We start from the raw sequence: 288,358 nt of genomic DNA, 5'->3' as shown, positions 1-288,358 counted from the left end.
GACTGTCAATGCCCATGTCGAGAGGAGAAGCAATTACAGAACCCAGACCTTCCACCTTCTGCACCCCATAATGGATCCTGGGTCCATGTTCCCAGAGGGATAAAGAATAGGAAAACTTTCCTAGAAGAGAAGGGTATGGGAGATGGAGCTCTGGTGGTGAGAACTGTGTGGAATTGACCCTTCTTATCCTATGGTATTGTCAATATTTCCATTTTACAAATAAAAATTTTAGAAAAAGAAAAAGAAAAAAAGTAATTTCATTACACATGAGAGCTTATATAAGGAAATCATTAATAAAATCTGCAGGGTGGGGAAGAAACAAAACTTGTCTCAAAAATAATCTTTTGGGGGTCTGGTGGTAGCACAGTGGGTTAAGTGCACATGGAACAAAGCACAAGGATCTGTGTAAGAATCCAGGTTTGAGGCCCCAGCTCCCCATCTGCAGGGGTGGGTCGTTTCACAAGTGGTGAAGCAGGTCTGCAGGTGTCTATCTTTCTCTCCCCTTTCTGTCTTCCCCTCCTCTCTCAATTTCTCTCTGTCCTATTGAATAACAACAACATCAATAAACAACAAGGGCAACAAAAGGAAAAAATGACCTCCAGGAACAGTGGATTCATAGTGCAGGCACCGACCCCAGAGATAACCCCGAAAAAAAATAAGAATAATATTCTTTTGATAATCGTGGTATTTCTGAAATTTCTGACAGTTTAACAGTGTTAGCAAGAATAAATGATTAAATTGTGAAGTCAGCTGGGGGGTGTTATTGGTTGTTATGGGTTTGTAAATATGTATGTGAGCTTCTAACATGACTCAATCTCTAGATCTTGAGAAAAGCTGTTCTCGTAAATGAGTGGTCATTATCAGTCTCTAGAAACACTTCAGAGAGTTGCAAGGAAATATCTCAGTGGGTAGTGAACACACCTTACCATGAAAGAGGCCTTTTGTGGAAGTCTCAGAGTTGCAGCACTGTGGACAACACCAAAGAAACTCAGTGGGTGGTGGGCCATTACTGTGACATCCCACAATTCTCTGTCTCTCTCTCTCTCTGTAACTTCCCACTAAACGATAAGAAAGTTGGCAACTTCCATCCAGTATCCACATATTTTTAAATTTCTAGTATTTATGACTGTTATACCCTCATAGCAAGCAAGTTTACCAACTGCCATTCCATGCTAATATATACTTTCATTTGCTTTTAGTCTTATAGATACCATGTGGGCATAAAGAAAGGAATTTTCCTTTAAATTAATCTTGTATTCTGGACCTTACTATAATCATTTATTAGTTCAAGAATTTTTTAGTTGTTCTTTAAGATTTTCTACGTAACCGACAAGTTACTTGCTGAATGGTTTTCCCCTATTCTTTTCCCCACTGTCCTTGTTGAGGAGGAAGATTTTCAATTGTCTTATGATAATGTTTTTAGCATAAAATAGACCAGGGATAGAAGAGTGCACATCTTGCTTTGTTTCTGATTTACAGGGAAATCATTTAGTTTCACACATTAAAGTTTAGTTTTAACTGTAGGTATTTAAAAATTAATCTTTATGAAGTTTAGGAAGTTCCCCTTTGTTGCTAGCTCATTGAGTATTGTCAGAAGCTTTTTCCATGTAAGTTGATATAATTATGTAAGTTTTATTCTTAAGTCTACTGATATGGCTGTTTAGATTATTTCTTGAAATGTAGGGCCACTGCTGTACATCCAATTCATCTGATTTAAGTCTATTATAAAATAGCAATTAGACATATTTGGATTTGGCTTATAGTACAGTATTGAATAATTTTACATAAAGGTTATTGAGGATTGTTGGTCTATAAACTTCTTTTGTTGTAATTTATTAATCTAATTTTAAATTTGGTTATTGTTAGCTTCATGAGTTAGGAAATGTTGCCTGTTTCTTGGAAGACATTATGGGAAATTGGTATCATTCATTCCTTAAATGTTTATGAAGTTCACCTGTGAAAGCATCCGACTTTGGTTGTTTTTTGGTTTTGTTTTTGTTTGTTTGTTTGTTTTTCTTTTTCCCCCTGGGTTATTATGGGGCTGGTTCCATCACTAGGAATCCACTGTTACCTATGGCCATCTTTTACTCTTTGTTGTTTGTTTATTTATTTGTTTCTATTTTATTTGAGGACAGAGAGAAATTGAAAAGGGAGGGGAGGTAGAGAGGAAGAGTTAGGGTACCGTAGAGGCAACCTGGCTGAGGGCAGGTTACAATGCTCAAGGACCTGGTTTTGGTCCCCCCACCCCCAACTGCAGGAGGAAAAGTTTGCAAGTGGTGAAGCAGTGTGCAGGTGACTGTCTCTCTATCACACCCCCTTCTCTCTTGATTTCTGGTTGTCTCCAATAAATGAATAAAAATGACAAAAACATTTAAGAGAGAGAGAGAGAAAGAAAGGGAGAAAGATAGACACCTGCAGCCCCACCTCACCACTTGTGAAGTGTCCCCCCTGCAGGTGGGAGCAGGGGCTCAAGCCCTGGACTTTGCACGTGGAGGTGTGTGTGCTTAACCTGGCAAGCCACAGCCAGGATCCTGCTCCATCCTTTTTTTGAAAGGTTATTAATCATTGATGCAAAATCTATAATAAATATAGACCTATTCATATCATCTACACCTCTTTCTGTGAGTTTTGGCACTTTGTATCTAAGAACTTGCTCTATTTCATGTGTCATTGAAGAAAATTACTCATAGTATTCCCTGTCATTCTTTAATACACATGAGATCAGTAACAGTGTTACTATTTCTAATCTTGGTAGTTTTGTCTTCTTTTTTTTTTCTTGTCTAATCCGGTTTGAGATTTATTGATTTTTATGTTTTCAGGTAACCAGATTTTTTATATTATTTTCTGCTTTCAATTTCATTGATTTCTGTCCTACATTTTTTTTGTACTTGAAGCTTAAATTTTTTAGACTCCAAAGGTGGAAACTTAGAGTATTGATTTTAAATTCTTCTTCATATCTAGCAAATGTATATAATGCTATGAATTTATCTCACAGGACTGCTGTCACTACATTAAATTTTTGATAAGATTTACTTTAATTTAATTCAATTCAACAAATATATTTTTTATTCCTCCTTAGGTTAAAGGAGGAGACAAAGTAAAGGCATTTGGGGTCAAGGATATAGCCTAGAAAGGAAGAAAGAGAGAACATATCATATTCATGGAATAAAGATGAAATTTTCTGATGTGAGAGTGCTGCACAATGAAAGGGAAGACTGAGGCAGGAAAGAGGGCAGACTATGAACTCTTGGCATGCTAAAGAATTCTGACTTGGGGTTGCTGAAATAGCTTGCTTGGGACTATGCTGTGTTGCCGTTTGCTCAACCCAGATTCAAGCCTGTTCCCCACTGCACTACAGCAGGTGCTGTGGTTTCTTTCACTATCTCTCTGCCTCTACCCAAAACCAAGAAATTCAAAATTTATCTGAAAAGTAATGGAGAATAATAAAATTGTACTTACTGATTTTGAAGCCAGATACGTCTTAAAATCTGTTTCATCTGTCAGAATGCTATAGTGCTATCTATAGTTTTTCTTCCCAGCATCCAATCAGTATGGATTATTGTCAATTTCACAATACCTTGATGAAGGAAAACTGCTAGTCCCTATAAGCTACAGAAGACTCAGTAAAGGAAATATTTAAGAGGAATTTATTCCTGAACTCTGACTACTATGTTGTTCAGTTGTGTACTATGAGGGCACTCCTAAAATAACATGTGGCATTATGTTAAGTAAATAAATATAATTGCAGTTTAATATATCTCTCTCTTTCTGAAGGTGTGGATGAGGGTACAGCAGACTCCCTTATCTGTTTTCCCTAGCCCTTCAATGACTAAACAAGATTTTCATTACCTAACATAAACCTTTCCAACTCAGGGGACTTAAGGGTGAGAGGTTTTCTTTTCTTGTAACATACTGTGTTCAGGAAAAGATTCAAGAAATAAGATATCTAACTTAGGTTAGCTGTGAAGGTGGTAACAACCTTGTCTGCACAGGAAAAATCAGAGGTTGGCAGTATTTGCCTAATAGTGGCCATTTGACAAGGTAATTATATAAATAAGATGCACTCACTGTATTTTTAAGTAAAAATAAAAGGAGAGTTCAGAAATGTGTTATCTTGAATGAGCAAAAACAAAAAAGAAAGAAAGAGAGAGAAATCGCTGATCCGGATATAATAAGATATAAAATAAAATTCAGAAAACCTTGTGTTAAAAATGCAAACAAATAAACCTTTCAACAAAAATCAGATTAAGAGTGTGCCCTGGGGAGTCAGCACAGTGGGTTAAGCGCATGTGGCTCAAAGCACAAGGACCTTCATAAGGATCCTGGTTCCAGCCCCTAGCTCCCCACCTGCCACCTGGGAGTTGATTCACAGGTGGTGAAGCAGATCTGAAGGTGTCTGTCTTTCTCTCCCCCTCTGTCTTCCCCTCTCTCCATTTCTCTCTGTCTTATTTAACAATGACGACATCAATAATAACAACAATAATAACTACAACAATAAAAAACAACAAGGGCAACAAAAGGGAAAATAAATAAATATAAATAAATAAAAGAATTTGTCCTTCCAGATGACCTCACCAATGTCCTGGAAACTCACCTCTCCAGAGCCTTATCCCACTAGGGAAAGATAGAAACAGACTGGGGGTATGGATCCAACTCCCAACGTTCATGTCCAGTGAGGAAGCAACTACAGAAGCCAGAATTTTATCCATATTCCCAGAGGGATAAATAATAGAGAAGTTTCCAGTGGAGGGGATGGGACATGGAACTCTGGTAGTGGAAGCTGTATGGAATTGTACCTGTTATCTTACAATCTTCTTAATCATTACTAAATAATTAATATTTTTTACAAAATTTCCCTTCTCACTGTCCCCAGTAGTGTTGTACCATAATATTGAGAAAGGTACAGATACATGCTAGGAAAGCAAAGGAATGCAAAAAAGTTAGAATACTCATCCAGTAAATAAGTTTAGGTATGACTATCAGCTAGTAGAAAAATAAAGTAAGAAGACAGAAGTCTATGAGGGGTTGAGAAGAATTATATTCCTAGGGAAATGACAATTTCAAAGTGAAGATCCATGACAATTTGAGATTTATAACAAGTCTTGGCCCTTATTATATTTTCATTTTTTTTAATTATTCCACAAGCAAGCACCAATTCCATAAACCATAAGACATCACAGGAGAACTTCCCTCAAACACTTCCTTCGGATGTGGTCATGGAGGATAATAATCAAGGAAAAGTCCTTTGGAGTAAAGTCAGAGCCCCTGAGGAAAATGTGAGGTCCCCTCTACTAGAGAAAGGAAGTTTCACAGTGTCTGCATTCCCATGGTTCCCACGGAGTCATGGATCATGAACTTTTTAAGTAGCTTTTATCTTTCCTTTATTGGATGAGAGATTTTACCATTGAATGTCTGTCTCTGTTCTTTAATTGTACACAGCAGTGAAAGAAGTTATGTGTCATCTGAGAATCTAAGTCTCCAGACTGTAAAACATAAGGCCTTCCATGTCCTTTGTCTCTGTCTCACCTGCAGGTTGGGGCTTACCATCTAGGTTGACCATTAGCCTGGATCCATGAATGACTACACAGACCAAAACCTCCTCCAGAATCAAATCATGCTGCATAGATCCTCAGAAAGAAATTTTCTCTGTTAGGATGCCAAGACAAAGGAGTTGCTTGGTATAGCGTTTAGTGTGACTGTCACAAGCCACTCAGAAACAAGCCCCAAACCCAGAACTCTTGAGTCTATTAACCTTTCTACCCTTGGAATATGTCTCATGCTACTGTCAGTTTTCCACAGACGACCTTTATTTTTTCACTAGACCAATGGCGTGGTCCTGTTGTTTTCTAGTTATCCTATCTTGTCTATGTTAGCAAGCATGACGGACACATCGTCTGCTGACCCAATTCCTCTCCCTCTCCTGTGCTCAAGGATTTTATGAAGGACTGTAACTACACAATCACCCTCCTTCTTTATGAGCTCAGACAACATTTCCCCCCTTTTATTACATTTACTGTCCTTACTTGTCAAGGCACTTTTATGACTGACAACGATTGCCTCACTCTGGAGAAACAGGAGTATCCCTCAGTGCTTCATATAACTTGTCACAATATTTTTAACAGCAATTCTTCTTGTGTTTTTCTGTGAGAGCCTCTTGCCAGCATCTCCCCTGATGATGCTGCGAGGGGCTGGAGAGCTCTGACAGCAGGAATCATCTTTCTTTTGGAGCAGCAACTATTTCCCAGGGCTGTGCCCACAGTCAGCTTCTCTGCTCTTTTAAACCCACTGCTTGTAGTTCTCTTATGAATTTAGGGACTGAGGTTAAAGTTAAAATATTTGGATCTTTCTTTGCATGGGTAGGGAAAGAAACAAACATCCTGAAATAGATTCTGTGGCTCAGACACACAAAGACATACATAGAACGTACAGGTCTGTAAAGGTTGGTAGAGACAATGATATTAACAGCAAGCATTTGTTTGCAAAACACTTTATATATTTTTTTGTTTTGTTTGTTTGTTTGTTTACTATTGTATAGAGAAGGAGAAAAATTGAGAGGGAAGGGGGCAATAGAAAAGGAGAGTGAGAGAGAGAGACCTGCAGTTTGGCTTCACCACTCATGAAGCTTTCTCCCCTTACAGGTGGTCCCCAGGGGTTTGAACCTGGGTCCTTGTTCACTGTAGTATGTGCACTTAATGAGGTGCACCACCACCTGGCTCCTTATAAAGCACCTTCATATGTAATTCATTTTCACCAGGTAAAAGCATTTGAGGGGAAGGACATCGTAATTTGATATATGTTCTTCAATATTCAATTTTTTGTTGTTTTTTCCACCCTCATCTTTACCACATTTCTATTTACATGCCACTGTCTTTCCTTTGTTCTTTCATAATCTCCTAAAATTTGTCCCCCACCTCTTAGAATATATCCATTATAAAAACATGTAAGCCACTCATCTATGAATCTCAGACACGTTAATCAGTGCCTGTCACATAGTGACCGATCAGTATTTATCTACCTACATTGGCTGAGCAACTACTTAAGGCTAACTCCTGTTCTGGTGATACAAGGATAAACAACTCATGAAAAGTTCCTGGTTTCCGAGAGATTGAGCACCCAGGAGAGATAATGAGGCAGCAAGTAAGGAGGAGACCCTATAAAGTAACAACAGTAGGGACTGCCCCACTCTCCAAAGGGAGGTTGGGTCATTCTGCTCTGCCACTCAAGGAAGGTAGATCCTGAAATGAGGGCAGTCTAGAATGTTCTCAGCTGTGACCATGGACTGTGATCTCAGACTGACAGGGACTCACTGGCAGAGTGAGTTACACTGGCTCCTGTGCTAAATATGGATATGGGCCCAAGGTCAGGTGAATGGGGGTAAACATTTAATTTTATTCACATATTTTCTTCAAGCTTGGAGCTACTCTTTGCCCCAATCCAACTTTCTAGCCCTAGTCTATAATCTGATACCATCTTCTCAGACAATATTTTTTTCCAACTTCATGTTAGTCATCAAATTCAAGCAAAAACTATGAAATTCATAGGTCCCTGGGAACATATGTAAAATAGACTTCCTCACTCTTTCCACTGTAAGATTCCTACTCTTGTCTGCTCTGTTCCTGCTTTTTGGCTCGTGTTCATTAATCATTTTGTTCTGCTTTATATTGTAACACCTTTCAGCCACCAAGTTGTAGATTTTATCATGATTCCATCCTGACTTCCCTAGGGAGAAGATCTCACCAATATATTCTGGAACCTCACCTCTCCAGAGCCCTTATCCCACTAGGGAAATATAGAAACAGGCTGGGGGGTATGGATCCACCTGCAGAGAAGCAATTAATAAATACACAACTTCTCATTTCTGTTCCCCATAAAGAATTTTAGCCCATACTCCCAGTGGGGGAGATATGATAGGGGGAAGATGTCCAGACAGTTATGACCTCCAATTCCATCAGAAACCAGAGAGAGAAGAGGGAAAAAGAAGGGAAAAAGTAGTAACAGGTGTATGTATGACTTAGAAAGAGAAGGCAAGACTATTAAATAAAAGTGGGCAAATATATACAAATATAGAAAGATAGTTATAGAAATAATACTTAACCTATATCTGCAAACAGGGAGAATGACTGTAGTTTCTAATGGAGAGAATGTGGATACAGGACTCTGGTGATGGGAACAGTGCAGAATTATACACCTCTTATCTTATAATTTTTCAAATCAATATAAAGTTACTAATAAAATTCATAAAGAAAAAAGAAAGTGAGGAGGAGAGTATCAGCATCAACTTCCTTGGAGACTCTAGGTGATTATGATTGAGAAGTGAATGAATGTCAAGTGGGAATTAAGTGGTTAAGCAGCTTCTTTGAAGAGAAACCTAAAATTAACTGAGATCTCATTGAAGAGGAAGAAGAAATCAGGAAAGGTATTAGTGAAGAAAAAGTTCAGGCAACAGGAACAGTTGAACGTCGATATGTTAGGAGAACAGTAAGGACACATCATGGTGTTGAAAACAGCCAGGGAGCAGGCCATCTTGGGGACTGGGGCTTCAGTAAAAGAGTAGTGGAAGTCTGTTGGAGAACAGTTCAAACAGGGAAGCAATAGGGGCTTGCTTCACTTTCATAGAAAGATCCTTCCAGATTTCTGCGGGGGTGGGGGGCAGATGGCAGTGTTGAAAGGCTTCAGTGACATTTGGGAAGCATTTGCTAATCCCGACAAGGACTGAGGGTTTGGTATAGTAGTAAGATTCAGCTGTGCTTTGGAGGAAGAAGCAAGAGGAACTTAATTTTCCTTCATATGGGAGACAATGCCACCCCTAAACACAGTGGGACATTGTTAGAGCACCTGCTCAAATCTGTTATTTCAAGTTTGCATTTATAAAACTTTTATAGCAGGCCAGGGGATGGATGGTGCACCTGGTTAAGAGCACACGCAGCAGTGTGCAAGGATGCAGGTTCAGGTCCTTGGTCCCCACCGGCAGGGGGAAAGCTTCAGGAATGTTGACACAGGGCTGCAAGTTTCTCTCTCTCTCTCCTCTCCCCTCCTTCTCCCTCTCCCTCCCTCTCCCCTCTCAATTTCTCTTTGTCTCTATCCAATAATAGAGAAAATTAAAACATTTATAGACCATCTATCACATCTGTCAGCCACTCAAAAGTAGAAAGTGTTATCTCCATTTTAGTACTTGGGAAGGGATATGACCAAAAGATAAAGAGATCTAACCTAGGTCTCAGAACTGGGACCAGGATACTTGTCTAACACCAATCCCCATGACTTCTCTGTTACAACAAACTGTATGGCTTCCCATGATTCTTGAGCAAGTGCGATCACCTAGGATTTTATGCCTTCATATAAACATTATAACTATTAACACCAACGTTTCCTGAACACTTCCTGTCCCCTGTGTAGTGAGCCTAGAGAATGAGAAACACTACCTTATTTAGCTCAGAGGTACACGAGGGAAGTGAGGTTCAGGAAGCATATCACAAGAACAAATGCAAAGCAATAGAGAATGCTTGTAAGGATGAGTAACTGGCAGAGCCAGATTTTTAATTTCAGCTCTATTAAACGCTTCACCAAAGTGGTTCTCTGTTTCCTACTTTATATTTTAGGGTGCCCTTTCAGAAGTCATATCAACTCTTCTTGGATTTGAACTATAGGTCAGCCCTTGCCTAAGAATCGAATGACCTGGAGACTGATGTGTTGAAGGACAGGAGGTGCCTGGAGAACACCGCCCAGAAAATGGGAGTGGTGACAGGTGTGGCTTAGACAGGTGGAGGCAGGGCTTAGGTGTTGAAAGCTAGAACTGTGGGCTTCCCTTGCTCTTTGTCCAGGTCTTCATATGAGTAAAAGCTCTTCTCTCTGTCTCTGTCTCTCTCTCTCTCTCTTTCTCTCTCTCTCCTTCTCTCTCTCCTTATCTCTTCTTCTCTCTCTCTCCTCCTCTCTCTCTCCTCCCTCTCTCTCTCTCTCTCTCTCTCATCCTAACATAAACGTTCTCAGTTTTCCCAAATTAAATTTAAAATTTCCGAAAACCATGCTCTCTCCTCAATTCTTTGTTGAGACAATGTGTGACGAACCTTTTAAATGTTAGGGAAACAAGTACCAGCCCCCCACCCTCCATAATAGATGCAGGTGAGGAAATCTTACAGGCATATCTGTTGAAACTCCCTTCTGTCCTGCCACCTTGTTTTCTGTAAGGAAAGTAGTCATACAACCCAGTGTTCACCCCCAGGATCATCTTCCAATAAGCATGTCAAAGTACCTGAAAATATATCCCAGACAGGTCTCAGACTGACATAGGAGACCTGGCCCGGAATGATATTGAAAACATCACCAACAAAAAGTGATAAAACACTTTTGCAAGTGACCCAAGAATAAAACTTTTTTTTCCTTCTTTGCTAAGAACAGCATCCCCTTCATCTGTCTTATATTATAATCAGATACAACCTTGATAGAATGAAAGCAGAGGTCACGCTGAACAAACTGGCACTTTACGTGCTTGGAAAAAGGTTCCTTTGTAACCAGGAAATTACAGCATTTCTATAGAGGGATTTTTTCTTAAAAGGACAGGCTTCTTTGTTCAAATGGTGCTGATTTCAGCGCTCTGAGGATAGCGCCTTTTCAGACTATAGACCTGCTGAAATTTGCAGGGCTTCTTTGTTTAGAGAAACCTGCATATGTGACAGGGGCCATATTAAAATAGAAATTGTAAGCTATTTCTAAGCCATGTTTGGATTGTCCAAAATCTATCAGAAAAAATGTAAAATGTTCTCCACTTTACATTTTGTTTATCCAGTGTCAGAGATTATATGAGCACTGTGTGAAATATTGCCCAACAACTCTCTGTGACCTCCTGTGCTGTAATTTCAGTTTGTAAGCAGGTTGGTTTTCTTGGATAGAGAGCTGACATTTTGAGGACTTAGTATTCTAGGTCATAGTATTAGACTTTAATATAAAAGGAAAAACAATAAAACTCTTGTTTTTATTGTTGTTGCCTGGGCAGCACCACTCTGGGCCAACTTATTTTTGTTGTTGTTGTTGTTGTTTGTTTTAGATAGATAAATGACAGCTGATAGATAGATTGATAGATGATAGATAAATAGGTAGATATATACATTGATGATTGATAGATGATAGATAAATAGGTAGATAGATACATAGATAGATACATAGATAAATGACAGACAAATAGGTAGATAGATACATTGATGATAGATACAAAGATAGGTGATAGATAGATAGATAGATAGATAGATAGATAGATAGATAGATAGACAGACAGATAGATATAGATACATGATAGAGAACAGTGGCAAAGCTTGTTGGGAAATTGTGCAGATGTGGTTGAACATTGGCAGGGCCCACAAACCATTTTGTGTACAGATATCCCCTCAGGGTATTTCTAGCTTAGTTAAAACCATTGCAACAGTTGCTAGGATGCTGGGAAGGTGGAAGCATCCTAGTGTCTACCTTCCCAGCATGCCTTTTCCTCTCCACCCCCTTTCCCCCGCCAGTCCCATCATGGCTCGCCACTTCCAGTTTTTGCCCTATAAAGCCCTCCTGCTTCCACCTCTCTCTCTCTTTGACCCTTTTCACCTCTGCGACCAGACAAAGAGAAGGGTGCTGTGCATAGCAGGAGGCGGCCATTTTGCTAGCTCCACATGGCCTGAACTGATGAGCTCTCCCCCAACTCTGAGGTGCCCACATGAATAAAGATTTGTGTTCCACTCCAATTCCTTCTCTCTATCCCCCGTGATGCAGCCCAACAAAAGCTTCCTACAATGTTGTAGGGCCTGGGATCAAACCTGGGTTGCATGCCTGTCAAAGTAAGCATATTAACCAGGTGAGCTATTCTACACAGCCCAAAACAAAACTCAAGTTCAGGTAATGTGGGGCCAGAGGGGGGAGATAGCATAAAAAAAAACCACATAAACTGGACCTGTGATATTCTGAAATCAGCTGGATTCAAGCCAAAATTTGGGAAATCGTATTGCAAAGAAAAGTGTGAAAGTCTAAAGTGTGCTTGAATTGAAAAACAAGTTTTTGTGTCAATCGAAATGCCAGGCATGTCATGTCTCAACATGCAATGTTATCAAAAATTAAGCAAAGTGTTTCATTTTCCGGGTGTCAATTTTAACACTTAACAATATTTCTGGCATTGTAATTACTGTTTTCACTCCATTAGGCCTTCTGTGAGTAGGAATGTTTTGTCTGCAATTCTAATAATCACTTATACTTTTATGAGCAGATGTATTGCTTCATTAAACCTAATTGTTTATAACTAACAATACAAGTTTTAGCAAACCTTTAGCAATCATTGTTGTCATTTTCCATGAAGCAGCTGTATTTTTGTGGAGGCTAAATGAGACTTCTAGTCTCCTCTTTAAGGTATTAAAATACAATGTGATTTTCTTTAATTTTACTAAACCTATAAACTGCTTTGTAATCTAAACCTGGGCAGAAAGGGATTACATTTCCCTTCACATGATTGCATCACTGCACTATTTCCTCAAAATAGGGTCAATGTTCTGTTAGAAGAAAAAATAGGAATGTTTGGGGCCAGGTGCTGAATGAAGCACCTGGTTGAGTGCACATGTTACCATATACAAGGACTGCGGTTCAAGCCCCAGTTCCCACCTGCAGGAGGGAAAGCTTCATGAGTACTGAAGCAGGGCTGCAGGTATCTTTCTCTCTTCCCCTCTATTTACCCCCTCCCTCTCAATTTCTGAGGGTCTCTAGCTAATAAATAAAGATAACAATAAAAATATGAATATATTATCTAAACTAGATCATAAATAAAGAGGGGAATGTTGATCATAGAAATAACAAGATGGGGGAGTCGGGCAGTAGCGCAGTAGGTTAAGCGCACGTGGTACAAAGTGCAAGGACTACGGTAAGGATCCCGTTCGAGCCCCGGCTCCCCACCTACAGGGGAGTCGCTTCACAGGTGGTGAAGGAGGTCTGCAGGTGTTCTCTTTCTCTCCCCCTCTCTGTCTTCCCCTTCTCTCTCCATTTCTCTCTGTCCTATCCATCAACAATGACAGCAATGACAACAATAATAATAAATACAATAATAAAAAACAAGGGAAAATAAATATTTTTAAAAATTAAAAAAAGAAATAACAAGATGAGTTTAATTATTTATTCCCTTTATGTTTTTATTTGACAGTAGAGAAAGAAATTAAGAGGGGACAGGAAGATAAGGAGAGAGAAACACCTGAAAACTTACTTCACTGCTTGGGAAGCAGTACCTCCACAGGTGGGCAGAGGGATCTTGAACCCAGATCCCTGTTAATGGTAATATGAACGTTTAACCAGGTGTGCCACCACCTGGCCCAACAAGTTTTTTTTTATATATATATATATATAGCAGGAAAACCCTAATTACAGCAAAGCTTTGCTTTGCATGAGCCATATAATTTTGTTATATGAAACCTAAAACATTCAGTGTTTATAGATTACCATACCAGAGTCTAGACTATTCTAACAGCTAGATACTACTCAAAAATATCATGAGGCTGGATTAAAATCCTGGCATGAGCACTTGAGTTAGTGCTACTACTAATTTGCCTGAGCAACTCTACACAACTTGCATTAAATTGGGCCCTGAACACAGATGAAGAGAGAAAGGCTCTACCAGAGCCCAAGTGGTAATGTTGTTGCCTCACCTGTCTGTATGTCCTGACAGTCTAGAAAATGTGACAGAACATCTCAGCAGGCAGATACACATGAATGTGACTACCATATTTATAGAAAGCTAATAATAGAGTCCTGTGGCTAACAAAGGCAACTCTGGAGTAAAAGGTTGGGGAGCATTTGGATGCAAATGTATAAAGAGGTGTTTTTCTCTTCCTGCCAAGTCTTCTTTGATTGAAGCAATAAACAATTAAAACACCCAGGTTATGTCCTCAGGCTTTTAATCAGACTCACATTCAATAGAGATGGGGAAGGAGGGTGGTCTTACAGACCACTGTTAAGAAATAGCTACATTGCCAGTGAAGGAGATAAATTCTACAATGGACATATTCTCACCCTAAGGGCAAGTTCCAGATTCAAATCCTATTTTAGCCTCAGACTGTTTGTATACTTCCCAAAGCTTCATTTTCTCTAGAGATTCTTCCTCCCCTAACCAGAGAAACAGAGCAGAAATCACTTCTCAAGCAAAACCTTATGCAGAAATCCAACATCATGAACGTAAATGTAGAAATGTTTAGATGGTTCATGTATGATACAGCAAATCCTAACAAAGGGATTTTCAAAGTCAATGTAATTTCCAAGTAATTTGATTATAGCAATAGATAGTTATTGCCTTCTTAAACCCTAACAAAGCAGGAACCTCCCACTTCCTCAGTTGTGGGACTAACTATATGAAAGCTTGGTTGAGCTTAGGGGAGTCTCCCATCCTTGGATGGAGATATGGAAAGACACCCCACTTGTTATCCTCTCTCCTTATAGAGATGAGCCAAGAGGAAAAGTCTCCCAGACTCAGTTTCTCCTTGTTAGTCTCTCAAGTTCACAGAATGCCTACTGCCTCTCACACTTAGTTCCCCCTTCCAGCAGGCCAAATGGCTGCCTGCTTGAGGGTTCACTCAAAGTTCACTACAGTCATTCAAAGTTCACACATTCACTATAAATTCACCTTTTGATCATATAGGAGAATACACTCTATCATACACCCCTGCCAGTATCCTGCAATGAGACCCCATATTCTATTTCCTTGTGTACTTTGATATCTGTGATTTACATCAAGTTTTGTTTTTCTTCTTCTCTACCTCACCTTACTGGTTTAACCCGTATGCCTTTCTCAAATACCTTTGGATAATTAACTTGCCTGCATCATGGAAACTAACTGTCTTGACCTTTATGTATCTCATCAATTCTTGTCATACCAACCCCCTACCATAGGGGCAAGCTGACCTTTAAGAAACCTGTAATTTCTGACATATGTGAAAAAATGTTATTTGTTTAACTCAGTATAAAATTCTGTACACATCTCCAAATAAACGGATGTTCATACCAGAATATCCCCAGATGTCTCTTTCTAATTCAGACAGTTACTAGAGCTGGTGAGGGTGGGCTGGAGGCTTACCCTCCTGGTTGGAGCCACTCCACGTGAGTGCCAGCACTCTATAAAGCCCATATTTCACCCATTCCTGGAACCTTTAGGGTGGGGCTTACTTTCCTGCATGCTTCTCTCAATTTATATCAACTGATACTGCATCTGATAATCCCAACCCTTCAGCCTCATTACTCAGGTGAGACTTTTTTTCTTTCTCATAGGACTCCTTAATTCCATTTTGGGTAGTCCACTTCCTTAAAAAAGTCCCAAAACCTAGATACAAACCAGGTCCCATGAGATAGGGCATATGTACATATGTATCTATAAAATAGGGCAAAATATATACCTGGAAGCAAAAGTGCACAAGTTTGCAGTGATTCAATAAATGAAGCAAGCAAGTAGAAAAACCTAAAAAGACACCATAAAGTACCTAATGAAATAGTTTATAATTAGACCTAGATACCCTCCTCACCTACTTCCTATTATACCTCACTGAGTCACTTCAAAGCTAAACTTATCAAAGTAAGGACTATAAAAGTTGAATAAGAGGTTCCTGGAAGATGGCAGACTGAGAAGCTGCTAATGGCTGAGCTCTGACCACATCTCCTGGAAACGGTAGGATTTTCTGCCTTTAGTAGGCCAGCCAATAAGGGGTCCTAGCAGTGACACCAAGAAGGTGACTATAACTTAATTTGGGTTAAGAATTAGATTAGAAAAAAGGGGAAAAATTTTTTTCTTCCTTTTAATTTCTAAGCATACCTCCTTCCCCGCACCCCCCCCCCATAACCAGTCCCTGGGGACCAGCTTCTAGCAGGATCTCCTGCTAGGAGCTCCTTTTCTTTACCAAATTCCTGTCCCACCAGGGAGTATCATTAATTCTAAGTCTATACCCTTCTGAAACCTCTGGCCTTTTTTCTTTCTAAGTAGCCAACCCCCCCCACCTCACCCCACATAGCTAATTAAATAATTAAAAATAAATACATAAAAAACCCTTTCCTTTCACTGCCCTTTTATGACTGTTCTTTTACTTATCTTTTTCTTTTTTCTCTCTTTCTCTCTTTCTTTATTTTTTTTTCTTTTTCTCATTATTGTCATCCTTTCTTCCTTAATCCTACAGCTTCCAAAGTCACAGCCCCCAGCCCCCACACCAACAAACAGTGTGCTTTTTTGAATTCACTGATACACATTTGGGAATTTCCTTTCACTGCTCTTTAATTACAGCACTTTTTCTTATCTTTTCCCTTTTCTCTCTCTTGCCTCTTTTTTTTTTATCTTGTCATACACTTCTTCCTTCTTCTTTGCCTTTCTGAATTTGTGAATTATTTTGGAGAAGAAATCTGACTCAGAGTGGACTCTCTATGTGTGTATCTCTGCTCTAGTTCCCTTTGCCCTCTTGTTACCCCTAGAATATACAGTGGATAGTAGATTTGCATAACTGTCTATTCTTGTTATCCTTTCTTTCTTTTCTATTTCTCCTTCACTGGGATTTGGTTACTATTTATTCACGGACTGGAGAAATTGTTTGGCTAACTGGTAACGATTAAACTGCTTCAATACTTGCTTCAGTTGCTACTGTAATTCCTGAGGTTGGTGAGTGCAATTGTCATAAAAGTATTTAGTACAGTGTTACTTGTACTCAAGACACAAAAACTGAGGAACAACAGAGCATAAAAAAAGAAACACATAAATCAAAAAAATGGGTAGATCAAAAACAAATAAAACTGCTACTCCAATTAATGAAGACAGGAGCCCAGAAGAAACTACAAATCAGCCAGAAGTAACCATAGATAATAAAAGTATGCAAGCAATATTAAACTTATTAATCACAGAAATGAAAACAACATTGGAGGAAAGGAATGGCAGTATTAGGGAAACAACAGTTGAGACCCCCAAGGAAAATACTGATTATCTTGAGGCAATTAGAGAACTGAAAGCTGAAATATCTGTAATGAAGAAAGAAGCTGAGGCAAGAGAAAGCAGACTAACAGAAGCAGAAAACAGAATTAGTCAGACAGAGAATGAGTTAGAGAAAATGAAGAAAGAGGTAAAAGAGCTTAAAAAGAGATTGAGAGACACTGAAAACAATAAGAGAGACATATGGGATGATCTCAAAAGAAGTAACATTCGTATAATTGGCCTGCCAGAGGAAGAAAGAGAGCAAGGGGAAACAAACATTCTAGAGGAAATAATAGAAGAAAACTTCCCAGATCTAAATAACAGAAAGGACATCAAGGTTCAAGAGGCCCAGAGAATTCCAAACAGAATCAGCCCAGACCTGAAGACACAAAGACACATCATAGTCACAATGAGAAGAAGTAAGTATAAAGAAAGGATCCTAAAGGCTGCAAGAGAAAACAAAAAGTCACATACAAGGGAAAACCCATAAGATTATCTGCAGACTTCTCCACTCAAACTCTAAAAGCCAGAAGAGAATGGCAATATATCTATCAATCCCTGCATGAAAAAGGGTTTCAACCAAGGATAATATATCCTGCTAGACTTTCATTCAAACTAGATGGAGGGATCAAAACCTTTTTAGATAAACAACAGTTAAAGGAGGCAACCATCACCAAGCCGGCCCTGAAAGAGGTATTAAAAGACCTCTTATAAACAAGAACATCACTATAATACTTGCAATATATCAGAGCAAACAAAAAAATTTTTTTGAACAATGGCACTACAATACATTAAATCCATAATATCAATAAACGTCAATGGCTTAAACTCACCCATCAAAAGGCACAGGGTGGGGGGATGGATCAGAAAACATAAACCAACCATATGCTGCTTGCAAGAATCCCATCTGTCACAACAAGATAAACACAGACTTAAAGTGAAAGGATGGAAAACTATCATATAGGCTTATGGACCACAAAAAAGGGCAGAAACAGCCATTCTCATCTCAGACACAATAGATTTTAAATTAAATAAATTAATAAAAGATAGGCAAGGACATTACATAATGATTAGAGGATCGATCAGCCAAGACTTAACAATTATTAACATCTATGCACGCAATGAGGGACCATCTAAATACATCAAGCACCTACTGAAAGAATTTTAAAAAATACATCAATAGTAATACAATAATAGTGGGAGACTTCAATACCCCACTCTCACACTTAGACAGATCAACAAAGCAGAGAACCAACAAAGATACAAGAGAATTGAATGAAGAGATTGACAGACTAGACCTCTTGGACATTTTCAGACTCCTTCACCCCAAAAAACTGGAATACACCTTCTTTTCAAATCCACATAACAGATACGCAAGGATAGACAACATGTTAGGCCACAAAGACAGCATCAATAAATTCAAAAGCATTGAAATCATCCCAAGTATCTTCTCAGACCACAGTGGAGTAAAACTAACATTTAACAACAAACAGAAAATTATTAAAAGTCACAGAATTTGGAAACTAAACAACATGCTCCTTAAGAACCACTGGGTCAGAGACTCACTCAAGCAGGAAATTCAAATGTTCCTGGAAACAAATGAAAATGAAGACACAACCTATCAAAATATTTGGGACACAGCTAAAGCAGTACTGAGAGGGAAACTTATAGCCATACAATCACATATTAAACACCAAGAAGAAGCTCAAATTAACGACCTTACTGCACACCTCAAGGATTTAGAGGAAGAGGAACAAACGAACCCTAAAGCAACCAGAAGGACAGAAATCACTACAGTTAAAGCAGAAATAAACAACATCGAAAATAAAAGAACCATACAAAAGATCAATGAAGCCAAATGTTGGTTCTTTGAAAGATTAAACAAAATTGACAAACCCCTAGCCAGACTCACCAAACAAAAAAGAGAGAAGACTCAAATTAATAGAATTGTAAACGATGGAGGAGATATCACAACTGACACCACAGAAATCCAGAGAATACTGTGAAACTTCTATGAAGAACTATATGCCACCAAGCTAGAGAATCTGGAAGCAATGGAACAATTCCTAGAAGCATATGCCCTTCCAAAACTGAACCAAGAAGAACTACAAAATCTAAATGCACCAATCACAGACAAAGAAATTGAAACTGTTATTAAGAATCTCCCCAACAACAAAAGTCCGGGACCAGATGGCTTCACAAACGAATTCTACAACATTCAGGAAACAGTTAGTACCCATAATTCTTAAGCTTTTCCATAAGATTGAAGAAACAGGAATACTCCCTTCCACCTTCTATGAAGCCAACATCACCCTGATACCAAAAGCTGATAGGGACAGAACAAAAAAGGAAAACTACAGACCAATATCTCTGATGAACATAGACGCAAAAATATTAAACAAGATCTTGGCCAACCAGATACAGCAACATATCAAAAAGATTGTTAATCATGACCAAGTGGGATTCATCCCAGGAATGCAAGGCTGGTTCAACATCTGTAAGTCAATCAATGTCATTCACCACATCAATAAAAGCAAAGCCAAAAACCACATGATTATCTCAATAGATGCAGAGAAAGCCTTTGACAAAATCCAACACCCATTCATGCTCAAAACTCTACAAAAAATGGGAATAGATGGGAAATTCCTCAAGATAGTGGAGTCTATATATAGCAAACCTACAGCCAACATCATACTCAGTGGACAGAAGCTGAAAGCATTCCCCCTCAGATCGGGGACTAGACAGGGCTGTCCACTGTCACCGTTCCTCTTCAACATAGTATTGGAAGTTCTTGACATAGCAATCAGGCAAGAGAAAGAAATCAAAGGGATACAGATTGGAAGGGAAGAAGTCAAGCTCTCATTATTTTCAGATGATATGATAGTATACATAGAAAGACCTAAAGAATCCAGCAGAAAATTACCGGAAGTTGTTAGGCAATATAGCAAGGTATCAGGCTAAAAAATCAATGTACAAAAATCAGTGGCATTTATTTATGCAAACACTAAATCTGAAGAAGAAGACATCCAGAAATCACTCCCATTTACTGTTTCAGCAAGATCAATCAAATACCTAGGAATAAAGTTGACCAAAGTGAAAGACTTGTATGCTGAAAACTATGAGTCACTACTCAAGGAAATAGAAACTGATACCAAGAAATGGAAAGATATCCCATGCTCATGGATTGGAAGGATAAATATCATCAAAATGAATATTCTCCCCAGAGCCATATACAAATTTAATGCAATACACATCAAAGTTCCAGCAAGCTTCTTTAAGAGAATAGAACAAACACTACAATCATTTATCTGGAACCTGATAACACCTAGAATTGCCAAAACCATCTTGAGTAAAAGAAACAGAAATGGAGGCATCACACTCCCAGACCTTAAAATATATTATAAAGCCATCATCATCAAAACAGCATGGTACTGGAGCAAAAATAGGCACACAGACCAGTGGAACAGAATTGAAAGCCCAGAAATAATTCCCCACACCTACAGATATCTAATCTTGGATAAGGGGGCCCAAAGCATTAAATGGAAGAAAGAGGCTCTCTTCAATAAATGGTGCGGGGAAAACTGGGTTGTAACATGCAGAAGAAGAATGAATTTGAGCCACTTTATCTCACCAGAAACAAATATCAACTCCAAATGGATCAAAGACCTAGATGCCAGACCAGAAACAATCAAAGACTTAGAGGAAAACATTGGTAAAACACTTTGCCAGCTATACCTCAAGGACATCTTTGATGAATCAAACCCAAGTGCAAGGAAGACTAAAGAAGAAACAAACCAATGGGACTACATCAAATTGAAAAGCTTCTGCACATCCAAAGAAACTATTAAACAAACAGAGAGACCCCTCACAGAATGGGAGAAGATCTTCACATGCCATACATCTGACAAGAAACTAATCACTAAAATATATAAAGAGCTCAGCAAACTTAGCACCAAAAAAGCAAATGATCCCATCCAAAAATGGGCAGAGGATATGAACAAAACATTCACTACAGAGGAGATCCAAAAGGGTAACAAACATATGAAAAACTGCTCTAGGTCACTGATTGTCAGAGAAATGCAAATTAAGACAACACTAAGATACCACCTCACTCCTGTATGAATGGCATACATCAATAAGGACAGCAGCAACAAATGCTGGAAAGGATGTGGGGACAGAGGAACCCTTTTGCATTGCTGGTGGGAATGTATATTGGTCCAGCCTCTGTGGAGAGCAGTCTGGAAAACTCTCACAAGGCTAGACATGGACCTTCCATATGATCCAGTAATTCCTCTTCTGGGGTTATATCCCAAGGACTCCATAACACCCAATAAAAAGAGGTGTGTACTCCTATGTTCATAGCAGCACAATTCATAATAGCTAAAACCTGGAAGCAACCCAGGTGCCCAACAACAGAGGAGTGGCTGAGAAAGCTGTAGTATATATACATAATGGAATACTATGCAGCTATTAAGAACAATGAACCCACCTTCTCTGACCCATCTTCAACAGAGCTAGAAGGAATTATGTTAAGTGAGCTAAGTCAGAAATATAAAGATGAGTATGGGATGATCCCACTCATCAACAGAAGTTGACTAAGAAGATCTGAAAGGGAAACTAAAAGCAGGACCTGACCAAATTCTAAGTAGGGCACCAAAGTAAAAGCCCTGTGGTGAGGGGTAGACATGCAGCTTCCTGGGACAGTGGTGGATGGGTGTGGGTGGGAGGGATGGGTCACAGTCTTTTGGTGGTGGGAATGGTGTTTATGTACACTCCTAGCAAAATGTAGACATATAAATCACTAGTTAATTAATATGAGAGGGGGAAAATCAATTGTATGTCTCAAAGTTTTTCAAAACACAAACTGAATCTTTTTAATATATAGGCTGTGTATCTGATATGCAGACTCTCTCAAAAGCCTAGACCAAGTAGATCAGAAACATCCAGTAGCACAGCTATATACAAGATACTGGCAAACCATAACAAAAGGACTTTTCAAAGTTAACCCAATTACCAAATAATGTGATGATAACATTAACTATCAATTGTCTTTTTGAACCCTAAGACAGCAGGAACTTCACATCTCCACTATAGAGCCCCTACTTCCTCCAGTCCTGGAACCCTTGGATAGGGCCCACTTTCCCGTATGCCTCTCCCAATCCATATTAAATAATATTGCATCCGCCGACCACAACCTAACCAACGCAACGATTGCCACCTCAACATGCTTCACTTCAGACTGTGTCCAGAGACTTCACGTGTGGAATGACAACCCTTCAGCTTCATTACTCGGGTGAGACCTTTCCTTTTATAGTACACTCTAATTTCATCTCAGGTGGTTCACTTTCTAACAAAGTCCCAAAACCTAGATATACACCAGTTTCTGTGAGAGAGAGCTTATGTTCACACGTATCCATAAACTACTGCATAATATATACCTGAAAGCAGAAGTACACTAGAGTTTGCAGTGAGTAACCCCCTAACACTTCCTCTCCACTATTCCAAGCTTTGGGTCCATGATTGCTCAACAATTTGTTTGGCTTTGTATGTTAACTCTCTTTTCAGTCACCAGGTTCCAGATGCCATCAGGATGCTAGCCAGGCTTCCCTGGATTGAAGACCCCACCAATGTGTCCTGGAGCTCAGCTTCCCCAGAGACACACCCTACTAGGGAAAGAGAGAGGCAGACCTGGAGCATGGACCAACCAGTCAACGCCCATGTTCAGCGGGGAAGCAATTACAGAAGCCAGACCTTCTACCTTCTGCAACCCTCTATGACCCTGGGTCCATGCTCCCAGAGGGAAAGAGAATGGGAAAGCTATCAGGGGAGGGGGTGGGATATGGAGATTGGGTAGTGGGAATTGTGTGGAGTTGTACCCCTCCTACCCTATGGTTTTGTTAATTAATCCTTTCTTAAATAAAAAAAATTTTTTTAAAAGCTGAATAAGGGCAAGAGACTGGCATACTTTAATGATGACTCTTTAGTCACTATCAGGACACACCATCATCTGGGGCCCTAGCCAGGGAGTCCTGGGATTCCCACACAAACATGATGGGCCTAGACCTCAAATAGATCCCTCTCTCCATTGTCACTGGTCATCTCCATCAGAATCAACACAATGGACTAATTTATGGGCTCACATAGGACCTTGCCCTCAATGTGGATAAACAATGGTAGTGAATGTTCCATCTTCTGAAGGGAAGCTGGATAACATACTCTATCTACCTCCTGAAGATGATGAGGCCTAAAATAGGTGCAACCTGGAATGTTCCTACTCATGAGCACATAATGAGAGCTCAGACCTACAGTGATGCAGAGGTTACATAGGCTCCTATGCTGAATATGAGCCCCAGATAAAATCGATGGGGTTTAGAGTCAACAATATTTATACAACCTTCCCATATTTTGGAGCTACTTTCTTCCCTGATCCAGCTTTCTAGCTCTTTTTTCCAGCCATGACATCATCTCCCCCAGACAATAATTTGGGTCCATCTGCATATCAGAGGTCAGGCTTAAGCAAAAACTAGTAAAGTCATAGGTCCTTCAGAATATGCCTAAAATAGACCTACTAGATATTTCCAAAACAGGACCCAGATATTCATCTGCAATGTGCCAACCTTTAGGTTCATGTTTAGTCAACAATTTGTTTGGCTTTATATGCTAACTCTTTTTTAGCCCCCAGATTCCACATGCTACCATAATGTCAGCCAGACTTCCCTGTGCAAACAACCCCACTAATGTGTCCTAGAGCCCCGCTTTCCCAGAGCTCTGCCCCACTAGGGAAAGATATAGACAGGCTGGGAGTATGGATCAAACTGTCAACACCCATGTTCATCAGGGAAGCAATTACAGAAGCCAAACTTTCCACCTTCAGCACCCCATAATGTCCCTTGGTCCATATTCCCAGAGGCATAAAGAATAGGAAAGCTATCAGGAAAGGGGATGGGATACTGAGTTCTGGTGGTGGGCATTATGTGGAGTTGTACCCCTCTTATCCTATAATTTTTGTCAGTGTTTTATTTTTATAAATAAAAATTAAAAAATAACAGAAGACTTAAAAAAAAGAATATGAAAGCTACTAGGGGAAGGAATTGGATACAGAGTTCTGCTGTTGGGAATTGTGTAGAATTATATGACTCTTCCCCTATGGTCCTGTCAATGTCTCCATTTTATAAATAAGTTTTAAAAAAATAGAAATGTTTAGCTTGAGTCAGAACAAGGCTGGGAGATACACTACAAAGTACCTCACCAGACAGGTCCAACTGCCTCCCTTACTCCGCAGGATTCAGTTCAAAACCTGCAGGCAAAGATCCCTTTGAGCTCTGACAGTCTTTAATGTGTGTTTCCTCTCCCAGGGGTCCCTTGGAGCTGCCTACTTCCATTTTTTCTGTTTTCCAGCAGTCTGTTTGTCACTGAATTTTGCTTGACTTAGATAGTCTTTTCTTTAAGGGACAGGAAAGAAATCCTTGAACAAATCTGAACCAATGTTTCCCTGAACAGGTCCCCACTCCCCCTCTTCTCCCATTTTGAAGAAACAAAGAAGATAATGATATGAATCAGTCATTACCCAGTTTGAAAACATGCAGAAGTTGGAGAAATAGCTCACTTGTATAGTATCATGCTATGCTATGTGTGTAACCCAGGCGTGAGCCTGACCCCACATTGAAGGAAACTTCTGTGCTGTGTGTGTTCTCTTTCATTCTTTCTCTGGCTTCTCTATCCCTATATAATAATAAGAAGGAGAAGGAGGAGAAGGAGGAGGAGGAGGAGGAGGAGGAGAAAGAAGGGGAAGGGGAAGAAGAAGGAGGAGGAGGAGCAGGAGGAGGACAAGGAGAAGAAGAAGAAGAAGAAGAAGAAGAAGAAGAAGAAGAAGAAGAAGGAGAAGGAGAAGGAGAAGGAGAAGGAGAAGGAGAAGGAGAAGGAGAAGGAGAAGGAGAAGGAGAAGAAGGAGAAGAAGGAGAAGAAGGAGAAGAAGGAGAAGAAGAAGGACAAGGAGAAGAAGGAGAAAGAGAAGGAGAAGGAGAAGAAGAAGAAGAAGAAGAAGAAGAAGAAGAAGAAGAAGAAGAAGTAGAAGAAGAAGAAGAAGAAGAAGAAGAAGAAGAAGAAGAAGAAGAAGAAGAAGAAGAAGAAGAAGAAGAAGAAGAAGAAGAAGGAGAAGAAGAAGAAGAAGAGGAAGAAGAGAGAATATGGAGAAGGATGAAATTGCCTTTCTTCACTTATAAGGTCCACAATAAGCCCTCATAGAACGGACAATGGTCCCAAAGTCTCAGAGACAAATAAGAATATTATGGGGATCTATATAAGGACCTAGGGATTCCTACTGAAGCTATGCTGGTCAGGTCATAGAGAAATGTTGCAGGAAAGAATCACTTAGACTCCTTCTGGTTTCAGGAATAAATAAGTATTTATTGAAGCAAATACAGATGTAGAAGAAAGAAGAGAGATACACGACAGAGGTGTAAGCCCTTGACAATGAGAGGCACTGAGTCTCCCAATCCTCCTAGTTTTATAGTGAGTCCAGGTTAACAAATAAATTACAGTAAAAGGATAAAGTAGGAGCCTAGGTGGTTGTGCACCCCTCTGAGTACACATATTATCGTGCAAGGACCCAGGTTTGAGCTCCCACTTCCCATCTGTAGTGGGGATGTTTGACAAGCAATGAAACAGATCTACAGGCGTGTCTGTCTTTTCTCCCCCTCTTTATCTCCCATGCCCTTCTCAATTTCTCTCTGTCTTGTCAAGTAAAAAGAAAAGAACGAAAAAGTGGGAAAAAACAGCCACTAGGAGCAGAAGATTCCTAGTGCCAGTAGCAAGCCCCAACAATAACCAGTGAGGGGGCAAAATAAAGGTTCCTGGTCAGAAACATTTTTGAGTCCTGTTAGGACTGGAGTTCAGGGCCACAGATCCCTGGACTATCCCTAACAGTATTTCTCCCTCTTTTTCAAAATTTGACATCTGATTTCTCACTCTGCCTCAATTTATTAGCCTTCTTCTCACTTGTGAGCAACTTTTCTCTGGATATTGGTTATAATTCAGCCCCATCCCCACAAAGAGAAACCAAACTCTGGTGTCCTGGTCCTCCTTAAGACATTATGTGATACTCCAAATACATTATGGGAAGCACTTCAGTTAGTTTCTAGTACCCACGAACAGCCTGTGTCTAAACTCCAGCCTCTGTCTTATTCCGAGCTCTCCCAGTCATGAGAATTCTACCCTACCTTTCCCTTCTCACAAATGTGCAATATAGTCTCTATAACTGTGACCTTCATTTCATACTTTCTCAGTCTTGTCCCTGCAATAAATCTTTGAAAGTGTTAGATAGCCTACTCCAATTTCAGCTGTGACATCTACAGGTGAAGCTCTCACCTGCCTTGCCCTGATTATACCAAGAAGAAAATATGAGAAATATGGAAGGAGATAAAATAAGAAAGTTGGTTTCAATGTCTAGTAATCTTTGAATTGTGGTCTCTCAAATGGAAATTAAAACTGTGAAGAAGTCTAGTTGTAGATAAGACTGAAATATGTGAGCTGGAGAGGTGGCTCAACGGTGGAATGCACATCTTGCATGTTTGATGTGCTGGTTCCATCTCCAGCACCATATACAAGCAAGAAAAAACAAAATCAAACAGAATTCACAAATAGTGGAGTGGCACTTGGATCTCTCTCTCTCTCTGTCTCTCTAAAAATAAGCACTTAAGTATTCAATAGTACTTATTCTATAAGGGAATTTGTGTAAAAAGAGCATGTCTTTTATTATTATTATTTTCCCTTTTGTAGCCCTTGTTGTTGTTGTTTATTGTTGTAGTTATTATTGATGTCATTGTTGTTGGATAGGACAGAGAGAAATGGAGAGAGGAGGGAAAGACAGAGGGGGAGAGAAAGACACCTGCAGACCTGCGTCACAACCTGTGAGGTGACTCCCCTGCAGATAGGCAGCCAGGGGCTCCAACCCAGATCCTTATGCCAGTCCTTGCGCTTTGCAGCACCGCCTGCCCCACAAGAGCATGCCTTTTAATACAGTTTTGCCACTGATCACAGTATTGTACCAAACTACCCACACACAGTGAAGACATCACAGAAGGAGACACAGAGATACTTCCTTCTTCCAAGAGTGCAAAAAGGAAATAAATCCCCAACTACACAGACAGTTCCTGGAAAATAAATGGCTAGCTTAGGACAACAGAAAAGAATAGGAGTAGGTCAGAGGGAGTTTGGACTTAGACTTGATGAAGTATTTTCCAGAAAGTGGGAGAGATGAATATTCCTGAAACAGGCTGTATTGGGCAGCTTCAGAAAGGAAAAAAAAAATATTTGTATCCTCTGAAGTACCCACTACCCATTATTCTCACCAACAACTGGAATAAGACACGTTCCCACCCATGATGAAGCCTGCCACAGAGAAAAAATATATAAGCTATCAGTTTGTTGTCTCTAAGTTGTAGTGTGTAAATTTTAATTCTGCTACATAAGCAAAAGCAAGAACAAGATGCTGGGAGTCAGAATAATGGGAAGGGGAAGGGGGCCCTGTGGTGGCACACTTGTACTGACACATAATATGAAGCACAAGCAATGAAGAAGCTCTGCAGGTGTCTGTCCTTTCCCTCTCTATCTTGCCCTCTCTTCTTAATTTCTCTCTGTCCTATCCTATTTAAAAAAAATGGCTGCCAGGAGCAATGGATTCCTAGTGTCGAGCCCCAGCAATAATCCTGGAGGCAAAAAATAAATAAATAAGCAAACAAATAAAAAAAATGGAAAAGGAAGGCGACATTCTGTGTCCGTGTGATCAGGGCACATCTGACCAGATGGTGACATTTAAGCCATGACTTCCAGGGTATGAAAAAGCTAAGTGGTTGGGTGGTGGTTAAGTGCATACAGTAAAAAAAAAAAAAAAAAAAAAAAAAAAAAAAAAAGCCAGACACGGGAGATCTGGGGAAAAAAAAAAAAAGCCTGCCCAGCAGAGGTAGATTCTGTGTCTTCATCCCTTCACAGTCAAGACTGTGTTGATTGATAGGGTGCAACATATGTGAATGTGATGCTCAAGGGCAGACCCAGAAGGTAGAGAACCCCGAAAGTAGCCTTCTTCAGAGCATGTGCTCCAATGATCAGGACTGCAAAGCAAGTTATGCAAAGTGTTTGTGGAGGCTGAGGACTATGCACTATGGTCATGGTTTCTAGAACTTGGAAATTCAGAGAAGACATAGGAAAGAATATTTGTACAGTTCATCTCTACTTGATCCTGCTCATGGTACAAAGGCTAGACCAATCAAAGTTTACCTTACTTACATTTTTAGTGCTGCCATAGGAAGACTCTGTCATATGCCAGTCCCCATTCAGGGCGCCATTATACCAGGGTGGCTAGCTTCGTGGGCAGGAGAGAGAGACGACCAGAGATTCATGGCTGAGCTGGGAAGCAGTATTTTTTTATTCATGTGGAACGCAGCACAATCTAAGCTATCTCTAATCACAATCCTGTCCTTATATATACTCACCAAGTAGGGTGGAAACAGGATGTGACATAGAGATGGTGGAGCGGAAAAAAAGACGGGTGGAAATCAGGGTGTACTAGGAGAGGGGGCGGAGCAAAAAGACACCATAAACCAATGGGGATTAAACCAATGCCCTGCAGGCAGGGCAGTGCTTAGTTAACAGTGGTTATGTAAATAGAACACAGTATTAAGCAGGGGGGATTAAACCAATGAAATAGAAAGGGTTTTAGAAGCATACCAACAGACATAGGAAAGAATATTTGTACTGTTCATCTCTACTTGATCCTGCTCATGGTACAAAGGCTGGGCCAATCAAAGTTCACCGTGCTTACATATTTAGTGCTGCCATAGGAAGACTCTGTCAACTGAGGACCAGGGGTGCAAGCTGGGTCCTCTGACTATCTCCAGCTTTGTGTTGCCTACACACTTTCTCTAGTAAGAGCAGTTTAGGATAACCAGACTTGAAGGCATCATTCCAGTGCTCCCAAGTGCTTTCCTGAAAGAGTGAACAAGGTGTATTCCTTCTCCTAATCTAGCCCAGGAAGTCACACAGCATCACTTCTGTTCATCAGGGGCAAGGAGTTAATCTAGCCAATAATAAAGGATCACCATCTGTAGAGACTGTGTAGGAAGTACTTAGCTACATCTTGTGAGAAGAGTGACAACCTTAAGACCACCATATTGGAGGACATTTCATTAAACATCCAAGTTAAACCTAGTCTTCCCATTTATCCTCCAGAAGCACCATTGATCAGCTAAATACCACCTAGTGGGGGAAGAAAAGAATAACCCTAATATGGGAAAGGCATATAAATATTATTGACTGTAAACATACTCTGTGCTACAACCTGAGGAAGATGGGTCCATAATAGGGCAGCCTGCAATGTTCCTACTCATGACCACAGAATGTGAGCTCAGATCTACAGGGATGCAGAGGTCACATAGGCTCCTAAACTAAATATGGGCCCCAGACCAAATCAAATCAATGGGGTTTACAGTCAACAATATTTATACCCCTTTCCTGTATTAGGGAGCTACTCTCTTCCCTGATCCAGCTTTCTGGTCCCTTTTCCAACCATGTCATCATCTCCCCAGACAATAACTTGGACCCTACCAATGTGTCCTGGAGCTCCACTTCCCCAGAGCCCCACCCTACTAGGGAAAGAGAGAGGCAGGCTGGGAGTATGGATCGACCAGTCAACGCCCATGTTCAGCAGGGAAGCAATTACAGAAGCCAGACCTTCCACCTTCTGCATCCCACAGTGACCTTGGGTCCATACTCCCAGAGGGCTAAAGAATAGGAAAGCTATCAGGGGAGGGGATGGTATATGGAGATCTGGTGGTGGGAATTGTATGGAGTTGTACCCCTCTTATCCTATGGTTTTGTTAATGTCTCCTTTTTTAAATAAATAAATAAAAGAATAACCCAATTGAGTCCTATTAAAATTTCCTAGTCACAATATTTAAGATGGAAAAGAAGATACTCTAGGGATTTAAGTTACTGGTTAGCATGTTAAGCAGTAATAGTGAATTGGAGCACAAAATGGAAGTCTATTTTAGTCTAGGGGTTCAGTTGGGAAAACAGAATGAAGAACTTACTTGTAAATCCATTCTGTTTAGAGATGATATTTAGTGGAAGTTTATTTTAGTCTAGGGGTTCAGTTGGGAAAACAGAATGAAGAACTTACTTGAAAATCCATTCTGTTTGGAGCTAATATTTTCTCTGTTTTTAGTTATTTCATAAGGACTAACAGAGTATGAAGTAACAGGGGTACAATTCCATACAGTCCCCACCACAAGAGTTCCATGTCCCATCTCCTTTACTGGAAACTTCCTTATCTTTATTCCTCTGGGAGTATGGATCAAAATTCTTTTTGGGGTGCAGAAGGTGCTAGGTCTGGCTTCTGTAACTGCTTAGGAGATGATATTTTTCAAGAAGGTTCAATCCTTTATAACACCATAAGCCCAAGCTGAGCGGTAGTCTGGGGAAAAAAATGAAATGGAGAACAGTGGGGCCGATGGATAGCTTATCCTACAAAGCACACACTGTACCACTTTAGCATGTGCACAGATCTAGCTTCAAGCCCTGGCAGTTCACAGTATAGCAACTGCACCAGAAAAATTTTCATGAATAATGGTGTCTCTCCTCCTCCTCCTCCTCCTCCTCCTCCTCCTCCTCCTCCTCCTCCTCCTCCTCCTCCTCTCTCTCTCTCTCTCTCTCTCTCTCTCTGTTTCTTAGAATTTTTTTTTCAGATAGAAACAGATACTGTTATCCATTCAGGCACAGAAAGTCCCTGTAAGAAAAGTAGAAATCAAAAATATAAGAAGAAAGTGAGAGAGAGAGAGAGAGAGAGAGAGAGAGAGTCCAGAAAATATCTTAACAGGTAGGCTATCTGCCTTGCTTTGCATGTAGTCCCAATTTAAGTTCTGGCAGCATATAAGAAGTATCAAAATCCCTGGGAGACTTTCTAGTACTGTGATTTCTTCTTCCCTCTCTCTTTGTCTCTGTTTGAACAAAAATATCAGACTGAAGCAGTAGAATCACATATGTACAAGGCCCAGGACTTTAAAAACAAATGGAGAGCTCTTATGTATGTGCAAAACAATGATGTCAAGGCAAAGGCATTCAATAATCTCTTCCCCTCTATGTTTCCTCTAAGATTATAGTATAAACAGCATAAACTGAAGCTCAAATATGAGGCTAGGATGTCCTCATATCCCAGTGTGATCTTAATGAAGTGAGGTAGAAAAGATGACTATTTACATTTCTAATGTGTGGAATAATGCCTTGAAAAATAGCAAAGTCTTAAAATAAAAAATGTAATATCTAAATAAAATTTAAAACATTAAGTCTCAGGTGACTCCCTCCCACCCTACTCCAAGGGATTATCTTATATAAACAACCAGAAAGCCCAGGCTAATTCTTTCTTAAGCATCTAGAAAGATTTTTTTTCCCCATTCTCTCTCCCAAACTATTTTCATATCTCTCTTTCCCATAGGAATTTTTTTTTCCTGTTGCATTTGACAGATCTGTAAAGCTCTTCCTTCCTACTGGAGACACTTTGCTTAGGAAGAACAGGGAATGAGGACCCTGCTGTGTCTTCCTTCTGCTTCTGCAGACAATATAGAGGAAAAGGAAGACAGTGTGACATCCAGAAGGGTTCCAAGTGCAAAACGGCCAACAGATGCACTGAAATCAAAATGAGGGACAGTCATCTTCATTCCCATTCGGGTACTTGCCACTGGTTGGAAAGCAAGTGAGATGTATTGAAATTGGCTCTGGCTTCTGGGGAAACAGTGAGTCATTATCAAAACAGCCCCTAACCCCATGCCACAGAAGAATTTCTCCCATTCAAAAAAAAGGAAGGAAGGAAGGAAGGAAGGAAGGAAGGAAGGAAGAAAGAAAGAAAGAAAGAAAGAAAGAAAGAAAGAAAGAAAGAAAGAAAGAAAGAAGAATGAGGAGCTGGGTGGTGGCACACTGGGTCAAGCACACATGGTAGGAAGTACAAGGACCGGTGTAAGAATCCAGGTTTGAGCCCCAGGCTCCCCACTTGCAGGGGGTCGCTTCATAAGTGGTAAAACAGGTCTGCAGATGTCTCTTTTCCTCTTTCTATCTCCCCCTCCCCTCTCAACTTCTCTCTATCCTATCCAATAATAATAATAACAATGAGATAATAAGGCTATGATTGTCATTTTCCATATGTAAGTTAAGTAAAAATTCTAAATGTACTTATGGTATCTGGGGAAAAAGAGAGATGTGTCCTGGGGGCCATGATAGGCAGAAGGGCATGATAATTGTGTGTTCTCTGTTGAATCATCCCTCAACACAGTTTGCTGCCTGGCAGAAAAATCACAGATATCTCAGGTAGCTTTGAGGCTTTTCCCAAAGCTTGGAGCTAAACCACTGGAGGCCAGGTATGATGATCACTAAGTTTTGTCCTTACTGGCAGTAATGAGACCACACAGGGCTTTTCTTCTAAAGAAAAAGAAAGTGATGATTGCTGACAGCAAGGGAGGGACAGTCTCTCCAGGCTGACCTGAAGCTACAGGGGCTCTGAAGAGCCCTGGGAGAACCAGATCTGAACTTCCAAGCAGGTACAACTCACAAATAAGCTCACCTCTCACGTGGTGACTTTCATCCAACAGCCACTGACAGGAACTTTTTGAAGTAGGACAAATATATCTTTAGTAGCCTGGATAGGAAATGGAAAGGTAGAAAGGTTGAGATGACAAGCCTAGAATAGAGGCAGAAAGGTACAAAGGCTGGCATGACAAAACCAAAGTCGAGAGCTGCTCCTGTGGGCTTGACAAAAGGGAGGGAAGGTGGTTCTAGGGAAAGAGACAATTGTCAGCTCTAAAGAAACCACCAGAGAGGCCATGACCTTCCAACAATCACTGATGACCAAGGCAGGGAAGCTCTGGGCTGGAGGGGAACTGAAGAGTTAGTGTAAGGCTCTTCCCATGTCATGGCATCTGCCTTGTCAACTCTACTGGAATTCCTTTACAGAAAATTACATTGTACCTGAAGTGTGTTCCCTGTATTTCCAAGACTCTAGAGAATTTATTTATTTATTTATTTATTTATTTTTGCATCCAGGGTTATCACCGGAGCTCGTTGCCTGACTATGAATACACTGCTCCTGGCAGCCATTTTTTTCCATTTTATTGGGTAAAACAGAGAGAAACTGAGAGAGGAGGGGGAGATAGAGAGGGTAAGAAAAAGAAACCTACAGACCTGCTTCTCTGCTTGTGAAGCATCCCTTCTGCAGGTCAGGAGCTGGGGGCTCGAACCTGAGTCCTCATGTGGGTCCTTGCACTTAGTACTAAATGTCCTTAACCAAGTGTACCACTGCCCAGACTCCAAGGAATTTATTCTCATTCAGCCTTTTAGACAAAGCCAGTAAGTATCTAAATTCTCTCTGTTTTCTTTCTTGGTAAGAACTTTGTTCTTCAGGACATTACTGTCCTGTTGCTCTATTATTGACTTTGCTAACATGCATGGGTGTGGGGTGTCATTTACACTGTGCTTAGGAGGAAGGAACCCTCTCTCCTAGTGTCAGTCAGGAGCTTGGCATCTGGCTTAGTTCCCCCTTTGGGTTTACAATTTAGTCAGATTTCTTTACCTTAGTCACCCATTTGTCAAAGAAGGGGGTGGATTAGGCAATCTTCATTTCCCCTTGAATCTCTCACACTGACAGATTCTCTCTAGCTTGGTACAACTAACAGAGTCTGGTTATGTGCTGGTGAGTGTAACCCATTGTGGTTTCTCTGAATCCTGCAGCATTGGTGTTGGAGGCAAATTAGAAATGATCACTCCAGAGGGGTTCAGAGTGAATAAAAGCTTATTGTAGGAGAGACAGGAAGTGATTCCACAGGAAACAAAGGCTCTGGAGGCAGCTAGGCTAATGTATATTAGCTTCCAAATGCTGGTGAAATAAATTACCACATGTACCATGCTAGAAGAAGACCACAAACCTAGTGATAAAACAATATATATATATATATATATATATATATATATATATATATATATATATATATATATACACACACATATATAAAGGAAACATTCAAAAAACCATAGGATAAAAGGAATACAACTCTACACAATTCCCACCAGATCTCCGTATCCCATCCTCTCCCCTGATAGCTTTCCTATTCTTTATCCCTCTGGGAGTATGGACCCAAGGTCATTGTGGGATGCAGAAAGTTGAACTTTCTGTGGTGTAGAAAGTCTGCAATGTGGGAGCCAGGCGGTAGCACAGCAGGTTAAGCACATGTGGCACCAAGCACAAGGACCGGTGTAAGGTTCCCGGTTTGAGCCCCTGGCTCCCCACCTGCAGGGGAGTCACTTCACAAGCAGTGAAGCAGGTCTGCAGGTGTCTATCTTTCTCTCCCCCTCTGTCTTCCCCTCCTCTCTCCATTTCTCTCTGTCCCATCCAACAAGGATGACATCAATAACAACAACAATAATAACTATAACAATAAAACAAGGGAAACAAAAGGAAATAAATAAAATAATAATTTTTTTTTTAAAAAAAGAGAGAGTTGTTCAGACAGAAAAGTAACTTACTTTATAAAAAAAAAAAAAGAAAGAAAGTCTGCAGTGTGTCTCATTGGCCTAGTCAAGGTGCTGGCAGGCCTGCATTGATGCTGGGAGCCCCAAGGTTGACCCTTCCTGTCCTTTCCAGCTTCAGAAAGCTGCCCACACTCCTTGGCTTCTGACAGCTTCCCTCACCTTCAAAACTCACAGCTTTCATGCTCCAATCTCATTCTGCCTTTGACAATAACTTTTGGGATTTCCTCTTGCACTTTAAAGGAAACTTACAATTACATTAGGTCCAATTAGGTGATTCAAGATAATTTTTTTTTTATTTTAAGGCATATTCACTTGCTATTTAAATTCTGTTTGCAGCCTTAGCACCCCCAACCTTGCTGTGCTTCATTATATAGTCTGGAGTGCTGGAAGTCAGAAATGTGTTCCACTGGGCTGAAATAATAAATACTTCCAGATCCTGGTGGTTAGAATACGGGTATCTTTGAGAGGTTACTACTTTTCCTACCATGACAGTCACTTCCACTTCGTAGGCAAGCCAAGAAACCACTCAGGCCTGTGGTCTCATCGGTGCCACTGAATCTGTAAGTGAGATAAAAGCTTCTGCTCTTAGAATGTGGAAACACACTTAACAAATGTGTCTTCAAGTGTAGCATTAAATAAAATATTGTAATTCATTGAAATGTGGGGGTGGGAGAGTGGTAAGGATTGTTTGTTAACATGACTAATGCTAATGAATACACTCTGTGTTGACCAAAGAGGACTGAAGAAGACAGATTCTGTTTCTATCCCAGCCCATCAGGAGTCTGCAGCACTTCACTGTAAGTAATTGCTCAATAGCTGCGTTCCTCTTCAGCTGGTAACTTTCACAAAATTGGAAATAATGCCTGTCTTATTCAGACCTCTGTCTCAAACACATAGTACACTAGTAATCAGTTGGCTATATTGACAAACCAACTCCCAACCTCCGTGAGTTAGGATATTTTATTTTATGCTGCACTTTAAATTCAGAGCTGTTAAATATGCTAGCATATTCAAAGGCCAGGACAATGACAAGAAGGAAAAGTCCTTTAAGGGAGCAAAAACAAACACTCCACAATAAAATATTCTACACCATTTAAATAATATCTGATTTTTTCTATTTATAAGAAGGAAACACTGCCAAAACCATAGGATAAGAGGGATACAACTCCACACAATTCTCACCACCAGAACTCCGTATCCCATCCCATCCCCTGATATTTCCTATTCTTTAGCCCTCTGGGAGTATGGACCCAAGGTCATTGTGGGATGCAGAAGGTGGAGGGGTTGGCTTCTGTAACTGCTTCCTCAATGAATATGGGCGTTGGCAGGTCGATCCATACTCCCAGCTTGCCTTTCTCTTTCCCTAGTGCGGTGGGGTTCTGGGGAACTGGAGCTCCAGGACACATTGGGTGGGGTTGTCTGTCCAGGGAAGTCTGGTTGGCGTCACGGTAGCATCTGGGACCTGGTAGCTGAAAAGAGAGTTAACATATAAAGCCAAATAAATTGTTGACTAATCATGAACCTAAAGGCTGAAATAGTGCAGAGAAGAGTGGGGGGGTGGTCTCCATTTGTAGAAAGCCCTTATTATTTACTAAAGGGTTGAACAGATGCTATTAACTTATACAAGATAGAAGAAGTAGAAATAACTGGGGAAATTTCTGCATATTACCACCGCTTTCATTCCTTAGAACAAGTTGCCAGCAAGGTCTTATACTATCTTTGTTCAGATTAAACACCCACAGAAGAGTGAGGAGAGGCTGAGCAGTGGCACTCTCAGCTCAGCACATAGAAGGGTTTGGGCTCAAGCCCCTAGGCTTCATCTTTTGGAGGGAAGCTTCACAAGCAGTGAAACAGTGCTACAGGTGTCTATCATTCTCCCTCCCTCTCTACCTTTCCTCACCCCTCAATTTCTTTCTGTCCTATCAAATAAAATAAAGGGGAAATATAGATCACTGGGAATAATGGATTCATCATGCCATCATGTAGGTACCAGTCCCCAGTGATAATGCTGGAGACCAAAAAGAAAAAAGGAATAGTATGTCTGCTTTTTTCTGGTCTTAGCATCTACTGATGTATTTGCCTTAATGAAATAACTACTTGGAAGCTAAAGCATGCTGGAATATTTTCTTACTTGGTCAACATTTATTGTATAAGCATATGATATTATTAGTAATGGAATTAACTGCTGGTGGGATCGATTATAAGTAGACACTACAAAAGCAATAAAAAAACTTGTTTACAAAAGCTCTTTTTTTTCTAGCTTGTAACAAGAGGCGGAACAGGTTTCTGACCTTTTAAGATACTTCTCCTTTATGTCTTTCCAGACCAAAGCTTCTTTTTCTGACAGCAACATGGAATAGTTGACATATAACTGGGGAAAATTGCATTTGATTTTTACCATCTACTAGAATATGAGTGTCAACGATTCAGTAACCCAATTGTCGGGTGCCAACTTCATTTGAAATAATTGCTGATAAAATCGGAAAGAAAACTTCAGCAGATCTGAAAACAGATTATGGGAGAACTCAGTGGCACAATGGGATGATATTAAATATTATTTCAGTGCTTGGGACCAGACTTCATATTGAATCTAGAGGAACGCGGGGTCAGGGGACTTGGATTAAAGCCAAGCAGAGTTAAGCCTTCCATCATTCATGGTACCTGGATTCTGATTCTGAAGCTGATTCCTGAAGCAACTTGCTTGTCTGCACCCTAAATAATAATGGTTAAGCTTTTGGATTTAATAATAACATTACTTGATATTATAATATCCCTCCTGAATATTTCATTTCACCACACCACAACTCATAAGCCTTTTATGGAAATTAATCAGTATTATTTATTTCATATAACAGATATGATTTTTATTATTTCTCAAGTGCCCAGGTAGTAAGGGACAGAGCTAGGACTCAAATTTATGTGGCTTGTCCAAGAGCCTTCATTGTACCATTGGATCACACTGTCTCTTAATCTGTTCTGAGTAGAAATGGCTATCTTATATAATTATGGATCAAATCTACTTTGGATAATCCTATTAAGCTTTTTATACTGATTAGTTTAATTATAGTATTGTGACAGTTTACTTCATATAAATGCTGAACCAAAAAACTCAATGTAATTAAGATGACAACTATTCAAACAGATGTGCATCTGTAAAGTTAAGCTCAAATTGAATTTTAAGCAACTGATCATGTTTTATATGCAAAACATCTCTATTAATTTGTTCATTTAACAAACATTTATTAGTGCCTTGATGCCAGTAGGCAGTACAATTGACCCTGGAACACAGAGACAAATGGGACCCAGCATCTGTGCTGAGAAATATAGTCCTAAAGGACCAAGATAGCCAGCCCTATGTCATGGCTCCTCCTCTGCCTCTCCCATTCTCCATACCCTAGACTGATGTTCTCAGTGGAATCCTATCCCCGAGTTCTTTTCAGTTATTCCTCATTCTCTGTCACCATATTATTAGTCTATAGTATCCTGAATGCCTGGTGTGTGCTCTTACTTGCTTTGAGGGTCTGAAATGACCCTATTTGTGGGCAATGATTTTTCTATTGGTAGAATCCAAGTGTTAGTCATAGTCTCCTGTCCTAAGAGATCTATGCACAATAACCCAATCATGTTCTGATACTTCCTTGTTCTATGGAAATACAGTATTTGCCCATGCAATGTCTGCCAGATCCAAGATGCTTCCTAGCAAGAGTTTCTTCAGGCTCTTGGTTTCTTGAAGCATATGGTTTATGTCTAACTCCATTTAGAACACAATGAGATGTTGGTCTGCTTCTAAAACCCCTTCTGTTTCATTGGTTTAATCCCCCCTGCTTAACACTGTATTCTATTTACATAAACACTCTTAACTAAGCACAGGCATGCCTGCATGGCATTGGTTTGATCCCACTTAAAGCTACGATCTATTGACATAAACCACTGTTAATTAAGCACCTCCAGGGCATTGGTGGTTCAGTGGTAGAATTCTCACCTGCTCCGCCCCCTCTCCTTGTCACACCCTGATTTTCACCAATGTTTTTTTGCTCCACCCTCTCTATGTCATATCCTGTCTACACCCTACTTGGCAAGTATATATAAGGACAGGATTGTTAGTTTTAGTTTTAGTTCAGCTTAGCTTGGCTTAGATTGTGCTGCGTTCCGCATGAATAAAGAAATACTGCATACAGCTCAACCATGAGTCCCTGGTCATCTGTCTCCTGTCAGTGATGCTCAGCCTGGCAATAAGAAAGCAAATTCATTATTTCTCTCTCTCTTTCCCATCTCTCTCTCTCTCTCTCCTCTCCACAATAATGTGTATGACTTTGCTAGAGATTACTGAAGATTAAGTCACTACTGGAATAGCTCACATCACATATTTCACAGCTTCCTGTTCTGATTTTGACCTTCTCTAAATTCTCTATCATTTATTATGCAGAAAAATTCAATTTCATCCTTTAAATATTCTTCTAACTTGTACTTTCAAATCTAAGTTTCCACAAAGCATTCTATAGCTTCCATTGTGTAGACCTTGTAATCTGTGATATAATTTTTTTTTTCTATTCACTACATGTCGTTTTTGACGGTTAGGTTGTTTTCGCCGGGCTGGCTTCACAGGCAGGTAACAGAAGACCAGGGACTCATAGTTGAGCTGTAGGCAGTATCTCTTTATTCATGCAGGACGCAGCACAATCTAAGACGAGCTAAGCTAAACTCAAGGTAAAGTACTCTAAAACTCACAATGCTGTCTTTATATATACTTGACAAGTAGGGTGGAAACAGGGTGTGACATAGAGAGGGTGGAGAGAAAAGTGACTGGTGACAATCAGAGTGTGACAAGGAGGGGGGGTGGAGGAAAAACATATCATGAAACAGTGGGGATTGAACCAATGCCCTGGAGGGAGGTGCTTGTTAACAGCGGTTATATAAATAGAATGAAGTGGTTATGTAAATAGAATAGTGTTAAGCAGGGGGGATTTAAACCAAATGAAACAGAAGGGGTCTCATGCATACCAACAACTACACACATGTTCATTCTTTTTAACAATTTCACTAACCATTTACCCTAGTTCACCACCATATAAGGCTTTTGAGATACTGTTCTAAGTAAACCACTCAATTTCTATTATCAAAGTGTCTACCATTTATCAAGTACTGTATAAACCCTGGGGGAACCAACTTGAGGAAGAGGCACTAGTTATGCCAGTACTTGTACTATTACTGCCCCATGGCCTTTCTCAACTTGACTCTCCACACAATTTCTCACATTCCCTGCCTCTTCATATTTCTGGACTAGGCAGTCCCCAGAGCATCTGTAGAAGTTCTGAAAAGGCCAATGGGAAAGCATAAAAAATGCTTATCAGAAAACACAAAGAAACAGAAGCAAACAAATTATAAGACTCAGGAGAACTATGGTGGTTATCTTTGGGAGGTGAGAGGATGGGGATACAGAACTTTGGTAGAGGGTGTGGTGTGGAGCTACAAATTGTAATCTTACAATCTTGTAACAACCTAGTAATAAAAAAAATTAAAAAAGAAAGAAGAAAAAGGAAGTGACAATTGATGCTGTAGGAACTTACCTAAAACAAAAGAGAGGGCAGTGATGGGGTATCATGTAGGAGTCAGACTTAGTCTCACTTTCATACTCTGGAAACCTCTTCCAGCGGTCAAGGAAGTGGGTTAGTAGTAAGTTACATGTCTTGCTTGTGTAATGACCTGAGTTCAATCCCTGACACTAATTCAACGGCTTAGTGTTGCACTCTGGGGTATCTTCTTCTCTTTTGAAAGAAAAAAAAAGTCTACGATGGTTAACTCTAAGCTCCGGAGAATCTGTGGGCTTCTTAGGGACATTAATGTTTTGTCTGCCCTCAGAGAACCACACAGGAAAGAAGTCCTGGGCACTATATAAGCATACAGACTAGTTGCTGCAAGGTCAAAGACTTCTGCACACCCTGAAAAATGTCTGAAGTAGGGGTAGGGGCTGGGTGGTGGTGCACCTGGTTAAGTGCATGTATTACAATGCGCAAGGACCCGGGTTCCAGCCTCTGGTCCCCACCTGCAGGGGGAAAGCTTTACAAGTGGTGAAGCAGGGATGCAGGGTCCCTCTGTCTCTCTTCCTCTCTATCACCCCCTTCCTCTTGATTTCTGGTTGCCTCTATCCAATAAATAAAGATAATTTTAAAAAATGTTTAAAAAGAAAAGAAAAATGTCTGAAGTAAATGTAAAGTGGAGTATCAAGTTGGTGTTCTGGCAAGGACATGTCTACAGGAGGAAGATCAGGGTTTTCCCAGAGGACATGGCCCCAGCTGTTCTGGTCTAAGCAAGTGGAGCTTACTATCATTACCTCTTCTGCCCTTTCCTGACCTATGGCTTTAAATAGGGGCAGAGACATATTCCACCTAGAATCTTGAATTTCTTTTCTTTAGCTTTTTTTTTTTTTTTAATCTATTTAACTGTCAATTTATTATCTTATCTATTTATCTTTTCTTCTCTTTTCTTTTGTCTATTTACTATTGGATGGAAACAGAGAAATTGAGAGGGAGAGAGACACCTGCAGCTCTACCACTTGTGAAGCTTTCCCCCTTCAGGTGGGAAACAGGGACTTGAACCCTGGCCTTTGCACCCTATAATGTGTGCAGTTTAGCAGGGGTGCCACTGCCTGACCTCCTGAGTCTTGAATTTCCAATGCTGTTCTACTTTCTGGTTTTTAAGATATTCTTGTCATTATTGCGTGATCAATAACACCTGTTCACATTGCTAAATAAATTTATGTCTAAAATCCCTTGTAGACACATCTACAAAGATGGTATCTAAGATGTCTATGCCTATTGCTAGTTACTTTATCTTCTCTCTCAGATAATAGTGTCTAACTTCCTCTGAATGTTCCAGATTCACTTCCCTTACTGTAATGGAATAAAAACAAGACTCCAGGTGACAAGTGTTTCAGGTTCTGGTGTAACTGGGGTTCAGGACCCTCTGGTCATATTTCCCTATCATTTCTCCCATATTCTTAAACCAAAATTCTTTTTAGGTGCAGAATGTAGAAGGTCTGGCTTCTATAATTTCTTCTCCACAGGACATGGGCATTGGCAGGTCAGTCCATACCCCTACCTTGTTTCTATCTTTCGCTAGTGAAGCAGAGTTCTAGGGAGGTGAGGTTCCAGCACACATTGTTGAGTTTGTCTGCCTAGAATGGTCAGGATGGAATCATAGTAGCGTTGCAGCTTGGTGGCTGAAAGACAGCAAGATATAAAGTAGGACAAAATGTTCAATAAACAGGAACTAAAAAATAGGAGTAGGACAGATAAGAACAGGGACCTTAGTGTGGAGAGCAGTGAGAAAGCCTATTTTAGGTATGTTCCTAGGGTCTCATGACTTTAATAATTTTTGCTAGTGCTTGATAGCTAATACAGTTCAAGTAGATAAATTGTCTGAGAAGATGGTGTCACAGTTGAGAATAGAACAAAAAAGCCAGATTAGGGCAGAGAATAGCTCCAAAACCTGAAAAATAAATAAATAAATAAATAGATAAATAAATAAATAAATAAATACAATTATCTATTTACCACATTGATCTGACCTGGGACCCATATATCTTCAAATTTAGCACAGGAGCCTGTATGACCTTTGAGTCCCTGTCAATCTGAGCTCACAGTTCATGGTCACAGCTGGGAACATTCTAAGTTGTACTCATCATAGAACCAGTCTTCCTGGAATGGCAGAGCAGAATGACCCAGCCTTCCTTCAGAGAGTGGGGCAGTCTTGACCAATACTCATTTATAGTGAGGATAATGTCTTGGGGTGGCCCATAGAAGGGCTTATGATGACATTCTTGTTGGAAGTGACCAGTAATGGTAGAAGGAGGGATCTGTTAGAAGTCTAGATCCATATTAATTATGGGATAAATTCAAGAAGATCCTGACCAGGACCCCAGGTCATGAGGTTGCTTGGTATTGGCCAAAACGACCATCATTAACTGAGCCGTCTCTTGCCTCTTTCTAGTTTTTGTAGTTTCTTCTTTCTCTGATGAGCTTATACAAAGGATTTTTTCTCCCAAGGACTTTTTCATCTACACAAATTGAAACTCTGTATGCACTAATACTTTTTTTAAAAAAAATATTTATTTTGGATAGAGAGAAACATGAATGGAGACAGAGAGAATGGGGGAGGAGACATGACTGAGTAAGATCATCCTCTATTCACCTGTCTTTCTGGCTTATCTTACTTAACATGAGTCAAACTCTATCCAAGATGAGGTGAAGAAGGTGACTTCATCATTCTTAATAGCTAAGTAATATTCCATTATGTATATACCACAACTTTCTCAACCATTCATCTGTGTTTGGACACCTAACCTGCTGCCAGGTTTGGGCTACGACAAGTTGTGCTATGTATACATATGTATACACAGGTCTCTTTGGACAGGTGTGTTTATTTCCTTAGGATATATTACCAGGAGAGAAATTGCCAGGTCATATGGTAGGTCCATTTCTAACCACAGCTATCCACAGGGGTTGGACCAATTTACATTTCCAGCAGCCATGCAGGAGAGTTCCTTTACCCTTGTAAGTCCTCTAACATTTGTTATTACAATCCTTTCTTAAGTATGACATTTTCATACTTATGTTTCACATGAGTGAAGTGGTATCTCACAGTTGTCTTTATTTGCATTTATTTGATACTCAGTGACTTTGAGCACTTGTTTTATATGTCAGCTGGACTTTTGAATATCCTCTTAGGTGAATAATCTGTCCTTATCTTCTTCCCACATTTGGATGGGACCATATGTTTTTTTTATTATTATTATTCTCTTTTGTTGCCCTTGGGTTTTTTGTTTGTTTTGTTTTTTATTTGTTTTTATTGTAGTTATTATTATTGTCATCGCTGTTGGACAGGACAGAGAGAAATGGAGAGAGGAGGGGAAGACAGAGAGGGGGAGAGAAAGATCAATACCTGCTGACCTGTTTCACCACTTGTGAAGCAACCCCCTGCAGGTGGGGAGCCGGGGGCTTGAAGCAGGATCCTTACGCCAGTCCTTGCGCTTTGCGCCATATGCGCTTAACACTGCGCTACCACCAGACTCCCCCATATGCTTTTTATTACTAAGTTTGGTGAGCTCTTAATATATTTTGGGTATTAGTCTATTGTCTGATATATAACATGCAAAGATCTTCTCCCATTCTGTAAGACACCTCTCTGTTTGGGAGGTAGTTCCTTTGTAGTGTAGAAGCTTTTCAATTTGATGTAGTCCCATTGGTTTATTGTTTCTGTTTTTCTTACAATTTGACTAGAGTCATTAAAGACACTTCTAAATCTTGGATCATAAAGAGTTCTGCCAATGTTCTCCTCTAAATATTTGATGGCTTCTGGTCTACCATGCAGTTCCTTGATCCATTTGTAATTTGCTTTTGTGTGTTGTGTGACGGAGTTGTCAAGTTTCACCCTTCTACTCATTTCAACTCAATTTTTCCAGCACCATTTGTTTAGAGACTCTCCTTTATGAATTTAATATTTCAGGTCTCCTTGTCAACATTTAGATTTTTATAGGAGTTAGGACTTACTTATGGGCTCTGAACTTGTTAGTGTGTCTATTTTTTGTTTCAGTACCAGACAGTTTTGATTACAGTGGCCCTGTAATACAGTCTGAGATCTGGGAGTGTGATACCTCCAGTTTTGAGGTTTTTTCCTCAAGATCTCTTTGGTTTTTTTTAAGGTATTTTTTGATTCCAGATAAACATCCATAACATTTTTTCTAACCTCTCTAAAAAAAAAAACTGGTGAGGAGTTGGTGGGGATTTCATTAAATCTATGTGTGGCTCAGGGTGGGACAGTTATTTTGACATTGTTAATTCTTCTAATCCATAAATATTGGATATCTTTCTATTTCTTATTTTTTTTCTATTTCCCTAAATAGTGACATAATTTTCTTTTACAGTAATTTCACTTCTTTTGTTAGGCTTATAACTAGATATTTGAAGGTTTTTTCTGCTGTAGTAAACAGCATCAATATCTGAATTTCTGCTTCTTCTGTTTGCAGAAAGGAATGAAACTGATTTTTGTGTTAATATATTAACTTTGGTTTTTTAAAAATTTTTTTATTATCTATATTTATTGAATAGAGATAGCCAGAAATCAAGTGGGTAGGGGAGATAGAGAGGGAAAGAGAAAGAGAGACTCCTGCAGCCCTGCTTTACCACTTGCAAAGCTTTCCCTCTGCAGGTGGGGACCAGGGGCTCTAGCCCAGGTCCTTGAGTGCTGTAACATGTGCACTCAACCAGGTGCACCACCACCCGGTCCCAATGTATTAACTTTGTCATCTGCTACTTTACCACATTACTTAATAATGTCCGGGAGTTTCCTGCTGGATTCTTAGAAATTTTCTATATATACTATAATATCATCGGAAAATAATTATTTTTACTTCTTTTCTTCTTAAATATGTATCCCTTTAATTCATTTCTCTTGTCTTATTGTTATGGCAAAAACTTCCAATACTCTATTGAAAAGTAATGGTGATAGTGAGCAGCCCTGTTTAGTACTGATCTAAAGTGAAATTTTTTTCAATTCCTCACCATTAAGTATTAGGTTTTCTGTAGATATGGGAATCTCCACTCATCTGGGAGTATGCCCGCTTTGCTATGTACATGATCCAGGCTTGAGCTTGGTGCTCACCACACTATGAGAAGCTTTGTGCTGTTGTGTTTTTCTTCTCACCCTCTGTCTCTGTCACTCTCCATTGAAAAATTCAGCCCAGGCTGCTGAAGCCCTGGTGATGAAAGAAATTGAGTAAAATGAGAAAAATTACAGAACGTGAGTTGTTTTTATACCACTTACTAAACATTGCAATTATATTGTTTTGAATTGGAATTGGGGTCTCTGTCTTCTTACTAAAGATATAAAGATTATTAAATCATTTCTCCCATCAACCTTCAGTTTCCTCATTTACTCAAAGGACATAATATCAACAGGTTTTCTGTATAAATTGGAAACTATTCAGTAACGCACTTTTCACCATGCCTCCTAGGGATCCGCAGTTAGTTTAACTGACAGAAAGTTCCACTATTGTACATGTGGATCCTGGTCTCCACCTGCAAGGGACACTTCACAAGTGGTGACAGAGTGCTGCAGGTGTCTCTCTTTCTCTCTCCTCTTCTCTGTATCCCTCCCTCTACTTCTCTCTGTCAAAAAAGAAAGAAAAGGCTTAAAAAATGACTGATAGAAGCTGTGGATTTGTCATGTAGGCATCATGCTTCAGTGATAATCTTGACCAAAAAAAATGTTCTCAGTGCCTAGGAGATGCTCAATGTTAACTAAATAACCGTTTGGATAAATGACATGCCTGTGGAGGTGGTAATTACATAGGAAGGACCAGAATTCTGTACACTGTTCACTTATCCATGTGATGTGTTTTTTAAAACATAAGGAACTTGATTTTTGAGTTTTGATTCCTAGTTTATATAATAAGTATTTCACATGAAGATGAACCACCTTCATGGCACATTTTAAATTTGACAGAAAAATGGGAAGCTACTTGGTATGTTTCCTTGTTGTAGCTGGTCTGGTAGTGTGTCATGAAGATAAGACAGTGGGTGTTCTTGTTCCTAGTGCAGTGTTTCAGATAGGGAACACAGGTTGTTGGAGCAAATTATGTTCACTCTTCTTCCCTTTGCATCCAGGGGAGTCTGCAGTTGGCTCAGTTTTTTACCAAGAAGTGGATTGGATGATCTGTTTAAGTATAATGGTAACTTCCTTGGGGGTTAGAGCCTAATCTTCACTTTTCTTTCTTATATTTTACACAACAGCCAATCTGTGCAAATAGAGAAGGTACTTGAGATAAATGTGCTGGTGGAATTTTGCTTATTCAAATAGCAGGAATGTGAGAGAACAAAGCCAAGCTTCAGAGTTATGACTCAGGACTCCACTCTCCAGATGGTGGAGGTGATAATGTGTCCTCATTGATTTTAAATGCTCATTGACCACCTATGACTTGTCAGACCCTATAAGAGGCCTGAGTATGATCTTATCTCTTATTCTCTCAGTAATCCCTTAAAGTATTGCTATTTTTTAGAGAATGTTTATTAGTGGTTTATAAGACCACATGATAGTAAGGTTATAGATACACACCATTCCCACTAGTAGAATTCTGCCCCCCCCCACAAGGATAACCGCCATAGTTTTTCCAAGGTTTTAGAGACAGATTGGTTTCTGTTTTTTCCCCCTTCAAATTCATATGTTTTAATTATCTTTATCCCACATGTGAATGAAACTGATTTTCACTTCTTTGCTTACTTCACTAAGCATAATCACCTGCAGTTCCCTCTATTTTGTTAGGGATGTAATATATTTAAAGTTGCCTAGTAGTACTCCAGTGAAAATATGTCATAACTTTTTTATCCCTTCATCTGATGATGGGCACTTAGGTTGCCTTTATGTTCTGGCTATCACAAATACTACAGTTATGAACATGGGAAATAGATGTGTCCTTTCAACTCAGTATTTTCACATCTTCTGGTGAAGTATTCTGTTTAGTTTAAGGTTGAGACTATGAGTACTAGATGATCTTCCCAAAGTCTTACCACTGCCATGATCAAAGTCAGAACTTGAACCCATGTCCATGCAACTCTTTTTTTTTTTTGTCTCCAGGGTTATCACTGCTGCTCAATTCCAGCACTACAAATCCACTGCCCCCAGCAGGCATTTCTAAGTTTTTTGTTTGTTTTGTTTCTTTCTATTTTTTCCTTAACAGGACAATCTCTCTGTCCTGTCAAGTAAAAATTGAGAAGGTTAGGGAGATAGGGAGGGAGAAAGATAGATACCTGCAGACCTACTTCACCACTTATGAAGCATCCATCCTGCCAGTAGAGAGTGGGCCTAGAACCTGGGTCCTTGGCATGACACTCTGTGTGCTTAACCAGACGCACTACCACCAGGCCCTGTCCAGCACTTTTAATCACACCATGAAAAGAAAAGGTTTCTTCTCAGTGGGATATATATTTGCTTGTCAAGAGTTTGAACACAATTCTGTAATTGTGTTCAGTAAGCAAGTCTCAATTTAATTTCATTCAATTAACTTTGTTGTTGGAGTAGTTACAGGGCATCATTGCTCATCTACACTAAGAAAGGGTAGAAGACATCACCACCACCACCACCATGATTTCCTCATTGCCTCCTTTAATGGAGACCTAGAATTAAGCCCTAGTTTAACAGAGACCTAGAACTGTCTTGAGTCAACAGGTGCTTTTCAGGCTCTCTGAGTAAGGAGCAGAAATGTTAGTGCTCTTTCAGTTACCCTACCCTCACCTGAGTCAGAAATGTGCGAGCATTTCTGACATTGGAGTGGAATGGAGTCAAGAACGGGGTTTATGACAGGGTGGAAAGAATAGAAGAAGGGAGGAAGAGAAGGAGAACAAAATGGAGGAAGACAGAGAAGTAAAGAGGAAAGAAGAGGGACCGGGCAGTGACTCACCAGGTTAATGGCACAAAGTACTATGAGCAAGGATCCAGGTTCGAGACCAGGCTCCTCACCTGCATCAGGTTCCCTTCACCAGAGGTGAAGCAGGTTTGCAGGTGTTTATTCTTCTCTTTCCCTCTCGATCCCCCCCTCCTCTCTCAATTTCTCTCTGTCGTATCCAATACAGTGGAAAATAACCTGCCCACCATCTTATTCATGGATTCACAGAGCTGGCACTGAATCCCAGTGATAACCCTGGAGGCAAAATAAATAAAAAAATAAGTAAATAAAATAAAAATCAAACAAAACAAAGAAAGAAGAAGAAAAATGTAAGCTACCTTTACCAAAACTTCTGTTGCATTGAAATTGTGTTTAGTTTACAACTTTTTCCAAGAATGAATGATACTATCATGATAAAATCTCAGAGACATTTAGTAGAAAGAGATGATGTTTAAGAACCTGAGATACATTTTGTAGATAACTCAAATTATAGGACTGCTTATTTTAGAATTTCCTTGCAAAAAGGGGTCAGAAGTACCTTAGAGAAAGAACTTTGTGTTAGAAAAAGTTACAGTGTTTATATCCTTTCAGCAGAATTATAAATACAATTTATTCTTTTGCCTAATTAATTTCAGAGTGCAGACAGTCTTTGTACTGTTGACACTATCATCTAATAAAATAGATTATTTTAGACTATTTCAGAAAATATCTATGCATATAAATTCTGCATATATAGATCTTAACACAAGCCCTGAATATTTGGTCATGTATTTCCTTCCCTCATATTTTTAGTCTGGTGGTTCTTCAATTGATTTGTGTCTACAGCTTAATGAGAAGTCCCACCTTAGGGCTGAGAGAGACAGAAAAATGGTCATGCAAAAAGGCTTTCTTACCGGAGGCACCAAAGATCCCAGGTTCAATCCCTAGAGCCACCATCAACCAGAACTCAACAGTCAGTGCTCTGCTAAAATAAATAAATAAACAAATAAATAAGAAATTTCATCTCAGAATAAATTTACTCTCTTAAGATGAAAGTAATTTTCTGACAAGAAACATTATAAAAGCGATAGGAGAAATAATATCTCCAGTGGAATGGCCATGGTTGGTTTTCATCAATGATTCATTATTTATAATGAGATTAGAAAAAAAAAAGATTTAAAGGGTGTCTGTTTGCATGGAATTAATCAAGTCAGATCATAGACTCTTAGCAATAGATTATGTCATTTATTTATTTTTAGGAACTTAATTGGCTTTATCAAATAATTCACAAAACCCAGTGCCAATGAAGCAATCAAACAAGGAAGGGTTTGCATACATGGAATCATCAAAGACAGCTTGGGTATTGCAGAGAGAAGGACTCATTTCTGCTTCATCTATGAGTCTAGTAAACTGTTGAGGCCTCCATCTCCCCATCTCTGAGCACTCAGGCAGCACATCTCCATTTTGCTTGCCATGGTCACTTTCCTTACAACCTGACTTAAAAGGGTTGCCAGCTGTCCTTCATCAAGAGTATATTTATAGTTATAATCTTGACACGTGTTGCATACTGGTCTTTTTCACACTTTTCACCAGGGGAGGAGCAAAGACTTCCCTCCAGGAGACTGAAGTCACCTCCCTCTGCCTCCCAAGTACCTAATGTCTGCTACTCAATGATTTGCTTGTTGGTTTAAGGAATAAATGAAACATGTTTTGATCATGATGGAGGGGGAAGCTACTACCTTTACTTTCCTGAATACCAGTTATAGGAAGATCAAAATTACACAGTTTTTTTGTGTCACATAGATTTCAGTTTTACTTAAATGCATGTATTTTACATAATTAGCTTTGTTGACCTGATATATAACAAATTATTAAATAATTTAGCACAATTTCTCACATGCTTAGCTAGTAAAACCCAGAGAACTGATATTTCTCTTGAAGACAGGAAGAATGTTCTGTATTTAAAGTCCTCCTCACCTCCACCCCCTTGAATTTTTTTCTAAATAACAACTATAGGCATTTTCCCGCAAAATACTGAAATTGGCTTTATTTTCTTTTCTTTTCTATTTGAACCAACCACATCGCTGAACAATTCAGTCCAGTATAAATTTGTTGGATAGGAAGTGTATGCAAACAGCTTAAAAATCATACTTTATTTATTTGCCGCCAGCGTTATCACTGGGGCTCAGTGCCTGCACTAAGAATCCACTGCTCCTGGAGGCCATTTTGTTCCCTTTTTGTTGTCCATCATTGTTGTAGTTGCTAGATAAGACAGAGAAATGAAGAGAGGGGGAAGACAGAGGGGGAGAGAAGGATAGATACCTGCAGACCAGCTTCATCGCTTGTGAGGCAACCCCCTACAGGTGGGGAGCTGGGGGCTCGAACCAGTATCCTTTCACCAGTCCTTGCACTTAAGTGTCGTGTGCTTACCCTGCTGCGCTACCGCCTGGCACCCTTTAAATAGCATATTTTAAAATGTATTCTTTGGGAGGTCAGGCGATAGTGCAGCGGGTTAAGCGCACGTGGCTCGAAGCTCAAGGACCAGGGTAAGGTTCCCTGTTCGAGCTCTCGGCTCCCCATCTGCGGGGGGGGTCGCTTCACAAGCAGTCTGCAGGTGTCTATCTTTGTCTCACTCTCTGTCTTCCCCTCTTCTTTCGATTTCTCTCTGTCCTATCCAACAACAGTAATGACAACAATAATAATGACACCAACAAGGGCAACAAAAATGGCCTACAAGAGCAGTGGATTCGTGCAGGCACGGAGCCACAGCAATAACCCTGGAAGAAAAAAAAAGTGTTCCTTTTTTTTTTTTCTTGGCAATCATGTGAAAAGGCTTGCAACAAACTCTAGTCTACCACAGTAATGAGTCATTGATGCTGCTAACATTTGTTGGGTACCTCTGGCCTCCAGGCAGTCAATCATCAGGGGAGATGCATGAGAATAGAGTAGCCCCTTGTGCTGTGAGCAAGCTTGGATCTCAGAGCTCAGTGGAGAGCAGTGCTACCAGGAAGTGATGTCCATCATGTGTGAACATGAGGATCCAGAGATGGAGGGAGGAGGACATGACGTATGTTGGAGAACAGGAAAAGGGATACATTTGAAGGTAGGACAAGGGAAAGAGAAAAAAATAAACATGATCATAGAAAGGAAAAAGAAAAAATGAAATAGACAAGGTGCTATGCAGCTCATAGTCCAAGAAAGTACGGACAAATAAGTAGACAATTTCATTGTAATAGGATGTGAGTGTTCTGACAGGGCAGGTTTAGAGCACTGGAGGGGTTCAAACATGGGATGAGAAGTCATGGTCATTTGTAGAGCAAATTTCAAATGATCCCTTATATGGACCAGAGAATGCTCAGAGGGGACTTGGAAAGTATTGTAAATAATGTCCAATTAAAATTAATTGTCAAGGCAAAAGATAAGGAGTAGAGATGAGTGGTGCTGTATCTGGTTAAGCACATATGTTACAAAGCACAAGGACCGGAGTTCAAGCCCCCAGTCCCCATCTGCAGGGAGAATGCTTTGCGAGTGGTGAAACAGTGTTGCAGGTGTCTCCCTGTCTCTATCCCTGTCTATTACCCCATTTCCTCTTGATTTCTGGCTGTTTTTACCCAATAAATAAATAAAAGATAATACATTTTTTAAAAGATAAGTTGTTGAAGCAAGGTGTTTATTCTTTTGCAAAAGGGCGTACAGCCAACAGCGGCAGTCAGACAGCAGCACACCCCCTTACTCTTCTCCCTTCTTTTATACCTGTGTCAAAACTGTCTCCTCCATCTCTGAGCTGGCTTCAGAGCTCACAATCTCCCCATTTTCTAAATAAAGAGAGAACCTGAGGGTATCTATTGGAGGATTCGCAAGCACTGCTAGCAAATGTTGTCTAACATAAAGAATACAGAACTAGTGAACACAGGTAGCTATAGATAACAATTTATATATTTTTTAAAAATGTACTAAATAATGTCCCTTTGAAGAGAAGACCTAATCATGTCTTATAGAAAGGATGCAAATGCATAAGTTACAACTCTCAGGAGAAAAAAAAATGTCTCACCATTTAGTTCAGTAACTTCAGCAGCTTAGAAGTTGAAGAACCTTTGTCCTCAATTTCTTTATCTGTGAAATAGGATTGATAATGCTCTTTGGTAGATTTTACACAGAAAACTAATTTCAACTACTCCACCATGACTCAAATTCTAACAATTCTTTTTCTTTTGGCTTCTTCACATCTCCTTAGCTTCCTTCTAAAAAAAAAAAAAAAAAAAAACTGTGTTCTAGTTCCAATTTCAGAAAATGTGGCTTCTTCAAGAAAAATATTGTTTTAATACAGAGATTATGTGTTGGGACTATGTGTAAGCTTGATAGAGCTTAGGGAGAACTACCCCCATCCTTGGATGGAGGTCTGAGAAGATACCCTCTTGTGAGTCTCTCTCAACCGAAGTGAGCAAAAGGGGAGAAACTCAGACTTGGTTCTTTCCTTCTTGACTCTCAGTCCCACAGAAACCCCAATACTTCTCCCCATTAACTGCAGGCCACATGATCGCCTACTTTAAGATTCACTTACTCAAAGTCACCTTACCTTCTGATCACAGTAGAACACACCTTATCACACACTCCATCATACACCTCAGACCGCAGACAAGAGAAATTCCAAACTATATGGCCTTTTGATATCCATCTTCTGTCCGTCTCACCCTACTGGTTTAACCCCCATGCTTCTCTCAAATACCTTTGGATAATTAAGTTGCTTGCACAATGGAGAATAACTGTCTTGTACCTCATCAATTCCTGTCATACCAGCCCCCTACCATAAGGGCAAGCTGACCTTTAAGAAACCTGTAATTTCTGACATATTTCAATAATTCCCTTTGTTTGGTTTTTCTATTTAATTCATGTCCACCTGCTAATAAACGATATCTGAGCATGCTGCAGGTCTCCCTGGTGTCTTTACTTTGTGTTGTCTCTTGAGCGAGCGAGAAAAAACCAACCGGTCCATTACCTTTCTCCTGGAGATCACCCCACCAGAGACCCCAACAATTATGTAGATATTATCTCCAGCTGTGAAAAATAGTGCAATTCACTCAAGCCAGATTCACTGCATATGTTTTCTCTCCACACTCTCGACTATCTCTCAGTATTGCCAGGACCTGACAATTTAGTAGTTCTTCATCAAAGCTACATAATACTCGAAATCAATGAAATAAAGACAAGAGAAGAAGCGGCCTGGTGGTGATATATGTGATTGAAGGCATATCACCATTTACTTGGACTCCGGTTTAAGCCCCCTCACCTCACATGCAGGGGACAAGACTTCACAGGCAGTGAATTAGGTCTGCAGGTGTCTATCTTTCTTTCCCCCTCCCCCCAATTTTCTCTAACCTATTGTAGAAGAGTAAAGAGGAAGAATTCCCTTCTGGAGTTCTACAAAGTTCAGTCAAAAGAATTTCAAGACAACACGCATAACAAATGTGTAGCTTCTAAATTTGTCCTTTACTATAGTCTGAGACGCCATCACCCATCCATCCCCTAAACAAGGACTGTGGCCTTCCTCTCAGACAATAACAGCAAAGAAATGACCAGACTTTTGTTTTTAAAGGTCAGTCCCAATGGAAATACAGATAATGAATGAGGTATTTGACAGAAGATAGAAAGAAGGCCAAAGAAAACACAGAAGAGGGAAACAGAAGTTGGGAATCTGATATCAAAAAAGTGACATGCAGAAGAATTCTAGTGCAGTCAACAGGGCGTGCTGGTGGTGAGGACAGAGGCACCTATGATTCTGGAATAATGGAAAAGCTGTTTGCTGAGATAGGAAAACACTGCAAGTAAACAGATTTGAGCCATGAAAGAAGAAAAAATAATAATAAATGCCATGAAGGACCAGGTGGTGGTGCACCTGGTTGAGTCCACATGTTACAATGCTCAACGACCAGGGTTCAAGCTCCCAGTCCCTACTGGCAGAGAGAAAGCTTTGCCAGTGGTCAAGCAGGGCTGCAGGTGTCTCTCTGTCTCTCACCCTTTCTATCACTCCCCTTCCCTCTAGATTTCTGACTGTCTCTATCCAATAAATAAAATTTTTTAAAAAAATGCTAAGGGAGTCTGGTGGTAGCGCAGAGGGTTAAGCACATGTGGCATGAAGCACAAGGACAGGCATAAAGCTGTCCCAGCTCCCCACCTGCAGCAGGGGGTCCCTTCAAAGGTGATGAAGCAGGTCTGCAGGTGTTTATCTTTCCCTCCCCCTCTCCGTCTTCCCCTCCTCTCTCCACTTCTCTCTGTCCTATCTAGCAATGACATCAATAACAACAACAATAATAACTACAACAACAATAAAAACAACAAGGGCTACCTATGAAAGGGGAAATAAATACATAAATATATTAAATGTCATGCATCAGAGAATGGATGTTATTTAGTGAAAAGCAGATGCAAACTGAGATCACAATAATTCTTTAATAAGAGAGCTACTTGTTTTAAGGACTCTTCTGTTAATTTGAGGGCCCTGTTGTAAGAACAATCTTGACATCTTGGAGAAACTATTCAGTGACTAACAACAACTGCTCCCCACACAGCTCAGCAGTTCAGCTAATTTTCACAACTTGTTAAGAAGCAGCTTCTCAGGCTTTGAGCATCTGCTTGGACTTATCTTAAGTCAATCATTCTCCTGGTGTTAAAACTGAACAACTTTTCCCTCAGAAGCAACATTAATATATGTTTTTAGGACTCTAATTTTACACTTCTAATTTTCAGGACATTTAGAAAATAAATCATTAATGAAATAAGCAGTTTTTGTGAATTTATTTTTAGATGTTCTTGGTCAGTCTGTTTGATTTGATGAAAGCCAGCATTTACATCAAGGGTGATATGAATTTAGTATAACACTTACCATCTACTGAGCCCCAGCTGTGTGCCAGACCACATGTGTAAATCTATATACTGATAGTCAATATTAATAACATTTCTGTAGGGCAAGTACTTACAGTAAAATAAACATACTTAGAAACATTCAATCAGTGGTCTTTATTTCTTAAGAATTTAAAAGAAATGTTAATGCTTGAGAAATAAAAGCTAAGTCATTTTCTATAATCTCTCATGAATTTTGCAGTTGAAAAATTCCTAAAGTCCTACCATACCTAAAGTGGACTTCCTGGCTTCTTCCCACACAAAGACTCCTAATTTCATGTACTCTATTCCTACATGTGGGTCCCGGTATATTAAACAGTGTGTCCTGCTTTCTATCTTACCACCTCTCAGTCACCAAGTTGCAGAGGCTACCATGACACCATCCTACTTCCCTAGGCAGAAGATCCCTCACCCATGTGTCCTGGAACCCCACGTCTCCAGAGCCTTGCCCTACTAGGGAAAGATAGAAACAGACTGGGGGTATAGATCCACCTGCCCTTAACCCACTATGCTACTGTTTGGCCCCTGGTCATTCCCAATTTTGACTCTCTGGTCTGACTCTATTCTTTCTTTTTAAAGGGTGTATTCTATTTATTTCATACGAAATAGTTTCCAATGAGAAAGAGAAAGCAGAACAGCACTCCAGAACTTGGGGAACCGGGGGTCTAACCAGGAGCCTGAGGTATACACATCCTTTGTGCTACCAGGTGAAGCCATTTCCCCAGCTGCTCCATCCTTTGATTAGTTCTATGCCATGGGAGAGTATTCTAGAGAGGTCCTCTGGGAGGCTTGTCAAAGCTCCGGCTTCAGTTTGGACCCAGTCAATAGGCAGCACTTTCAGAAGATAAGAGGTTGGAAGAGTGAGGCCAATGTGCTTAGTAACTTGGCATCTTACATACCACTCTACTGTTTATGGGGGGTGAGCTGTCTCTATACCCACCGCTACTGTTGCCAGCTTTGTCTTCTACCTTTTACAACTGTCACCCCATCATCAATTTGCAGTGAACCTACTAACTACAGTGATAAAGCTTTCAGCTTTCCCATTATTGTTCTCACCCCTTTACTAAGTTTTTTTTAATAATTCCTTTTGAACACACCATTTGTTTCCTGCCAAGATTCTAACCAATGTATTAAATAATAGAAAACACAAAGGAAAATACAAACCTTGACTTCAGCATATAAAATAATAATTTATTGTACTTTCTATATGTGGTGGGTTAAGCTAAGTGTTTTTCATGCATTAGTTCCCTTAATTCACTTCATTGTCACAATTTGACCTATTGAGTGGTCATATTGTCTTTCTTTCTGATGAATGGGGAGACTTGGATTTTAAGTAACTGTCCAAGAACACACAAGGTCATCATTGCCTAGGTGATTTCCTGCTTATCCCTTTTTCCCTGAGACAGAGTCAATGGAATGTGGATAGCCTGTTTTACCACCTACAGCCGAAGAAACACAAAGACAGAAAATTTCTGTTACACTAATGACAACTTGTAGCCACTAATATGGCCCTGGCTGATTCTGAACTTTGTGTTGAGAGAGACAAAACAGACAACAATAACAACAACAATAAAAAAAACCAGCTATTTTGGCTAATCACTGACTTAGTCAAAGCTAAGCTATTTTTTTTAATCTACATCTCTAATTTTGTCTTCTACTTTATTTATTTATTTATTTAAATTTATTTATAAAAAGAAAACACTGACAAACCATAGTATAAGAGGGGTACAACTCCACACAATTGCCACCACCAGAACTCTGTATCCCATCCCCTCCCCTTATAGCTTTCCTATTCTTTAACCCTCTGGGAGTATGGACCCAAGATCATTGTGGGATGCAGAAGGTGGAAGGTCTGGCTTCTGTAATTGCTTCTCTGGTGAACATGAGATCATCCCAGCCTGTCTCTCTCTTTCCCTAGTGGGGTGGGGTTCTGGGGAATCAGAGCTCCAGGACATATTGGTGGGGTTGTCTGTCCAGGGAAGTCCTGTTGGCATCAAGGTAGCATCTGGAACCTGGCGGCTGAAAGAAGAGTTAACATATAAAGCCAAACAAATTGTTGACTAATGATGAACCTAAAGGCTGGATTAGTGCAGATGAAGAGTTGGGGGGGGGGGTCTATGTTTTGTAGATAGCTTGTAGGCATATTTTAGTTATATTCCAAAGGGCCTGTGGCTATACTAGTTTTTTTTTTTTTCCTGAGTCTGAAATTTGATATGGGTGTACCCAAGTTATTTTCTGGGGAGATGATGTCATGGCTGCAATAAAGGACCAGAAAGCTGGATCAAGGAAGAGAGTAGCTCCCAAACATGGGAAAGGTGTATAAATATTGTTGAGCGTAAACCCCATTGATTTGATATGATCTGAGGCCCAAGACCATAGGATAGGGGGACAATTCCAACCACAAGAACTCTGTATCCCATGCCCTCCATTGGTAGCTTTCCTATTCTTTATCCCTCTGTGAGCATGAACCCAGGATCATTATGGGGACCAGAAGGTGGAAGGTATGGCTTCTGTGATTGTTTCTATGCTAAACATGGGTGTTGGCAGGTCAGTCCACATTCCCAGCCTGTTCTATCTTTCCCCAGTAGGGCAGGGCTCTGGGGAGGTGGGGTTCTAGGACACACTGGTGAGGTCGTCTGACTCTACTTTTTAAACTTGTCCTCTTTGTACTGCCCAATGCCACATCCACTAGCCAGCGAACATTGAGCTGGAGTGAACAGTACTAAATAACCAGGTTTAATCATAATCTTAACTAATTTAAGTTAAAATTACAAATGGAGAGAATGAATGCTAGATATTTTCCCATTAAACTTAACTTTATAGATTTGCTATCACCACATGATATTTTAACCACAGTGGTGGGTGCAACATGCCACAGCACATTTCAAAGATTATAAAAAATGTGAAAGGGTGTGGAATGAGTCATCAATAATTTGGAATTATTGATTATGTCAAAACATTGTTCTGGATATGTAGGGATAAATAAACTATCCTATTAAAATGGACTTTACCTGTGTCTTTTCACCTTATTAATATGGTTATTAGAAAATTTCAAATTCCACATGGTTAATTTTCCTTGTCTGTTGGTCCGCAGTACTTAGCTGTTCCCAGTGAGTCTCAGGCTCTGTGATAAGCACTTTATAGGCAATATTCTAGTGGAAATAGTAAAAGAACTATGGAGAGTTTGCTTTAACCAAAGCATCCATCCCAAGGCTATATTCAGGTATTCAGTTGGTGTCCTCAACCACTAACTGCTTAAGGTAACTTATTATGTATGACCTAGATTATAAATTGTGCTCAGATCATTGGTTTTGATTGTGTTTGTTTCTAATCAGCAAGAAGCTCTGCAAAGAGTAGGAGCATCACCACTTGTCATTTACATAAGGAACATCATAATAAATCCTCTTGTGGGCCTTCCCAGGACCTTGCCCTCACCATAAAGAAGAGACGGTAGGGACAGCCCCAGTCTCCGAAAGGAGAGTGAGGTATCCTGCCCTGCCACTCAAGGAAGAATGGTCCTGAAATGAGTGCAGCCTACAATGTTCACAGCTGGTCCCATGAACAGATAGCTCAGACCATTAGGGACTTAGAGGTTACACAGGATCTGGTGATAAATGTGTGTGTGTGTGTGTGTGTGTGTGTGTGTGTGTGTGTGTGTGTGTGTGTGCGCGCGCGCGTGTGTGTGTGTGTGTGTGTGTGTGTGTGTGTGTGTGTGTGCACTCTCTAGGTCAGGTGGATAGAGGTAAATCCTTAATTATATCCAAGGAATTTTTTTTCAAGAATGTGAGCTACTCCCTGCTCTAATCCAACTTTCTAACCCTTTACTCAACTCTGACACCATTTTCTCAGACAATATTTTGATCCAACTGCAAGCTAGCTAGCTATCAAGCTGAAGCAAAACTACCACAATTATGTGCCTCCAAGGACTTTCTAGCTTTCTTCTACCCTAAGATCCCTAATCTCATCTGCTCTATCCCTACTTTTTGGTTCCTGTTCATTAACCATTTTGTCTCAGTTTACGTCTTGTCACATTCCAGACGCTAAGTTGCAGCTGCTACCATGATTCCATCCTGACTTCTCTGAGCAGAGAACCTCACCAATGTGTCCTGGAACCTCCCCTCTCTAGAGCTCAGGTTCACTAGGGAAAGATAGAAGCAGGCTGGGGGTATGGATTGACTTGACAAGATCCATGTCTACTGGAGAAGCAATTACCAAAACCAGAACTCCTACCTTCTGTTCCCCAAAAACAACCTTGATCTATTCTTCCAGCAAGGGAGAAGTGACAGGAGGAAGAAGATTAGAGGGCTCTGAACTCGGGCTCCATCATCATCCAGAAAGAGAGAGAGTGAGAAAGAGAGAGAGAGAGAGAGAGAGAGAGAGGAAGGAAAGGAGAGAGACATATGAAGGTAGTAATGTTGTCATGAGTGGCTTGGAGGGGAAGAGAGGATTGGATCAGGAAGAGAAATGGGGCAACTATGTATAAATGTAGACTGACAGTTGTAGAGATAATGGTTGGCCCATGTTTTTGGGGAACTGTGGTGGCTTGCAATGGGGAGACTGAAGATCCAGAACTGTGGTGGTGATAATGGTATGGATTTATACCACTGTTAACAAGTAATTTTGTAAAGCAATATTAAAATTACTAAATAAATAAATAAAGCTGGAACTATGTTTTTTTAAAAAAAAGACCAGGAGCGACCTGATTTGTAAGATTATATTTCACAGAGGAAGCTACAACTTCCCACATATCAACTGCCATCCGAAGCTGGATCAAATCATTAAGATTTTCTAACCATGCCTAGTACACTCCACTCTGCCTCAGTAATAGCAGGTAAGGGACCTTTAGGTATTGCATAAATCTTTTTTTTTCTTTTGAACAGACAATGGGGCTAGATTTCAATAAATTATAAGAATCTAGGCTGAAAATATCATAAATAGAAAATGCATTTAAGACATGGATGTACCAAACATCATAGCCTAGTTGAGCCTACCCCACGTTAAACAAACTCAGTACCATGTAATGTGCTGAATATCTTAGTGAAGGTGACAGAACAGGTGTATGTATGCATTCTCAACATTAATATGCACAGCTATGGGGCCAGGCGGTGGCACAGCGAGTTAAGCGCACATGGCACCAAGCTCAAGGAAGTGAGGAAGGCCCCCGGTTTGAGGCCCAGGCTCCCCACCTGGAGAGGCGTTGCTTCACAGGCAGTGAAGCAGGTCTGCAGATGTCTATCTTTCTCTCTCCCTCTCTGTCTTTCCCTCCTCTCTCTCTTTCTGTCCTATCCACCACCAACAACAACAGGGGCAACAAATGGGAAAAACAACCTCTAGGAGAAGTGGATTTGTAGTGCAGGCAATAAGCCCTAGTGATAACCCTGGAGGGGAAAAAAAATAAATAAAAAGCACAGCTTTGAGCACACCAGACCTGAAGAATGTTTGAAGCATGGAATTAAAATTACTGGATGATGAAGATGCTACGGTAACAGGATCATCAATTTTGTTGCTGATGAACACAAGGAATGATTGGCAGGTAAATTGGGAATTGTGGCTCATGGCCACTGTTAGCATCATAAAGTATTGTTACCTTCTTCATGATCCCAGGTTCAAACCCCCAGTGCCACTATATGCCATCACTGAACAGTTCTTTGGTGTCTCTCTCTCTCTCCACCTCTCTCTCTCTGTCTGTCTCTCTCAGTCTCTCTCATTAAAATATTTAAGAGCATGTGGCATGAAGCACAAGAACAGGCCTGAGGATTCCAGTTCGAGCCCCTGGCTCCCCACCTACAGGAGAGTCGCTTCACAGGCAGTGAAGCAGGTCTGCAGGTGTCTATCTTTCTCCCCCTACCCGTCTTCCCCTCCTCTCTCCATTTCTCTCTGTCCTATCCAATGACGACAACAATAATAACTACAACAACAATAAAAACCAACAAGGGCAATAAAATAGAAATAAATAAATATTAAAAATAAAATTAAAAAAATATTTAGAAAAGCATAAGTGTTGTATCCCATGTCATCAGCCTTGGACAATATAAAAATTCCAATGACAGTTTCAACTAAATGAATGCTGCTTTCACCCAGGTATAAAGTCACAAGATTGAAAAGTGAACTGACAGTAAGGGACGACCTGTGTATTGTCTTGGTAGTAACACAGAGAAGTTAGTGCTGAGGGTCTGGCTATAGGAAGGTTCCTGCTGTGTTATACAGACCTCAAAGACTGTGATCCATAGAGACATTTAGGAATGGGTTACTGACAAAAACTTCACTTTTATTTGGAAAAATATTTTTCTCATGTGATTTAAACTCCATTAGTAGATAGTCAACTTCAAGTTTGTTCTTCTTCCACAGTGACCTCCATTAACATTCTCTCTTCGATTTTTTTTCAACTATAGAGAAACACAAGCACAAGTTGGCATTTTAGGAGAGACCTGGATATGTTTTCTTTTGCAGTGAACTCTAAAAATGCCATAACCCCCTTGGTTGCTATTCGGACACTAGTCAGAGTAACTTCACACTTCCAAAAATATTTTGTTTGTGATCATGTTGCCAAACTCAAGATATGTAATTTTTTATTGTGTTAAAATGTCCTGATAATGTGGCTGGAATTCTTTGGTATGTATCTTTATGTACGCTGACAAGAAAGAGTATATTTGGGGACAGGCATAGTTTTATTATTATTATTATTATTATTATGGCAGGGATGATGTCTTACATTTTGACAGTGCCTTTCAAATCATAGCATCTTAGAAAATACCAAAGGTCATGATAATGTGATTGCATTATTTTCTTTGGCAGTCCAGCATCACTTACCACCTTTTAGTCCTGCAAGCAGTGAATGCTCGGCTACTAAAGTAGAAAGGAAAACTGGAAAAAAAAAAAAAAGCATTTCTCTGCTGGTTGTACTTGACACTTTTCAGGGTTTTTGCTACACATACTTACTGTTATCATCAGATCTTAACAAAACTGGAAGAGAACTATTGTTATTAACTGCACTTTCACAAGCTCAGAAGTCGACAGAACGATTTGGTTTTTGAAATAAAATTACTGATCAAACCCAGAGAGAGAAGAGGAAAAAGGAAGGGGGCATTTGGATGTAGTAACAGCTGTAGGTGTGGCTTGGAAAGGAAGAGAAGATGGGGCATAGGGGGAAAATGGGAAAATCTATACAAATAAAGTCAGATGGCTGTAGAAATAATAGTTAACCTATATCTAGAACCTTAAGAGAATTGATGCAGCTTACAATGAAGGGACTGTGGACTCAGAACTCTGGTGGTGGGAATGGTGTGGAGTTGTACCCCTACTATCTTGTAATTTCGTAAATCAATATTAAATCACTAATAAAGATTTCCTTCTTAGTTACTGATCCAGGCATTGATGCACTTGGCTATGGAGCCACTGTCCCCTCCCATTCCTGGCTCCTTCATTCCCAACTGACTTGTGCTGCAGAGCACTGAGCTGACCCCTGATTGTGTGAATTTTGGTTACTTTCCACCACCATTTTCTTGAAGTAGTTTATCAATGAAATAGAGAGAGACGGGGCCAGGCAGTGGCGCGCCTGGTTAAGCACACACACTTCAGCGTGCAAGGACCTTGGTGGGTTCAAGTCTCTGGTTCCCACCTACGGGGCGGGAGGATGTGTTTCACAAGGTTGAAACAGGGTTGCATGTATCTCTCTTTCTCTCTCCTTCTTTATCTCCCCTTTATCTTTCAATTTCTCTCTGCCTTTATCCAATAATAAATAAATTAAAAAAAACAGATTTATCAGACATCACTCCATTAAGTTTTCCTTCTCCTACTCTCAGAAGGCTAGAGATGGACCTACCCTATGATCCTGTAATTCCTCTCCTAGGGATATATCCTAAGGAATCCAATACACCCATCCTAAAAGATCTGTGTATACATATGTTCCTGGCAGCACAATCTATAATAGCCAAAACCGGGAAGCAACCCAGGTGTCCAGCAACAGATGAGTGACTGAGCAAGTTGTGGTCTATATACACAAATATACACAATGGAATACTACTCAGCTATAAAAAATGGTGACTTCATCCTTTTCAGCCGATCTTGGATGGACCTTGAAAAATTCATGTTAAGTGAAATAAGTCAGAAACAGAAGGATGAATATGGGATGATGTCCCTCTCAGGCAGAAGTTGAAAAACAAGATCAGAAGAGAAAACACAAGTGGAACCTGAACTGAAATTAGCATATTGCACCAAAGTAAAAGACTCTGGGGTGGGTGGGGGGAGAGAATACAGGTCCAAGAAGATATGACAGAGGACCTAGTGGGGGTTTTATTGTTATATGGAAACTGAGAAATGTTGTGTATGTGCAAACTACTATATTTATTGTTGAATGTAAAGCTAATTCCACAATAAAGAAAATTTTTAAAAGTTTTCCTTCTCCTCTTCTGCTTTTAGTTATTGCTGTGTTTCTCACTCCTCCTCTTACTTATTAATTTATTTGCCACCGGAGTTACTTCTGGGGCTCAGTGCCAGCACTAAAAATCCACTGCTCCTGGTGACTATTCCATTTTACTGGTTAAGACAGAGAAACTGAGAGAGGATGGGGAAGATAGAGAGGGAGACAGAACGAGAGAATCCTGCGGACCTGCTTGCCACTTGTGGAGAGTCCCTTCTGTAGGTGGGGAGCAGGGACTCGAACCCAGATTCTTGTGCATAATATTGAGCTTATTATTATGTGCACTTAACTGGGTATACCACCATACAACCCCCTTCTTTTTCTCTTTTTTCTTCTTCCTCAATTTTTCCCTTCTTTATCCTCTGTCTTTACCACCTAAGATTATAGTTCACCTTCATCTCTCTTGTGGAAGAGTTTAAAGCTTTTGAGGTTTCTTTTTAGTGGATGTCAAATAAGTGATTGTCAAATGTTTTCAAAATTAATGGTTTAAGTCCAGGATATAGTCCACAAAGTCTGAGTACAAAACTTGCATGTGTGAGTATCCAAATCCAATCCCACTAATTGCCATATATGAGAGCTGATCATTGCTCTGGTCTTTCTCTCTTAAAGATACTGTTTTTGGTTTTTTTTTTCTTTTTCATTTTTTAAATCTTAAACAAATGCAAATTTAACTTTGGAGGCATGCACTTTCACATATGGCCACAAGGGGGTGTGTACACAGTGCCTGTGATTTTATTAGATAAATTTGGATGCCTTCTTTTTGATGAACAAGTTGGCTAGAGGGGACTGGTGATTCTGTTCATCATATAAACAGAGGAAGGAGTAGCTTGGTAGGACATACGGGTAGTGAATAGGTGTTATAGATCTCTGGATCTATAGGTGTTATAGGTCTTCAGATTTGTGATTAAACTGAAAGGATTCCGTCCAGCTATCCTGAAATGGCTAACGTGTGTGTGTGTGTGTGTGTGTGTGTGTGTGTGTGTGTGTGTGTATGTGTGTGTGTATACACACAATTCCCCTCTTTTTTTTTTTTTTTGCTTCCAGGGTTATTGTTGGGGTTGGTACTTGTACCACGAATCCACTGCTCCCAGAGGCTTTTTTTTTTTCCCTTTTGTTGCCCTTGTTGTTTAATGTTGTTGTGGTTATTATTGTTATTGTGGTTATTATTGTTATTGTTGTTGTTAATGTCATTGTTGTTGGATAGGACAGAGAGAAATGGAGAGGGGATGGGAAGACAGAGAAAGAGAGAGAAAGATAGACACCTGCAGACCTGCTTCACCGCCTGTGAAGTGACACCCCTGTGAAGCAGGTGGGGAGCTGGGGGCTCAAACAGGGATCCTTATGCCAGTCCCTGCACTTCGCACCATGTGTGCTTAACCTGTTGCGCTACCACTTGACCCCCAAATTCTCCACTTTCTATCTCTGAGTGACTCAGATGTTCCAAGGAGCAGATTCTTCAATCTTAAACTAGTGGCTTGTGACATAGCAGGTTTCCATGGATCCTTCCAACCTTAGTACTATCTGCTGAACAGGGGAGGGCATTGGAAGTTGTCTGAGAAAGTGAATGGGAACGTGTCACTCACATACCAGGTAACCTCTAGTGAAGGAGCTCTGAACTTCATGAAGGCTCCCACTTTGGAAGAGTTTTTCTGTGTCCTCCCCCACACTTCTTAAACCTTCTCAGTCAGAATCAAACCTTGAAAATGAATTTCTTACTGTAACTGTCTGGAACCGAGATCAGAATGAACATTCTTGGTGTCTTTTTCCTTGACACAGAAATGACTGATTTGGAGGTAAGCCTGTGCCATCTTTTGGTGCTTGTCTTCCATGACAAACTCATTTGTCTTAGGTAGCTGGAAAGCTGAGCTGCTAGGGAACTGCATTTCACAGGAATGGATGTGAATGAGGATCTGGTTGTTCACTGTGGACTGACCCCCAAGTCAGGCAATGGGGTAGTGAGATGAGCAGGTTCTGAGGGCAGCAGAGAAGCAGAGAGGTCCACAACTGGCTGGAGTTCAGTGAATAAGAGGACCTGGTACCTGTGGTATTGTTAGTCAAAAAGGGTTTTAAATGTCGTGACCAGTGGCTATCCTGGGGTCAGTGTTTCTGTTTAAACCATGGCATGACCTGGGAGGGAGAAACTTTCTTCTTCCAGTTCTTAGATACTCAGGGTAGCTGAGTCAAGATGACACAGCAAGTAAGCTGGAAAACTGAGATTCAAAGTGAGGTCTTTCTGGATGTCTCCAACCAAAGTCCAGTCCTATTCGGATTTTACTCATGGCAGATAGTCTCAGCATAGGGTCACCTTTCACAAACAAAATGAAAAAGAATATTGTATTATACATAGCAACTCAGTGGGGAACATGAGCTCTTTATAAATTTCTTTTTATTGTCTTTGTTTATTTGACAGAGGCAGCCAGGTTTCAAGACAGAAAGGGGAAGATAGAGAGGAAGAGAGACAAAGAGACACCTGTAGACCCACTTCACCATTCGCAAAGCTTTCCCTCTACAGGTGGGGACTGAGCTTGAGCCTGGGTCCTTGCACATTGTAACATGCGCCCTTAACCAGGTGCACCGCCACCCGGCCCCAATGTGAGCTCTGTCTAGGGGGAACATTCCATTACCTGTGTCTCTGACACACCGAGCTACTGCCGTTGTCACAAAAGAAAGTATTTGTCCAGCTCTCTCTGGTGGTTAAGTGTGGTTGAGGGACAACAAAAGGAGGCTCAGATAGTGTCACTGCCGTGGTTGACTGGAGCTGGCAGCTGAATTTGCTGTGGGGGTGGACATTTCCTGAGGCGGCTTGGTGATACTGGGAGAGGGTGGATTAGGAAACGTTCCTCTGTGTCTGTGGATGAGAGGAGAAAGGTCAGCCAGAGTTTCTTGTTGCAGCTTCAGACCTCTACTCCAGGGCAGCTGGAAACTATGCAGATGGAGTAAGGGCCCAAGTGTCCCTGGCCTGAAGTGACTTTGGAGAAGTCTGTTTTGTCTATGGCTAGTCCTTTGTTTCCCAAGAAGCCCCTGCACGTGCTATGCCCTCCTGGGTACTAATGTATGCCTGGCGAGAATTCTGGTCTGGGGGCCGGGTGGTGGTGTACTTAGTTGAGAGCGTAGGTTATAGTGCACAAGGACTCAAGGTGGAGTCCCCCCATCTCCACCTGAAGGAGGAAAGCTTTGTGAGTGGTGAAGCAGTGCTGCAAGTGTCTCTCTCTTTATCTGCCCCTCCCCTCTTTATTTCTGGCAGTCTCTTTCCAAAAAAAATTAATAAAGATCATTATTTTAAAGAATTAAATTTATAAAAGAAAAGAGAGAGATGGAGAGAGGGAGGGAGAGCGAGGGAGAGCGAGGGAGAGGGAGGCAAGAGGAGAGAGAAAGAGAGAGAGAGAAAGGGAATGAATTCTGGTCTGGGAGTTAGCAGACTTGAGTGGAATCACAACCTCTAGCTGCTGGCAGAAAAATCACAACTTTCTCCAAGACTCCTCAAAGAGGTCGGGGGTAGATGGCTGCAAGTCAGGTCTGCAGCGAGGTGTGAAGCTGCTCATTGCCAATGGCTCAGCCAGGCTGGAGGGTGGCTGCATTCTGCAGAAACATCCGTCTTCTTCTCCCTGGGGGACCCTGCATGGGCATACACAGTGCTGCTGAGCACCTGCCCTCTTGGAAGGTTCTCGGAGGAGGAGGAGCCAGAGCAGAAGATTCAGTGCCTATTTACTGTCAGCTTCTGGCTGTACCATCCTCCTCTCCAGCTGCTGGTGAGGCTCCTGTGCCAAGTGTTAGAATATGGGGAAGGATGAATCAAGTAGAAAATGTTCCAGACTGCTACCTGGGAGGGCCGAACAAGGAAGAGCAAGAGGAGGCTTTGGAGTCAGGTGGGCCTTTGATCCCTTGCTGACAGCAACCGTACTTAAGCAAGGTAGTGAACTGCTCTCATTCCTCATCTTCATTTGGAAGTAGTGATAAAATAGTATCTACTCTACAGGGTATGGAGAGAACTGAAATTAGAGAATGCAACACCCCTGGTTTCATGCCTGGCACTTCGTCAGTGCTTAATAAAAAGAGATTACTCAAGATCTGACTGTCACTGAGGCAGAAGTTCCCAATGGAAAGGGGAATCTAAGGTTAAGCAATAAGAGGAGAAGCTGAACAGCTGATCCTAATTCCCTGAACTGGATCATCTCATCCATCTGATACACTCTTTCCTTTCCTTCCTGTACAAGCAGCTGTCAGGGACGTAAGTCCTAGAATTAACTCCTGTGATGTAGGGTATAATCAGAGGTGTGTGCACCTCATCCCAATGCTGAGAGAACATTTCCCTGTGAGCCTTTCCAAGGCCCTCCAGGATGGCTGGTATATCCAGGGTTGGGGAGGCCTCTTACAAATTTATTTCCCTGAGATTGCAAAGCAAATCAGAGAGTGTTGGGATATTGTACAGATGTGGTTGAGTTAGGCAGGACCCACAGACCACCATATTTCCATGCGTGTATTATTATTTACATATCAGTCTTCTGCCTTGTTTTAAAAATGACTCCTCCGCTACCACGTTACCCCCTCAGGGTATCACCCATTCCCACGAGCTAAAAAAAACGATGGCGACCGTTGCTATGGAAGCTGTCTACCTTCCCAGAGTGCCTTGTTTTCTCCATTCCCTTTCCTAGCCAGTTCCATCCCGACTTGCCACTTCTGGAATTTTCCTATAACAGTCACTCCTGTTTCCGCTCTCTCTCTCTCTCTCTCTTTCTCTTCCCCGTTACGACCTGGAGAAGGCCTGGCGTGCATAGCGGGAGGCGGCCATTTTGCTAGCCCCAAGCAGCCTAAACCCGTTGTGTTCACACCGGACTCTGGGGTGTCTGCATCAATAAAGAGTTGTATTACCATGCTGCCATGAGTTCTTCGTCTCTCCGCACGCTAGCCTGGCAAGAGAGGACATGGGGTCCTGACCGCCTATACTACTGTTCTCCCAGCCCTGCCCTGGGCTCTGATTAAGAAACAGAGATGTGGTGGCCTGGGAGGTGGTATGGTGTTTAGAGCCCTACACTTGCACACAGGAGGTCCTGAATTCAGGTCCTGATACTGCCTATGCCAAAGTGATGCTCTGGTTCTCTCTTTCCTTATTGACAAATTCATATAAAAGAAAAGAAATAAACAAAGACATGTTGTCCCAGCTCTTTCCCTCGGTTTGTGGGGCAATCTCCTTTGTCTTGCAGCAACGGAGGGTCTCAGGGCGATGTTTGCTAAGTTAAGTATCCCAGAGAGCTACAGATGAAAGGAAGAAACAGTTTAGAATAACTGGAGAGAAGCCACACCGGAGAAAATCCCACTGAAGAACATCCCCACATTTTACTGTGCGCCAGAGATAGTTCTGGGGCACTTCCCAGCATTCTGAACTGACAGTTTGATCCTCATGCAGGTTTAACAATCGCCTCTAAGGAAACAGGGGCACAAAGAGGTGAAGTAACTTACTCAAGGCCCACAATTAGTAAATAGCAGAGCCTTGATTCCAAATTCATTCCGGTTCTCAAGGCCACACATTGACCTTCTCGCAGATCTAGAACAAAAAGAGACACAAGAAGATTCTTTTTGGATCTCTGAAATGAGACATTGCTTTGAGACCAGACCAGACCAGTCTAGGGATAGAACCAGGAACAGAGTTCTTGAAGTGAGGACATTAAGACTTAGAATAAAGTTGAGAGCTCCTTGGTTTCTACCCCCCAATCTTAACTCTGGTTGTTGGACAGACTGCCTCTCTTTGCATCAGGAGTTCAGGGAGTAACCTGGGGAGGACTGCTCCGAGATTCCATTCAGGAAACATGGGCAGAAGTGTGGTATGCAGGTAGCTTATACCTTTAAAAACACTCCAGATGTCTCTCCAGCTGCACACATGTACCAAGTGCTGGGTGCCCTCTCTTTCCCCCAACTTTAGCCCACATTGCGATCCCCCCCCCCGCATGGTTTAATAAAACAGAATCCCAGCTTTCTGTGAGGCCTGATCAATTCTGTGGCAGCAAGGGGCACAGATAAACTTCCAGTTTTGCTGTGGAAGTCCCTAAAGGCTGTCCAGGAAAGGTGACATTGAGGGGACTTGAGAGGGGGCCAGCTCTTCTTGGCTAGCTGGGGGAATCTTAACTCATGTCTTTTGGAAAGATGAAGCAGACTCCTGGGGGAGTCTCTGTTGGAGTGTGTGCGTGGTGGGAGGAGGAGCCTCTGGGGTTGGGGGGGACTTACTTCTGAGAGGGATGCAGGTTACCATCCCCCCCCCCCCCGGGGGGAGGCCAGGGCATGCTCCCTTCCCCCACCCCAGGGGCCAAGCTGGGACAGGGTTCACTCCTCCAGGTCCGGAACAGCAGGGTTTTGTGGTCAGAGAGAGTGACAACTGGCAGCAAGGACAGATGACAAAGAAGCCCACAAGGACATGGGCTTTTACATAACCGACCTCTGCAGGTAGCCTGTGGAGGCTGGCGCGCCTAGCCAGGGGCTCTGGGCAGCACTGCAAGGCCTCCCTACTTCCAGGTCAACACGGGGGGTGGTGGAGGACCAGGAAGCGACCTAAGTTGCTCAAGTCCTAGGGAGATTGAAAAGGACAGGCGGCAGCTTTTCCCCAGAGCCTGGAGACCCGTCTTTCCCCGAGGGGCGAACACACAGTCCACCCAGAGGGAACACCTGCCGGGTGACCTTGGGCTAGCCGCCGCACGTCTCTGGGGGTCCAGTCTGGGTCTGGGGACGCGGCAGTGGCAGCCGGGGGTCCGTCCCATGCACCCCCGAGGGGGGAGGCTGCAGGTTGCAGGTTGCAGGCGGGAGGCGGGAGGCGGGAGAGGCCGAGACCCAGCGGCCCAACGCGCGTCCCGGGCCCCGCGGCTCTGCAACCTGGAGCAGCCCGGGGCCCGCGAGGGGGCGCGCGGCGGCAGCAGGGGCAGGGGCGCAGGGAGGGGGAGGCCGGGAGGGGGCGCAGCGCGCAGGCGCAGGGAGGAGCGGGGCGGAGCTGGGCGGGCCTGGGCGGGCCGGGGCGGGGCGGGGGCCGGGGCTCTTCGCCGGCGGCGGCGGCAGCGGCGGCTCAGAGCGTGCGGGGCGGCGCGGGGCGTGCAGGTGGCGGCAGAGCTCGGGCGGCTCCGGGACTGGCGGGGCCGCTCGCTTCTCCCCCGCACCCCAGGTTCGCTGAGCGCGCCTCCGGCCCGCCGGACCGTGCCAGCCCGCGCCCTGCTCCCCGCCAGCCCAGCTGCGGGAACGCGGGGAAGGCGGTGCGGGAACCGCGTCCCGGAGGGAGCGGCCGCGGCGCGGGACACTCGGCGGACACCCGGGAGCCTTGCCGCGCGATCGCTTCCCGCCTCTGCGCCGCCGCTGCCGCCGGGCCGACCTGCGGGCTTGGCCCCGCCGCGCCCGGTCCCGGGTCCGCGCCTGTCGGGGTGCGGGGGGAGGGATCGGGGGCTGCGGGGCGGCTGCTGCCCGCCCGCCTCGAGTCCCCGTCCCGGGCCCGGGCGGCGGGGCGAGCATGGAGGAGAAGTACCTGCCGGAGCTGATGGCGGAGAAGGACTCGCTGGACCCCTCCTTCACGCACGCCCTGCGGCTGGTGAACCAAGGTGAGGGCGCCCGCCCGCCCCGGGCTGTTGGGGTGCCGGGCCCGGGGGCTGCGGGGCGCGGGGCTCCGGTTGCAACCCCCCCTCCCGGGGGGAGCGTGCATGCGGGGCTCCCGGGAGAATGCGGGACACTTGGGGCGGAGATTCGAGGCGTGAATCCCTCAGACCTCGGGTGCGGGAGAAGGCCGGGCGAGCTTGCTGGCAGGGCGGTGTTCGGGGACTCGGACATACCCAGGGGAAACTTCTGGGTGGGGGTGGGGGGCAGCAGCGACCATGGCTGGGTGGGGAGGGTCTTCGTGGGGTCGGATGTTGCCTTGGGCAGCGGGGGTGCGGGACTCCGGGGCTCTGGGGAAGTGGTGCATCTGGTGGAGGAGTCAGAGAAAGAAGAAAAAAAAAAAAAAGCAGAGGGGGGAAAAATAAAAAAAAAAAAAAAAAAAGGAAGGATCTGCGAGGATTCGGTGCAGGAGCAGGAGCAGGAGGGCAAGGGAACAGGTGCCTGGGATTGTTGGGGGAAGTTTGAGGACGTCGGGGAGCTTGGGGGTCCGGAAGCTCCCTCCCTCAACTCCCACCCCCGGAGAGGAGCGAGCCCGGGGTGCCAGTGGCGCGTCCTGGTGTCTCCCGCGTCCTCATGGGGCACCTCCCCTCCCCAGGCTGGGCGACTGTTGCCCGCCCTTGGAGAGATGGGGTTGGCAGAAGAGGGGGCCCCAGGGACTTGCCGACCCCCCCCCCCCCCAGTTTGGGGAGTGGGTGAGCCACCCTGGAGGCTGCCCTGTGGCCAAGGAGTCTGGGCTGTCTGTGGCATGTCAGCTGCACTGGGCTACCGGTTTTGGGGTGTCCACACACACGCCTGCCAAGTGGGGGGCTGGGGACGCGGGTTTATGGAGGCGTGTGCCTGCTCAGGACAGTATTTCCCCTGGGCTTCTGGGTCCTCTGGCTTTTTCTGAGTTGTCTTCTGGAATGGACGGTAAACTTAAAGCCCTTCCTTCTGGGAACCATGCTTCTGCCTCCCTGTTTCTGGAATATGCACTTCAGATAAAGATGAGTTTAGAGGGAGGCGGTCACTAGTTCGCTCTGCTTTTTTCTTTTTTCTTTTTTTTCTCTCTTTCTCTCGGACAGGGCAGAACTACTGATGTGGTCAGATCTGTTGATAGCTTTGGCATGAAACCCTGTGCAGTGTTGACTGGTTCCGAGTTGTATTGGGTATGGATCGTAATGCCGGCTCTGGCTCTTTTTATATTGGAAGAGAAAGCTGGAGCAGACATATTCTCTTGGTATATAGGCATATTTTAAATTAGTGATCTCCGGTATTTGCCTTTTGCAAGCGCTTCTTCTTCAGAGTAGAATGTGTGTGTTGTCTGATGGTACTGATCGAGAGCCACAGTATCCAAGAATTCAGGCAGTTTGAATTGAAGGCGGTTCACAGAGCTTTTCCATTTTTAATTTCAAATGCATTTTTATAAGTTCCTGGAAAAGCGTGCAGTCTTACAGAAAAACAATGTTAAGTTTTATTCCCATGCTCTAGTCAGTCCACAGTTCGAGAATTGTACTCCTTGCTCTTTCTGATTTACATGTCTTTTGTTGCCTGCTGGGCTGTCATCGCTGTAGAAGAAAATTTCTTATATGTTGTTTGAGATCACTGGCTTGAGGAATATTCCACATCTGGAAGCAGGTGCATTTTTTTTTCTTAGTAAGTTGAATCAGAATTATGTTGTACTTAATGTACTTCATGAAGGGAACACTTAAAAAATGTAAGGAGTTGCCTTATTTTAACAGTCCGAACTGTTTTTCTCTGTCATGTTGCCATAGTATTGTGTTGGAATTGGAAATTCTCTTGGTTTCTGTGTTTCTGCTAGTGTTAGTAGCTTTCAGTTCCTTGGAACAGATACTGGACAGTGTTGCCATTGATTTTTTTTTTAATGTTAAAAATGACTATCTTACTTTTCCATCAAAAATGTAATTCATGTAAAGAAGTGCACTTCTCAGAGCAAGAAACAAGGTTATCCACAGATGCTTTTATTACTACTGTTAGACTGTTTTAGAATGAAACATTTTCCACTTAAATCTTAGGCTGAATCCAGAATGCAAAGCCCTGTCATTTAAAATATTAATTATGCTCTATTATGTAATGCCTGCATTGTGAGTCCATTTCTAAAACCCAGTCTTAAGTCTCAATGATTAGGAAGCTTTAATTTTAAATTTGATAGCCATCTTGTGACTATGAGCTGTGAGGAAATATTTTTAATCTTGCTCAACTTTTTCCCCCATTTATCCCTAATGAACACCCCCCCTCCCAACACACACACACACACACACACACACACACACACACACACACACAACCTGTTCTGAATCTCTGGAAACATTTTTAATCTTGCTTAACTTTTTTCCCCCGTTTATCCCTAATGAACACCCTCCTACACACACACACACACACACACACACACACACACCACCTGTTCTGAATCGGGAAGTGGTTTATGGTCAGCACCTTAACATGCCAGGAACCGTCATGTTTGCATAGTAAGTTTAAGTTTCCATGGCTCCTTAAAGCATGTGCTATCCGACTTCATTGTCACCTTCGCATCCTTGTGAAGGCAGTACTGGCTCCTGTTCTGGGAGTGGAGGACTCCAACCACAATAAGCTTAGCCACAACTGAGGTAGATATGATTTGAACTCAGGTGCCTGGATCATTGCTCTTGTTATTCTGCCTTCTCCAAAAGATGGTAGGAATCACGTCACACATGCTTATTTCAAATCCAGCAGAAACCAATTGAATTGATAGTCTTGCTCCCTGTTGATTTGATCATTTTCTAAAAAAAAAGAAAAAAACTGTACTCATCTAATTGTCTTTCCTTAAAGAAATAAACATTCCTTATGGATTACCCTACAGGATTTTAGCACTTAGGCTGAGAGTCACTTGAATTAAAGCTCCTCGGTGATCAGTGTATGATTTTAATCAATACATTTTGATAATGAAACTGTTTTGAGTAGTCACTTTAAAGAAATTAAGTGTATGTAAACACAGATCGACTTCCTAGATGAATTTCTTTCTTTTTTTTTTTCCCTAATAATCTGTGTTCTCCTTTGCGGTTAACTCTGGGATTTCTCAGGCTTTTTTCCTCCCCAAAACTTGCATTTTCATGATTGATGCTAGTTGCAGTTTTTACTTTTTGTTGTCTCAGGATTTCAGGTTCTTCTTTCCCCTGCTCCCTACATTTTGAATACTTGGGGTTTTTTTTTACCAAGAGCAGTGGGGATGCTTACTTGGTGTTTGTTACTCCCCCGCCCCCCCAATGGAGTGAATTGACATTGCAGTTTCTTGCCCAGAAGGTTAATTGGGGAAGAAAGCAGTACACTGCCTGCTTTGTATTTGCTGGTAGGGTTTGTGCTGACTCTTCCTAAAAACATCTTCAGAAATTTCTTCTGCATTATAATTTAATCCAGCTTTCTCATATTGCCTTGGATGGTCTTCAGTCCAAGCCACGTAACCATTAAATAAGATTACATATCTCTGTATTTTTAATTATCTGATCTAATATATGGATTGGAATCTGATTCTCTGCCAAGTTTTTAGTTTCTAGTTACAGGAGGATGTAGAGCAAAGGCTTCAAGATGAAAGTAGTTTGTGTCCACATTGATAAAAGCCTATTACCACTTTACTACTTTTTCTAACATAAGCTCTCTTACAATATACCAGAACATATGTATATATATATAGTAAAATGTATACAGGATTATCCCTTTGCTATGTGTACTTCTCTCTGTTGAACAAAACCTGATGTTGTAAAGTTTTATTCTTTGATGAAAATATTTTTACTTACTTGAATTTTGGCTAATTTGTAAAAAGAATAAGAACAAAAATTGCAAACTTATTTTTTTAGCTGTTGTGCTAAATGTGTGATCCTTGGTTTCATCTAGAGGATGAGACGGCTATTTAACTTGTATTTCTTTAGGGTTATCAGGGTTTTTTTGTTGATATTTACTTGCTTGAGAAAATGCATGTGAGGAGGCATATTTTTATTTTTTATTTTCTTGCCTCCAGGGTTATTGCTGGAGTTCAGTGCTTGCACCATGAATCCACTGCTCCCGGAGGCTATGTTTCCCATTTTGTTGCCCATGTTGTTGTACTTGTTTTTGTTGTCATAGCTATTGTTATTGTTGGGTAGGACAGAGAGAAATGGAGAGAGGAGGGGAAGACAGAGAGGGGGAGAGAAAGACAGACACCTGCAGACCTGCTTCACTGCTCCTGAGGTATCTCCCCTGTAGGTCGGGAGCCGGGGGCTTGAACTAGGATCTTTAGGCCGGTCCTTGCACTTTGTGCCATGTGTGCTCAAGCCGCTGCGCTACTGCCCGACTCCTGAGTCATATTTTTAGTATAACCTTTTCTGAAGTTCTCTGTAGTGTGATTAAAAGTGTTCCAGTGCTTGGGAGTTACAGAGTTTTGGAATGTGGACATTGTAATTTGTTTCCTAAGAACTTAAGGTGCCAGGTACTGGCAGCAGAACTGGAAGTGGAAGCAGCCCAGTCTGTGCTTTCCAGAGAGCATTTCAAATTTATTTTCTCCCAAGATTGGCCACTGGCTTTCTAACTTTTTCTTCTAGATACCTAGTGACCTAGATTGAGCTAAGTCAGGAAGTTTAGATTTACCTGGGAACATTTTTGAGTCACTTTTCTTTGTTAATCATGTTTGTAATGTCAGTACTGGTAAGAGCTCCAACTTTTTTTTTTTAAGTCTTTTGCTTAGTTTTCTTAGATTTAATTTTTTAATCACTTTATGGGGGAGGTATTAACTGTGTACAGTACAGTTGTTGACACATGGGTCCAGTTTCTCATCTCCTGGTGATTGGGATCTTGCAAAGCCCCCTCCCAGCATGGGTCCTTTCAGACCATCATGCACCAGGGCTCAGAAACTTCCCTTTCGCTCCTTCCCCAGAATCCTTTGCATTGTTACAAAATACCACACCTATTTCAAGTTTTACTTTATGTTATTTCTTTCTGACTTTGTTTCTTCAGTTTTCCATATGAGTGAGATCGTCTTGTATTCATTCTTCTCTTTTTGGCTAATCTCACTTAACATAATTCCTTTCATTTCCAATCCAAGACCAGGCCAAAAAGATGACTTTGTCATAAACTTATTTTAGAGAGGGAGGTGAGACCAGTACTCACTGACTCTGGCTTGATGCCGGTCAAGAAGACAGAACCTGTGTACTTCTCACCTACAGATTCTGTTCTCTGACACTGCATTATCTCCTCCAGCCCCTCAAGTTATTTATTTATTTTTTTCACCCCAAACACTGACCCTTAGATATGAAAGATTAAAGTTACTGCTTATATTGTGACCTTGTAATTAATTGTCAGGAGGAAGATGGTCACCCTGGCCACTTAATGGCAGTTCTCTCTAACCTGTGCTGAAATTGGAAGGCAGGTTATGGACATCTGTTTTATTTAGTTCAAAGATGTCTTTGTTTTGATGAAAAGGGGCAAAGGAAATAGTTATGTGGTGCTGGAGGTTAGACATGGGGCAAGTCCTGCTCTCCCCAGCTGTTTTGCTGTCCATATACATCTATTTTTTTATTTCATCCTTTAGATTGGTTCTCCAAAGTATGTGTTTGAACTGTTGTCTCAGTTGAGTTAGAGTGCTTGCCTATTTTTTAATAATTTTTTTATTATTTATTTTCCCTTTTGTTGCCCTTTTTTGTTGTTGTTGTGGTGGTGGTAGTTTTTGTTGTTGATAGGAAAGAGATAAATGGAGAGAGGAGGGGAAGACAGAGAAGGGGAGAGAAAGACAGCTGCAGACCTGCGTCACCGCTTGTGAAGCGCCTCCCCTGTAAGTGGGAAGCTGGAGTCCTTAACTCCTGTCCTTGCGCTTTGTGCCACATGGCCTTAACCCACTGCGCTACTGGCCGACTCCCTGCTTGCCTATTTTGTCATCTCCTTAGCAGCTGATGCTTAAGGTTCTGGTGGTATGTTATTTGTATTTCTTTGTCTTCCTTTTATTATTTTTTTGGGGGATGACTTAGGTGGTCTCTTGGGAGAGAGGATCTGGCCTCACATCTCTTTATAGCTTTAGCAAGCACTTCACATAATGTTTGATGTATAGGGGCCAGTTGTTTTGTGTACCTGGTTGAGCACACGTTACAGTGCACAAGGACCTGGGTTCAAGCCCCCAGTCCCCACCTGCAGGAGGAAATCTTCATGAGTGGTGAAGCAAGGCTGCAGGTGTCTCCCTCTCTATCTCTCTCTTCCCTCCCAATTTCTGGCTGTCTTTAGCCAATAAATAAATAAAGGTAATGCAAATAAAAATGTGTGACGCACACACACACACACACACACACGTATGTGTATATCTCACTTTTGAACTCCAGCCTTTGAGTGTTTGTGTTAAAAGGGGAAGGGTTAGATAGCATATTTAGACTCAGCAACCAATCATTTTGCCCCTCCTCACTTACCATCACCTGCTTTTGGGTATCTGGAGGAGAGGAAGTCTTTCTCTGCTCTGCCAGTATCAGTGAAGTTCTAAGTGAAAGCCAGTGTAAAACAAACTGAATAATGTTTCTGTGCTCTTGAAATGTAGAACAGTGGGAGTTCTCTGAGAGACGGTGAGAAGAGGTTTTCAGGTTGGTGTTGAGTCTGATGTCTATTTATTTTTATCCTTTCTCGAAGAAATGAAGCGATTGCATGTTAATACACACACTTAGCTCATTTCCTTCAATTCCTAACAGAATTTCTAATAATAATAGACATTGTAAATGTAAGGCTTTTGTCATATGCCAAATGAGTCTTCTTAGACAACTGAAGCCCCGTTAATCAATGATCTCAGATGGCAGACGTGCCAAGCCAAGAGGGTCAGATGGCAGACGTGCCAAGCCCGAGGGACAGAGGACACTGCAGATGCCAACAGAACTTTGCGGTCACAAGGACCTTTTGCAAAGATAGTTTAATATCCCCCCCACCCAAGAAAACTAAAGAACTAAAACCAAAAGAATAGTGATTTACTAAAAGCTGGCAAATTGAAGTCATCTGTCTTTGTGCACATGCTTTGTATGTTTCATCTCTGATCTTCACAAGACCTTGAAAGATAGGTGATTCCCCCCCCCCCTCCTTATTTTTATTTCTGGTTCTTCCAAATGAGGCATCAAGGGTCACATAGGTGGTCATTTACTTGGTTAAGGTGCACGGCTTTGAGTAGTTAGATTGTCATTTTAACCAAGTCTGCAGAGTTTTGACAAGATTCTCTAATAGAAAAATAACAACATAAAACATTGTTTTAAAATAAAAGTGTAATTTTATCAGCAGTAGGAACCAGCTGGGGATTTCCATTGTTGACAGTGAGTTTTAAAAGAAGTTTCCCCCCATTTTTTTTTTTTTTTTTTTTACCAAAAGGGCAAACAACCCTTTTTCTTTCCCCTTTATGTTTATCAGTAATACTTTCAAATTTTCAGTAGGCCAATGAATGGCCAATGAGAAAAAGAAAAAACTTTCTGCGTAAAAGCTTACCAAGTGAAATTCTTGATGACGACCAGTCTGCAGGGATCCTCTTAAAGCACTAAACTGTTTGTATTTGAGTAGTCAGTATTGAAACAGTTGATTGTGTAATGTCAGGTGTTCGTATCAGTTATATTTGTAAGTTCTCATCTTTCAAAAACAGTGTTTAAGAACCTGTTCCCACAGACAGTGGTTTGAACTCTCTGACATAGGCTATGCATGTGTGTTTATGTGTGGGAGTGATTGGCTTTGTGATTGCTAATAATAGTATTTGCCATTCATCAAGTTTTTCTGAGTTAGGTTCCTTTTCTCTTTCATTTAATTCCCACTGTCTTAAGAATACGTCCTTTTACCTGATTTTACAGATTCTTCTTCTAGCGTTTGCCCTTCTTCCGTAGCCAGACAACAGCGTCAGGTTGAGCCTGATGTAAAGTTTCGAGACATCCTTTGAATCTGGATAAGAAAGCTGAGCAGGAAGGTCGATGAATTTGCTTCAAGTCTCACAGCTAAGACGGGAATACTGGCTTGTCAGAAAAGTCATGGTGCATTTCTTTTTCTAATTTTTTTTTATTATATTTATTTGTCTATCACATAAAGACAGCCAGAAATTGAGAGGGAAGGGAGAGATAGAGAGGGAGAGAGACAGAGAGACATCTGCAGCCCTGCTTCACCACTTGTGAAGCTTTCCCCCTGCAGGTGGGGACCTGGGGCTCGAGCCTGGGTCCTTGTGCATGATAACATGTGCGCTTAACCAGTTGCGCCACCACCTGGCCCCTGCATTTTTTTTTTGATCGAAAAATATGTCAGTATTTTTCCAACAACCAGGCAGATAAAGATTGAGACTCTTATCTTCATCTTACCCTGTACCTACGACCACCATTATAGGTGGGAGCTTTTGCACTGTTTGATTTGCATGCGAAATTATTATAAAGCTCTTCCAAGTGACTTTCTGGGTTCTGAACAGGTGGTTCATGGACAGATATCCTTCAGAATGCCAGATGTTGGCATGCCTGTATAGGGAAGGACTTGTGGACAGCAGCATCACTGAAAGTCTGGTGGGTGACAACCTATGAGAAATAGCTTCATTTCACAAGCAGAGAACTGCTGGGGAAGAAGCCTTGGAGTTGTGGGAGATGACCACTTTTCTGTGGAAGTCATTCAATTTCTCAATTTCCCAGTCTATAAATTTGGGGGGCCTTGTTGGTTTTTGCTTTAGACATGAGGTTATAATGTTTAACACATAATCGATGCATGGTAAACATCACCTGCTCAGTGTGCGAGTGTCTAGAGACACACATTTGCATATCTGACACATGCCATACATAAAACATTTAATAATTTCAGACATAAATGAATCTCATTTTATTTTTAGGGGTATTATTTCTTGCCTGAGTGACTTTAGGTTTCCAGCCCAAGAAATATACAGAGGGAAACTTAGTGTTTGATCATCTTTTTTTTTTTCTTTCATTGGTATCATGTACAAAATAAGCAGCTGTGATTTCTTAGGGTATTCAGGGAGCAGCACCTGAAATTACCTGAAGCAAATGAGACTTCTTAGCAGATTCCTGACTAACATACATCAGAAACAAATCTGGACACTCAGCAGCCTCTCCCCATAAGCACATGTATTTCCATAATGTTTTACATTTCCATAAATTTTCACCCATCATGGTGTGCTGCTATTTTCAGACATTTCAAGAGGTATATCTGGCCGATTACTGATGTTCTCCCTTGTAGGATAAACAGCATGGGTATATGAGGGTACCTTGGGTAATCTCTCTTTTTGGATGTTAAAAAAAAATTAGAAAAATTGTGCTTGGATTCAGTGTTGGTATAGGCTCCCGTGGAGAAGTTAAGTGGAGAAGGAGCAATTTCCTGGTCACTTTTCCTTATTCTTCATCTGCTGCAATTGATGCTTTTTGTCCACTAGATGGCGCTCCACATAGCTAGGATGCCATCTTTCTACACCAGTCTTTCTTCCTGAACAGTGTTCATTTCCATCAAGTTTGCATTGCATTGAATGTTCCTGTATTGATGCCGTCTCAAATCTACCTCATATAGTAAGAAGCACACTCTCGGTAATATTCGCAGAAAATAATGAATTGACTTCCTTTTAATTTTTATTTTATTTATTTTTTTATTCCTGAGTTGTACCTGCCACTATTGCTAGGGTTGTTGTTTGCTTGTTTTAGTTTTGCTTTGCTTTTTATTTTCTTTTCCCCCCACACATTGTTTCATTTAATCCTGGTGACTGCCTTTATTAAAGTGTTTTGTTGTTCTCAGTTTATATATAATACTTGCAAGCTCCTGGAATAGGATATATAGCTAGCTCAAGGTCATTTTGTAAATTTACATGATTGGGCTCACGATGGTCCAGGGAAATGACTTGGAAAGCATCGAGTTGAGAGCATTTTATTTATTTGCTGTTGTTAGGGCTTCACCACTTTGGGTTGACTTTTTCTTCTTCTCAAGAAAAAAAGTATTTAGACTAATGTGATTTATGGCCTATTGATATTATCATCTATTTTACTGCGGGAATGATTATAGTATATATGTTAGTAAGTAATAATGACAATAACTATGAGCAGGTGTGGAAATCTTCTTTAAAAATTTTTAAAATTTATTCCCTTTTGTTGCCCTTGTTTTTTATTGTTGTAGTTATTATTGTTGTTGTTATTTGATGTCATCATTGTTGGATAGGACAGAGAAATGGAGAGAGATGGGGAAGACAGAGAGGGGGAGAGAAAGATAGACACCTGCAGACCTGCTTCATCGCCTGTGAAGCGACTCCCCTGCAGGTGGGGAGCCGGGGGCTCGAACCAGGATCCTTACACCCGTCTTTGCGCTTTGTACCATGTGCGCTTAACTCGCTGTACTACCCCCCCCCCCTGACTCCCAGGTGTGGAAATCTTATGTCTTCCTGCCTTCCAGTGTGTATTGGCTTGAGTGGGCAGAGAGATTTGATTCGTGCTGAGTACAAGACTTGGAACAAAAACATTGGGGAAAAGCCATATTTTCATTAATAGTCAGTTTTTGCAGAGGTGAGTGCTGGATCTGCAGTTCAGAGGACTTCAGAGCTTCATCCTGAGATTTCTCCCGCTTATTTGTCTCCTATTTATTCAGTTGATACTTGTTACATGGAACAACATGCTCCAGGCCAGGGTTCCCATTCTCTTGTCTATACATAAGACCAACGTCAGCGTCATAGATTGTCATTAGCTTGTGTTAACTTAATAAAGTCACATTACCTGGGCAAAAAAGAAAAGAACTTCATTTTACATTTCTGGATTGGGATTCCATTTTTTTGGCCAGGATGAAAGGCAAGGCAGAGGTACATTGCAGCTCTTCTCAGCCCCGTTTGGAGCAGAGGTGTATTTATAAGTGAGGGGGGTGAGATCTGTGTGACAGACAGCAAGCGGTTCACATCTCAGTTGAGAAAACAAGGCACTGACCTGTGAAGACATTTACTAAGGAACATAGTTTGTGAGGTGATAATAAGATGTCTCCTGAATGACACACGTAATCTTAAACGTCTCTTGCTACGGAGAAACCATTCTTTTCTTTTTTATATTTTATTTTGCTTTGAGGAGAGAGAATTAGAGAGGAAGGCACCGAGAAAAAGACCAGAGCTCTGCTCAGTTCTGGTTTATGGTCGTGCCGGGGATTGAACCTGGGACCTCAGAGTCTCAGGCATGAAAAAGTCTTTTGCAGAACCATGATGCTGTCTCTTCAGCCTGAGAGGACCCATTCTAAATAAGAAGAAATATAACAAGAGAGACAAAGGTTCAGCCTAGTAGCTGTTCTGTGGACGTTTCAGGTCATTTATGTGAGTGGGAGCTGGAAGGGAAGTAGCTCAAGACGGAGGGGCAAATCTGTGACCATCCTGTTCACCCAGCTTTTCTTTCCATTTGTTTCCTGTCTGTATACATTCTTGGCATAGAATATACTCCTTTATCCGAAATTACTGCATACTCACGCGTTTCTCTTCCTCACAACATCTTTTTTTTTTTAAATTAATCTATTAATTTATTAATGGATAGAGACAGAAATCGAGAGTGGAGAGAGAGGTAGAGAGAGACAGAGAGACACCTGCAGCCCTGCTTCAGCACTTGTGAAGCTTTCCCCCTGCAGGTGGGGGGACCAGGGGCTTGATCCCGGGTCCTTGTGCAGTGTAGCGCGTGTGCTTAACCAGGTGCGCCACCGCCTACCCCCCCTCGTGGTATCGTTTACATTAGAATTTGGTTCACCTACCAGGGGTTGATTACTTCCATTCATTTTTTCTTTTGAGGTCTAGCGTTCTTTATTTATTGCCGTGGAGCCTCCTCTGTCCTTTGCTTCTAGCTTGGGTTACTCAGCAGATAGACAAAGAACAAAATATTTACATGTCTCATAACCTATTGTGTGCTTATCAGGCACAAGTCCCTGCTAACTAAGAATAACACTGAAAAATTAAAATTCACACTATTTGGTTAAGAATAGTTAATGGGGGCCAGGGCAGTGGCACACCTGCTTAAGTGCACATATTACTATCAGCAAGGACCTGAGTTCAAGGCCCTCCTATCCACCTACAGGGAGGATTCTTTATGAGTTGTGAAGCAGGTCAACAGGTGTCTTTCTTTCTCTCCCCCTCTCTTATCTTTCCTCCCTTCCCAATTTCTCTCTATACTGTCAAATAAAAATAGAAAGAAGAAAAAAAAAATCCTTGGAGGGCAGTGGATTTGTTCCTGCAGGCACCGAGCCCTAAGGAGAACCTTGGTTGCAAAACAAAAGCATAGTTAAAAGCAGTCTTGTTAGACATTTGGAGTCCACAGTCCTGCTCAGTCAGTTGTTCTGATCTTGCTTGCATAAATAAACCCCTCTCACCTGGATTTCCAGGACTGTAAAGTGGTGGTAAAATACATACAGTCCCGTGGAAATTTTCATGGAGTTCAGTGAGATAGGTGTGATGGTGCTTAATGTCATTCCAGCTTGTAAGTACTGACTTGTTGTCATTGGGGTTTTTAGACGGATTTTATTTTATTTTATGTTTTCAGATCCATTGATTGATCACGACTTCAGAGTTTTCCCCCTAGTGCTATAGAATTTCCACGTGCTTTATCAGAGTTCAAACTTGGGCTGCCCTCCCAGCAACTGCGGCATGTTCCTAGCTGAGTTATCTTCCAGTTTTTGTGAATTGAAATGAGCTATGTGTGAAGGGATGCTTAAGTGTCAAAGCCAGAATGTTAGTTCACAGTACATAGTAGATAGCTGACATCCTCCACTATCATTTTCTATTTCTCTGCCTCTTACTCTGGGGGAGGAGGAGGAGGAGGAGGAGGAGGAGGAGGAGGAAGAGGAATTTGACCTATTATTCTGGATTCATCAATTGTTGCTTTTTCACCATAGTTGCTTGCTCCCCCCCAGTATGTAAGTGTGCGTGCATGTATGTTTCTGTATTTTTTTTTTTTTTATGAGAGCACTGCTTAGCTCTGGCTTATGATGGTGCAGGGGGTATTGAACCTGGGACTTTGGAGCCTCAGATATGAGAATATCTTTGCATAGCCATTATGCTATCTACCCCCACTATATGTGTGTGTTTGTATTAGGGTGCTTGTTATTTCCTCTTAACCCCAAATATTTAAACCTCTTGATGTGTATTTTCCAAGAACTGGTGCCTTCTTGCATGTGACTACAGTTTTGTGTATATGTTCAAAATCAGGAAGCAAGTCCTTGACACGTGCTCTTACCTGTTACAGTTTATAGTCCTCATGTTTCACTTAGCTAGTTGTTTCAGTTTCTTCTTTTTAAAAAATATTTGCTCAGTCTTGGGGAGACAGCATAATAGTTGTGCAAACAACTTTCAGATCTGAGGCTCCAAGTTCCCAGGTTCAAGCCCCAGCACCACCATAAGCCGTAGCTGAGCAGTGCTCTGATCTTTTGGTCTCTGTTTCTCTCTCTCTCTGTCTGTCTCTCTCATTACAATAAAATATTAAACAGAAATGTTTACGTAGTCATTTTGACCAGAGCATTCTTCATCTCTGGCTTGCTAGAAATTGAATCTGGGACGTCCAATACTTAAGGCGTGAAAGTTTGTTGTGCTTCTGATGCACTATCTCTCCCCGCTTCCATTTTGCCTTTATAGGATCATCCATTGCTTTTCTCTGTGTTTACTTTTCCAGTCTTTTTAGTCTCTTGAGGCAGAAAGAACCTCCCTTCCTTTGCCTTTCATTCTGTTTTCAAAACTCTTCTTACTCAATTTGGGTTTCCTTAAAATAAGATACTGGCATATACTGTTTCATGTCCTCTGTATGTCAGGTAGGTGGATACTATCATGATCCCATATTCTAAGATGGAAACTGAAGTAATCTGGCTCCAGAGGTTGAAAACATTATCCAGACATTGTTTTCACACTTTGGTGAGAATAAGAATCACTTAGAGAAGTTGGTTAAAACATAGGCATGTGAATGAATGCCTATTTCCTGCCCATCCTAAGATTACTTCTTGACTTGCCTATTCAATAAACTTTAACCTTTTCTGTCCCTTTAACAAAAACAAAAACAAACAAAGACCTATGTTCTATACTCCAGGCAGGACTATCACTGAGGTGTAATGTCAGTGCTATTGGTGATGCTCAGTCCAATCCCATGATTAGTGAAGGTGGTACTATAATCTGCACCTTGAAGTTACTATTTTCCTGTTGTAATTAATGAATGCCTTTTGGGGAGATAGTTTGAGGCTACACAAACAGTCCATTTTTGAGTAAACTCCCTCGCAGATCTTAGTGTACAAATGTTTCCTGTGATAGCTGTGGAATGATTTACTTGTCCACTTATTCCATCCACCTTTATTAGCTTTCGTTCTATTGAGAGGAAGCATTTTCTCTTCTTCCTTTTTTTGACTACCACTTTGTATGAATCCACGGATAATTCTTTAATCCAGTTACTTAGAATCTTTTACAGATCCTTTGTGTGTTGACATTTAAATTCTCTCAGCATTGGGCATAAGGTGATTTTTATCCTCTCGCCTGGGTCCTGTTGACAGGATTTTCCTATACATTTTGAGTATTTAAAAATATATGTATTACTGTTATTTGTAATTACAAAAAAAAAAAACAACCAAAAAACACTAGAATTATTGCTGGGGCTGCGTGTCATTATTCCCCAGTGGTCTCAATCTCTCTCTCTCTCTTTTTCTCCTTTTCTTTTTCATAAAGGATGAGAGTTATGGAGAGAGACAGACAGACAGACAGAGACTTGCAGTGCTGCTCTACCGCTCATGAAGCTTTTCCTTGCAAGTGAGGACTAAGGGCTTGAACCGGTGTCCTCCTGCATGGTAATGATTGACAGCTAAACACAAAGAAAAATCAATGGATGATCCTATAAAGGGAAAATGGAGGTGGGGGGCGGCTGGTGCATCAGTAGCACAACAGACTTTTATGCCTTAAGTATTGGACGTCCCAGATTCAATCCCCAGCAAGCCAGAGCCGAAGGGTGCTCAGCAGTTTGTCCTAGACTCTCGAATAAAATCTTTCTCCTAAAGATGCTCTGGTTTCTTTCAGTGAGAAAAGCTCTTTAGATACTAAGACCTGGCCTGCCTGGTGTGCCATTGCTTCTGGTTCCGGCCACCGTGTCCCTGTGCATGTAGAGACAGACAGCTGTTTTGAGTATGGTGACTGTCAGCAAAGGAGTGAAAGCAAATACAGATGATTATTTTACTAAAGCAGGAATAGGCAACAGCACTCTCAGAGAGAGTCACAGAGATCTCTTTAGGGTTCTGTAGTTGAGTTTTGGGGTAAGGAGGTATTCTCAGTTGTTGTGGGAGGTGAAGATCACATGTTTTGATTGACTTAAAGAGAGTGATGGAAGGAATAGCACTTTGCGTGTGCTTGGCCGCAATGCCTGTGGAAGATCTATCTGGGGTGGGGTGGTGAGGTGGGGCAGAAGTCATGGTACTAAGGTAGCATGGTGCGCTGGCAGATACATGATGCAGAGGGGCCGTGTGAGAATTGCAGGTCTACATTTGGCACGAAAGTTTATTTTTTTGCTGGTGGTTGTAGCCAAGATATATCAGACTGCAGTTGACCTGCTTTGGAGAAGAGCCTTCTGCTTGTGCTTAGCAGTTCTGCCTTGTTCTGAGTTTTATTTTATTGATTTATTTTTAATTTGTATTTATAAAAAGGAAACACTGACAAAAATCATAGGATAAGAGGGGTACAACTCCACACAATTCCCACCACCTGAACTCCGTATCCCATCCCTCCCCAGATAGCTTTCCTATTCTTTATCCCTTTGCGAGTATGGACCCAGGGTCATTATGAGGTGCAGGAGGTGGAAGGTCTGGCTTCTGTAGTTCCTTCCCTGCTGAACATGGGCATTGACAGGTCGATCCATACTCCCAACTTGTGTCTCTCTTTTCCTAGTGGGGCAGAGTTCTTTGGGAAGCAGGGCTCCAGGATACATTGGTGGGGTTGTCTGTCCAGGGAAGTCTGGTTGGCATTATGGTAGCATCTGGAACCTCGTGGCTGAAAGAAGAGTTAACATATAAAGCCAAACAAATTGTTGAATAATCATGAACCTAAAGGCTGGAATAGTGGAGATGAAGGTTTGGGGTCTCATTTTTGTAGATAGCTAGCAGGCCTATTTTAGTTCTATTCCAAAGGGCCCATGACTATACTAGGTTTTTGATTGGCACCAGTGACTCCTCTCACTTCCCCTCGTGCATGTCTACCTATCCTTCCTCCTACCCTAACACAGGGAGAGAGAGAGAGAGCGGGAGAGAGACTGCAGGCTTGGAAAATTGCTATGTATCTGCAAGTGTGTCATTGTTTAAACTCTAAGCCTACAGCCAGCAACCACTATTTTTTTTCTATAAGTCTGTCTGCCTCTCAAAGGTCAAATAGTAAGTATTTGGAGGGCCACATCCGATTCAGTTTTACTGTTTGTAAGATAAAAGTCTCCATAGGAATAAGTCAAGGGATGAACATGGTTCTATTCAAACAGCATTAGGAAATAGCCAGTCAGCTGGGCTTGGTCACGGGCTGCAGTTGACCTACTTCCCCGTGATCTTAGAAGATGGTGGTGAGGGGGGTCGGGCGGTGGTGCAGTGGGTTAAGTGCATATGGCGCAAAGCGCAAGGACCGGCGTAAGGATCCCGGTCCTTGGGTCTGCAGGTGTGTTTCTCTCTACCCTCTGTCTTCCCCTCCTCTCTCCATTTCTCTCTGTCCCATCCAACAACGAACAACATCAACAATGGCAATAATGATAACCACAGCGAGGCTGCAACAATGAGGGGGAAAAATAGCCTCCAGGAGCGGTGGATTCATGGTGCAGGCACTGATTCCAGCAATAACCCTAGAGGAAAAAAAAAAGAAGATAGTGGTGAAATTTTGTCTCTTTTTTTTTTCAATTTTTTTTATTAACTTTATTTATGTATTGAGTAGAGACAGCCAGAAATCGAGAGGAAGGGGGAGACAGAGAGGGAAAGAGGCAGAGAGACACAGGTAGCCCTGCTTCACCACTTGGAGGGGATGGGATATGGAGATTGGGTGGTGGGAATTGTGTGGAGTTGTACCCCCCCATCCTATGATTTGTTAATGTTTCCTTTCTTAAATAAAAAAATAATAAAATGAAATAAAGTAAGTCAGAATAGAATCTGTATTAATGTGACAACTGGCTTGTAAACTATTTCCCTAATAAAACTATTACTGAAAAAAAAAAATAAAAGCTTACCCCATGCAGGTGGGGGCTGGGGGCTCGAACCTGGGTCCTTGAACATTGTTAATATGTGCGCTCAGCCAAGTGTGCCACCACCCAGCCCGAGCTTTGTTTCTATTCACCAAAGACATCACAGTAGAGATGTAATAAAACCTACAGAGATGAGTCACTTAGGTCATAGAACACTCATTTTTCTTACATGGATCACATAAATATCAATTTCTTGTGACTTTGACGATTTGTTGAGATCCATCTTTGTAAGGTGAAAGAAAGACTCCTAGAAATGTCCTATGGACAATATACAAAGTGATGCTGAGAAAATAATTCCCAGAGGATGCTTTTCTTTTCCTTATGATTGCCTTTCTAAAAAATGGGCATTTCAGGTAGAATTGTAGTAAGAAGGCGTTCCATGTCATGCCTGCTCTGGTCTAGGAAAACTCTTTCCTTATAGCATCAGACGAAAGAGAAAACTACAGCACTAAAAACAAAAACTTGAGAAGGAAGGGGGAGATAGGTGGGGAGAGAGAAAGGGAGACAGCACTGCTTCACAATTTGAAAAGCCGTCCTCCATCTTCAAGGTAGGGACCAGGGGCTTGAACCCAGCTCTTTGCATATCTTGTGCACTCAACCAGGTGAGCCTCCACTCAGCCCCCACCCCAGTTTTTTTTTTTTAATATAAGTTGCTTCTCTACTTTTATTTTTAATTTTATGATAGCAGTGACAGGTAGATTTTACCAGAGTGTGATAAATGATCACTGCAAAGAGCAGGCCACCAGACCAGATGCTGAGATCACACAGAGGAAGAGGGACAGGAGTTTATCCATCACAGCTGCTGTCCGGCTGACCTTTGTCTGCAGAGACGCCTGTGGTTTAGCACTGAGAAAGTGACACCAAGAAATGAGTTGACTTTTTCCAAAGATATCTTACAGATGACCAGCAGGCACATGCAGAGACACTCAAGGTCACTGACCATCAGGGAAATGCCAATCAATACTTCGATAACAACATACCTTGCATGTGTTAGAAGGATTCCTACCGAAATGACAAGAAGAAGACTGTGAGGATATGTATGAAGAAATGGGAACACTTGGGAACTGTTGAGATGGTTGGGAATTGCTACAGCCACTCTGGAAAAAAATATGGAGGCTTCTCACAACTTAAAAATAGAACTACCAGTAATTTCTTTTCTGTTAATTTACTAAAGAAAATAAAGCACCAACCTGAGGAGAAGTGTGAGCCCTCTAGTTCATTGAAATATTATAATAAGGGGTTTGGGTGGTAGCGCAGCGGGTTAAGCACACATGGTGCAAAGTGCTAGGATCGGCATAAGGATCCCAGTTCGAGCCTCCGGCTCCCCAACTGCAGGGGAGGTTGCTTCACAAATGGTGAAGCAGGTCTGCCGGTGTCTGTCTTTCTCTCTTCCTCTCTGTCTACCTCTCCTCTCTCAGTTTCTCTCTGTCCTATCCAACAACAACGACAACAATAATAACAATAAGCAAGAAGGGCAACACAAGGGAAAAAATAGCCTCCAGAAGCAGAGGATTCGTAGTTTAGGTACCCCAAGCCCCAGCAATAACCCTGGAGTGAAAAACAAAAAAAGAAACTGTAACAAAACTATGGCAACAACAATGGACAATAAGTGAATGTACAACAATTTCAGGATCTATGTGCATATATATATATGATACTCAGCCAGATGGAAGAATGAAATCTTGTGACAACATGATTGAACCATGGTGGGGCTGGGGCATAAGTAAAATGGGCGAAGGAAATACCAACTGGACAGGCAAGGGGAGTCAACGGACAAGTCCACCTCCTCCCCTATTCATGTACTGGAGGAGGCTTCAGTCTGATGGCTCTTTCTCTCTGTCCCTCTAGCTTTCTGTCTGAAAAAGTTGGCAGTAAAGTCTCATTGATGACCAAAAAGAAAAGAAAAAAAAAAGTGCAAATGACTAGTGCTTAAGAAATCTTGCTGAGTGTAGTATGCTATGACCTACACCCACCAGATTACAGATTTTAGCTAGCATGATGCCGACCAGACTTCCCTGGACAGAGGACCCCACCAGTGTGTCCTGGAGCTCCGCTTCCCCAGAGCCCCACCTTACTAGGGTAAGAGAGAGGCAGACTGGGAGTATGGATCAACCTGTCAACACCCATGTTCAGCAAGGAAGCAATTACAGAAGCCAGACCTTCAACCTTCTGCATCCCACAATGACCTTGGGTTCATACTCCCAGAGGGATAAAGAATAGGAAAGCTGTCAGGGGAGGGGATGGGATACGGAGATCTGGTGGTGGGAATTGTGTGGAGTTGTACCCTTCCTACCCTATGGTTTTGTTAATGTTTCCTTTTTAAAAATAAATTAAGAAAAATAATTTTAAAAAGCTGATAAGTGACATTCTTATCATAGAGAAAAATGGGCAAAGTGCGTAGGGTGACACATAACTGACTAGACTTAAGTTTCTGTTTTCACAAAACAGGCAAATTTGGAATCACATTTACCCAAAAGTAATGACTTTTTCAACATGCTGAGGGCCTTGCACATGAGAAATAGCACTGAGTGATCTCCCAAGACTGTGTGTATATTTTATTATTTATTTGGTTATTTATTTCAATATTTATTCACATTTTGTTGCCCTTATTATTTTATTCTTATAGTTATTATTATTGTTATTGATGTCATCATTGTTGGATAGAACAGAGAGAAATGGAATCCAGATACTTTATCTTCAAAACACTAGAAAGGAACATTCAGACTTAAATTTACAAGCCAGGCCATCATAGGAAGTGAAATAAGCAGAAGGACAAATCGAATTGTGGTAGATTTCTCTTAAGCAAAGCATGGGAAAATCATGGGGAGCTACATGGATACTGTGGACTGTTTCATCAAGTCCACGGAAACAAAAGACCAGAGGCTGCAGGGGCGTGAAGGCAGTAAGGTAAAAATGTTAGCTACTTCTGTATAGTCAGCTAACTTTTATTTGAGGGAATATTCTACAAGAGCATTGTAGTCATAAGACGTCTCTCACCACCACTCTGTTTTTTCCCCACACGAACTCCTTTCAGTCCCTTCCTGCCTCCTTTTGAATTCTCTCTTATTTATTTATTTATTCCCTTTTTGTTGCCCTTGTTTTATTGTTGTAGTCATTGTTGTTGTTATTGATGTCATTGTTGGATAGGACAGAGCGAAATGGAGAGAGGAGGGGAAGACAGGGGGAGAGAAAGATAGACACCTGCAGACCTGCTTCAACTGCCTGTGAAGAGATTCCCCTGAAGGTGGGGAGCCGGTGGTAGTGAGAGAGGGATCCCTTAGAGGTCTAGGCCCATCATATGTGTGTGGGAATGCAAGGATTCCCTAACTAGGGCCTCAGATGATGAGGTGGTGTGATATTGAACAAAAGGGCCATTATTAAGTGGGCCAGTCTCTTGCCCGTATCCCATTTTTGTAGTCTTCTCTTTATCTGATGATCTTAGACTTTCTCTCAGTTGTTTAGACATTATCATCTGTTGAACCCAACCAGAATTAGCTTTTTGGGATCTGTCTTTGGGCCTTTCTGCTAGGTTGCCCAGCTAATTTGGTCTAAGTTCAATCAATTGGAGAATTTATCATGCCTTCTTTAGACTCTTCAAGGATTACTGAGCACTTTGACTTTGAGTTATATAATTGTTCCTTGCTTATGGATACGTGTACACCTGTACCCAGTACCCTAAACCCTAGCCTTTATCTGCTATCTCTTATTTAGTTAAATGACATGCCTCTAACATGGATGTCAGTAGTCCCATGTCTTAGGGGACTTGTTATCTCTGGTTACAGTCAACAGTAGGATGAATTCTCTTCTTTTTACCAGAGCACAAATCAGCTCTGGTTTACGGTAGTGCAAGGGACTGAACCTGGGACTTTGGAGCTACAGACATGAGAGTCTCTTTGTGTGACTGTTAGGTTATCTACCCCCACCCTCTTTAGAATTCTTTGATTTGCTGAAATATATGACCATTTATTAATATTTCACCTTGCATTTTTCTTTTTTTTCTTTTTTTATAACCTTACCCATAAATGAGATTATCCATTACTTTTTCTTTTTTTTTTCTTTTTCCTGGCTTATGTAGCTTAGTATGATTCCCTTCAGTTCTTTCAATGCTGTAGCAAAAGATTTCCTTAGTTCTTATAGCTGACTAGAGGTTTATTGTTTATGTGTATATACCCAACTTGCTTATTTGCTCATGTGTGCTTGGGCGCTTGGGTTGTTTCCAAGTACTGGCTATTATTACAGGCAGCGCTAGGATGTGACAGGTGTGCATGGATTATTCTCGTCTCTTTTTTAAGACATTGACAGGGAGAGGGAGAGGGCTCCTGCTGTGTTGACAAAAATCTAGTATAGTCATGGGCTCTTTGGACTATAACTAAAATAGGCCTACTAACTATCTACAAGACGGAGACACCGCCACCCCATCTGAACTATTTCAGCCCTTAGGCTCATGATTAGTCAACAGTTTGTTTGGCTCTGCATGTTAACTCTTTTTTTCAGCCATCAGGTTCCATATACTACCATGATGCCAACTGGACTTCCGGGGCAGATGACCCCACCAATATGTCCTGAAGCCCAACTTCCCCAGAACCCTGCCCCACTAGGGAAAGAGAGAGACAGGCTGGGAGTATGGATTGACCTGCCAATTCCTATGTTCAGCGGGGAAGCAATTACAGCAGCCAGATCTTCCTTCCACCTTCTGTATCCCATAATGACCCTGAGTTCATACTCCCAGAGGGATAAAAAATAAGAAAAGCCATCAGGGGAGGGGATGGGATACAGAGTTCTGGTGGTGGGAATTGTGTGGAGTTGTACCCTTCTCATCCTATGGTTTTTGTCAGTGTTTCCTTTTTATAAATTAAAAAAATTTAAAAAAATCACTTGGGCCTGTCCGTAGCGCAGTGGGTTAAGCGCACATGGTGCTAAGCACAAGGACCTGCGTAAGGATCCCAGTTCCAGCCCCCAGCTCCCCACCCGCAGGGGGGTTGCTTCACAAAACAGTGAAGGTATATGTCTTTCTTTCCCCTCCTCTGTCTTCCCCTCCTCTCTCGAGTTCTCTTTGTCCTATCCAAAAACAACAACAATAATAATAACAGCGATAAACAACAAGGGCAACTAATGGCCTCCAGGAGTAGTGGATTTGTAGTGCAGGCACCTAGCCCCAGCAATAACCCTGGAAACAAACAAACAAAAAAAGTCACTTGTAGTGAGTAGCAGTATATGGTGACTTTGTTTTAGCTTTGTACTGAAAAAACTGAAAGCCCCAAGGCAAAGACAAAAAAAAAATCATCCTTAGTGCCACTAGGTTGCTTACTATTCACAAAAGTGTTCTGGGTGCTACCAGACTTTAAGCCCCCGTGTGAGACACTCAGCGATCGTTCCTTCTGCCTGGAATTTTGTCCTATTAGTCTGCTTGCTCGGTGATTCCTGGAGAGGATCTGGTGATTCCTGGAGAGGATCTGGAGAGGATCTGGTGAATGGAGAGAGGAGGTGGCTCAGAGCTAGAACTCAGGAATTGCGTCTGGGAGACTGGGAGGCTGGGAGGCCGGGAGGCCCTGGCTTTGCTCCCTGGCTATAGTGGTGCTCTGATCTCTCTTTCTAGTTAAATCTTTAAAAAAAAAAAATCATCTTGGGAGTTGTGTGGTAGCGCAGCGGGTTAAGTGCACATGGCGCAAAGTGCAAGGTCCGGTTTAAGGATCCTGGTTCAAGCCCCTGGCTCTCCACCTGCAGGAGAGTCACTTCACAGGCGGTGAAGCAGGTCTGCAGGTGTCTATCTTTCTCTCCCCTTCTCTGTCTTCCCCTCCTCTCTCCATTTCTCTCTGTCCTATCCAATAATGACATGACGACATCAATAACAACAACAATAATAACTACAACAACGATGAAAAACAACAAGGGTAAAACAAAAACAGAAAACAAATAAATATTAAAAATCATAAAAAAAATTTAAAAAATCATCTCTTTGGATGAATCATAATAGAAAGTATGAATAATATCTAAATAATAAAGATAATAAATAATAATAATAATTTTTTAAAAACCTGATGTTCCTTAAGAACTCAACACCACTCTTAGCCTGGTGTGGCAATAAACAGGATTTTCAAGTGTTTGAGCAACATTTGAAGTTATATCAGGAAGGTCTGGAGAAAGCAATTCGTTGTCAACATGGCATAAGGAGGAGATCTGTTGAGTTCTTGCTAAGTGCTAGACACTGTGCTAGGAGATTTACAAGTTTTTCTTAATTTTTAGTATAGCCCTTTATGATGAATGACACGTTTTCTTTTTTACAGGTGAAAAAGCAGACTTTCCTGGAGTTATGACTAGTTTATATATCAGAAAGCTAGTTTGTAACTGAATGCTTTGAAGTTCGTAAAACGGAATCTCCCAACCCATTTATTTGGTGAAATGATGGTACAGGAGGATGGAAAGATCTGACTTCTGCCGTGTCCCTAATTGGACTCTGTAGCTAGAAAATGTTTATAATGCCTAAGGTTATTTGTGCAAGATTGCTTAAAATCCCCTGTTGACAGTGACCAGGGAGTTTGCTGATTTATATGAAAACATTGTTCCTTCGCTCTGACTTTTTATCCACTTGTATGTAGAACATGCCACTCTTAGTTGTTAGTGTGTGTGATGCTTCCACCCTCCGTAGTTCTCCGAACCCTGGATCTAGTTTACATTTTGTGTATTTTACATTTTGTTTAGTGTTTTATTTAGTCTTTGAAGCAGCCTTGTGCAGTTGGGGATTAATACCCACTTTGTGCCTGATGAAAGAGAGCCAAGAAACTTTAAAACTTTGATTTTGTGTATTTATTTTGATTTACTTATTCGTTTATTTACTTTTGTGTCCAGGGTTATCGCTGGGGCTCAGTGCCTCCACTAGGAGTCCACTACTCCTAGAGGGCATTTTCCCCCATTTTTTTTTTTTATAGGATAGGACAGAAAGAAATTGAGAGGGAAGGAGGAGAAGATAGAGAAGGAGAGAGATGCCTGCAGACCTGCTTCACTGATTGTGAAGTGCCCTTCCCCCACAGGTGGGGAAAATTTTTGGTTTTATACATAGGTAGCAGGACAAGATTAAAACCCAGCCCTTCTTTGACTCAGAAAGTGTGTGTGTGTGTGTGTGTGTGTGTGTGTGTGTGTGTGTGTGTTGGTTAGTAGCATGAAGCTACTGAAAAAGTTTGCCTTCTGAGATTTATTTTTATTTATATATTTATTTATTTATTTCTCCTTTTGTTGCCCTTGTTGTTTATCATTATTGTGGTTATTATTGTTGTTATTGTTGGATAGGACAGAGAAAAATGGAGAGAGGAGGGGAAGACAGAGAGGGAGAGAAAGATAGACACCTGCAGACCTGCTTCACCGCTCAAGAATCAACCCCCTGTAGGTGGGGAATAGGGGGCTCAAACCAGGCTCCCTATTCCGGTCCTTGCACTTTGCACCATGTGTGCTTAACCTGCTGCACCACTGCCTGGCCCCCCGCCTTCTGAGATTTTTGATTTCATTGTTTGAACAGTGGTCTGGTAGAAAAGGTATCAGTTTGGCTTTGCATCAGCTGCTAGCTACAGGATCTTTAGCAATTTAATTGACCTTTACAGCATCTTACTCACCTGTGAAGTGGCATGATACCATTTAACCACTGGAGCCCTTGACAGTTATGTGTGAGGGTTGCTGTACCCGGGGTTTTTGTGAAGATAACTAGTGCTTGGCATATCCTAGGTGCCTAGCCAGTGTTTATAATGCTTCTTCCTTTCTTTTTCCATAAGGTTTTTCCAACCAGAATATCTCAAAAATAATTATGCTTTAATAATAAATTCAGTTTTCTTTTTTGGGGTACAACTTATTTATCCATATGTCACTTTCTCCTTCTTACTATTGGGGGAAAAAAAAGGTCACAACTTAGGTTTTTTCTCACTATTGAAATATTGTATTACTAGAGAAATCGTATCTATCTGCCTCCTCAGGTTTGAAAGTTACTGGTTATACTTTATAATCTCTTTTCTTTCATATATGTATATGTATATGTATATGTATGGCACAATGTTCAGATCTGTTTAAAGATAACTACTCCAGTCAGTGATTACTAGAGTTCCACTGCCATACACATCCAGACCCAAAGCATGATAAGTTGTGGCAAGTAAACGCATTTAACTGCCATTAGTGCATTTGTTGTGGTTTGGAGCTGCCCACATCAGCTGTAATTACTGTCAGGTTCTGGTGTGATAAATCCTTGTCTTGGCAGTGGTGGGAGAAAATGCATGGAATTTTCTGTTCTTGAGAATCTTTGAAGCCAATTAATGTTTAGAACTAAACAGTAGTAAATATATATATATATATATATATATATATATATATATATATATATATAGAGAGAGAGAGAGAGAGAGAGAGAGAGAGAGAGAGAGTGTGTGTGTGTATGTTTTCGTATTTTGTGCTTTTCCTTTGTAGGTACCTCGTGCTAAGTGGACATCGTGTTTGGATGCCGGACTCTGTTCCTTGTTTGCTCCCCTGCAGGCTGGTATTACAGCTGAGCTTGCTCTTCCCTGTCCCTGGAACCTTGTTTAAATCCAACTGTGACTTTCTTATTCTCTCTTTTTCTGACTTAGGGCCTCTTTAGAGATATTACTAATTCCTGAACACCTGTTTCCTCAACATTTCACACCCTATTTAATGCTTTGATTTAATCTTCAGAACAGACTTAGACAGCTAGGTATGGATACCCCCTTTGTGGATAATCACACCGAGCTGAGAAATTTTAAAACTTAAACTTTATAAATAGGTAGCAGGACAAGATTAAAACCCAGCCCTGTTTTGACTCAGACTTTCACTGATGAACCACTACAGTTTGCTTTGCTGTGAGATAACATTGACTCTTTTATTTTTTTTCCTACAACAATATAACAACAAGGGCAACAAAAGGGAATAAACAAATATTTTTTTTTAAAAAAGGTATGGGTTGTGAGTTTTTTTCCTTACCCTTTATTTTAACTAAGTTTTTTTAAAATTAACATTTATTTATTCCCTTTTGTTGCCCTTATTTTTTATTATTTATTTATTGGAGGATTAATATATTACATTCAACAGTAAATGCAGTAGAAACATTGACTCTTTTTAGAGTGGACGTCAGCATTGGATAGTGATTGAGCATGAGACCTCTGAGGCTGGTGACATAGCACATCTGGGAAAGCACCTTCCTGACTGTGCACACCACTCGGGTTCAAGCCCCTGGTCCATAGGACACTAAGGAAAGATGTGGTGCTGTAGGATCTTGTGCTTCTATCACTTCCTTCTCTTATCTCTCCCTTTCTGTTCCACAGCGTCAGTACAGAGGGGTGGCAGGAAGGGCCTGATAGCTGACTTAGTGTACTTGTTTGGCCATGCATAGAACCTAGGTTCTAACCACATCCCCACAGTGTCTGTGCTGCAGTCTCTTTCTGTCTAAAAACAAAAACAAAAAATTCCTGGAATGAGAGAGACAGGCTGGAAGTATGGATCGACCTGTCAATGCCCACGTTCAGCGGGGAAGCAATTACAGAAAGAAGCCAGACCTTCCACCTTCTGCATCCCTTAATGATCCTCGGTCCGTTGCTCTGCTAGGAAAGCTATCAGGGGAGGGGATGGGATATGGAATTCAGATGGTGGGAACTGGGTGGAGTTGTACCCCTCTTATCCTATGGTTTTTGTCTGTGTTTCCTTTTTATAAATAGAAATTAAAAAATATGGGCAGGGGTAGATAGCATCATGGTTATGCAAAGAGACTCTCATGCCTGAGGCTCCGAAGTCCCAGGTTCAGTCCCCTGCACCACCATAAGCCAGAGCTGAGCAGTGCTCTGGTTTAATATATATATACATATCTATATATCTATATATCTATATATCTATATATCTATATATCTATATATCTATATATCTATATCTATATCTATATCTATATCTATATCTATATCTATCTATCTATCTATCTATATAAATATATATATATATATATATATCTCCTGGCGCTGTGAGGCCCCAGTAGTGACATAAACAAACAAACCCAAGCAAGCAAACAGAAAAGTCAAGGCAAAAACAAAAAAGAAACCTCAGTAGTCAAATAACTGTTAAATGCAGCTTGTTCCCTCTTGCCACCTTTGTGCCCTAAGGAGAATAACTAGCTCCTTCACTGCCTGTTGAGCTGCAGCGTGGAATGCAGCTACAATGCTTCCTCAGAGGAGTGATGTCCAGATGGAACATGGGCTGGGTGGCTCATGGAGAACAGCTTTGGAGAATAGAATTGCAGACTGCGGCCACAGAAGGCACCCCTTGTTCAACCCCAGGCAATGCAGTGTTCTAGAGCTGTGCAGTACTAAGGCCCTTCTCCCTTTCTTACTCACAAAATACACACCACACACACGCACACACAAACACACACACACACACACACACACACACACACACACACACACCCCGTAACACATATGAAACATTATTCCTTGTTAGGTGACAAAGTTCAGTTGCTGTAAGCTACTATTCATTGATAACGTTATAATCTGTATTTGCTAGGTGCTATGGTAATTACTGGTGAGGTGAAGATGAATAAGTGAGTCTTTAACATAACAAACTGGAATGGACTGTAGTCTGTTCAGTGGAAGTGCAGGCAGTGTGATCCATGCCCTGAGTTAAAATAGGCCTTCTCCCCATCTCGTTATCTCTGACGTTCAGTTTTCTTTAGCTCTGCTTTTCATTTGCCTCTCCTTACTTTAATATCAGCTTCATGTAGACAGTGTTTTGTCTGCTCATTGTTGAGTCCTTGTCATCATGACTAACACATAGTAGGTGTTTAATAAAACATATTAGATGGCCAAGTGCTGTTAAGTATTGGGTTGCCAGAAAATCAGTGATGCAGTTTTGCAACAGATGGCAGTAGTTCATTTTTGGAAGTTCTGAAGTCATTCACATCTATATTATTGTTATGTGACAAGTGATATTTCTAGCTTCATTAAACAAACAAACAAACAAACCCTATGCAATTTGGTTGAGTTTGGGAGATTTTCAACAAGTTGAGGATGGAAGACCACACTGCATCTTCACCATATTTTACTGTTTTGTTTTTGTAAAATGAAGAACGCTCATCAAACTCATAAAAAAGGTTGCATCAAGTTTTCACTGAGGGTGCCCTACAAGAACACCATTGCCTGTGTGGTTCATGAAATTCCGTGCTAGTGATTTTTATCTCAGCAGCACCCCTTGGTCAGGGGCTGGTGACCACACACACACACAAAAAAGAAGATTTGATTGAGTCAGACCCACATGACAGGACTCTAGAAACTGCAGAGCCGTTGGACATCCATGACTCAAGTTTTCACAGCCACCTGAAAAAGCTGGAAGATGTAATCTAGTTTGATAGCTGGGCTCATCATAGACTTAAAGACCATTTGACTGTGCATATAAATATCTGGGATATGCTTAAGAAGCACAAGGAAAACAGTCCTTTTTTGAAGCAACAGCTCACTGACTGTGAGGAGTGGATTGTTCTTAACAGTGTGGTATACAAATGCTCTTTGTCCCGACATGGGATTCCCATGAAAGGACATCGAAAGCAAACACTCTTCAGAGAAAAGTTATGCTCTCAAGGTGGTGGGATTATAAAGGTGTCCTGTTTTATTCATGCTCCTACTAAGGAACCCAACCATTGCTATGTGGACTGTTGGAAATTGGACATCTTGAATGAGTCCTTCATCCAGAAACATCCAAGGCTCTTTAATCATGAAGGGGTTGAGTTCCATCAGGACAAAGCAAGACCACACAAGTTTGGTCACTCATCACAAGAGACTGCAGCTTGATTGGGCTGTTTTGTCACATCCCCTATACTCGCCTGACCTTGTGCCCTCATACTTGCACCTGTCTCACTCTCTGTGATGTAATGCTCAGTTCAGATGAGGCTGCAGCTCAGTACCTGTTAATCTTTCCCTAATGAAGATAAGTTTTTTCTTTTTAATATTTTATTTATTATTAGATAGAGACAAAAATTGAGAGAGTGGGGGAGATAGAGAAGGAGAGAAACAGAGAGACATCTGCAGCCCTGCTTCACCACTTGTGAAGCTTTCCCCCTGCAAGTGGCAACCAGGGGCTTGGACCTGGGTCCTTGTGCACTGTAATGAGTGTGCTTAACTGGGCGCATCACCGCCTGTCCCCCAGGTTAGAGCTTTCTATGAAGGAATCATGAAGCTCTTCATATGGCAAAAGGTTTTACAACAAAGATTGATCTTTGTTTTCCATATAAATTAATAAACTTTGAAAAACAAAAAACAATACATTATGACTTTTCCAACATCCCAGTATTATGGGAATATTGATAACCCTGGATGAGACAGAAAATTAGAGAGATGGTACTTTTGATATTGGATCTTGAAAGATCCAGGTCTGTCTAGTACAATTGAGTGACTTTCTCAGATCCAGTAGAAAAGACTGCTAGCCATTTGTATATATTATTTGTACATCCTTAGTTATGTTTTTTGTCTTACTGGTTTGTTCAGTATATGAACACAGTTTCTACAATGACAGGATGTGGGGAGTGGTTCCACTCCTGTTGTCCACCAGAAATATGAGCAGTTTACAGGAAACTCAAAGAAACTAAAAAGAAATCTGTATAGAAATAGAACACATGCTAGAGAAAAGTACTGCCTTACCCTTCATGGAGTCTGGCTTTTTTTCTCTCCCCTCTGTTGCTCTCATTTTTATTTGTTTGTTTACAATTTATTTATTCTGAGATGATTGGAAGAGGTCAGAATCCTGTTTGGCTCCATTATAAGACACTCTGGGGGCTTGAACCTGTAGCCTGGGGCTTCCGGCCTGGTAAACAGTGTCTGCCATAGCAGAAGGTGCTTACTGTCTAGCTTAGAGACGTCTAAACACCCTGCAGAGCAAACTCTGCTGGAAGACTCCTGTTGTTCTCCTTTGGAGCCAAAGATCAAATCTAGGATTTCATGCATGTAGGGGGGCTCTTTTTCACTTTACATTGAGAATTCCTACCCCCAACACCCCCCCCCCCCCAAACTCAGGTCGATGTAGTACAACTGAATGACTTTCTCAGATCTAGTAGAAAAGACTGCTAGCCATTTGTATATATAACCTGTACATCCTTAGATATGTCTTTTGTGTTTCTGGTTTGTTCAGTATATGAACACAGTTTCAACAGTGACGGTACCCTTTACTGAATAGCAAAGCATGTTGCCTTTTTAAAAGTTCTGGTTTTGTTGAGGAATTACCATACATGACTGTATAAAATCCAGGCATAAAGGATGCTGGTTTGTGAGTGCACACCCTGCATATATTGTGAAATTATTACCTAGTAAATTTATATAAACATTCGTTTTACATAGATATAATAAAAAGTGAAAAACAAATTCATACTATGATAAATCTAGAGTTGAATCTCATTTTTTCTATATATTATGATAGTGTTAGAAGTAGTTAAGCTTTTGTTATGTGCAGGACTGTTGTATAGGAGATATCATTATAAATTGGCACGCTAGAAAGCACATTGGTTTGCAGAAATACCATTATTGGCTTTATTAAAACACCAATCATACTGCAAAATAATGATTTTCAGAATCAATTCTGATTTAAAAAAAACCTAATTGATTTTTTTGACTAGCTTTGAACTGACCTAATTAGATAAAACTATTTTTCTTTTCTAACTTGATACATTGATTATGCATCTCTCTAGACCTTTGTTAAACAGATTCTTTGAGATATATATATTTATATGCCTCCAGGGTTATTGCTGGATCTCAGTGCCTGCACTTTGAATCCATTGCTCCTGGAGGCCATTTTTCCCATTTTGTTGCCCATGTTGTTGTCATCATTATTATTGTTGTCATTGATGATGTTGTTATTGGATAGAACAGAGAGAAATTGAGAGAGGAAGGGAGACGGGATGGGGGGGGTGGAGAAAGGTAGACACCTGCAGACCTGCTTCACCACTTGTGAGGCAACCCCCATATAGGTGGGGAGCCAGGGGCTCGAACCAGGATTCTTACACTGGTCCTTAAACTTTGTACCATGTGTGCTTAACCTGCTGTACTACCACCTAATCTCCCCCTTGCTATATTCTCTTCTCAGTGTTTCTCTTTATTCTTCTCAACGTTAGTTTATTTATTTTTGGGTAGAGACAGAGAAATTGAGAGGAGAGAGAGACATACACCTACAGCACTGTTTCACTACTTGTGAAGCTTTCCCCACCCAGCAAGTGAACTTGAATTTGGGTCCTTGCCTACTGTAACATGTGTCCTCTACTGCATGCACCACTACCCAAACCCTTCAACATTTTAAATAATTATTTTGCTTCCAGTGTCTGAATATATTAATTTTTAACATGAATTATTAATGGTAGTTAATATATAATGTTAATATTTACAATCTAAGAGGATATACGTTCACTTTCCTTAGCTCGTTCTGGTCTTCCTAATGCTTAGTAGCTTCCAATGTTTGTGAAGTAAGTGGATTTTTTAATAAAGCTTAGGCTATTGCTAGAGAGGAAAGGAAGGAAATAAAGATGATACTCTAGGGGATTGTCTTGTCATGTGGAAAACTGAGAAATCTTATGTATGTACAAACTATTGAATTTACTGTCAATTGTAAAACATTAATCCCTCAATAAAGAAAAAAAACCATAACAAAACAGAGGAACAAAGAAGATGATACTCTACTTTCATGGTGCACAAAGGCACGAAAAAGACTAGACAACAAAATGTTATCATTGTAAAAACTCTCGAGGGACCTGTGCTCCAAGTGTTGGAAGAAAGTTCCAACTCCTTGGTATGTTTAGAAGGAGGCTTCAAAGGAAATGCTACACTTACTCTGGCATTGGTGTGGCAGCTGATGCGAAGGTACACGTTGAAGGTGTTATCAGATCTTGGAGAGGGTGAGAAAGTAAATGATGACATTATTATTAAATGGGTCAATGAGACTCTTAAAAGTGCAAACAAAAGGACTTCTATTTCTAGCTTCAAGGACAAATCCATTAGCATGAGTTTACCTGTCCTAGACTTACTAGATGCTATTGCACCAAATGCAATTCGTCAAGAAATGATCAAGCGAGAAGACCTCTCAGAAGAAGACAAACTTAACAATGCTAAATACGCCATCTCAGTTGCTCGAAAAATTGGTGCCCGGATATATGCCTTACCAGATGACCTTGTAGAAGTGAAATCAAAGATGGTTATGACGGTGTTTGCATGCTTAATGGGAAAAGGACTGAACAGAATAAAATAATGAAATGCTAACATCATTCTGCCACAACAGATACACTGGATGCCTCAGTTTACAGAATTCTGAAATGTAGTAGGTATAAAACCAGATTACTTGTATGCTCAAGCTAGCTATATAACTCTCATCAACGAAATCAATATCCTGTTTGTACTAGTTAACATTTGTCATGTTTTTTGGATGACAGTTACTTTACCAATCAATTTTGATAACAGAATATGTTCATTGTCAAATTGGTGTTATGATTAAATTATTTTTCATCTCTGAAAAAAAAAAAAAAAAGAAGGAGGCTTCAAAGAAGAAATACCCTTTAAGATTGAATCCACATCCCCCTTCTTCCCAAAAGAGGGCTTTACATTTTCTGGTAGCTGTGAAAGGCACCACAGCACAGAAATACCCCCCAGTGTGGTGGGCTTGAGCATTGTTTGTAAAGTTGGCAAACAAGCACCTTCCTGTGAGCTATCTTGGGGGCTGTGAAGATTTATGGGAATTGAAGGGGCAGGAGAAAGCCTAACAATACACAGAAGCTTGAGAAACCTTCCTGACTGTTGGAGTGTTGAGGACTTCAGGAGCCATGTTTGCTATAAGAAAGGGAGAATGACCAGTCCTGGAACCTCTGGGACTTTGCTTGTATTTTTTAATGCCTCTCCTTCTCGAGCTCTTACCCTGTGGGACTTTGCTTGTATTTCTTACTGTCTCCCTTGACCTCAGCTAAATCAGTGTAACCAGTGCCACCAAGCCACCTTATACTGCCACTGCCTTTTTGCTTTTAAAGGTATCCAGAGATGCCAAGCCGGATATATCAGCCTTCCAACCCCAGTGATTTGGTGAAACCTTTCCTAACATAGGTAGTTCCACTTGGGATGGTGCTAGTTCCACTTGGGATGGTGCTTCCTCTAGCAAAGTTACAGACCCCTAGGTATAGGGTGGGGCCTAGGGGGCTGGGTATATGCATACATGTATCCATAAGTCAGGGACTACTGTATAAGAAAAGTGCTTATCAGTCCTCTGCAATTAAATTTAGACCTGTTTAGCTCAGCCATTTAGTAGAAAGGCCTGAAGAAGGCACCATCCAAAGGCCAGAGCTGAGCAGTGCTTTTTTTTTTTTTTTAAGTAAATAAGTAGCTTTACTTATTAAAAGTGTATCTTTTAAAAGGTGTACAAAATTCAAGATGAATGCATCTTAGTGTTTTCAGAAACTGTTAATATGTGTGCAGATGGGTATGGAAGTATATGTAGGATATCAGCCTTCAGGAAAATATCTTCTATGTATCAGAAGTGATGCATTTCTATGAAAGCACTATCATTTTATACAGTTGACTATATAATTTTATTCACTTTCGACTTTTATGCTTGCTGATACTGGTGCTTTGCAAGTGAGATTATTGTCAGATCTCTGAAACAGTGAAGGAGGTAATGAATATTTAGATATTTTATTTTGTTTGCTACTGCCATATTATTGAATAATCAACTTTATTAGGCATGCATGATGAGTTGCAGGGATGATCACTTTACTTTCAATTACTGAACTGTTAAAATATCTTATTATGAGTAGATCCAATAGCTTGGCAGAGAGAAAACATTCAGAGACCCACTCCAAATGCAGTTGGCTAGGAAAAACATTTTAAAAGGTTGTAGTTCTACCTTTATTCAAACTACTTTGATTTAGCATCTAGGGATTATAGAAAGTTAAGGACAAGGTGCCAGATTAGTGCCTGTATCATTTTGAGACATGTCATCACCAGAAGACGGATAAACGAAACATGATGAGGAGGCAGAGTTGGTGATATTCACTGTACAAACTTCAAATTTATCTGGAAATCTGACTAGTACCAGAAAGGTAGAAAGAGACCATTTTCCACTGAGGTTTTTAGGTTGCATAGTGGTGCAGGCTTTAATTGAGTCTTTGTGTAGACTCCTCAAATGGATGGTTCTTCTTTATAGTCGCAAACATTTTCTGAAGGTCAGTGGGTATTTATACCCTACCAATACCTGGTTAAAAAAAAATCAGCAGTATGTATTATTTGCAGTGCATTGGATAAATTATCTGTTCTGAAACTTAAAGAACATGCCATGTGTGAAGATGTAATAGCCTGCAGATATAGATGCCCAATTAGTGAACGAAAGTTAAAATGATTTGTTTGTTTTTGCTTTCACCAGAGCACTGCTCAGCACTGACTGATTTATGGTAGTGCAGGGGATTGAACTTGAACAGGGGACCTGGAACCCTCAGGCATGAGAGTCTCTTTACATAACCATTATGCTATCTCCCCTGTCCAATTTTTTTTTTTTATTACCACTTTATATTTAGTGAAATATTTAAGAGTAGTGATTCCCTTGGGTAATTCTTTTCAGTCCTGAACCTTTTACAAAGTCTTTCTCCCCTTATTGGACTAGTCCTAAGTGTCAGGAACTATTATGTATACATTGAGTATTGTATTTCTCTTGCTGCTGGTTAGAGAGAAGGGTTCTCATCAAATCAGTAACCATTAGACACACTGAAGATCTGTGCTTGTGCCATGCTTCTTTGGCATGTGGAATGGAATACCCCCCTCCCCCACTTTGTTTTGCTCTGACTGCTTACTGTTCTTGTCTTCCCACTGTGCTGATGCCTGTATTTTAGTCTCATCTGTAGCCTTCTCTACACTGGTTACCTTACCAGGTTGCTTACTTGTCATTTTGCTAACCACTTACAGTCTCTGGATGTGTCTCTGTCAGTTACTAGTTACATGATTGAGGAAAATAAGGGGGGGAGATTTATTGTAAGGGTTATTGATTTAGAGAACTACATAATGACTATCAAAAGAACTCCAATCATTGTTTTTCACTCGGTAGGGGCTAGGTAATTGTGTATTTGTGCACTTAGCAGATGCTTTTAACTATTTTTTTTTCTTTTGGTGGGGGGAGGTTACTGCTTAGGCATCACAACTCTGGGCCAATTGTTTCAGATGGAGGGAGGGAAAGACACCACATCTTAAAGCTTCTCACGCTAGACTTGAACCTGGGTCTTCTGCATGGCAAAGCAGACACCTTCCCGGATGAGTTGTCTTCCCAGTTGAAGCTTAATGTTTTAACATTGTTTTTAGAGCACATCTCATTCGTTTTCCTTTTTTTAAAAATTATTCATTTATGTTTCTTGTCATTTGACTGGGGCTTATGTTTACAATAAAGTTGGGTATATACATCTCATTACTCACTGCTAAAGTTGGAACTACTCTGTGAAAAACTTTACAGTCACTCATATCAGTCTTCTATATACTTGAATATTTTCCATTCATTTTGAAATTATTGGAAAAGATACAGGAGATTAAAATTAAAACCTACTCTTATCAGCTACTAGTACCCACTACTAGTATTTTAGGTCTTTTTTTCTTTTTTCTTTTTTATTTAAGAAAGGATTAATTAACAAAACCATAGGGTAGGAGGGGTACAATTCCACACAATTCCCACCACCCAGTCTCCATATCCCACCCCCTCCCCTGATAGCTTTCCCATTCTCTATCCCTCTGGGAGCATGGACCCAGGGTCATTGTGGGTTGCAGAAGGTAGAGGTCTGGCTTCTGTAATTGCTTCCCCGCTGAACATGGGCGTTGACTGGTCGGTCCATACTCCCAGTCTGCCTCTCTCTTTCCCTAGTAGGCTGGGTCTCTGGGGAAGCTGAGCTCCAGGACACATTGGTGGGGTCTTCAGTCCAGGGAAGCCTGGCCGGCATCCTGATGACATCTGGAACCTGGTGACTGAAAAGAGAGTTAACATACGAAGCCAAACAAATTGTTGAGCAATCATGGACCCAAAGCTTGGAATAGTGGAGAGGAAGTGTTAGGGGGGGTACTCACTGCAAACTAGTGTACTTCTGCTTTCAGGTATATATTTTGCAGTAGTTTACAGATACGTGTGAACATATGCTCTCTCTCAAAGAAAATGATGTATATCTAGGTTTTGGGACTTTGTTAGAAAGTAAACCACCTGAGATGGAATTAGAGTAAACTATGAAAGGAAAGGTCTTACCCAAGTAATGAAGCTGAAGGGTTGTCATTCCACATGTGAAGTCTCTGGACACGGTCTGAAGTGAAGCATGTTGAGGTGGCAATCGTTTTGTTGGTTAGGTTGTCATCGGCAGATGCAATATTATTTGATACGGATTGGGAGAGGCATACGGGAAAGTGGGCCCTATCCAAGTTTTCCAGGACTGGGGGAAGTAGAGGCTCTATAGTGGAGATGTGAGGTTCCTGCTGTCTTAGGGTTCAAAAAGACAATTGATAGTTAATTTTATCATCACATTAATTGGTAATTGGGTTAACTTTGAAAAGTCCTTTTGTTAGGGTTTGCTGTACAGTACCCAGTATCCTGTATATAGCTGTGCTATTGGTTGCTTCTGATCTACTTGGTCTAGGCTTTTGAGAGAGTCCGCATATCAGATACACAGCCTATATATTAAAAAGATTCAGTTTGTGTTTTGAAAAACTTTGAGACATACAATTAATTTTCCCCCTTTCGTATTAACTAGTGATTTATATGACTACATTTTACTAGGAGTGTACATAAACACCATTCCCACCACCAAAAGACTGTGACCCATCCCTCCCCCCCACTCCCACCCCCCACTGTCCCAGGAAGCTGCATGTCTACCCCTCACCACAGGGTTTTTACTTTGGTGCCCTACTTATAATTTGGTCAGGTCCTGGTTTTAGTTTCCCTTTCAGATCTTCTTACTCAACTTCTGTTGATGAGTGGGATCATCCCATACTCATCTTTATATTTCTGACTTAGCTCACTTAACATAATTCCTTCTAGCTCTGTCCAAGATGGGTCAGAGATGGTGGGTTTATTGTTCTTGATAGCTGCATAGTATTCCATTGTGTATATATACCACAGCTTTCTCAGCCACTCATCTGTTGTTGGGCACCTGGGTTGCTTCCAGGTTTTAGCTATCATGAATTGTACTGCTATGAACATAGGAGTACACACATCTTTTTGGTTGGGTGTTATGGAGTCCTTGAGGTATAACCCCAGGAGAGGAATTACTGGATCATATGGAAGGTCCATGTCTAGCCTTCTGAGAGTTTTCCAGACTGCTCTCTACAGAGGCTGTACCAGTTTACATTCCCACCAGCAATGTAAAAGGGTTCCTCTGTCCCCACAACCTCTCCAGCATTTGTTGCTGCTATCCTTTTTGATGTATGCCATTCTTACAGGAGTGAGGTGGTATCTTAGTGTTGTCTTAATTTGCCTTTCTCTGACAATCAGTGACCTAGAGCAGTTTTTCATATGTTTGTTAGCCTTTTGGATCTCCTCTGTGGTCTATGTTTTGTTCATATCCTCTGCCCATTTTGCATGGGGTCATTTGCTTTTTTGGTGCTAAATTTGCTGAACTCTTTATATATTTTGGTGATTAGTTTCTTGTCTGATGTATGGCATGTGAAGATCTTCTCCCATTCTGTGAGGGGTCTCTTTGTTTGTTTAATAGTTACTTTGGATGTGCAGAAGCTTTTCAATTTGATGTAGTCCCATTGGTTTGTTTCTGCTTTAGTCTTCCTTGCAATTGGGTTTGATTCATCAAAGATGTCCTTGAGGTATAGGTGGGAAAGTGTTTTACCAATGTTTTCCTCTAAGTATTTGATTGTTTCTGGTCTGACATCTAGGTCTTTGATCCATTTGGAGTTGATTTTTGTTTCTGGTGAGATAAAGTGGTTCAATTTCATTCTTCTGCATGTTACAACCCAGTTTTCCCAGCACCATTTATTGAAGAGAGCCTCCTTCTTCCATTTAATGCTTTGGGCCCCCTTATCAACGATTAGATGTCCATAGGTGTGGGGATTTATTTCTGGGCTTTCAATTCTGTTCCACTGGTCTGTGTGCCTATTTTTGTTCCAGTACCATGCTGTTTTCATGATGATAGCTTTACAATATAGTTTAAGGTCTGGGAGTGTTTAGGTCTTTTTTGTTAATCTCCTTTGCTTACCTGTCAGTATAAAGGCATGCTTTTCTGACGTTTTTGAATTTTAAGAGCAGTGAAGGATTAAAATAAATTGGCATAATGACATTTTTCCCCCTTTATCCTTCAGCACATATATAGCTTGGAAAACGCCTACCAACTTTATGATAGAGGATAGTTTTGCTTTCCCAGAAAGCTCTTGTGTTGTTCCTCATGATGTTTACTTCAATTAAAAATACTCTCTGGGTTGTATTAAGCATCATTTCAAAACTCAGTGCTAAGTTTTGAGCCCATTAAATTTCTTTTGGTTTTTGCAATCATACATTTGACATTTATTACTATGATTCAATTTCAGATAAATTCATAAAATATATGGTGCATAGAACTGGGGAATTGCATAATGGTTATGCGAAAAGCATCCAAACATCCCAGGTTCAATTCCTAGCACCACCCTAAGCCTGAGCCAAACAGTGCTCCAGTATGAAGATAAATAAGTAAGTAAATAAGTAAATAAATACAAATAAAATTTACACTGTTTTAGTTGAGTTTCTTTGTTTCCACACACAGATGTTTAGTTGACCCAATGCAATTTGGCTTTTAAGGTTCCTGTTACATGCTTCTCTCTCTTTTTTTTCTGGTTTCATAATTCTCTTATTTTCAACATTGAATTAAGTGCCAAGGTTTGTTTGTTTACTTATTTATTTTTTTATACTCTTTGGGCTTCTTGAAAATGGGTGTCTATCCTTCCTAAATTTGGAAAAGTTCTCTGCCATCTCTTACTGAAATAAGAGTTCTGTCCTATTTTTCTTCTGATATAGATCTGTTCTTATTGATGATCCATAAACATTTTTTATCTTCCTTATTTTTCAGTCTTCCTTTTTAAATTTTTACCTATTGTTATATTTTATATGTTATGTATATATACATTATATATATATATATATATATATATATATATTTTTTTTTTTTTTACTGGAGCACTGCTCAACTCTAGTTTATGATGGTACAGGGGATTGAACCTGGGACTTTGGAGCCTCAGGCATGAAAGTCTCTTTGCATAACCATTATGCTATCTACCCCTGCCCACATTTTATATTTTTATAATTTTTAAAATAATTTTTATTTATAAAAAGGAAACACAAGAACCATAGGACAAGAGGGTTACAGCTCCATACAGTTCCTACCACCAAAACTTCATATCCCATCCCCTTCCCTGATAGTTTTCCTATTCTTTATCCCTCTGGGAATATGGACCCAAGGTCATTGTGGGATGCAGAAGGTCAAAGGTCTGGCTTCTGTAATTGCTTCCCTGCTGAACATGGGCATTGACATGTTGATCCATACTCCCAGCCAGTCTGTCTTTCCCTTTCCCTAGTGGGACAGGGCTCTGGGGATGTGGAGCTCCAGGACACGTTGGTGGGGTTCTCTGCCCAGGGAAGTCCTGTTGGCATCACAGTAGCATCTGGAACCTGGTGGCTGAAAGAAGAGTTAATATATAAGCCAAACAAATTGTTGACTAATCATGAACCTAATGGTTTCTTTGGCTGTGCAGAAGCTTTTCAATTTGATGTAGTCTCATTGGTTTGTTTTTGTTTTTTGTCTTCCTTGCAGTTGGGTTTATGTCATCAAAGATGCCCTTGAGGTTTAGGTGGGAAAGTGTTCCACCAATGTTTTCCTCTAAGCATTTGATAGTTTCTGGTCTAACATTCAGGTCCTTGATCCATTTGGAGTTGACTTTTGTTTCTGGTGAGATAAAGTGGTTCAGTTTCATTCTTCTGCATATTTCAACCCAGTTTTCCCAGCACCATTTATTGAAGAGAGCCTCCTTCCTCCATTTAATACCTTGGGCCCTCTTATCAAAGATTAGATGTCCATAGATGTGGGGATATTTTTTAATTCTTTATCTTCCTTGTTTTTCTGTTTATCTTCCTTGTTTTTTATCCTCAATCATAATGACTTGTATCAGTTTGTTGAAACCCTCCCTCAGTTTTTTTGTCTGTTTATTTGTTTGTTTTTTGTTCAATTCCTTTGGAATTTTAGCATAATGCTTTCTATCTGGACTCATCTCATACTTGCATACTTTCTTTCCTTACTGAAGTTCTTTCATCTTGGCTAGCATCTGTAGGTCTTTTGCTTAAATTTTTTAGGAAGGTTATGTGTGCCTTGTGCCGTGTGTGTGTGTGTGTAATCCCATCATGTCCGGTAAGCTTCTTTTGTTTTCATTATGTCTGGTGTTTCTTGAGGGCCTGGTCCAGGTGATCTTAATTGAAGAGTTCTAGTTGACACCAGGTGTTTTCCCTTGAGGGTGCCCTTGTCCCTATCTGGGGAGACTGGTGGATGCTGGGCACAGCTGGGATTTTCCAGCAGTTAGTGACTAATGTGAAGGGCAGAGGCAGGTGCGGAGTAGCAGTTTCCTTGTGAGTGGTTGTTGGTGTTACTGTGGTGAGACAGACCTGTCCTGGGATGGGCGTCTGATTCCACAGCTGTGTGAGTGCCTGGAGGCTGCCGCTGTGTAAGTAGGCTATTGCAGTGCAGATGTGTCTGGGGATGCCTCAGCAAACTTGCATTGTAGGCTCCTACTCCTGATACCAAGGAGGAGGCCTTGGATGCACAGAATTCAGTGCTGCTGCTCTCCTCAGGGTAGGGAGAATTCTGTCAGGTGACACCTGCAGGCATCTTACAAATGCAGTCACAGCACTGAGGAGTGTAGCATCTGGCACAACTCCCTCCTTGCCCAGGTTAAAATCACTGCTCCTCAGAAATCTACATCTTGACACCCACTTTTCTCTGTCGAGATCTCCCTTCAGAGATCGGAGCTTCTTGGCGTCATCTCAGCCAGATGCCAGCCATGGCGTCCATCATTCCCGATGTTTTACAAAGTCTCTTCATGTTGCTCTGTCTGTCAGTTTCCAGTTCTCTGTTCCACACAGCTGAGCTCACTCATTTTTAGTCTCACCTAAAATGCCATCTATTCTGAAGTTTCTCTTGATTTTTTTTTTTTTTGACCTAGAGGTGTTTGCTACTTCTTTCAAATTCTGTGATTCTTTTGTGCTTTTCTTAATACGTTTTCAACACCTGCTCTGTGTTGTGAGTATCCACGTGCAGCCTTTCCTGCAGTGTGTACTGCAGAGTAGGCCCTACACTATACTTAACACTTACTGAGCCTAGGGTTGCCAGGTTCCAGAGCCCACATGCATTGCCCACCCTATCAGGCTCCTGTTCAGCCATTATTTGTTGGGGGAACACTGATACCATGCGGTAGGCACTCCGTGTGTTGTCCTTGATGCGAACAATACATGTTTGGGAGTTGTGGCTTCTCTTTCTGCTGTCCTCCCTCATATCTTTTCATTTCCTGTTTAGTTTTTAACTATATTCTAGATTTGCTCTGTAGCAACTTATAGCTACTTGAAGCTATTTAAATTAACTAAAGCTAAAAGTCTGGGCTTCCTTTACATTATCAAGAGCTCCATAACCACACGTGTCATGACAAACTATACTAGGCTACAAAACATTCTGGTGCCTCAACATGTGGCAATTTATTTATTTATTTATTTATTTATTTATTTATTATTTATAAAGTGGAAGCACTTGACAAGACCATAGGATAAGAGAGGCACAGTTCCCACCACCAAAGCTCCATATCACATCCCCTCCCCTGATAGCTTTCCTATTCTTTATCCCTCTGGTACAGAAGGTTGGAGGTCTGGCTTCTGTAATTGCTTCCCTGCTGAATATGGGCATTGACAGGTCGATCCATACTCCCAGCCTGCCTCTCTCTTTCCCTAGTGGGGTGGGGTTCTGGGGAAGTGGAGCTCCAGGACACATCGTCTGTCCAGGGAAGTCTGGTTGGCATCATGCTAGCATCTGGAATCTGGTTGCTGAAAAAGAGTTAACATATAAAGCCATACAAATTATTGATTAATCATGAACCTAAAGGCTGAAATATTGCAGATGAAGATTTGGGGTCTCCGTTTTGGAAGTAGCTAGTAGGTCTATTTTAGCTATATTCCAAGGGGCCCATGACTTTATTAGTTTTTGCCTGAGTCCGACATCTGATATGCAGGTGAGCCTATGTTATTGTCTGGAGAGATGATGTCATGGCTGGAAAAAGGGCTAGAAAACTGGATGCATTTTTTTTTTTATCTCACCCCTATTTCAGTTGTTTTTTAGTTTTGCCCACTTTTTGCTCTATGCGGTATAACTATATCTCCCATACAGTGAGTCCACTTTGATTTTCCCCACTGTGGGTCCCAAACGTTTTTCTTTTCTTTTCTTTTTTTTTTTTTTAAAGATTTTTTTATTTATTTACTAATGATAAAGATAGGAGTTGAGAGAGAGAAAGAGCCAGACATCACTCTGGTACATGTTGTGCCAGGGATTGAACTTGGGACCTCCTGCTTGAGAGTCCAGTGCTTTATCCATTGCGCCACCTCCTGGACCACCCAAACGTTTTTCAGTGGTTACCCACTCCTTTTTTTTTTTTTTTCTTTCCCCTGTTCAAGGCAGTTTTTCCTTGACTTTCATCTACCACATGTGTTAATTTTTTTCTTTTTATCTCCATGCATTTATGTGCCCTTTCCTGCTTGGCTTTACTTTAACTCAACAGACATGCTGATTCTTACACTTTCTTTTACTCTCACCTTTTCTAAACTACCATGGTGGGTATATTGCATTCTAAAGAAGACAATTTTCACCTCACACCATTGAAAGAGACTTTAAAGATATGTAAAATTCAGTGTTCCAGCCAAGAATTATGTAAATTGTTAAATATAATAGAGGTGGTCTCTGGACCACTTCCTAAGAATACAGCTATATCAGTTGAGATATGTACACAAATTGGGGATTATTTATTGAAAACTATTGGTATAGTCATGGCAAGACAACTTCTGACCTATCAGCTCTGCCTTTCTGCTCTAAATCAATTATTGGCTTCCTTGCAGGACTATTCCCTAAATCCTTCTTCTCCTCAAACTTCCAATTCCACTTCTCCTTCTGCCTTCTCTTCTCAGACACAAACTGTTTCTGTCATGCCTGAAACCCAACATTCTCCCATTTTTCTACTGGGCCTGTAGCTCTAGCTACCGTAAGGTCTTGCCCATGCCTGGCTATCCATGGCTTTAGCAAGGAAAAAGGGGGAAATGACATCGTGCCACTTATAATTTAAGGAAATCCTTTCTCCTCTCCTTGCTCCTCCCCTTCTTCTAATGTTACATCTGATTCCTTACAACTACCACCTCTTCCTACTGTGCCATGTGACTCACTCAGCCCCTTCCTAACTTCTTCTCATTCTCCCTTGCCTTTACCTACTACAGACCCAGATTTTCCTATCAGTGGTAAAAACAGAAAAATTCCTTTCAGAAATACTACTGAGCGATGCCCTAAATTTAATACTTTTCCCGTGCTTCCTACAGGGGAAGGGACTGAGATGGACTATAAAGCTTGTCTAGATCAGGCTCCCAGAGATATCTCACCCAGTCAGTTAGTGGGTGAGAGTGCCTTTACTTCTCCTAGTGAACACATGAACATTAGAAAAAAATGATAGGCACCTTGCTGTGCAATCAGCAGTCAGAATAAGGGACAAGTTACCTAGCACTCAAATAGTCTTTCAGCTCTGTTATTCAAAAAGCCACAGAACCCTACACAGAATTTGTGGACAGGGTAAAAAACTAGACAATGAAGAAGCAGCCAAAATTCTAATTAACTGATTAGCCTATGACAGTGCCAACCAAGATTGTAAAGGAATTTTAGGGCCACTTAGGGTCTAGATTTAAGTATTGCTCAGATGATAAAAGCATGTACTGAGGTACCGATTCAGATCCATAAAGCACATGTTATGACTGCATTTAATCAGGCCACATATGTGGTGGGCTCAGTACGGCCCATGCAAAACAAAATTTGTTTTAAGTGTAATAATGAAGGCCATTTACAAAAGAATTGCAAAATGCATCTGAAATAGTTTGATAATAAGGTATCTGTAGATGACAGATGTTCGAAACCTCCCTTAACCAAATGCCCACTCTTAAAAAGAGACTTTCACCAGGCAATCCACTGTCCATCCAGAACTTATGCAGGAGATAATTCTGTGCCAGAAGACCAAACGCAGGGTCCTGGCCCTCCAGCCCGCAAGTTCTTTTTGTAAAATACCGTCTAGTGGATTTTGATCCTTCCATCCATGTGGTAAGACTGCTTGATGTAAGCACTGTCATTTGAAATTCTAAATTTACTGTGGTAAAGTACTTTCCCATTCAACATGGTAAAGAAAAGAGAAGTACTCTTTTCTGTCGATACCATGCTTTTCACCATTATGTTAACATTCTAAGAAAAAAAAAATCTCTGTTTAATATACTGACGTCACTGCTCGTTGGAGGGAAGCTGACTTGTGCTTGGGCTCTAAGAAGTCAGCCAGGTCACAAGTGGTGGAGATGAATTCTAACCTCATAGCCCTAGTTGAACTGCAGTTGGAAAAGTTCCCTGTCATTTTTCTACATGGGTGTTTCTTCTTGAATTGGAATTGCTCGGGGGCCCTTGTTGTGGCTCCCTATTCATGCAGCTCTTTCAGGTGTGTGGCACTGTCCATGTTCTCATTTAATTTTCACTAGGAGATAATATGAGACCCTGTTTTTCAAATAATAAATCGGAGTTTTAGAGTTTCAGCCATAAGCAGCTCACTTAGACAAATCATTAGCATGGAGTGAGGCCAAGAATTTTAAAACCCCCAACCTCATGTTCAGAAATCTGTTTCTTTTTTTTAAATTTTTTTATATTTATTTATTCCTTTTTGTTGCCCTTGTTGTTTTATTGTTGTAGTTATTATTATTGTTGTTACTGATGTTGTTGTTGTTGGATAGGACAGAGAGAAATGGAGAGAGGAGGGGAAGACAGAGAGGGGGAGAGGAAGATAGACACCTGCAGACCTGCGCCACCTGTGAAGTGACTGCCCTGCAGGTGGGGAGCCCACTGGGGGTTTGAACTGGGATCCTTATGCTGGTCCTTGCACCTCGCGCCATGTGCACTTAACCTGCTGTGGTACCGCCCCACTCCCTGAAATCTGTTTCCCTCTCAACTACGGTTAACTTCTTTTTAAATTTTATTTTATTGTTGGGTAGTGACAGAGAAACTGAAAGGAAGAGGGAGATAGGGAGAGAGAGACTGCTACAGCCCTGCTTCACCACTTGTGAAGCTTTCCCCTTGCAGGTAGGGACCGGGGGCTTGAACCTGGGACCTTGTACATTGTACTGTGTGCCCTTAACCCTGTGTGCCACCACCTGCCCCCCCCCCCCCACAATTCACTTTTCTCACTTGAAGAATCCAGAGTCACTGTGGCTCCATGTTATTCTCTTATACTGATCTTTACCTTTCATTCCAATATACTAGCTTTTATGTATTCCATTACATGTTTACTAGTTTTGTTTCTTATATATCCCAGTGCCTGGGCATGACACTCAGGTCATTAACCCTCACTGTTGTGTCACTCAGCATCGATGTCCCCAGTTGACACCCATTACGTTAGTGACTCTCAGTCCAAGAGAATTGTCTCCTCTGATTTTCATTTCACCCCATGCCATACTGTATTCATGTCACTGTGTGACTTGAACATGTTTATATTGTTTCACTCAATGAGCTGCTTTCCATACTATCATTAATTCATACTCTCTTATTGCAGGTGTCAACAAGCTAGATAGTTGTGCCTGTCTGGAGTCTGTGGGTTAATATGCTGTTCTAGGAGTGCCATAAGCAAAAACAGGTGACAGAGTAACTCAATTATTTTTGTGCCGTAAGCAAAATAACTCAGTTAAGCTTTCACTTAGAGCGATTTTTTAAAAAAATATTTATTTATTTATTTACTCCCTTTTGTTGCCCTTGTTGTTTTATTGTTGTAGTTATTATTGTTGTTGTCATTGGATATGACAGAGAGAAATAGAGAGAGGAGGGAAAAACAGAGAGTGGGAGAGAAAGACATCTGCAGACTTGCTTCACCACATGTGAAGCAACCCCCTGCAGGTGGAGGCTCAAACCAGGATCCTTACACCAATCCTTGCACTTTGTGTCATGTGCACTTAACCCACTGCAGCTACCGCCTGACTCCCTAAGGGCTATTTTTTTGTATTTTCCTCTACTTACATTCATTTTTCTGCTTATATTTTTGCATTATTTCTTTTTCTTTTTTCCTCCAGGGTTATTGCCGGGGCTCGGTGTTTGCACCATGAATCCACTACTCCTGGAGACCATTTTTTTTCCCTTTTGTTGCCCTTGTTGTTTTTTATCATTGTTGTGGTTATTATTACTGTTGTTGCTGTCATTGAATAGGACAGATAGAAATCGTGAGAGGAGGGGAGACAGAGAGAGGGAGAGAAAGATAGACACCTGCAGACCTGCTTCACTGCTTATGAAGCTACTCCCCTGCAGGTGGGGAGCCGGGGGCTCGAACCAGGATCCCTACGTCAGTCCTTGCACTTTGCGCCATGTGCACTTAACCCACTGTGCTACCGCCGGACTCCCATTTTTGCATTATTTCAAATTCACCATCATGGGGTTTATAGGACTTGACTGGCAGTAACATTTGCATGTGATACCTGTAACACAGTTTCTTTGTTAGAGGCATAATTAACAATATGATTGGGACATGTACTGCCTTCTGGTATTCACAACACAGTTTGTAAACTTAATTAGTTCTTGGAATAGCAAATGTTTGAAGATGATAAACACTTTCCCTCTGAATAATGTGTTGAATGATTATATATTCATGGAGATTTACTCCGTGCAACTCAAATTAGAATGCTGATAGTTATTCTTCTCAAGGTAAACATCACCTGCAGTTGCCTATTCCCAGATAAAATTGTCTACCTGTACTTTTCACAGGGGAAATCAGAAAATTTAGCTGGGATAATTCAATCTCCAGGATATTCATTATGGTTTCATTGTATAGAGCATTTCTATGCTAATTCCGTTATATAGATGACATTTTTTAAAAGCTTTGATGGTGATCATGATGATGAATATCGAGGTAGAGTAAGGAGTTCACATGCAGACAGGGCTTTCATTACCCCTGATTTCAATGCTTCAAGATAGTTAAGACCTAAAAAATAAACAAGATAAGGCGTCAGAATGGCCAAGCAAAATAAACAAGAAAGCACTCTCAGGAGATGAAAGAGATGCTTCAGGAATCTGTTGTCTATCTAGGAAAGCTTCTCTGATCTTTTATTTCTAGTCTTACTGCCATTAATGAATCAAATGAATCATGCAGAGTGTGTGTGTGTGTGTGTGTGTGTGTGTGTGTCTGAGAGAGAGAGAGAGAGAGGTGGTTGGTTGGTGGTGGTTGGGCAGATCAGTCCTGCAAAACAGCTCACTTGATTAGTGTTCCTGCTTCACCGTGTGCAGCCCAGGTTGGAGCCCAGACCCCACCATACTGGAGAAAGCTCTAGGGCAGTGGATGGCTTTTCTTTTCTGTTTCTCTTCTCTGCCTTTTTGTGTCTGAAAAAGTTGGCCACAATGCTGAAGCTCCAGTGACAACAACAGCAACTTTTGTTATTAAAAATCTGAGATTGGAAAAATAGTTTGTTTGGGGCAGAGGAGATAGCATAGTGGTTATGCAAAAAGTCTCTCATACCTGAGGCTTCCAAGTCCCAGGTTCAGTTCCCCTGCATCCTAAGCCAGAGCTGAGCAGTGCACTGGAAAGAAAAAAAAAAAAGCTTATTTGTATTTCCAAGCAGTATTGAACTAGAAGAATCAAATTACATGGGACTTGGGATTATTACATTAGTGACTCCTCAGTCCTAAGCATCAAGAATGGATCATACAAGCCTAGGTCTGCTCTTTTTATACTTGAAGAAATGAGGAGGCCACTAAGACTAAGTGACAGACCAAGATTTATCTATTGACCAGGTTCAACCTGCCACTCCCACTGGGACATCTCTCCCCTACCCGCACCCTTTTTACAACTTTTTTGGGGGGGTTAATTGTGACTTTGGAAGATCCATCTATAGGACATAATACCTCTAGCCTGTACTTTTCCAGATACTTTTTCTTGTCCTTCAGGGATTTACTGAGATGATATTGCACTTAGGTAGACATAACTGATTAGGTAGCTGCTAGATGGCTAGGGGGGAAAGATACTTAGGTTAACTTAGAAAGACTAACATAATGGGCCACAAGTCTTTACTTTGAAGGTGGAGGAGCTTGGAGGAACTTGTAGTTTACGAAGGCAGGGTGAAGATTACTACACTAGGGACTTGGCTTAGGGAATCCTGGGAGCCTTTCTTAGGCCTCTCAGGAAAGGGTGCTGATTCACTAAGGAGATACGATAAATACAGTTCCAGCACATGAGAGTTGGAGTGGGAACTACTGTTATTGTCAGAATTTGCAGTCAGTGTTCTGATATGCTTCAGGAACTGGGAATAGTTCTTATCACATTATCTTGCCCATTGCTCCTAAGGGCATACATACCTTGTAAGGAACTATTGACAGAGAAGCATGTCTTGTAGATTCTTGTCCAGCACAATAAGGATGTGTATTGAGTTGTGAGGTAATGACTTTATAACTGGTATGGGTGGTTTGGTCATGGATACCAGTGATTAATAGGTGACTTTCATTTTAGTTAAAACCTAGAGCATTCTTAATGCATTTCCTTGAAGAAATAACAGATATTTTTGAGAATGTATTATATTCACCGTGCATTCCTAAATACTGGAGATAAGTTAATGAATCACAGTTTTCTCTCAGAGCTAGTCAGAGAGATAGATAATAACATGTGTGAATCTGAGCATTAAAAGAAATCTTCAGATTCAACTTGCCATCCTATGATTGAATTCTCTACGTAACTGTCCTGCCAGGTGACAGTGGTCCAGCCTATTGCTGGGCAGAGTTCTTTTACTAAACTTTAAATTTCTTTTAGATAGTTACTTCATATTTGAAAAATGTTATTAGAATTGTTGCAGGGGAAATGAGAACAAGGTGCTGCTCTCCCATAGTGTCTGGTTTGCTCTGGGGTTTTCCTCGAAGAATCAGGAGACGGTGGTCTCAGGCATTTTAAATTTTTGTTTAGGAAAATGAACATATATAGAGGTGTGCGGATCATTTGGGCAAAATGACAGAGCTGGCAGAGCTGCAGCCCTTTGTATTTACTTTCTTAGGCCCCTGATTTCTCTTTTTTTTCCCCCAAGTCACATCTATACCTAGACAACTACTTGTGTTCTTCTTCCTCAAGTGTTTTTACAAATTCTCCTACCTCTCAGTGACAGGAGAATAAACAGGGCTCTTGATCACGAAAATTCCAGGCCCTGATATTCTCATAGCATCATCACATTTATAGTTTGAATATTCTCTCTCTAATTTCTGTTTATCTCTGTTATTTGTATTAGAGCTCCATTAAAATTTCTACATGTTGATTCTGATTTCCCACTACTGATCAAATCTAATTCCTCTCTTACATGGCATGCACAAATATTTGTGAATGTTTTTTTCTTTCTAGAATCATATATCTCTGGGGAGCACATAGGTGGAGCCACTTGTCAGGGCCCTGCGATAAGATGCCTCCCAGGATGAAGAGAAAGTTGCCACAGTCAATCTCTGTGAGATCAGGTGGGAACACACAGCATGACATCCCTAGCTAGGACAGTGTCAGCTGTGTACCCCTACCCATTCCAAGCTTCAAGGAGTAATGAGTTGTAAAATTTAGGCATTTTGTAACATTGTTCTGACAAAACAGCAGGTGAGATTATACATTACATAGAATACATTTCTAAGGTAGAGAACATCATGGTAATGGTGCTTACAGCTGTCATTATCCTAATGTCATTATACCAGGTACATTCTTCTGATGCCGTAAGATATTGAGTATATTCTAGCTATCCCATGCACCATCTCCAGACCCTCAGGGCAGCAACCAGATATCAGAGTTATGGGTGATTGCTGTGGCAGGACATCCTTTTTCTGCCTATGGACAGAAATCTCAGAAATATTTAGACTTCAGCTTAGAGCAGGGTTTTGAGATAACAGGATAGAGCATGGAATACAGGCCTCTTGGTATATTATTTATAAGAATGTACCTTGTAGACAAATAACAAGCAAAACATGTATTATGCAAATGTAAAGGTAACGGTAAAATTTGCAGTAACGAGTGTCAGCAAGTCTAGGATCAGAAAACTTCTTTAAGGGGGCCGGGCTGTAGTGCAGCAGGTTAAGTGCATATGCCCGAAGCGCTAGGACTGGCATAAAAATCCCGATTCCAGACCCCGGCTCCCCACCTGCAGGGGGGTCACTTCGCAGGCAGAGAAGCAGGCCTGCAGGTGTCTATCTTTCTCTCCCCCTCTCTGTCTTCCCCTCCTCTCTCCATTTCTCTCTGTCCTACCCAACAACAATGACATCTGTAACAACGATAATAATAACTACAACAACGATAGAAAACAAGGGCAACAAAAGGGGGGGAAATGGCCTCCAGGAGCAGTGGACTCGTGGTGCAGGCACTGAGCCCCAGCAATAACCCTGGAGGCAAAAGAAAAAAAAGAATAACTAAAACATTTTCATTTATTTCAAATGGTCTTCTTAAACAGTACTTGTCAATATTTCATTATCGTTTCGTCCCTTACAAAGTCTTTTAAGGCAGTTCCTCAGTCCCTCAGCACCTAAGAAGAAGTGATATATCAGAGATACTGTATTTCTCTTTATGTTTTTTCATCCTTTAGTGGACCACTGGCCATTTGCCAGGCTAGTGTCTCCGGAGAGAGAAGAGACCAGGAACTCGTGGCCGAGCGGGAACGCAAATCTTTATTCATGTGGACACCCCAGAGTTGGGTGTGAATACAGCGGTTTAGGCCACATGGAGCTAGCAAAATGGCCACCTCACGCTATGCATGCCAGCCCTTCTCCAGGTTGGGAAGCAGAAGAGAAAAAAGAGAGAGAGCAGGAACAGAAGTGACTGTTATAGGAGAATCTGGAAGTGGCAAGTCGGGATGGAACTGGCTAGGAAATGGGCTGGAGAAAACAAGGCACTCTGGGAAGGTAGACAGCTTCTGTAGCAATGGTTGCTAGGGTTTTACCCTGGCACCAAAGCTCTCCCCAGTGAGGTGGGGCCAAGTTAGAACCTGGGTCTTAAATATTAAAAAAAAAAAAAAAAAGGAAAGAAAATCCTTAAAAGGGCAACAAAAGGATATAATAATACCCTGAGGGGGTAGTGTGGTGGCAGAGGATACCCTGAGGGGGTAATGTGGCAGAAGATTGATATGTAAATAATAATACTCACATGGGAATATGGTGGTTTGTGGCTCCTACCTAAGTCAGCCACATCTGTACAATATCCCAACAGCCATTGTTGCTAGAAAATGAGTAAATTCTTGAGACTGACCTAAGGGAACACTTCCCTGGATTCCTGCTTATATTACTAGTTTTAGTTAGTATCATTTGCGCTTACTACTTAGCTTAACACATAGGCTAGACCCTCAAATTATCCCATTTCCAGTTTGAGTAGAAGATAGAGTGGCGTAAGGTATTTGCCCTTGGATGGAATCTCATTTGTACAGACAGGCAATGCGATGCAGATCTGTGAAGTAACACATACTCTGTATACGCAAAACAGCGGTAAAACAGAGCTGTCAGCTGCCAGCTGCTCTAGCAGGTGAAACCCACAAGAGTACATAATTGCTTAACAAAATGCTTTGTGGTTAAAGGGTAAAATGAATGCCATTGACTTCACTTAATGTAGTTTCTTCAGAAGAACCCTCATTGATTTTAATGTTCAAAATGTCTATAATATGGGGATCTAACTTTACACATTTCTTTTTTAAAAAAATATTTATTTGTTTTCCCTTTTGTTGCCCTTGTTTTTTTTTTGTTGTTGTTGATGTTGTTGTTGTTATTGATGCCTTCCTTGTTAGATAGGACAGAGAGAAATGGAGAGAGGAGGGGAAGACAGAGAGAGGGAGAGAAGCAGACCTGCTTCACCGCCCTTGAAGTGACTCCCCTGCAGGTGGGGAGCCCAGGGCTCGAACCGGGATCCTTAAGCCTTAAGCCAATACTTGAGTTTTGTATCATGTGCACTATACCAGCTGTGCTACCTCCGGACGCCCTAAACATTTCTTTAAGGAAAACTCCAGTGAGAATGCCCTTTCTGAAGAGACCTCTGTAGTAGCAGCAATATATAAAAATGTAGCTGGAGAATAGCCAGTGAGGATAACTGTTGCTTCTTTAAATAGATACGGGTGGGTTCTTGTCATGTGTATATGCATATGTGTCATATATGTATGTCATGTATGTGCTGCGTACATGCACATATAAGCACAGTTATGCCCTTTCCTCACTCAGTGATTCTCACTATTATTTATAAACTGACTTTTTTTTTTTTTACCCATTCACAATTTGCAGTGACAAAAATATCTTCGCAGTAATTGCATTTGCATTTATTTATATTTCTTCCTTGGTTATTTTTGTTGATATTGTGGGGCTTCACTGCTGCAGGCTGACATTTCATTTTGAAAAGAGACTGAGTTAAAGGAAGAGCAGGAAAGACACCCTGGCACCAAAGCTCTCCCCAGTGAGGTGGGGCCAACTTAGAACCTGGGTCTTACATATTAAAAAAAAAAAAAGGAAAGAAAAAGAAAAGAAAATCCTTAAAAGGGCAACAAAAGGATATAATAAATATTAAAAAACAAAAAAAGAACCTGGGTCCTGAGCATATCAGAGTTGTGAGTTGTCAGTCATGCTCCCCGGCAAACTATCTTTCTTTCTGACCTTGTATTTTACATTTACAGAGCATTTCACATCTGTTTGGAAGTTTACAGATAAATCAGAAGAGCATTACATGTTGATGAAAGTATCACTTTTTTTTTTTTTGGTATCATAGATGTTTTGCACTAGTATTGGTTAAATTATATGTATGTGTTATCATTACACATGTTCATTTTTGTTTGATTTCCACAATGTGCATTTTAAACATCCGTGGAGGGGATGTAGTTGCTCTCTAATTATGCTGTCTATTATTATTAATACGTGATGCTAATACATATAATGTTAAGTATTCTTTTTAAAAAAATATTTATTTATTCCCTTTCCTTGCCCTTGTTGTTTTATTGTTGTAGTTATTATTAATGTCATTGTTGTTGGATAGGAGAGAGAGAAGTGGAGAGAGGAGGGGAAGACAGAGAGAGGGAGAGAAAGATAGACACCTGCAGAACTGCTTCACAGCCTGTGAAGTGACTCCCCTGCAGGTGGGGAGCTGGGGCTCGAACCGGGATCCTTAAGCTGGTCCTTGTGCTTCGGGCCATATGCGCTTAACACACTGCGCTGCTGCCCGACTCCCCGTTAAGTATTCTTTTTACAGAAGAGATCCTGTAAACAATACTTAGAAATATGATTTATTATACTAAGCATTTCCCCCATTACTGACTCTCTACTGTGTAAATAAGGTCTTATTATGACTATGATAGGACTGAATCCTAGTCACTACTAGACCACCAGGGGATGAGCTTATTCTGATTATAAGACTGATATAAGTTTGTGTAGCCATGTCATTTATTTAAATTTATTTTTAATAGTGTATCACGCATATTTGTCCATGTATTTTTATATCTAACTATTAGAAAATTCGTATTGATATTATCTATTCATATCTTATTCGATATGAAAATACTAGACAGCAAAATGCTTCTATGGTTGTCACAGAATATCATTAGTGAGTTGTATTTCTTCCTCAAAGTGTGATAATGCCAGCAGGATAAATGAAGAAGACGTTGAATCTTCACACTAAGGAAATGGGATTTATAATGAGTGCACTCTGAACAGAACTAATCCCTTTCTTGGATCATTACTTCACCTAATCATAAAACCTTTCTTAATTCAAATCTTTGCAGGGTTCTAATTGGTGACCTCTGGAGCCTGATAATTGTTTAAGATAGCTGGTCTTTTGCAGTATACTTAATGGTGTTTGCAATTAAAAGTGAGAAATGTGGTTTAACCCTGAGGCAGGTATAACTAAAAAGGAGATTTTTCTTTCTTCACTTGGTTTGTCCACAAGCCTTCCTCCCAGTGGTTAACTTAGATCATTATTTATTAACTTGTATGAGCCTAGTGCACTTCTTTCTTCACCTTGTCTGTAGGCTTACAGAATCTTCATTTGATAAATGTGTTGGTTTACATTAAAAGTAGTCCTGAGGAATTTGGGATAGCCACATACTTGGTCTGACAGAGAAGACAAGAACCACTCTCCCGTTTTCTCTGCCTTCTTCCTTCTTGTCCTTTTTTGGGGTGATTTAGCAAGACACTGAATAACTAGTTCTTTGCCACCCACAAATTTAAAAAATATGCTCATTTCAGAACCTCACTACTGCTAGATGAAAATGGATCAACACTAGAGAAATGCGTTACTGACTGTTACAACTGCTGAATTTGTGGGTGAACTTGAGCACCACTACCCCCCGTACCAGCTTCATCATTACATATAACAAATGCTGGTTTGCTTGCATCATTTTACATCTGTTGTATTTTTGTCTTTCTTTGCTACATTACTCAGCGAACCGTGGGCATTCAGTGAGTGAGTGACTCAATATTGACAAACTATTTATATAAAATTTCATTGATCTTTTTAATATTTTATGAATGGAGGAGAACCAAATCAGAATACTTCTTTTTATTATTATTGTTGTAGTTGTTGTTGTTATTGATGTTGTTGTTGGATAGGACAGAGAGAAATGGAGAGAGGAGGGGAAGACAGAGGTGGGAGAGAAAGACAGACACCTGCAGACCTGCTTCACCACCTGTGAAGTGACTCCTCTGCAGGTGGGGAGCCGGGGTCTTGAACCGGGAACCTTAGTAGATCCATGCGCCTAGCGCCATTTGCGGTTAACCCACTGTGCTTCTGCCCGACTCCCACACTTATTTTTTTTTAAATATTTCTATTTATATAAGTTAGGACAGAGAGGAAAATTAAGAGGAAAGTGCCATAGAAACACACCTGTAGTATTGTTTCACTACTTGGAAGCTTCCCCCTGGCAGGTAGAGATTAAGGGCGTGAACCTGGGTGCTTGTTAAAATTCAGAGGCTCTTGCTGGCCGGGCTAGCTTCACAGCAGGTAACAGAGACGCGGAGACATAAGGCTGGGCAGGGAAACTGTATTTCTTTATTCAGGAACAAAGATTCATTAACTAAGACAAACTAATCACCAAACAGAACTCTGCTGTCTCTTTGTGGCGGCACAAGCACACTCTCTTACTCTGGAACTCAGGAACTCAGAAACTCTGTCACTCTGGAACTCTGGCAGGGGTCCCTTGGGGCGGGGCCAAGCTGCCCGCGAAATTAACTGGACTGATCTAATTCTCTTGGCGGGGGAGAACTAGAACCCAATGTAAAGCATACAACAGGTGCTGGTGCATTGGAATGTGTCTGGGTTTCCCCTTCCCTCCAAAGGGAAGACATCTCCTGGATGTAGCTATGAACTCATAGCTTCTGTGTATGTAGGTTTGAGCCTGGTCACATGTACTTAGCCGGGTGTGCCACTGCCCAGTCCCTGGCTTTGTTTTGTTTTGAAGCCCAAAGTGTGTTGTTGTTGTTGTTTGTTGTTTGTTTTTTGAGACTCCAAAACCTTTGAGAGTTAGGAAATCCTGTAATCCATCCTGAGTTTTGCCTCTAAATAAGTTTAAGAAAAGGGAAGCTATGAAAAGAAAAGCTATAAAGACTAATTGCATGTACAGCCTTCAGGACAGTACTTAGAATATACTAAATAATCAGCTTGTTAGATGAGTTACAACAGTTTTGGGGAAGATATGCTCTCAAATTTCCATTCTTTTGTTTTTATTTTATTTTATTTTATTTTATTGAGCGGTGGAGAAAAATAACCTTTTGAATTAAGTTTATTTTGAAAATTGTTTTGAGTTTTAATAGCAGGAATCCAATAGCTTCTGATTTCTGAAGCCCTTCATGTCTTTTCCCTTGTGAAAATGTAAATTTACATTCCACTGAAGTATCGAATAACCTTGCCTTATCTTTGTACTTCTCCTTTTAAAATTTTTTTGCCAAGGTGTCATTTGTTTGATGAACAATATGTGTTTAAGGTACTGGTATTCTAGAAGCATTTTTGAAAGAAGTTGATAAACATTTTTATAGTTCTGTGTAGTACTTAGAATTGTTTAATTATTTGGGCTTAAATTCTCTTTGAATATATCTTTCAAAAATGCTTCTTGCAGTCTATTTTATAGTTGAGAGCCATAAAAATCATCCACACGTGGTCCGGGAGGTGGCGCAGTGGCTAAGGCACTAGACTCTCAAGCATGAGGTCCCTGAGTTCAATTCCTGACAGCACATGTACCAGAGTGATGTCTGGTTCTTTCTCTCTCCTGTCTTTCTCATTAATAAATAAATAATCTTAAAAAAAAGTCATCCACACAAATTAAGCATTGTATTAAATAATAACTTACATTTGCTTGGCTTTTTGTAGTTTTCAAATCACTTGGCTAAACTTATAGTAACTTGATGACCCTCCTCTTTTAGACATTAATTAATTAGTTGGGGCTTGGATCTAGTTTGACTGGAGTTTTAGCCAAATCACTGGATGTCTCTAAACTTTTTTTTTTTTTTGCATAGCGAAAAACATGTTTCTTCATTGCTACATGCATTAAATGCTTGGAAAGTATAAATGAAGTCTCAACTGCTATTTTATGTTTTTGTTAACGACTAGAAGTGATTCTTTTTTTTTTTTTCTCTTCCCTTTTCTTCCTTCTCACCCACCATTTCTCCCAGGAGGAATCTATCATTTTCTGTTAATGCTTTAATCTTGTGTATTGTATGTCTATTTAAACAAACCTAATAGTTTTTTTATAGTTTATTTCCAGGTTTTTTTTTTAAATATTTAGAATATTGACTAGTTCCCTCCTCCTCCCCAGATCGATTGATCCATCCATCCATCCATCCATCCACCCTTCCTTCCTTCCTTCATTCTTTCATTGCTTCATTCCTTCCTTCTTTACTTCCTTTTTTGTCTCCAGGGTTATTGCTGGGGCTGGGGCTCCATGCCTGCTCTGTGAATCCACTGCTTCTGTTAGCCATTTTTGCCATTTTATTGGATAGGACAGAGAGAAGTTGAGAGAGGAGAAGAAGACAGAGAGGTAGAGAGAAAGACAGACCTGCTTCACTGCTCCTGAGGTATCTCCCCTGCAGGTGGGGAGCCAGGATCCTCCAAACCCAGATCCTGGCGCTTAGTACTATGTGCACCTAACCAGGTGTCCCACTGTCTGGCCCCCTCCCCTGGTATATATATATATGTATATGTATATGCATATGTATATGTATATGTATGTATATATATGTATATATATACATACATATATATATATTTAGATAGCAATAAGCACCTCTGTTTTGCTGTGCTATTTATTTCTGGTTTTGGAATATTATTTGTAAGATCATGGGCTGTGTGAATTAGACTAATCTGGGCCAGTTATAGTGTGTTCATTTCCTATCTGAATCTGAAAGTTGTACAATTAACATTTGAATTGCTTAAATCAAATAATGTCCTTACTGAAGCTCATGGCCCTGTGTGAGGTAGAACTATTCTCAGCAACCATCATAACATTTTAGTAACCTGTCAGGTAGAATTTACGATGACCATGAACACTACTTGGATGTATGTCTTTTAACCAGTTCAGTTTGAAATCTCCACAGGGACGGTTGTTGTATTACTATGAAATAAGTTTCTGAACATTGAGCTTGTTGGCATTACTCCTCTTATATGAGTTTCTCGTTTTTACTTTTCAGACTATGTCCTGTTTTTGCATAATCGCTTAGGTACTTGGAAAAAGATATTTATTTACTCTGATAGTAAACATTAGTACTTCATTGTGCAAGTTTAATTGATTGATGTCATTTGCCCTTTTCTGAATTCTTTTGTAAAATACCTGGCGTGAAGCGCAAGGACCCTAGGAAGGATCCTGGTTCAAGCCCCCATCTCCCCACCTGCAGGGGAGTCGCTTCACAGGTGGTGAAGCAGTTCTACAGGTGTCTTCCTCTCCCCCTCTCTATTTTCCCCTCCTCTCTCCATTTCTCTCTGTCCTATCCAACAGCGACTACAACAGTAAAACAAGGGCAATTGAAGGAAGGAAGGAAGCAAGGAAGGAAGGAAGGAAGGGGAAGGGAGGAAGAAACTGACCTCTGGTGTTTTATATATAGAGTGCATGTTGCAATCAGTAAGATGAGTAAATAAATGCATAAATGAGTGAATTGATTTAAAAAGAAAGAAAGACAGAGGTGGGGGAAAGACCACATTGTTCCTCCCAGATGGGACTGGAAGCTAGGTCACATACAAAAGGAAAGCAGGCTTTCTCTTAATGAGTTATCTTGCCAGTTCTATTAAATAGATTTTAAACAGCTAATAAACCGAACCTTTGGAGTTAAGCTTCAGAATAGGGAACCCCCTAGTTAGAGACAAATACCAGAGATTTCTTTCAAGATTTCTGAGGTCATCTTGTATGATTCCCACTTTTTTTGTCACTGTGCTTTTTTTTATTTTTTAAATTTAAATTTTAAATTTATTTTTATTATTTTTAAAACTTTTCCCTTTTGTTGCCCTTGTTTATCATCGTCATTGTTATTGTTGTTTTTGTTATTGCTGTCCTTGTTTTTGGATAGGACAGAGAGAAATGGAGAGTGGAGGGGAAGACAGGGGGAGAGAAATACAGACACCTGCAGACCTGCTTCACCGCTCCCCTGCAGGTGGGGAGCCTGGGGCTGCAACCAGGATCTTTACTCTGTTCCTTGGGCTTCGCACCATGTGCGCTAACCAGCTGGACCACCACCTAACTCCCCTCACTGTGCTTTTATTGTGTTCTGTGACAATATTAAGGTACTTATAGTCCTTAGTAAAGCAAATGTACAGAGATCGTGATCTGTAGCACCAAAACAAATAAAAGGTAAAAGTGCATACCCCTTTTTATAAATAAAAAATAAATAAATAAATAAATAGAAGTGCATACCCCTTTTTATAAATAAAAAATTATATATATATATATATATATATATATATATATATATATATGCATACCCCATAATAGACTTAACAGGGATTGGGGCTTTTCCATTATCTTGTTAGGTGCTGAGTTTAATACATGCAAACAGTTCTCCCCCTACTCCTCTTTATTATTATTATTGGATAGAGACAGGAATCAAGAGGGAAGGTGGAGATAGGGAGGGAGAGACACCTGCAGCCTGGCTTCACCACTTATGAGGTTTCCTCTTGCAGGTGGGGGCCAAACGCTTGTCCTTAGGCATTAGACCATATGTGCTTAGCCAAGCGCACCACCCCCAGGCCCCTAGCAAACATGCTTTAACATGTCAGGAAACTCAATACATTTTTTATTATTTTTAATAATAGAGTATTTATTATTTTAAGCACATCTAAGGTAGCAAGTGTTTTAGCAACTTAAGATTTATAAAATTGACTGTCTAGAGAAAAAATTATGAGTATCATGTATTTTTAAAAATTGCTTTCCTCATTGAAACCATGAGCAGACCTTAGCTTTTAATGTATGGAAAAATATTTTCCTAATTTCTAATCTTGTCTTTGTTTGACTTTTTAAGGAGGAAAACAAAACTAATTTAACTTCTACTATTTATTTAACAGTTTTTCATATGGGGGTGGTGGTGCTAGGACCTCCCATTAGATTTGTACATTTGCTAGAATAATTCATAGAACTTAGAAAAGCTTTATTTTTCCTTACTATTGTATTTTATTATAAAGAATACAGGTTACCATAAGGATAAAGTATACAGTCATTAGCTGGAAGAAATGCTTAAGATAGGGAGTGTGGGAGAGAGTCAGCGTTCTTTCTGTGTGTGCTACCTTTTTACCTTCTGAAGCTGTTCACTGATCCAGAAATTCTCCACTGTTCACTGACCACTGATGACTGAAATTAATTTCTGTGTCCTTTCCTTAATCCATGGGAAGGAGAGAGAGAGAGAGAAAAGGATGTGTTTGTGTGTGTGTGTGAGTGTGTGTGTGTGTGTGTGTGTGTGTGTGTGTGTGTGAGAGAGTGTGTGTGTGTGTGTGTGTGTGTGTGTGTAGAGCCTGGTACATCATGGATGTTGAAATTTCCATTCCTCTAGTCACATTGTTTTTTTTTTTTATTTTAATTTATTTAGAAAAAGGAAACACTGACAAGACCATAGGACGTGAGGAGTACAACTCCACAGAATTCCCACCACCAGATCTCCATATCTCATCCCCTCCCCTGATAGCTTTCCTATTCTTGGACCCAGGGTCATTGTGGGATGCTGAAGGTGGAAGGTCTGGCTTCTGTAATTGCTTCCCGGCTGAATATGGTTGATCCATACTCCCAGCCTGCCTCTCTCTTTCCCTAGTGGACTGGGGTTCTGGGGAATCAGAGCTCTAGGACACATTGATGGGGTCATCTGTTCCAGGGAAGTCTGGTTGGCATCATGCTAGCATCTGGAACCTGGTGACTGAAAAGAGAGTTAACATCTAAAGCCAAACAAATTGTTTAGAAATCATGAACCTAAAGGCTGGGATAGTGCAGATGAATAGTTGGGTGGGAGGTGTCTCTGTTTTGTAGATAGCTAGTAGGCATATTTTAGTTATATTACAAAGGGCCTGTGGCTATACTAGTTTTTTTGTTTTTGTTTTTTTCTCTTGGATCCTCTAGTCACATTGTTACAGTTGACCTGTGCATAAAGGGATTTGAGTCAATTTGGAAGTGGTTGGTTATCCTACTTGTGCTACCCCGTTAGAGGAAAGGACTGTCACATGTAAACAGTGGTGCTTATTGTGGTTGAATCTTAAGTGTATGACACTGAAATGATGGGGAGAAAACACAAATAGAGAAAAGAATTTTAACAAGACACGGTCTTGTAGGTCGATTCATATCACTTGTGAGGAGAAAGATTTGGTTGTGAAGGTAAATTGAGAGAAAGAAACTTAGCTAGAACTTGAAGTGCTTAAAGAATCCACTATAAAGAATTATGTCTTCAATAAAAATGAGAGAATGAAGGAAAAGGGAAGGAAGGATAGAGACATAGATTTGGGTATATAGTGAGGTGCACTGGTTTACATTATATGGGTGAAAATCTCTGATAAAATGGGTAATGTGTCATTACTTGGAAAAGTTGTAACAGTGTAATAGCCTTTATTTCTACATTTGATTCCAAGCCCCAGTAGAACTAACAAGAACTCCCATCTTCCAGAGTTCTAAGTCATACACTTCATGGTTATCTTTTTTTCCTTCACAGAAATAGAAAAGTTTCAAAAAGGAGAAGGCAAGGATGAAGAAAAGTACATTGATGTGGTGATTAATAAGAACATGAAGCTGGGACAGAAAGTGTTAATTCCTGTTAAACAATTCCCTAAGGTAAGGTAAGACAGTCAGGTCTACACTGCAGACATGTCAAACTGAATCCCTAGAGAGCAAATGTTTGATTTATATACTGCTTTATATATTTTAGAGATGTTTTCCATTAGTACAACTCCTCCTCCAAGAAACACACACACACACACACACACACACACACACACACACACACACACACACACACACACACACACACAGTCTTAAAGTTAATTAAAACTGTGCTTAGGGATTCTGTCTTTTCCTGTTGACCTTAGTGTGTGTTCTGGAGGTCTCCCCACCCCACCCAGTTATGTTTCTGAGTTTAACTAGTGATGTGACTTTGAAGAACCAATTTAACTTCTTACTCCTTTGGTTTATTCTTTAGTTAGATGAAGTTGAATTGTTAAATATTTAATAAGATTGTCCATATTCAGTGATTAGCACATAATTGTTTAAAGCATCCTAATTATTGAAGAAAATGATATTTTTCAGTCATTACAAGTGTTATTTTATGCCATGAGCACACACATAAAAATGCTTTATTATTATATCATTGTTGGGGTTTCAATGTTAAGGGCTAAGTTTTAGCTAGAAATGGGAGAGAGGGAAAGAGAGATAGATAGAGGGAGATAGAGATAGAGATACAGAGAGAGAGAGAGAGACTGACCCACCACAGCTCTGAGCTCTGTAGTTTCCCTCAGTGCCATGTGTTTTAGGGTTTTGACCCGGATTTGAGCTATGGCAAAGCAGGTGCTTTCAGATGAGCGAGCCTGGCAGCCCATAGTAGGTGCTTCAATGCCCGCATGTAACGCTAAGATCTCGCTTATCTTAGGTTTGTTCTGCATTGACAGTCTCTTCATTTTAATTTGCCCTTTTGTATTTCCATGGGCATGTTTCATACATATTATTTTACTTAATAGCAGTTTATTTTTTTTCTTGCCTTGTATACCATGATTGACCAGTTTGCCTGATTTTCAGGTTTGACTCATTAAATTGCTGTTACACTCCCTCCCTTGAGAACAGAGAGCAAGTGAAAGAAACCTTCCACACACCAAAAGTCTCCATCCCTGCTGGGCTTGAAACTAGGTTGCATGGCTGGCAAAGCAGCACACACTATCCCAGTGAGCTATGTTGACGAATCAAACACTTTCCTCAGTCATTTTATGACCTCATATTCTCCTTGAGTAAATACCTGGGATTTAAATTGCTGTGTTATATTTCCTGCTCTTATAAGAAGCTGCCATATACTTCCTTGAAGTGCTAGCATCTGGGGACACATCAGGACACATTGCATGCAAGTTTACATTCTCAGTATCTTAATAAGTTATTTTCTACTGTCAGTGCCTTTTAGTTATTTTTAAGAATGTGTTGGTATTTTCAAGTGGTTTTAATTTACATTTTCCCGAGACTGATGCTTATGAATATTCCAGTATTCTCTCATGTACCTCTCCTTATTCATATATCTTCTGTCTTAAAGTATCTTTTTAGGGTTTTTTTTTTCTGTGCTTATTTCTAATTGGGATGCATTAGATATATTTAATTAAATACTTGGTTTAGGTTACCATTTATTTTTTTCTTTTCTTAGTAGCATCTTATGACAAAAAGTTGTTTCTAATTTTGATAATGTGTCAAGTTTTTCTTTTCTTTTTATTTATTTCCTTCTGTCAACCAAGAAACTTTACCAACATCAAGGGAAAATTAGAAGTTTTTTCATGTAAATTATCATTTCCTGTGTCTAATAACTTTATGATTAGTTTTTATTGTTTTAGGCCTATGATACCTTTCTAATTGTTTTCTGTATCATTTGAGGTAGGACATCAGAATAGGCTTAATCTCCACATGGATAGCCAGTTTTTCTAGCATTATATTTTGAATGATATTTTACCTCAAAATTGTTTTGACATGCTTGTTCAAAATCAGATGACTATATAAACGAGTATCTTAACTATTTCATTCCATTATGGGTCCACATGTACTGTGTCCATGATCTATCTTTTCTTTTTTAATAATTCATTTTTTAATTTTTTATATTTATTCATTTTCCCTTTTGTTGCCCTTGTTGTTTAATGTTGTGGTTATTGATGTCGTTGTTTTTGGATAGGACAGAGAGAAATGGAGAGAGATGGGGAAGATGGGGGGCAGAGAAAGACAGACACCTGCAGACCTGCTTCACCACTTGTGAAGCAATTTCCCTGCAAGTGCAGAACTGGGGCCTCAAACTGGGATCTTTACGCCAGTCCTTGTGCTTTGCGCCACGTGCACTTAACCCGCTGCACCACCGCCCGACTCCCATGATCTATCTTTTTATGGTGTGTTAGGAAGTTGCCTGATGGGGTCCATTAACTTTTGTTATTGTTCTTTAGAATTTCTTGGATGTAAGTCACTTAAAATTACATATGCCTTTTTTTTTAAGGATTATTTTTATGAAACTTTCTGTTAGTATTGTGATTGCAATTTTATTGACTCTGGATTAATTTAGGGATTGTTAAAATAGCCCTCACTGACCACCCCCTCCCAAAATATAAACCTTTTCCCATATAAGTAGATTTTATTTACAAGGGAAGCTTACTTTTTTAAATTTCTTTTTGGGGGGCTCAATGTTTTACAGTCGACAGTAAATATAATAGTTTGTACGTGCATAACATTTCTAAGTACCAAAATATTATAGAAATGTGAACCATTTCTGCATGAAAATTAGTCTCAAGAGTGACAATTCTTCATGGTCTCCTGAGAGTAAATGGAATGTGTATATGGCCCTGTGTGTGAGTGTGTATGTGTGTGTGTGTGTGTGTGTGTGTGTGTGTCTCAGTTCTGGGTGATAAAATAATGAGGTATTTAGAAAATATATAAAAAAAGAATAAGTAAATATAGTGTAAGAGTATTGAGCATTGCCTTCTTTGAACATTATAGATTTTCATTTATTTGTATCTTTATTTTTGACTAACAACATTTGAATTTCCAGGCAGTTGTTTTTGTTGCCTTTTTTAAGATTGGTTTTAAAATATTTTATTTTTGTATTTGGGTAAATAGAGTATTAAAATGTTTTATAACTTTTTTACTTGTATTATAAAATTTTGCATATTAACCTTGATTATTCTACCTTTCTAAATTTTTTTCAAGTAAATTATTTTACAGATTACTTAGGCCATATTATACCCATAGTAATATTGTCTGCATTTTCTTTAGCTGCCATTATTAAGTAGACTCATCTCTAGTATAATACATACAGTGGTAAGATTAGGTCATCACTTTTGTTCTCAGTGTAGGAGCATTCAGTATTTTGCTATTAAGAATGACAAGTGCAGTGCTTTTTATTATTGATTTGTCATTGGCTTACAGTTTAAAATTTTAAGTGTGTGTGTGTGTGTGTGTGTTTAAGACACAAAAGATTTATCACCAAAGTGCTACTGCACTAGAGTTACCTCTACGAGGTCCCCCCCCCCCTACTGCCTGCAAGTTATTTTGTAGTTACCTTTAGTAGGTAGAAAAAGTTTCCTTCTATTTGGATTTCTGAGATAGTTCATACAGAACAGGTTGTGTTGACTGCCTTTTCTAAACCTATTCAAATGAACACAAAACTTTACTCCCTTATGATTGATGAATACTCACAATATTATATCAGGTTTTCATTACTGGGTTAAAATACTACTTGGTAATGTTTTATTATCTCTTTTATATTTTCCTTAGTTCAAATGTGCCAAGTGTAAATGCTGGCCTGCAAATTTTATTTTTATAATGTTTTGGTCAGGACTGGCTTTACAAAGTGAGTAAGGAGAAGTGTCCCTTCCTCCCTTCCTTCCTCCCCCCTTCCTTCCTTCCTTCCTTCCTTCCTTCCTTCCTTCCTTCCTTCCTTCCTTCCTTCCTTCCTTTTTTCTCAAAGAATGTATGTCAGTTTGTTGCTGTTTTCGAGTGAATATTTGATAGAATGTACTAATGAAGCTATGTGATAGGGATTTTATAGTGAGTTCAGTATCTCATTGAAACTGCACTAGTCAGATTTTCTGCTTCATCTTCTGTGAACTTGTTCCATATATCGGTCAAGGGATTTGTCATTTCACCCATAACATTTCATGTATTGCTTCTTCAGTGTACTTTCTGTGCCCCTTCTTATTTTTTGAGGCTTCAATAAAGCATGTTTAAACTCTTCATACTCTCAAGAATATTAGTATGGTTTTGTTCACTTCAGTTGTTCTTTTTCTTTTCTTTTCTTTTTTCCTTTGTCCCTATTCTTTAGATTGGATAATTTTAAGGATACATTTTATTATGTCTGTAATTTTATTTCTTTCTTTATCTATTTTTCTAATGAATTGCTTTACAATACTGGTATTTTCACAGAGATACAGTTTCAAATCTCCCCAAAATAGATGGCCAGTATACCTTACACTCCAGCAAAGCACATTGAATTCTCATTCTTTTACTCTGTTCTGGTTGCCCCTCCCCCCGAAACCTTGGTTCTGTTGAAATACACCATAAATTTAGTTCTGTTTCCTGCAATGCTTTACCTTGCTTGTTTCTTAAATTTTTTATGTGAATGAGATAGTCTTATATTTCTCCTGATTTATTTTCCTTGACGTGACTCTCCAGTTCCATCCATCTTGTAGTAAAACATAAGATCTCATCTGTTCTTATAGTTGAGGGTAGTATTCCATTGTGTACATATACCATAACTTCTTTATGTGCTCATATGTTCTTGGATTTTTGTGCTTTTTATAAGTCTTGACTATTGCATTATTGCCATAAAAGGCATAGATAAATCTCTTGAGATAAGAACTTTTGTGGTGGGCCAGGTCGTGGTGCACCTGGTTGAGTGCACACATTACAGTGCTCAAGGACTCAAGATCAAGCCGTTGGTCCCCACCTGCAGGGGAAATGCTTCACAAGTGCTGAAATAGGGCTGTGGATGTCTCTCTGTTTCTTTTCCTCTTCTTCTGCTCTCCCCTCTGAATTTCTCTCTTGTCTCTATCCAGTAATAAGTAAATAAAAATATTTTCTAAAAAATCTTTTTTGGTGTGTGTGTTTGGATAGTTACCTAGGAGAGGGATTGCTGTATCTTATGCTAGGTATCATATGCTATGGGAAAATATATACCTTAAAGCAGAAGTGCACATAGTTTGCAGTGATTCAATAAATGAAACAAGTAAGTAGAAAAACCTAAAAAGTACCTTAAAGTACCTAATGAAACAGTTTCTACTTAGACCTAGATACCCTCCTCACCTACCTTCTATTTCACGTCCCTCAATCACTCCAAAGCTAACCTTGTCAGACAAAGTAAGGACTACAAAAGCTGAGTAAGGGCAAGACACTGGCATACTTTAATGATGACTCTTTAGTCACTACCAGGCCACCCCATCACCTGGGGCCTAGTCAGGGAGTCCTGGGATTCCCACACAGGCATGATGGACCTAGACTTCTAACAGATCCCTCTCACCACTGTCACTGGTCATCTCCATCATGAACAACATAATAGACCCCTTTGTGGGCCCCAATAGGACCTTGCCCTCAATGTGCATCAACAGTGATAGGGATTGCCACATTCTCTAAAGGGAGGCTGGGCAACATACTCTATTCCACCTGAGGAAGATGTGTCCTGAAATTGGGGCAGCCTGGAATGTTCCTAGCCATGCCCACAGAATGTGAGCTCAGACCTACAGGGATGCAGAGGTTATACAGTCTCCTTTGCTGAATATGGGCCCCAAATCAAATCAATGGGATTTACAGTTAACAATATTTAAATACTTTCTCCATATTTGGGAGCTGCTCTCTTCCCTAACTCAGCTTTCTAGTCTTTTTTGTTTGTTTGTTTTTTCAACTATGACACCATCTCCCCAGACAATAACTTGGGTCCACCTGCATATTAAATGTCAGGCTCAGGCAAAAACTAGTCAGTTCATGGGCCCCTTGGAATAAACCTAAAACAGACCTACTAGCTTTTTCCAAAACTTCATCTGCAGTATTTCAACCTCTAGGTTCATGATTAGTCAACTATTTGTTCTGCTTTATATCTTAACTCTTTTTCAGCTACCAGGTTCCAAATGCTATTATGATGCCAACCTGACTTCCCTGGGCAGAAGACCCCACCAATGGGTCCTGAAGCCCCACCTCCCCTGATCCCTGCCACACTAGGGAAAGAGAGAGACAGGCTGGGAGTATGAATTGACCTGCCAAAGCCCATGTTCAGAAGGGAAGCAAAAACAGAAGCCAGAGCTTCCACCTTCTGCATCCCATAATGACCCAGGCTCCATACTCCCAGAGGGATAAAGAATAGGAAAGCTGTCAGAGGAGGGGATGGGTTATGGAGCTCTGGCGATGGGCACTTTGTGGAAATGTACCCCTGTTATCCTATAGTCTTGTCAATATTTGCATTTTATAAATAAAATGTGTATTTGGATAGTTATCTAGGAGAAGGATTACTGTATCATATGCTAGGTGTATTTTTTAATTTTTATTATTTTTTAATTTATTTACTTTTTGTACCCCTTTTTTTTTGTTGTTAATATTGTTGTTATTGATGCCATTGTTGTTGGATAGGACAGAGAGAAATGGAGAGAGGAGGGAAAGACAGAGGGGGGAGAAGAAGATCTACACCTGCAGACCTGCTTTACCGCCTGTGAAGCGACTCCCCTGCAGGTGGGGAGCCACGGGCTTGAATGTCCTAGTAAATGGAGAGAGGAGGGAAAGACAGAGAGGGAGAGAGAGCTGCTTCACCATCTGTGCTTATTAAGCCACTGCACTACCTCCTGACCCCCATCTAGTTTTATGTTTTATCATTTTTTTTAACTTTGTTTTACTTGATAGAGTAGATAAATTGAGAGGGAGATAGGGAAAAAGATTCCTATAGCCTGTTTCACCACTCATAAAGCTCTCCCTCTGCAGGTGGGGATCAGGAGCTAGAGAGAGAGAGAGAGAGAGTGAGAGAGCGAGAGAGAGAGAGAAAGAAAGAAAGAGAGAAAGAGAGAGGAGACAGACCTGGGTGAGAAGCACTGCTCTAGTTCTTCTTCTAGCGTTTGCCCTTCTTCCATAGCCAGTCAACAGCATCAGGTTGAGCCTGATGTAAAGTTTCGAGACCTCCTTTGAATCTGGAGAGGTGGCAGTCGTTGACTATGTGGGTCATAGTCTGTCTGTAGCCGCAGGGGCAGTTCGGGTCGTCTCCGGCTCCCCAGCGATGGAACACAGCGGCGCACCGGCCATGGCCTGTTCGATAGCGATTGAGGAGGGCCCAATCATAACGTGCTAGGTCAAAGCCGGGTTGACGCTTGCAGGGGTCTGTGATGAGGTGTTTGTTCTTTACCTCAGCTGACTGCCAACTCTCTTTCCAAGAGTCTGGAACAGAGAAGTTCAGTGTAGGCGTAGGGGACCAGATTGGGTGACGAGACGTCAAGCGTTGGACAGGGTGGGCGAAGATCTCCGCGTATATTGGCAGGTCCGGTCGAGCGTAGACGTGGGAAATGAACTTAGATGATGCCGCATCCCGACGAATATCTGGCGGGGCGATGTTGCTAAGAACTGGCAGCCATGGAACCGGGGTAGAACGGATGGTTCCAGAAATGATCCTCATGGAGGAATATGATTTGGAATCGACCAAGTGGACATGGGGGCTACGGAAACATACTGGAAAAGAGAAATTTCCCATGAGTGGTCATCCCACTTCCGGTTATCTTGTCCATCTCCAAAACTCTCTCCCTTTATACTATCTGAACTGGAAGACGCTTTGAAGAGGGTTAAACCGGGAACAGCTGCTGGCTATGATAACATCACCCCAGAACTCATTCTTAACCTGGGTCCCGTGGCAAAGAAGTGGCTCGCTTCATTCCTGTCCCACATCTTGGAATCTGAGTCTATGCCCAAAGTTTGGCGTCGCGTGAAGATTATAGCGGGTTTGAAACCAAAGAAAGACCCAACACTGGCTGCTAGCTATAGACCAATTTCTCTCCTCTCCGTGTGTTACAAACTCCTCGAGAGGCTGCTTCTGTCATGTATTTCTCATCTTACAGAGAAATTCCTATCACCCGCCCAAGCTGGTTTCCGCCCAGGAAGATCTATCTGCGAACAAGCCCTGGCCCTCTCAACTTACATTGAGAATGGATTCCAGAAGAATTTAAAGACGGGTGCTGTCTTTGCTGATCTTACAGCAGCCTATGACACGGTTTGGCACCGTGGTCTCCTAGTCAAGATCTCAAGATGCCTGCCTCCATGGGTGGCCAACACTATATCGTTTCTTCTCCAAAACAGAAGATTCCGGGTGCATCTGGGTGACAAATCTAGCAGATGGAGACTTGTCTCAAGTGGCCTCCCCCAGGGCTCTGTTCTGGCTCCTACGCTATTCAGTATTTACATAAATGACCTCCCAGAAACTTCTTCAAGGAAGTTCATCTACGCCGATGACATCTGCTGTGCAACTCAGGCATCCAAGTTCGACATCCTTGAGGAAACACTCACGAAAGACATGTCTCTGATATCTGATTACTGTAAAAAATGGCAACTAATCCCTAGCACTGAAAAAACAGTATCATCTGTTTTCCATCTACACCATGCCTCAGCCTCGCGTAAGCTTAATGTACAGCTTGACGATACAAGAATCCGGCATGAAGCCCAGCCAGTCTATCTTGGCGTTACTCTCGATCACACTCTGTCATTTTACAATCATCTCATAAAAACTGCAGCAAAGGTGGGCACGAGGAATAACATTGCAAGACTGGCCAGCTCCTCATGGGGCACGAGCGCTTCCACACTACGATCATCATCTCTGGCATTATGCTATTCCACTGCAGAATACTGTGCCCCAGTATGGTTCCGTAGCCACCATGTCCACTTGGTCGATTCCAAATTATATTCCTCCATGAGGATAATTTCTGGAACCATCCGTTCCACTGCTTTGGTAATACTTAGGATTGAACCTGAGGTCTTTGTGTGTGTGGTGGGGGGGAGGGGGACCTCGTGCTGAAACCACTGCTCTCACTGGCCCTTCTCTGTTCTGCAATGGGTTTCTATGTTGCTGTTGTTGCTGACTTTTATGAGCTCTTAATATATTTTGTTCTTTAGCTTTGCCTGATATATGGAGATGTTAGTGTCCTCTCCTATTCAGTACAGTATCTTTCTGTTTTGGTTACGATTTCTTTTGCTTTGTAGAAGCTTATCGGTTTAAAGCAATCCCAGTGGTTTATTTTTGATTTTGTTTTCCTTGCTGTTGGACTCCAGTCTCTGAAAGCTCTTCGGAAGGATTCACTGAGGAATATTTCCCAATCTCTTCTCTGTATTTTATGGCTTCCAGTTCATTAATTGAAGTCTTTGATCTACTCTGAGTTGGATTTTGTACATAGTGAGTAATTGGGATCCTATTTTTTTTCTTCTGGATACTACAGTTTTCCCAATTATTGAAAATATTCCTTTTTCTACTTAATGTTCTGGGTCTCTGCATCATACATGCACTGTTGATGAGTATAAAGAATTATTTTTGGGTTCCCAATTCTACTCCACTGACTTTTATGTCTACTTGTTCTTGTTGTTGACATGGTGCCATGCAGTTGTGATTTTTATAGCCCCGGAGTATAGTTTGAAGTAAGAGGCATGATGCCTCCATTCTTAATCTTTTTTTCTTTTTCTTTCCTTTAGAGTGCTTTGGTGAGTCTGTGTCTTCTGTGATACTAGTTAAACTTCTGTAGTGTTTGACCTTGATAAGGATTGCATTGATTCTGTGAAATACTTAGGATAAGATGGTTAGCTTAGCAGTGCTCATTTTCCCAATGTAAACACAGAGAAACCTTTCCATTTCTTTGTGTTTCCTTTTTGTAGTGACTCACATTTTTAATGTACTCATCTTTTATCTCCTTTGCTGAATTTACTCCTAGATACCTAAGTCTTATTGATGCTACTATAAATCCAATTGGCTTGGATTTCTTCTGTTTCACTCTTTGCATAGAGGGATGCCACTGATTTTTGTTTATTAATTTTACAGTCTACTATGGTGCTCAAAAGAGTTTTCTTCTGGGTCCTTCAGGATACTTTATGTATACTACCATGTCATCTGCATATGTTAGACTCTGTTGTTATTATTGTCTTCCGTTTTGGATCCCTTTGATCTTTCTCTTACTTGATTGATGTGACTAGAACTTCCAGAATTATGTTGAATATTAATAATAATTGTGAGCAACTTGCCTTGTCCCTGGTCTAAGAGAGAACGCTTTGAGTTTCTCACTGATCAGCACTGGAGGTGGGTTTACTGTTTATTGCTTTTAGTGAATTGAACACTGTGCCCATAATCTTTATTATATAAAGAAAATTTGTCATAAATCTACAGTGAGCCATGTCCAAAGCTTTCTCTGTGTCATTTGAGGGAATCATGTGAGGTTTGACTTTCCTGCTGCATATATGGTAGATTATATTAGTTAACTTAAAGTGTCCTTGCAAACTTTGAATAAATTTTACTTGGTTCCAATGTAGAATATTTTACTGTAATTTTGAACCTAGTTTACTAAGTTTAGTTCAGAATCTAAACATTTCTGTTTGTAAGGGATATTGCCATTAGCTTTCTTTCTTGTGTGTGTGTGTGCGTGTGCGTGTGTGTGTGTGTGTGTTTAATGTCTCTGTTAGGTATTGGTTTCATGGTGATGCTGACTTCATAGAAGGTTTAGTGGAGAGGGCTGGGCAATGGTGCACCCGCTTATGTGTACATAGTAAGTTCTATTAATACAAGGATCCAGGTTCTAGCGTCTGTTCTGCACCTGCAGAGGGGACACTTCACAAGCAGTGGAGCATATCTGCAGGTGTCTTTCTTTCTGTTCTTTTCTACCTCCTCCTCCCCTCTCAGTTTCTCTCTGTCTTCTCCAATAAAAATTGGAAGGAAGGAAAGAAAATTACCCTTCAAGTTTTCTAACATCTGGTCTTAGACTTTTCTTTTATGAGAGTCTTTGATCTTTTGATTACTATTTCATTTATTATAATTATAAATGCTTCTTAAAATACTATGTATTTATTTTCATATATATATATATATATACACACATATATATGAAGAGAATTTAACAGAGAAGAGAGATATAGAGAGGTGAAGAGAGACAGAAAAGACACCTGTAGCACTGCCTCACCACTTTTGAAGCTTCCCATCATGCAGGTGGGGCCTGGGAGTTTGAACTGGGTTCTTACAGTGTCAAATAATCCACTCAACCTGATATGCCACAGCCTGTCCACCAACTCTTAAGATTTTAATCATCTTAGATTTGACGTGAATTGATAATATCTTACCATGTTTAGATTGGGGTTTTTTTGTGTATATTGAGTAATTTTTGATTTTTTTTATTGTGTTTTGTGAAACTACATGCACTGGAAGATTTTTTTTTTTTTTAAGATTTTAATCTAGAGTATAAATTTTGTCTACTGGGTAGGAGTTTGAATCTGCTTTCACCTTGTAAAAAATTTGATACTGGGGGGCCGGGCAGTAGCCACAGCGGGTTAAGCACACATGGTGCAAAGTGCAAGGACCAGTACAAGGATCCCCAAGCTCTGTCTCCAAGTTCTATCCCCAAGCTCTCTACCTGCAGGGGGTCGCTTCACAAATGATGAAGCAGGTCTGTAGGTATCTATCTTTCTCTCCCCCCGTCTTCCATTTCTCTGTCTTATCCAACAACGATCACAATAATAATAATAACAAGTTAAACAAGGGCAACTAAAGGAAAAAATAGCTTCTGGGAGCAGTGGATTCATAGTATGGGCACCAAGCCCTAGCAGTAACCCTGGAGGCAAAAAAAAAAAAACAAGACATTTCCATTTATTTTTACGGACACTGATTTATTGGTCAGAGATTTTATGAGAACCTAGACATAAAATTAGGGTCTTTCTGGGAGTCGGGCGGTAGCACAGCATATTAAGCGCACATGGCGCCAAGCTCAAGGACCCATGTAAGGATCCTGGTTGGAGCCCTCGGCTGCCCACCTGCAGGGCGGTCACTTCACAGGTGGTGAAGCAGGTCTACAGGTGTCTTTCTCTCCTGCTCTCTGTCTTCCCCTCCTCTCTCCATTTCTGTCTGTCCTATCTAACAATGATGACATCAATAATAACTACAACAAAAAACAACAAAGGCAACAAAAGGGAATACATAAATAAATAAATCATGGTATTTCTAACTCTCAGTCTTTTGTAGTATGCCTTCCTCAGAGTTTATCTATGCATGCACACCACATGCTTTAGCTTGGGCTAAAAACCATAGTATCAGTTGTCTCCTTTTAGCATTAACTCCCACCTAGAATCTTCTTGTTGCTCATTCTCCAGACACTTCCAGTAGTAGACTTTTCATATTTTGTTTAGACTTTATGAGTTTACACTTAATCTATAAACAGTCCACCCTTTAAGAGCTTACTCAGCTGTACTTAGGGCCTGTGTTTTTAGTACGTGGAAAATTGTTATGCACATTTTATAGACAGTCATTCCTAAACAGAGTCTGGCTTATGGAAACCTTTATAAATTGAGTCTATGAATCTGAACTCATCTGTTTTATGCTCTGGTTCTCATGTAGCCGAGAGCCTATGCATTTTATGCTCAGCTGAGTCTATATTCTCTATATGCATCAGGATTATAACAGACTGTAAATCCTGCATATTTCAGAGGATAGTTATTCTGAATGTATTAGTCTTATGTATCTGTCTACAAAGGAAAGAACATGAGCAAAGTATACAGATACATTCTTAGCTTTGTACTGGCACTTTTAGTGAAGGTAGGTAGGGAAGAAAGATGATCATTTCTGTTTCTATCTGAAAACAGAGTCCATTTCAAGAATTTAATTTGTCTGAAGTAGGCTGCTTAGAAATCCCCCAATTCAGAATGCTGATGAGGGTTTTTGTTGTTGTTGTTTTTTGCTTACCATAACTGACCATGCAGTTTTCAAGCCAGCTTTGTGTATAGGCTAATTTAGCATTTCCATCAGTTGTGAGGAAGAGCTGTCTTGCTTGTGTCAGTTAATAAACTGAGTTGGAGGAAGCTGCCAGTCCTCGCCCACCAGGAATGCCACTAAGTAGCATGCAGCCAGATGTGGGGTCCATGCTGACTGTACATTTCAGCTTCTGGGGCAGAGGGAAGTTAGGTTTATGAAGTTCCATCTAATAAAAGATTTCCATTGATTGAAATTATTTGTCTTAGTAGCCAGTGTCACAGTATTGAATGAGATTTTTCATTATTTGAAGTGAAATTAAATACACTTTCTCTTGAGTTCCCTGTGAGCTTGTGAAGCGTGACTCAAAGTTAATGCTGTTTTATGATCTTACGTTATAAGAATTGTCCTATATTTATAGTTTTCCTATGAATAAATGCCAGGCTCTTGTGAGGAGATCTCTCTTGCACAGATTCTCTGGTGTGGCCACTTCTGTTGTGCACCAGAAGTGGGTGCCTTATGGGAATATGTTCTGAGGCAGCAGGAGTGTGTCTTACGGGGTCTTTCTTAGTGTCATGGCTAGTGACTCAACAGAAGATCATCCAGGGACTGTATTGGATAACAATCTGTCTATTGAACAGCAAAGCATGTTTTTAAGGGGTTTCAGGGGGAAGTAAATTGTCTATACCTTATATGGTCAGGGAGGCAAGGGGTCGGGGGAGGGCCAATGTTTTTCCAGTAACTGTTGAGCAAGGGGTTTAATCAATTGAAGGAATGAGGAAATAGGGTCATCAATAACCAGCAGACAGAGAGGGGTCCTGAGGGCAGAGCAAAGATGGGTCAGGTATGATCAAAGGAACTGGGAAGATAGGAAAGTAGGGAGAGGATTTTCAGTAACTGACAGAGTGAAACAATGAATGATACATGGATCATATACGATCAAAGGAGATGAACTTCTGGTAACCTCTGAGTAAGCAGACCATCTGGTTTAGGGACAAGGAAGTGGACTGTTGTGTCAGGCAGTGCAGGGTCCTTGTGACGTGGGGAGGCTAACGGGGGGATAGATCCTGGGGGTTGTGCCCCTCCTTGCTCAACCTCTGGTAGAGAGAGACTAATAGGATGGTCGTGCCCCCAAGCACCCATCTTTCAATGGGGGGGGGGGTTCCTGCCATGCTCAACCACAACCTCATGACTCCCTACAAATAAGCCTTTATCCTGCTGACCACCACAGCATGGATGTGCCAGAATTAATGTAAATGCTGAATCGGCTTTGGAAGGTACTTTGTCTTTGAGAATCTATGACTGTCACTATGATGATACGGGTGGGGGGTTCATTGTACATGAGAGAGAATCAGAGCATCAGCCGGACACATGTGGTACTCAGCATTGTGCTCAAGACTCCATGTTTGCTTTTAAGTCCAAAATTCTAGTCACTGTGTCAGCTCCTGGGCTGCCCTGATTGAGCTCCTCTTACATGTAGTTTTTTTTATTATTCATTGTTTAACTCACCAGCAAGTACTTCCATGCATCTGTTCTTACCTGAGTTAGTGGGGCATTTATTGAGGATCTCTGAGTCAGGCATTATGTTTTGATAACAAATACTTAAGAAATTAAAGACATGAGTCTGGCGGTAGCGCAGTGGGCTAAGCGCAGGTAGTGCAAAGCACAAGGACCGGTGTAAGGATTCTGGTTCAAGCCCCCGGCTCCCCACTTGCAGGGAAGTCATTTCACAGGCAGTGAAGCAGGTCTGCAGGTGTCTGTCTTTCTCTCCCCCTCTCTGTCTTCTCCTCTCTCCATTTCTCTCAGTCTTATCCAAAATGACGACATCAATAACAATAATAACTACAACAATAAAAAAGGAAATTAAAAGCATGTTCTTTTGTCATAAGGAGCTGAATTCAGATGAATTTTCTTATTAAATGTTTAACATGATGTCAGGAAGACTGAAGAGAAGTCTTTGCAAGGCAGGTATCACTGATGGAACTGGCTGGATAGGGCTAGAAATAATGGGGGAGAGAGAGGTGACCGGCCATTATAGAGGATACTGTATGAACAGCACTGAGTATCAATATTTGAGAAATTGCAAAACCTTTTTATTTGGCTAGTTCTTATTTGACTACTTTTTATAAGATGCGCAGATTTTTGTAGAGGGTTTCTCAGTGAAATGGCAAGGAAGCAGATTCCAGCATGAATGGTCATGCGGCTGCAGTTAGGATAGGCAGTGTTGTGTGTGCTATGTGACACTGATGTGGACTTCTTCATAGGTCAGGATGGGAAACATTCAGTGGCAGGAAAGCCTTGGCAAAGTTATACTCTGCATTAAAACAGTGCTTACAGACATTGTGTAAAACGAACTATATGTGTAGTTAGATGCATTATCTCTGTGTACAGGATCCAAGGAGAAGCAAAGGAAAGAACAGGATCCCAACTTAGACAATTTTTTGAAGCAAAACTGGTCTATTAAAAGCAGTTGTTTTTCTGGAGGCTAGGGTGATATACTAGTTTCTTCTTTACATATTTCTGTACTTTAATACTTTTACATTAACTTTTTAAAAAGATTTTATTTACTTATTAATGAAAAAGAACCAGATATCACTCTGGTACATGTGCTACCAGGGATTGAACTAGGGACCTCATGCTTGAGAATCCAGTGCTTTATCCATTATGCCACCTCCCGGACCACACTTAACTTTTTAATATTTATATACCATAGAAATTTTTATTTCTTTTTTAAATATTTATTCCTTTTTATTGCCCTTGTTTTATTGTTGTAGTTATTAGAGAGACACTTCCTATACTGCTTCACTGCTCATAAAGCCTCCCCCTATACCCCCACAGGTGGGGACTGGGGGGGACCTTGAACCTGGGTCTTTGCACATGGTAATTTGTGTACTCAATGGGATGCATTGTTGCCCAGTCCCTTTGTCACTTTTTTGATAAGGAAAACAATATTTCCATTTTGGATAGAACTTGAAGACGATTATGCTTAGAGAGTAAGCAAGCAACTGAAAGACCAGGTGATCTCACTCATGTGGATAATGGAGAATTGAACCACATGAACTTTAAAAAGAAACACTTCGCTGAACTCTTTGTGAAAACTTTGCTGGTTATCTTTGGGGTGGAGGAGGGATGGGAGGTAAGCACAGACTTTTACTGGTGGGTGTGGTGTGGAAGTTAATCTTAATATCTTGTAATGCATTATTGAAGAGCTAATAAAAATGATAACCAAAAAGGGGATTTCCATTTTGAGACAAAGCAAAGAAAGCATGCATGCAGCTAGGAACTGCCTTGGTACTGTGGGTTATGACTAGCATCTTCCTTCACTGTTCAGTGCAGGAGACATTGCTAGCTTGCTGAAAGCTGGGTGCCTTTATGGGAAGTTGTGTAGGGGCACAGTGGAACAAGACAGGTCTTTATAGAGACTACTATCTCTCTTCCTCTCTTGTGTAAAAAAAAAGAAGAAGAAGAAGAAGAAGGTAGGCAGATAAGATTGCTAGGCCTAGAAAAAAATATTAAGATTTTACATTTTATTGAAAAGACTTATTCACTGGGAGAGAGAGAGATGTTAGAGCACTTTTGCGGGATAGGTGTTGTTTACGTACTTTGTTAGTTTTATCCATGATAGAAGAAGATATGATAGTATGCTTTACTAGTGTTTAATGACCACTCATTTGTGTCCTGCATAGTGTTCCTCTCTGACTGTTCCCACAGTCATCTGCCTTTAGCTGAAAGCCTACAACAGTGCTGACACCACACCAGGCCTGAACTTTAAGAAGTACTGACAGCTTCCGTTTCCCTGATCTTAGAAGCTGTACCCTTGCACACGTCTCCCTGAGGCCACCATAATAAGTGAAAGCAAAGGACGCCTGTATATAGCTATCTAAGAAGTGAGGTCAGCATCTGAGAGACAACAGTCTTGTCACAAAGACATTAAGCAACTTGGGTACCGTTATACAATAGCCTGTAAGGTTTATGAGTCTTATTTCTGGAACAGATAAACAACAATGCCTTCTCTGTAGAGTTCTGAGATATATATATACACATATGTACTGTTGGGTAGTATGCCAGCTCCCCCTGGCTTCTGCTTAACCATATGCCTATATAGGGATTGATTTGTTCCCATTCAAAGCTTTGGTCTATTTACATAAATTACTTTTACATTTACATAAAGCACCACACTCCCTCCAGGGCATTGGTGGTTTAGTGGTAGAATTCTCACCTGCTCCACCCCCTCTCCTTGTCACACCCTGATCCTCTCCTTGTCACACCCTGATCTTCCACCAGTCACTTTTCGCTCCACCCTCTCTATGTCACATCCTGTTTCCACCCTACTTGGAGAGTATAAAAACAGCTGCTCTTCTGATTAAAGACACTTGGAAATTGCTTTCCGGCTCCGAGAGTTCCAGAGTGTATCTCCTGCGAAGTTAGTGCGGCACGAGTTCCTGATCCCTCTCCCATGCAGCAGCCTAGATCGGCTCCAGTTGAGTTCTCTCCAACCCAGAGAGCACTAGCTCGGGAAGAAGCACCCTCAGGCTATCCTGGCAATGTACACTCTGTGTGTACCTACACTGTGTGCCTATACTCGCATGCCCTATGTGTGTGGGTCATCTAGAAGTGGGTCAGGAACATGTAAGGATTCCATAAGCACTAGCAGCTAATATTTAGTTTTCTGCATTGTTGCTATGCTTCACATTGGTTTGGTCTCCCCCCCCCCAACACTGCATTAAGTTTAATTAACCTTAAAATCATGTTTTCAAGTTCCAGAGATCTGATGTTGAATAAAGAGGATGAATACAGAGGCATCTCACTTGCTACCATGAAAGTTGCAAAGTTTGTTCTGCAGTGCTTAATGCAGGGTTCTGCTTTAGCCCAAAGAATGGGATGATGTTCTTATGTTACTCACTTAAAATAACATGTATTGAACTCATTTTAAAAAGGAAAGGGAGGGAGAACATAGCACTGTCATCTTGGAAGCATGTCTACCACCCTAGTCTGCCCAGTGTAGCCACATGGAAGTGAAGCAGAGATAAGCTTCACTGCCACCAGCTCCATCCAGTGCTCTGAACGCCACATTGTAAATGGACAAATGGTTAATGTCCTATTGTGCCAGCAGCTTTTGATAACCAGTTTATCTTTAAAGGCTGATTTCTGTATTCTCCATACAAACCAAAACAGTTTCTCTGTTACTGAACACATATATGTTCGATGCTTCCTCTTAAGTATTTTAATTTTTTTTATTTATAAAATGGAAACATTGACAAGACTAGGATAAGAGGGGTACATTTCCACACAATTCCCACCCCCAGAGCTCCATATCCAATCTGCTCCCTTGAGAGCTTCCCTATTCTTTATCCCTCTGGAAGTATGAACCCAGTATCATCATGGGGTGCAGAAGGAGGGAGGTCTGGCTTCTGTAATTGCTTCTCACTGAGCATGGGTGGCACACTTCATAACAAAACCTCAAAACCTAGATATAGACCAGGGCCCATGAGATAGGGCATATGTACATATATCCATAAGTTCGGGAAAAATGAATACCTTAAAGAAAAGTGCACAATACTTTGCAGTGAGTCAAAAAATGAAGCAAGCAAGTAGAAAGAACTAAAAAGACACCTTAAAGTATCTAATAAAACATTTTTCTACTTAGACCTAGATACCCTCCTAACCTACCTCCTATTACATGTCTCCCAATCACTCCAAAGCTAACCTTGTCAGACAAAGTAAGAAAAGCTGAGTAAGGGCTAGACACTCATACTTTAATAATGACTCTTTAGTCATTACCCAGCCACCCCATCACCTGGGACCATAATCAGGGAGTCCTGGGATTCCCACACAAGACACGATGGACCTAGACCTCTAACAGATCCCTCTCACCACTGTCACTGGTCATCTCCATCAGGAATAACATAATGGAAGCCTCTTAAGTATTTTAAATGTCTGTGGAGTCTCTTGAGTCCCTCTCTTGTAGTTTAAGTGTTAATTATTTGCTGCAGGTGAAGTTTCCAAGTTTAGAGTGGGAGGGCACTGAGATGAGAAGGGCCTATAACAAAAGGGTTGTTTTAGCAAATATGAGACTTGATTTTGCCTATGAAATGACAATGTATGTTTAAGAAAAATAGTATAAGAAGAGCATTAAGCATAGAGTGTCTGTCTTTCTCTGACTTATTTCACTAAGCATAACATGCTCAAGTCTCATCTCTGTTACTGCAAATATCAGGATTTTGTCTTTTCTTTCTTTGTCTGTGGCCGAGCAGAATTCCATTGTGGTTATGTACTATTGGCTTGCTGGGAAAGTCAGGACCCATTTTTGTATGGAAAAATATATCATGACTTTTTTTCAACAACCCAATATGACAGTATCTGATTGCCTGTCAGCAGGTACTTACTTTCTGTACTTAATTTTAAATTTTATTCTTACAGTCTTGGGACCCAAACCCAGGGGCTTGTACATGCAAAACATACACTCTCCCCTAAGTTACTTCTCAGGGCATGCTTATGTAGAAATTTAAACGGTTGTTACAAGAATATCTGTGTCAGTTCCTCTCTTTGAATCAAAGGAGGTAGTGTGGAGAGTGAGTTGGGTAAGGGATGATACAGTTGGGTAAGGGATGATATCCTAGACTGAAGTGGTTGTGATGAGACCACAGAGAAATGGATGTGTTTTAAGAGATAGGTAGGGAATAGAAATACTACGGTTATGTGGTTGAATGTGTAGTCGGCACACTTTCTCTGCTTATGTTGAAGAGGATGTCAAGTGTTTGGCTCATGGAGAGAATGTCAGGTTTTTGACTCCAGTCCTGCATAGACAGCAGTGCCATGGGCTGGATTAAGGAATCTGGAAGAATAACCTTTGGAGGTACAGTGGCAGAAGTTACAAGTGCAGTTGTAGTATTGAGCTAGAGGTCAATACAACATCCCTTTGTTAAGCTAATTAGCTTTTGGTAAGCACCCAATTAAGAGAAACCTTTTAGTGGAGATTGTGACATGTTCTTGAGGTTTAGTTGTTTATGAAATGACAACTTAACTGTAATTGTTCCCCAAGGACCTGTGACATGTCACAAATATAGTTTAGATCAATTAAAGCTAGTTCAGGAGGCACTTGGTCTTTACCAATGAAGAGTATAATTAATTACTAGATCTTATACATCATATAGCAAAGATATTATGGTTACTATCTTTATAATCATCTGCAAAGTTTTCTGTTTACTGTTGTGGCACTTCTAATGTGTTAATATATTCGTGAAAAAATAATTGACACCTGGAGAAAAATTAGTCTTAGAGCTGGAAGTAACTTTGACCTTCCATACAAATCTATACACCAATGAAAGTAACAACTAGAGTTGAAATGTATTGAGTTCTTACTATCTTTTGTAAATGCTCTTTTTTAAAAAAATTCAGATTTAAGTAGATGAGACTTTATTTGAAGGGACAGAGAAAGGGACTATTGTAATACTAAGAGATCTGAATCATAGACCAGCCAGCATCTCAGATTTCAGACAAAGGATTTTCCTTTTTGAAAACGATGATTAAGAGAGCTTTCTTTGCTGGTAGGTGTTTTACATTTTTTTTTTTCTGTCAGGTGTCTAAAATATATGCTTAGGCCATATATTACTTAAGCCTTTGTTTACCCCATGTACTGACTGACAAAATTGAGTTGTTTTGTCTGATTTGGCGGGGGGGGGGCATTGCTTCTCGATCCTCAATTCTACTACTTCCAGGCTGATATTTTCATTCTTTTAATAATAATAATAATAGTTATTATTATTTTAGGTACAGATGGGGAGAAACTTGAGAGGAAGGGAGAGATAGAGAGAAAAAGAGACACTTAACAGTGCTAGTTCACCACTTGGGAGGTTTCCTTCCCAGCAGGTTGGGACCAGAGATTTTGGTATCAGATTAAATCCAAGACCTCCCATGGTCAAGGCTTATATTCTACAGCTGAACTACATCCCCAACACAACTTTTTTTTTCTTTTTTAAAACTACACTAAGATTTCTTATAAAAATCATGAAGAAATTGAACTTGTGAGTCAAGAAGACTGAAAACCTAGGAAATAAAAAGTAGCCAAAGTTGATGACACCTCTCTTTTACCAGTATTCCCAAACAAAATGTTTGACATTTGACACAAGACACTTTATTGTGAAGGGAAATTCCATCAATTTCTGATAAGACTTTGCCCATTATATATCAGTAGTGACCCACAGTCATTGTTGGCAACCAAACAAACATGCCACGTTTCCCTGTGTCCCCCAGGGAAGTGATGCAACCTGCAGTTGCAAACAGGCCAGGTAACCAAGCATATTGCTACTGTTGTGACTCAGACCTAAAAACATTCAGTATCTATCTGCTCAGTTTTGGGTTTTTTTTTCTTTTTCTTTACCAGAACGCTGCTCAGCTCTGGCTTATGGTGGTACTGGAGGTTGAATCTGGGACTTTGGCATGAGTGTCTCTTTGCAAAATCATTGTATTATCTACCCCTGCCTGCTCCTCTCAGTTCTAAACCTCAGACTCTCTTGACTTGTAGAGCTTTCCTCCATGACCTACCTGATTAACCTGCTTGTGGCTCATGATGCTTCTGTGTGGTGATGTTCTTAGTAGCCTTGTAGGTAATTGGAGGTCAATTTGTAATAAAAGGCAGGTATTGTTGACATAAAATTGTATGTATCTGCAATAGCTGAATTCCTCAAGTTACTAAGTTTCCTTGTGGTTGCCACCTGGACGTCACCTGTCTGGACTTGACTTCTCCGAACAGGAAGAGACAGAGACAGGGTGGGAGGGAAAGACACCATCGCATGTCAGGTGGGGGCTGGCTTGAAACCTGGATCATGCACAAGACAAAATATGCTCCTGACCCCTGAACCATCACCTTCTAATTCGGTGTATATAGAATGGGCACTATCTTCTACACTGCTCTGTTAGCTGATTTTTTTCTTCTTATTTTAATCCCTGTGTTATGTTTAGATGAAAGGAGACAGACTTATGTGGGCTAACTGAAACGTGTAGGCCAGCAAGACAACACACCTGTGGGAGGGTGCTGCCTTTGTCATACGTATCAGCCAAGTTTGAGATCCCCCCCCTGCTCCCCGCAACACATCGTGGGAAATTTTGTGCTGTGTTGTCTCTCCCAATCCCTCTGCTTCTCTGTCACTTTTTGTGTCTGAGAAAAGTTTGCCTGGCTGGTAAAGTCTTGGCAATGAAAAAGGAAAAATGTTTTTTGTTTACTAATGAGATATAACTAATAATCAGTATGCAGATGGGAAAGAGGGAAATTAAAGCACTTCTGATTGTCAGACCATTCAGTTATATCCTTACAGTGAACAGCAACTAACAGAAGTTACGTGGAGAAAGAAACACCTACAGTCAAAATGTAAATTAAATACGTTTCCTTCTGATGTAGAATCCTTTGCTTTTATGTTTTCTTATACTGCTATCAACAAATTATGCCACTTTTTGTGACTTAGTTTCCTCAGTATAAAATTAAGTGGGTCTCTTTAATTTTTATTAATTGGGAAATATTTAAGCAATTTAAATTTAAGCTAATAAAATATAGTGTGGAGATAATGTGTTTTGAACACAAAAATATACTTCTGTGCTGTTCTTGGAATCTTCCAAAATGAACATAAACTTAAAAAGCTATAAATCCACAGACAATGGAAGTGTGAGGCATTAGGCAAATTTATAGCAATAGTATTTTGGTAGCTAGAAAAATAAGTGTATAAATGGTAGTGATTTAGGAAGCCAGAGAATCAAGAGTATTTAGAGTGAGAGAAAGTCAGCCAGAAAAATGTTCACTGCTGTTGAAATCCTTGGAAAAGACTGAGGAACTATATGAATTAACCTGAAGGTGCATTTAGGGGTTAGAAATGAAAAGAGAAAGCTTGATTGAAAGTTTGTATGATAAGCGCACTGTAGGCTCTTTCCAGCTGTTGAAATCAAGTGTCTAGAGCTGGCAAGACTGCTTACTGGGTAGCAAGCTTGCCTTGTCGTGGGCATGGTCCAGGTTCATGTCTTGCCCCCATGCACTGAGGGAAGTTTTTGATGCTGGGTTGTATTTCTCAATCTACTTGTCATATCTTGTCTGTCTTTCTGTCTCCTTGAAAAAGTTGTCCTGCAGCTGTAAAGTACTAGTGACGATCAAATAAACAAATTCATTACCAGCAGGTTCTTGCTTCGCTATTTATTTATTTATAAAATAGAATTATTGACAAGACCCTAGGATAAGTGGGGTATAATTCCATATAATTTCCACCACCAGCACTCCATATCCAATCCCCTCTCTTGATAGCTTTCCTATTGTTTGTCCCTCTGCGAGTACCGACCCAGGGTGATTATGGGGTGCTGAAGATGGAAGGTCTGGCTTCTGCAATTGCTTTTCCGCTAATATGGGCATTGGCCGGTCGATCCATACTCCCATCCTATCTCTCTCTTTCCTTAGTAGGGCAGGGCTCTGGGGAGGTGGGGATCCAGGACATATTGGTGGGGATTGTCTGCCCAGGGAAGTCAGGTTGGCATCATGATAGTGTCTGGAACCTGGTGGCTGAAAAAGAGTTCACATATAAAGCAGAACTAATTGTTGACTAATCATGAACCTAAATAAACAAATTATTCAGATGAAGATTTGGGGCCTCTGTTTTTGGAAAAAGCTAGTAGGTCTATTTTAGTTATATTCCAAGGGGGCCCTGATCCAGCAACAGGCCAGAGATTTCCTGAAGAAATTAAGTAGAGAATTTCTAGAGACTAAAATCCAATAGAGAAAAACTGAGGCCGTGTGTGTTAGATTCCATCCTCAAAGTAAGAAGAATATTTCAATTAAATATAGGTGTGCTAGTTAATAATGGGATTCTCAATATTTTAAATCCATGACCTTCTCCTAGAGTATTGGGAAGTAAACTATCCAGAGAGAAGGGAGATATAATATACACACTGATATTCAAGTAACTTTTTTTTTTTAGGGTATCCTGCATACTCAATTCTAGCACTTCCAGGGTGACCTTTTTATTCTTTCCATTTTATTTTATTTTTAGATAGAGACAGGGAGAAACTTTAGAGGAAGGGGGAGATAGAAAAAGAGAGAGAGAGAGAAAGAGACGCTTACAGCACAGCTTCATCACTTGCGAGGCTTCTTGCCCTGCAGACTTGAACCTGGGTCCTGGCTCATGACAGATAATGTGGATAATGGGTGCACTTACCAGGTGTGCTGCTGCCTGACTCCCATTTTTATCTCAGAGAGAGGCCACGGTAGCCCCAATGTTGTAGTAACCCCACGTGTGAGTTATATCCCACCTCTTATATGACTTTTGTTGAATGAATTGCTCTGTCAGGTTTTGGTCAGCGATCAAGGCCATGTATAAAAGCAGAAATTACACTCAACATGTCAGTGTTTCAGTATTGAATTTAAAAAAATATATATATATATATAGTTAGCTGAGATCATCATCTGTAAAAAGTCCATAATTGAGAAAAAGTTCAACCCAAGCGAGTCTGTTGGAAGAAGCAGCTAGGGGGCCACTGTTACTAATATCCTCAGAAAGATAGAATTCATATTGCTTATAAAGTATTCCCAGTGCCATAGAAATAAGCAATAAAATGCTATTAGTTGTTAAACATTTGATAATTGAAATGACAGAGAGACTGGGTGGTGATATCAGTGCTTGGTTGAGCGCACATGTTAGGGTGCGCATGGACCCCCACCTGCAGGGGGAAAGCTTTGTGAGGGGCCAAGCAGGGCTGCTGGTGTCTCTCTTCCTCTTTGCCTCTCTATCACCCCCTTCCCTCTCAATTTCTGGCTGTCTTTACCCAATAAACAAATAAAGAAAATTTTAAAAAACGTAAAAAAGAAATGAAGGTAGTCAAGCGATATGTAAAGAATGCAGTCAGTCTCCTAGAAAGTAAAACAGGCAAGGGGGAATACCATAATGGTTATGTAAACAGGTTCTCATGCCTGGACACCAAAGTCCCAGGTTCAGTCCCTTATACAACCGTAAACCAGAGTTGAGCAGTGCGCTGGTAATAAGTAAGAGGTAAGTGAATAAGTAAGTAAGTAAATAAAATAGAGATGAGAGGAAAATTGAGAACTAGAGACCCGAACCAGGTCTACCAAACACATACTAAAATTTCCAGAAAGATAAAGGAGAGAGTGGACAGCAAAATACAAGGTGGGTGGAGATGGTTTGACATACTGATCTTTTCTACTTGTGTGATTATTTATTTAACATTTCAACAATCGCTTCTGTTTTTATATGATTTACTCCAAATATTTAAAAATTGAACTGGTAGTAACTGATTAGTAGTTATGTAAAGGCATTATCCCTAAAGCTCAGAGGCCCTAGGTTCTATCCTTGACAGAATGAATGAATGAATGAATGAATGAATGAATGAATGGGTAAAACCAACCTGGGGAGTAGTGCAGTGGGTAGATTGCTGAACTTGCATCCGTGAGACCCCCAGTTTGATCTCCAACAACCATATGCCAGAATGATGATTTTAATGAATGAATAAATGTATATTTTTAAAAATAGTATAGCAATGGCATGGATTATAGAAACTAGTTGATATCAAAGCAACAACTGCATGACTTTGTATTCAAGAAACTTCCAGTGACCTAGGAGGTGGCACAGTGGATAAAACAACTCTTAAGCATGAGTTCCCAAATTTGATCCAGTGTCCTCATGTGCAGCAGTGATGTTCTGGTCTGAACACACATCAAAGCATCTTTCTCCCTCCTCCTCACCTCTCTTGCCAGTCGGGATGCTTAAGAGCCTAGGTCATAGTGCTGCCTAGCCATATCTTCAGTATTATTTCCCAGGGAGATCTGTACATTATAATTCCAGAACACTACAAAAATACTACAATTGGCATCCGTTTTTCCATACATACTATTTTAGCCCTAGCATTGCTCATGCTTGTTGAATCTATGCATAGTCAGGCTCGCAAGATAAAATTCTGGGAAGCAAAATTTCTATTCAACTTGTGAAAATTACAAAGAAATTCCCATAGCTGTTTTGCAGCAGTTGATTTACAGGATATATAAAAATCTGAGTTAAAAAATTAAAAATACATCAATTTTAACTTATTTGTAGAAACTGTAGAGAAATTTTATTTTAAAATTGTGGAACATATTAGAATGTTTCCTAACATTTAGTGTCAGGAAATTATTTTTATATAAGAATGTTACAAATTTGGTTTATTTGTTTTTCCTAGTTCAACTTTGTGGGGAAACTTTTGGGTCCACGTGGCAATTCTCTGAAACGTTTACAAGAAGAAACCTTGACAAAAATGTCCATTCTTGGAAAAGGATCCATGAGAGACAAAGCAAAGGTATTACTGTAGGCAGTAGCGTTATCATCATTAAGTTATATGTCTTTCGATCACCCTATTAATGCATGTTATCTTAAAACTAATTATCTCAAGTGAAATTTCCTGAAAAGATATAATGTAATATCTTTGTGATATATTTAAACCTTAAAAATCACTAAGTTCAGAATATGAAGTATCTTAAACATCCATCTGTAACTATTATATTTATGAAATTCTAGTGGATTATAACTTTTAATAAAATATTTTATTTGTGAGAAACAGGAAAAAAGCCAGATTATTTGACACGTGATGTAAGACATCAATGGAATTCCACTTTGAGTCCAATACTTTCTCCATTCTATGAGTAATATATACCTTATGGGAAGTACAGCAATATTAAAATTGGTAGAAGGGTAAATCATCCATAATTTTTCTACTATCATTATCCAGATTAATGCCACTAGGTTTTTCCTCTGCACGTATTTCTCATAATTGACTATTTTTAAGAGACTTATAATCAACCCCAACCATCACTTAAGTTTTCAGCAGTCTTGAATTCATGATCCATCTTACTCTGCTTACCTTCTTCCCCTAGACTATTTTTAATGAAGTGGGTAATTTTATTTATTTATTTATTTATTTATTTATTTTCCCCCTCCAGGGTTATTGCTGGGCTCGGTGCTGGCACCATGAATCCACCGCTCCTGGAGGCCATTTTTTTCCCCCTTTTGTTGCCCTTGTTGTAGCTTTGTTGTGGTTATTATTATTGCCCTTGTTGACGCAATTCATTGTTGGATAGGACAGAGAGAAATGGAGAGAGGAGGGGAAGACAGAGAGGGAGAGAGAAAGATAGACACCTGCAGACCTGCTTCACCGCCTGTGAAGCGACTCCCCTGCAGGTGGGGAGCCGGGGGCTCGAACCGGGATTCTTATGCCGGTCCCTGCGCTTTGTGCCACGTGCACTTAACCCACTGTGCCACCGCCCAACCCCTGGTAATTTATTTTTTAATTCTTCATTATTGTTTCATGTTTTACAAAATTATAAGATTTCAGGGGTATGATTTTAGACCTGTGCATGGTAAGTGAATATCATTGAATGCTCCACTAGGGTCCTGTGTCCTGGCTTTGATAAGCACCATAATTCTCACAAAGTCTGAGAAACAGTTCGAGCCCCTGGCTCCCCACCTGCAGGGGTGTCACTTCACAAGAGGTGAAGCAGGTCTGCAGGTGTCTGTCTTTCTCTCCCCCTCTCTGTCTTCCCCTCCTCTCTCCATTTCTCTCTGTCCTATCCAACAACGATGACATCAATAACTACAACAATAAAACAGCAAGGGCAACAAAAGGGAATAAATAAGTATTATATATATTTATAAATATATATTTATATATATAGTATATAAATATATATTTATAAATATACTTATTTGATATATATATATAAAGTTATATTTATCCATCTGTTGACACACACACACACACACAGAATAAGAATATGAATATGCATATGAACCAGAATACTACTCTGGCTGGTGTAGTGTTCGTCCGTAAACCCTGAACTTAAAGCACTTATGTCTGATATTGCTGAGCCACCTTCACTACTTTTTTTGTTTGTTTGTCTTTTGTTTTTAATTTCCTTTTCACAATAAGGAGAAATGTGCTTTCCCCCTCACCTTTATTTACTTACTTTTTTTCTTATTATACTTTATAGGACAGAGAAAAATTTAGAGAGGAGTAGAGATAGATAGAGACATCTGCACAACCGCTTCACCTGTTCACCAATTGTGAAGCGACCCCCTGCAGGTGGGGAACGGGGCTCAAACCTGGGTCCTTGTGCATGGCAGTATGTTTGCTTAACCAGGTGTGCCACTGCTTGGCCCCCTTATTATGTTTATGAAGGAAGTTACTTAGTGAGAAGCAAGGTTTTGTAGCACCTGATGGCAATGATTAGGGCATTCACAGATACACAGGCAAGAGAGAAGCAAGGAGGGCAGATATTTTTAAGCTATTATTCTGTGTTTAAAAGCAAATGTCTGGCTGGCCATTAAGTGAAAAACATTCTAATATCACCAGTTACTAACAGTGTTGGTGATCCTTCCAGATGATGTCATTTCAAAGGCTAGTATCCGTTGCTTGCCATTGGCCTATGACGATCCCTCATTGGCAGTAGCTGGTCATCTTCATTTAAGGGGAATTGATGCTGTAAAATAACCTTTCTCCCTGATACTATGACACTTCGCTTCTAAGTCCCTGGAGTAACACTGAAGTGGATAGGGAGTTAGGGAATACTTCGTTATCTGCTACACCAGAATGGTCCCCATGATGCCCTGGCCACTGAGTGCTGCCCTGCTTTGTGTGGGCTACCCGTTGTTACACACACGGGTCTTTTTTCCCTAGACTACTTATCAGTCGTCCATTTGCCAATACACTTCACTCTTTGTGTTTGACAGCATCGACCAGTGAACCAATATGGAGAAATCTAAAAGTGACTGATTATTTCACCGGGTTACTCTGAAACTGTGGAGATAGTATGCACTGTGGATTTAAAGCCCACTGAGCCCCCTATGTCAACACCAGGATGAGACGTCCTTTATCCCTTCCTCATACCGTCCCACTCTTAAGCATGGCCTTCAGTGGAATGAGCAGTGCTTGTTAGAATGTATATATTCTGCTTTCCCTCACCTGTCTGTGTATTTCTTCTTTCCGTGGCTAATCAAGTCGATAGTTCCAGATCTTTGGGAGTATTTTGTGGAATTTTTTTTTCTTTATTGGGGGATTAATGGTTTACAATTGACAGTAAAATGCAATAGTTTGTACATGTGTAACATTTTCACATAACAATACAGCCCCCACCCCATCTTGGGATTGTTCCGTGCACTGGGAGATGACGTAGTTCAGGTATGCTTGACTTTCCCCTTCTGGGTTCAGTTTACTTCTCTTCTCTCAAAAATTTGAGGCAAATGGCATCAAACTGTGGGGTTAGGGCTGATGTAGAGTACTCGTTTTAAAGCATGAAATCTGTCATCTCCTTTCATGGAACTGCCTAGGCAATTCAAGCAAGGAAAAAAGCCTCACCAAACAGGCTTCTCCCAGTGTGGAAGGCTCAGTTGGGGTTATATCCATCCAGATGGCTTTGCTCATATTTGGGATTTACAGGCTGAAATAAATGACCCTGGGGTGGGAAAAGGAATAAACCAAACTGTCTGTAAGACTTTGTGAGAACTAAGATTTGGGGGGCAAGGGGCAAAGGAGTGATAACACCGAACGGGTGCTGGGTGTTGTTTGTAATTCTACATCTGCATTCTTAACATATCGTAAACCACTATTAATCACCCGTGAAGAATTTTATAAAAGTTCTCTTGAATGTTTTCTATTCTACAGACATTCCCCCAAATCTCACATAAGAAAGAGATGGCTGAGTAGTGTGCATTGTCATGCAGCAAAGTACATATTTGAGCTTTGCCTGCTGGCAACATTAACTTGAATCCATAAATAGAAAAAACGTTAAGGATATTTTTGTCTCTTTGAGCTTTGAAAAGATAATGTGGTGTTCTGAGTCTCATTATCTTCTTTAAAGTCTTCAGTACAATTTTATATATATATATATATATATATATATATATATATATTTTTTTTTTTTTATTTATCTCTCATTTCATCTGACCATATCTGCCTTTTCTTCTTACCGATACACTTGTGTAGTAGCTTGTACCACCCAGTTCATCAGTTATACCTCAAAGGCATTTCACTTACAGTAGCCACAAATGATGATTTAAGTAACAGATTTGTCCTGAAGTGAGTGCTCAAGTATCCTCTCTGCTGTATTATAATCGGAGGCTCACTGCTTGTAGTCTTGAAGACAGATATTGGTTAATTTTATGACTAGCTTTCTGTTGTCAACAGATGTTGAGTTGACAGGTTTATTATACCTATGGAATTTTTCATTCCTTGGGGTTTTTTTATTTTTATTTGCCTCCAAGGTTATTGACGGGACTCGGTGCTGGGACTGCGAATCCAGTGCTCCTGGAGGCTATCCCCCCCCCCATTTTTGTTGCCCTTGTTGCTCTTGTTGTTGTTATTGATGCCGTTGTTATTGGATAGGATAGAGAGAAATGGAGAGAGGAGGGGAAGACAGAGTGGGGAGAGAAAGACAGACACCTGCAGACCTGCTTCACCGCTTGTGAAGTGACTCCCCCGTGCAGGTATTTGAACCGGGATCCTTAATCCAGTACTTGGGCTTTGCGCCATCTATGTTTAACCCACTGCGCTACCGCCCGACCCCCTTATTCCTTGGTTTTAAGGTATTATCCTCCTATGCTATCAGTGTTCACTATTTTTATTTTAATGTGAGCATAATTCCTCTTTGATATCCTTGCATTAATGAAATCATTGGAAATGGTCCCGACATATATCAGTTGTCTCTGTGGCACAATAAACACTATGATCCTATAGTTTGAACAACTTTCACTTTGTGCCAAACATTATGCCTACTTTTGGGGGCAACATCCTTCCTATCAAGGAATACTAGACTAATTAATACTATAACTGTATAATAATGATTATTACTGTAATTATCATTATGCTCATTTATTCTTTATTGTGTGTTAACCTTCATTTTAAAGACTTCATGTCTTTAGATATGAAATGATTTATGGTAGTTTTTTTTATTAATAAGCTCTAATTATTAGTACCAGTAATTCCTGTTACTACAACAGTTATGTGAGCAAGTAGGCATTATACTATTATTACCCCTACTTAAAATTTTAAGAGGAAGATCATCTCCCTATACTTATATAGTAAATCTTGAACTTCAGGCTTGAGGACTTTAGAACGTGTGTGTTTCCCCAAACACTGTGGTGTCTTTCATTATTAGTCTATAACATCATCTGGTAATAACTGCTCCCTTATTGAATTGTGTGATAGCTCTGATCATAAGACAGCTTCTCTGTTCAAGTGGAAAGTTATGACAGAAATAAAAATGTTTGATTATGAATCGAATCGATTGCTATCTCATTAAAATCATTAATTTGGCATTATATTGTAAAAATGAGTATTTATTTTAGTAGTTCATCTTTCAGAAATCCAGTTAATAAACATCATTTATCAAAGGCAGGTCATCACATAGGTGACTGGAAATATGATTAGACATATAAGGATAAGATTGATTAAAAAAATAGTGCTTTTTAAATTTTCTTTAATGGAGAATTAATGGTTTACAGTCAACAGTAAAATACAGTAGTTGGTAAATGCATAATATTTCTCAGTCATAACAATTCAACCCCTACTAGCTCCTCTGCCATCATGTTCCAGGACTTGAACCCCCTCCACCAAGCCCAGAGTCTTTTACTTTGATGCAATACACCAAACCTAGCCTAAGTTCTGTTTTGTGTTTTCTTATTTTTCAACTTCCTTTTTTATTATTAGTGATTTAATAATGATCAACAAGATTTTGGGATAAAGGGGTACAATTCCATACAATTCCCACTACCAGAGTGCCATATCCCAATTCCTTACAATTCCCACTACCAGAGTGCCATATCCCATCCCCTCCATTGGAAGTTTCCCTATTTTTTCATCCCTCTGGGAGTCTCTATGGGGTGAAGAAGGTGGGGAGGAGGGTCTGGTTTCTGTAATGAATGGTGCTTTGTATACTCAACAAATTCTGAGAAAAATATATCGAATGATACAACTTTTATTAGCTCTTCCCTCCTTGAAATGGTTTTTATTTTATTTCACTTTATAACCCACTTTCTGTAAATATTCAGAAAATTAGCATTTGTTGAATGTCTACTATGCACAAGGCAGTGTACTGGGTGATATGATCATTTTTTGCTTCACCAGGCATTTACATATAGACTGTTGTTCTGTTAGTCTTCTCTATGGTCCTATGTTTACATATGTTTAGCACCATATGATGTGCAAATTAAAGGTGAGATTGCATTTAATTTTCTCAAATTATAAAACTCTGTAGCCAGCGTATCTAACCCTTTTCCATGCTTTATATACTGATCTCTTTTTAAGGATTCATATTCAGTTAATGTTTTATTAATATTATTATTGCTTTACCACCTTGGTTTTCTGTTCCATTCCATTGTTCCCAGGGGCATTTCCCATACATTCCTTTTCAGTAGCAGATAGAGACGAGGGCCACACAGAGAGGAGAGATACCACAGCACTATTTAGCCTATAAAGTTTACTCTGTGCATGCTGCTCCCATGTGCTGCCAGGGGTTCGAAGCCAGATCCACCTGCATAGTAAAATATGTACTTCATTAGATGAGTTCCCAGCTCAGACTCACGTTTTAAATCCTGAGGGGTTTTTACTTCCTTAAGGTCTTGGTTTATAATGAAACTAGATGGTGTTATTGCAAAGTCATTATACTCATTTTAATCTGTCTGAATTTAATAAAGGAAACAGACTATATAAAAACCTATATCCTGTCATTGCTGTGTTACTGAAGCCCAATTAGAAAAAGATAGTGTAGCAAAGGTTGTAGTCACTTTTAATCTAATTTTCTCCCTAATTTTATTATGTAAACCAATATATATAATTGTGTGTTGCTAACTCTAGGCCTTGCTTATACATGATTTTAGGCCACTTTTTTTTTTTTATTCAGAGAGAGAGAGAGGAAGAGGAACAGACACATAACACCAAGCTTTTCCTAGTGTGGTGGCTCCTCCCATGTGACCCTTGCTCTGTGGGCCATGAGTATAACAAAGCACACATCCACCCCATTGAGCTATCTCTTTAATGTCCATAAACTTAACAAAAAAAAAATTGTCAGAGCTACGTAAAATCATATTTCATTTAACTTTTGCACTGTTTGGTCATCACTTTCTAGTGCTTGATATGCAGACTTTTTTAAATGACTATATGAATAAGTGCATGGGCCTAGGAGTGCAGAAATACTGCAAAGTTCTTCCTTTAGGAAATACCTGTTTATGATCTCACGATCTCCTATATAGTGAACACATTCACAGGGGTGGAGAATGCCAGGCCAAGCAGTGGTCACTTTCTGCTGACTTAAATGAAATAATTAAATTTAAAAATGATGTATTTCAGTAGTGAGATGAGCTTAGACACTTGCACGGCTGAGGAGCTGAGGAATGTCCAGATCTGTGCAGTCCCTGAGGGGGTATGTTCATGGGAAGGAGGCAGGAAGGAGAAAAGAGTAAGAACCTGCAGTCCTGAACCAGTGATGGAACATTCTGGGTGGCAGGCATTGAGCTTCACTCCAAGAGTAGAGTGCCTGGGGGGTGGGGGGGTTCATTACAAACCAGAGGATGGTGGGATCAGGTTTATATTTTAAACTTTTCTTAGGTGTTTGCTTTGGAGTGAGTGCATGCCACATTGGCTCTGGGTAATTTTTATTGTCTCCCCCCCCCTTAAGGACCCATTTAAACATGATTTTTCTTTCTTTAGGAAGAAGAGTTGAGGAAAAGTGGAGAAGCAAAGTACTTCCACCTCAATGATGACCTGCATGTTCTCATTGAAGTTTTTGCTCCGCCAGCAGAAGCATATGCCCGAATGGGACATGCTTTAGAAGAAATCAAAAAGTTTCTCATTCCTGTTAGTACTTTTTTAAAAAAATAGTTAATTTGTATTTTGAAGTCCTTTATTTCTGTCTTTGATATTTCTCATCAGCGTAAATAATTCCATAGTTCTGTATGTGTTGAAGATATATATATATATATATATATATATATATATATATATATATATATATATATATATATATCTTGCTAGTATCTCTGCTCCCCTGTCCCCTGTTAATTACCTACTCTTCATGTACCTATGGAGTAATGAATTTTTATAGAAAATCAAGTAATATCACTAATTTTGCAGTTAAGGAAGTTAAAACAGCCAGCATTTCAAGTTGTAAACACTTAGTCCAAAGTTTTGATTGATTTATTTATTTTAAACACTTCAGATTGCCTTAATATTCACTATTCCTTATGACAGATGCCTTTGGGCTGCCCAAATACAAGTATTTTGCTTGGTGTTAGCACATGCAAATAAACAGATCCTTACCCCCAGATACATAGTGTGGGGGAAGAGGGGAAGAGAGAAATACAAGTAGGTGATGGCAGTGCTACAACGTGAAAAATAATGGCAGGCCAAAACACAAGTATGAAGAGGAGAGACACTGTACTGACATGCTGCCTTCAGCCAGGTATTTTATGTTTTGTTAACAATCGAAAAGAAAAGTCTTTTTTAAAGGATGCTTATCCTGTTTATATAATGAGAGAAAAAAAGACCCAGAACATTACTCTGGCATGTTGTCATCATACTTGCAAGGCCTATGCTCTTCTCTGAGTCTCTGTCCCAAATGCAATAATTGATAGTCTTCTTGAATCATTATCAGACACTTTGATGTTTCTACGAATGTGATAAATGAGGGGCTAGATAACGCCTATCTTCATTGAGAGAGCTAAGGGAAGATGATTTTGCGGTAGAGTGTGGCACTTGGATGCCTGAAGCCCAAGTTCTTTGTCAGCACAGTGCTTATCAGTGGTATTCTGGTTTGACTTTTTGAAATCCATGTTTGAGTCTTCATATAATTTTCTATATTGTTGCCTGTTCTAGATTGAAAAATTAAACACTTTGATTCATGGCAATTTTATTTTAAAGTTTTCCCATCTGCCAAAGAGCTGTCTTAGCAACCCCAGGCTAGTCTTAGAGACTGAATTTTATACTCAGCACATTCACTGAGACTATTACTTGCAGGGAGAAAATTTGTATTGATAGGGAAAAAGTATCTTAAATCTTGAGTGCCTGGAAAATCCATAACATGGAATTAATTGTATTAAGTATTTTACTTGAAAACTGAAAACAGTTGGTATATTTGTTAGTTCCCTGAAATCAGTATAACAGTCCATTCTTTTAGTTGAAAATCACAATTTTAAATCTAGGAAATAACTCACTGGCAGAACACAGACTTACATGGTTGAAGTCTCGTGTTTGATTCTCAGCACTGCAAATGCCCGATTTGAACAGTGCTGTGGTCTCTTGTCATTCTTTTGTGAATGTGAAAATAAATAAATTTTAAAAAATAGTTTTCGAGTATTTTCAAAGTGATAGGGTGAATTAATATGTTGTGAACTGTACCCTTAGGAAGTTTATGTAATACCCATAGAAGAGATGAAAGAGAATCGGTTACTCATTAAAGCAGCTTTATAACTGTGAATAGGACTAAACTAAGGAGAGCTTTTCATTTCAGATCCATTTAGTGTTGAGCACAGAACACTCCTTTAGTTAAGGAGGGTTGAGTGCATTTCTCCAAGATGGTAGCCACAGTGCTTCTTCTTCTAGCGTTTGCCCTTCTTCCGTAGCCAGTCAGCAGCGTCAGGTTGAGCCTGATGTAAAGTTTCGAGACCTCCTTTGAATCTGGAGAGGTGGCAGTCGTTGACTATGTGGGTCATAGTCTGTCTGGAGCCGCAGGGGCAGTTCGGGTCGTCTCTGGCTCCCCAGCGATGGAACATAGCGGCGCACCGGCCATGGCCTGTTCGTACTTCCCACCATCTCATTCCTTTGACAGTGGATCTCAACTGGCCCAAATAACTTTTAAGTGGAGGTTGCAAAGGTTTTCTTTTCTGTTTCCTTCTAAATATTTTATTTATTTGAATTTCTTAAATATTTATGTATTTATTCCCTTTTGTTGCCCTTGTAGTTTTATTGTTGTAGTTATTCTTGTTATCGTTGTTGGATAGGCCAGAGAGAAATGAAGAGAGGAGGGGAAGACAGAGAGGGGGCGAGAAAGATAAACACCTGCAGACCTGCTTCACCACTTGTGAAGTGACTCTCCTGCTGGTGGGGAGCCAGGGGCTCAAACTGGGATCCTTAAGCTGGTTCTTGCGCTTCCTGCCACCTGTGCTTAACCCACTGAGCTACCGCTCAACTCCCTATTTATTTATTTTTTTTACTCTTTGAGCTATGTCTCTGGTGGCCTGGGAAGTGGTACAGTGGATGGAGTGTCTGACTCTCAACCATGAATCCTGTTTCTAGTTCATTTTAAGTTAATTTTGGAGCATGAGACAAGTTTAGAATTAAATATTTCTTTATATGGCTACCTAGTAGTCCAAGCACCTGTCAGTTGAAAAGACAGTAGTTTCCTTATTATATTGATTTCATACCATTGCTCATTTATGTTCATGTTCTGATGCCAGCACCATATTCTTTCCTTCCTTGTAGTAAAGTTAGAAATTCAGGTTACATAAGTTCTTCGACTTAATTCTTTCTCAAAATTGTTTTTATTGTTCTGGCTCCATTACATTTTTTTTTAATTTTCCCTTTTATTGCCCCCTTTTTTATTGTTGTTGTTATTAATGTCGTCCTTTACATTTTTATGTATACTTGGGCATCCATTTGTCAATCTCTACAAAAAAAAAAAAAGCAAAATCTGCTAGGTTTTGATAGGCAATGTTGATTAATTCATAATAATGAAATGTCTCTTTTGAAGTTTTTCAGAAGATATTCTTTAATTTCCTTCAGTTGTGGTCTCTAATTTTCATAGTCCCGGTTTTATGTAACTGGAAACATACTTCTAAGGAAGGAGGCACAGTGAGCAAAGTCTTGAGTTAGCTTCCCCAGTCTCACACGTGCCACAATGTTGCTTAAGCTCTTTCTTTCTCTCCTCTTCTGTCCTCCATACATAAAGATTTTAAACATTATTGATTAATTTTGGCATCTTTAATCTTTTGTAAGTGAAATTATTTTTAATTGTATTTTCAGATCGTTACTAATCTATATAAGTACAACTCATTTTAAAACATATTTATTTATTTATTTTGTTGCCCTTGTTTTATTGTTGTAGTTATCATTGTCATTGATGTCATCATTGTTGGATAGGACAGAGAGAAATGGAGAGAGGAGGGGAAGACAGCGGGGGAGAGAAAGACACCTGAAGACCTGCTTCACCGCTTGGGAAGAGATCCCCCTGCAGGTGGGGAGCCAGGGGCTTGAACTGGGATCCTTATGCTGGTCCTTGTGCTTTGTGCCACCTGCGCTTAACCTGCTGCGCTACCGCCCGACTCCCAGTACTACTCATTTTTATGTATTGGTCTTTTAGTTTGTCATCTTCCTGATATTAGATGCATGGATGGATACACAGGTATACTCTTGTGGACACTGGCACTCACTCCTACATTCACACATGGTTTCATTTATGTGTATATATAGAGAGAGACACACACACATAGGGAGAGTTAGAACTGCCCTCAGTGTCACGTGGTGTTAGTGCTCAGAAGTATATCATACATAGGATACATAGGACTGGCGCACCAGGCACTTTTCTCAATGACTTTTTTTTTTTCTCTGTCTCACGTATTTTTTTTTTTCTCTGTCTCACGTGGGTTTAAATGTAACCACTAGAATTTCCTACACACAGAATCATGTCATCCTTGACAGAGTTGTACTTTTTCCTTTCCCCAGTCTGTGTTCCTTCATACACACTAAAAGGACTTTCATTGAATTGCTGAATAGAATGGGAGGGGAACATCCTTGTTTCTAGTCTTTCCCCAGTAAATATGATATTAACTGTAGGATATATAGATAGATAGATAGATATAGAGATATAGATATAGAGATATAGATAGATAGATATAGAGATATAGATATAGAGATATAGATAGATAGATATAGAGATATAGATATAGAGATATAGATAGATATAGAGATAGAGATATAGAGATATAGATATATATATACTTGCTACCCTTTTTCATTTGTGGGAACTCATCTATTCTGTTGAGTTTTTATCAGGAATAAGTTGTGGATTTTGCTAATGCTTTTTCTATCTACTGATATATATTTTTTTCTCATTTAGCTAATAATAGCATTGCATTATTTAATTTTCATATCTTAAGTCAAATTTGCAAGTTAAGTCTGTCTTGGTCATGATATATTAACCCCCTTTATGTGTTTCTTGGATTTCATTCACTAGTAATTTATTAATAAATTATTTTGAATGTATATAATCCATAATAGATTTGCTTGTAGTATAATACTTTTATTTTTTTCTATCTTGACCCTCACACATTTATTCTTTGTCATGCTCTTCATTTCTTCCTATGAATAGAGTTGCCACGTGCTATTTCTTTATTTCATTCTGAAGGGATAGTTTAGGTAATTCTAAGTTGACAGTGTTTTCCTTGAGGTAGTAGCGATCTGTTCTGAATTCAGGCCTGCATCTTTAGTTTGGATGATGAGAATTTTGTTCTAGACATGATATAATGTTTTTCTCCTATGGCTTTAGTCAATACTTTTTCTTTGATTTTCATCAGTTTTACTGTGTGTATTTATTGTTAAGCTTTTTAGATTTCTGGGCTCATTTTTTTTTCTTTAGATGTGGGGATAATTCAACCATTATTTAGACTGTCTGATTTCTGCTGGATTTTTATTTTATTGGGTTGTTGGAAAAGTCATGATTTTTTAAATGTTTTTCTGTGCAAAAATGTGTCATGACTTCAGTCCAATATACGTTGACACATGTAATGATTCCCACTGACCTCTGATAGTAATATATATATATATTTTTTTTTTCCTCTCTATATTTCTTACACTGGATTTAAAAAAAAATTTTATTTATTTATGAGAAAGATAGGAGGAGAGAGAAAGAACCAAATGTCACTCTTGCATGTGTGCTGCCGGTGATTGAACTCAGGACATCATGCTTGAGAGTCCAAAGCTTTACCACTGCGCCACCTCCTGGACCACACACTGGATTATTTTAATCCATCTTTTTTTTTTTTTTCCATAGTTATTGGTTCACTCTTTTCCCATGTCAGGTCTACCATTGCTAATTCTCTATTGAAATTTTCATTGTGGTTATGGTTTTATCATCTTAAAAATATATCTTTGGTTATTTCAGAATAGGGGCTCTTTCCATTAGTTCCCCCCCCAACATTTTTGTGTTCAAAAATTTTATTTTCTGTTTAATTTTCTGTGTTTGATTCATATGAACATTATTCCAAGAGTGTTGTGAGGTTTCTTTTTCTTTATTTCCTTAATAATTTATTTGAACCAAGGCTGTGAAGTCTGCCTCTTTCATGTTTTATAGCTAATTGTATCTTTTTTTTCATACTATTCTTTTAAAGCCTGCTCTGCTTAAACAGTTTTCTGTCAGTATTACTAAGTGTTCACCACTACTTGGTCAGTGATTGTACTTCCAACACCTGGCCAGTTTCTACCTTTTGCTCATGAAACAGTGAGTTCACTGAGAAATACATGAAAATGTTAATCCGTTTTCATTCTCTGCCAAGATTTCTTATGTCTACTACACACAAGCACAGACTGTTACCAAGGGCATATAAAGAATCAGCTTTCTCTGTTCTGTGCTTCCATGTTTCTATATTCATTCCTTCTGTGAAAGCTGAACTCCTACAGAGCTTTCCACAGCCATTTCAGTCTCTGGATCATAAAACTTTGTCCATCTGTGTCCCACCTTAAACCGTAGTGTTAGACTTGCTGGTTGACTGGTCTTCTGTATTCATTCAGCTCCAGAGGACCCTTTCGTATTGATAATGCTGCCGAACGTGGATTTTTGTTTGTTTTTATTTTTACTTTCCACACTTTCTTTTAAATTAAACTCTTGGTGTGACCATAGAGTGACAGCAAACAGAACAGACTCTCTTTCCAAAACAAATTTCTTCTGATAACAAAACTACTGTTGTTTTTATTCCCTTATTTGTATTCATATTCACCACCTGGACACTGGAGCAGAGGCGGTCACATCCCCATAAAAGGATACGAGAGACTGGCTCTTCTTACTATAGATTTCACAAATAAGCATATTATATTTTTAGTATACTGTCTAACTTAAATCCTTTTCAGTGATCTGATGTCTCTTTCTACCCATTTGGTTCGCGCTCTCTCATTTTTGTGTCTGTGCTTGACAAAGCTTTCTTGAGCTCAACATTCATTCATAATTCTAATCCCTGTTCCATTCTTCATAATCGATGGCAGTGTTGATAGTAATGTCATAACCGATTAACTTTTCAGGTACCGTATTAAAGTTATTAATCAGCGATTGGTTATAATACAAAAATTACGTAGTTTCTTTAGTCTGCCAAGTATCATATATAACTTTCTTTCCTTGCTGATTTATCATTATTATTTCTAAGTCCAAGAAAATTGTAACTATAGTGATTACCTCAGTGTATATCAGAAGAAAGTTAAAAAAAGAAATACTTACAATCTTACAGCTGATTACTACATTTGGTTCAATTCAGTCTTAGCTTCAGATACGAGTGACTTCTATGAATATTTTGTTCTTGTCTGCTTCAAAATGTACTTATACAAATACAATGATTACAGTGTTTTTTTTTTTCTTATGGGTGTGATTAATGGTTTACAATAAATACTATTGTTGATGCATGGGGAACATTTCTCAGGTTTCTGCAAAACACACTTACCCTCAGTGTACGACCTCCTCCATCCTCATGCGCCCATACCTGAAAGCCAGCCTCCACCCTCACCCACGCCTAGCTCTGTGTTTTGTTGCAATACACCAAACCTAGTCCAAGTTCTACTTTTTGTTTCTCCTTTCTGTCTTATTTCTCAACTTCTGTTCATGACTGAGCTCATCCCATATGCAGCCTTTTCTTTCTGGCTTATCTCACAGTGGTACTGTTTTAACCACTTTCCATTAATTAGAGATTTTTTTTTTTAAGATTTTATTTATTTATGAGAAAGGAGGAGAGAGAAAGAATCAGACATCACTCTGGTGCATGTGCTGCCGGCGATCGAACTCGGGACCTCATGCTTGAAGAGTCCAAAGCTTTACCACTGTGCCACCTCCCGAACCACAGAGAATGTTTTTTAAAAGATTTTTGAAGATGGCCTCAGTTACTGGTTTTCTCCTTGAAACTGTTCTTAACCACATACGTGTTTGTATCCCATCACTTAATACCTTCAACTGCACAGATATTTGTTCCTTATGTAGTATTTTCTGTTTAGAATGTACTTTTGCAGGTGATCTCTTAATCTCCCCATGCTTTGATAAAGGACTATGTATATATTAGTGATAGATTCCAGTGACTCTTCTGAGGTCACATTACTCACCAAATTAATTTGTAGATGAATCTGTAGTTGTAGTGAAATTTATGACTCTTAATTCCTAGCCATTTCTACTGATCTTAGTGCTTGTTTTCCTTGTCTTAATTTGCTTTCCCCCTTTCCACTGTGCAAATGTAAACCAATTATCATTTCAGTTTCTATTTCATTGGCATTCCTGTTATTTTTCTTACTCCATAATGTGTTCTACTGCACAAAGGTTTTTGTTTAGTTCTGTTTTTGTTTTTTTTCTTTTTGTATCCTTTAAAAGGAAGAAATAATAACTTACTAAACATATGTTTTTGGAAAGATCGCTTACCTGGAAAAGTGTCTGCTTTAATACGCAAGCTACCCATTTCAAACCCCATACCTTCATCTTTTCACTCTCTTTCTGCCTCTCTCTGAAGAGTCACCCAGGAGTGGTGATGCCCTGACAATGACCATAACATTTAGTAATCAGATTTCATATTTTTAATCATAAATAATTTAGGAAACTCTTCCCGAACGTTTGTTTCCTACTTGGATCTGCTCGTGTTTCTTCGTTCCTATCATCTTCTGTTTCTTCCTTAAAGGCAGTTCATCTCATTTCCTCATGTGACTCTATAGGTGTAAACTCCAATATATTTGCAGCTCAGTTCACTCTCCATTTCTCTGTCATGTATTCAGCACCAGCCTTTCTAAAACTGTCTCTGAAATCCATAATGCCTTTATTGTTAGTGAATCTCATGAACTTAATGCTTGGCTGCCTGACAGGTCATGAATGCCATACTGACTCTCTGTGGTTTTCATAACATCATCTCTTTGTTTTCCTTACCACACTTCTTGCTCTGTTTTTAATAGGCTTTTCTTTTCCTCCCCATTACTTTATCTTGATGCTTAAATCTATGATCTGAGCACTTCACTTACTCCATGAATACGTCTCAAGCAGTATTTCCTATTGTTGACATTTCTGTGCAATTAATTCTTAAGCTAGGTTTTCATAATTCTAGAAGAACTCCCAGGACTCAGAAATTCTGTTACACTCAATAACTATAGATGATGTTGATGAAAGGATAAAGATCAAAATAAGGGAAGGGGAGTGAAAAGAAGGGAAGGGAAAGTAAGAGAAGGGAAGGGAAGGTAAGGGAAAGGAAGGGAAGGGACAGAACGTGGACTCAGGAGAAACCAGGCATCCCTTCCTAGTGGAGCTGCATATTTAATTATCTGAGCAGCAACAAGTGACAATGCATATGAAGTGATACTAACCAGAGAAATTTTCCTGAGCCTTGGAGTCCAGTTTCTCTTGGCATTCATTCACATAGACATGCAAGTGCTGTTGCCTGTGACCTAAGTTTCTCAGAGTTCAGCTCCAACATCCCATTTCCCGAGCCAAGGCAAATATTCCCCACCAGTCAGGTCTCCAGAGTAGTTTTACCTATCAAAACTGAATGCCTTGACCACAAAGCCCAAGCCCATATTAAGCTCATGCTAAATATTCTATAGTCTCTTCTTTATCTCCTTCCTCCCTCTCTCCCTCCCTCCCTCCTTCCCTCCCTTCCTTCCTTCCTATTTGATAGAACAAGAGAAATTGAGAGAGATGGGTGAGATAGAACAGGAAAGAGAAACAGAGATACCTGTAGCAGGGCTTTATCTCTCATGACGTTAGTTATCCATAGATGTTGGGCCTTAATTTGGGCTTTCTGATCTGTTCTACTGGTCCATGTGTCTGTCAAGCGGGCCTGGCTGTTTTGATGACAATCACTTTGTAATATGCTTTAGTACCAGGAAGTGTGGTGTCTCCATTCTTTTTTTCTCAGGGTTACATTGGCAAGTCTGGATATTTGCTGGCTCCAGATAAACTTGTGTAGCTTTTCTGTTCCTTTATTTGGTCGAGCCTTGATAGGGATTGTGTCACATCTGTATTTGACTCTGGGTAAGATAGTCATTTTAATATTAATCCTTGCAGTTCATGAGCACAGGGATATCTTTGCAACCAACATCACCAAAAGCAGGCTGATGCAGCGTGAAAAACTGTAGACTGATATCCACAGTGAAGATAGATGCTAGGGTGTAGAAGAAAATCCTAGAAAATTGGCTACAACAGTGCATTTAAAAGATTATGTATCGGGAGTCGGGCTGTAGCGCAGCGGGTTAAGCGCAGGTGGCGCAAAGCACAAGGACCAGCATAAGGATCCCGGTTCGAACCCCGGCTCCCCACCTGCAGGGGAGTCGCTTCACAAGCGGTGAAGCAGGTCTGCAGGTGTCTAGATTTCTCTCCTCTCTGTCTTCCCTCCCTCTCTCCATTTCTCTCTGTTCTATCCAACAACGACAACAACAATAATAACTACAACAATAAAACAACAGGGGCAACAAAAGGGAATAAATAAACTAAATAAATATTTAAAAAATCATGTATCATGACCAAAGCGGGATTTATACTAGAAAGGCAAGGATTGTTATTCATATGTATATCAATAAATATAATCTACCCCATAAACAAAAGAGAAACGATAGGCCACATGCTTTTTCAGTAGATGCCAAAGAAAGCTTTTGTTAACATCCAACATGGTTTCATAATCAAAACATTAAGCATAATGCAGGCTGACAGAGAACTCTTCAATCTAATTAATAATCTGTTGACTACAGTCCTACAACAAACAACTTTCTCAATGTGAGAAACTGAAATCCTCCCCTCTTAGATCGGGTACAAAACATGCCTGCCTACTATTTCAGTTAGCATTTAACATAGTCCTAGCTACAGCAATTAGGCAAGAAAAAGGGATAAAGAGCAATACAGATCAGAATGGAGTAAAATTATCACTATTTTCAAGTGACTTGATAACAGTGTAGATATGAAATCCAAAGGATTACAGTAGAATACTCCTGGAAATGGTTGGACAATATAGTAAGGTGTCAAGCTACAAAATCAATATTTTTTAAAAAGTGACATTCCTCTGTACAAATGCTAAACCAGAAGGAAAAAAATGTGTAATTTGGGGACTGGGCAATGCTTAAGTGCATGCTCATTACAAATTACAAGGATTTGGCATCCAGCCCTTGGCTCCCCACCTGCAGGGGGGAAGCTTCACAAGTGGTGAAGTAGGTCTGCAAGTGTCTGTCTCTCCCCCTGTCTCCCGCCCCCCATCTCAATTTCCAAAAAAGTGTAAATAATGGCCACCAGGAGGAGCAGTGGATTCCTCGTGCCTGTACCAAGCCCCAGCAATAATCCTGGAGGCAAAAAAAAAAAATGTGTAATTACTTGGGATATGATCTATATGTATATTTTTAAGTGCAAATGATTAATCTTTAAAGATTTGTTTATCTTTTATCTATGTTAGTGATGGAGAAGGAGAGACAGACTAATGAAAGCACTACACAGATCTACTTTATAGTAGTTCAGGGATTGAACCTGGGACTTCTAGACCTCAAACATTAAGTCTGGTGTGCAACAGTTGAATTATTTACGTGGCCCTCCTAACTCTTTCTTATGTGTGCCCCTCCTCCCCAAACTATCTACTATTAAAAAGATATATTCAATTTTAGAAATATTGAATTTTACTATTTATATACTTTGCAAATAGAAATGTACAGAAAAAACCTGCCTGTGGTTCTTAAATTCAGTGGAATTGGCATGTATAAATATATTTCTTCAGGGACCAAGTGGTGGTGCAGCTGGTAAAGAGAACAGATTACAGTTCTCATTGACCCAGGTTCAAGCCCCCGGTCCTCACCTACAGGGGGAAAAAGTGGGGAAGTAGGGCTGCAGGTATCTCTCTTGTCTCTTTCCCTCTCTGTCTCCTCCCTTCTTGATTTCTCTCTGTCTTTATCCAATAATAAATAAATGAATAAAATATGAAAAATTAAATATATTCCTTCATTAAATTGTTTCTTGAAAGCAGGATCCATGGTGTCTTCATTTCTCTTATACGTCATTGGTGCTCAGTAAAGACCTGTTGAATTAAATATTAGTGAGCAAATAGCAGTTATATAGAATACCTTTCACTTTTGTTTTTATTTTATATTATTTTTACCTTTGCCAATGCTCTGTTGCTTTGGGCTTTCTTTCAAAGAGAGAAAGAGGGAAAGACCCCATAGCACTGAAGATTCCCTGCTTAATAATTACTTCCATATTGTATAAAGGGGCTTGATCTTGTGTCATGCCCTTGTGTCATGCAGATGCCCACCCAAGTGAGCTGTCTTGCTGGGCCCAGTCTTTCAATTTATAAATAATTCTTTCACTTTAAAACTATCACCATGGAAGCAATTACTAATGAGAGTAAGTCATTTCCATTTTGGGGAAAATACTTTTGTTTTTTTTTATATATATAACAAATTATTGATACATTTTCATTAAGACAACATCAAATCTTATCTGCTGAATTAGTTTTCTAACCTCCACTTTTTTTTTTTACTAAAATGTGCTTGTCTTTTGTCTTAAAATGCTTTTGTATTTTTCTTATGTGAATTGTGACAACTTTTTGTTGCTTGTTCTAACCACTTTTGTGATTTTTCAGATGAGATAAATCTCGACATTTTGTGTCTTCTGTTTAGGACTATAATGATGAAATCAGGCAAGCACAGCTTCAGGAATTAACATATCTGAATGGTGGTACAGAAAACGCAGATTTGCCAGTTGTCCGGGGGAAGCCCACTTTGCGTACAAGGGGTGTACCAACCTCCTCGATAACCAGGTAGGTGTGATAATTTGACTTCTTCTGTTGCTTTAACAAAGGTTACCATGTCACTAGTCTTTAACTTTTCCCTTTTTAATAGACAAACAGCTCTGCTTTTTTTTTAAATTTGTCTATTAAAGAGAAAAATTGATATATAAGACTTTTTATCATAGGGGTACAAATTTCACCTCTCTCTATGATAGTATCAGTAAAATTGTGATCTTCCGTTACCATAGAGCAACTGGTCTCCGGACCTCCCCCCTTTTAAAAATTTTTTATTGCTATTATTTTAGCATCATTATGCAAATTATAAGATTCCAGGCATATATTTTCACACCTCTTTCTGTGTGTACGACTCAACACACCTGTGCCCCAGTTTCCCTCTGACAGTCACCATAGTTTTCAGACTAACAGTTTGGTTATGTGTGTGTGTGTGTGTGTGTGTGTGTATGTGTGTGTGTGTGTGTGTGTGTATGTGTGTGTGTGTGTGTGTGTTTCTGTGTGTGAGAGAGAGATAGAGAAAGAGTTCATTTGCTTTGAATGAGCAAAACAATTGGGTAGCTCTCTTTATTTATTTGTTTTTCCATTAATTTATTTTTAATAATAATGGATATCAGTACTCCTCCATTTAGCCTTCATCCTCCTGCATTATAAGGCACTGGTCCCATAACTGATTTATTTTTCTTTCTTTTTATTTTCTAGATAGAGGGAGAGAGTGAGAGAGAAGGAGGAGGAGGAGGAGGAGGAGGAGGAGGAGGGGGAGGAGGGGGAGGAGGAAGAGGGGGAGGAGGGGGAGGAGGAGGAGGGGGAGGAGGAGGGGGAGGAGGAGGAGGAGGAGGAGGAGGAGGAGAAATACCACAGGCTCACTAACTGCTGAAGCTTTCCCTTTGCATGTGACTGTTGGGGGCTCAGTCTTGGGTCCTTTTCCATGATAAAATACATCCTCCATTCAGTGAGCTAGCTATCACCTACCCTTCTATCCCCCCAATTAATTATCTTATTACTTAAAGACAGGTTAATACAGTATGCAAACCTGGATTTCTGTAGTCTGCCTTGACCTTTGTGGGAACTGAAGTAACAAGAAAACAAAAGGCAGTCAAGGACCAGGTATATCATTCTGGCTGCCACTGCTTGTCGGGTTGTGTTGCAGGGGTGAGAGAAGAGACTGGAGCAGAGTGGGAACACCAATCTTTATTCACGCGGGCACCTCTATAATGGGCAAGAGTAGAGTGGTTCAGGCCACGTGGAGCTAGCAAAATGGCTGCCTCCCACTAAGCCTACCAGCCCTTTTCTGGGTCCCGTGGAGAGGAGCAAAAAGAGCGAACTTGCAGCAGCAGTGGGTTTATAGGATAAAAACCGGAAGTGGCAAGTCCAGACGGGATTGGCTAGGTAACAAGGCACTCAGGGAATAGGGTTTCAGCTCTCCTGGGAATGGGAAAGGAGGTGGAGAAAACAAGGCACTCCGGGAAGCTAGGGTTTCAGCTCTAGCGGGAGTGGGCAGATACCTTAGGGTATCTACACAATTACCCAACAACTGCTTGTCGCTCTAGAGAATGCATTAAATGGCAGAATGCTCACTGCTGCCTTTTTTTTTTTTTTTGCTTTTCTAATTTTTCTAAATATATATTATATGTGGAAAATACTAACACTGGAGACCTTTTGTGGGTTAAAGGAAATAGATTGACTTGATGCTGATTACTTATATCATGGTCTTGTATCAGGGATGAAAATTCACTAAAAATAACATTTTTATCTAAGGTTACTAAGTCAGAAATGGACACCCCCCCTCCCCAACATTTTTTTTCCAACTTCTTTCTACCAACTAAATTTTCAGTCCCTGAATCTTCTGAAATAGACCACACTGTATCTAAAATTTCACCTTATATTTCCCTTCCTTTATTTCTTTATTCCTAAGAGATCATATTTGCCCTTCTGGCTTATTTTACTCAACTTGATACCTTCCAATTCCATCCATGTTGTAGTAGAAATGAGAATCTCCTCTTTCCTTCATACCGGGTAGTATCCCATTGTTGAATACTAGTTTTTTTTTTTAAATCTTTATTTATTTATTGGATAAACACAGCCAGAAATTGAGAGGGAAAGGGGGTAATAGAGAGGGAGAGACACAGAGAGACACCTGCAGCCCTGCTTCACTACTTGTGAAGCTTTTCCCCCTGCAGGTGGGGACCAGGGACTTGAACCTGGGTGCTTGCACACTGTAACATGTATGTTCAACCTAGTGCGCCACCACCCAGCTCCCTTGAATGCGAGTTTTTACAGTGTAAACTTTATATTCCTAATGGATGCATTAAACAAAAAGAAACCTTCTGTATTCTTTCTTTCTTATGTATCCAGGTTCATTGTCATCAGGGTTATCTCGGTGCTTTGGTGCCTGCACAGTGAATCCACCACTCCTGCTTGCCATTTTCTGCCATTCTCTGTCCTTCATTCCAACAGAAATTGATAGAGATGAAGGGGGGCGGAGGGACCGACCTGCAGTACTGCTTCACTGCTCATAAAGATTCCCACTGCCACGAGGGACTGAGGACTTGATCTTAGGTCCTGGTGCATGGTGACGTGCTTTCCACCAGGTTCACCACCACCCAGCCTCGTGTATTTTGACTCTGAAGGCTTATCACTCATTTAGTTATTTTCAAAGACAATTATTTTATTAGTGATGTAATATCGGCTTATATGATTATAAAATAACAGCTATAGCTCCACATCTACCATCAGAGTTTGGTGCCCTCACCCTGAGCTTTAACCCTTAGGAGAAATGTTTTCTTACAGCATGTTTCTATCCCCCTATGCCTTTGTCTATGTTACTCCTTCTGTCTTGGTCTTTTTTTTTTTTCTCTCTCTGCTGCCTCACCTGTGTATATATAGTCATATATATATATATATATATATATATATATATATATATATATATATATATATATATATTTCTACGTCTCATTACATCTGAGACCGAGTTTTATGTTTATAAACACAAATTGCAAGTCCCTGTTTGGGGCACCATTTGCCAGTCTAGCTTCACCGGCGGGAGACAGACGACCAGGGACTCATGGCTGAGTGGGACGCAGTTCAATCTTTATTGCTGGGCTAGCTTCACAGGAGAGAGACTGGGACTCTCAAGAGTGAGAAGGCAATTCCAAGTGTGTTAAAACAGAAGAACAGCTGTATATATACTCGCCAAGTAGGGTGGAAACAGGATGTGACGTAGAGAGGGTGGAGCAAAAAGAGATTGGTAGAGATCAGGGTGTGACAAGGAGAGGGGGCGGAGCAAAAAAGTATGAACCAATGGGGATTAAACCAGTGCCCTGCAGGCAGGGTGGTTCTAGTGGTTATTTGAATAGACCACAGCGATTAAGCAGGGGTAACTGGCCTACTGCCCAACAACAAATATTATGAACCCATTCTTCACGGAGTCCTTTTCTAAGAATTTGACAACACTAAGTGTGTTAAACCTCGCATCACCCTTTGAGGTAGGCAGTATTATGTTAAGATCTTCATTTTACAGATGTGAATTATGAAGCCAGAGGAGCCAAGTACTTACTCAAGACCTTGTTGTCTGTGAATCTAGAGTCTGAATCTGTCTCCATAATTCATACTTCTGTGTCTTTCAGCCTTTTGTTTTCATCTGTTTTTTTCCCCCTCTTCTATCCATTCTCTCCCTGAAGCTCTTTTATTCAGTCACTTTTATACTATTTCCATTATAGCACAAGGAGAATTTTTTATCAATAGTACTAGCTACAATGAAAACACTTATATATATATGTACTACTTTGTCTTATTAAATAGAATAATAATTTAGCATATTCACTGTTAGGGCATAAAAAGTAGATTTATGTAAAACTTACAAAATCTCTAAGGGTAAGCTTAGCCTTAAAATATACTTTGAGTTTCTTAGAGGCCAAAGCTGAAGAAAACATGATTATAAAATTCTCAGTGTCTAAATAGCTGCAAGTAGTAATAAAAAGAAAAATATCCTCATTGAAGTCTGGGACTCTCTATTCCTGGGACCTGTGAGAAATGTCTCCAGTGAATAGTTATAGTGGTATGACCACCTAGCCATGGGTTCTTCTCATGTAGTTTGAATAAGAATTTCTACATTTGAGAGGTAGGAAGAGTGAACTTATTGGAAAGGTAGAAAAGAAGGAAACATGTAAGGTTCTCTTACCTTGTTTAAAGTAGCTATCTTGTCTACCTAAGAATGATCTAGAGCAACCTTTCTTGGTTACTGATTAGTATATATTAAACTAAGTCTACGCTGCTTCTTATCTGTGTCCTGTTTTGCTTTTGTTATACCTAATTTAATGTAAATATAAAGATCCATTTAGAAGTTCCTAGTGCCTTCCAGATTCTATTTATACAGTCAGCAGTTGGTTTTTCTTGTGCCAAGGTCTCGTGTGTGTGTGCGTCATTCTTCATTCTTGGACCGAATTCTTTTTTTTTTTCCATTCTTTTTTATTTCAGAGACATAGAAACAGATAGGGAGAGATGCCAGGGCACCAGAAGTCCTCCTGGTCGTAGTGCTCCCACGGGCTGCTGGGCTCAAGCCTGACAGCAAGTATGTGCCCTACCAAATGAGTGATTTATAGACTTGCCATTAGTGATTCTTTTCTTTTTTTTAATATATTTTTTATATTTACTTTATTTATTCCCTTTTGTTGCCCTTGTTGTTTTATTGTTGTAGTTATTATTGTTGTTGTCGTTGTTGGATAGGACAGAGAGAAATGGAGAGAGGGAGGGGAAGACAGAGAGGAGGAGAGAAAGATAGACACCTGCAGACCTGCTTCACTGCCTGTGAAGCGACTCCCCTGCAGGTGGGGAGTCAGGGTTCAAACCGGGATCCTTATGCCGGTCCTTGTGCTTTGCGCCACCTGCGCTTAGCCCGCTGCACTACAGCCCGACTCCCCCATTAGTGATTCTTAAGTGAACCTAATACCATACCAAATCATTGTCTCTTTTTTGAGCAACTGTTGAGTATTAGACATTTCTGTTGACCATATTGATATTTTGTATTAATCTGTTTCTTGTCCAGCATATAACTGAGTTCAAGAGGCAATTACCTGTGTGGCAATGGTCATATGGATATAATTAATTTGGAATTTTATAGTGGAACAAGCTGTTAATGAAATCTGTATGAATATTTTCTATTGTTACCAGTTCCTGCCAAGAGACTTAAAATTCAGTTGTGTAGACAGTGTTTTCATGAAATCAAATATTAAATAAAAAATAGAGGCTATTTTTCTTTTCTTGGTTTTTTAACATTGGTGAAAAGACGGTTCCTTTACATGAGAGTCGGCTAGAAAGCACTGCCAGGAATCGTTGCCTCTGTTACTCCTTCCCCAGAAGGCTGAGAGAAGAAACTCCTTTAGGAAAACAGCACACGTGTAGAATGGAGGTTACTACAGTCAACACACTTTGGTTTTATAGTTATCTTTTGTGTTTATCTATCTATTTTCAGATACAGATAGAGGCAGAGAGTGAGTGAAAGTAGCCTTAGTCCCTCGATGTGGTGGGGCCGAGCGGGAACCCAGTCATGCACCAGGCAAAGCCATGCACTACCCGAGTGAGCGATGTCACTGCCCCGCATTTCTGTTTTAATTCCAGGTGTTTCTCAGTAGCCTGTCTGCCCTCACGCTTTCCTGGCATCTCTGATGAGCACACTGGCTCTCGTGGACAGTCGGGGAAACTTCGTTTCCATTTTTCTCCCAAAAAAAACAGCTGACTTGCTTCCATTAGCCTCTATTCTCACACACCTGGTGGTTTATTTCAAGTAGAAGGCAGCTTTGCTTTGCTATATTTGATTCTATGCAGTGGCAAGGAAGAATAAACAAAACAGGTGAAGTATTAATCTTCCAGAGTAGTAAATATATACACTTCACTGAGTCCTGAAACTCAGAGTTTTATCTATGAGTTTGGGATATCAGACTGATTCAGTCACTCAAGACCTTTCATTTGATTGGAGACACTTTCAGTCACTGTTTCTTTAATATTTCACCATTCCCTTCTCCCTTTTCATTACAGTGGTGCATGCTCACAACAGCTGAAGGTAATTGAAATCAGTGGCTAGTAAGATTGATTAAGAAGTGTGTAACTAAGAACTTTGAAGGAATCCCCTTGCTATTATTAAAGCTCAGTTGGAAATTGTGAAGTGCAGAAAAATCTGGTTAAACTCCATGCTAAATATAAGGCATGGGTGAGATTTTCAGATATTAAAAGAGTTTCAGTTCAGACTTTGTGAACAGTCCCTGAGAGCTTAGACAGGCCCTGCCCTTTGGCCTTTGCTAAGGGTGTTTCTCTCTCTCCCATCTCTATTTTTTTATTTCCAAAGTGTGTTTCAACCTCAGTGTACTTTTCCTAGAATCTGGTTCTCCTTGGCTAGCTACTTCTGTTATCAGGACTAAATGGTGATGTTAAGAAAGTTTATTTATGTCTAGACTATGTTGGATTCCCAGAGGGAACATGCTTTTTTGTTTTATATTTGATTATTTTGAGGAGTATGAAGATTAGCATTCTACACACTGAATAGAAATGTTGAGTGTGAGCTCTTATAAAGATGATTATCATAAATCCTAAAGATTATTTTAATGACTGGAAATAGTGTATTTATCCCCATACTACATTAAGCTATGATCAGATGGTATCAGGAAAACAAGATAGTCAACTTAAGGGTCTTAAATAATTCACTCACAGTATGAAAGTATTTATATTATTCTAGGAATAAATGTCTTTTTATTAATGGAAAGGTAGATATAGGAAGATACTGCCATTTCTTATCTTACTGGTGAAATTATGAAAAATCTCTATTAACATAATTTATTGAGTTTTTTAAATTACTTGATTCTCAAAAATTTTCTCAAAATATTCCACAGTTTAGACTGCTGTCTATGCCTTTAATGAGAACTTTGAAATTGACTCAAGACTCAGCCCTCACATCCCAGGCAGGCAACTCAAGATTTTTTCTTAGATTGAGCTTCTCTTATTTTCTAGAGAAAAGCATTTTTTTTTTTACAGTAAGGCAAATCTTCCTAGATAATTATTTGAGATCTGTGTCTAATATGATGGTTCTTTTTTTTTTTTTTTTTTTTTTGCCTCCAGGGTTATTGCTGGGGCTTGGTGCCTGCACCACAGATCCACTACTCTTGGAGGCCATTTTTCCCCTTTTTGTTGCCCTTGTTGTTTTATTGTTGTAGTTATTATTGTTGTTATTGATGTTGTTAGGACAGAGAGAAATGGAGAGAGGAGGGGAAGACAGAGAGGGGGAGAGAAAGATAGACACCTGCAGACCTGCTTCACTGCCAGTGAAGCAACTCCCCTACAGATGGGGAGCAAGGGGCTCAAACCTGGATCCTGACTCAGGTCCTTGTGTTTCACGCCATGTGTGTTAACCCGCTGTGTTACCGCCCAACCCCCATATATGGTGTTTCTTACCAATAAATAAGTTGGTTTATTTGCTGTAAATACTTAACACATTGAACGACTTCAGCACCAGGAAACTCACTGAATTTCTCCTGTTGAACTAGTCCTCAGTTCATCTTCATCTTTTTAATGTCTTGTTCGAGCCCAGAGGACACCATGACTCTTTTTCTGATTGCTCAAAGTTGATGCTTTGTCAAAGTGCTGTAAACTGCCCATCTCTTCTAAACTGCTTAACTTTCAATTTTATTGTTATCAGAGAGAAAGAAATTCCAAAGATGTTTGCTATTTTTGTTTTTAAGGAAAAAGGGCAATGGTATCTCAGTAGTCAGAACTAGAAAACACTAGAATTCAAAGTAAGAACTGCTCTCTCTTGACTTTTAAGTGAATCATACAGCATGGGGTCAGAAGAGAAGTTGTTGGATTGTTTTTTATACTTTTATAAGAGGACATATTCTCTCATACACTATGTACTATGATGTTGTAACTTTTGTGAGAGGAAACCAATAGCTTTGGATTTTTCTCTACAATGTAGAATTCTAAAATGATTACTAGGTACTAATAATAATGAGATGGGTACAATAACAAGGAAACAGAGATAACTAAGAGGTTTCACGGCCGGTCTATAATTCATGTTCCAAGCCACTATTATTATTTTTATTTTTTAATTTATAATAAGGAAACATTGACAAAACCATGGGATAAGGGGGGTATAGCTTTGAACAATTTTCACCACCAGTACTCTGTATCCCATCCCCTCCCCTGATAGCTTTCCTATTCTTTAACCCTCTGGGAGTATGGACCTGAGATCATTGTGGGATGCAAAAGGTGGAAGGTCTGGCTTCTGTAATTGCTTCCTCGCTGAACATGTGCGTTGGCAGGTCGATCCATACTCCCAGTCTGCCTCTCTCTTTCCCTAGTGGGGTGGGTCTCTGGGGAAGCTGAGCTCCAGGACACATTGGTGGGGTCATCTGTCCAGGGAAGTCTGGTCAGCATCATGCTGGCATCTGGAACCTGGTGGTTGACAAGAGAGTTAACATACAAAGCCAAGCAAATTGTTGACCCATCATGGACCTAAGGGCTGGAATAGTGCAGGTGAAGAGTTGGGGTGTCCTCCATTTTGTAAATAGCTAGTAGGCATATTTTAGCTAAATTCCAAAGGGCCTGTGCAAGCCACTATTATTAACAGCTTGTTGGAAACCCTTTCAATACTGAGTCTGTCTCAGTCATCTGGATTCACAACAAAATGTGAAGGGAACTACACTAGAACCACATATCAAGCTACCTCTGCAGGCAGGTCTGAGTAAAGTTGCCTAAAGCATTTGTGTAGATGTTTCAATTTTTCTCTAACATTTTTTTTGATGTTCACAGATATTTTCAGTATAGACTGTTTATCCCCATCCCCCATCCCCCGTTCTTTTTGCCTACCTGTCAGTTTACTTATCAGCCTCAGGCAAAGCAAAAAAAGAAAAAGAAAAAAAAATCTCAGAATGATGAACTGCACACTCAGAAACAGCCATAGACATTACAAGAAGATGCTTTAGATGTTGTTCAGGGAAAATAAGTGATACCTGTGACCTACTTGCCCCCACTGTCATTACTCACACAGGGAGCTCAAATAGAGATCTGATGAACCTTTTCTCACTCTGGTATTGTAAGGCCCTAGGTTCAAGTTTATCCCCAAGTTCATTCTAAGCAATACCTAAGCCAGAGATTTCAGTGCTCTGGTTTGAAAGCAATAAAAAAAATATGAATGCAAGCCCCCCACAGACATGCACACGTATAAGCTTAAGATTTTCTAGTTATATTACCTGATATGTTTTGCTGTTTTGAAATTTTTATATATTTGTTTATTTATTTTCCCTTTTGTTGCCTTTTTTATTGTTGTTGTAGTTATTGTTGTTGTTGTTACTGATGTCATCATTGTTAGATAGGAGAGAAATGTAGAGAGGAGGGGAAGACAGAGGCGGAGAGAAAAACAGACACCTGCAGACCTGCTTCACCGCCTGTGAAGCGACTCCCCCTCAGGTGAGGAGCTGGAGGCTCCGACCAGGATCCTTATGTCGATCCTTGCACTTTTGCCCCACGTGCACTTAACCAGCTGTGCTACTGCCGGACTCCCATGTTTTGATTTTTAAATTGTGTTGACAATATTTTCATTTTATACTTTGCCAGCTGTATTTATATAATATGTATTTGTAGTGGTTTTCTCTCTTCCTTCAACTTTTCATCTCCCAATAATATCCTCTGAGTACAAAAAAATTTTCAAGATAGCCTACTCTGTCAGCTTGTGGTTCACGGATTATGCTTTTCATAGTGCATCTAAAATGTCTTGGCGCACCGACGTCATGTAAATTTGTACTGTTTTGTTCTATAAGTTTTTCCATTTTCAGTTGTAAGACTCATTTTCAATTAATTTTTATAAAATATTTAAGGATGACGTCTACAGTTTTTTCCTCCTCCTTTCTAATTTTCTAGCACTGTTTGTTGAAAAGACTGTTGTTTCTTCACTGAATTTTCTTTGTTTCTCTGCCAGTGGTCACGTGACTGTCTTTCTGTGGATTCACTTTCAGGGACTATGTTTTGCTTCTTTGATCTGCATGTCAATTTTGTCAATACTCCCTGCCTTGATTACTGTTACTTTATAGCCAAGTTTTGGAATTAGGTATTGTGAATCCACCAACAGTTTTCTTCGATGTTGCCTTGTCATTGTTTTTGTTGTTATTTTTTCCATATATTTATAATATGTTCATTTATAAAAAGACTTAGTCAAATTTTGATTGAAATTACACTGAGTCAGTCTGGGAAGAATTTGCAGCTTAACAATATGGACTCATTATAGCCATGATAATGGAATACTTCTATTTTGGTTTCCTTCTTTCTTCCTTTCTTTCTTTTTTATTTTATCCGTTTTGCTGTATTTTATGTAAAGTTTGTATGCTCAGTGTATTTGATTGGAACCAAAACATTTAATCTTCTTTGCTTCTCTAAATGTTTAATTTTCGGGAGTCGGGCGGTAGCGCAGAGGGTTAAGCGCAGGTGGCGCAAAGCACAAGGACCGGCATAAGGATCCCGGTTCGAACCCCGGCTCCCCACCTGCAGGGGAGTCGCTTCACAGGTGGTGAAGCAGGTCTGCAGGTGTCTATCTTTCTCTCCTCCTCTCTGTCTTCCCCTCCTCTCTCCATTTCTCTCTGTCCTATCCAACAACGACAACAACAATAATAACTACAACAATAAAACAATAAGGGCAACAAAAGGGAATAAATAAAATAAATATTTAAAAAATAAATAAATAAATAAATGTTTAATTTTCAAAAGACTATTTTAGAGCAATCTGATAGGTTTCTCAGTGCAATTTAAATAGTAAATGTGGACAGCCTTGCCCTTTCCGCCAGAATTAAGGGGAATGCACTGGTTTTCTCACAATTTAGCATGATGATAGTGAGCCTAGGCCAGCTAGAGGCACCCTTTCCTTCTATCCTAGCTTCTGATTTTTTTTGTTTGTTTGCTTGCTTCTTTGTTTTGATTTTGGGGCTCCTGCCCCCCCCCCTCCACAATGGTGCTCAATGCTTTTTCTGTTCTGTATGATCAGATGACATTTCTTCAGTCTTGTTGAGGTAGTAGAGTATATTTATTGACTGTCTGATATTGAACCCATTTATCCCAGATACATCTGGGATAAAGCCCATTTGGTTTTGGTAAATAAATTTCCAGAACATTCTCAGATTCTGTTTTGCTAATATTTTTCCATGTGTTTACAGGAGATATTATAGTTTGACCTTTTTCATTTCTGGATTCTGTAACATCTTTACAAGATGTCTCTGATTACTCTTGAGTTCTTGTTTCTACACGAACTAGACATGTCATAATGGGGACTTGAGGCGTGAGTTAGCACTCGGGCACACTGCTCAGGTGTCTTCACTTCTGGAAAGAGACCGGGTCTTAAATATTGGGAGTCATTAGGTTTGAGGCAAATTAGTGGCAAGTTACTTCTTTTATCCCCTATGTCACAGGCCTGTCCCATTTTCAGAATAGTAATGTAGAAATGATTCCCAGAGGCACTTCAGTGACCTGCCTTATAGAAGAAGCTGGGAAATGGCCCATCTGATGTGATTTTCTGCTAGAGATCACTGAGAAATGGTGTCATTTCTCTGAGATTTGACAAAACAGTCTCCTTGGAACCATCTGGGTTTGCTACTTTCATTTTTGAAAAGTATTACTTATTGATTACATTTCTTTAGCAGACATATATTATTTGGATGACTTCATTCTCCTTTGTTTGATATTAGGCCATCTTGTATAAGTGAATGAATTAGTCCTGTTCCTCTAAATTAGCATATTTATGTGTCTACAGTTAGCGATATTCTTCCTCTAATGCCCTGGAACTCAGAGATAACGGCCCTTCTTTAATTTTCAGTTTGGGGGGAAGCTTTAGTGTAATGGTGGTCGGTCTTCTACCTCTCTGCGACACCCCCTTCGCCCTCCTCTTCCTCCTCCTCCATCTGTCTCTCTCTCTCTCTCTCTGTCTGTGTATATATATGTGTGTGTGTGTGTGTGTGTGTGTGTGTGTATACACACATACATATGTAGATATTCTTATACATATTTATATTTCTCTCTGGAAAAAAAATTATCCCTTTTTTGCACTGTCTTTGTGTTCAGGTGGTTTTAAAATCTGTCTAGACCTCAATTTCTGTGCTCATACAGAAGCAAAATAAGACCCTTTGATAGTGTTGGAGTGAAGACTAGATGTGAACATGGCATAATTATCATATAGAAGTCCTCAGGAGGTACACTCTTCCCAGATTTCCTACCTTCTACCCTGTATCCTAATCAGAAATTGAGTTCTGGGACTCTTGGATGGTACTGTATATATTAATCCTGGCCTCACTGGCTATGTCACCTAACTTTCTGTTCATGTTTCTTATTTATTTCCACCTTAATTTGCCTGTTGATTGCTTTTTTTAATGTAGAATGTAGATGTTTTGTAATACATAAACACAGAAGATGAATACAAACACACACACAAACAGGAATACTGAGAAAATGATCAGTTATTTTATCCTCTTTTTTGCAGGGGGAGGGGCGGAGCTACAGCCAGACCAGTTGGAGTTGGCGTACCACGAGGCACTACCACTTCCAGGGGAGTTCTTTCTACCCGAGGGCCAGTGAGTCGGGGAAGAGGACTTCTTACTCCTAGAGCAAGAGGAGTCCCTCCATCTGGGTACAGACAGCTACCGCCTCCTCCAGCACAGGAGACATATGGAGACTATGTGAGTGAAAGCAAGAAACTCTTTGGGTTACCTGACTGGCCCAATCCAGATAAACCATTGTGTGTTGTAACCAGGTGCACTTACCACCTATTTCTTGTTCCTAAATGTTCCATTTATTGTGCATAGTATTAGAGGTACAAAAGAAAAATTTTTTAAGGGAGTCGCGCGGTAGCAGAGCGGGTTAAACACAGGTGGCGCAAAGCGCAAGGACCTGTGTAAGGATCCTGGTTCGAGCCTCTAGCTCCCCACCTGCAGGGGAGTGGCTTCACAGGCAGTGAAGCAGGCCTGCAGATGTCTGTCTTTCTCTCCCCCTCTCTGTCTTCCCCTCCTCTCTCCATTTCTCTCAGTCCTATCCAGCTACAACAACATCAATAACAATAATAACTACAACAATAAAACAACAAGGGCAACAAAAGGGAAAATAAATTAATATTTAACAAATTTTTTTAAATAATCTGTTTCATCAGCTATTTGAAATGTGAGATATGAAAGATAAATTTGCTTGGCGTATAGGTTCAGAATCTGGAGCAAAGAAATACGTTAAAATCCATCTAGGATTTTAGATTTGTAGAATACTCCAGTCCAGTCATCTAGAAAGTAGTTACAGGTGGACAAGTACACTTGAGAGCATGCTCAGTTGGCCATTTCTGTCTGTGATCCAGGTTCAGCTGCCCCACCCAACCCAGCCCCCACTCTAAGCTGTCCTATCTGTCTGAAAATGTTGCCCCAGAGCAGTGAAGCCCTGGCACTAAAAATGAAATAGGGGCTGAGCGGTAGCACAGCAGGTTAAGTGAACATGGTGCGGAAAGCAAGGGCCAATGTAAGGATTCTGATTCAAGTCCCGGCTCCCCACCTGCAGAGGGGTCGCTTCACCGGCCTGAAGCAGGTCTGCAGATGTCTATCTTTTTCTCCTCCTCTCTGTCTTCCCCTCCTCTCTCGATTCCTCTCTGTCCTATCCAGCAGCAACAACAACAATGGCAACAATAACAACAACAAGCGCAAAAAATATGGAAAAACTGGCCTCCAGGACCAGTGGATTTATAGTGCAGGCAGCAAGCCCCAGCAATAACCCTGGAGGCAAAATAAAATAATAATATTGCCTACATATGCAAAACTTGTTTAAAGTTTTTTTTAATTTTTTTATTTATTATTATCTTTATTGGATAGAGACAGCCAGAAATCAAGAGGGAGGAGGGTGATAGAGAGTGAAAGAGACAGAGAGACACCTGTAGCCCTGCTTCACCACTCGTAAAGCTTTCCCCCTGCAGGTGGGGACCGGGGGCTCGAACCTGGGTCCTAGTGCATTGTAATACATGCATTCAACCAAGTACATCACCACCTGCCCCCCACTTTTAATACCTAACTATTTTCATGTTAAACTCTGCTGCTGAATGTTATTTCTTAGTGAACATTTTTCTTAGGGAAGAAAACAGACTTTCCCAGTTTTCAAAACTAGTGCAATTTAGTCTTGCATTTAGCATTTAGTATTGCACTGACTTCTTTAGAATATGAGAAAGAAAATATTACCAATAAATAAATAAATAAATAAATAAAATATTACCATGCCCACTAGGTGTGTAGAGGGCAGGGGAATGATTTAAGAAGAATTCAACTACTTGGATATTCTTACTATAGCTTTCAATTTTATTGTAAATGAAAAAAGGGGGTTTCCTATTAGTAATATGAAATAATGTTGTGAATTAAAAGTGATAATAAACTGATTGATATTAATCACCAGAATTATTAAGTAGCCACTGACGGGCTACAGTTGTTAAGTGATGTGCTTCATGTGTCACTTTAATGCAGGCTTCTTGCTAGGTGTTGAGCTCCTCTTGTAGTTTCTGAAGGTTGTGCTCCCACGGGTCACAGGCAGCCTCTGTAGCTGCAGTGGGAGTATATCAAGTCTTTGTCCTGCCTCCACTGTGTTCCTGTTTTAATTTTATTATTATTATTATGGATTAGATAATGACAGAGAAATTAGAAGGAAAGGGGAGACGGAGAGGGACAGAGATACACGCACCTGTGATACTGTTTCAGCACTAGAGAATCTCCCCCCTGCAGGTGGAGGGGGGGACCAGGGACTTCAACCCAGGGTCCTTGCACTGTGCAGCATGTGTGCTCAATCTGGTGTGCCACCACCTGGCTTGATATACTACCTGTGAAGCTTTCCCCCTGCAGGTGGGGGACCAGAGGCTTGAACCCGAATCCTTGTGCACTGTAATGTGTATGTTTAACCAAGTGTGCCACTACCTGGCCCTAACTGTATCTTGTGGATTTGTGTTTTGTTTTGTTTTGTTTTGTTTTGGAAGATAGCAGAGACTGTAAAGGAAATGCTAAGTCTCTACTAGGTAGACTCGGTTTCTGTAGCTCTATGATATTACAGAAGTTGTAGGAACCTGGATCCCAGGACCCGCTGTACCATATCTGGTTTAATTAGGTGGTCTACTCAAAGTATTTGTGTCCATACTTCATACTTCAGAAAGACCTGTCGCTTTCTTTCCATGCATTTTATCTTTTCACGCAACACAAACTGATTGCATTTGTACTCTGTCACCAAGGCATGCATGTTCTCTGTGTCACTTTGTATACTGTAGTGAGACTAGCTGCAATTAAATGAGTACAAATAAAACCTTTTTGACAAGTTAGTCTGACAGAGAAACAGTGAGAAGTTCAGGACACTTAGTTTTTCTTTTTTGTCCTTCTGATTTGAAAGTGATGGGAGAAGTGTTTAGACAGTTGACTTAGGAAGCCTTCTGTTGAGTCTGCTCCTGTGAACCTCTCCTTCTATGGAAAAGGGAATCATAGCCACGTAGGAGAACACAGGAGTCTTGCCAGAAATGTGCAGGGTTTGAAGGAGAATGACAACCTTCAGTGTTTAGTTGTCACTCGCTCTGACTACAATTCCAGCCCAGGGTCAGTACTCTTTCTGCTACACACCAGTGCTGCCTTCTGATAACTGAAAGCCATATTCTTGTTTTCAATTTCAGTGCAGTGTAGCCAAATAATTACAGATTACACTAATGTAGACAGCAACAACGGTTGCACAGATAACAGGATTGTGTGTCTTCTGAGAATTCTTTGAAGTTGGATACAGGCAAGAAATATTCTTGTAGTGCATTCACTTCCTCAGGTTGAATTATTGCCATGAAGAAGTCAGATTATTTTAACAACTGGCTGTCTTAGCTCTTCAGTATATATCTGTTCTTCTTCAAAAATACTTATTAAGACCCAAGATCAAGGATTAATTTTTTTAGATGACTTTAATGGGGAAATGTTGATGTGCAAGACCATTGAAGTCACAGATGTACGTTTCTTGTCTCTCCAGGAGAGGTATCAGTGCACTACAACTTCCAGGAAGTTGTCATCTTCATCCACCCCAGGAGCTAGGTTCCTGTACCCGACCCTCCCTGAGAGTCTAGAGCAAGAACTTTTGCTTAATCATTTTATTTGGGAGGGGGGATTAATGGTTTACGGTATATTTATTGACACACGGGCCAAAATGTTTTATCTTGTCACAGTAGACATCCACAACACACAGCCCGAACTTAAGTCCTTTTCTGCCATCAGGTACTAGGACCCAAAAGCCCTTCTCCCAGCCTTCTCCCTACCCTCTTTCCCAAGAGTCCTTTTGCTTTTGGTGCAATACACCAAACCCAGGACAAATTTTTGTTTGTATTTACCCTTTCTTTCTTTTTTTTTTTTTTTTCTTTTTTTTTGGTTTTTTGTTTTTTGCTTCTAGGGTTACCTCTGGGGTTTGGTGCCTGCACTACGAATCCACTGCCCCTGAAGGCCATTTTTCCCCCCATTTTGTTTCCTTGTTATTATTGCCATTGCTGTTGTTGGATAGGATAGAGAGAAATCGAGATAAGAGGGGAAGACAGAAAGGGGAAGAGAATGATAGACACCTGCAGACCTGCTTCACCACTTGTGAAGCGACCCCCCTGCAGGTGGGGAGCTGGGGGCTCGAACTGGGATCCTTACACTGGTCCTTGTGTTTCGCACCATGTGCACTTAACCCACTGTGCTACCGCCCAGCTGCCTGTATTTCCCCTTTCTGTTCTTGTTAAGTTCCACTTGTGAGTGAGATCATCCCATATTTACCTTTCTCTTTGGGGATTATCTCACTTAACACGATTCCGTCAAGCTTCATCCAAGATGAGGCAAAGAAGGTGCCTTCCTAGGAATCTTCTTTTTACACCGTCACTGAATGGGAGGCAAATTTGGAAAACACCAGAGGAAGTCAGGAGAGAGAAAAGGAAAACAAGGAAGGATACTTGAAAGTATTAATAGGTGTAGGCGTGACTTAGAAAGGAAGTGAAGACAGACCCATAGATAAAAAAGGCCAAAGAAGTATATACAGATATAGATTAGATAGATATAAAGTTAAGCCGTATCTGTGACCTTGGGAGAACTACTGCAGTCCACAGTGGAGGAGATGATGCTGGTGAAAATGGTGTGGAATTATACCCCTATTGTCTTAGTCTTATAAATCAATATTAAGTCACTAATAAAATTTAATTGTGACTTCATCATTATTAGTAGCTAAGTAATACTCCATTATGTATTTATACCACAACTTTCTTAGCCACTCATCTGTTGTTGGACACATGGGTTGCTTCCAAGTTTGGGTTATTACAAATGGTGCTACTATGAACATAGGTGTATGTAGATTTCATTGTATTTGTGTCCTTAGGAATATATCCCAGGAGAGGAATTGCTGAATCATAGGATAGGTGCATTTCTGGTCTTCTGAGAGTTTTTCATACTGCTCTCCTCAGGGGTTGAATCAATTTACATTCCCAACAGCAGTGCAAGAGGGTTCTTTTATCTCTGCTACAACATTTGTTCCTACTGTCCTTTCTGATGTGTGACCTTCTCACAGGAGCTAAATAGTATCTCATTCTTGCCTTGACTCTAATAGTCAGTGACTTTGATCATTTTTTCATATATCTATTGGCCCTTTGCATCTCTTCTTTGGCGATTATTCTATTCATATCCTCTCCTCAATTTTGGATGGTGTCATTTTCTTTTCTTTTTTTTTTTTCCTGAGTGTAATGAGCTCTCTACCAAAATTTATGTTTTCAACTGTTTGATATATAATAAGTGAAGATCTTCTCCCACTCTGATCTCTATTTGGGTCGTGGTTCCTTTTGCTATGCCAGTAACTTTTCCAGTTTCTGATTAGACTTGAGTCATTGCAGATGCCTTTAAAACTTAGATCTAAATGAGTTCTACTATTGTTTTACTCTAAATATGTGATGGTTTCAGGTCTAACATCCATTTGGAGTTTACTTTTGTGCATGGTGCAATGTAGTGGTTGAGTTTCATTCTTCTGTATGTTTCAAACTGTTTTCCCAGCACCAGCACCATCCCTAGCAGAGACTCCTTTCTTTGTTTAATATGTTACGCCTGCTTATCCAGAATTAGGTGTCCATAGATGTGGGGGCTTTCTTCTGGGTTCTTAGTTCTATTCCACTGACACTGGTCAGTGTGTATATTTTTGTTCCAAATCTTACAGTTAGCCTCACATTTTGTAAATCCTCTGTACAGTTACAGTGAGAACTTCAGTAGCTGGACATCATATACAGCAAGCGTTGTTGGTAGCTGTATGAGCCTTCTTATGTCACTGTGAAGCTTATTACCATTAGCTCTGTCTCTTAAGCAATCTCTTAACTTCATCTTCCTTATCTGACCTCGCTTTAATTGAATATCATGCTAGCCCCTCAACCTCATCTTTGTAGTCTGTGGTATATCCCTAGACATTAACTATTGTCTTAACACTTTGAAATACTGACAGTTACCTACATAAAATGTTTAGCTTTACAACAGAGAAGGCGGTGGGGGAAATAGACTTAAAACTGTGGGGTCAGACAGTGGTACAGCTAGTAGAGTGTACACATTGCCTTTTGCAAGGACCGTGGTGCAAGCCTTTGTCTGCTTCTGTAGGTGAGAAGCTTCAGCAGTGTTGAAGCAATGAATGCTTTTTTCATTTCTCTCTGCGAGAGATGGGGGGGTGGAGGGAAAGGGAGGGAAAGAGAGAAAATAAGTAAGCTAGCTGCTGGGAATGGTAGATTTATCATACAGTAACCAAACCCCAGAATGACCCTCGTAGCAATAGAAGATAAAATATAGAAGATATAGAAGATATATAAAATAGAAGATATAGAAGAAGAAGAAGAATTAATAAAATATTTTAATTTTGTTGGTTAGCTTCTAAGATTTTTATTTCAGTTTGTGCACTGTAAGATAATCGAAGATAGAAATCTTAGTGTACCCCCCCCCCATTGAATATTCATCCATGCGTCAAGCGAGAAAGTTGAAGTTTGGTCTCAGAATATGCTTCTCGTATCTGTTCCATTAAGTTGAAATAATCATAAATTAGTTTTTAAACTGTGAGAGTAGAGCCCACATTTATCTTCTAGCACTTAGCTTTATATTAAATAGATTAGGTGATTAGTGAGTGTTTGATACATGAATAAATAATCTGCAAGATGATTTTTCTTTTAGTTGCCACTGTGCAGAGTCAACTGCAGATGCCTTGTTTTTACTCAGATGTTTTGTTTTTACTCAGACATAGCTAAGTAAAACTGTTATAAGCATATAGTTTTGTAACATCATTAGTATATATATTTGTTTTTCTCAGATTTTATACTTCTAGGGAAAATGACTGTCTCTTACTCTCTAGACAGTTGCAAAGTTTCTCAGATATTCAAGTACACAGTCAGTGTTTACTGGACTAGACAGTCTTAGGCCTGATAAGATTTCCTTATAAAGTTACATTTTCTCTCATTTTTAAATCTTTTTTCCTTTATTTTTAAATTTATTTACTTATGAATGAGAAAGAGAGGAGAGAGAGAGAGAGAGGAACTAGACATCACTCTGGTTTATGTGCTGCCAGAGATCGAACTCAGGACCTCATGCTTGAGAGTCCAGTGCTTTATCCACTGCACCACCTCTAGGATCACCTGTTGGCCTTTTCTAAGTAATTACTAGTATAACCATTCTGTGTGAAATAAGTGCTATAAGTTAGCATTTGAGGGGGGAAAGATTCATAATGATCATTTTCTTCTAATGTTCAAAGGGCAGTTACAGTTTACAGAGCTAACAGTCTAGTTCTCTGTTGCACCTGAATGTCACAGAAAGATAAAGACTAACTCTCATTTTTAGTATTTAGATAAATAAAGAGGATGTTTCCAAGAGGATGTAGTACTTAATGTGACTACTCTCACACTCAAGTCATGTGTGCTGCCCATGTTCTATCTACCTCTCCAGCTTGAAAGATGGCTCTCCTCTTTCCGATTTCTTTTGCCGTGTCCTCATGGCCATTCAGTGGCATGATTCTTTTCTACAAAAGATAATTTAAGGACTGGAAGAGCTAACTATCTTGTCACTTGGTAAGAAGGAAGGAGCAGATGCTGGATTCAGAATATAAGACTTACATTTTATTTTGAACAGTCAGTGTTTTATTATTGTTGTTGTTGTTATTGTTTGCTTTTATGCAAAACCAAAACAAAGATAATGATGCTCAACTCCATGAAATGATAAGCTCTTACCTTTGGAGGCAAGTGCAGCGGATAAAAAATGTTGATTTATTAAAAGTACTATGAGGAACAAGAGAAGGAATGTATAGTCTCAATCTTGAGTGATTTCTAAATGCTCTGGCTTTATGTTGCCTAAGTAGGCAAGTGAAAATTGAGAACTGTTAGAAGGAAAAGAAAGGGGTTAATATTTTAAAAGAATGATTAGATCAATACGACTGCATTTGTTGCCATAACATAATGATCCCACTTTAACTCTTTAAGAATATAGGAGCATCTGCATCTTTCAGAAAAGCTGATCATTCTTTTGGAACTCAGAGGTGCAGTTTTGACCTTATTTTTAGTCACAGAATTTTGTTTGCAAAATTTATTACAAATGGGAAAGTATCATGTTGAGTTTTGTGTTAAGATTTATTAATTCGATGGAAACAAGGTGCATTTTTTTAAAAGTTTATTCCCTTTTGTTGCCCGTGTTGTAGCTATTGTAGTTGTTGTTGTTGATGTTGTTCATGGTTGGATAGGACAGAGAGAAATCGAGAGAGTAGGGGAGACAGAGATGGGGAGAGAAAGATAGACCCCAGCAGACCTGCTTCACCACTTGTGAAGCGACTCCCCTGTAGGGGGGGAGCCAGGGGCTTGAACCGGGATTCTTACGCTGCCGGTCCTTGCGCTTTGCGCCACATGCACTTAACCTGCTGTGCTACTGCCTGACTCCCAAAGTGCATTTTTTTTAATCAAGTCACATTATTTTACAGAATCACTTGTGATTTAGAGGTACATTTTACATCTCATCAAAATATGTCATGCCTTGTACCGCCTTGGCCCTTGCTAGCCCAAAATCTGCAATATTACAGTGATAGTTGATGTTTAACTCCTCCTTCCCCCTTGCTTTCATTCTTTCATGTCCACATCCAGAAGAGATCCCCCTCTTTGTTTTTTTTTTTATTCTTTTTTCCTTTATGTATATAAAACAACTTCCTAATTCACTCATCTATCATTGAGTACTTGGGATATTTCTGTATCTTAACTGTTGTATAGATGTGGTCCTGAGCTGAACTTAAATCTGCATATCTTTTTCTCTTTTTTGCCTCCAGGCTTATTGCTGGGGCTCAGTGCCTGCACTATGAATCCGCTGCTCCTGGAGGCCATTTTTTGCATTTTGTTGCTCTTGTTGTTGTTATTGTTATTCTTGCCATTGCTGTTGTTGTTGGATAGGACATAGAGGAATAGAGAGAGGAGGGGAGACAGAGAGGAGGAGAGAAAGATAGACACCTGCAGACCTGCTTCACGCCGCTGAAGCAACCCCTCTGCAGGTGGGGAGCAGGAGGCTCGAACCGCAGGTCCTTGTGCTTTGTGCCATGTGCACTTGACCCGCTGTGCTACTGCTTGGTCCCCTTGATCTGCATATTTCTGCTCAGATAAGTGTTTTATCTGTGTTATTAATATGTAGCCCAGGAGGTGTAATAGCCAGATCATACAGTAAATCTATTTCAGATACTTCAAGAAATCTCTGTACTGTTACACTGTTTCCATAGATGTTGGATCGACTAATATTCCTGCTGGTATGAATGTTTCCTTCTCTCCACACCCTTGCCCAGTATTATTTTTCCGTCTTTTTGATGCAGGTCATTCTCCTAGGAGTGAGGTAGCAGTCGAGTGTTGTTTTAATTTGCAGTTTCCTGGTAATAAGTGATGACACACATTTTTTCATGTACTTGTTGGCCGTCTCTCAGTCTTCTTTGGGGAAGTGTCTCTTAAACTCTTCTCTCCATTTCTGAGGCTTCACTGTTCACAGTATGTGTTCTTTGTAGTTTTTGCATATTTGTCTTCTGTCAGATGTGTGCTTGTGAATTTTTTCACAATCCATAAAATGCCTTTTTGTTTCAGCCATGATTCCTTTCACACTGCATTTTATTATTTATTTTGTTAATTACTTAGAGTGGTTTGCAAGAGGATTATATTATAGGGTAGAGTTCCAGACCAAACCCACCACCGAAGTTTTGTGCCTCCATCCTCCTGCCTATAACTGTAGTTCTTACAAAATCTTAAGACCGTTTTTAGCTACATCTTTTTTCTGTTGCTGTTATTATTGCAAGTGTGTTTCAGTTCCATATATTCCACATAGGAGTGAAACCACCCAGGAATTATTTCACTTCTTGACTTCACTAAGCACAATCACCTCTGTTGGGTTGCGTCGTGGGGGAGAGAGGAGACCAGGAATTTGTGGTAGTTCAGAACTCAAATCTTTATTCCTGTGGGTGTCCCAGAGTTGGGTGTGAGCACATCAGTTCGGGCCACGTGGAGCTAGCAAAATGGCTACATCCCGCTATACCCACCAGCCCTTCTCCAGGTCGAGTCGTGGAAGAGAGAAGAGCAAAGAGAGTGAAAGCCGCAGCAGGAGGGGCTTTTATGGGAGGATTCGGGAAGTGGCAAGTTGGGAAGGGATTAGCTAGGAAAGGGGGTGGAGAGAGGCAAAGGGCATGTTGGAAAGGTGGAAGCATCCTTAGCAACTGTTGCAATGGTTTTGCAACACCAGTACCCTGAGAGGATAACATGACGGAGATCTGTAAATAATACTTGCATGGAAATATGGTGGTTTGTGGGCCCTGCCAATGTTTGACCACATCTGCACAATTCCCCAACACACCTCCAGTTCTATCCACTTTATCCTGAAGGACACAATATCATCTTTTGATTACAGAGTAGTGTTACATCACTTCTTTATCCAGTCAGCTGCCTTTGGGCATTTATGTTATTTACACCCTTGCTTGGTCAGTAATACAGCTGTAAATGCATGTCTCTTCGAATTAGCTAACATCATTATCTTCTGTTACTTATATCATATGAGGGATCACTTCATTAGAGAATTGAGAAGCCAGTGAACCTCTCCAGGACACACACAGCTCTCGGGCTTGAAATGGAAGCCCCAGGAATGTTAATTCTGTGTTTGTTGATAGCCTCTCTGGGCCATATCCAGTTTATTGAAGAGGGTTTCTCATTTTATGATAAAGTCTTCTTTGTCATAGACTAGCTGTCTATTTAGAACATGCATCTTTTAAAGATCACCTTAAAATACACTCAGAGAGGAGCTCCAGTGGCACAATCGGTTAGCGCGCGGTACTTATACAGAAAATACACTCAGAGATAAAAGGGTTTATTGTTCGTTTCTTTTTTCCTCTCTGTACAACTTGTTTGGTTATATCTAACAGATTCATTTTACTTTTCACTTTTTTTTTAACCTAATGATTTAATAATTAGCATTCTGGGGTATTACTTAAAAAAAAGCTTCTTTCCATTTTTTTTTTTTTTAATTTGAGGACAAAATTTTGTTCTGTAACCTTTCTGCCATATCTACAATTTGTAAATGAAAGTATACATTTCAGTCCTTTGAAAACTCAGTAATGGAATATCTTAATATGACTAAGTATGCTCATGATAATAATCTATATTTCTAGTTCAGGTGGGAAAAGATGTTACTCTGAAGGTATTTATTTCCTTGTCAGAATATACCTATTAGTCTCAAGGTGAGCTAGTGACAGTACATGATCATTTATAATGCCATCTAAGCCAAATGCTCTACATCAGATTCACTGCCACAGAATATTCCCCGAGTATGTGTTATTGAGTAAAACATCTGTTAGCAAATATATCTCTGACTGTGAGAAGATTATTAAGAGAGTACGTTTAATAGACATAGCAGCACTCAAGTAGATAGGCTAACCATAGATGATACAACCAGTGCATTCTCTTCTTGAAAACTAAAGAATGTCTGTTTTCTTTTCCAAATCACTTTGTTGGGAAATACTGATTTACATGAGTACAGCTTCTTCAACTGAGAGGAGTAGGAGAGGTAGAGAAGGGGCCAGGTGGTGGTGCACCTGGCTAAATACACACAGTACCCTAGGCAAGGACCCAGGTTTGATCCCCTGGTCCCCACCTGCAGGGGGAAAGCTTCATGAGTGGTGAAGTAGTGCTGAAGGTGTCTCTCTATTTCTTTCTCTATCTCTCCCCACCCTCTTAATTTCTCTGTCTCTATCCATTTAAAAAAATTATAAAAAGAAAAAGAAGACAGAAAGAAAGGAAGAAAGAAAGAAAGAGGAAAGGAGAGGGGAAGAGAGACACCTGTAGCACTACTTTACCACTTGTGCATCTTTCCTCTTCAGATGGGGACCAGGACTTGAACCTAGGTCCTAGCCCACTGTAATGAGTACTCTTAACTTGATGTACATCTACCAAACCCTCAATGGTGGCATTTTATATAACAGAGCAGCAGATTGGATCAGATGTGCTGGCCTTATTCCCACCTTGAAAATTCTGTAATGACTCAAATATTTCTTGAAACTTCTACTCTTACACTAAGGATTTTCCAACAAAGGGACTATTTTCATCAAATAGGCCCTTTGGTGTCAGCAATAAAGTCACAGCAGTTGAAGAAACAGCATAATGGTTATACGGGAGACTCATGCCTAAGGCTTTGAGGGTCTAGGCTGAATCCTTAGTATCACCATAAACCAGAGCTGAGCAGGGCTTTGGTGCGTCTGTCTGTCTCCCCTTTCCTGCCCCCACCCCACCGTGTGTGTGTGTGTGTGTGTGTGTGTGTGTGTGTGTGTGTGTGTGTGTGTGTGGTGCCGGTGGTGCCGGTGAACCTGGTAAAGGGTCCATGTTGTAGTGCGTAATGTCCTCGGTTCCCCCTGCAGTAGGCAGGCTTCATGAGCGGTGAAGCACTGCTGCCAGGTGTCTTTTTCTCTCCCTCCCTTTCTCCCCAGCCCCCCTTCATTTTTTCTGTTTCTACTCAATGAGTGAATAAAATTAATTAAAAATTTAAAAAATGAAAGTCGCAGAATACAAGATTACAGACATGGATAGTGCACATGACTGGCTTCCACTGCACTGGGAGTTTTCCTGCTGTGGTTGCTTATTTTCTCTCTCCCACATTCTCTCCTTTTCTGATTTGGGGGGAAAAAATTCTGCTCTGAGCATTGAAGCCCTAGGGGGGGCTCAAAACTAGTGGCTACAAATCTGGAATACTTGTTTTTCAGTGAGGAAATGAAGGCTCCCACAGCTTGTGACATAGCCTGAAGCAGCACAACCAAGTATCTCTGACTCTGTTATCCAAGTGCATTTTCTCTTCAGAACCTTTAGCTAGAACTGTGCCATGGGCATGTGGATTTAATAGGTGCCACGTGGGATTTTGATGGACAGGGGAATACCTTGAATGATTTCATCTATTCCTCAGGTGTGTTTTTATTGGACACATAATAATTCACTCACACATACATGAAGAAAATCCAGCCTGGGGCCATCTGGTACAGCATACACATTGCCCTGTGCAAGGACCCGGTTCCCAACTGGAGGAGCCAAGTTTCACTAATGGTGAAGCAGTGTTGCAGGTATCTCTTTCTCTCTCCCTCTCTGTCTCTCCATCCCCTCTCAACTTCTCTCTGTCCTGCTAAATATAGGAATTAAGGGGAAGAAAAAAGAAAAGGAAAAGGAAAGGAAATATGGCTTCCAGGAACAGTGGATTATTATTTTTTAATATTTTTATATTCCCTTTTGTTGCCCTGTTTTATTGTTATAGTTATTATTGTTGTTGTTGATGCCATTATTATTGGTTAGGACAGAGTGAAATGGAGAGAGGGGGAGAGAAAGACAGACACCTGCAGACCTGCTTCACCGCCTGTGAAGTGACTCCCCTGCAGGTGGGGAGCCAGGGGCTTGAACCGGGATCCTTACACCGGTCCCTGCACTTTGTGCCACCTGCGCTTAAGCCGCTGTGCTACTGCTCGGCCCCCCTTTTTTAAAAAATATATATTTTTATATTTATTTATTTATTTATTCCCTTTTGTTGCTCTTGTTTTATTGTTGTAGTTATTGTTGTTGTTGTTGATGGCATTTTTAAGTATGTTTTTATTAGTGATTTAATGATGACTGACAAGATTGTGCTATAAAAGGGGTATAATTCCATACAGTTTCCACCACCAGAGTTCCGTATACCCTCCCTCCATTGGAAATTTCCCTATTCGTCCCTCTAGGAGTCCCTCCATTGGAAATTTCCCTATTCGTCCCTCTGGGAGTATGGACCCAGGATCATTATGGGATGCAGAAAGTGGAAGGTCTAGCTTCAGTAATTTCTTCTCCACTGGACATGGTGTTGGCAGGTGGATCCATTACCTCCAGCCTATTTCCGTCTTTCTCTAGTGGGGTAGGGTTCTAGGGATACACGGGGTTCCAAGACACATTTGTGAGGTCATCTGCCTTAGGAAGTCAAGTTGGTGTCATGGTAATATCTACAACTTAATGGCTGAAAAGCATTTAGATATAAAGCAGAATAATTTGTTTAATAATCAGGAACCTAGAGGTAAAAGTATAGTCATTGAAATTTGGGGTCTCCATGTTGGAAGGAACTAAGAGGTCTATTTTAGGGAGTCGGGTGGTAGCACAGTGGATTAAGCACACGTGCCACAAAGCTCAAGGACTGGTGTAAAGATCCCAGTTTGAGCCTCTGTCCCCAGCTCCCCACCTGCAGGGGAGTCCCTTCACAAGTGGCGAAGCAGGTCTGCAGGTTTCTGTCTTTCTCTCCCCCTCTCTGTCTTCCCCTCCTCTCTCCATTTCTCTCTGTCCTATCCAACAACAACAACATCAGTAACAATAATAATAATAACTACAACAATAAAACAAGGGCAACAAAAGGGAATGAGTAAATATTTTTTTTTAAAAAGAAGTCTATTTTAGGTATATTCCAAGGGGCCCTTGACTTTGTCAATTTTTGACTAAGCCCAACAACGAACATGCAGGTGGGCTAAAGGTATTCTGTGGGGAGATGGTGTCAGAATTGCAGATAGGACTAGAAAGCTGGATAAAGGCAGAAGAGAGTAGCTCCCAACTATGGAAAAAGTATATAAATACCATTAACGATAAAATCTATCCATCTGACCTCAGGCCCATTTCTGTTCATATTTAGCACCGAAGCCTGTGTAACCAGCCTCTGTACCCCTGTCACTCTGAGCTTGCATTCCATGGTCATAGGACATTCTAGGCTGCACTCATCTCAGGACCAGTCTTCCTCCAGTGGCAGAGTTTGTTGACCCAGCCTCCCTTCGGAGAGTGGGGCAATTTCTACTACCGCTCTTCTGCATGGAGGGCAAGGCCCACAAGAGGGTTTGTGATGTTGTTCCTGATAGATATGACCAGTGATGGTGGAGAGAGGGATCTGTTAGAGGTCTAGGCTCATCTTATTTATGTGGGAATCCAAGGATTCCCTGACCAGGGCCCAGAATGATGGAGTGGCCTGGTAGTGACCAAAAAGAACTGTCATTGAAGTATGCTGCTCTCTTGCCCTCATCTAGCTTTTGTGGTCCTTACTTGATCTGGTACAGTTAGACTTAGAGTGATTGAGGGAAGTGAAGTAGGGAGTAGGTGAGGTGTAGGTTTCTAGGTCTAAGTAGAAACTATTTAAGTACCTTATGGTATCTTTCTACTTGCTTGCTTGCTCTTAATGCCGGTTCTCATGGCGGGCTTAGCTTGGGTCCAGCTCTCTCTGTCCTGTTGGCCACCTGAGACGCGTGCAGAAAAGAACTTGTCCCAAGGCAGCAGGGGTGGACACGCTGGGGTACCTTTGCGACCCACAGCAAGAGACAAGACCAAAGATCACCCCGGGGGGGAGAGAGGGGGCAGCGGATAACCTGTTTATTGAGCAGCAGAACAGAATTTTAAAGGGTGGTAGGGGGATGCAAAGGGCGGTGGGAGGCAACAGTTTGTTTTACCTTATATAGTTAAAGCACCAGGAGTTTGGGAAAGGGTGGGCATTCTTCCATTAATTGTTAGGTGTGTGGTCTGGCTGGTTTGGGAATGAAGAGGTGAGATTATCATCAGGCACACGTGGAGGGGGTGGGTCTTTGTGTGGGCAGGGGGAATCGGGCCATATATGGTCAAAAGGAACAGGAGACAGGGAAGTGGTGAGGGGACTTCTAGTAAGCAGACCAACTAGTTTGGGAACAAGGAAATGAACTGTTTCATTAGAGAATGTGAGGCCCTTGTGGGGTCAGGGAGTCTGACAAAGGGACAGAATCCTGGAGGCCTAGGCCCCCTCTGCTGGACCACAGTCAGGGAGACTGACGGGGTGTCTGTACCTCCAGGCACCCGTTTTTTTTTTTTTTTTTTTCAAAGGCGGTCCGCACCATGCTCAACCTCAGCCCCACAGTTCCCCACACACTTACTGAGTCACTATAACTACTGTGTACTTTTACTTTAAGGTCTATATTTTCTCCCTAACTTATGGATACATGTGCACATGTGCTCCATTTCCAGGGACCTGGTCTATATCTAGGTACTGAAACTTGGTTAGGAAATGCACCACCCAAAACGGAACTAAGGAGTCCTGTGAGGGAGGAACCGTATCACCTGAGTATTGGAGCTAGAGGGTTAACGTCCCTGGCCTGGCATCTCTGGGCACAATCTAGTGTGGAACATCTCAAGGTGGCCCTGGTTGCACTGATTTGGTTGAGGTCAGCAAATGCAGTATTAAATGGTATGGATCAAGGGAAACATGAAGGGACATGAGCAAAGCCCCAGAGGCTACAGGACTGGAAGAAATACGGGTTTATAGAGACTGAGGAAGGTTCCTGCTATTTTAGGTTTAAGAAGGCGATGGATAGTTATTATATTATAACCAAGTTATTTGGGGACTTGATTTACTTTGAAAATACCATGGTTAAGATTTACTGTACTACACAAGACCTTACCAGGATTTGTGTCATTTAATGGTGTTTACAAATAACTATATCTTATATACTGACAAGACTGGTTACTTCTGTTCTCCTTGGTCTAAGATTATAGGCAGTTTAATATTTCAAAAAAATTATTATTAAAAATGCATTAACAGCAGCACAATTTGTCATAGCCAAAACATGGAAGCAACCCAGGTGTCCTAACAACAGATGAGTGGCTGAGCAAGTTGTGGTATACATACAAAATGGAATACTACACTGCTATTAAAAATGGTGACTTCACCGTTTTCAGCCCACCTTCAATGGAGCTTGAAGAAATCATGTTAAGTGAAATAAGTCAGAAACAGAAGGATGAATATGGGATGATCTCACTCTCAGGCAGAAGTTGAAAAATAAGATCAGAAGAGAAAACACAGTAGAACCTGAACTGGAGTTGGTGTATTGCACTAAAGTAAAAGACTCTGGGGTGGGGGCGGGGGAATACAGGTCCAAAAAGGATGACAAGGACCTAGTGGGGGTTGTATTGTTATATGGAAAACTGAGAAATGTTATGCATGTACAAACTATTGTATTTACTGTCGAATGTAAAACATTAATTCCCCCAATAAAGAAATTTAAAAAATGCATTAGCAATTTAAGCCCAATAGTCTGGGAGTGGCGCAGTGGATAAAACACTGGACTCTCAAAGATGAGGTCCTGAGTTTGATCCCTGGCAGCACATGTACCAGAGTGATGTCTGGATCTTTCTCTCTCTCTCTCTCTCTCCCTCTCCCTCCCTCCCTCCCTCTCTCTCCTCCTATCTTTCTCATAAATAAATAACTTTTTTAAAAAAAAATTAAGCCCAATATTAAAATTCAATCAGTTTACTTATTTACTTTAAGTTTGAAGGAATATGTACTCCGAACTGAAGTCTGTGCATTAAACAGATAGAGACATTCAGTCTATCTTCCCCTCATATTGATTAAATAGTGATTTATAAGATTATGTTAATAGGCGAATATATCAACAGCATTCCTGCCACCAAAGGTCTGTGTCCCAACCCCCACCCTTTTTCACCCCCACCCGCCCCAGATTGTTTCCCTCTGGTGTAATACTCCAGAATACCCAGGGAGCAGGGGATTCTTGTGCAAACACCAAAACCCAGCAGTGACCTTGGTGTCAATTAAAAAAGAAAAAGGCAAGAACTCAGCCTGTAACTCCCAGGCATACATATTATCTGTTAGCCTACGTGAATGGAAAGTGAATGAACTGAAATCTGACCCTAAGTTCTTTTAACGTCTGGCCTAAAGCTCTCATTCTCAACACTCTCATTTACATTATAAACTGGAAGAAATGAGAAGTAAGCCAGGGTACTTAACTTTAGCTGGCGGTAAAGAGTCATTCACCTTTTTAATTTGGGGGTTAGAGGTTAGAGAAGCTATATTCCTTTTTTTTTTTTTTGCAAATAGATATGTCGCACTGGCTAAAGAAGACCCTCAAGTTTCTGAAGGTTTCTTTGTAAACCATCAGCTTTAGTCTTCAGGCCTGAAGTTGCTGCTTAGTTTTTTATCTGCAAGTCGAATGCCCAACGCAGATGATTTCATTTGACCCTCAGCACAGAATGTAAAGCAGTGTGCTCCTGATGATCTAACCTCACGTGACTCAGGTGTTAAACACACACCTGCACACAGTGTTGTACCGGGAAGCAGGGCAGGTGACTGTCTTTTACTGGACTCTTTCTAAATTGCTGGCTAGTACCCCATTGAGCTCATGTCACATAATTGCTCTCCCCAGTCTTCACTTGATGGGAACTAGGTTGTTTCCATAGTTTGGCTATGAAGAATCATGCAGTCATGAACATGAGGGTGTATATGTCCCTTCAAAATAGTGTTTTCATCATGTCTTTTGGATGATAATGATTGCAGTGAACCATTTCCGTATATGTCTGTAGGACTTTTGTATCTCTTCCTTAGAGAACTATTTATATCCTCTGCCTACTTTGTTTTTATTGTCCAGCTTTTTTTTGTGTTGAGCTGTATGAGTTCTTTATACATGTTTGATATCAACTGCTTGATATCAGACACTTAGTGTTGCAAAAAATTTCCTGGTTGCTGGGTTGTCTCTTTTTTTTTTAAGTGTGAAAGCTTTTTAATTTGATGCAGTCTCATTTATTTAATCTTGTTTCAGTTTCCCATGTTTATAAGATTGAGTCTCTAAATAGAGTTTTGATATGAAGGTCCTGGTGTGTTTCATTTATAGTGTCAAGTATTTTTTGTTCATTTTTTATTGCCTTTATTTATGTATTTATTAAAAACAGCCAGAAACCAAGGGTGAAGGTGGGTTATAGAGAGGAAGAGAAACAGAGAGACATCTGCCACACTGCTTTACTGCTCAGAAAGCTTCCCCCTGCAGGTGGGGACCAGGGGCTTGAACCCAGGTCCTTGTGCATTGTAAAGTGTGCACGACCAGGTGTGCCACCACCCAGCCTCAGTTTCAGGGTATATATATGTGTATGTATATATATATATATACATACACATATATATATATATACACATATATATGTGATTTTTTTATTTATAAAAAGGAAACACTGACAAAACCATAGGATATGAGGGGTACAACTTCACACAGTTCCTACCACCAGAACTACGTATCCCATCCCCTCTCTTGACAGCTTTCCTATTCTTTATCCCTCTGGGAGTATGGACCCAGGGTCATTGTGGGATGCAGAAGGTGGAAGGTCTGGCTTCTGTAATTGCTTCCCCACTAAACATGGGTGTTGACTGGCCGATCCATACTCCCGGCATGTCTCTCTCTTTCCCTAGTTTCAAGTTTCATATCCAGATCTTTAATCATTTTGAGCTAATCTTTGTGCATGGTGTTCAGTGGTGCTCTAGTTTCATTTTATTCTATGTAGTTGTCCAAATCTAACAACATTTGTTGAGACTTGCTGTTCCCCACTGGAGAGTTTTGGCCCCTTTATCATTTATTAGGTTACTGTACATGTGTGGGTTTTATTCTGTGCTCTCTGTTCTGTTCCACCTCCACCCCCCAACCACACTACCACACTTTTAATTACTACTGCTTTGTAGTGTAAACTAGATTCAGGGATTATGATACCTCCATTTTTCTTCTTCTTCAGTGCTTTCCCTATTCTTTCATTCTTTCTTTAATAGTTTAAGTAAATTGTTCAATATCTTTGAAATAATGTCATTGGGATTTTGATAGAGATTGTGCTGAATCTGTAGATGTATTTTTTTTTCCAGAATGGCCATTTTAGTTTTTGGGATATAATACTCTGCTTATCACCTGAGGATGATGAGTCCTGAATTAGTGCAGCCTGGAATGTTTCTAGCCATGAACACAGAATGTGAGCTCAGACCTTCAGAGATGCAGAGGTTACATAGGCTCCTGTGCTACATATGGGGCCCAGATCAAATCGAGGGTTTTACAGTCAACAGTATTTATATACTTTTCCCATATTTGGGAGCTACTCTCTGCCCTGATTCAGTTTTCTAGTCCTTTTTCAACTATGACCCTATTTCCCCAGACAATAACCTGGGTGGACCTGCATGTTAGATGTCAGGCTCAGGCAAAAACTAGTGAAGTCATGGGACCCTTGGAATATACCTAAAATAAACCTACTAGCTTTTTCCTAAATGGAGACTCCAAATCTTCATCCCCATTATTCTTACCCTTAGGTTCTTGATTAGTCAACAATTTGCTCTGCTTTATATCTTAACTCATTTTCATCCACCAGGTGCCAGATGCTACCATGATGCCAACCTGAGTTCCCTGGGCAGAAGATCCTACCAATATGTCCTGAAGCCCCACTTCCCCAGAGCCTTGCCCCACTAGGGAAAGAGAGAGGCAGACTGGGAGTATGGATAGACCTGTCAACACCCATGTTCACTAGGGAAGCAACTACAGAACCAGACCTTCCACCTTCTGCATCCCATAATGACCTTGGGTCCATACTCCCAGAGGGATAAAGAATAGGAAGCTTTCAGTGGAGGGGATGGGGTATAGAAATCTGGTGGTGGGAATTGTATGGAATTGTACCCCTCTTATTTTATGGCCTTGTCAATACTTTCATTTTATAAATAAATGTAATAGTAATGATTAATATTAATAATCAGATGAGAGTTGTACTGATGGCAGATTTTCCCAGTGCAGTATCTTCTGATATATATTTTGACATATAACTAATCTTCAAACTACTTCAGTTACCTTGCTTTCCATAGTGAGAACTAAATTAAAATAAGTACAGATTTTGAAAAGCTTATTTATGAAAATACATTTTTTTAAATTTCTTTATTGGGGAATTAATGTTTTATATTTGACAGTAAATACAATAGTTTGTACATGCATACCATTTCCCAGTTTTATAACAATACAACCCCCACTAGGTTCTCTGTCATCCTTTTGAAAATGCGTTTTAAACAGGAACTTAAAAACCTAACCTTATTGTACATAAGAGCTTCTATTTTATAATATGGAACTTTAGGAAAGTCTTTCAGATTTGCTTTGAATTTTCTTTTTTAACTTTCAAACAACCACAGCAAGTGCTTTATGAAAGTGGTTTCTCTAAAATGTCTTACTGTGGCATAGAAAGCAGACTTTGCCACCATAAGGAGCCATGGTCAGTTGAGGGATGATGCTTGTATCCAAGCAGCTGTGGTGAATGTGTCATAGCCCATAAGTGAGTGAGGGGTAAGCAACAAGGACATCTCCAGAATGACTAATCTATCCTTTTTTTTTTGTAACAATGAGTTTAATCTTTTTTAAATCATCATTTTTTAGAGTTTTTTATTTGTAAAAAGGGGTCCATTGTGTTGTTCCTGATGGAGATGACTGGTAACAATGGAGAGAGGGATCTATTCAACGTCTATGACCATCATGTCTGTTTGGGAATCTCAGGACTCCCCGATTAGGGCCCCAGATGATGGGGTGGCCTGATAGTGACGAAAGAATCATCATTAAAGTATGCCAGACTCTTGCCCTTATTCAGCTTTTGCAGTCCTTGCTTTGATGAGGTTAGCTTTGGAGTGACTGAGGGAAGTGTAATAGGAAGTAGGTGAGGAGGATATCTAAGTCTAAGTAGACACTATTTCATTAGGAACTTTATGGTGTCTTTTTAGGTATTTCTACTTGCTTGCTTCATTTATTGAGTCACTGCAGACTACTGTGCAGTTTTGCTTTCAGGTATATATTTTGCCCGAGTTTATGAATACATATGCACATGTGCCCTATCTCATGGGATGTGGTTTATGTCTAGGCTTTGGGACTTTGTTGGGAAGTGAACTACTTGAAATGAAATTAGACATTCCTATGAAAAAGGAAAGGTCTCACCGGAATAATGAGGGTGAAGGGTTGACATTCCATGCCTGATGTCCCTGGACACAGTCTGAAGTGAAGCATGCTGAGGTGGTACTCCTTGTGTTGATTAGGTTGGAATCAGTGAGTGCAATATCAGTTGGTATGAATTGAGAGAAGCATGCAGGGAAGTGAGCCCCACCCTAGAGGTTCCAGGACTGGAGGAAATAGGGGCTCCATAGAGGAAGCGGGAGGTTCCTGCTATCTTAGGGTTTAAGAAGGCAATAGATAGTTACTGTTATAATCAAATTATTTGGCAATTGGGCTAACTTTGAAAATCTCATTGTTAGGATTTGCTGTATCATACACAACATCACCATAATTTATGTCCTTTGACATTATATTTATATATAGCTGTGTCATAATGTAACATCACCAGTTGCTTCTATTCTCCCTGCTCTCAGTTTTTAGGAGAGTCAGAATTTCAAAGAACAAGTCATTATTAGAAATGCATTGGGAGTCAGGCTGTAGCGCAGCGGGTTAAGTGCAGGTGGCGCAAAGCACAAGGACCGGCATAAGGATCCCGGTTCGAGCCCCGGCTCCCCACCTTCAGGGGAGTCACTTCACAGGCGGTGAAGCAGGTCTGCAGGTGTCTGTCTTTCTCTCCTCCTCTCTGTCTTCCCCTCCTCTCTCCATTTCCCTCTGTCCTATCCAACAACAATGACAACAACAATAATAACTACAACAATAAAACAACAAGGGCAACAAAAGGGAATAAATTTAAAAAATTTAAAAAAAATAAATAAATGCATTAACAATTTGAGACCACTGTTAAAATTAAGTCTTGTTACAAGTTTGAAGTCTTAAGTGCTTAGATTGAAGCACCTATACTCAGCCCATGGTCTTTGCATTAAAAACTTTGAGACATTCAATCAGTTTTTCCCTCTCATATTAATTAACTAGTGATTTATTGTTGTTTTCGACGGGTTATGTTGTTTTCACCGGGCTAGCTTCACGGGTGGGTAACAGACGACCAGGGACTCATGGTTGAGCTGTAGGCAGTATCTCTTTATTCATGCAGGACGCAGCACAATCTAAGACGAGCTAAGTTAAACTCAAAGTACAGTACCGTAAAACTCACAATGCTGTCTTTATATATACTTGCCAAGTAAGGTGGAAACAGGTTGTGACATAGAGAGGGTGGAGAGAAAAGTGACTGGTGAAAATCAGAGTGTGACAAAGAGGGGGCAGATTAGGCGAGAATCCTGTCACTGAACCACAAATGCCCTCCTGGAGGGAGGGTGGAACTTGTTAACAGTGGTTATGTAAATAGAATAGTGTTAAGCAGGGGGAATTTAAACCAAATGAAACAGAAAGGGTCTCATGCATACCAACAATTTATGAGACTACAAGTTAGTAGGAGTGTACATCAACACCTATGCCACCACCAAAGGACTGTACCTCGGTCTCCCACCCCCCAACCACCCCCATGAAGCTAACCATCTACTCTCACCCTCCACCAACAGATTTTTATTTTGATGCTCTACTTCAAACTCATTCAGATCTTGCTTTGAGTTTCCTTTTCTGTTCTTCTTTCTCAAAGTCTATTTATGAGTGGGATCATCCCATACTCATCTTTACCTTTCTGACTTAGCTCACTTAACATAATTCCTTCTAGCTCTGTCCAAGATGGGTCAGAGAAGGTGGGTTCATTGTTTTTAATTGCTGCATAGTATTCCATTGTGTAAATATACCACAGCTTTCTCAGCCACTCATTTGTTGTTGGACACCTGGTTTGCTTCCAGGTTGTAGTCATTACAAACGGTGCTGCTATGAACACAGATGTACACGTATCTTTTTGGTTAGGTGTTATAGTGTCCTTGGGCTATAACCCTAATTATTATTTTTTAATTTTACTAGTGGCATAATATTTATTTACAAAAATATACAGATAGCAGGTGTAATTCTGCCCCTGCCCCACCACCAAAGTTCTGTATCTCCACTGCCTCTATTGGAATCTACAGTAATTCTCCCAAGATTGCAGATATCCGTTGACTATTATTTCTATATCTATCTGTCTGTATTTATATATTTTTGCCCATTTTTCCTATGGCTCTGCCATCTATATTATTTATTTAGTATATCTAAGTCACATCTACACCTATTAATACTTCCGAATGTCATTCCATTCTTCTTCTTTTTATGGGTCCTGATGGAGTTGGAGTTCAGACCCTCTGGTCATCTTACCCCTGTCATTTCTCCCCTGCTGAGAGTATGTGCCAAATTTCTTTATGGGGTACAGAAGATGGGAGGTCTGGCTTCTGTAATTGCTTCTTTATTGGACATGGTCATAGACAGGTTGATCCATACCCCCAGCCTGTTTCTATCTTTCTCTAGTGGGGCAGGGCTCTGGGGAAGTGAGGTTCTAGGACATATTGATGAGGTTGTCTGCCCAGAGAAGTCAAGATGGTGTCATGATAGCATCTGCATTTGGTGGTTGAAAGGCTGTAAGGTATAAAACAGGACAAAATAATTAATGGACAGGAAACAAAATCTAGGAATAAAGCAAATGAGAATAGGATCATAGAGTGGAAAGAAGTTTAGAAATCTAATTTAGCCCCAGCTCCCCACCTGCAGGGGAGTCGCTTCACAGGCGGTGAAGCAGGTCTGCAGGTGTCTGTCTTTCTCTCCTCCTCTCTGTCTTCCTCTCCTCTCTCCATTTCTCTCTGTCCTATCCAACAACGACAACAACAATAATAACTACAACAATAAAACAACAAGGGCAACAAAAGGGAATAAATAAATAAAATAAATATTAAAAAAAAGAAATCTAATTTAGATATGTTCCTAGGGGCTATGACTTTAGTAGTTTTTGCTTGAGTTTGATAGTTAATATGGAGGTTGACAAAAATACTGTCTGGGAAGATGGTGTCAGAGTTGAGAATAAGGCTAGAAAGCTGAATTAGGGCAAAGAGCAGCTCCCAATCTTGAAGAAAATCTATAAATAAAACTAACTGTTTACCCCATCCACCTGACCCAGAGTCCATATATAGTCAGTCATATTTAGCACAGGAACCTGTGTAACCTCTAAGTCCCTGTCAGTCTGAGCTGGCAGCCCATGGTCACAGCTGGAAACATTCTAGGTGTATTCATTTCAGGACTACTTTTCCTGGAGTGCCAGAGTAGAATGACCCAGCCTCCCTTCAGAGAGTTCCTACCATTGCTACTTTATAAGGAGGACAAGGTTCCTGGATGATCCAGCTTTCTGTTCCTTTTTCAGCCACAACATCATCTCCCCAGACAATAATTTGGATCCACCTGCATATCAGATTCCAGGCTCAGGAGAAAAAAAAAAAAAAAAAAAAAAAAAAACGAGTATAGCCACAGGCCCTTTGGAATATAACTAAAATATGCCTACTAGCTATCTATAAAATGGAGAATGGAGTACCCCTGCCTCCAACTCTTCATCTGCACTATTCCACCCTTTAGGTTCACGATTGGTCAACAATTTGTTTGGCTTTGTATGTTAAATTTCTTTTTAGCCACCAGGTTCCAGATGCTAGCATGATGTTGACCAGACTTCCCTGGACAGACAACCCCACCAGTATGTCCTGGAGCTCTGATTCTCCAGAACCCCACCCCACTAGGGAAAGAGAGAGGCAGGCTGGGAGTATGGATCAACCTGTCAAAGCCCATGTTCAGGGGGGAAAGCAGTTACAGAAGCCAGACCTTCCACCTTCTGCATCCCACAATGACCTTGGGTCCATACTCCCAGAGCATTAAAGAATAGGAAAGCTGGGGGTTTGGGCAGTAGTGCAGTGGGTTAAATGCACATGGTGTGAAGCACAAGGGCCGGCGTAAGGATCACTGTTTGAGCCCTGGCTTCCCACCTGCAAGGGAGTAGCTTCACAGGCAGTGAAGTAGGTCTGTAGGTGTCTGTCTTTCTCTCCTCCTCTCTGTCTTCCCCTCCTCTCTCCATTTCTCTCTGTCCTATCCAACAACAATGACAACAATAATAACTATGATAACAGTAATTAAAAAAACAAGGGCAACAAAAGGGAAAATAAATAATAATTTTTAATCTTTTATTTTTTAAATTTATTTTTTTATTTTTTATTTAAGAAAGGAGACATTAACAAAACCATAGAATAAGAGGGGTACAGTTCCACAATTTCCATAACCCGATCTCCATATCCCATCCCCTCCCCTGATAGCCTTCCCATTCTCTATCTCTCTGGGAGTATGGATCCAGGGTCATTATGGGATGCAGAGGGTGGAAGGTCTGGCTTCTGTAATTGCTTCCCCGCTGAACATAGGTGTTGACTGGTCGATCCATACTCCCAGTCTGCCTCTCTCTTTCCCTAGTAGGGTGGGGGTCTGGGGAAGCGGAGCTCCAGGACACATTGATGGGGTCGTCTATCCAGGGAAGTCTGATCAGCATCTTGTTGGCATCCAGAACCTGGTGGCTGAAAAGAGAGTTAACATACAAAGCCAAACAAATTGTTGAACAATCATGGACCTAAAGGCTGGAATAGTGCAGATGAAGTGTTGGGGGTATTCCCTTCATGCTCTTGTATACTTTTTCTTTTAGGTATATATTTTGCCCCTAGTTTATGGGCACGTGTGAAACCATGCTCTGTCTCAGGGGACCTGGACTATATCTAGGTTTGGGGACTTTATTGGGGAGTGTACCACCTAGAATGGAATTAGAGAATACTATGAAAGGAAAGGTCTCACCCGAGTGATGAAGCTGAAAGGTTGTCATTCCACACCTGAAGTCTCTGGTCACAGTCTGAAGTGAAGCATGCTGGGGTGGCATTCATGGCATTGATTAGGTTGCGATCCGTGGATGCAATATTGTTTGATTTGAATTGAGAGCAGCATGTAGGAAAGTGGGCCGTACCCTAAGGTTCCAGGACTGGGGGAAATATAGGCTCTATAGTGGAAATGTGAGGTTCCTGTTGTCTTAGGGTTCAAGAAGACAATGGATAGTTATTGTTATCATCACATTATTTGGTGATAGGGTTAACTTTGGAAAGTCTCTTTGTTAGGGATTGGGGTATAATACCTAGCATCTTGTATATAGCTGTGCTACTGGTTGCTTCTGTTCTCCCTGGTCTAGGCTTTTGAGAGAGTCCACATATCAAAGACTCAGCCTATGTATTAAAAAGACTCAGTCTGTGTTTTAAGAAGTTCTAGACATATGATCGATTTCCCCCCCCATATTAATTAAATAGTGGTTTATATGTCTACACTTTAATAGGAATGTACATAAACACCATTCCCACCACCAAAAGACTGTGTCCTATCCCCCTCTTGCCCCCCACCCCACCACCCCCTCAGCACCAGGAAGCCCAATGGCCACCCTCCCCTTCACCACAGGGTTTTCACATTGGTGCCCTGTTCTTGATTTAATCTGATCCTGCTTTTAGTTTCCCTTTCAGATCTTCTAAGTCAGCTTCTGTTGATGAGTGGGATCATCCCATACTCATCTTTATCTTTCTGACTTAGCTCACTTAACATAATTCCTTCTAGCTCTGTCCAAGATGGGTCAGATAAAGTGGGTTCACTGTTCTTAATAGCTGCATAGTATTCTATTGTGTATATGTACCACAGCTTTCTCAGCCACTCATCTGCTGTTGGGCATCTGGGTTCCTTCCAGGTTTTAGCTATTATGATTTGTGCTGCTATGAACATAGATGTACATATATGTTTTTGTTTGGGCATTATGGAATCCTTGGGGTATATCCCCAGGAGAGGAATTACTGGGTCATATGGAAGGTCCATTTCTAGCCTTGTGAGAGTTCTCCAGGCTGCTCTCCACAGAGGCTGTACCAATTTACATTCCCACCAGCAGTGCAAAAGGGTTCCTCTGTCCCCACAGCCTCTCCAACATTTGTTGCTGCTGTCCTTTTTGATGTATGCCATTTTCACAGGAGTGAGATGGTATCTCAGTGTTGTCTTTATTTGCATTTCTCTGACAATCAGTGACCTGGAGCAGTTTTTCATATGTTTGTTAGCCTTTTGGATCTCCTCTGAAGTGAAAGTCTTGTTTGTATCCTCTGCCCATTTTTGGATGGGGTCATTTGCTTTTTTGGTGCTGAGTTCTTTGTATATTTCGGTGATAAGTCTCTTGTCTGATGTCTGGCATGTGAAGATCTTCTCCCATTCTGTGAGGGGTCTCTCTGTTTGTGTGATAGTTTCTTTGGATGTGCAGAAGCTTTTCAATTTGATGTAGTTCCATTGGTTTGTTTCTGCTTTAGTCTTCCTTGAAATTGGGTTTGTTTCCTCAAAGATGTCCTTGAGGTTTAGGTGGGAAAGTGTTTCACCAATGTTTCCCTCTAAGTATTTGATATTTCTGGTCTGACAACCAGGTCTTTGATCCACTTGAAGTTGATTTTTGGTTCTGGTGAGATAAGGTGGTTCAATTTCATTCTTCTGCATGTTACAACTCAGTTTTCCCAGCACCATTTATTGAAGAGAGCTTCCTTCCATTTAATACTTTGGGCCCCCTTATCAAAGATTAGATGTCCATAGGTATTTTTTTTTATCTTAAAAAAAAGAATAGGAAAGCTATTGGGAGGGCATGGGATACAGAGTTCTGGTGGTGGGAATTGTACCCCTCTTATCCTATGGTTTTATCAGTGTTTCCTTTTTATAAATCAAAAAAGGGAGAGCTTATAATGATGAGTGATATTAGCAGTCTCATCCTTATATTCAAATAACATATATTCTTATTGTGTTTGTATCTGGGTAGGTTAGAATATGAGATACATAACAGGTCACAGGATGTTTAAAGATTCTTAAAAGAGCTTAAAGGAAAAGCATATTAACATGTCAGGTGGAAAAAAAGTAAAGGGTCAGCCAGCTGTGTTTATTGGGTGGACTGTGCTGAGAATTCATTACAGTATAGGACACATCTTCTGGCTTCATAAACCAGTCTTGCTTTCCAAAGAAAATTTGCTTTAAATCACATCATAGTTATTTAAAGCAAAGTGAGAGCTGTCTTGACTAGAGCTCTCTCTCCCTCCTCCTCTCTCTCTCTTCTCTCTCTCTCTCTCTATTATCCTACTGCTTAGAACAGTGTCTTATACACAATAGAAACTTTTTTTAAACAGTGACTACCTCCTGAGAAAAGGAGACAGTTGATATAAACATCTTTGGCATAATAAATATGAAGTGAGTGTAATAAGTTTAAATTACTCCCTGCTTTTATGTCTTAGTATATTTTCTGATTTAATTTTGTTTGATTTAATTCTTCATTTGCCCCCTTTCCTTGTTTATGGGATATCTGAATTAGCTTGTTATTTTATTTCCCTTCTCCTTTTTTGAACACTTTATCAAATATGAAGAAATTTAATTATGTCTCAGATAGGAACTTAAAGAAGACAGTCGGTAAATAACTGATAGAGACACGTCCTTTGAAAGCTTTCTTCAGATGTGAATAAAATCACATCCAATTTTGGTCAGCTGTTTCTTTACTTAAATGGGACACTTGTTAATACTATGATTTTCAGCATAGATATATATACACATTATAGTTTATGAAAAAATTTAAGAATTCATCACATTCTACAAAAGAAAATTATGGATATCCCTAATGTTTCTCTGGCCTCATAATATAACTGAAATAGATCTTTATCTAAAGTAATTCTAATTATATTGAATAATAGTTATGAAACTGTGTCAAAGCAGTCTATAGATACATATGTATATATTTATATACACATGCATTATAACATGCCTCTGGGTATAGCTAATACCTGGATGACTTCCATCTTGTAAATTACAAAGTTGGCAGGTCAAGAGGTCTATAGTAGACTCTGGTGATTAATGTGAAGAAGTTGCATGACTCTAAAACTGTGTAACATATATATATATACCCAAACATCAGGGTTATGATTTGTTTGCTGAAATAATGGTGCTTCATTTAAATGAGCATAGGAAAGAGTTGTATTTCAAATTATCAATCTTGTGAGTTTGCACTTAATTATATAGTAAAGGTATGTTCGTGATCGTTGCTGTTATTCAACCAAATCCTAGCCAAAAAAAAAAAAAAATTATACTGTTTTTCACTCATTTGTTTCACAAATACAAAGTAATGATTATAAGAGACACGTGCGTTTTAACACTGTGAAAATTTGACATTTGAAAGTGACCAGGGTGGCACACCCATTTGAGTGCACATGTTACAATGTGCAAGAACCCGGGTTCAATCCCCCCATCCCCACCTGCAGGGGGGAAGCTTTGCAAGTGGTGAAGCTGTGCTGCAGGTGTCTCTTTGTTTCTCTCCCTCTCTGTCACCCTCTCATCTCAATTTCTGGCTGTCTCTATCCAATAAATAAAAGCTAGGCAGTTTTTTTTTTAATGACCAAGTATAACCCTAATTAAAAGTGAGGCGATATGTAGCTTAATTGTCTCCTCGAAGAACTCGAAGCAATACCTGTATAAAATCATTCTTTTGTAAATCTTCTGTCTGCTAAAAGGTTGTTTTTTTTTTTTTCTCCAGCTTAAGTGCTATGCTTGATTTTACTGGTGACAGAAATAGAATTAAATAGGTCATGCTGTTTGCTTTAGCCTTGGAAAATCTCTTCAAAGCAAGATTATTTTGGTATTTACCCATATTCTGGTTTGGACTTTATAGGATGAAGAATGAAAATCCTCTCCCTGTGTGAGAATGTTTCCCTTTGCCTATGTATCCAGGTCACGTGTTATCAAAGATAACAACTCGGAAATGTAGCTTTAATGATAGACACATTTTTTTCTTTCCTTGTTTGTTAATGTTTCTTTCTGTGACAAAGAGGGCGCTGCCTCACTCTGCTGTGTGCCGTGGAGGGGATGGTAGCCAGCGTGTCAGTCCTGGAAGTCACCGTGGCTATGCCACCTGTCCTGCCACAAATTCTTAATGAACTGTGAATGTATGTTAGTATTCACATATGTCTTCTCTTGCCTTTACTCTTTGTAGTCTTTTTTTTTCTGACTTTCAAAAGTAGGGTATGTATATTTTTAAAATGTTATTGTTGCTGAAGGCAGAGAGCAAAAGAATGCTTAGTAATGTTTAGCAGGAATAAAAAACCTACATCAGGCTGCCATCAGCAAAATGCTATATTCTAATAAATGCATTTTCTTCTTTTTTTTTTTATTAAGTGAGTGGGGGAACATTTCTGTTTTAAATTTTTTATATTTATTTTTCCCTTTTGTTGCCCTTGTTTTTTATTGTTGTAGTAGTTATTATTGTTGTTGATGTCGTCATTGTTAGATAAGACAGAGAGCAATGGAGAGAGGAGGGGAAGACAGAGGGAGAGAAAAAGAGAGTCACCTGCAGACCTGCTTCACCGCCTGTGAAGTGACTCCCCTACAGTTAGGGAGCCAGGGGCTTGAACCAGGATCCATATGCCGGTCCTTGCGCTTCACGCCACCTGCATTTAACCCACTGTACTACAGCCCAACTTCCTAATAAATACATTTTATAACACCATGTCTATTTACATTCATCTTAACGATGTTGTTACTGCATTTCCTATGACTTTGTCTTGAACTAGTTCTCCTCTACATTCACCAAGTCATTCAGTGGATGTTGCTACACTGCTCTGTAGCAAACACTGAGAACAGTGCCTTTTCCTTAGGACCTGAAGACTAAGTGGGAGAGGAAGGAGGCAAGAAAATAGGCACTGTGTCTGTGTATGGAGTCACAGTTACTGTGTAAGCACAAAGAAAGGAGTGCTGATTCAGCCTAAAGCTTTCTGATTTTGATCTGATCTCAGTTACACTTACATTTACACACGTATTTTGATAATGTTTAATCTTTATAGATTAGCCCCTTCATTGCTCTAAATGTGTCCTTTTCTCCAGTGTCAGTTTTTGTATTAAAGTTAGTTTTGTGGGAGTCAGTCCATAGAGCAGTGGGTGAAGTACACATGGTGCAAAGTGAAGGACCAGTGTAAGGATCCCAGTTTGAGCCCGGGATCCCCACCTGCACTGAAGTCACTTCACAGGCTGTGAAGCAGATCTGCAGGTGTCTACCTCCCCCCTTGTCTTCCCTTCCTCTTTCCATTTCTCTCTGTCCTATCTAACAACGACAACATCAATAACAACAATAATTACAACAATGAAAAAAAATCAAGGACAACAAAAGGGAATAAATAAATATTTTTTAAAAAGAAAGAAAAACAGTCTATTATGTTTGGTGTTAGTATACCAGAAGTATATTTCTCTGTTGATTAATATTACCAGGGTACTTTTTTTTTCTTTCAGCATGTTTTTTTTTTTTTCTTTTTTGAAATGCTTCTAAAATAGCATGGAATTAAGAGGGTTTCTTTTCCCAGCATTATGTCAATTTCTGCTTTTTAGTTACTGTATTTAGTCCATTTGTATTTAGTATTTGCTATTAGTGTAGTTACTACAGTGCTATTATTTACATCCACTATTTTTTTTCTTTTGGATATTTTAATATTCCTTTGTTTTAAGTAAATATTTCTGTGCCGTGCTGTTTTAGTTCTATCGTCATTGTTCTTTCTGTTATGTTCTCTAAGTTATTTTCTCAGTCTGCCTGGGCAAGTAGAATTTGCTTATTAACTTCAGACTTATACCATCTGAACTTCAACTGCATGTAAAGATGTTGCTCCTCTAAAGTCTAGCTTACTTTTCTTGTGTCCCTAAATCCGTATTCTTACATTCATACAAATTACAGCTTTACACATTGTGCTGCCTTTAACAGGTTTGAGATTATTTCTTCACACAGATGTCTTTTAAGTCAGGTTGCACCACCAACAACAAAAAATTAGGCTCTTTGTATATTCTACCAAAGTTCGTTAAGTTTCCATGTGGTTACTGTCAAATAACCTTTCACTGTACCTGAGGACTCATTTCAATATTTCTTGTAGACACAGAATTCTGAGTTGACAATCTTCTCAATTAGTTTTTGGAATAAGGAATCTTACTATCTTCCAACTATAACGTTTTGTGTTAAGAAACTAGCCTCTGGTGAGATAGTCTTTAACTCTTTAGATTATTGTGGAATTGCTGGCTACATATGTGGCTCTTTGAGCCTATTCTTTGGGGACTGTGCTGAGCTTGTTGGGGGTGCCTGAGTTTTTCTTCAAATTAGGCAATATTTTAGATATTTCTCTGAATCTTTCTGCTTTTTTCTCCTGTCCTAGGTATTTCAATATCTGTTTTTGATGGTCTTATCTAAAGATTACTGAAACTGTTCATTCTTCTTCACTCTTTTTCTTCCTTACTGTAATCTAGATGGATGGATCTTCAGATTCACTAAGCCCTTCTTCTTCCTAGTCATTTGGTTTTAAACGTCTCTTGTGATTTTTTTTTTTTTAGTTACTATTAGACTTTTCAATTCAATGTTTTTTTATGTTCTGTTTTTATTTTTTATCAACTAAGGGAGAGAAGCACTTACAAACCCACTTCAACACTTGTGATGCCTCTCCCCTGCAGGTGGGGGAGCTGGGGCTCAAACCTGAGTCCTAACTCATGATAATATGTGTGGACAAGCTGGTTTGCCACCACCCAGCCCCCAGGAGTTGAGAGTTGAGATTTATAATAGCTCTACCTGCTGTTTCATCAGTGACCACCAACCTGCAGTTATATGTGGTTGTGAGTACTAGTTTCTAGGACTTGGGTGAGGAGTGCAATTAATTAAAAACTCTCCCATACCTCTTCACCCCAAGATTCAGGCAGTTCTTTTTTTTTTTTTTTTGAAAGTCAATATTGGATGGGGAAACAGCATAATGGATAATGGCCATGCAAACAGACTCATGCCTGAGACTCCGAGGTCCCAGGTTTAATCCCTAACCCCACCATAAACTAGAGCTGAGCAGTGCTCTGATTCTCTCTGTATCACTCTTTCTCAGTAAAATAAAATATATATATTTTTTAAAAAGTAGATATTGGGCTGGGTGGTGGTGCACCTGGTTGAGTGCAGATGTTAACAATGCACAAGGACCTAGGTTCGAGCCCCCACTTCCAGCCTGCAGAGGGAAAACTTCACGAGTCATGAAACAGGGCTGCAGGTGTCTCTCTGTCTCTCCCTCTCTATCTCCCACATCCCTTCCAATTTCTAGGTGTCTCTATCCTATAAATAAGTAAAACTGATAATAAATTTGAAGAACAGTGGTCCGGGAGGTGGTGCAGTGATAAAGCTTTGGACTTTCAAGCATGTAGTACTGAGTTCGATCCCCAGCAGCACATGTGCCAGAGTGATGTCTAGTTCTTTCTATCTCCTCCTATCTTCCTTGTTAATAAATAAATAATTTTTTTTTAAATGAAGAAGAAGAAGAAAAAAAAAGTAGATCCTGAACTTTTAACTTGCGATTAGAGATTAACTTTTGGTTACTTAAGTTAATTAGCTAAATTGGGCTTTTAAATTATTTCCAGAGTTGTAAAAATACTGACTGACAAAAATTTTTTGCAAGTGTTATTCCTCTTTGAGGAAAGAAATTTCAGGCGTTCTTACTTTGTCATTTTTGCATCATTCATACTTTACTTTATGCTAAAGGTATATAGTTAGATACTAGTTGAGTGCTTCAAAAAGCAGTTCACTAAAAACAGTGATTCCATACATTTATGTTTTTTTTAATTTCTGTTGAATTGCAGGATTATGATGATGGATATGGTGCTGCCTATGATGAACAAAGTTATGATTCCTACGATAACAACTATAGCACCCCCACCCAAAGGTAGGTGTCAGTCTCTCTATGTCCAGACCCTGTGACAGCCTGGTCCAGATGCCTTTCACATTCATATAATCTGGATAAGGATGATAATCAGCTGGTGAGGGCCATTTGACTCTTCCTGCTCTGGTTTTTGTTTGTTTAATTGAAAATGCATTATCTGGCCTACCAATTAGCATGCATTAGTCCTACCAGATTTACTAAAATATTAAAGTATTAAGGCTTGGAAGATTACAGTGTTAGGTTCAGAGAGAGAGCACAACAGTTACACAACAGACTTTATGCCCGTCACTTGGAGGTCACAGGTTCAATCCCTAATACCACCATAAGCCAGAGCTTCTGAACAACACTCTAGTTTCTTTAAAAAAATTTTAAAAAAAGTTTTACTTCAATAATCTGACTTAAATGTTCACTATATCCTCAAAAGGAACATTGGCTACAAAGTCTGTAACTATTCACGTTCAAAGACCCAAAGTCATCCAAAATGTATAATTATACTACATCACCATTCCTAATAAGAATGTTTCTGTATTATATCAAAATTACACTGCTATCTGTGAATAATAAGTTGGTTACATTTAATTTTCAAAGGATTACTTATCCAGAAATAACACGTTATCAGCAGCCTCACGCTTACTTCTTTAGCTAATACACTTTGATGTTTATTGATACGTGAAATTGCTCTTCATTCTGCTCATAATGTCTTACTAAATGCTTAGGATCCTCTTGGCTTATGTACAAAATTTTAATTGGAGTACAAAGACATACAAAAATATTGGCTTTGTGAAGCATAAATAAATGTAGACTATTTTTTTTTTGATAAAGCATATATTCAGCTTTGAGCACTTGTAGTGTCAGCTAAGGTTTGAACAAATAAGCATATGTATTAACTGTAGTACTAAGGATGACAGGAATATGTATATATTTTCATGCTATTGTTTTTGTCCTGCTAATATTTTCTTATGTATTTTGACAACAAATGAAATGTCTCAAACCTTGACTCTGAATGGGTCTTTTCAGTGGAAACCTACTGTATTGTGTTTGTATCCATTAAGAAATTGACCCTTAAGGATCTACCCAAGAGTGTCTAGCATAGTATAGATTTTATGTATAGTATCTCCTGTAAGTTTACCAGAAATTTCATGAAGTATATGATGCTCTTATTACTATAGATTTGAAGAAAAGGTAAAATACAGAGCACATGGTCATTTCTCAAATATCACACAAGAAGAAAAAAATTGAATTGTTAGGCCATATCTGATTACTCAAAGAGTTACACTCTTTATATAAATCTCTCCATATTTTGTTTAAATCCAGAAGTGTCCACAAATATGTCAATTCTCAACCTAAGTATTCTTTTTTTAAAAAGAAAGTCTTTCATACATACACCACAAATAATCTACTATAATTTTATAAGGCTTGTAGTCTGAATTTTGTGAATACAATACAGCTCACAACAGTTCTAGGAGACAGAGGCTGCTAAGGCAGTCTTCAGACTGGAAAACAGAGCTCCCAGCCAGTACTTAGGACCATAGAACTCAGAAGTGCTGATTCTGTGTAACTGCAGAATGTGTGTTCTTTGAGCTGCCAGACACATTTCTAGAATTTCATTACTGATTTCTGTTCAGTCTTCACATCTGTCACAGTAGCGTCGCATGTGTTGTACTTTCAGATGCTTCTGTATTTTACTGCTTAAGTAGTTTGTGGGATTTCTGGGTAATTTGACAAAGCAGCTATATAGTCAAATAGCATTAATCTTACAGCTTGATTCCTTCAGAAGAGAAAGAGAATGCACCTGGTATGTACTGAGTATCTGTCTTCTAAAGACCACGTTAGTATTTTGTGTATTTGATGTTTACAGGCAGTATCCCAGCACTGTGTATTCTACATAATGATCTCAGACTAGTAGCAGACTAGTAGATGTGGGAAATGAGACATCATTTTTTCTACTGCCATATTTACTTTTCTTTCATGACACTAAGGCTTGAAGCAGCAAATGACTAGTTTACTATGTGAACTTAGACTCAAAAGCGTGTGAAGTCTTCACTTTAAGCTATTAACTAAGGTAATTGAGATAATCTTATTTTTTTTAATTTTCAATGAAGAAACCAAATCTTTTTTTGTTGCATTTGTTGATTGTCACTCTGTTCATCTGCAGGTGAAGTATGACCCATGCCCTGCTTCAAAATTCAATTCTGATACAGAGAAAAACACAGAGAAATCAAACCCTAATGACCTAGAGAGAAATTTAATCAGATTAACGCCATAGCTCACCAAACCTTCAATTTTATTTTTTTTACTTTTTATTTAAGGATTTTTGTTTTACACTCAACAGTAAATACAATAATTTGCACATGCATAACATCTCTCAGTTTTCCACATAACAATACAACCCCCACTGGTTCCTCTATCATCATGCTCCAGGACCTGAACCCTCCCTGCCACCCACTAAATTCTGACTTCTGTCCAGGAAAACAGTGCCACACATGGCCTCTGGTATAAGCTACAAGGGAACAAAGAGAGAGCTCTTTTTTTTTTTTATTTTATTTATAAAAAGGAAACACTAGGGAGTCGGGCTGTAGTGCATCGGGTTAAGCTCATGTGGCGCAAAGCACAAGGACTCAAGTAAGGATCCCGGTTCAAGCCCTGGCTCCCCACTTGCAAGGGAGTTGCTTCACAAGCGGTGAAGCAGGTCTGCAGGTGTCTGTCTTTCACTCCCCCTGTCTATCTTCCCTCTCCTCTCTCCATTTCTCTCTGTCCTATCCAACAACGATGACAACAATAATAACTACAACAATAAAACAACAAGGGCAACAAAAGGGAATACATAAATAATAATAAAATAAATTTAAAAAAAAAAAGGAAACACTGACAAAAACCATAGGATAATAAGGGTACAATTCCACAGAATTCCCACCACCAGAACTCAGTATCCCATCCCCTCTGATAGCTTTCCTATTCATTTATTTATTTATTTATTTATTTATTTATTTTAAAAAGCATTAACAAGACCATAGGATAAGAGGGGTACAACTCCACACAGTTCCCACCACCAGATCTCCATGTCCCATCTCCTCACCTCCCCTGATAGCTTTCCTATTCTTTATCCCTCTGGGAGTATGGACCCAAGGTCATTGTGGGATGCAGAAGGTGGAAGGTCTGACTTCTGTAATTGCTTCCCCACTGAACATGGGCGTTGGCAGGTTGATCCATATTCCCAGCCTGCCTCTCTCTTTCCATTCTGAGTTCCCCTTTTGTTAGCGTGGAGTGTAACCCTTTATTAGCAAGTCTCTATTAATCCAGTGTCAGCAGCAAGAGTTAATCTAGGTTAACTTTAATGGTTATGATACTAAGGCTTGAAGCAGCAAATGACTAGTTTACTATGTGAACTTAGACTCAAAAGCGTGTGAAGTCTTCACTTTAAGCTATGATCCTCACACGTTAACATGATTGACGTCAAGCACAAGTTGCTTAACATCTTTGTTCAGTCACCACTTACTGAAAACTATATTTGATGCTTGAAATACAAAGATTTTTGAGACAGAGATCCTGTCTTCAAATGGCTCACCGGCTTTGAGAATATTCTGGACATTTAACAGAAAATCAAGAATAAATAGTCATCAGAGTACAAACAGAGAAAAACAAAGCAAAACTGATTTGGAGCGTCATAGAAATGATGTCTTCTGGAAACCCCACACCATTTCGTAGAGTTGGTGTTTAGTACACAGGAAGGATCAGTGGCCTTACCTTTTCTACTTGAACTGAGGCTTGATAACATAGAGATAGTGGAGACCCACTGGCAAGTCACATGTGTGGAAAGAAGTGTTTAGACTTGGACTCAAAGAAATTTATCAGATTGAACACCAGGTGGTGGTGCACCTGGTTGAGCCACATGTGTTGGTGCACAAGGATCCAGGTTCCAGCCCCTGGACCCCACCTGCAGGGGGAAAGCTTTGCAAGTGGTAAGCAGTGCTACAGGTGTCTCTCTCTCTCCCTCTCTCTGTAACTCTCTTCTCTCTAGCTTTCTCTCTTTTCCTAACCAATAAATAAAGATAATTAAAAAGAAATTTATAAAATTGCAGTATAGGGGCCAGACTGACTGGTGGGGATCAGTTAATAAATAGGCTATCGTACATGACAAATGATAAGCCCTTTAAATGTCAGAGAATGAATATTCAAGAAAGCACTTAGTCTACCTTTGAAACTATTTTCTCATTCTACAATTCATCCTACTGAAAGATGTACAGAATGCAGACCTTTTTCTTCTTTGTGTTTTCTTATTTTTCAACTCTTTTTTTATTACTATTAGTGATTTAATAATGATGGACAAGACTGTGGAGTAAGAGGGATACAATCCCCACCACCACAGTGTCATATTCTATTGGAAGCTTTCTTATTTTTTATCTCACTGGGAGTATGGATCAAAGATCTCTATGGGTTGCAGAAGGTGGAAGGTCTGGCTTCTGTAATTGCTTCTCCACTGGACAGAGACATTGGCAGGTCAAACCATACTCCCAGCCTGTTTCTATCTTTCTCTAGTGGGGCAGGGTTCTGGGGAGGCGACATTCCAGGACTCATCCATGAGATCGTCTGCTTAGGGAAGTCAGGTTGGCATCATGCTAATATTTTTCAATTTCTTTTCATGCCTATTTTGACAAGAAGCACCTTAACTTGTGAAATAAGTATCAGACCTTTTAAAGAATAAGAAAACTAGCTCACAAAAATTCAATTGCTTAAAATTTTTGCAGTTTTAACGGAAGGAGTCAAACTCTGAACCAAAGTCTGTGATTGCATGTCTTGCTCCATGACGCTCCCAGGTTTGCTAAGAAACTGCTCAGTGTGATACATTCTCTATCAGATGAAGTAGGATGAAGAAATGATGTATGCACTGTTTGCTAGGGTCACCATAATAAAACACTAAACACCAGAAAGCTTACAACTGAAGTTGGTTTTCTCAGAGTTAGGGAGGTCGGAAGTCTAAGCTCAATGTGTCTTGGCAGAGTTGAGTTCTTCTGAGACCTTCCTCCTCAACATACAGATTGTCTGCCCTCTGTGTGTGTCCTCAGAGGGCCAGTCTACCTCTGCACAAGCATCCCTGCTGCGTCTTTGTATATTCAAATTTCTTCTCTCATAAGGACAGCCTATTAGATCAGGACCCAGAAGATCTCATTTTAACTTAGTGATCTCATTAAGGATTCTGTCTCCACAGATAATTGTGTTCTGAAGTACTAGAATTGAAGATTAGTGTTCAGAATTAGAAATGTATTATCATCCATTTGGGATAGCAAGGTTTCAGATCTTCCCAAGATTAAACAATGGCATTGACAAAGAAACCATTGTATACTATCGTCTTATTGTTTACTATTCCTTGGAGTTCATATGTATTTACATATATCCTCTTCCCTCTCAGTGTGCCCCCAAATACTGCTTTATTGAAGTCCTCATATGTTAATCCTATGATTTAAGAGGTGCAGTGGTGGCTAGAGTGTTGGATTCTCAAGCATGAGTTCTTGAGTTCAATCCCTGGTATCATATTTTCTCTGGTTCTCGTTTTTTCTTAACCCCCCTTTCTCAATAATAAATTTTAAAAACTTAATTGTTCCCTTGCTTACAAACTTAGAGAGGTTATTTATCTATACTCACGAGACAGTCGTAGTAGAAATGCATGTTAACTCCAACATATTCTCTTTTGTACTCTCCATCAGCTTTATTATTTTTTCTTTGTAATTAATAGTGGGTTACAAAACTATAAGATTATAGTGCATAGCTCCACACCATACCCACCACCGAAGTTCTGTGCCCGCATCCTTCCACCTCCCAAAGATAACCACCATTGTTCTCATGATAACCACTATCGTTCTCATAAAGTTTTAGAAACAGTTTCTTTGCTTCTGTTGTTTTGTTTCCTTTTTTGCAAGTTCATGGGTATCAAATCTCTAAATTCCACATGAATGAAACCATCTCCTTACTTATTTCACTAAGCATAATCATCTCCAGTTCCATCCATTTTGTCCCAAATGTCACAATTTCACTTTTTCTAATTGCAGAGTGGTATTCCATGGAGTCTATCTATATCCCATAACTTGTTTATTCTGCACCCCATCTTTGGTTACTGTGAATAATGCAGCTATGAACATAGGAGTGCATATGTCCCTTCTAATTCTTGTTTCAGTGTCCTTTTGGATAATTTCTGTGTCATAAGGTGATTCGATTTTTATTTTAGGATCCTCCAGACCGTCTCCCAAAGGGGGGATGCACCAGCTCGCATCCCCAACACCTGTCATGTCTTGTTTTGTTGATGTAGGGCATTCTCACAGGAAATGGAATCTCATGCAGTTCTAACTCTCACTTCTCGAATGATATGTCTGTGGACTGTGTGTATCTCTTCTTTAAAAGACTAGTTTTCTGTCCCACGTTTTAATTGGGTTACTTTTTGCTGTTGAGCTGTGTGAGTTCTTTTTCTTTAATTTTTTTATATTTATTTATTTATTTATTTTCCCTTTTGTTGCCCTTGTTGTTTTTTATTGTTGTTGTAGTTATTATTGTTGTTATTGATGTCATTGTTGTTGGATAGGACAGAGAGAAATGGAGAAAAGAGGGGAAAACTGAGGGGGAGAGAAAAACAGACACCTGCAGACCTGCTTCCCCATCTATGAAGCGACTCCCCTGCAGGTGAGGAGCCAAGGGCTTGAACTGGAATCCTTACGCCGGTCCTTGCGCTTTGTGCCACATGCGCTTAACCCGCTGCACTACCACCCGACTCCTGAGTTCTTTTTTTTATTATTTATTTATTTACAAAACCATAGGATAAGAGGGATACAACTCCACATAATTCCCACCACCAGAACTCCATATCCCATCCCCTCCCCTGATAGCTTTCCTATTCTTATGTTTGATATTATTCTCTTGTGGGATATGTGATGTGCAAATAGCTTCTCCAATTTACTCAGTTGCCTGGTTACCATTGTGTAGTTAGCTTTCTACGTGTAGAGGCTTTTTAATTTGATGCAGTCCCACTTATTTACTCCTGTGTTCATTTCCCATGCCCATAGGTTTGAGTCTCCAAATACATCTTTGACATGAAGGTACTGTGAAGTTTCACCGTTTTCTTGTATGTTTTAGAGTTTCTAGTGTTCACACTATACACCAAAATCCAATGGATTTTGGAATGGATTAAAGATCCAGATAGTCGTCCGTTGTATTTTGATATCTACTGCCTGTGTAACTCTGCATCAGTTATCTCACCTTTCTGAGCCTTAGTTTCTAACAACTATGACTTACTTCCTTGAGAGAGTGAGCCTAAACCGAGACAGGAAAACCTGCCAAGAATCATATGGAGCGAGGCACATCACCCACAAATTCTTTCTGCTGCATAGACATGTCATCCCATCCTTCATTCTAGTTCTGAATTACTTGCTTCTCAGTTCACCAGTGTGGAAGGACTGTGCAAACAAATCAATTCCTGCCGGTCCCTGTTCGGGCGCCAGATGCCGGCCTACCTTCACGGGTGGGAGACAGACGACCAGGAACTCATGGCTGAGCTGGGAACTCAGTTCAATCTTTATTGATAAGCGGGGATGCAGTGCAATCAATCTAATCTCCATTCATTAGAAAATCGTGTCCAAGGGAGTCGGGTGGTGGCGCAGTGGGTTAAGTGCACGTGGCACAAAGCGCTAGGACTGGTGTAAAGAAAATCGTGTCCTTTATATCTCCTGAGGTGGAAGTGTCAGGAAGAGGAAGTACGTAGAATAAGGGGTGGGGAGAAGGAAAAAGTGCACAAACCAGTGGGGATTAAACGGTGGAAAACAGGATGTGACTAGGAGAGGGGGCGGAGTGGAAAAAGAGCACAAACCAGTGGAGATTAAACCAGTGTGGGCCTCAGGTAAAGCAGTGATTATGTAAATAGACCACAGCGTTAAACAATGCAAGCAAACCTAACGTGATGATCAAAACAGAAGGTCTTAGAAGCAGAGTTAGAAGCAGACCAACAAATTCCAGTGAAAATGAGAATGAGTAGGAGGTGTGTGGTGGAGAACTTCTCACCTTGGAGATGGCTCCTCTTTATAGTGTGTACAACAAAATGGTGGTATAGACACCTTGAAAGCAAATATAAGACACTGGAAACCAAAATAGAGTAAGAAGTACGATTGTATAGATTAACCACTGGGAGTTACTGCCTGTTGTATGAAAGAGTAATGACTTTGAAACTACAGAAGCTATCATCACTTTATGGCATTTTTTTTTAATAGATAGACCCTGGTGTATCCTAATAGGCTTTATAAATGAGGATTTTTTTTCCTCCCAATTTCAAAAAACTTGTATTAAAACCAGAGTGCAAATGAGGGTTCCTACAGACTGATAGAAAATTCAGTATAAATAAATGACAGTGCCCCCAGTGATTTCTGTAGGTGACCTCAGTAGTATAAAACAAAGTATTGCTTCTCTTCACACATTACTGCTAAGAGAAATATAAACTACTGTGTAGATGTGATATTAGTATTCACGCAGAATAGCTATTGGCTGATACCTACAGACAGAACTCCTAAGGAACTATGGTGAAGAAGAAGAAGAAGAAGAGCAGGTGATAGCCCCGCTGCTACTGGAGCCTGTCCTTGCTCTTACATAAGTTAAATCATCACACAAATAAGTTTTGACTCCTGTAAACACTTTGTAAATATTTCAAGTGCATTATAACATAAGTGGAATTGTTATTCGGTTTTTCCTGTATAATCCTAGTAACAATTACAATGGCACAGCATGGTGGCTTTAATTTAAAATATCGTGTTGAATTCTTGAAGCTCACTGAAATAGGTTTCAGAATGTAATTGTAAAAGAAACACTCTGTTAATTAACTTGACTCTAGTCGACACTGTGTTTTATATGAAAGCATCTTTGCACCTTAAATACCTGATTTTTTTTATTTAAGATATATCTTACTGTGCACTTTAACTATAATTTATCTAAAAAAAAAAAAAACCCAAAATGTCTCTTAAAATTACTAGTAGTTATTATGCTGAGCTTGTGTGGAGACTGGTAAAAGGAAAAAAAAAGGCTAGTTTCTGTATGGGCTAATACTGACATACTAATTTCTCATTATGATTTGTTTATATTATACTCACAAGTACTTATTTCATTTCATCCCTCAGAATCTCTGTGACTTTGATGAAAACACTTGGAACAATTACTGAAAGAGGAATTAGAAAGAGAGAACTTACTAATTCTATCCTATCTAGTCCTTTTACATACTTCTCTTCAGTTTTTGTTATGACCATGTATTTTCCTATGAAGAAAACCCAGGAATTATGATTATCCATGTTTCGAAGAAAATATAGCTAAAAAAGTTATTGAGCTACACTTTTGTCTGGTTCAGATCTACTATCTATAAGACTTTTACTCTCTCCGTGTGTCAACAAGTGTCCTATAAGCCATTATTTCCCTTAAAAAAAGTTGGGGGGACGGTCTAGGCAGGGGTGTACCTGGTTAAGCACACATGTGACTATGTGTAAGGACTCTGGTTCCAGCCTCCAGCATGTGCAAGGGGGGAAGCTTCACTAGCAGTGAAGCATGTACTGCAGGTCTCTCCCTCCCCTCTGAATTCCTCAGTCCTATCAAGAAAAGGAGGGGAAAGGAAAGATAATGCCTACTAGGAGCAGTGGATTCATCATGCTGGCACCATGCCCCAGCAAGAATCCTGATGGCAATAAAAAAAATTGACTTAGGGTAAAAAGAACTGTTTAAAAATATGTAAAGTCAGGGGCCTGAGCCATAGCACACCTGGTTGAGCGCATATGTAACTGTGCTAGGATCTGGGTTTAAGTTCCCGGTCCCCAACTGCAGGGGGAAAATTTGGGGAGTGCTGAAACAGGGCTGCAAGTATCTGTCTCTCTCCCTATCTTCCCTTTCCCTCCATTCTGGCTGTCTCTATCCAATAAATAAAGATAATAATAATAATAATAATATATAAATAAAATCAGGGGGTCAGGTGGTGCCTCACCTAGTAGAACACACATGTTACAATGTGCAAGGACCCAGGTTTGAGCCCCCAGTCCCCACCTGCAGGGGGAAAGCTTTTCAAGTGGTGAAGCAGGGCGGCAGGTGTCTCTCTTTCTCTCTCCCTCTCTCCCTCTCTGTCTCAGCCCCCCTCCCCACCACTCTCCATTTTCTGGTTATTTCTATCCAATAAATAAATATAATAAAAAGAATTTTTTTAATATGTAAAATCACTGACTTATTTTTATGACAAAACAGCATATTGGCCTGTAAATTCCAACTATACAGAGTAATGGAAACTGCCAGAATCTACTAGTACTTTGGGTGTTTTGGGGTGTTTCCAAATGCCTGTTCCAGTGGAAGCAATGAGACAAAAATCAATGTTACCATATGCCCTGCTCTCTGGTTTATTATGGTTTCTGAGTAGCTTTTGCTCTGCCTATATGATAATGACTTCCCAAAAGCCAGCCTGTACAGATCTGGAACTACTTGGAGTTTGGAAAGGACGACCTGTTGTTTAACTTAACATCGTCATTTAAATACTTGCAAAGCTACATTTTGTTTTAAATTTTTATTTATAAAAAGAAAATACTGACAAAAACCATAGGGTAAGAGGGGTACAACTCCACACAATTCCCACCACCAGAACTCCATATCCCATTCTCTCCCCTGATAAAGCTACATTTTAATTATGGTTGGATGTTTAGGCATATATATATATATATATATATATTTTTTTTTTTTTTTAATGAGAATTCATGAGTGAGCACAAAGCACTATGTCTTCATTCATAAAGCTGTCCTTCTGGCTCTCATATGGTTCTGGGGAATCAACCCCACACCCCATGCATGCAAGGAAGGTGCTTTACTGCTAAGAAAACCTGCTTTACCTTGTTTTACGCTTCTAATAGCAGCGATGTTTTGAACTGGAATAAGAATCCATTAACCATGGCTTATAAAAATGTTGCCAAATATACTTCTGGCTAACGTGCTCCTTTGGGGTTTTAAACTACTTCCTGCACAAGCACTGGCAGCTCCTCTCAGTGCAAACTAAGCAGAATAAGCTTCCGACTAATAACATCTACTACCGTGTTACATGGATGCTGACAGTGAATAGAGACACCAAACCAAATGACACTGCCATACAATAAATAGCTTCTCATTCAAAGAACCTATAGTGAAAGGAGCAAATAAATAAATAAATAAATATAAAAGAGAGAGAGAGAGAGGACTATCATGGAGAAATAAAGGAACTGGCCAAGACCATGTAAGTGTTGCCATTAGTAATAATTACTGTGGTATTGCCTTTAGCCTGCTGTTTTTAGTAAGACAGAGCGAGTATGTGTGCATGTATTCCCCCTGATCCCGATACCAACTTTAAAATGGCCCTGCACCTCATATTATCCTAGAAAATCTGGAAACAGACAGGCCAGAGCTGTGTGATCAGAGACACTGCTGCTTTCAGTGCCTTTGCTCCCAGTTACAGGACTAGTGCTTTCCAGAATGTTTTCCAAAACATTTCTGATGTTTCATGTTTGCAAATGATACATGCTCAGCCTTTCATTTTTTGTTTTTTAAGTTTGGGAAATTTTGATGATAAAATTTGGAGCTTTTGGAAGATAACTGCGAATCAAGCAGGTGGTTTCAGGCATATTACTGCGATGACTCATTCACAATACATTGATTTAAGTTTAAAGGGAATCAGATTCACTGATAGGCTGGGTGGTGTACATAGATGGCAGAAATCCTGAAAGTGACACACAGATGACAGCAGTTTGGGAAAGTAGCACTCCCTTGTGTCCCCCCCAGCTAATGGGTAGCTGTACACTACCAGGCTCGCAGCCCTGCTGAACTTGATACCTCAGCTGTCATCAAAATAGACAAAGAAAGTTTGCAGTTTTATCATGAAGGCCCTGGGCATTGTGCTGGAAATAGTTTGGGTTTTGTATGTTTGTTTTAGATCAACCTAAACTTTGAATCAGTTATCTATGGAGCTATTGCTAGGTGTTGTTTACTATGCTCAGTGTGCCCTAGAGCTGGGATAGTCTGAGGGTGCTTCTTCCGGAGCAAGTGCTCTCTGGGTTGGAGAGAACTCGACTGCAGCCAACCTAGGCTGCTGCATGGGAGAGGGATCAGGAACTCGTGGCTGAGCTAGTGTCAGGAGAGAGACTCTGGGACTCTTGGAGCTGGAAGGCAATTCCCGGTGTGTTTAATCAGAAGAGCAGCTGTATTTATACTCACCAAGTAGGGTGGAAACAGGATGTGACATAGAGAGGGTGGAGCGAAAAGAGAGTGGTGGAAAACAGGGTGTGACTAGGAGAGGGGGTGGAGCAAAATGAGAGTGTGAACCAGTGGGGATTAAACCAATGCCCTGTAGGCAGGGCGGTTCTTAGGTAACAGTGGTTATGTAAATAGACCTCAGTGTTAAGCAGGGGGAAGCTGATGTACTCCCCAACACCCTAGTGCCTGTCATTTCATTTAATTCTATCAAAGTTATTGTCATCTCCTAATTTTATAAGTAATGATCAAATGGGTCTGAGCTTGCTCAAGGCACAGTGTAACAATCAGATCTCATATCCAGCTCTCTCGTCAAGATCAAGCCCTTTTTGGTGCTGGGAAGGTAGACATCTATGCTTTTGAGCACAGGATTTGCAAACCCAAGGCTCTATGCTCAGTTCCCAGGTACTGTTTATGTGAGAGCTGAGTAGCAAGCAGTGCCCACTTATCTTTCTCATAGAAATAAACATTTGTTAAGGGGACAGGCAGTAGTGCAGCGGGTTAAGCGCACTTGGCGCAAAGCGCAAGGATCCTGATTTGAGCCCCCCTCCCCCCGTTCCCCACCTCAGTGGGTGTGGGACTCACTTTGCAAGCAGTGAAGCAGGTCTGCAGATGTCTCTCTTTCTCTCCCGCTCTCTGTCTTCCCTTCCTCTCTTACTTCTCTCTGTCCTATCTAACAGCAACAACAGCAATAACAAAAATGCAAGAAATGGCCTCCAGGAGCAGTGGATTCATAGTGCAGGCACCGGGCCCCAGCAATAACCCTGGAGGCAAGAAAATAAAGAAAATTAAAAAATAAAATAAAATAAACCACTTTTAAAAAAATATATATCAAACCCGGTTCTTTTGCATACAGTTAGAAATATGCCCCGTGAGTGTCGAGCTTGCCCATACTCTTGACTGTCTGCATGGACTCTCCATAAGCTCACCACTGCTGGATAGAAATGTAGGAACTGGGCAGAGGCATGCCAGGGACTATAAATCCATCTCCACTGCCAGTGGAGTCTAATGTTCTTGAGGACACAGGAGATTTATCACTGAGGAATTGTAGAATACTGGTAGTGTGTGAAAACAAAGTCCACCAGGGAGATGTACTACATCATTTGGATTTAGCACTGCCATCTGCCTAATAGCGGTGAGAAGACGACAGTGGTGCTTAAGATCAGCCATACATAGCAGTGACAGATGCTGCCTACAGTGAACATACAGGCGAAGGTTCCTTACTAAAATATGGGCTGTGTGACAGGGTGTCTGAAAAGTGGCCATGTCCATTATCAGAACCTTGATTATTCACAGAGTCACTGTGAAAAGGGAATAGCTGTTAGCTGGACATTTACTTGATGAATCTCCCTAGTTTTCTTCCCCTGTATTTCATACATACTTGAAGTTTATTTTATTTACATTTCTTAAATGCCCTAGTAGGGAGTACAGCAGCTTAAGGATCACGGTTCGAGCCCCCGGCTCCCCAGCTGCAGGGGAATTGCTTCACAGGCGGTGAAACAGGTCTGCAGGTGTCTTTTTCTCTCCCCCTTTCTATCTTCCCCTCCTCTTTCCATTTCACTCTCCTTTATAGCAATGAGGGCATCAATAACAATAACAATAATAACTACAACAACAATGAAAAACAAGGGCAACAAAAGGGAAAATAAATAAATAAAATATATATATATTTTTTAAATGTCTTAGTATTTTTTGTTTTCTTTTAGTGGAAAAAAAAATGATGCACCTTTTGTATAACTCCTGACTCTTAAAACATAGATGGCAAGAACTTAGTTAAAGGAGTGCCCTGAGGGGCCACTTGGATAGTATGCTGTGGTGTCTCTCTCATCTCTGTGTCTTAAAAAAGAAGAGGGAGAGGGAAAAGAATGTAAAAGAATGTTCTGTATAACCATACAATCCTGATTTTAAATCTCAGGCACAAACTCCCTCCCCAATTCCTAGGTTATTAGATTTAACTAAATTACCTTTCTTCTCTAAATCTTATTTTTCTCATTGGTAAAATGAGAATAATAATTGACCTATAAAATTCTGATGAAATTAGATAGCAGATGTATTGTTTTTAGTGGAAGTTTAGTAAACATTCGAAGCTAGCATAAGGTGGGTGTCACACTCTCAGAGACTTCAAAGTCTCAGAAGTGTAGGTCACTGATTTGTCTCCTTTTATAGGAAAGGAAATCAAGCTGTTTCTTCATCTGTGGAACATCCCAGGGGCTCACGGAGAACCAAGTGCATGGGATGGCTAAACTCTTTCTATACCATCTCTCTGTGTACTTGAGTGTTATTAGCTGTTACTAAACTAGAATCACCTAAGTCTTTTCTGAGGAATTATCCAGTCAATAAAATTACAGCAAATAATTGATGCAAGTAAAATTATTTAAACCATTTTGATTACACATTTATAAAATAAAAAATTATTTAAATACCTTTTTTTTTCCACCAGAGTTATCCCTGGGGCTTGGTGCCTACACAAAAAAAATCACTGTGTGTGTGTGTGTGTGTGTGTGTGTGTGTGTGTGTGTGTGTATGTGTATGTGTGTATGTGTTTGATGGGACATAGATAAATTAAGGAATGGGGGAGAGGTGTCAGGTGGTAGCACACCTGGTTAAGTGCACACATTACTGTGCAAAGAGACCCAGGTTCAAGCCCCTGGTCCCCACCTGTAGGGGAAAAGCTTCACAAGTGGTGAAGCAGGGCTGCAGATGTCTCTCTGTCTCCTTCCTCTCTACCCACCTCTCTCAGTTTCTGTCTCTAGCCAATAATAAATGCAAAAAAAGTTTTAAAATAAAGGAAAGAGGGAGATAGGGAGAAAGAGAATTCTGTGAGATGGCTACAGGCAGGGTTGTGGGCTTGAACCTGGATCCTTGTTCTTGGTAGTATGTGTGCTCTCAGCCAGGTCGGTGCACCGCTGCCTGGCCCCGAAAACCTCACATAATGTGGAGTGTAGAGTCCTGAAATGCTTTGGAAGTATGAACTTCAGGTGAAATTTGAAGTGATAATTTGAATGTCAGTGTACTTAAATATTTCAGAATCTAGTCAAGCCTCATTTATTGTAAAATCAAATTTAAAATAACTCATGTATTATAATTTGTATTTATTTATTTATTTATATTTTTGCTTATGACCAAAGTGCCACTGATCAACTTGAACCTCTGAGCACTGATAAGATCTTGGATTGAACCTAAGACTTCTCCCATGTAAGCCCAGTACCCTGCCACTGTGCTGTCACCCTGGCCCTCTCTTTGTCATCACAAAGGGTCCTTTTCCTGTTGGAAAGTCATTTTTGTTCATACTTTCAGAATCTTAAAACTGGAACTTTGGACCCAGTAATGCAGAGTATCTGCTTGGACACATATAAGCAACATTTGGCAGTGTAAACATATTGAAGAAATTTGTAATAGTAAGCAGTTTCTGAGAGAATTTTTGAGTTGATGAGTTTATAGTCTTTGAGACTTTGGGGGTGGATTGTGAAATATACTTATAAATGAAGATGAGTATATACTTATGATTTCAAAATATGTTGTTGTTTTTCTTTTCTTTTTTAATTTTTATTTATAAAAACGGAACACTGACAAAAAACATACGATAAGAAGGGTACAACTCCACACAATTCCTACCCCCCAGAATTCCATATCCCATCCCATCCCCTGATATCTTTCCTGATCTTTAACCTCAAGGAGGATGGACCATCGGACATTACGGGGTGTAGAAGGTGGAAGGTCTGGCCTTTGTAATTGCTTCCCTGCTGAACATGGGCATTGGCAGGTGGATCCATACTCCCAGCCTGACTCTCTCTTTCCCTAGTGGAGCAGGGCTGTGGGGAAGTGGGGTTCCAGAACACATTAGTAAGGTCGTCTGCCCAGGGAAGTCTGATTGGCATCATGTTAGCATCTGAAAGCTGGTGGCTGAAAAAAAGAGTTACCATACAGAGCCAAACAAATTGTTGACTAATCATGAACCTAAAGGCTGGAATAGTTCAGATGTTGAGCTGGGGGGGTGTCTCCATTTTGTAAATAGTAAGCCTATTTTAGTTATTTATCTAATCCAATTACAACCTCTTTATATTAATAAGAAAATATTAAAAATTCTATAGAGTGCTAAATTTGGGAACACTTCATATATATTCAGATATAAAATAAGCACAACTGTGGATAGCCTGTTAATAAATTTTACATGGGTATAGGAGCCTATGCATAGAAATGTTAGTAATATAGGTAAAAATCTTCATTAAGGCTGAACCAAGACTTGCTTAATGAGGTCAGAGAGTGCCTGGATTTGGATCATAAATAGTTCCGCCATTTATGAGCAAGTGTGTTCCTGTTACATAATCAGTGTTTTCCTTTGCCCGTGTGTAAAGTGAGGATGACAATAACTAAGGGCAGCTCATGGATTGTTTTCAGTTCTACCAGAATCAATCTACCAGACGTTACACAACTTTGATGAGATGGTATTTGCTCTCCTCCAGGTTACTGATTGCCCCTTGAATTACTTGAAGTTTATGATAAAAGAAATTCTGCTTAATGAGAGATGGAAACTTGTGTAACAGTTGAAAGCAAGAAGACTTTTTGAGGGAGGGATGGTATTCAGATGTGTCTTTGGAATTCTACAAAGTGTGTCTGTCCTACTAATACTAGTTACAACGTTCCCTTCCCAGTTGTTGTTATTGTTGTTGCCAGCCCTTGACTATACCAGGCCAACTTTTTTTTTTTTTTTCAGAGGGAGAGAAAGGGAGAAAAACACAAGTTACCAACTGGGAAAACACCATAGTAACAATGGATTTGTTGACCAAAACTCCTAAGGACCAGAAAGGAGAAAGATATGTGTAGAGAACTCCAGGAGAAAGGTTTCCAGCCAGGAATAGTCTATCACAGTGGACACTCCTTTAGACTGGGTGTAGGGATTAAGTACCACTGGATGAGATTTATTGCTACAGACAACAAGAAATTCTAAAACTCAGATTTTAAAATAAAGACAAACAGAAGAAAAAGAAAAAAAAAAAAACTACTGGGCCCAGTGAGGGCAAAGTTTTCCAAGTTACATGAATTTCATGATTTTTTTATATCCCCTGTACCAGTTCTGTGCCATGATTTTTGCCATATACTGTTTGCTTCCTTTTTTTCCCCCTCTTGCCTCCTCTCCTCCTGACCCACTATCGCCATCAGCACTGCTAGACTCTGGTTTATGGTGATGCTAGGGGTTGAACTTTGAACCTTTGGTACCTCAGCTATTCAGACATGAAAGTCTTTTTCCTTTTTTTTTTTTTCTTTTTTGCCTCCACAGTTATTGCTGGGGCTCAGTGCCCCAGGGAGGATGGACCAAGGGACATTATGGGGTGCAGAAGGTGGAAGGTCTGTTTTCTGAACTTGCTTTCCCAATGAACATGGGCATTGACAGGTCAGTCTATACTCCCAGCCTGTCTTTCTCTTTCCCTAGTGAGGTGGGGCTCTGGGGAAGCAGGGCTCTAGGACACACTGGTGGGGTCTTCTGCCTAGGGAAGTCCAGTTGGCATTGTGTTAGCATCTGGAACCTGGTGGCTGACAAAAGAGTTAACATATAAAGCCAAACAAATTATTGACTAATCATGAACCTAAAAGCTGGAATATTGCAGATGAAGATTTAGGGTCTCCATTTTAAAGATAGCTAGCAGGCCTATTTTATTTATATTCTGAAGGGCCCATGACTATAATAGTTTTTTCCTGAGTCTGACATCTGATACGCAGGTGGACCCAAGTTATTTTCTGGGGAGATGATGTCATGGCTAGAAAAAGGGCTAGAAAGCTGGGTCAGGGAAGAGAGTAGCTCCCAAATATAGGAAAGGTATATAAATATTGTTGACTGTGAACCCCATTGATTTGATCTGGGGCGCATATTCAGCATAGGAGCCTATGTGACCTCTGCATCCCTGTAGGTCACATTCTATGGTCATGAGTAGTAGTGTTCCAAACTGCCCCAATTTCAGGATCTTTGTTACACTTCTATGGATAGGACTTGGGAAATATATTTGTCTTGCATATAAGAAGTTTAAGGCTAGGGACTGACTGCTGATGCACCCAATACATATTACCATAGGCAAGCAAGTACCCAGACTCATGCCTCCAGTCCCTATTTACAGGGGGCAGGCTTCATGAACAGTGAAGTCATACTGCAGATGTCTGGTCTACCTCTCCCTGTCTCTCTCCCTCTCTCTCTCTCTCTCTTTCCCCCCCTTCTCCCTCTTTCCCTCTCCCTCTCTCCCTCCATATGTATATGTATATTCAAAAAAAGAAACACAGTAATGCTAAATTTAAGACCAAATGTGGAGTAGTAACCAGCAGCAACCAATCTTACAATAAGAAAGCATAACAAATCTTGTCAGAGCATAGCTGGAATTTCTAGTGCAAAAGACTTTTCTCTGAAGTTTGGGTACATCAGCAAGCCAAATGGGTATTGGAGGGAAGAAAGAATGACAGACACCTACCTCAATACTGAAGACATGGTCCTCACCATCTTGACAAGTCACACAAAAGACTTGAAAAAGATCAGACTCCTGAGAACTCTGCAGGAAACCAGGGTGTTCAGCTGCCCACAACGATTTACCCCTTAGTAAAAGCCAGATGACAGTTAACAGGCAGCTGGGCCTTATAAAGACTAACTGCTCCCAGGGAAGACCTGCTCAGGCAAAATCAGCCACAGCCTTGTAGTCCAGAGAAGTGAGTCTTTGCTCAGTTTAGCACTTAGAGTCTGTGCTTGCACTAGGGCCTTAGGAAAAGACAGTTTTTGCAGTGCAGAATCCTTCCACTAGAGCTTTTACCTCCTAAGGATTGTTTTTTATTATTTTTATTTTATTTATTTATTTATTTATTTATTGGATAGAGATAGTCAGAAATGGAGAGGGAAGGGGGAGCTAGAGAGGGTGAGAGACAGAGACACCTGCTGCACTGCTTCACCACTTGTGAAGCTTTCCCCCTACAGGTGGAGACTGGAGGCTCAATCCTGGGTCCTTCCCCCTACAGGTGGAGACTGGGGGCTCAATCCTGGGTCCTTGCGCATTGTAACATATACACTCAACCAGGTGCGCCACCACCACCACCACCACCACCCCCAACCATTATTTCAGCAACTCCTGTTACCATATTGAGTCAACACCTCTTCTGTGTCCCTACTCATAAAGGAGAAATCAACACCACCTACTAGTTAACAGAAACCTGTCTAACTTCACAAACAAAAAAATAACAGTCACCCCTTCTAACACCAGGGAGGTTCCCAAAGAAAGTGAGTCTACAGCAGAAGATTGTAAAACTGCAGAACTGGAGGAATTCTCAGAGAAACAATTTTTAAAACACTCAAGTTAATATACAGAAGCACATTGAAGATCAAAACTGCATGGTACTAAGAAATCAAGAGATTCTTTACCAAATGGACTGAAGATTTGATGGGGGGGGATTCAAAATAAAATTACAGAATGTGAAGCAGACTTTGGAGTACTAGCTTAGTTGGGAGACTTTGAAAGTAGACTTGATTTTTGCAGAGGAGGGAATTTCAGAATCGCAGGATAAAGTAGCCACAATCTCTAAAATGGAAGAAGATAGAAACAGCTTAGGGAATATTAAAGTAACTCTGAGAAATATTAAACTTGGCTAGAAAAGTGAATACAAGTGTAATAGGAATTATATAAGCAGACGTTAGTGAATAGAGACCATCTTGAAGGACATAATAGTCATTTTTATTAGTGACTTAATATTGATTTACAAAATTATGGGATAACAGGGGTGTAATTCCACACTGGTCCCACCATCATAGTTCTGTGTCCCCATTCCCTCTATTGGAAACTGTGATACTTCTCCCAAGGACACAAATGTGGGCTGATTATTACTTTTATATATGCCTATTTTTTTCTCTGACCCTGCCTTTTCTTCCTTTCTAAGTCATACCTACACCTGTTACTATTTCTGAATGTCCCCTCCCCCCCCCCCCTCCTGACGGAATTGGAGCCCTCTGATCATCTTCCCCTAACATTTCTCCCTTTCTGGGACTATTGCTCAAAATCCCTTTTTTGGATGCTGAAGGTGGGAGTTCTGACTTCTGTAATTGCTTTTCTATAGGACATGGGCATTGGCAGGTCAAACCATACCTCTAGCCTGTTTTTATCATTCCGTAGTTGGATAGGGCTCTGAAGAGGTAAGAGGGTTTCAGGACACATTGGTGAGGTCGTCTGCCCAAACAGGTTGGGATGGAATCATAGTAGCATCTACAACTTGTTCGCTGAAAGGCAGTAAGATATAAAGCAGGTCAAAATGTTTAATAAACAGAAACCAAGAAGTAGGAATAGAGGAGGCCAGGCAGTGGCGCAGCGGGTTAAGCGCACGTGGCGCGAAGCACAAGGACCGGCATAAGGATCCTGCTTCGAGACCCCGGCTCCCCATCTGCAGGGGAGTCGCTTCACAGGCAGTGAAGCAGGTCTGCCAGTGTCTGTCTTTCTCTCTCCCTCTCTGTCTTCCCCTTCTCTCTTGATTTCTCTCTTTCCTATCCAACAACAACAACAACAGCAATAACAACAATAAAAAAAAGTTTAAGAAAAAAAGTAGGAATAGAGCAGGCGAGAATAGGGATCTTAAGGTGGAAAGAATTGAGGAAGTCTTTTAAGTATGTTCCAAGGATCCCATGACTTTAGTAATTTTTGTCTGAGCCCAATAATTAACATGTAGGTGGACTAAAAGTATTGACTGGGAAGATGGTGTCAGAGTTGAGAATAGAGCTAGAAAGCTGGATTAGGGCAGAGAGTAGCTACTAAATATGAGGGAAGGATATAAATACTATTAGCTGTTAACCCCAGTGATCTGACCTAGAGCCCATGTCTATTCATATTTAGCGAAGGAGCCTGCGTAACCTCTGAGTCCCTGTCAGTCTGAGCTCACAGTCCATGGTCACAGCTGGGAACATTCTAGGCGGCACTCATTTCAGGACCAGCCTTCTTCAAGTGGCAGGGTAGGTTGATCCAGCCTCCCTCCAGAGAGTGGGACGGTCCCTACCACTGCTGCTCTACAGTGAGGACCAGGTCCTGGAGAGGCCCACAGAGAGCTTATGATGGCGTTCCTGATGGAAATGCCAGTGATGGTGGAAAGAGAGATCTGTTAGAGATCTTGATCCATATTGTCTCTGCAGGAGTTCAACGGTTCCCTGACTAGAGCCCACAGATGATGGGGTGACCAGGTATTGATCAAAAAGGCCATCAGTAAGTGAGCTAGTCTCTTGCCCTTATCCGGCTTTTGTACTCCTTTCTTTATCTGATGACCTTAGATTTTCTCCCAGTTGTTAAAGCATTGAATGTCATTTGTTGTATCCATACTGGAAGAAATATAAAATCAGTAGACAAAATACCAAACTTATGTAACTCTACCATATATATCAGTAATTACTCTAAATATAAGTGAACTAAACTCACCAATTAAAGGCATAGAGTGGCTGACTGGATTAAAAATAGCCCATTGGGGAGTCGGGTGGGACAATTAAAGGGTTATCGTAGCAAGAAGATATAACAAGAATCAATATACATGCCTCATCCATGCACGCCTCAGCTGTGAAGAAAAGCAGGAGTCTTGTGTTCATTCAGAGAGACAAGAGTCTTTGTCCTCTTGATAGAGATAAAAGATGTTGGTGACATGGGCTTGGTCCCCAGACAGATTACCCCCCCCCTTGGTCCCTAGTGCTGGTAGCTATTTCTTAATTCTGGGTTATCTAATGAAGAACCTTTGGAAAAGGCAGGAACAGTGCTGAGGGTTGGGAACTTCTTGTGATCCACCTGATAGGAAGGACTCAGGAGATGTGGTATGAGTACCAGTGAGAGAAGTCAGTGCTGAATGTGTTGAGGGAGGAGCTTCCTCTTGATGCTTCTTTCACTGGTTGAGTGTATTTGACCAAATATACCCCATCTTTCTTTTCTTAATATTTTTAGTTGTGTCCAGAAATGAAGAGATTTTTAGTTTTTTTTTTTTCCCTTTGCCATATGTTAGGTTTTTGGTTTATCCTTGGGATATAGGACACATCTTTGGTTAATAGATGTTTGAGGTACACAGAATGAAATGCTGTAAAGCATTCAGATGGAACTGACAGGTAGGAGAATGGGGCTCAGCTGCGCCCAGCTTCTTGGCTTTATGACAGTCTTGCAATAAATAATCAGAAACTGGCTGAAATGATAGAAAATGTCACTTTAAAGTTTTCCCCTGTCAAAACTAAGATAGTCTATCACCAGACCACTGCTGAACCAAATTATGCCATCTTTTATCCTCCTGTTCATTGGAAAACATTCGTGTTTTTCTCTTTCCTAATTCCCTTTTTATAGTGAATTCTGTTAGAGTAGAGGCAAGTTTCCACCCAGTGCTGACATTCATTACTGCTCAGTTCATTTAATAAAGAGATAGTTTGGTCAGGAAGCAGTTGTTTGACTCTTTTGTTTATTAGTCTCAGTTCCTGTCATTTACAGAGGCAAGTTAAACAATGGGACTCTGTCTCAGAAAATGAAGTTCTTTTTAGTCCTATGGAGAAGTTGCCCTCATTTTATCTGCTTAACAGAGATAGCATTCTCAAGAACATCAAGGTTTTAATTTGCCTGAGAAACTATTGTGATATAGCTTCTGGCCTGGGGAGGAGAGAGAGGAAAGACATGTTCAGTTAATTTAGTACTGATTTTCTAAGAAACATTAGCCAATTTATTACCAGGAAAATGAGAATTTCTCTTGACTGCTTTGTGATTGAATGCTGTTCATGAAATCATCAGGAAAGTCAAAACTGCTTGGTGTCTCTTTGGCACCTAGATTAGGCAAGGATTTGCCAGATGGGACCCTAAAAGTCAGAAGTAAGACAGTTCTTCAATTGTCCTATAATTGAAGGTTCGATTTTAAATCCAAATACCTTTGTTTTTGTTGCTGGGTGGTGACACACCTGATAGAACACACATTACCAGACGGCTTCACCCCTCTGGGCTGATGTTCTCAAATAGAAAGAAACTGAAGGAAAGTAGAAAGGAGACAGAAGCACTGAAGCCTCATATGGTGGGGGCTGGACTTAAACCTGGAATGTGCCCATAGCAAAGCAGGTGAGCTGTTAGGTTGTTGGAAATGTCATAATGTATTTTTTTCTATGTAAAAAAATGTGTCATGACTTTCCCAGCAAACCACTATCTTGCCAACTCTAAACTCAGATGTCTTGACCACTAGTTGACACTGATGTTATATCAGAGAGTTTGTGTCTGAGTTTATATCTTCAAAGTGAGGTGAGTGTTTTTTCTTTAATGGTGATCCATATATTTTTTGCAGTGAATATAAAAGGCAAAGAGACTAGGAAGGAAAATAAATGGTGTGGTTGGTATAATTGACTATAAAATCCTAAAGAAACTATCAAAAGTGGCAGCAAATGTTGTTCACATATTTAAAGTTATAAAATTTTCAGACATAGGAAAGTGATGTTTCTTTTGCCCTGGCTTTTTTGTTTTGTTTTTGCTATTTATCTTTTTTTAGGATGAAATTTTATCTACTCTTTGACAAGTTAATCGTCTTTACTTCTTAGCATGAATGTGTCTTAGTTAGGCCTGGGGAGAAATTGGGACTTGAATAAAAAGAGGAGAGGAGGAATTCATGACAGAAAGAGAACTAGGAATGCACCATGATCATGGGACACTGAGTTGTGGACCTTGACTTCTGTTTCTGAGCATACAGAGGGATTTGCAGGGGACCAAACGAGGACATTTTAGAAGAGCCACAGAACAGAAGAAGAGTCAGGCAGGATCCATCCTTATGTTGTGCCGGCTGTGGTGAGCACAGTTCACCTCTGGCTAGTGTTCAGCACAAGGCAATGCAGTGGCTTCATCCTGAGCTCTGAGTTTCTGTGCTATCTGCCACTTGTAAATGATGTGACTCTGAATGGGGTAGAACAGTCTCACTGGCTGCCTCCTCTCTGAAAGCATTTAGATCATGTGTTAGCTCTCATCTGAGAGGGGCCAAGCTCATACTAGTTTCCTTCTTTGACTCGGTACCAGAAGAATTGAACCTGTCTTTGACAGGTCTCCTAGGTTCTGTAGGAATGCCGACTATCAATTGTAAGACTTTATTTAAAACTGTAGATACCTGTGCCTCTTGAGGAAGCTTGTGCATGACAACTTAGAAAAGTAGGTCAGTGATAGTTCTGCTTCTGGGCAACCTTTCAAAGAACTGGTAGAGTTTAAGACAGTGCAGAAAGCACATATATATTATATCTCTGTGCCAGAAAGATATTTTACATATTTTTTTATTTATTATTGGCTAGAGACAGATATTGAGAGGGGGATGGAGAGGGAAAGAAACAGAGAGACATCTGCACCCCTGTTTCACCACTCATGAAGCTTCCCCCTGAAGCTGTGGATCTGGAGCTTGAACCCAGGTCCTCTCACACTGTCGCATGAGTGCTTAACCAGGTGTGCCAGTGCCTGGCCCCGAAAGTTGACTATCTAATCAGTGTGTAATACTGCATATTTAATTACCTTGAACGATGTGGTTTAGCCAGAATAATAAGGTCTAGCCTGTGTTTTGCACATGGAGGAGGCTATGAGGAATATTCTGACCCAGATATGTTGTCAGTGCTTATTAATTCTGTTAGAATTTCTGAAGATGCTTCGGTTATCATCTGTTGCCGCATCCTTTCCTATTTCTTGTGTTTACTGTTTCTTCTGCCTGGAAATCCTGGCTCCTCTTGCTTCTGCCCGGAGATCTAACTCTTTCTCAGCTTCTCTTTCAAACATTGTCTGGAGGTCTGGGAGGTAGCTCAGTGGATAAAGCATTGGATTCTCAAACATTGTCTGGATGCCATATGTATTTTCCTCAAAGCTATCCAGTCCTGCCAGAGTTTGGAGATGCGCCATCTCAGGTAGTCACTCACTCAAGTTTTATGGAGTAAGAGTCTGTGCAGGGTTGGAGAAGAATGAAAAGTAGAAAAAAGAAAGAAGGGTTATAATGGGAAACTGACCTAACCCTGGGAGACTGGGGTTGTTATCTACGGAAGTGTTATTTAAGCTAAAGGCTGAGTTGAAAGCAGAGGAAAGGGCAATTGGCGGGGGGGGAGGCAAAATATAAAATAAAAAACAATTCTTGCATGCTTGAGGCAAAAAGGAACTCAGCTACCTTTGCCTGCCTCTTTCTCAAAGGAATTTAGCCATTTGAGCTGATGGTCTGTCTCTGGTATCATTTATCTGAGAAAAGAAGCATGGGAGGAGAGGACTAGTTAGAGGTTAACTAAGTATAGCAGTGGGTACAGTAGGGCAGCTCTCTGTTCCCTGTGAGGATTTAGGCTGCCTTCCAGGCTTTTCCTGATCTGTGGTATTTTCTCGACAAAGTGAACACGGTGATTCTGCTTAGCTCATGGGCCGCAGTGATAATTCTAGGTGTGTCCTGACAGGCAGTGATCTTCCCAGTTTAAGCTGTACATATCATGACTTCCTGAGTCGTTTCCCAGCTGTATTGGATTGCTTTCCATTTTAATTAGAACGACTTTCTTTTTCATTTTTATCTATAAAAAGGAAACACCTGATTGCATGAAATAATGATTAAAGATATAGGGTAATTGTTTCTCTACAAAAGTGACTAAGAAAGGAAGGAATCCTGAGAGGGTGAATGGAAGTTCTTCCTCAAATTTAAAGAAAATACTGATAGTATCGTAAACTAATGTATTTGGGATTTAATGGAGAGTTACCAGTTTCCCCTGTGAAATGTCATAATTAATTCAGAGATACTATCTTACCGTGCCCCATTTGCATTATCTGTGAAATGGCTGTGGGGACAAGTTCCCTCCTTCTAGATGTTAAGAATGTTGAACATGGGAGTCGGGTGGTAGCACAGCGGGTTAAACTCAGGTGGTGCCAAGCGCAAGGACTGGCGTAAGGATCCCTCTTTAAGCCCCCAGCTGCCCATCTGCAGGGGAGTCATTTCACAAGTGGTGAAGTAGGTCTGCAGGCGTCTTTCTCTCTCCCTCTTTGTCTTCCCCTCCTCTCTCCATTTCTCTCTGTCCTATCCAACAATGATGACATCAGTAACAATAATAACTACAGCAATTAAATAACAAGAACAACAGAAGGGAATAAATAAATAAATAAATAAATAAATATTTTTTAAAAAGTATTGAGGATGTAAGTGTCCCTGTGCTTGGATCACTCCTGACTCTCACATCTTGACCAGATTTTCGTTCTGATGCTTCGCTGATGCTGAATCTCACACTTCCTGGTAGTAGCGTTGTAAAAGCCCCACTGGGTCTCAGGACTTGTGTTTACTGTCCTATGACATGGAGCATCCACAGTTCTACAGGATTGGATTTTTCTGGAAGATAAGGGGTAAAGAGGAAATGAAGGTTTTTACCTTTGATATACATTTTTTAAATATTTTATTTATTTATTCCCTTTTGTTGCCCTTGTTGTTTTATTGTTGTAGTTATTATTGCCGATGATGTCGCCAATGTTGCATAGGACAGAGAAAAATGGAGAAAGGAGGGGAAGACAGAGAGGGGGGAGAGGAAGACAGGCACCTGCAGACCTGCTTCACCGCTTGTGAAGCAACTCCCCTGCAGGTGGGGAGCTGGGGGCTCGAACCGGGATCCTTCCATCGGTCCTAGCGCTTTGTGCCATGTGTGCTTAACCCGCTGCGCTACCACCTGACTCCCTTGATACACATTTTATATGTAGGAAAGAATCCGTGGCTTCCCCGGTTTCTTCCTGTCTCATTGCCCCAGCACAATGGAGTACCTCCTTGACTATCCTCCCACATTCTTCATCATCCAGATTCTTGACTCTCCCAAGACAGAACCTTTTTTTTTTTTTTAATAGCTCCATGTTCAGTAGACATTGATTGGGTAAGTTGTCAGGGGGCCAAGGAAAAGAGCTTAAGTCTATGGTGCTTGTGTTAAAGAGTTTTATCATCTTAGAAGGAATTTCTTTCGGTTTTCAGCTCTTTTTACTAGTTGCCGTGAAGTTTTTGGAATACTTCATTGAGTATGATTTAAATCATAACCAAGTCATTTTGTATTAACAATGTTTTCATCTTTTTTTTTTTTTGCTTTTTTTTTTTTTTGTCTTATACAGTGGTGCTGATTACTATGATTATGGACATGGGCTCAGTGAAGAGACTTATGATTCCTATGGTGAGTAATTGGCCAGATCAAATCACAGATGAAGAGAAAAAAGTGATCTTAGTGATAATTCAGACCTTAATTGATGAGGAATCCATAAATTTCTACAGTGGAATAGCAGCTTCTTCTCAATTCATTTGTGTATATGGAGATATTTTTAGAAACTTTTCTTTTAATATTTACATCTTAAATTTAAAGAAGACTAAAGGCAGAGGGGAAATTACATGAATTCATATTTTGAACTTACATTTGTTTGTTTGTTTGGGTTGATTGCCATGTGCTTATTTCCTCATTTACAGGATAGTTTGCCAAACTATAAACATTTTAAAGTATATCTTTGGGTGGGGACTAGATAGCATAATGGTTATGTTAATAAAAGAAAAAACTATTGTGCCTGGGGCTCTGAAAATCCCAGGTTCAATTCTCTGCACCACCATAAACCAGAACTAATTAGTGCTCCAGGAAAAAGGAAATAAAAAAAAAAGAAAAAGAAGAAGAAAGTATATCTCCTTCTTGACAAATAAGGGGAAGTGAAGCAGTTGAGACTCTGTCTCTAAAGTGATTCTCCCACCCCATCTTTGTATCTTAATCCAGTCCCAGTTTCAGATCCTAAAAAAAAAAAAAAATACAGTGGGAGTCATTCCATAAAAATTTTAAAAGTGCTGAGCTGAGAGTAAGATGTAAGGCATCAGCAGGCTTGCAGGGAGAGAGCTACACCCCCACTCATTCTGTGAGAACTGCTAGGGATTCTGGGAATCCGTGTCCAAAGTCTCAGTGTGCATAGGGTGACAGGTTTAATTAAAAGAATTGGCAACAGCACCGTGATGATGGTTAGATGATCCATTGCCTCGAGGCAGAGATCAGTCACATGAAGCTTCAATCACTTGCAGAGCGCTGATGAATGCCCAGCACCCAGTGCGTGTGAATCAGGATTCTGGCTAATGGTCCGACATTTCTCTGAACATAGCTGAGAAGCCATTTCCTAGTGTTCCTTTTGAAGTACATTTTGTTATATCACCTGCCCCGAGCAGTGTTGACCGCACCTTGGATTTTTTTTTTTTTTGATGTTGTTGCCATTACTTATGACAGACATTTAAGAGAATACCTTGGTTTGCTGAATGCTATCTACTTAAATCAATGCAAGTCAGCTTGCGGGAATGACGTTGATTGCATGTTTGTATCAAAAGAAGAGGTCATTTTAAGCATTTTTTCCTTCACAGCTTTTTTAAATTGGTCTCTGAGGACACATAGCTTTCAAATTGCTGTATGTTGCAGCAGAAATGTTAACTGTGTGTTGTCAGAAAGTTGCATACTACTCGCTGCAGTCCCTACAGCTGAGCACATGCTCAATATCAGGAGACAAATACAGAATGTCTTTTGTTTCTACATCCATTGTTTCATCTTGATTTCATATTATTAGGAAGTAAAGTAGATAGACATTCTTTCACTGAGTTTTTCATACTCATTGTTGTAGTATAAAGCACCATAGAATATCACTTTCAAGAGACTTTCTATGAAAGGACCTAGACTGAGTGTTTAACGTCTATAATTTGCTCTTCCCCATTTCTGCTCACCCCGTTTTTCTCTTTTCGCTTTCACAAATGTTTATCTGTGTCTTGTTTCTGCTACTAGGAGAAATTTGAATGATCCCTTTCCCCTGTCCTTTCCCATTCATAAGAGCCTCAGTGTTGAGCACAAGATAGTTTAATTTTGCTATTTGAATTTTGTAAAGTTTTGTTATATTGATCAAAAGGAGGCTTTTTCCACTGAGGGTGTGTTTATTTTTTTAGAGACCACACCACCATTCCTTGATGTGGTGGTGCCTGGGACTGCTTAAGCCCATGCTCTTGCACATTCAAGAAATGAGTTCTCACTTACGAAATCACCTCCCTGACCACACAAAAATCATTTTTCCTCCCATGGAATAGCATCTGATAGTAAACCAACAATTTTCCTTGTATGTACAATCTTTTAAAGTTTTCATTGTCCTTTGACTACATCAGGGATTTTTTTTTTCCATAGTCCTATCACTTTTGTTTCAGAGCTCTTAGATTCTGAAAAATGAAACAAGTGTGAACCACACCAATAATCAAATTGTTATTCATCTTATCTATTTTAGGGCAAGAAGAGTGGACTAACTCAAGACACAAGGCTCCCTCAGCGAGGACAGCAAAGGGCGTCTACAGAGACCAGCCATATGGCAGATACTGATTGTACTGTCTGATGTTGTGAAATAGCCAATCTCCACCAGTCCTGTATACTGTTCAAAGTAATTTTTTCTATGAACAATCCCTTTTTAAATAAATCAAAATGCTTAAAATCTGAATGGATGGAACTTAAAACTACTTTGTTGAAATATCAAGCTGGGCAAAAAAAAAAAAAGACATGTAAAATTTTATTATTTCAAGTTTGTGTATGAGAAATAGGTTATCAAAAGGAAAAAATAACTTTGATTAACTAGTGTTAAACAAAAAATAGGTTTACTAAATATGTTAATCCATCCTTTTAACATAAGCCTCACCTTTCATTTTAAAGGTTTCCATAGAATTTAGTTATTTTTATCTTTCAGCCATATGCTAGTTGTTTTTTTTTTTCTCTTGCCAACATGCGTAAAAAGGGAAGCCAATTACAAGTGCAAATAATGTGGTATTCTTTTGTAACTCAAGTCTTGAAATGTTCTGTAGTGTTAAGCAAAGTCTCCTCTTGCTTGATACTAAATAAACTTTTGAAAGAAATTTTGTGTGTGTGAGCTAACAATTTTGTTTTTTTTTCTTATTAAAAAGGCCTTCATAAATAGCTGTAAACAGGGCAAGAATTCATTTAACGACGTTTGTCATAAAAGGGTCACACTAAACATTGTACAACTTACTTAAAAGTGGTATAAAATTAACTGTACCATTATATCTACTCACCATAGATCTAAATGCTGTTTAAAGAGTCCAGACGGTATCAAGCTGCTTGAGTGTACATTAAAACTACGTAAAACCAAATCTTGCTTTAAAACTGGTTTAAAATAACGACTGACTTTCTAGAAAAGATGTGGTCAGCTTTCATCTTGTTGAGCGTCTTTTCACTAGTGCAACTTTGGATCTTTTATGAGAACTTTACCTGTACCTTAATGAGCACCTCGCCCCGTGCTGGAAGCAATAAGCACAAAGCTTTTAAAGACATTCTGACTTGACTAATTGAGGTCGTACTCGTCAAGGCTGAGGATGTGTAACCCTTAAACGGTCTTCATTTTCAAAGGTAAATAAATCAAATAAGATTTTAATATCACTTAATTTTATCTTAATATCACTAATAAAACCAGGGAGATTACAACTTAGCAAGTTTCATTATCCATTTCAGAACAGTTTTAAGATCACCTAAATTCTCATTTTAAAAAGTTTAATTTGTTTTAGTAATCTAAAAAGCCTTAGTCTAGCCAGTTTAATTGGGGCCAATTATTCCCTATTAAACAACTGTAAAACCTCATAACTAGTTGTTTGTAATACATTATTTGGTTAATAATTGAGGGCACGTCTTAAAATTGACAAATATTTAATAAAGTTATTTCTTTAATTGTAGGTAATGCAAAATGTGTGATTTTTTTTTTATTATTATTTATGGTAGATTTCCTTCTCTTTGAGTAAAAATATCTTTTCATTTGTTAGGAAATAATCAGCCATCTTGGAAAGTCAAAGAAACAGGTTGTGCATCAAGATCAAGCAAAGGTAAGCCCACTTTTTGCTGTAATTGTTTTTATGTTTGATGAAAGATGAAGACAATGTAATCCTTGTCTGAGGTCACATGAAAATTGTTCCATGCTGGTTCCTACTAGCAGCACTAATGATGGAATCCAAATAATTCCTTCAGTATGGAAAGAAGCTTTCAGAATGTAGATAGACCCCATCAGCTTTAAGCTGTAGAGATCAGAGGTTCAGTCAATATATATATATGTATATATATGTATATGTCTACTTAATAGAAAAAATATTTCCAAATTACTAAGTCTGAAATGTAATTTATGAAACTATACACACACACACACACACACACACACACATATACATGAGCAGGCAACAAATTACACAGATAAGCTAGGAATATTTGGCAAACATATTAGACTTGTATAACTTGTGTGTGTTTTCCTAGCCCATTTTTAGGGAATCTTTCTAAACATTGTTTTATATATTACAAACTGTGTTTTTTAATCGTCATTAATTTGATCTTTTAAGATAGTCTGATTTCTTCTAAATCCTAAGCAATACTGTTTGGGCCAAGACAGTCTGGAGTCTTTGGATTTTATTCCTGACTGTGTGACTTTGAGTACATCAGTACAGTGCGAATGATACTTCTATATTTTTTTAATAATCTTTGTTTATTTATAGGATAGAGACAGCCAAAAACCTAGAGGGAAAGGGGAGACATAGAGGGAGAGAGACAGAAAGACGCCTGCAGCCCTGCTTCACCACTCACAAAGCTTTCCCCCTGCAGGTAGGGACTGGGGGCTCCATCCTGGGTCCTCATCATAATCATAATGTGTGCTCAACTAGGTGCACCCAGCCCTCTTATACAGTTTTTAAGAACTAGATGAGACAATATTGTGAAAATGTTTTATAATCTGAAAAGTAATAATTTAAAGTTTGAGTCCAATTTGAATATACATATTTAAGGGAAATTAGATATTTTTCCTGAACAGGCAAAATTATCCTTATATAATTAAATGGCCATTAGGAGAAAGAAAAAAAAAAATTTTTTTTTTTTTTTGCTACCCCAGGATGGCGGTATAGGCTACAGTAACTAAAACACTGAACACTCAAGCCTAAAGTCCTGTTTAATCCCTGATGTTGCATTTGCCAGAGTGATGCTCTGGTGTTTCTTTCTCTCTCTCTCTCTCTCATTATAGTAAATAAACAAATAAAGGAAGGAGTCCTCCCCCCCTCATTTTAACAGTAGGTTTATGGTAGCGTTGTTGACACATGGGTACAGTTTCTCATTCACCAACCCATGTTTAAGTGTCTATAGGCCTCTCCACACTATTCCCAGCCCTCCTCTCCTTTGACTTCCCTGCAGTATACCCCACCCAGTCCAAATTGCATTTTGTGTTTTCCCTTTCTGTTCCTGCTTTTTACTTTCGTTCCACCTGTGAGATCGTCCGATATTTGTCTTTCTTTTTGGCATGTCTCACACAGTGCAGAAGGAGTCATTTAAAAAAAAAGTGCTTCTCTCTTATAGACCAAATTACATTCCTTGTGACATTTTATTAGTTCTTAGATAAAAAGAAATGTGCTGACACATTTTTCTTTTTCTTTTTATCTTTTATTTAATGATTTAATATTTATTAACAAGATTGTAAGATAATAGTGGTACAATTCCATACATTTCCTACCACTAGAGCTCCATGTCCCATCCCCTCCATTAGAAGCTTCCTTATTCTTTATCTCTCTGAGAGTATGGACCAAAATTCTTTATCGGGTGCAGAAGGTGGGAGAGGTCTGGCTTCTCTGCTAGAGATGGATGTTGCCAGGTTGAAAATAAGCCCAGCCTGGAAAACACATTTGTCAGTATTTGGTGTTATATTGAAAATTTCTGCTTCTTTCTTTAATAAGTAATAGTTTTTAAAATGGCCATTTTAGGACTGGAGACACAGCATAATAGTTTTGCAAAGAGACTCATGCCTGAAACTCTGTGGTTCCAGGTTCAATCCCCACCCCTGCCATAAGGCAGAGTTGAGCGGTGCTCTGGGTGTGTGTGTGTGTGTGTGTGTGTGTGTGTGTGTGTGTGTGTGTGTGTTTAAAATAAAATAAATAAAATAGTTTTTAAAATGACATTTAGTGGTAAATGCTGATTTTTAAATCAGGAATTACTGTGCAATTTTTTGTTGTTGTTATTTTAGTGAATCCGTAGTGCCTTAGGCTATAAAAAGGTATTGAGCCATAAAAATCAGGCACCCACAGGAACACCATTGAACAGAAATTCTCCTGTGCTGTCAGTGGTTTTTATTCGACCTATGCTCTGTCAAACCTTATTTCCTCCTGTTTGAATAGCAACACTGTGCTATTAACAGTCATGTCCTATTCCTAAGATTGCAGACCCTTCTCCTAGCCTTTGTCTTGCCTCTTGCTACTCATTTATTTTACTTGACAAAATTGACTGTACTTGACACAAAGGACACAGTGAGAATCCATGGATCTATGATTGGTAATATGTTATATGAGACATTATAACATGTAATATGATGTACAATAGGCTCATATTCAGATAATTCAAAATCCTGGTACATTGGAAAAAACAGCTCTTGCTATCCTCTGATCTTTAGCCCAAAGGCAGCAGTGGCCTTTATTTAGTGAAACCAGACCACAGTCTCTCTTTTGCTCTTGAAAAGAGCATGTTTAATTTATATTTCTCCATTTGGGCTTTGATCTCTGATAACTTACATAGGTTTTAAGTTATTGTTACAACCAGGTGTGCTACTGCTTTCTATAAATTTAATTTAGATTTAATTGAATCTACCCAACTATAAAAACATACATGTCATCTCCATTTTGCAAAAGACATACTTCAAAAGACAAAAACCGCTTACATAAGGTAACCTTTTAACTGATAAAGCCAAAATCCGAACTTTCCACCTTAATCGAGTCTTTGAACTTATCCTGTTAACTGTCAGTTGTGTGGTTAAGGGGTAGCTTGCCTACTGGATCAAAGTCTTCTTAAAAGACAGCTATTTTTCCTGTTGCCTTTTGTTTCTGACAGTGATTCCCTAAACCCTGCACTAACTAGACCTTATGACTGACAGCCTTTTTGCCTTATTCGAACCCTACCCCATATTCCATCCTAAAGAAGCTTCACATTTCAGTTCTGAGTCTTCTTATAGTCAAGATATTCTAAGTTGACTCCAAGTATTCATTCCCATTCATTGACTGAGTATCATATCAGACAGCCTGCAGTCAGGGGAGAAGGGCAAGAAAGGAGTTACGAGGATTCTAACAGACTTGGGCACAAGTGTAAGCTAGGCAGGTGCCTAGAGGCTGGCATGGTGCCAACAAGTATTTAGACCAGTAAAAATTAAACTTGCAAAGTGAAAGAAAATTGGGGTAGGGAAGAGAGCTTTGCTGGTGGGTGCAGTAACTTGCACATACATATATACACCTTTGAGCCTGTGCCTCTGAAAACTTAATATTGTAAACCCCTAATAATAAACATGGCCATGGAGGGAATGTCATACTCGGAGGCATTCACAAGCTAGCTCTGTCTTTATCCAGCTTTGTACATTTGGTAAGTCACTTGACCTCTCTAAACTGTGATTTCCCCACAGTGAATATGATAATAATTTCTACCTCAGTATTGCTGTGAAGGTTAGGAGCATACTTGCCACAATGAGAAGTATTTATAGGTAGTTTGTCTTATTTTATTACCTTATTAAAATAGCTTGAATTATAAGAAAACATAATGATTTAGAAAACTAATTATAGGAGGTTACTAGAGAAAGGAGGAGATATTTGAGTAGGCAGGAAACACATACTTTGAAGGCTCTTAAGAGATCTAGTGGGAAACTTAACCTGGATGTGGAATCTCCCCTGAAGAAGCCTGAGTCTCTCTGTGAATCTGTCAACACAGCATTTTGTGATTAACTATTTTGTTTCCTCTTTCCCCACTACCAGAATACAAAAATCTTTAGTCAGCATGTGTTATGTCCAGTGAGTGTTAAATACATGAGCCCTTTGTGTCTCATTTGGGGTCATTCTTCCATTTGAGGAGATTTTAATAGGTTATTATTGTTGTCCTCCACACGCATTAAGTTTCTCGTATAAAACAGGCTCTGGAAACAAAGACAAGATGAGTGAGCAGTCCTGGGTGTTACCTCAGAACTAGGTTTCTGCTCTAAGAGTGCCTTTTCACCAATTGCAAGACTAGGTTCTTCAAAGACAGTGACTTATCTTATTTGACTTCTTCATCCAAATCCCAGCAAACTATCCTACACACAACAGGAACTGACAGGGCAAAGAAAAGAGCAAACAACCTTGTAACTCTTAAAATGCTGATGTTGAGCCGCCGAGGTGGAGTGACGGTGTTTATTTACGTAACCACTAGCCTTTTTCAGTGGACAAGTGAAGTTGCTAAGCCAAACTTTCCCCTTTATTTCAAAATCAATGCATGTGCTTGCTACAAGATCCAAGCCTTTGGGGAAAATGTACACGGAAAAATTGGTCTTAATCCCCACCCCTGCTCTCAAATACCAGAGATCATATTGAGTTTTTGTGTAATTTTTAAGAATAATATATGCATAGGCAAAGGTACACATATTTCTCCTAAAGTACTATTACTAGTCCATATAAAACAGTACACTGTTTCCTTAGCCCCCTTGGTTTACACTACAAAGCTACTATGATTTCTTAGCTGAATAACATCAGCATGAATGAATCATGATTTTTTTAAATTTCTATTTATTTATTTATTTTGCCTCCAGGGTTATTGCTGGGGTTTGGTGGCTGTACTACAAAGCCATTTTCCCATTTGTTGCCCTTGTTGTTGTTATTTTTCTTATTGCTGTTGTTGTTGGATAGGACAGAGAGAAATTGAGAGAGATGGGCAAGACAGAGAGGGGGAGAGAAAGATAGACACCTACAAACCTGCTTCACCACTTATGAAGTAACCCCTCTGCAGGTGGGGAGCGGGGGTCTCGAAACAGGATCCTTGTGCCAGTCTTTGCACTTCATGCCATGTGTGCTTAACCCACTGTGCTACCACTGGACCCCCTGAATGAATCATGATTTAATCTATAATTTGACCGACCTTCATTTGCTTCATCTTACATTCATTAAAGGAACTGCTACAAAGTGCATATTTCTCTAAATTATAGAAAAGTTTCTAAAGCAGTTTTGTTGGTGCATTCCAATTTTTATAGGTATCACTATATTGTTCCCCAGAGAGGTAATGGTATACTTTGATATGCTTCTCTGTAGACACTAGGACTCTAAATGCTATACATGTCCATGACTATATATAACTATTAGTGCCTAAGGTCATATAGAAAACTCATGCACTCCAAGTCAATTTAAAATTATTTTCAATACACAGCACAGAGGCTAGCACATGGTAACCTAGACCCCTGTTTGCACAAATGGGGCAACTCTCTGTAATCTCCTGTATCCGCAGCTCCATCTAGGAGAGGAGATAAAAGATAGAATTCCATCTCCCTCCTCAAGCCTAATAGTCTCCTCTCCCTCTTGGGCCCCATTGATGTTAACAGGTATCTTTTTTAAAAAATCTTTTTATTATCTTTATTTATTTATTTGATAGAGACAGACATAAACGAGAGGGAAGGGGTTATGGAGAGGGAGAGAGACAGAGAGACACCTGCAGCCCTGCTTCACCACTCAAAAGCTTTCCCCCTGCAGGTAGGGGCCAGGGGCTTGAGCATGGTCCTTGTGCACTGTAATGTGTGTGCTCAACCAGGTGTGCCACCACCCGGTCCCAACAGGTATCTTAAAGCCAGTCCATCACGCCTCTTGCTGACCTCATGCTGTGCTGTGTTGGCATGGTCTCTGTCCTTGGGGATCCACTGTTTTTCGAAAGAAACAAGACCCCAACTGTTACTTCACTTCAGTATCTGTACCCACATAGCCTTCTTATCCATCACTCCATCCTGACAGTTCTCTTTATTTTAATATTTTATTAGTGATTTAATATTGATTTGCAAAATTATAAAATAATAGGGGTATAATTCCATAAAGCTCCTACCACCAGTGTTCTGTGTCCCCGTCCCCTCTTTTGGAAACTGCCATAGTTCTCCCAAGGTCACAGATACGGGCTGATTTTATGAGAGAGAGAGAGAGAGAGAGAGAATTTTCCCATTTTTTTCCATGGATCCTGCCTTCACTTCCTTTCTAAGTCACCTCTACACCTGTTACTACTATTGATTGTCTTTCCTTTTTTTCCTCTTCTCTCTCCGATAAGAGAAACAATGCCTGGTTTCCTCTGGTATTTTCCAGACCAGATTCACTGCCCTTTCAGACCATCCTAATAATTCTTTAGATGGCTCTTTCCTTCAAACAAAAGAACTACAATTTTCTCTTCACTTTGAAAGTTCTGACTGACAGCCCTGGATTGATCAACAAAATGCATCATTCTAGACTGCTGGTTGGTGTGCCTAGGGGTCAATCACCTCTAGCTCGCTTCCCGCCAGCAGGACTGGAAACACTCTTGGTATCACAAAAGCTTTCAGTCAACAAGCCATTCAAGAAAGACTCACTGATTAAAATAATACCCTAATTTAGAGACTTAGAGTTTTAGATGTGTAACTTTTACTATATTACTGGTCTTTGAGAAGTTTGCTTCTGACTTATCACAGCATAGTGATCCTTTGTGTGATATTCTTCTCTGGCGCTATCTTTTGTATAGAAGTGAACACCAGAATACAAGCAAAAAGGGTGCTGAGAAAAAAAAACAAGTGATGCATTTAGTGTGAAGATAGCCAGGATTTCACCAATGAGAGAAACCTGCATGAAAGTTTGGAAGTTAAGCCAAAACTTACAAACAGGCAAGGAGCAGGAAAAATCTGAAATGTAATAATTGGCTGGTGAAAGTTGGAGAGGCAGCAGCTAGATGTTGACTAAGGTGTGAACCAATGTGCTTGGAGCCATGAAGGGACCAGTGTGGCGAGAGAAGAGGGGGAATGCTGAAGAGACAGGAAGCAACCTGGTTGTGGGCTACTAGGGACTGTTTGCTGAGTACCTTCTGGCACTGAGGGCTCCAGTAAGGGTTTCTGTGTAACCACTGCTGTAAAAAGTTAGCATGGTGAAGGTTACATCTCTCTGGGACTACTTTTCCTCCAGATTGCCACTTGAGTTTTGAAATAGCGGGTTTGTGTTATATAGCACACTGAGATAATATTATTGTTAGCTTAAAAAATGTGTTAAGGGCTCACCTGGGAGTGGGCCAGCTTTGCTACCATGTTTGAGCACAGCCCCCTGTTCACTGGAGGAATCTTCATTGCTGTGTTTTCTTTCCTTTTCCCAACCTCTCTCTGCCTTTCTGTCTCTGTCAGCCTACAGCAGTGAAGTCACAGCAGTAGCAACAGGAAAAAAAAAAAAAGAATAAAAAGGGTTTGCAGTGTGTCTGGAAGTTGAGTCTCTTCTCAGATGCAAGAGATCTACCAGTGTGTCTGTATGTCTATAAGTAACTCAGTTCAGAACTCAGATGTCAGTACTAGAAATATAACATGAGGCGTTGCCATTCTGAAATCACACCCACAAAAGTCGTAATGGATAATATTTTCATCGTCATCATCATACCTACCACCTCCTTTGCTGAATACAGATATGCTGATGTTTTTTTTTAATTTCTGCAGTCCTGATTTGCATTGTTCTCCATAAATATCCTTATTTCTATTAAATTTCAACTTGCCTACTACCTCTGCCTAAATCTTGTCATTCCCAACTGTGTATGATTGTTACTTTGTTGATGTGTACAAATGTGTATTTAATTTTTCTCTCTTTCAGGACTTTCCCTCTCACTATGGACTGCTTAAGAACAGTCAACTCACCAACATGCCTAGTCAGTAAATGAATTTGCTTGGAAACTCGAAAGTCGTCTTAATTATTATTATTTTTGGTACAGTTTTGTTTTCTGTGAAATATTTTATAAAATGATAGACTTTTTGATTTGGAGAGTTGTTTAATACAAGGAAAAAACCTTTGTTTTCTCCCTAATAGCAAAAAAAAAAAAGAGAGTAATGTGTGTACTACTAAATAAAAGCTACCCATTGAAATCTCTTCTACTTTAATGTAAGTCTTAAAAAAAAATCCCACTGGAACAAGCCTCTAACTTTTCCCAGCTCGTGAATGATGTACAGCCACAAGTCACTGCAAGAAATCAAGGTTCTGCATCCATTTCCAGATGTTGAAATGATGTATCCATCTCAGCCATGGAACAATAAATGCTGAAATGTCTTACAAAGTATTCTGTCACATAAAAGGTTAATTATAAAGGCTTCTGCGAGAAGCCGTGTGATGCTGGCAGAATAGGATTTTGATTTTCATGCTTCTCTATAATTTGTTATGAAATGTAAAGGTCTTAATCCCTGTGGACAGTACAATTCTGTTCATTGTTTTTTCATCATATAGTGGTAGATTGTGCTTTTAATTCAAAGCACCCGGGAGAATATGTTTGATGCCTTCTTTTAGAAGCTTTGTAGCACACATTCCCTAGTCTTGGAATTTCAGGAGCCATCTTACACATTATTAAAAATGACCCACATTCCCTAAGATTAATCATTCGGCCATTGCACTGGGTTATGATCGCTGACTTCCTTGTCATTCCTCTCATTGGCTTTTCAGCTCTGCAAGACAAACACCATCTCAATCTACTGCTTCCCAGCTCAGCTTAAGACTCACCTCATAGCAGCACTTACTCAGTGTCTGCACAGAAGAGATCTGAGGTTGGAGAAAAGCATGAAGGTTTGCAGGGCACAGAAAGTAACAGAATAAAGGAAGCCTTTAAATTTGAAATCAGCTTTCTGGGTTAAATTCACCCCGGTTCATCTCCGCGCTAACATCCTCCTGGTCATCTTTCTTGTTAGCCGGACCAATTCAGGCATGGCAGACTGAAATAGCCATTCTGGTGTTTGATGTTAAAGGACCTGAGTTCTTCCTGTTGCTTTAAAACTAACAGCTGATGCCTTTTTAAACATGTGTTTAACTTTATGAGACACGAAAGCTAGCGTTTCTAAGTGATGCTTTCACCAAGTTGTTAAAATTATGGCTGTGACCACAGTGAAATTTCTTTTTGCTTTTTTTTCTGGGGATTTTTATCTTCAGTATAGTTAAATTGTCTGTGATGTGGCCCAGGCCTGGCGCTTTTGCATTAAATAATTGGGAGCTCTGGAAAAAAAAAAAAAGATGCTTTTGTGCAGAATCTTAACAGCTCTGTGTTCCTTGATCTTATAATGAAGTCTAGATTTTTTTTTCACCTCCCCCTACTGACCATTCCCTGACAGCTCAGCTTAGCATCCCTCCTGATATCCAGTTTTGCATACCCTTAACTGCCTTTTGACAGCACCTGGAGATGCATGCGGCCCCAAATGCCTCATTTTTCACTGCCCTGCCCTTGCCCCAAAATGCTCTCCTTCCAAATTATTCTTTGTTTCAACTCATGGAAAGAGCACAGCTCTTCAGAGTGCAGCCTCTGAATCAGATGGATATCAAATGGAGTGGACTCCTTGGTTTATTCTTTGTCAGTTGCTGCCTAAGAGATTGACAGCACTAAGCAATTTAAAAAGAACATTTGCAGTGTCCTATACTCTCCTCAAAATGGAAATCTGGAATACAGTCAGTCTCGATGCCTCTCCCCAGGCTGCAGACTGTCAGAGCCTTGGTCCTCTTAAGCCTGGCTGGGGCTGGAGAATCCAGGTGCTGATGTATTCTCAAGGCTGTAGTCTCTGTTCCTCTCCACCGCCTGCCTGAATGTTCTCACAACAGAACAACTGACTTCTCCCAGAGCAAGTGGTCCTAGAGGGGAGAATCTGCAAGTGAGATCACACAACACAAAGCCAAGACTTCTGTGCCTAGAATTCCAAAGTAACATCACTTAGAATCCTCTTTGTACTATTGACTGAATGTCCTAGTCAGGGCACAGAATGGGTGGGTGTAAATACCAGGAGGCAGGCCTCTTGGAGACCACCCTGGATGTGTGTGCACCATACACACTAAATATATACAACAGTCAGCTACTAAAGATCATGGACATACATTTCCATTCACAAGAACTCAGATTCTAGCTTGCTGTCTCCACCCACAACAGAAAAGCTTCAGAAGGGCTGGAGAAGTGCTACATACAGGTGTCTCTCCCTCAGAAATGGCTACTGGGAATGGTGGTGTTGTGTGAGTACCAAGTCTCAGCCATAACCCTGGTGGCAACAACAACAACAAAAGATCATGACAACCATGGCACACACACAAATACTTCCAGTGTAGACTGAAAACCACCCCAGTTCCCACAGTGGTCTGAAAATCCTCAGTCATCATATTCATGCCCCTTCTGTGAGTCACCCCCTGATAATACTTGTCTCCCAGATCACACCAGTTGGCATGGAGGGGAATGTCAAGTGAAAGCAGGCATCCTGGCATCCTCTCTGGTCTAGGATCTTCTCAGCAAGCACATCTTGCCCTCCAGCAAGTCAAGTGTCAGCTCCATGCTTTGGACTTGCTATGCGGGATTCAGCCTTGACACCATATCACTGAGTCTCAGCCTGCCTTGGACCTTGGGGTCTCCTGTTGGGGCTTTTGGTGTGTTTGCCTGCTGGTTACTAAACCCTGCTTCAGCCAGTCCAGCTGGCTGCAATCAAAGCCAACCGAGAGGCCAGAGATAGGTCAGCGTGTAGGGCACACACTTTGCCATGCACAAGGATATGGGACTGAGTCCTGGAACCACATGGGACTATCATGCACAGCACCAAAGGGAAACCCCATGAATAATGGAGCACTGCAGTGGTGTGTCTCCACCCATATGTGTCTCAGCTCTGGCATCTCATTTCTTTAAAAGACAGAAATCAAGAGGGGGAGATAAAGAGGAAGAGAGAGTGTCGGGCAGTGGTGCACCAGGTTAAGCGCACATAGTTTGAAGCACGAGGACTTGTGCAAGGATCCTGGTTCAATCCCCCGGCTCCCCACCTGCAGAGAGGTCACTTCACAAGTGGTGGAGCAGGTCTGCAGGTGTCTGTCTTTATCTCCTTCTATCTACCCTTCCCTGTCAATTTATCTCTATCCTACTGAGGAAAAAAAAAAAAAGCCACCAGAAGCAGTGGACTTGTAGTGTACCAGTACCAAGCCCCAGCGACTGGAGGCAAATAAATAAATACATTAAAAATAATATTTAAAAATGAAAAGATGCACTAGAAACACTGCTTCATCACTTGTGAAGCCACCCTCCCATAGCCAGGGACCAGAGTCTTGAATTCCTGCCCTTGCTCACTGTAGCATACGTGCTCAATCAGGTGCACCAATGCCAGACCCCATCCCCTCTCAAACTGAAATTGAAAGGGAAAAAAAGTCTGCCACCTACACCAATGGAATCTTGCAGGGAGGAGACCCCAGGGGCAAAAAAAAAAAAAAAAAAAAAAAGATTTTTAAGGCAACAACTGGATAACACTCTGCCTGTTCCTCAGGGGTCGGTCCTCTTCAGTTAGACGGGTGTCCCTTGCTTCCTGAGTGTTCAGCCTCTGCTTGGAGCCCTATCACAGGCCTAGTTCTCCAGAGCTAGGCTTCCATTCCTTTCTCTCCTTCCCCTTCAGCTGCACAAGAGTGAGACCAGCCTCAGCAGTGGTCCCTCCATCTGTGAGGTGGAGATTATCCCTGGAAACCTTAGAACATTGTTGAAAGACTGCAAAGCGTGAAGACAGTGATGTTGCAGTTGAGCCAAGGATAGGAGTTGGGAGAGGGAAGGGCTATGCCTGATCTCACTAGCTCTCACATTGATGGCCTCTAGGGAGGTGGGAGAGTAGGCCAGGAAGGTTGCAAATACATTTCCCCCCACCAAAAAGAGAAAAAAAAAAAAAAGAAACCCAAAAACAAATCTATATACTTCAGCTGAACCAAATGCAAGGTGACCTTCCCCCCCCCCCCCAAGAAAATGCTATGATGTTCTAATTCATGTTCCCAAAGCCACAGCCCCAGGGAAGCTTGCCTACTTCTGTGGAGGAAAGATCAGTGTGTCGACACGAGAAGTAAATTCATGCCCCTGACAAATAGCACAGGCTCTGCTTTCCCGTGCTGAAAAAAAGAAAGAAAGAAAAACAAACAAAAAGCTTCTGTAGATGTCAAAAGATAATAATGAAGGCAAGAGCCAAAATCTCTACAATAGACGGACTGAACAGGAAAGACTCCTCGGACAGCTGAATGCTGAGCTCCCCCTCAGCATCTACAGAGGAAGCTTAAAAGCCAAGGAAACTCTTAGGAGTGTGAGGTCTGGCTGGGTTCACTGGTGAACACTGTAGGTTGAGAGACTTAGCAGGTTTATCATGGCAGCCACATAATGAGATGTAGCCTCTGCATTAATCATCCCCCAAGATGACTCCGTGAAGGGGAGCTGCTCCCTCCCCTCCCCCCGCCACACGTGTCTTCATTTTTTAATGAATGGTGCAAACATTGCCGAATATCTCTTTCCTCGGATCTTTCCCCTCACAAATCTATCATACTGAATAACTGAGCAATAATTGAATAATAAACTATAGCTCCTTCAGGGGGGACAATGCCCTTCCCCATTAAGCAGGAGTAAGGTTATTTCTCTGCTTCAACGTTATCCAATAGCATGTTTCACTTGGCCTGTGAGTGCTGAGAATTAGTTTCATCTACTCCCAAATCAATAACACAGATACTTAGATTTCTGATGTCATGTGGTAAACCAGGTGATCACTAGCTTGCCCGCAGTCTGCTGGCACAAGGAGCCATGGAGCCAATCACAGGCTCCCTGCCGCAGTCACTCTACTACTGCCCACCCAGCCTGACAGGCACTTGGTAATTCTTTAGAACTTAGTCAGGCACTATTTGCATTGGGTGTCCATGAACAGAAGTAAAGAGACCTTGTCCTCATCTTCCTTCTTTCCTTCCTCCCGCCCTCCCTTTCTTTCCTTCCTTTCTCTTTTCTGTAGATTTTTTTTAATTGTGGGGGGGGGGAGCATTAATGGTTATAGTCAATAGTAAATACAATTGTTGGTACATGTGTAAAATTTCTCAGTTTTCTGTAAAACACTCTAAGCTTAGCCTAGGTGCTCCTCCACCATCTTCTACCAGAACCTGAAAGCCCTCCCTCCCCCTGCAATCCCAGAGTCCTTTCCTTTAAAGCAGCAAATCAAACCCAGTCCAAGTACATCTTTCTGTCTATCTGTCTTTCCTTCTCTCTTTTGTTTAATTTCCTTTCTTAAATTTTTTAAAATGTGTATTTATTATTGGGTAGAGACAGAAATTGAGAGGGTCAGGGGAGATAGAGAGGAAGAGAGACACCTGCAGGCCTGCTTCACCAATTGTGAAGCTTTCCTTCCCTGCAGTTGGGGACCAGGGACTTGAACCTGGGCCCTTGCATATTGTGGTGTGTGCACTTAACCAGGTGTGCCACTGCTTGCATCCCCTCAACCCAAGTACGTTTTCCTACTGTGTGACACTAGGGAGTCAATTCAAGTATATAAGAAAATACAATCCAGTCTCACTACAACAATAGCAGAGTTACTGGGCTGTTCCACAAGAGCATACTCCTTTGTCTCTGAGTTCACTGTGAATTTAGCAGGGAAGGTGTGGGGCAGGTCTCAAGAAGGGAGCAGTAACATCTAGGTTCCCGGGGTCATTGCCTGCTCTCTCTTTACTGACAATCTGTTAGGAGGAGGGAATTTCTTAAACAAATGCTACCAAAGCCCGAAGAGTACTGGAATCACCTACTTTCACTTCTGTTGGAGCAGCCCCTAAAGGAACAATAGCAGGCCAGTAGCTGGAGAAGAAACATCACCTGAACTAGAACCAGATGTGGAAAGGTGGGAAAAACTGAACCCCCTCTCCCAGGACCTGGGAACATGTGTTCTGGCATGGTGCAGCAGTGTCTATGTTCCCCCCAGGTACTTCCTAGTGTTTTGTGGAGCCCAGGAGACAGAGGGGCCTGCTTACTAGGATAGAAAACTCTTTCTGGTGCCTTTGAAGAATAAGGGCTGTAGAAAGCCTTAGAAGCACAACCTTGGGAACATAGACACTGCTGCACCATGCCAGAACACATGTTCCCCAAGTACACATGTGTGCCTGGGGGAAGGAAATTGCTGCACAGGAAGTGAAGGGTGGTAACAGGTGTGGGTGTGGCTTAGAAAGCAGGTGAAGGTGGGGCTTCCATGTTTATAAGCTAGACCTGGGGTGTGGCTTGGGCTCTCTTTCTGCCTAGGTGGACCTGCCATCTTGGGAATAAGGGCTCTTAGGATCTCTTTTTCTCTCACTCTCTTGGCCCATGTGTACACCAACATGTGAGTGTTCTCAGTTTTCCTAAATAAAGCATAAAATTCCTGAAGATCTTGCTTTCTCCTCAGTTCTTTGCAGAGTTTGTGTGTGATAAGCCTTTAAAAATGTAGGGAACAAACTCAGCCCAAATCCCCCCAATACACTGGTATGTGCTTGAACTCACTCAGCGAAGGTTATGGAGAGGTAGGATCATGAATCTCCTGCCAGGCAGCAGTGAACATGCAGTGTTAAGGGATTTTTATCTTTCTTCAGCCACAGCCTTAACTTCAGGAGCCCAGGGTCCTAGTTTGCAGTGCCTGAACACAGGGATGGAATGCAGTAGGACCTCTGGAAGCTGGCTATTGTTGCTGGGAATGAAAAGGGAAGAGGAGGTCTGTGAAGACAGCATAATGGTCATGCCAAAGACTTTCCTTCCTGAGGCTCTGAGGTTCCGGGTTCAATCACTGGCACCGCTATAACTCAGAGTTGAGATGTGCTCTGGTCTCCTCCAGATGTGCACAGAAGTGGGGCGGAAGAGGGGGGCTGCAGTGCACAGAAACAAAGAGAGGAAAAAAAGACAAGGAATGTGGAAACCATCCTAGCTCTCCCAGGACAAGTGCAGACACTTGTCTGCTCCGTAATGACTTTCTATTTTTAGAGGCAGCACTCCGTTGGTGACCTGCTTTGTAAATAGATGCTGAGCAGAAAAGATTGGAGCCATTCTGCTGGAGAGAGGGGAGGAGAGGGGGAGGAAGCAAGAATGCACCTCTGTCTATCTCCAAAGCAGAAAGAACCTGAAAGCAGAGATGCTGAAGAGGTCAAATTGGGGATGCCACCTAAGACTCTACCTACTCTTTTCCTGGGGTTATGTAAAGGATATTTCTCACAAAACATAGATAACTCCAGCAAATGCATCAAAAAGGCAAGGAAGGGAGATCAGCTGGTCTCTGTCAATCCAGTATAAGAAAAAACGAATTAGCCTAAGATCCATTGTCCCATGATGCAAAGGACACTGGTAGATTTAATCATGTATTATCACATAGTGACCATAAGCATCAAGGCCATGTCCCCCTTGACTCCCAAGGGATGTAACCCTCTGAGATACTGACTTGTCCCCCAAGAGCCATGCAGGGAAAAGGCACATTGGAGATGGAATCAACTGTCTGGTTGATTCAAGTTCATCTCAACTCTTTCTCACCTCGAGGTTCCACTACCATACATCGCATGAAAAGGGAAGAACTGGGCGTCTGGTGTGGCACACCTGGTTGAGCACACATGTTACAGTGTGCAAGGACCCATGTTTAAAGCTTTGTGTGGTAAAGCAGGGCTGAAGATCTCTCTCTGTATCTCTCCATCTCTATCTCCCACCTCCCTTTTGATTTCTGGCTGTCTGTATCCAGTAAATAAATAAATAAAGGTCATAAAAAAAGACTTTAAAGAAATAAAAGGGAAAGATTTAGATTGGGGGTAGAGAGCATAATGATTATTCAAAGAGACTCTCCTACCCGAGGTTTCAAAATCCCAGGTTCAAATCCCCCACAGCACTATAAACCAGAGCTGAGCAGTGCTCTGGTAAAAACAAATAAACATTCCAAAGAGCCCATAACTATACTAGTTTGTTTTTTTTTTTCTTTCTCCAGAGCCTGACATCTCATATGCAGGTGGACCCAAGTTATTGTCTGGGGAGATGATGCCATGGCTGGAAAAAGAACCAGACAGCTGGATAAGGCAAGAGTAGCCCCCAAATATGGGAAAGGTGTATAAATATTGTTGACTTCCCCAGAACCGTGCCCCACTAGGGAAAGAGAGAGGCAGGCCTGGAGTATGGATCAACCCGCTAATACCCATGTTCAGTGGGGAAGCAATTACAGAAGCCAGACCTTACACCTTCTGCATCCCACAACGACCTTGGGTCCACATACTCCCAGGGGGTTAAAGAATAGGAAAGCTGGGGAGTCGGGCTGTAGCGCAGCGGGTTAAGCGCAGGTGGCGCAAAGCACAAGGACCGGCATAAGGATCCCGGTTCGAACCCCGGCTCCCCACCTGCAGGGGAGTTGCTTCACAGGCGGTGAAGCAGGTCTGCAGGTGTCTATCTTTCTTTCCTCCTCTCTGTCTTCCCCTCCTCTCTCCGTTTCACTCTGTCCTATCCAACAACAATAATAACTACAACAATAAAACAACAAGGGCAACAAAAGGGAATAAATAAATTAAATAAATATTAAAAAAAAGAATAGGAAAGCTATCGGGGGAGGGGGTGGGATATGAATTTCTGGTGTTGTGAATTGTGTGGAGTTGTATCCCTCTTATCCTATGGTTTTTGTCAGTGTTACATTTTTATAAATAAAAATTTAAAAAATATTAATCCCCCAATATAGAAATTAAAAGAAAAAAAGAAAACCATTTCAGGGAAAAGAAAATATTTTCTTCCTGTGAACTCAATGATGAAAGCAGTCATTTATCTTATTTTTGTGATGTGCCTGGTTGTAAAACGAACTAGTATTTGGGTTTGCATTTGGCAGTGTAATAAATGCAATTATCATCATTTGCAAATCAATAAATAAGAAAGGAAAATTTGACTCCCATATTTTGCACAAGACTCCCACCACGTTAAACGTTTAAAAACTTCACCAACTGACAAGAAGCTAGTTCATCTTCAAAAACTCTGTAAAGATTGTTTTGTTGTTTTCTTGCTTCCATAATAATTAAGACCAGCTTCACTAATAACCAGAGAACTCGAAGGATCAGGGAGATAACTCTGCAGTTTATACAATACACTTTCATGTCTGAAGCTCCAATGTCCCAAGTTCAGTCCCCGGAACTATCATAAATAAGAGCTGAGCAGTGCTCTGGTAAATAAGTAAATATAATAATAAACATTTCAAGGGCCAATGAACTCTATGAAATATGATCTGTACCCGGTCCTACTAATCAAGACTTCTTCCTTCTCTCTTTGTCCTTTACAACATTAAGGAAAAAGACACAAGTGGACTCATACCTGAGTGTGTGCTAAGTTTGCAAAGCTAAATCCTGAGAGAAATACGATTCTTTTGCTCCTTTCTTCTTTTCTACTACCCTTCCTTCTTTCCTTTTTTTTATAATTAGGGTGGGGGGGGGGGACCTGCAACACTGCCCCCTTACTTGTGAAACTTCCCTTGCAGGTGGGACTTGAACCTGAGTCTGCACACATAGATGTGCTGTACCAGGTGTGCACCACCCCACCCCATAAACACAGTTATTTAACAAAGGCCTCATCCTGCCTTTCTTAGTTAGCCCAGCTCACTCCTGATGGACTGCCTTCCCCAGCCCCTGGTATCAAGCTTTCAGTCACAGCAAGGAAGAAGCTAGTTACAGGAATCACTTCTGGACCAATGTTGGTATGCATGAAACCCCTTCTGTTTCATTTGGTTTAAATCCCCCCTGCTTAACACTATTCTATTTACATAACCACTGTTAACAAGTTCCACCCTCCCTCCAGGGCATTGTGGTTCAGTGATAGGATTCTCGCCTGCTCTGCCCCTTCTTTGTCACACTCTGATTTTCACCAGTCACTTTTCTCTCCACCCTCTCTATGTCACATCCTGTTTCCACCCTACTTGGCAAGTATATATAAAGACAGCATTGTGAGTTTTAGAGTACTTTACCTTGAGTTTAGCTTAGCTTGGTATAGATTGTGCTGCGTCCTGCATGAATAAAGAGATACTGCCTACAACCCAGCCATGAGTCCCGGGTCGTCTGTTACCCGCCTGTGAAGCCAGCCCGGCGAAATCAACATAACCCGTCGAAAACAACAGACCAAGACACTTTTGTTGTGCTAGCTTCACGGGTGGGAGAGAGAGAGATGACCAGGGACTCATGGCTGAGCTGGGAAGCAGTATCTCTTTATTGAGGAGCGGAGATGTGGTTCAACAATCTAATCTCTTCTAATCACAACACAATTCTGTCCTGCATCTCTCCTGAGGCGGAAGAGTCAGGAACAAGGAAGTATGTAGGATAGGGGGTGGGGAGAAGGGAAAAGCGTAAAACAGATAGGATTAAACCAATGTCCCGGAGGCAGGGGGGTGCTTAGTTAACAGTGGTTATGAAAATAGAATACATCTTAAGTAATACAAGCGAACCTAATGTGATGAGCAAAACAGAAGGTCTTATAAGCAGGATTTAGAAGCATACCAACAAGACACTTTTTAAAAAATTTGTATTTATAAAAAGGAAACACTGACAAAAACCACAGGATAAGAGGGGTACAACTCCTCACAATTCCCACCACCATAACTCAGTCTCCCATCCCCTCCCTTGATAGCTTTCCTATTCTTTACCTCTCTGGGAGTGTGGACCAGGGTCATTATGGGGTGCAGAAGGTGGAAGGTCTGGCTTCTGTAATTGCTTTCCTGCTTAACATAGGCATTGGCAGGTTGATACATATTCCCAACCTGTCCCTCTCTTTCCCTAGTGGGACAGGGTTCTGAGGAAGCAGGGCTCCAGGACACATTGGTGGGGTCATCTGCCCAGGGAAGTCCGGTTGGCATCATGCTAGCATCTGGAACCTGGTTGCTGAAAGAAGAGTTAACATATAAAACCAAACAAATTGTTGAACAATCATGGGCCTAAAGATTGGAATAGTTCAGATGAAAAGCTGGGGGTCTCCGTTTTGTACATAGCTAGTAGGCCTATTTTAGGTAGATTCCAAAGGGCCCTTGACTATACTACTTTTTCTGAGCCTGACATCTGATATGCAGGCACTTTGATGAGTTGCCTGCTCTAGCCTTGGTTTGTTGGCCAGTTGGCAGAGACCAAGAGCAGAATGCACTCAATATCCAGGAGGGGTTGGTGGATCGGATCCAGGGTTGGAAAAGTCCCCAAACCTTAAAATTTCTCAGGCTGGAATTACAGAATGTGTATGAAGAGGACAGGGAGGGTGGGTGACACCCCCACCCCCACCCACACATTGCCTCTCATTTTCCTCTTGTTCTCTTTCATATATATATATATATATATATATATATATATATATATATATATATATATATATTCTTTTTTTGACTTCAGGCTTATCACTGGGACTCAGGACTAACACTATGAATCCACTGCTCCTGGCAGCCTTTTTCTTTCTTTTTTCTTTCCCCATTTTATTGGCTAGGACAGAGAGAAATTGATAGAGGAGGAAGAAGAGATAGAGAGGGAGAAAGAAAGAGAGACACCTGCAAACCTGCTGCACTGCTTGTGAAGCCATCCCTCCTGTAGGTGGGGAGCCAGGGACTCAAACCCGGACCCTTGCAGTTCATACTGTGTGTGCTTAACCAGGTGCATCACCACCGCCCAGCCTTTTTTCATACTTTTCAGTGACAAAGTCGCAGGCTGGTGCCCCGCACTGCAAATCCTGCATACATATGCACTGTGGGTGGCCATCTGACATTCCTGTAGTCACCCAGTGGGAGGTCACAGGGGCACCCTGATCATCCTCCTGCCCCCCAGCACACAGGCTTACTGTGCTGCATCCCACAGAGGAGATGCCTCCAGGAGAAATCCTCAGCCAAGGAGGGGCAGCATTTTGAACTTCCCAAGTTCATATGCTCTAGGTGTAGAATTCTTGAGCATGGCTTTGGTTTCTGGGTAGTACCACACACCATGTGCTCCTTAACATACCCTCTCTGGGTCTTTCTCCTTCCCTTCTCTTACTCATTCTCTCTCACTGTAAATCCAGATAATACCTCAAATAAACTGTACCCCAGTTCTTATATTAGGGTTTGCATTTAGGCAAACTTAATCAATAGTAGACAGACTAACACACACACACACACACACACACACACACACACACACACACACACACACACACACACTATTTCCATATTCTGATCTTCAGAACCTGTGACCAGGTTGCCATCAATGACAAAAGAGACTTCATAGGTGTGGAAGTCAAACATAAGAAACCAGCTTTTAAAATCCTCCATGCAGACAAAAAAAAAAAAGGAAAGAAAAGCAGATCTGTTATATAAGCAAAGTTTAATTTAGCTTGTTTTGTGAGAATAACTTGACCTGGGTCACTTCTTGTTTATGCCTCTGAAAATCATAAGCAAAATTTTAAGTGTTCCCAAAATTGATATGGTGCAGCTACTAACCAGTTCCCTGTCATTTAATAAAATTAGGCTGTTATAACTAACCACTACGAAATATAAACAGTAGCTGCTTCCTCATTATCTAACCAGTTTTATAAAAATAGACCCCTGAGCCTCATGCCATGTTTGGTTTGAGTGTTCCCCATTTGTAGACTGTCTTTTTATGTGTGTCCACAATAAACATTTACTAATTAGTACAAAAAATTCTACTAATTCACTAATTACTGGTCAGCTTATTCATTAATTTTTCTTCTCTTGTATCTGAACTTTTGACACTGATGAGATTAAGTTCAGATTTTTGAGAAGGGAAAATAATCTGGATTATCCAAGAATCCCCTATTACAGTCACAATGGTGGGGTCAGAAATGACAGGAAGTACTTAGGGTAAAAAAACACTGCTGCACCATGCCAGAACACATATTCCTCAGGCATACCTGGGTGCTGGGGGGAAGAAAATTGTTTCACAGGAAATGGGAGTAGTAACAGGTGTGGGTGTGGCTTATAAAGGAGATGAAGGTGGGATTTAGATGTTTTTAAGCTAGACCTGTGGATGTGTCTTGCCCTTGCTCCTTGCCCATGTGAGTAAGGGCTCTGATTCTCTCTCTCTCTCTCTCTCTCTTGTTGGTATGCGTCTAATTCTGCTTCTAAAACCCCCTCTATTTCATTAGTTTAATCCCCCTGCTAAACACTATATTCTATTTACATAACCACTGTTACCTAAGAACCGCCCTGCCTGCAGGGCATTGGTTCAATACCACTGGTTCATACTCTCTTTTTGCTCCGCCCCCTGTCCTTGTCACACCCTGATTTCCACCAATCTCTTTTTGCTCCACCCTCTCTATGTCACATGCTGTTTCCACCCTACTTGGCAAGGACATATAAAGGCAGGATTGTGATTAGAATAGCTTAGATTGCGCAGCATTCCACATGAATAAAGACTGAACTGCGTACCACTCAGCCATGAGTCTCTGGTCGTCTCTCTGTCTCCCACCCATGAAGCTAGCAAGCCTGGCATAATGGTACCTAAACAGGGATAGGAATCTCAGATCCACACACATGCAGCAGACCAAAGAAGACCAGATAAGTAAAGCTGCCATGGCCTGCCTTTCTACTAATGAAGAGGTTTTCCAAAGCTTCTACTATTTCTTCATGAGACAGTTTCTCTGGAACATTTATCTCTGGGCCACACTTTGGTTCCCTGACCGGGAACTTTGGTTCCTTATGACTGTGATCGTAGAGCTTGGAAGATGCATGGAGATTTCTCCTTGGACTTTCTGGATTCCCTCTCCCATGTTTCCCGAGGAGAAGGACTACATTTTGCTCCGGGCCACACTTTGGTTTCTTATGACTATGATCAAAGAGCTTGGGAGATGCGCGAAAATTTCTCCTTGTACTTTTTGGACTTCCTCTCGCATGTTTCCTGTGGAGAAGGACTACTCTAATTTGAGGAGCATTCTTCAGTACCCTGGCAGTCTCCAAGAATGGAAACACGTGGTTAGTTCTACCCTCCTGATTCGATTCTTTCTTCGATGGGAAGACGTTTTTAAAAATGGGTGCCTGCAGCAATCCAGCAGAAACCTTCAGAAGCATCCTAAATGGAATTTCGAGGAGCTTTTTGGACTAGGACGCCCTCCGGGGACTCATGATGCTACATAGTGAGATCTGGATAATCTGGTTCAAGGTGAAAGAAGCAAAAAATGCCTACCACTTTTCTCTCAATTTTCCCCTCATTGTTCTCTCTGAATATCTTAAGTTTGCTGTCTGCTTTCAGTTGAATTTCGCAAGAGAGTGATTTGAATGACTGAATTTTTGTATGACGTTGACTTTACAAAAAAAAAATGCTAGACGCAGCCATGATTTCTAGAGACATCCAGAAACAATCCAACAAAATTGATTTTTCCTCTTTTGATTTTTTTTTTTTTACGTCTTGGTATAAATCTGAAACTTTTAATCCTGAAAACTGTATGAGTTATGGGTGGGGTAGATTATGTTAATGATTCTCATGCTTGAGGCTTCTAACCATGGTTCTTCTATTTACCTTTCCACATTTTATTGAGTTTAAACTGTTTAAACAACCTTAAAATCATACTAGAAAGGACTCCAATATTAATGGAGTTATCAATTATAGTAAACTTCTAATCTGCTACAAGTTTTGTTTGACAAGTAGGTGAATTTCAGCTGTCAAGTCTTCACATGAAAAAGCATCTGCTCAAATGAAATCCCCTCTGTCTCCCACCCACAAAGCTAGCCAGACCAGCACTCTCTCTCTCTCTCTCCTCTCTCTCCTTCTCTCTCCCTCTCTCTCCCTCTCTCCATGTATACTCCAACATGTGAGTGTTCTCAGTTTTCCTAAATAAAGCTTAAAATTCCTGAAAATCATACTTTCTTCTTTGTGTGACAAACCTTTAAACATGTGAAGAATAAACTCATCCTGTAATTCCACCCAATACAACAAGAGTCTTTAAAAGAGGCAGATAGGAGGGTCAATGGCAGAGAAAGGAGATGTGAAGCCCAATCCAGATGTTGAAATGGTGAGCTTCATAGAAAAAGAAGGATGTAAGGAATAAGGAATAAGGTTTCTGGAACCCAAGAAGGCAGGCATGAGAATACTCACCTAGATCTTCCAGAAAGCACACCCTTCTACTAAGACCTTCAATTTGACCCCATGAGGTGTTAATGGAATGTATCAGCTAAATAATCCTATTTAGAGAATTTGTGTTGTATTAGTTTTAGGTCTAGGCAGAAAGATTTTAAGTCACAAAGGTAGGGTGAGTGGTGGTTCCTGAGATTGCACAGCAGCACTCTAAAAGAACAAAGCAATAATGGGAAAGACACAAAAAGGGATCTGTCGGGTCAGTGGAACATTCTGTTGTAATAAACTTCAACAAACTATAGCAACAGTCTCAGCTGATGTAGGTCCAACCGCCTGAGGACCATGACAAACACTCTCTGCTAAAACGATAACAACCCAACCAGTCAGGAGACTAGGCCAGTTCAAGAATGCCTACTCAACCATACCATCTAATCTGATTGTGGAGGAAGAGGAGTTCTGGGCTGGAAGAGGAAGGTGGCAGTTCTCTCTTGACTCTGCCCACTTCTTGGTCAACGGGGAGGTGTCCTTTTACTCTCTTGGACTTGAAGTGTACTGTCTCTAAATTTTGCTGAAACAGTTCTCCAGTTACTCTGCAGGAACAGTCAATTGACTTTTCTCATTTGCACTTTATTTTACTTATTTATTTGCCTCCAGGGTGATTGCTGGGGCTCAGTGCTAGCACAATGAATTCATTGCTCCTGATGGCCATTTTTGCCATAGGACAGAGAGAAATTGAGATAATAAGTGAGAGGCAGAGAGGGAAAGAGAAAGATAAGACACCTGCAGACTGGCTTCACTGCTTGTGAAGCATCCCCCTACAGGTAGGGATCCAGGGGCTCCAACCTGGATCCTTGCAGGGGTCCTTGTACTTTCATACTTATATGTGCTTAACCTTTTGTGCTACTGCCCAGTCACCCATTTTATTTATGTCTTATTGCTGCCAGGGTTATTGCCAAGCCTCAGTGTCTGCAAGGTGACTGATTTACATGAGCATTTTGTAATTAATCATTTATTTAATCATGATCTACAAGTCCATTGGATAAAAGGGGTACAGTCGACACAACTCTCACCACCAGAGGTCAGCATCCCATCCCTTACAGTGGAGGCTACCCTATTCTTTATCCTTCTCTGGGAGTGTGTACCCAGGATAATTATGGGGTACAGAAGGTGGAAAGCCTGGCTTCTGGAATTGCTTCTCTGCTGGACATGGGTGTTGGAATGTGAATCCATACTCCCAGCCTGTTTCTATCTTTCCCTAGTGGGGTGGAGCTCTGGAGAGGTGGGGGTCCGGGACACATTGGTGAGGTCATCTGTACTCATGTTATCAATGTGACCATTAAAAAAAAAAACTTTTGCACTAGATAGGTTAGAGAGAAGTAGGTGAGGACAGGGAGGGGGACTTAGAGAGAGACCTACAGAATTGCTTCATTGTATGTGAAGCTTTCCCCCTGTAGGTGGGGGTTCCATGACTTGAATTCAGGTTCTGACACACAAAATAATGCCTGAACTCTACTCAGTGCTCCATTTTGGAATTTTATTTTATTTTATTTATAAAAAGGAAACACTGACAGAAACCACAGGATAAAAGAGGTACAACTCCACACAGTTCCCACCACCAGAACTCTGTATCCCATCCCCTCCCCTGATAGCTTTCCTACTCTTTATCCCTCTGGGAGTATGAACCCAAGGTCATTGTGGGATGCAGAAGGTAGAAGGTCTGGCTTCTGTAATTGCTTCCCTGATGAATATGGGCATTGACAGGTCTATCCATACTCCCAGCCTCTCTCTTTTTCTAGTGGGGCAGGGCTCTGGGGAAACTGGGCTCCAGGACACATTGGTGGGGTCATCTGCCCAGGGAAGTCTGGTTGGCATCATGGTAGCATAGGGAACCTGGTGGTTGAAAGAAGAGTTAACATATAAAGCCAAACAAATTATTGACTAATCATAAACCTAAAGGCTGGAATACAGATGAAGATTTGGGGCTCTCTGTTTTGTAGATAGCTAATAGGCCTATTTTAAGTATATTCCAAAGGGCCCATGATTATACTAAGTTTTTTTTTTTTTTTCTGAGCCTGACCTCTGATATGCAGGTGGATCCAAGTTATTGTCGGGGGAGATGATGTCTTGGCTGGAAAAAGGACCAGACAGCTGGATCTGGGAAGAGAGTATCTCCCTAATATGGGAAAGGGGTATAAATATTGTTGACTGTAAACCCCATCTATTTGATATGGAGCCCATATTCAGCTTAGGAGCCTATGTGACCTCTGCATCCCTGTAGGTCTGAGTTTGCATTCTGTGGTCATGAGTAGGAACATTCCAAGCTACCTTAATTTCAGGACCCCTCTTTCTCAGGTGTAGCATAGAGTATGTTGTCCAGCCTCCCTTTGGAGGTTGGAACATTCTCTACCGTTGTTGATGCAAGTTGAGGGCAAGGTTCTATGGGGGAGCACAAATGGTCTATTTTGTTTTTCCTCATAGAGATGACCAGTAACACTGGAGAGAGGGATTTATTTGAGGTCTAGGCTCATCATGTCTGTTTGGGAATCTCAAGACTCCCCGACTAGGGCCCCAGCAGAATGTCAACCCTTTAGCTTCATTACTTGGGTGAGACCATTTTGAAATACTAAACTCTGTTTGATAACCATTTCCTTGCTGCTCCCAATTTCATTGCTGGATGAACATAGGAATGCCACCCACCAGGGAGATTCTCAAAGACCCCTTGAAGACATATCACCACTAAATGTGCAGCAGTAGAATATTATACCAGCAGTAGAAAGTCTGGAGGTGAGTACTCCTAAGGTTGTTGAGTGAGGCCTGCATGCCTTGAATTTCCTGACTCTGTTAACAAGCACAGAGGCTTAGGTTGAATTCCACAGCCTCACTAATTCTCACTTTACTCATAGATCTCTGGGGTGACTGAAGAGAAAGCTCAGCAGGAGGCAGGTCATAGGAATTTTTCCTTTCTCTTACCATAGTTTGCATTCTGCAAGAGGACATAGCATCTCATTACCTCTCAGGAGAAATGTATAGCTCCTATTAGTTATGTAATTGGATTCATAGAAGTCAGTCGTTTCCCACTATTTCTATTTACTGACTTTTGCCTCATTCTACATAGAAGGGATTGGAATGGACCCCTGCAGTGCATGCATACAGAACTTAATGGCAAAGAGAAGAAACCAGGAGTGTGTGTGTGTGTGTGTGTGTGTGTGTGTTTGTGTGTGTTGGGGGGGTTGTGATCAAGGAAACAAGGTGAGTTTGACCTCAGACAAACCCCTGAGCATCCCAGTCATCAAGGTAAAAACAAACTGTGTTTATTAAACAATCTGTCCTGCCTTATATCTTATTGCCTTTCTGTCACCAAGTTGCAGATGCTACTGTGACTCTAACCTGAATTCTTTGGGCAGACGACCTTACCACTGTGTCTTGGAACCTCACCTCTCCAGAAGACCTGCCCCACTAGGGAAAGACAGAAACAGGCTGGGGGTATGGATCTGCCAGTCCCTGTTCAGGTGCCATTTGCTGAGCTGGCTTTGTAGGCGGGACAGAGATGACCAGGGACTCATGACTGAGCTGGGAACACAGTTCAATTTTTATTGATGAGCAGGGATGCAGTTCAACAATCTAATCTCTTCTAATCTAAATATCTCTTCATTAGAAAGCCCTGTCTTATATGTCTCCCCCGAACTGGGACCAGCAAATTGCGCCCCGAACAGGGACTGGCATATGGCGCCCAACCAACGTGGGACCTAACCCGCCCATCCCCCAGATAAGTAAACTTGGCTACCCATCCGCCATGGGTTTCTTTTCTACTTATGAAGAGGTTTCCCAAAGCTTCTACTCTTTCTTCATGAGACAGTTTCTGTGTCTCTGGAACATTTTTCTCTGGGCCACACTTTGGTTCCCTGACCGGGAACTTTGGCTCCTTATGACTGTGATCATAGAGCTTGGGAGATGTGCGGAGAGTTCTCCTTAGACTTTCTGGACTTCCTCTCACATGTTCCCGTGGAGAAGGACTACTCTAACTTGAAGAGCATTCTCCAGTATCCTGGCAGTCCCCAAGAATGGAGGCATGTGGTTAGTTCTACCCTCCTGATTTGATTCTTTTTTTAAAAATTTTTTAAAATTTATTTAGGTTATTTATTCTCTTTTGTTGCCCTTGTTGTTTTATTGTTGTAGTTATTATTGTTGTTGTCGTTGTTGAATAGGACAGAGAGAAATGGAGAGAAGAGGGGAAGACAGAGAGGAGGAGAGAAAGATAGACACCTGCAGACCTGCTTCACCGCCTGTGAAGCAACTCCCCTGCAGGTGGGGAGCCAGGGTTCGAACTGGGATCCTTATGCCCATCCTTGTGCTTTGTGCCACCTGTGCTTAACCCGCTGCGCTACAGCCCGACTCCCCTGATTTGATTCTTTCTTTGATGGGAAGACGATTTTAAAAATGGGTGCCTGCAGCAATCCAGCAGGAACCTTCAGAAGCACCCTAAATGGAATTTTGAGGAGCGTTTTGGACTAGGATGCCCTCTAGGGACTCATGATGCTACATGGTGAAATCTGGATAATCTGGTTCAAGGTGAAAGAAGCAAAAACTGCCTACCACTTGTCTCTCGATTCTCCCCTCATTATTCTCTCTGAGTATCTTAAGTTTGCTGTCTGCTTTCAATTGCGTTTCATAAGAAAGTGATTTGAGTGACTGAATTTTTGTATGACATTGACTTAAAAAAAATGCTGGACACAGCCATAATTTCTAGAGACATCCAGAAACAGTCCAAAAAATCCCTGGAAATCCATTTGGACCCCTGTTCTCTGACATCACCCACAAGATGGCATGACTACAGCATCCTTCTGCACCCGAAACTAATGATGTGAACTGACATGGCCTTAAGAAACAGATTCACGGGGGTCGGGCGGTGGCGCAGTGGGTTAAGCACATGTGGCGCAAAGCGCAGGGACCGGTGTAAGGATCCCGGTTCGAGCCCCCAGCTCCCCACCTGCAGGGGAGTTGCTTCACAGGCGGTGAAGCAGGTCTGCAGGTGTCTATCTTTCTCTCCCCTTCTCTGTCTTCCCCTCCTCTCTCCATTTCTCTCTGTCCTATCCAACAACAAATTGTGTCAACAAGGGCAATAATAATAACCACAACGAAGCTACAACAAGGGCAACAAAAGGGGGAAAAAATGGCCTCCAGGAGTGGTGGATTCATGGTGCAGGCACCGAGTCCAGCAATAACCCTGGAGGAGGAAAAAAGAAAAAAAAAAGAAAGAAACAGATTCACAGACTCCAAAGCTCACTCTCTACGAAAAGCGGAATTCCAGTGGTTGACCTTCCCCATCGAGACAGATGTGCAGTGTTTCATCCCTCGAATTTCTTCTGTGGTCATCTGCTTTGGACTTGCACTTCTATTGGACTTACTGGTACACCTCTTGGATACTTTACACAACTTTACAGCAGTTTCCCTTTATGCTGCTGGGTTTCTCAAAGACTGACCGCAGCAGTGCATGAACTTAGCAGCCAGAGCCTTGGGACTTTATAGGCCACGCCCCCTCGCCTGCAGGCTCTGTCCCCAGAGTCAGGAAACCCCCCCTCCTTACTAGGTCCTGCCGACAGAGGCAGGAAACGCCCTTTCAGGCATGAAAGGCCCCCTGAGGCAAGAGATGCCCCCAGAGACAGGAATGCCCTTTTGACTGATAGGCCTTGCCCTTTGAGGAAGGAAACGCCCCTTCAGGCCTCCCATTGGCATCACACTGGTTCTTTCTGCTCTATTTGTTCCTCCATGTCTTATGCCAGTTCTATTGAAAATGCATGTATGATATAGGTTTCTGTTCACCCCACACTCTTGATACTGTGGCCATTAGTTAAAAAGAAAGGGGGAAATGTTGGTATGCTTCTAAATTCTGCTTCTTCTAAGACCCCTTCTGTTGCATTGTTTGACTCTGGTATATTTACATAATCATTGTATTCATTGGTTTAATCCCCACTGGTTCGCTTTTTCCTTCTCCCCACCCCCTATCCTACGTACTTCCTCTTCCTGACACTTCCGCCTCAATATATATATATATATGACAGGATTGTGATTAGAGATGGCTAGATCAAACTGCATCCCTGCTTATCAATAAAGATTGAACTGTGTTCGCAGCTCAGCCATGAGTCCCTGGTCATCTCTCTCCCGTCCGCAAAGCTAGTCCGGCATGGATCAATTTGCTGTTAGGGAAAAGATGCTGAAATTCAAGGAGACTGGAGCCAAAAATGGGTGCAGGAGAAAGGCATAAGACATGGAGGAACAAATAGAGCAGAAAGAACCAGTGTGATGCCAAGGGGAGGCCTGAAGGGGCGTTTCCTGCCTCAAAGGGCAAGGCCTATCAATCAAAAGGGCATTCCTGGGACATGGAAGCTAGCTAAATTGGCCTCAGGTGCAAGAGGTTATCATAGTTACTCATGGGGCAGAGTACAGGGAATCTTGTCTTTCAGGACCAGGAATTAGAGAGTGAGTAGGTTTACTGGAATTCCCCTCAGCTAAAATTTTCTGAATTCTTTCTTATTTTTTTAAATATTTATTTATTCAGTTTCCCTTTTTGTTGCCCTTGTTGTCTTATTATTGTAGTTATTATTGTTGTTGTCGTTGTTGGATAGGACAGAGAGAAATGAAGAGAAGGGGGGAGAGAAAGATAGACACCTGCAGATCTGCTTCACCACTTGTGAAGTGATTCCCCTGCAAGTGGGGAGGTGGGGGCTTGAGCCAGGATCTTTATGCCAGTCCTTGTCCTTTGAGCCACCTGTGCTTAACCACTGCACTACCGCCCGACTCCCTTCTGAATTCTTTCTGATTCCCTCTCACTGCCAATGTCCATGTCCAGTGGAGAAGCAATTACAGAAATCAGAACTTCTACCTTCTGATTCCCATAAAGAATTTTGGTACATGCTCCCAGAAGGATAAAGAATAGGGAATCTTCAAGTGACGGGGATGGGAACAGAACTCAGTGGTGGGAAATGTATGGAATTGCATCCCTCTTACACAAAAATCTTGTTAATAATTATTAAATCACTAATAAGAAATAGAAATAAAGGAGACCGAGCCATGACACACTGGTTTAAGTACACATGCAGCAGAGCTCTCGATTTCTCTGTCCTATCTGACAACAATAACAGCAACAACAAACATGGAAAAAATGGCCTCCAGGAACAGTGAATTCATAGTGCAGGCAACTAGCCCCAGCAATAACACTGGAGGAAAAAACAAACAAACAAACAAATAATAATTCCAAGACTCAATTGTCCACAAAAATACAATTCTACAGGGCATGTGAAATAACATGCAGGAGCATCCCCCTTCCCCAGATGCAAGACACCCTCATGGGTCACATCCATCAACTCGAGGTTGTAATAAAAGATTTACAAACCCACTGGACCTGTCATCCTCAGAAACCCCTTCCTGCATGAGGCTCCATACCAGGTTTCCTTTGTCCAAGTGACTTCCCATAGATGAAGATGTCCCAGCTTTTTGGAATTGCTCTCACATTGTACCCTACTTCTGACTCAGTATGAGAGGATTCTCCCAAGGTTCAGTTTTAGATCTGGAAATGTTGCCAAACAGGCTCCTTCATACACCTGAATCTGCATCAAGATCAAGGACACTGGATAGAGTAGTCTCTGGAATGGTATCTTACCTTCCTTTGAGGAGGTGAGCTCCTCAGGTCACATTTTCTACCATTTTACATGTCCTTGTTGGTTCTGAGTTTTTCAGCACTGTAATGCCTTCTTTTCCTCCACCTTGAGTGAGGCTGACCTGCTCAATTTACCCCACTCAAAGCCAGTCAGAAAGAAGCATAACACAATAACATGACTTTCTGTGTCATCTTCTGTGGGGCCTTTCTGATTCTTTTTATATATTTTTATTAATAAAATGGAAATATTGACAAGACTATAGGATAAGAGTGGTACATTTTCACACAATTCCTACCACCAGAGCTCTGTATCCCTATCCCCTCCCCTGATAGCTTTCCTCTTCTTTATTCCTCTGGGAGTATGGACCCAAGGTCATTTTGGGGTGCAGAAGATGGAAGGTCTGGCTTCTGTAATTGCTTCCCCACTGAACATGGGTATTAACAGGTCGATCCATACTCCCAGCCTGCCTCTCTCTTTCCCTAGAAGGGTGGGGCTCTGGGGAAGCTGTCCAGGGGAGTCTGGTTGGCATTGTGCTAGCATCTGGAAACTTGTGGCTGAAAATAGAGTTAACATACAAAGCCAAACAAATTGCTGAACAATCATGGACCTAAAGGCTGGAATAGTGCAGATGAAGAGTTGGGTGGGTCTCCGTTTTGTAGATAGCTAGTAGGCATATTTTAGTTATATTCTAAAGGGCCTATGGCTATACTAGTTTTTTGTTTTTTTATTTTTGTTTTTGTTTTGTTTTGTTTTCCTGAACCTGAAATCTTATATGCAGGTGGATCCAAGTTATTGTCTGGGGGAGGTGATGTCATGGCTGGAAAAGGAACAGAAAACTAAATCAGGGAAGAGAGTAACTCCCTAATATGGGAAAGGGGTATAAATATTGTTGACTTTAAACCCCATCTATCTGATTTGGTCTGGGGCCCACATTCAGCTTAGGAACCTATATGACCTCTTCATCCCTGTAGATCTGAGCTCACATTCTGTGGTCATGAGTAGGAACATTCCAAGCTGCCCTAATTTCAGGACCCATCTTCCTCAGGTGCAGCATAGAGTATATTGTCCAGCCTCCCTTCGGTGGATGGAACATTCTCTACCGTTGTTGATCCAGGTTGAGGGCAAGGTCCTATGGGGGACCCACAAAGGGGTCTATTTTGTTGTTCCTGATAGAGATGAACAGTAACACTGGAGAGAGGGATTTATTTGAGGTAGGCCCATCATGTCTGTTTGGGAATCTCAGGACTCCCTGAAAAGGGCCCCAGCTGAAGGGGTGCCCTGATAGTGACTAAAAAGTCATAGTTAAAGTATACCAATCTCTTGCCCTTATTCAGTTTTTGCAGACCTTGCTTTGCTAA

At 40.5% G+C, this 288,358-nt stretch overlaps 2 protein-coding genes and 1 long non-coding RNA gene across 5 annotated transcripts; 2 read left to right on the top strand and 1 right to left on the bottom strand.

Moving 5' to 3' along the window:
- Positions 1 to 65,649: 65,649 nt before the first annotated feature.
- LOC132542075 (uncharacterized) lies at positions 65,650 to 70,102 on the bottom strand. The gene is made up of 4 exons (XR_009553220.1): positions 69,907 to 70,102; positions 69,668 to 69,796; positions 68,698 to 68,782; positions 65,650 to 66,088 (listed from the first exon to the last, which is right to left on the bottom strand). It is a non-coding gene; the product is annotated as an uncharacterized LOC132542075 (long non-coding RNA).
- Positions 70,103 to 70,277: 175 nt separating this feature from the next.
- On the top strand, positions 70,278 to 264,588 carry KHDRBS3 (KH RNA binding domain containing, signal transduction associated 3). 3 transcript variants are annotated; one of them, XR_009552426.1, is made up of 11 exons: positions 70,278 to 70,808; positions 132,409 to 132,527; positions 158,563 to 158,679; positions 166,078 to 166,224; positions 178,237 to 178,376; positions 190,864 to 191,059; positions 225,231 to 225,313; positions 252,645 to 252,703; positions 254,811 to 254,960; positions 256,345 to 256,404; positions 264,175 to 264,588. XR_009552426.1 is itself a non-coding variant. In XM_007521898.2 (9 exons), exons 1-9 carry the CDS (start codon positions 70,721 to 70,723, stop codon positions 254,900 to 254,902), a joined length of 1,041 nt encoding a protein of 346 aa, XP_007521960.1. In that variant the 5' UTR covers positions 70,278 to 70,720; the 3' UTR covers positions 254,903 to 255,426. The 3 variants fall into 3 exon arrangements, 2 of the variants coding, with proteins under 2 accessions (XP_007521960.1, XP_016043076.1); XM_007521898.2 differs by lacking the exons at positions 256,345 to 256,404; positions 264,175 to 264,588 and having other exon boundaries at positions 254,811 to 255,426; XM_016187590.2 differs by lacking the exons at positions 166,078 to 166,224; positions 256,345 to 256,404; positions 264,175 to 264,588 and having other exon boundaries at positions 254,811 to 255,426.
- Positions 102,702 to 103,531, top strand: LOC132542406 (plastin-1-like). Its single transcript, XM_060204981.1, has one exon. The coding sequence runs from the start codon at positions 102,702 to 102,704 to the stop codon at positions 103,260 to 103,262; it is 561 nt and encodes a 186-aa protein (XP_060060964.1). The 3' UTR covers positions 103,263 to 103,531.
- Positions 264,589 to 288,358: the final 23,770 nt, after the last annotated feature.

Source organism: Erinaceus europaeus, chromosome 1 (genome assembly GCF_950295315.1).
Source record: "Erinaceus europaeus chromosome 1, mEriEur2.1, whole genome shotgun sequence".
In the NCBI taxonomy this organism is placed as follows: domain Eukaryota; kingdom Metazoa; phylum Chordata; class Mammalia; order Eulipotyphla; family Erinaceidae; genus Erinaceus; species Erinaceus europaeus.
The sequence above is the reverse complement of the archived record's forward strand: the minus strand, read 5'-3'. Positions and strand labels throughout refer to the sequence as shown.

Excerpts from the sequence above, each read along its gene's own strand:
- KHDRBS3 (XM_007521898.2), top strand. The coding sequence starts at position 70,721 with ATGGAGGAGAAGTACCTGCCGGAGCTGATGGCGGAGAAGGACTCGCTG. Across the intron at positions 132,528-158,562 it reads CTGTTAAACAATTCCCTAAG|TTCAACTTTGTGGGGAAACT; the intron begins GTAAGGTAAGAC and ends TGTTTTTCCTAG. Across the intron at positions 158,680-166,077 it reads CCATGAGAGACAAAGCAAAG|GAAGAAGAGTTGAGGAAAAG; the intron begins GTATTACTGTAG and ends TTCTTTCTTTAG.
- LOC132542406 (XM_060204981.1), top strand. The coding sequence starts at position 102,702 with ATGGTGCACAAAGGCACGAAAAAGACTAGACAACAAAATGTTATCATT.